General features: G+C 38.7%; 1 protein-coding gene across 3 annotated transcripts; it reads right to left on the reverse strand.

The window, feature by feature from the left end:
- Positions 1 to 8,888: 8,888 nt before the first annotated feature.
- GRIA4 (glutamate ionotropic receptor AMPA type subunit 4) lies at positions 8,889 to 233,997 on the reverse strand (the record flags this gene model as incomplete). 3 transcript variants are annotated; one of them, XM_080339862.1, is made up of 16 exons in its annotated part: positions 233,812 to 233,997; positions 232,480 to 232,638; positions 158,133 to 158,372; positions 103,331 to 103,515; positions 87,612 to 87,665; positions 85,462 to 85,620; positions 83,804 to 83,971; positions 82,096 to 82,200; positions 74,137 to 74,247; positions 65,735 to 65,941; positions 58,066 to 58,436; positions 56,506 to 56,704; positions 52,752 to 52,999; positions 18,036 to 18,150; positions 15,686 to 15,820; positions 8,889 to 9,053 (listed from the first exon to the last, which is right to left on the reverse strand). In XM_080339862.1, exons 1-16 carry the CDS (start codon positions 233,897 to 233,899, stop codon positions 8,889 to 8,891), a joined length of 2,709 nt encoding a protein of 902 aa, XP_080195988.1. In that variant the 5' UTR covers positions 233,900 to 233,997. The 3 variants fall into 3 exon arrangements, with proteins under 3 accessions (XP_080195988.1, XP_080195989.1, XP_080195990.1); XM_080339863.1 differs by lacking the exon at positions 18,036 to 18,150 and adding an exon at positions 25,253 to 25,367; XM_080339864.1 differs by lacking the exons at positions 8,889 to 9,053; positions 15,686 to 15,820; positions 18,036 to 18,150; ... (2 more) ...; positions 58,066 to 58,436; positions 65,735 to 65,941 and adding an exon at positions 72,775 to 72,807.
- Between the last annotated feature and the right edge of the window lie 54,361 nt (positions 233,998 to 288,358).

The raw sequence follows: 288,358 nt of genomic DNA on the forward strand, positions 1-288,358 counted from the left end.
CAGGTTTCAATATAGGACTTCATGATGGGTGTAGTTATGTTGGGAAGAGTCCTGGGGACAACAGAGTAACCAGTCTGGGGGTTAGAAGTTAGTCTGAGGTTACCTGTCATGGGGGACTGGAGGTACTATATTGCCTTGAAAGACTGGGCTGGCTGGTGACAAGATCACAACCTTCATCAAGGATGAATCAAAGCACCTGGGCATAAAGAAGAGCTGCAACAGTGGAAGAAACCCCAGTGGGTGGGAGAAAGCCTTGAAATTTGGTGTAGGTGAGCAAACGTGGAAAAACTCAGAGCAGCGAAGGAAATTCATGACCACGCAGCAACAGTGAACAATCAGTAGAGCAGGTCCACAACCTGGCCATTCAAATTTCCATTTTCATCAGTCCCTTTCCTCTCATTGATGCCTAGTCCAGAATCTCATAGACAGGGAGAAGGGTCAAGGTGGACGAAGAGCGAGAGAGCAGGAGAAGGAATCGGGACAGAAGCAGGAGCCAGAGAAAAACACCTGAGGAAAAGCCTTTCTGCTTCTCTGGTTTGCTGATCCACAAGTGGCCAGATGAACACCACACAAAGTGACGTGTGTGTGGATTGTGACCTTTACTGAGACTCGTAAGAAGATGAGATAATATGACTCTGGTTTTGGTGGCCTTCACTTTCACTATGCTGACGGAAAGTCACAAGCCTCTGTTGCCTTGGGGGAATGTTAAATCTCCAGAGACCTTTTTTCAGGTTGACCACAAGTTGTTCATGCTGTTCTGCCACACAAAGTCCCAAAGAGCTTCAGTGGCCTTCAGAAAATGACCTGGTGATGACAATGCTGAGTGAAAGTATCAGCCTATTTTCTCTTTGGGTAAGGACTCCTATGATTTGTTTGTGGAAGCATTGACACAGAATTTGACAAAAGTAGAAGGAAAAGGTAAATGCTTGTATATTTGTTTTCCTAGCTTAATTTAATGTCACAGTGACTGTTAGTTTTCAGGTCCTAAGAGGGCACGTGATAATCACATAGGTCTGAATAGAGGGGGAAGTAGGTAAGTATGGTGGACCAGATCCTATCAGCTCTGCATGCTAATGTCTCAGATGTCTTACAGCTTTCTTTCAAGCTTTGCATGTCCTCTGTGACCAAATAAAATGGGAGGAGAGGGAAGCAGCAGCATTTCCACATCAGCTCCTGTCTTTTGAGCACTGAGAAACCTGTCTGAAAGCAGTGACCTGAACTGCACCCTCTCTCCTCAGCCTGATTCTCTTTGATGCAGAGTAAGAGGAGACAGGCTAGAAGTTGTGCCCACATGTTTAAGAAAGAAACATTCCCTTCTGCTTAGGAACTCTGCATGAATTTCAGACTCAATTGCATCATGCTTGCCACTTCAAAGCCTTCAGCGACTGATCGTACGCTTAGAAAATATCAAACCTAACTTAATCTGACACGGTTATCAGTGCAACTCAACCTGTCTGACAGCCTCCTTTCTGAGGGCTGCTATAGCTCCCTTGTATTCAGAAATGTCTCTAGAGAAACAGCAGGCATTCCTTCTTAATATTATTCAGAGTGATAAGTGCCTATTTAAAAATGAAGCTTTTTGTACAGTTACTTTGAGAATGATACAATTCAATGTTTCGTACAATGACTTGATTTTGTTGCTTTGCATTATGGTTAGTTTAAAATATTCCCTATATTAAGAAACAAGTGAACTCTTTTACTTAGTCTCCATATAAATGATCTAATTTTCATGTATTTTAAATTTACTTGCTACAGTCTTGGGTCTGATCTGCAGAATAGTTCCAGTGATGAGGACTGAAACTGGCCTGCCCCTGTCTGGGGTTTCTTCTGTAGACATTCCACCTGCTGTGAAGAATTAAGTATGAATAGAGTAACAAGAATGTGAAAAACTTCTGTGTTGCCAATAGTTAGTTAACTCACTTGAGCCCTAGGAGATATGGGTTCAAGTTCCTGCTGTAACAAAAACGTACCTGGTTAAAAGCACAGAGAGAGTTGCCTTGTGCCTTCAGAGGCTCTCAAGGTGGCTGTGCTTACATGCCTTCAGCCCTCTTGATCCAGAGTGTCATGCCTGAGGCATTCTGGAGATACCTTTATCATCGGGTCCCAGAATGGAGATGTGTTCCCACCTCCTCTCACCTCTGCTTTGAAATTCAGATTTTGGGGCATCCAGCTGCTGATGTAACAGGAGTTCCCACCAGCTCACCAATGTCTTATGCTACTTAAAATGTAATTTTAATTAAATGTGTACCAACCAACAAAATCTTTTGGGTTTGAGGGAAAGCAGTCATTTCTAAGGGCTGGTTGTATCTAAACAGTAACTATGAGAACAGTAGAGTCCAAGGTAGCGTGTTTACACACAGAGTGGCAAACAAGCCACCTCCAGACGTGAGACACTGTGAAGCTGAAGGTCATAAACATACACCTCGGAGGTGATGGTAGCAACTCTGTCCTTCTCTCCCTGTCTTATTGATATTGTGATCAGAGCTAGTCTCACTGTATTTCACAATATAAATATCAAGTGTAGGTGTCTGTAGTGTAAATGTCAACATTTGAATTAGTCACTCTTGGTTGTCTTCACCAACAAAACTCAAGAAAAGATTGGTATGGCATGATTATCTCCCCCGCAGTCATTTAAAATCAGTCAGATATACTGCATCTTACAAGTTCTTAGACAGTTACACTGGAGATGTTTAAAGCTAGTGAATGCCACCACAAATATCATCAGATGTTCTCAGAATGTCATTAAATTTTCTATAGGCTTTCCAACAGCCATTTCTTAATCTTTGTGATGGTGCTTTTAACAGATAAATCTTCAAAAGAATATTGATTATGTCCTTTAGCCAAAAAAAGCATTGATTTTTTTCTTATAGTCATTTTAGAATCAATTGTTAGGGAAATTCTAGCAATTGACAATATTGCAGTTAACCAGGTTATAACAGTGTTCCTTTTATAATACTGGCAAAGAATTAATTTTTGCAGTCTTGCAGTCTGCTCAGCAAAGCATGGAAAATCTCTCACATTCATTGACATGGAAAATGGGAAAACACCACGTCTGTTACATTGTTACGGACTTGATGACTACTGTAATGCATAAAAAGGCTCTTTTAATTGAGTTACTGGATTTAAACTGCTACAGTCTTGTGCCTTCCAAATTCTCTGAAACTTCTACACAATTAGACCAAAATAGGTTTAAAAATCTTGTCAGATCAGATCTTCCCATCCGTACTAGTAGTTGCATTTTTACATCAATTTTGCATGGATTTAAACAATTAGTATCAGGTATAAGGCCAGGTAGAATCAGGGCCTTAGTACTGGAATCCTTACAGGAATAACTAAAATATACAATAACTTAAAAAAAAAATAATTTTTTTAAAAAGTCTTAGGAAAATATATCATTAATTTTAAAGCACTTTGAAGTCCACTTCAACCATCTCGCCTTGTTGAAGGTATTTAGACCTATTGGAGATCTATCACACTAAAAAAAACACTCAGGGTATGGCCTTTATAACTTTTTAATGTTTGGTGCTAATGGAAGATGATGGATCAGGGAGCTTGGAGTCTGGATCCTCTTTTTAGCCATAAGGCAAGGCTGACAGCAACGCACACTCCTCTGAAGTGTGATGACAGTGTGCCTTAGTCTCATCTAACAGATCTGTCTGGATTCTGAGCTTGATTACACAAATAATAATACACATTTGCATTTAAGTAAGCAGCTTGGAACATGTGTTGCTACATTTTGAACTCAGGAAAATACTGAGGGTGGTCAGAACTTGAAAGAGGTTGCCCACAGACGTTATGCAATCTCAACATTGGAGATACTAGAATTTCGATAGGACTAACCCTGAGAAGCCTCTTGAACTTTGAAGTTGGATCTAACTTCAAAGCTGAACCTGCCTTAAATGGAGGTTTGAAGCAGATGACCTCCAAATGTTCCTTTCAATCTATGATTCTTGTTTATTAGTTACAGCTTGCCTGACCTTACATTCAATGGAATTATTATGAAATAAACTAGTTATTTGCAATCTGTGACACTCCTTTCACTTAGAAAAGAAAGTGACTCAAAATTTCTATTTATAATTCTATTGGTGACTTCTTACCCTTTAGACATTGCAACTGTAATTCAACCAATTGCACATTTTGTTGTAACAGTGTTAATTAATTGACACCTACAACAAAGGTCTGCAGGTCCTTGCTGGCTGCCCTTCTTTTCTTGCTTTTGGCATTAGTGCAGTAGGTACATTCTGCCAGTTGAAAGCTTTAGGAGCTCCCTTCAGCTGTAATTGTCTAGTCATGGATTAAGGTCTGCTCACACTTTGAGATGGCAGAAAAACACTGGAGTTTCTACACCAAATCAGATAATATTTGCTCTTCATTCTGACAGGACGGAAGCCAGTACAGAGTTACCAAGAAACAGAGGTGAACAGGTACTGCTCTTCTCCATCACCATACACAATGATTACAACCAACTGTATAAAGCTGTACGCCTTTCTCCAGGCTCTGTTCTCAGTTGCACTGGGGCAAATTCAACTCAGAACGTGTACATTCAGCTGCCAGGATAGTGTCTAGGTAAAATTCAGCAACAGCTAGCGGTTGTGTAAGACTAATTTTGTATATGGGGTCCTTAGATAATCCAGTAAATCTGTGCTGATTTTGAATTTAATAAGTGTTTAATACAATACACCACCAGTGTGGAAAGGTTGAATGTGTAGAAGGAAAACCAACTAATATAACAGTGAATGTCAAAGCAGGCTTATCCTTCAGTATGATCCATACCAGCTCAGATGATACTTAGTTTGCAGACAAGTCTAATATTGCTTTAAGTGTTAATTTTTCTAGTTTCACTTGATCACATCAAAACTGAAATTATTTTAGAGGCAGGTAAATACATATAGCATTCAGTTCAATATTAAGATATCTAAATGTAGATATCTATAGGAGAACTATGTGTCTAAGGTCTTTTCATACTCCATGATGATCTAGCCAATGGAGGCTTGAAAACAACTCAGCTGAACAGACTACAGGACAAAATTCAGTTACTCTCCCACAGGTACCTAGTACCATTTAAGATGTCTTAGGTCATCTAAGACATTTGCGTGGGGCTTTTAGATCTGACCCAGCATCTACAGGAGACTTTTTCTGGACTTGCAGTAGGAGGCCAGGTTGAATAGTTAAAGGCATCTCAAGTGACACAAAATGCCTAGGTTTATGCAGCAGAAATTATCAGAATCAATTAATTTCCCTGCATATGGCTGTCCTGCCTTCTGATTATCCATGGTGAGGGAAATATCTTTGGAACTGGCATATAGGACTCAAGGTTGATAGGACATTTTCTGGACCTGTAGCTGGAGGCCAGGCAGCAAGGTCAGGGGCATCCCAAGAGTCATCAGATCCTATGTGAGGGAAAGTGAATCAGGTTCTGTTGCCTATATTTTTTATCTTGTGAGGGAAAAATGTGGATGATATTTCAGTAAATGCCTCAGTACTAATGGTCTTCTTTAATCAGTAGACACCTTTGTTTATTTTTCTTCCTTTGAGCCGGTGGTTGTCATGAAGCTGGCAGGTGGAGGTGGCTGAAGAAAGAAAGGTGGGGGGATGGAGGAGAGCTGAGACTGCTGCGCTAGGAGGGTGGGATGCAGCCCAGCAGCTGCCAGGAGCTGCTCTGCTGCTTCTCAGAGCCTGGAGACCATGGCATTCCTGAACCTGAGCTGAGGAAGGGATTTCCTCCCTTGAATGGGTGACATAAGTGTTGAGCAGACCAATACTCTCAGATTGCTTTCTCAGCCGTCTGAATTCTAGTCAATTCTCTCCGCTGTCACACTTTCCCATCTAGTTTTTTGTTTGGTTTGGTTTTGTTTATCTGTGGTATTTTGTGACAGGCACTGTCAAAGTCATAGTCTCCTCTTCACCTCATCTGACCAAGTTTGGTTTGAGCAAAGCATTCCCTTGCCAAGGACAAGGTTTGGAAGCACTGAGAGGATGCGATAGTTCCCCCCTCCATGGCTGCTGGCCATGTGGCCTTGGTGGGTCATGCTTCTCCATGGCCACGCTGCTGGGTGGCTGCATCATCGCTCATGCTGCTCAAGTGTGAATCCTCTCAGTGGGGATTTTCCATTGTTACTGGCACTGGACAAGACATCTCAAAGGATTTGAGGGTTTCATTGCCAAGTGAAAATCTGACTTAGGCATCTAAGAATGGGCTCCATGGGGTGACGTTCCTAACTGCAGCAATGGGCTTTTTACTGAAGGTGAAAAATAAATGTAATTCATTAGAGAGACAGGGCAGCATGGAAGAGGAGTAGCACTGGAAGACAGTAAAATATCCCAAGACAGCACTGGCACTGCTCACAGTCCTCAACAAGAAAAGGATGAAGATGAACTCCTGGAAAAAGAGGCATACACAGTAGAACAAAACAGACAGCGTCCTTCGCACTCAGTCTCCCAATCTTGTAGCCTCTACTATGTTGCTTTATGAAAAATCAACACATACACACTTTTCTTTTTTTTTTTAAGAAACCAAACCAAACCAAACCACAAACGGTGAAGAAGTTGCTTTTAAAGTTCATCTGTAAAAAGAAGTCTGAGAGGGAACTTTCAGTTTTGCTCAGATGAGAAAAAACAGACAACTCACCACTCCAGCCACAGAAACACAAACAGTTCACAGTAACTCATGAATGAGCTAAACATGCCAGTAAAACAAGGATATAAAATAAGTCTAGTCACAGTGACTCATTGTAGTGTTATGTATCTTTTTCTCTAAGACCCTTGCACACTTGGCAGGCATTGTGCCTTAGGTGTAAGCATCACATTATTTTCACCTTTGCCTGTACTGTCAAATTCTACATAAGAACAGGTCACCTTCAGCCTGGATTATAGGAAAGATATAGGCTCTTGCTGCTGTGATTCAGCAATTTGATGTTTTCATGTCTACTTCAAGATGAAGTCATTGATTCTCATTGGCTATTTCCCTCCAGTAATTATAAAGGATGACTAGAGTATTTGAAGTAAGAGGTTAATATCTATCTATCTCGTTGATACCTCTCCTGAAGCTAACACCTACTTTACGACTTCATAGTCATCTGTATCACATAGCATGAGTTATCACCTTAGTAGTGCTTTCCTTGGGTTGTCCTTTGCTGTAGTTGTTGAGGGTTGGTCATTATTTGGCAGTGTGAGGCTCCACTCTGTGGACACACTCCTGCTCATGAGGTCCTGGAACCCTGGGGGCAGGGTGAAGCACCAGCCATGAAGACTTTGGTGAAATGTGAGCTGTCTCAACATGACCCCTCATGGGCCTGGCAAAACCACAAGGGCATTAGAAGCTATGATTAATCCAAGGTTGGACCGATTTGTGGTCTGGTCGCTAGCATGGAGCTGTTACCTTAGCGGCAATTCTCTGGATTTGGAGACCACTGCAGTGCCTAGTTTGGCCAAGTAGAATGACCATCACAGAAGAGGCTCACTACAGCTTTGCACCTACAGACATGCCTGCTCCTGTTGATATTTGGCTTTTATGCAAATGGTGCCTGCCTGCCTTTCCCTGGCGTGCCACTGACAGGCTGGCTATGAAAACGGAGGTGGCTGGATCTATCACATCAGTCAGAAAGACTGTTATTTGTACTTTCCTTCTCCCTGGTATCTCATCCCTTGATCTACCCAGAGAACAAATCACTAAATGGTTCCCTAACCACTCAGAAAGGGTTTTAGTGACTAGTACTAAAATACCTAGTGAATAATCACAATGATACTTTGACAGCTTCGAGTCCCCCCTCTCTAAGGGCATAAAAGAACTTCACAAATGTGCAGGGACTCAGACTGTCTCGGATAAGGTCCTGCATCCTGTGGTAAGAAATGAACCACCTGATTCTATTTTGCAGGTGACATCCCTAATGATCAGAAAACAACTCAAGCTCTGTCGATATTATAAGAACGTTTGTTGTTTTATTCTTTTTGGTGGGTACAAAAACCACAGTTTCTTACACAGAACAAGATTATAAATAATATCTGTAACATGAGTGACCCGTAGTCTCTTTTGATTCTACACTGCAGACTGATGACGTACTCTAAACATTTTATCATTTTGTTTCTTGTATTAGACAGATGCAAATCTGTGGAACACGGAATGATGGAACAGAATGAAGGTAACAGCAAACAAGAGGATGACCAACAACTTTTATAAAAAAAAAGTCTCTGAATTTTATTACAGTGATGGCATTTTATATCAATTATTGCAATGAGTTGTTCCCTAAGATGGTTAGAAAACAGAATTGTGTTGTCCTCTACCGAATTTACATCAGTTAAAAAGCAAGCATGTTTCAATATTCCTCTTTTTTTTCAAAGAAAATGTAAATAATTTCTTTATTTTTTTCACAGGATTTACATACTTATTATTTTCTTATCACAGTTTAGTGATTCATTTCTACAGCTGGACAGCTGAGTATTCTTCCATTGTATATATTTATGTTCTGGAGACACAGGTTAGCATGTTCATTGACTTCTATAGTTATTTTTCTCTCCTTGTCAAGACAAAGACCAAAATGTGTTGTCCTTTCTGAGCATGTTCTTCACAGTTTAATGCGCTAAATTGGCAAGTCTTATTAGTTTTAAGTCCACTCAAGTGAATTTTGTTGCTGTTAATACACCCTTCCCAGCCCCCTCCCCCCAACAAAACTAAATTATGAATTTTCCTGATATAAAATCTGAGTTTGGGTTTCCGAGCTGAGCTCATGCACACATTGTTGCTGATGATGTCTGGCGCATTTGGACGTACTTCCCTTTCTCAGCCAAATTATTAGTTCATCAATGACACTCCCATGTCGTTACAGTCTGTGCTGTGTTCCCATCAGTCACCAACACAGTTTGATTAAGGCACTCAATTATTTTTTTGGTTTTTATGGTAGGTCCGATGCAATTACAGCCAATCCTGAACTTTGTCTAATTGCAGTTCCAGTATGCATGGCCTTCGGGCAGTCGGGAGTCAATACGCGTCCGTTCTCTCCCACACTCCCTGTGATCGATAATCTGGCTTTGTTTCTTATGGCTTCAGAAAAGGTAAGCTAGGTTTGAAAAAAAAAGGAGAAAAGAGGAAAGTGTTACAATAACTCTGTTCTTCAACATACCAGGACACAGCAAACACCAAAATACTAAATTTTAGACATCTGCATTTTTTCATGTTAACATTAAAATAATAATAGTAATCATCATAAATATAACACATAGCATTTAAGTCTACTAGGGGAAAAAAGACTAGCAATTCTGAGGGTAAATTTCATTACAATAAATCATTGATTTAAATATAAAATCCAAATTTGATCAAGAAATTAACAGAAGAGGCAATACCTTCATCTAAACTGCTTCAAGCTACTTTTATATACAGTGAAATGAGAATCAAGACCTTTTATGAATCTGAAAGCATTAGCATCTGTGAATAAAGTCATGCATAGGTGTTTCTAGGCTTAGACCTTCAACTAGGAATGTCATGATAAAATATAACTACTGAAATTTTTTTATAAATTGCAATAGCTGTATCAGGAATCTTTGTTATAACTCTGTGGATCAAATCTATAGAAATTATTACTTCTTTTCACAATGCACGTACTTCGTAAATCTGAGAACTGTCCTGAATTCTGTTTTCATACATATATTTTCCTACAATTAGCAAAGGTGGGAACTTTCAAAGGAAATGTAGTTGACTGAGAGAAAATACAATTTTCTATAGTTTTCTACATTAGGTCTTAGTTTTCCACAAGAAGGTTTACATTTTTGTTACCTCAAAATTTTATTTTCAGGTAAATCAGAACAAAATATCTCATTTAGGGACTAACTGACTCAAGTAAAAATTTTGGATTTGTTAAAAAATATTGTGGTTATGCCACCTAACTTTAGTCATCCAAAAATCAGTAACCTAATCTAAAAGAGCTCTCTCATGTGATGATAGGAAAAGCCAAGATGACCAGACTAAATGATTTCCAGATGACTAAAATCAGGGGAAATATCTAAGGTCAACCAATGCAGCAAGGACACCGGGAACAACAGGCACCCAAACTACACTATGTTGAAACAGGTTTCAAAGATACCATGTTAAGATATTAATTAGTGGGGAAATCTGATTTCTAGCTATCAGAAACTATAGTCTGTGCAGCTAACTAATGGGATTGGTGTGCAGGGATGCAATCTGAAATACCAATTGGAAAAAGAGAGACAGGAGGGTGTATTCACATAGGAGCAAAGGGATGACAAACATCATAAAATCATTTTATTTGCATTATTACTGATCTCTGCATTTAGAACTTTGTCCCTCTGAGCCCGGTTTCTCTGTCTGAGGTAGCAGTGAAATCCTGAGCTGATATTTGATATGCCGATGTTAATTTTATATATGAGTGTGTGTGTATAGGGTTGAGGGAGATTGCTTAAAACTCCCAAATGTTTCCACTGCTGCTGGGTGCACTTCTATGAAAATGCACCAGTCTAATATTGCATTATCAGTAGGTCCTTCAAAAGAAAGGCCTTGAAAGTACAGCTGCTGTTGTGGCACAGCCACAACTTAGATATAAAAGCAACTTTCCAAATCAATTACCCTAAAAACCTCAACCCTCACAAGCAGACGAATTCAGGAAAAGATCTCAGGTTCCAGAGGTTGTTATGGCATTCCCCTTACACTGAAAAACCTTGGCTTTGATAATCATCAGCTGCAATGTCCAAAGTCACTCACTGAAAAGTTTCCCTGCTGCCACAGTACTCTGTGACACAGACTGTTACCGAATATATCTTGACCTAATTCAACAGCTAGGTATAAAAAGAAAGAGGCAATAAGGGAGTGGGGACCTGGGCCCATAGAGTACCAAAAATCTCAACTATTCCCCAGCAGCAAATAAAAATCCCTGCATTTGCAAAGCACAGACACAACGCAATGTGGTGTATCTCCACATAGTGCATGTCCAGAGTCCCACTGCAAATGGATGTCGAGGACTGGTAACTGCCTGCAGAAACACACAGAACACGTTTTGGTCAATGGCAAGAAAAACCAAAAGTGCTTTAGTTTTGGGGAGAGATGAGAGTCCAAACCAGATCAGAATGCAAACTTGGGTGGAAAAGGGACAGCTCACTCCAGATGTGCTAAATTTCCAAGAAAGTCATCATTATGTGCCAGCATCTCTCTGTCACTTTGATCAGCTATCTGTCCATGGCCAGTCAGGGTTTGCCACTGGTAAATCTGAGAGAGAACTCAGCTTTACATGGGTTATATGAGTTATACATGACTGTGGTTTTGTAGCTCAGTCTATATAGCTTTCTGGCCATTGACAACACATTCAGGACAGAAAGACAGTAAAAAGGGATCCACCAAAAAAAGAAAAAATCAGATGAGAATAACAAACAATTTCTCAGCAGCCTTCCACAGAATAACAGAAAAAGCTGCAATAAAACATCTCTCTCATGGCAGAGATCAACAACAGCTCAGCAACACACCACGGAAAGAACCCAGACACTTAACAGTTAAATCAGGAGGAGCAGGTCAAACTTGTACTCGGGAAGGTGTCATAAAGTCAAGTAACCAGGTAAACTTCTATTCTAAATTTAAAATATGCTATAGGTAAAAAAACAAAACAAAACAAAACAAAACAAAACAGGCTAATACTCTGCTTAACTGTGCTGTCAAAATTTCAGATTTGTGGCTTGGTTGCAGAAACAGTTTCAGGAGAGGCTGGGATGAGAGGGAAAAGTCTTGCATTTGCTGTGAATATTACCCAAATAGTGAAAGTCTCTTTGTGGTAAGCGTATGCAGTTAATGGTGATAACATATTTTCAAATTTGTGATTAGTTTTGACTAAATTAGTTGTGGAATTAATTACATGAAAACACTGACTGCTATATTCTTATTGGGAAATGGGAATTTATGAAACTGGTATCTTCAATCTATATAATACAAATATCCTAGCCTGTGTGGGTTCTTCCATGGTCCAGGCTCCCCCGGTACTGGGTCACATAGAGTTGTCTTTGGCACAAGTATTTAATATGAATTTTTAATGAATCTCTCCATCTTGAATATGAATTTGGAAGTATACAAGTTAAAATAAGTGCATTACACATTTACTGAGCCATCCTGTAGCACTTCAACTTTTTTGGTGAATAATTTAATAATTTTTTCATTGCTTTTTGTAGGCAAATTTCTTAATTACAAAAAGCAGCATGGGATGGGAGAGCAAGAGAAGGCAGCTGAACTGGAAGCTTGTTCATGAGCTTTATGGCCCACTAAGACGGCCATGGAGAGGCGGTGGTGGCAGCTGGCTGGTTATGGGGACAATCTCTTTGAAAGCTTGTGGGTCTGGAGAGGGGAACTCAGCAGGGCTTTTCCCTAGAGCAGCTGGAGAGAAGGCTGTTAGGCTCAGCACTGTTTTCAAGGCATCAGCTCAACTAATGTACTAAAGGCTTACTACTGATACACAGCAATGGAAAACTGCTGCCCAGGGGAAGAGGAAGGGATTGTTCCCTCCTTCAAGCAAACTTCCTTCCCTGCCTTTGGCAGACACTGTCATCCCCGCTGGACATCTTTCATCCCACACATACAGACTAGTCCTGTATCATATAGACTAGTCTGCGCATACAGAACAGTCCTACATTTTAATCTTCTGCCTCATAGGCTGGTGAATGTCCTTGAGACAACTCACTTTTGACTGGATTGAACTAAAAGAAAAAATGAATATTAATTGTCAAGAGCGTTATGTAAGCTATTTTGTATTAGTTCAAAACATATACTATTAAAACTATTTGATGTTAGCTTCAGAAGTCAGTGTGTTGGTTACTCATGCAAGTTAGAACCATCACGCATCTTTCCATATTAGCAAGTTTTAGTCACAATACAATCCGTTTACTCCTTGGATCAATAAACATATCAAAGATTTTGAAATGCATGACAGGCATGTTTCAGTGTTGTGGGCACTGCACCACTGCCAGCTGACATGGGTTTCTAACTGGCAGGTCGATGACCAGATGGCACAGTCACCTTGCACAGAGCATAGCACACGGGCCACCCCTCGCTGCCTGTTTGGTTAGGGTGGCCAGGAGAGGACAACTGGACCTTGGCACTCTTCCACATGTAAGCATAAGTGTTTTTATAAGAATGTCATGTGCTGAAATTTCTGAGGGAAATATTATGGCAAATAAGTAGAATAAGAATTTCAGAACTCTATAAATATTTGCTCAAAATTCTAGTTATTTCTATTTTTTTTTTTTGGTGCGAACTTTTAAATGTCTGCACCCTAAAATGTTTTTAAGAGATTATCAGTTTTGACTGACCCAAACATGAATTTTCAATAAAATAAAAGGCTTAAAATGTGGGCTTTTTTATTTTTTTTTTCCTATAAGAATTCATCTCTGTGTTACAAGAATTCTCACAAAAATCCAGACTTTAGAGAAAGCTACTTAAGATCCTTCCTTAAAAAATAAAACTCAGTTAGCCCTACTTTTTATTTCAAGAAAACAGTGAGGCTAAAATAAATTTTTACAGGATAATCATAGTGTTTGTTGCACTGGAATCACAGAGCTGGGTGGGACTGGAGATTGTCAAATCATGCCACGTTTAGCATGCTAAGCCAGTTTGGGTCAGGTCAGTATTTGAATGAAAGCTTTGGGTTTTTTGTTTTCTTTGTATAAGACTATGTTTTGGATGCATTGCACCCTGTAAACTTGATAAGGAATATGTTTTCTGTGACTCTTACTTTTATACCAGCCTGGGGACACTCTCAGTTACCGGCACAATTTATTGAAGAATTTAAAGGAAAAAGATCTCTTAATGTGCATTTTGCACAATTACTTGCACAGGATTATTGCTTTTTAAGACCCTTATTACTGAAAGTAGACAGTGAACTTGGGAGATTAACATTAGTCCTGATTCCCAGTTCACAGTAATGAACACTAGCCTGTACTCCTGGAGCCTCCCTGACACCTACTATGCCTCACATTTTCACTAGAGAACAAAGTGCACAACTAAGACTTTTTTTTTTAGACTTTTTTTTTCCCCTGGGGAAATTAGGCAGCTCTGTTACAATTAAAATATACCCAGGGTCATGACTCCTTTTACAACAAGGAACAAAAGAAAACTACACAGTGACAGTATGTTTGGGACAGTTTCCCAGCCAGCGTACACCAAGCCCCCGCCCTTGCCCCCCGAGAACCCACCTATTCCTTGCAGCGCTCCAGCTACCATGCTCAAACACCATTCTCTGCTCACTCTGTGTCTGCTCTGTACTGTATGGTTCGGTATTGTACCGGCTGTGCCTTTAGACTGTAAGCTCCTCGGGACAGGGACCTGTTATGCGTTTGGCACACTTCACCTATTGTACAGCGCCGTGTACTCCAGCGCTATATAAATAATAAATAAAAAATGATAATTGTATCTCCAGTTGTTTCTTCTTTAAGTTTTTCTAGGTGGCAACATAAATATTATATTCTTCATCTCCTTTCCCTAAACTTTTGTTTCTCACTTCTACTACAGGGATGGCTCAGTGATTTCAGGAAAATGTAGCTCAAGCTTTTTGTTAACAGAAGAGACATGTGGCTTGCTATTTCCAAGGCAGCACAAAAGGGCAGGGTCCTAGCTGCACCTTCACTTAGGAAGCAGCCAGTATAGCTTGGGAGCTATGTAAAAATTATGTTTAGAAACTTTATTGCTGCTACAAGCCACTTCCAAAGATCAGAGCGCTGATCTGACTGATGATTAGTTGGCAAGATAATCACTGCACGGATGAGAACAAGCACATTAGTAAACCATCCCTGCATGCCTGCTCAGGGAAACTGTGCAGGACGGAGCTTGGTAACATCAGCAGTTCGGTCTCCAAAATCACTGCATGAACATTTAAAATACACTAGTCCTGAGCTAGGTAAGGGAGTACATTACTGAAAGCTGAGGATGATAATCAAGGTCTATTAACCAGTTAGTGACTTTTTGTGGTTATTATAGTGGGCAAAGGTTGACCTGTAGCATGATATTGTGAAAAAAATGCCAGACAATTAGCATAAAACATGTATCAAAGGGAGGGTGAAGGAATAAGGTGGGGAGGAAGGAGAGAAGGTAAAACAACATTTAGACTTCTTGTAACAGTGCCTTGACTTCCGTTAGGTTAACTATGGTTCAGTGATGTTGCCTATCCTATATCTTGATTATAATGAAGCCCCAGTGAGGGCCAAAATCGAATAATAAAGGTTTACAGCAATTTGTCGCTAGTAGAGTTCAAATCTTTAGGAAAATAGATTGGCCAATCAAGTAATTAAACATTGGTCCTCTGACTATATATTTTACAATTCCAAATAGTTGTCATCTCCCAACTGATTTAACAACATTGAGTTGTTAAAAATGTATTTAATGTATTTTTTATGTTAAAAATTCCTTGCAATGCAGATGTCTATTAGCAACATAGAATAGTATATTGTACATCTGCAGCCAAAAAAACTGAACCACTTTGCACTGAAGTTTTCCAAAATATGAAGCTCTGTTCAGAAGCAAGCACCACTAGACAAACGTCACAACATTGCGTTACAAGATGCATCACCCACTCACTGTAGTAGGCCCTAAGTCCTACCCCTAAATTTTAATACTTTCGGTTCCATATACGTTGTAACCTTCTCTATAAGTTGCTAAATTCTGGGTATTCTGCGAGGAAGTTGGGTTAAAAGTCTGTGCACTCTTTGCCACCTTCATTCGTTTCGCCTCTGCCCTGGACTTGTAACAGAACTCTATCAAAGCCACCAGCATTGCCAAGCCCAAGCCTCCAACCAGAATGTAGAAGACTCCAGCAACGTTGCTGAGACTCAAGGCACTCGTCTTGTCCTGGGGAAACAGAAACGACACAGTTAACCCTGGAAAACAGACCCCCAGGAGCACAAGCTACATGTTAAAACATTGGAAATAGAAATAAATAACAAGGTTTGGCTGAAATTATATGACAGTTGCTTACATACTTCTCAAAAAATTTGACCTATCTGGATCTATAAAATATGTTTTGAATGACTATTTTTCCTGATTGGCATTAAAAAATGTAAGTATATTGCCAACATATCAGGATGTCATTGCTTGCTTAGTGCAAAGCATTACTTCCACTAAGTGGAGAATTAAACAATGACATGTCTAGCTCTCTTTAGGGAACATTTTAGCGCTATATGAAACTGCATTTATGTAAAGCTCTTTAAAAGCCTTGGAATCCAGAGATTCATTTACATCAGACAAGACTCTGCTTGATCTTTACAAAAACAGTAATTGTACTTGTGGTAGGCACTGCCGTTAATTTAAAAGATCCATACTGAGTTTCTGATACTTAAATGGCAGGTGAAAATAACATCTGAACAAACACTTCCTTTGAAAGTGCACACTGTACCATACACATCATGATATATTTGCCTCTTACCGATTACTGTATTTTGTTTGTATTTTATAACAGATATAGTTCTGGAACACACCCATGGACTACTAAGGCTCAGTAATAGTATAATTTTAAATAGCAATTTATGAAATCTTACACATTATTCATGATTTAGACAACAGTGAGAATTTCCTTTAGCAAATTATTAAATATATACCATTTTATAAAATATCATGTTCTTGAACATATTGTTGTAAATAACTGTTCTACATTTCTCTATAATTCACTGCTTAGTTAATGAATCATATTTTTTTAAATCTGAAATCCATGTGCATTTTAGCACAGTTCTCAAGGAACTCTCTCAGGATTGACTTCCACATACTACATTGTGCACCTTAAGATACTTAAAAAGCTTTATTCTTATGCAGACTATATAATCTCTACCTAAAGTAAGGAGAGTACTTAACTTCCAGTTGTAATCTCTATGAAATTTTAACTCACAAAGAATGTAAAATATTTGGATGTTTAATTTAAAGAGGCACTATTTAATGTGCCATCAGTAGATTAGCACAGTAACATTTCCCATGGATGTACAGAGGTGTCTAGGGCTTATAGCCGGGCTCTGCTTTGTCTGTCTCTCTTTAGCTGGCTCAGAGGACTCGGAATATCTTGGAGGTGACTCTGTTTCTTTGGTGGCAATTGCTAACATGGTGCTTGCAAACAAGGAGGAGGCAGGACTGAGAAAGACCTGACCTAACGCACGTGGTGAGGCTTCCTCAGCTCTCTCAGGTGCTCTGCCATCCTCTTAACTGGTTTTAACTCTCTTCTCCCAAGCACTTGCCAGAAAAAAACAAAACGTGTTGCAAGTTTGTTTCCCAGGCCAATTTTACCTGCTGTCCATCTGGGTACCTCTCAGGGCTCTCAGGCAGCAAGCGGCTGCGGCCCATCATGCTTTCCTTTAGCTCTGGAGAGCACAGGCTGGCAAGGAGACAGGCACTATGAAGTGACTTCAGACTCCCCAAATACAGGGCTGGCACTGACTGTGATGCTTCCCTGTGGTGCAAATACCTGTGTTTGACCCCAAATAGAGAGAAATACAGAAGGCTCCACTCCCTGGGGCTGTCAGGATTACTGTTTGGGAATGGATTAGGGTAAACACTGGAAGCCCTAGAAAGCTATTAATTATCAAAGCCTTTCACTTCAAAGCTCAAGTTAAGTCTTCCCTGGCTCCTTAAGGAGCAAGGGACCTTCCCAAAGGCAGCGAGCCACAGTCACCCTGGGCAGTGATGAAAGGCAATCCCTCCTGCTGGCATTTCTCCTCTTCAGAAAACTGCTGAGGGAGGCCAGCTCAGAAAGAAGGAGGCATGAAACGATATTTCCTAAATAGTCCACCCCCTCTAGGCAGGAAGGAGACAACTAGCCTAACCTGCCTCCCTCAAACTCAAAAAACTCAAAAAACTGCCTTCATCAGATGTCCTGAATATGTAGGATGATGTCTAGTGATTTGTATCACCGAAGACTTTAAAAATCAATAGTGCTTCTTTAAATTAAAGCATGATCCCCATCAAGATGGGGTGAAACTGATTTGTTCCATGTCTACAGCTACTTATTTCTAAGTCATTTTGTTTATTACTTCCTCTACTGCTTTGTGAACACGATAGTAGGTCCCGAACTGCAGCGACTGACCTTACTTCCAGAGTCCTTGGGTCCACATTCACCTTTATCGTACCACCATTTGTTTTTCAGCTTGTCTAAGACGCCTGCCTCACTGAGTTTCAAAACGGCAAGGTTTACAGGAGTTCTTCACGTGGAAAATAACATAAATAACATTATATATGTTATTTTATGTTATTCAAGTAAAACTACATAGAATCGCATTGCAAAGTGACAGAGCAGAGGCCACAGTGGTTGCTATGTCATGTACTGTTGGCCCAGGTTTAGAGACAGACATATGACCGGGACCTGCTCCATCGCTTTAGGTAACAGGCACATACTGCTGGGGAAGATTTGTAAATAAATAGTATGCAATTACTGTGAACCCAAAACTATTGGCTTAGACATATTAACAACATACCCTTCAGAGACATATATAATACAATTGGATATACGACTTAAGAAACATATTCATTTGTGTTCCTTGCTTTCAATCTATTTTTAGTTTGTATACATACAAACTAATAATATTACTTGGGTATAGCTATTTCATTTACTGCCCTCAAAATTATCCGGGCAAGAGAAAGCTGATGTTTCCTGCAGTTTGCTGCCCACAACCACTCGGCACAGATCTGTAATCAGGAGGAGCTCTGCACACAGAGAACTTATGGGGAGAGCTGCGGTGCCCTTATCCTCAGCTAAGAAAAACATGACAGTCAATGTTTCATTTTCATTTCCTGATTCAATGTTATTTTCAAATTCAAAGTTCCTCCTTAAATCTCTCTTATTCACATAAGTTATTCAAGGGTCCCAGGCTGATGATAAGTTACTACTTGGAATATTTTCTCTTACTAGTGGCATTTGCTGTGTGTGATGTAACAGAGTTTAACGTTGAGATGTAACCTAATCTAATGCCTTAAAATCATGAACCACTATGGGTTTACACTGAAGTTACTTAAACTCAGTGAATAATCTCAGATTATGTTAATGTCTCACTTCATGCAGTTGTATGAGTTTATCTTCTAAAAACCTATGAAATTATTAACAGACTTATTTTATGTACTTTCCATTTTGAATCACCGATTGTCCAATTCTTACTGTGGCAGGCATATGGACATCTATTTATGTGCAGGTGTGTGTGAAAATACAATATATATCAGAGAGGGAGGCAGATAAACAGAAATGGCATGTGATAAATAGCCTTCTGATGATGTTACATGATGTGGGATCTGACCCTCATGTGCCAGCACATGCCTATGTGAAAATTAATCTCTCATAATATGCCATAATCTATTCATTGCTAAAATGTTAATCCATTAATCCAAGGCTTAATAAATAAGTAACCAGTGCAAGCATTAATAAGGATAGTGTAACTGAACCTAGTAAAATAGTTACTAAGAAACAGAAAAGTTTAACTGGTTTAATTGGAAATTCCCAAATGCTTATATATTAATTTGTTTGTGCATGTTTGTACATATATATATTTAATATAAAAATAACTGCTCCTGAACCTCATATGCTGCTTGTAGCTTTAAGGATCCTGTCTGCTCATACATTCTGATTACTCCTTGTATATATACATAAAGAGGTGGGATTCACCTCAGTTTATTCACCCATAAGTTGAGCCCCAAGCATTGGCTGTCTGTCTAGGCCTCCCTGCAGCTAAGGGAAAAAGACAGGTACCTCCAGCAGATGGGCTTAGATACCAGTTTTAACAAAGGATGAAGCATGCTGTTGAGATGCCCATCTCTTCCCATTTACTACTTAGGAAGCTTTGGTGCCTCAGAGAAAAGTCAATTTTTGACAGCGACAGCTGGGTGAGAGGATGCCCAAGTACTCTCAAGTGATCCATTTCAGTAAAGGAAATGCTTCATCCACTTTCCAAATGCCACACATATAATTCATATGGAATATTCTGCTTCTAGAGCAGGAAGTGCCTGCTTCTTGATCTTTTCCAATATTCAAACTTACATTTTGTCTTCAGGCTCCTGGCAGCAGGTTGTGCAGGTTGATAGTGGAATATGAGTGTCTCACAGCTGTGAAATGAGTGGGAAGCAGTTTGGGATGTTGGCAAGTTGCCTGTCAATATGATCCTCTGTTTGCTTCAAGTGCAAAATAATTAATATTATTTGGATAGCTGTCATCTGTAACATGTCATGCATTAGCCCAAAGCCACATTTCTGTGTTCCTAAATCCCAGCAGTGTAACAGGGCTGGTTATGACAAAAAAAAGGGACATGCAAGTACTGTTCTTGCATGGAAAATCAGAAGCCTGTGGAGTTGTTGCAGATTAAACCGATTAAAATGCTAATTAGGACTTGATATGAACTATCAAGACCAGCAACAATCTGGGACAAATCAGAAAACAGATGACTCCCAGGCCTTTGCTTGTTTGCTTTTTTTTTTTCTTTCCCAGCACTAACAGTTTAAGTATATAAAGCCTGATACAGGCAGGGATTTTCTCTTCTTTGCTGCTGTAGTTCCTTTAATGTCAGCCTTTCTGCACTGTCTCTGTGAGGAAGCTCTACAGTTTTCCTTTGGGAAAAGCAACCAATTTCATGCTTAAAATTGCCACACTATTCTCAGTATATAACCAAACACAATGGCAATGGCCAGCAGAGATGAGGCAATTCCCACTTGGCATTGAAATACAGCCACTGATGTGTCTGAGGCCAGGCCTTTGTTTCTGCTCTCCACTATTTTTGCTGAAATACTTCCTGAATCAAGGTGCTGCACAAGCTTGGGGAAACCTGTCCTCTGCTCCTCACCTTGCCTGTTGCAGTGAGGCCACATGAATGAGACATGGCGTGTCCTTCACATCTCTCCTCAGACAGTCCCAGCTGTGGTGATGGAGAAACACTCTGAGCTAAATTTAAACTTAAATTTTAAAATATTTTAAACTTAAATTTAAAAATATTTTAAATTTAAAAATATTTTACACTTTCAGAACTGGATTTTTGTCCCACTTTAAATCAGTCAGCTGCAATGGGAAATGTACATGGTCCAGTAAGAGAAGACTGGATTGAGGGGCTGCAGGGTGGAACAGGAAGATTTTTTGCTTACACTTTCAGAATAGCAACATATATATCAGCTCGCAATCACAGTAAGTGATGCAGGAGTAGTGAATTTTCCTGTATTTTAGGCTTTTTATTTATTTATTTTTGATTTTAGTAGGAGGTTTTTAACAGTTCCCATAGGAGATGAATGTCCAGATCACCTCGGCTTTCAGGGCAAGTTGCTTATCCAGGCATCTTTCCATTCTTTGAAAATATCCTCACTTGGATCACTTTGACCATGTCAGCCACCAACTCAGAGAATACAACTTGTTACTACACTGCTTATGCAATCAGTTGGTGAATAGTCCCATTGCTATTAAAGGGAGCAGAAGCTAAAAATCAGTATGATCTGCAGTATATGAGCAAGAGCTATGTACTTAAGTCATATACAGAGGATAAATCAGGATTTAGAATTAAATTTCCCATCAAGTTCAGTCTTGTATGTATTACGATGGAAAATGACTATAGATTTTTTTTTCCAAGTTGTTCAGTGATTCTTGAATTACTAATTTTGGGCTAAATCTTCAACTAGAATAAGCTGGCAGAGTTTGTGAAAATCAGTGTAGTTTTTCCAATGTATAGCTGCCAAAAATCTCCTTTGTTATACATAAACAAGATCCATTTGCCTTGAATTTATGGAAGGATAATATGTGAGACATAATTACTAAAATTGCCCTTCATATAGGGAGAAGAATTTGTCCCATGTAGCCACACCACAAAACTGTTATGTGACAGCACAGGAGACCATGTTCTTCACCCACGTGCTGAAGTCAGTGGTGGCACAGCCCAACTTTGGTGCAGGGACACTGTTTCTATCTTTTCATCTCGTTCTCAGGCCTTGCACCTCCTTTCTCAGCTTCTTATTCATTTTCTCCTATCCTGTCATCAATCACTTGCTTTTGGAAGGGCTGGTTTTTAAGAGCCTCAGGCTGGATCTTGTGCCAGCAACATCAGTAAAATCACAGCACTTTAAAATGGCATTAATGAAGTTCTGAGTTAGTTGTGTTCACGACAATGAATGGGTATTTATAGCATTTAAATTACAATACTTGGTGATTCTGAAACCCATACAGAATTTTGGTAGACAGAGGTTTTAAAAATGCAATCACGAGTATGCTTTAGTAGCATTTTCATTACCCACTCATGGCTGAGCCATTAATTAAGTGTAAGGTCAGTCTCATCTGCTGAATGAAAAACGAGGGCCAGCATGTTCTCCTGAGGGCTGCCAGCAGAGACTGGAGGAGAGCTCCATCAGCACAGCTTCTTCCACTCGCAATTTTATAGAAACAACAGAGCAGAGTGGCAGAAACTGTGTTTAAATACCTTCCCATTCATCACATGGATGTGATATGGCATACAGTTAAGATCTGAGGTGATAATTTCAAAAGCACTCAAATGGCTTGAGGACCTCAGTTTTACCTTCAAACATGACTTAATTACTGAGGTCACTAAACCACTAGGTTCACACAGGGCAGCTCTCTTAACTGTCCTTTTGAATTTTGGAAGATTGTTCCTTAAAGGGAACAGCAAATGGAGAGATTAGAGATCACCTTCTGAGGGCACAGAATGGAGGTAGGAGAAATCTTGTTTTACAGAGGAACACAAGCCTTTGGAGAATCTGAGCTCTCATTAAACTCCCTGATTCCTATAGTTCTCTGTCTATCATGCAGGGTTATTCTGGGTCTAGACTCTCATATTCTGACTAGAAAATCTCAAATAGTAACAGCACAGCTATCAGTCAAGTCTCAGGTGCTGTATTTCTTTCAGGAGAAGGATATTCTTATTCTCATTCATGACAGTAGGAAGCCCTGTAATTTGGACTGGAGCTGCTAACAAAGCTCAGGGTTTTTTCTTTTTAAATTCATACAATGAAAAGATTATCTAGGGATGCTTAAGAGCTTAGTTCAGGACTTGTTGGTAGCCATCAGGTTTACATCAACAGTGCATGCTGTCCTGGTTATTCCACTAATGATCATTGCTAGCATATAAAAAGAAATTATTTAGAGTTCCATTAATTCAGTAGAAAGGGTCTTATTGGTTTAGGTTGATCAGATCCTACAAGACTGTTCCTGAATAAGGAAATAGATTTTGTAGATGATAAATGGTTAACTGGCACTTTGAGGAGTCAGAGTAGCTGTAGTTTAAACAAGACCAGATGCTGCTGCAGTGCAGGATTTGAGAAGCATGGTAGTGCCTGCTCATCTCTGCTGAACGCGGGCGGTGCAGGCACACGACAGACCTGGCCCTTCCCAGGAGCACCTGTACTGCCTGCTCACTCAGCTGTGCCTGGGAAGAAGTGCGGCAAGAAACAGGCCTGAGACCAGAAGAATGCTCCTAGGGCCACAAGTTGAGCTCCATCATGTTCTCCATCCTTTGCTAACACTGTCTTGCCCACCACATTTTCTATTGCATTCTGAACTGCCTGCATCACCTATTGTTCCTTTTCATTGGCAGTGTGCTCCTTCCTCCCTCCTGCATTCATGTGTCCTCTCTGTTTCTCCATGGACTGCACTTGTGTTTCTTTTCTACTTTTTTCCCCAAATCCTTTTCCTGTCACTTGCCATCATGCCAAACTTGCTCCTTCAGCACTTCCAGACATTTCTCTGGTGAAACCTTGCCCATCCCTCTACCATGAGCTGCTCCCCTTTTTCTGCTTCATGACTCAGTGGCTGGAAATCAGGGAAAATAAGTTAAATGCATCCTTGGTTTGCCACCTAGCTTTTATCTCACCTTTCATCCACAGGAGGTTTGTGAGGAGTGCAACCTAAGAAAATGGAGATATTTTAATGATGTGACTCCCTGCTCATGACATTTAAAAAAACTGAATAAACATCCCTCCACTAGAATGCAAAAGTTCAGGCTTGAATGGAGTGTATAAGAGTAGCAACACTGGACATTTATGGTTCACTTGTCAGCTTTCTTATAAGAAGCTGGTGTCTTGCAGGTCTTGTCTTGTCTTACACTTGCAGGTAAGTGCTATCAGGTCTAATACGCCTAAGCACTTTGAAAGAGAAAATAGAGACCATTTTTGAAACTGTGAAAGCTGGCAAGCACAGTGGTAGGGGAAAACAGGTAGAGCAGCAGGATCAAAGGCAAAGTGAAGGAGACCGGTTCTGGGTGAGTGCAGAGCAGCCCAAGGGATGGTCCCTGAGGCCAGGACACAGCATGAAAGAGCAGGAGGATTAAACGAGGAAAGAAAATAGTAAGAAAAAATATATGTAGGCAACTGTAAAGGAAGCTACACGAGCTGTGTATGACACATCAGTCAAATGTAATCATCTATATCTGACTAGCTCTGTGCCTGCAGTTACCTGTGCAGCATTCTCTTATATATTGTTCACACACAAGCACATAAATAAATATTATTACATGCTGCCTGGCATGGAAGTGTTATTTTTAAGATCTTCATCCTCCCCTACTTCACCGTCTTCTGCTTCCACATCTTCGTTTCTTTTCAGCAAAATGCAGTCTCCCAAAAGGAAGCTGAGAGGAAGCAAGGAAGTATTTGCACTGGCCATATGGAAGACATGGAAATACAGGAAGAATAAAAAGCTCTCATCACAGCATAAAATTCAGCCTAAAATTCCTGTCTGATAAAGTCTGCCTAGGGAACCACCATGGATTTCAGTTTGCTACTAAGATATCAGGAAATGTCAGTGTGAAGTTATTTTAGCTGAAATTTGTCTTCCTGTTTTGGATACTCATGTGAAAATTGTAATTTGTACAAGTATTGTTTGTATGAATAGTGGATCCCTGAGTCTGGACCATGCACTAGATTACTGCTAGGAAGTAGTCACACTGATTTGCACCCTTTTCCTCTACTGTCACTGGAAAATATTTTGGGTAGTACCACATAGTAGAAAAGAAGTCTGTGCTGGTATTTGCTTCTGAAGATTTCAAACTGCTTGTTCACAAGAACAAACTTGGAAAAGGCTCATCACGATTTCAGAAGACGCAGGTGTCTGAAAACTGGTGATAGATCTCATAACAGAGACTGTTTATGAGTTCCCCTTGGGGTGCTTAAACAAATGCAAATATTTTTGCTTTGACAGTAATTGCATACACCTAGATTTCAACTGCAGGTACCAGAAGTGCTGTGCTACTGGTGAAGCTGTTTCATCGCAGGTAAAACCCCAGCAGATGCACCAATTACTTTACATACTGTTTACCCGCTTTTGGTGACATTGAGGCTAACCTTGGAGTCACCTCCCCCGCTGCCACACTCTCCTTTGTCGTACCACCATTTGTTTTTCAATTTGTCCAAGAGGCCTTGTTCATTCAGTTTTAAAACTGCGAGGTTAACAGCATTTCTTGAAACGATAAAACATATTTTGTAAGAAACTGCACAGCTGTTAAGATGTTAGAAGGAATGAGGACTTAAGCTGTTTATAAGCTTGATCCACACACTAAATAAACCTCTCATTTCCATATTTCAAAGCCTTGGCAGCACACATAATTGTAGTTACTTTCAAATGTGAAAAATGTGTTTCCAGTGAAGAAATTATTTTCAGAATGGCTTGGATTTTAACAAGAAAATTCTATCAACCAACCAAAATTATTTTTGCAACTTGATGACAAAACTCTACCAGAATTATAAACAATTTACACAGATTTATTTGAATCTATATTTAGAATATGTTTAGTGTGTACATTTAGAATACATTTAGAATACGTTTAGTGTGGGCCCAGGCTGATATTTCAAGCAGATGGAAAAATGTATTCCTGTATACTAAAGAGCCAAGATCCAGATGCCTATGCTAGATGCTGCTAGCCACTGTGTCACATACAGCTTTGACGCATAGCACTTCAGAGTGGTCCTGCACAAGCTATGGGCTAGAGCTCCAGAAACAGGCAGCGTGAGGCAAAGATGAAGAAGAGCACTGACAGCTTGCACGTTGACTACGATGCTGTCTAGAGTAAATAGAAAACAATGCACAAAGAGGTGCCTGGAGTCCTGCCCGTTTGAAGCTTCATCACCTGCTGAGGGTACATCTGTATATTTGGGATGCAGGTTCTAGACTCCTGTTCCCTTTGCACAGCGGCTGAGCTGAAATCCAAGACCTGGGGTCTAGCTTAGTGCCGTGACTCCAGGGACCAACCTGCTATCCTGGGAGAGTGGCCTGCCTCCCAGCCTGAAGGGTACCTGCGCTGGGGGGATGAAGGTGGCTGCAGAGAGCATCCTCTCTGGGGAAAAACCTGGGGACAGTGCAGCCAAACAGAAGCTCAAGCACTGGGAAGACCCAACCCCGCCCATTCACTGAGTGCTGAGATACAAGCAGGTATTCAAGATGTCCTGAGGACTTTTCCGCAGAGGATTTATACATGCTTGCTAGAAAGATGAATCCTGTATTTCTATCAGCACAGCAGTGTAGGCACAACAGACTGAAAGGGTCTCCATCCCATGTCTCTCATCTCATGTTTAAGTGCTCTTTTTTCAGATGAGGGAAATACCTGAGAGGGACTTTGGATCTGTATAGGTAGAAAGGGGCTGCCAACATGAAGGCTAAAGCATAGAATCACTGCAGCTGTATGAACTCAAGGCTGCTGGGAGTGCACTGAAACTCAGGCAAGAAAGGAACACAGCTGTTCCTAGGACAGGGGTGCTTCTGTGCATGCTCACAGATCATCCTTCGGGTGTCCGGATAGTATTGATTGGATGGCAGAGGGTAGACAGTATAGATTACCATACAAACCCAAATGTAAGGCACTTGGGTTTACGACAAGAACTACAGTCAGTATATGACATTTTAAAATCAGTTGATAACGAATCTGCCAAGGCATTTATGCAGCCTTCATCACTTCCTGTGGAACCTCTGCATTTATTCAAATGTATGACTTCCTATCTTTATTACTAAGATCATCAACAGTAACATATCCTAATGGTACATAACTATAGCAATCCTTACTCATAATTCATAATAATAAACTTTCCTCTTCCTCTTTTCATGTTCAGAGGTCCCTAGGGCATCCATGCCTATCAGATGTGCACTCTTTCTGGTGGGTGTCTGCCCAGACTTGCTTACGGATCTGCAGATGCATGTGGAGGAGTAGCCTCATATCCTTGAAGCATCATTCATGTCCAAAGGAAGAGAAATATCGGTGAGGTGCCAGTAGCTTAACTACTGCTTTTCAGGGACAATATGCAGTTGAGAAAGATGGAGTTTCTCTCTCCATGTAGTGAAGATCTGTCTTAGGGCTGAGTAGAATTTGGCAAGTGCTATGTCTGTCAATGGCATCTTCCCCATCATGAGAGGATGCAACACCTTCAAAGCACTTGAAGAAGGCTTGGGGAAGAGAGATCCTCTGCTGGCAGGGCTCCACCAGATCTTATGGCACTAGAAGCCACTGGGGCTTGTGATTCACCCTCTGTAGAAATGGCTGGTCTCTGGTCCCTGGGGGTCCCCTCTGGTCTTAGAATGGGAATTTTTCTCTCAGTCACTAGGAGAGATGTCTTCTTGGCAGACAGATATAGACAATGTTATTTCACAGCTTATGGAGCATTCCTTACAATATTGGCCCATTTGTGGGACAAATATCAGCTTCAAGACAACTTCACTGTCCTCTGGTAACAGCCTTTCATATAGCCCCTGCTGGAACTGAGACAGGACTTTCCTGGCTGGTCATGGAGTTTGAAAACTGCTTGTGTGTAGATCTGACTTTACCTGGCTTCACTGTAGTTACATTTATATGAGATTTTCAATACAGATAAAGTAATTGCTTGTCTGTCTCTGAAGGTGAAAATGAGAACTGTAGGCTACAGTGGGAGTGATAACAGACTGCTCTTTGTGGATAAAGCTTATAAGGGGAATTTAGCAGCCAGGCTGACAAATGTGATTTTGTATAAGTGCTCTAATTATGGTCCACACTCCGGAGGGAGAGGAGCAATTGCAAAATTGGAATGAAATTGTTCATTTGTCTCTTTTGTTCTTGGAAGCAATTGCTTTTGAACCAGTCATATTTACTACAGATTTTTCCTACTCAGCTTTTAGTTACAAAGCCTATGCTTTTGGCCTGTTTGTTCCATTCAGAAAGGTAACTGTGTGGCCAGCCTTGCCACTTTACAAATTTTGAGCACACTAAATGCAAATTTTACCTCTGTAAGGACATTGGGACTGAGCCACAGGTGAAAGATGATCTGAGAAACACTATTTCTTTGACGTTGAGCAACATTACTTATTCTGAAAAGGGCTTAGATATATAGTTTGAGCCTGCTGTCTATAAAGTCAATGTCAAACTCCCTTCAACAGGAACTAAACCAATTTGATGCTGTGATGTCTAATTGTCACACTGGGTAGTGACAACATAAACAGCTGCTTTGACACTGCTACAGATGCTGGTAGGAGTGATCACTCCACAAAAAATGAAATGTATCTCAAAGAATATCACTAACTCTCAATTCAATGAGCCACTTAAGCACAGTCTTATTTTAAAGCAGATGGGAAGCCCTATGAATCAGTCTATCTGTAAAAGACTCTTCATGCTATTTCGTCTAAGCTGTAGTCTCTCAAGTATGAACAGTAAAGCTCATTGAATTAGACAAAATCCTTATGCTAAAATTCTTAGAAAGGTTTTTTTTGTTTTTTTTTTTCAATCTTTATCTTATCTTGGATGAAGATGCTACCTGGTACCTTACAACTTATTTTTTTCAGGCTTTTCAAGTTAATGTCTAATTAGACCTTTTATCTGGAAATTCTAAGATGAATAATAAACAACCAGGTGATTTTTTTTTGACAACTAATATAAGTTTTCATGTTTAATTTCCATGTTGAAGGGAAAGAGCTTTCTCGCTTACCCAATGTTCAAATTTATCTTTCAAAGAAGTAAAGATTATAAATGAAAATTTTCCCAGTCATGTAGAGAAGCTGCAGCTGGTTGATAGTAATCCTAGAGTAATAAATAAACAAATGAAACCCATTCATGAGAGGGTTATTTAGCTGGGTTATTAGCCATATCCATAGACAGTTTCACAGCACAATAGAGAAATGGAAATAAAAAGGATGAAGAAGTAAATGTGGATTTTAGCTGCAATCATTGCTCTGATATTAAACCGTATTGTTTATAAATGTAACACATTATTGTCCACATCATGTCTAGTAGGCCATGTAAAACCAGGTTAGTTTCACACTGCTTCTTTCTCTGTTGCTTTGTTATCCAGGTCCACCTCAACACGTGGAAACAAATAATTTCCTTCTGGTCAGCAAAACACAGAGAACCTTTGCTCAGCACTGCCGTATTTCCCACAGAAATATAACTGAGATCCTGGTATGTACAATGGTGACTAGATTGAAAATTATACACCTGAGAGCTCAGTGCCAGGCTAGATCACTCCTACTCATCCTAGACAGTGCTTCATTCTGCCACAGAGGAAGGCATTTCAAAGCTTTGGTATCTGTGGCAGAAACTGTTCTTTCACCATTAAAAAGTAGAGTTGTATCCTCAATACCACACTTAGTCAAATTTTCCACTCAAAGACAATGTGTTCCTCAATAAAGGAATTGAAATCTTTGCAAGACTAAGAGTATAATAGTAGAAAGCAGGCAAGTGCTTTAATATTTGACCCTTAATCCTCGCTATCATTACACAATCCTGCCCTTTCCATTACTCAGAAGAAAATGGAGTCCTTGCATGCAATGGTCCAACCACTTCAGCCAAAACTGCAACCCTTGCATTGCACTGATACCTCGCTTCACAGTTACTTGAGTGCATGGACAGTGATTTGAATGTGTGGATCACAGCTCTTCTTAAGCTGCCTATAGAACTACAGTATGAAAAAATTCACAATAATGAAATAATTCTCACTCATTTAAAATAACTTTCCATCTTCCCATGGTAACAAGCAGTTTTAAACTTCAATCAGTCTCACTTCTTTTTTAAAGAGCCCACTTGTGCCAATTGCAGATATGCCTTTTGCAGTTCAGCAAAAGATAGGTCTGCACAGACAGATGACAGCGTAACCACCCAGTCCCTTGCCAGATAACATCTATGACTCCAGACAGCAATAACTCACCTGCTACCCAAAAGAACCGCAATAGGGTGGCTTGCCCAAAGCTCAGGGAAGCAAGTAGAGAGGTCTGCTTTGACTTCCAGTGAGTCTGGGTCACAGCAATGGTCAGCAGATAGACCATCCATTGGACTTCAGTCCGTACAAAGCAGCGAGGCAGGCATTCAACAAATGAACCAAACGCTAAGGCATACAACACTGTGGGATGTAGCAATTACATGCTCAACCACAGCAGCAGCATTTCCAAGGCTGATAGAGATACACAAAGGTCTCTATACCACAAGGAAAAGAGGCCCAGGTTGGAGACCACAGCAGTCAACATCATGAGCACTGCTGGAAATCTGAGAGAGCCATGGGGGAACAACACAGGATGGGGCAGTAAATTTTGCCTAATGCAACACTTTAATCACCAATTTCCGGGCAGCAACTCAGCATCTCTAAGAAACCAGAAACTAAAACATTAAATGCATCCTGCATGGTAAGATCAAGCCTGTGTGAGCAGTATCCTGCGCAGAGCTTGAATACATGCAACAGGCAGAAAAGGCTCTCTCCAGCCTGGCTAGACTTGAATAAGTATTCACAGTTTCAGACACAGCTGCTTTTTGTCTAAATCTTTCAGCTCCCAGAATCTCTGGATGCACAACAGTTCATGGGATGGGTGGGAAGCACCACCCATCAGAACTGCTCAGCACCATCCATGAATGCAGTTCAGAGGAGACAGCCTTGGCCTGAGCACACGTAGCAAAGGAGATCTCCTCCATGAAGTCAGGTCTCAGAATATCTGTTTCTGAATACTTAATGGCAGAAAAGCACCAGCAGGTCCCTAAGTACTCATTACAACAAAGGCAAGATCTCTGCTGGGAGCATTTAATAACAATCTTTTAAGCCACTAGTAGAGTTTTGCCAGGAAAACTTAAATGTCTTAGCTATTTAAACAGCTGTGACATTTTCCTGAATCCCTTTTCTGAACTTAAGTCTTATAAATTCTGTGTAACGGGCACATTAGATAGGAAAATATGTCCCTGAAACCTGGGCAGACTCTTGGTGAAATTCTGCCGTTATCTTTACAGACGGCGGCACTGTTGTTTCACTGCTTAGCATTGGGGATGTTGTTCACTTGAAATAATGAACAAGCAGGATGTGCAAAAATAACATGACTCACTAATGAGACTCTACACACACAGGGACAGCTTTGTTTCAGCTGCAGCCGTATTGCACAGCGTATCATCCTAGAACTGCTGGTGTCACCGCTGCAGTTACTGAGGCCGAACAGAGACCCTGAGACCCTAAAAGGCTTTTCACAAATCCTTTCCACAAGGATCTGAAAGCCTCAGAAATCGCTCAGTCACTTAGAAGTTACACTTGGCAAAGAGATGCCACCTCTGTTTAACCTTAGGTTCTCTGAATGTAAAGCAAACCTCAAAGAGCACCCGAATGTTAAATGATCAATGCCTAGGTGAGCCATACATGATGTATGGACCAACTGGCAAAATATAGGGAATTGTTTTTCACTCCAGTATGATCTATGACTACTTGTCATGTAAGTTTGTTTTATACATATTCCTACATATGCCTGGAAAGAAGTGGGAATCAGCGAACTACTGCACAATGGGAAGTGGAGCCATGGACGTGGTGGTGCACCCGCAGGAGCTCACTGAAGGAACAAGCTTTCCCAAGACCACCATGTCACAGCCACCGACATGTCAGCAATTGATGACCCATCCCAAACAACTCAAAGCTTGTTTTCTTCCTCGCACTTTGGATGTCTCTCCCTGCAGCTACCTGCCAATGCAGCCATCCCCCTGACATGCCCCTCAGCGCTCCTGGCACAGGCTGGAGGGGACCCTCTCTTGGGACAAGGCAGAGAGAGAGACTGGTGAAGCCAAGTTCAGTGACCTTATTTTAGTGATGTGAATCATAGTTATTCTCTCATGATCTAGCCTGTAACCAACCCAGGTGCCTTGGGAAGAGGAGGCCACAGCTGCCCAAGAGCCTCCCCTTCCCATACAGCCTAGTGCTTTGTGGACGCAGCTGAGGATCTGTCTCAGATATACTTAACAAAACACAAGTGGATGCATTTTTACAGCTTGTTCATATCATCTCTTTGTCATTTGTCCGTCTCAACCTCTTCAAATGATTTTGAACAGGAAAAATTAAAACACAGCCATACCAAGCAAAAAATTAAAACCTGCCCATCTTCTGAGCTGATTATTTTAACCATGTTTTGAAAAGTGCTGATGGCAGAATGTAACATGAAACAAATGCAGCGCAGTTTAAGGGTGTTTGACAATTCATCAAGAGAAATTAAGTGTAAAGCTGCATGGCACTGGCTGAATATGTTTAATAAATTAGGAATGAAACAAGCACTTGTTAATGAGGAAGATGTAGCCAAAGCTTACATCATTCTATACTCAGAAGGCTTGAAGGATCAATAATGCAAATATTACAAAACAGAGCTAATGCAAAAGCATTTTTACAAGGAAAACAACTTAAATTTTAATGAAAAAAAAGCCAACTTTGAAATAATGCTTTTTAAAACACATTCAAAAATTCATAGGAATAATTTCTGTACCGGGATTTATAAAGGTTTGCATGCTGTAATGCTATTTGTTTGAAAAAATTGTGTTCAAATACTGAAGCGCAGCACATATCAAGACATTTTCACATGTAGGTGATAGTTCAAACAACACAGAGTCTGTGGCACTTGTTCTGATAGCTTGCACAGCATTTATATTAAATAGAGAACTACTAGTATTCAAGCTGTGAGTCTTCACAACAACACTAGCTCTTCTGCAGTGGGTCTCCTAGGCTTTCCTGCAAAACTCTTCCATTGCTATATGCATGCTTATTGGAGAAAAGATGTGACCAGCTATCTCAGTTGAGTGCCTAGGCCCAGCTGGGGATGCACCAGGACAGTGGGTGCCTCTTGAATTCCATCTTGCAAAATCCATATGCCCCTGAGGAACTGACTGGCCTGTAGAAATCCAAAAGTCTTGCAAAAAAGCTATGAGCAGGTCGTGTGCTGCATTAGAAGATAATACCATTTTCAAAGGTTATTTAAGAATCACCTGCCCAATTGCATTTAAAAATCCTCTTCCAGAAAAATGACTCAAAATATTATACAAACACTAATAACAAAGTATCTTTACAAGAGTGTATATGCATTGTTATTCTTTGTTTAGAGATGAGCAATTTAAAGCAGTGCTTAAATACTTTTCCATTTTGGCTAATTAAAATAACACTCTTCATTTAGCCATCCAAATAAGATGGTTTAATTTCCAGGGGCACTGAGTATTTACAGATGCTATGTATATCCTAAGCATCCAGCTTAGTTACTTGAATTGAGCTTTGTAAACAAATATGAGTCAAACTGACACCTTGAGGATCAGCAGGAGCTCCAATTAATGGGAGACCCACTGCTGCTAAAAATTGCCATAGCTACTTTGAATTCAAAGAAGTTCTGACAATTTGCACCAGCTAGAGGTCTGATTACTGTAGTTTAAAATATTTATATAAATTGAAAGCTGTTTTGCAGCCAGATATTCCAATTACAGTATGCAAACACTTCTTGGCACGAACAATTAAATATGTATTTTGCTTGTGTAAAAACAACAGCAGTTGACCTGGGAAGACAACTAAGCTTGTTTCTCTGCTTTATACAAAGCTCTGCTGTAAACAAAAAACACATAAATTTGTCCCTAGAGTAACTGTTCATAATGTTGCAGTAAATAGTTTTCAGTAGCAGCAGCAATACTCGTTTCTCCCAACTCTGAGCTATTTTAATGTTCGCTAACGACTACATAATCCTGTTCTCATCGAGCAGTACCACTTTTCAAAGCACAATTTTTCTTGCTTGTTGCAGCATAAGGAGGCTTATGTGAATAGGTTGCTGCTGTCCAATACCTGCAACTCAAAATATATTTTTTAAGGGCTTGAGTGGGATTTTTCAAAAGTGTCTGAGCACCAGTGTAACACTGTCTCCACACTGCAGGAATTTCTCTGAGGATAAGCTTAGCGCAGTACCAGCTGCCTTGAAACTCTCACCTCAGAAACATTAGGAATCCTGAGCCCTTTACAGTTTTCATACATTTGATACTGCTGAAAGGACAATAGTATTTTAAATTTTGAAATGTATAAAATGAGCATTTTTAAATGCATGCCCCCCAAATACTTAAAGATTTCAGATGGGGTAACATTCACCTCTGGCATGGCTGGCAGAAAGTCTTTTGCCTTTTTACACCTCATGTGAAGCAGATGTGGACTCATGGTTTTGTCGTAGCAGGGTGTTTGGCTGCTGTTTCACCTGCCTCTCCAGCAACTCCTAAATTCAGGGGACTCCAGCTGAGAGAAAATGGTAGTATTGGCCCAGACAGGTTGGGTTTTTGTGGCAGGGCAGAGGTTCCCTCAGTGCTGGATTACCACTGCTGAGAGACAGGGAGTGACAGCTCGGGTAGGGGCCACAGCAATAAAACTCTGTCACAGCTCATGCTGTCCCTCTCCTACCTACACTGCATTAGTGCAGGTCTCTTCAAACATCATTGTGTCACATTAGCCAGGCACATGTTGTTGACACTCCTTATGTTACTTCATCTGCAAGAAAAAGCCAGATGCTGTAGTTTACTGTCTGCACAAATGATCTATTTGTTTTTCAAATGGATGATTTGATTTTAACAGGGTTGAAAATATTATTAATCTTTACTGATGCTGGCCAGTAGATTTAGATTTTCTTTTACACAATATCTTAGCCATATTTGTAAGGCATTTTAAGTTTGTGCTTTTGAATGCCACAGAATGACTATTTTTACCCAGAATGAGGCTGGGAAAAATGTATCTCTTTTGGATGCAATTCAGTGCTTATTGAATAGCAATAGGGTATAGTTCCTTATCACTTGGAAAGTTGTTCCTTCTTTATATCCATCTCAATCTGTTTGATATGACTGATGGATTACTAGACAGACTATTAAAATCACAGACTCTGGACACCCTACACAAAGGAAGATTTTACTACATCAAAATCTTCCAGTACAAAACAGGTGGCAGCTGTTTCAGCAGCTTCTAATTTTTCACTCCATTCAACATGTCCCAGCAGTGGCAGAAATATTGTATCTTCTACTGAGCATTTCACAGCTTTCATCCACAGAAGAGCCAGCCCCAGAATGATTCAGCTGTCCCCAAAAGAAATGTTACTGTGACCTCCAGAACTAGTCAGGACTTATTGCTGACTTTTGCTACAAATCATGGAAAAGAAAATATCCTGTTTGGCTCACTGCAAAAATTAGCTTTTCTGGTTACTAAGCAGCCCCATATCTCAATGTGTGATATAAATGTATGTTCTGTTTCGTGGGGAGCAAGGCAGCTAATATAATAAACCAAAGATCTTTCTTAATGCGTTATTGAACATATCTGGCATTTTTGAAGACTGGTTCAAATTTGGCAATATTTGAAGAGATTTCACTATCAGACTTCTCCAATTTTTCATTTATACCAAGTTGAATCTCACCATCCATGAACATATAAGATGGGTAAGAGGAACTATATTTAACATGGTCACCTCCTGTTATTGTACCCCTCATGTTGTATTGCTGTATTTTCCTCCTTGCAAGAAGCAAGACCTCCTAACAGAAACTGATGAGTTTAAGATATCGGTTTAAGATTAAGAAAGGGTAAAAAAATTCAGGAGTCACAATGGAGTGACTTCAATAAGTAAAGATGCTCAACTGAGCATCTCTGCACACCTTTTTTCACAGACTACATCACCATCAGCTTAAGATCCTCCATAAAAAGGTCACAGAAGTCCTCTACGTTGGCTAGTATTTCAAAGATATTGTCAGAGAAGAGTCATACAAAAGGAGTTGAATTTAACCCCTCTCAGGGGGACAGAGACATAGGTATCTGAGGCAACGGTCATAGTGAGAGAAAAAAACACCCTTCTGCCATCTTCTCAGCAGCTGCAACTGGAAAAAAATGAACTTACTGCTATTGCTGTTCTATGGAATTCATAAGAGTAGACAGATTCAGTTGAATTCGTAAAAAGAAGTGTAGCCAGCAGGTCAAGGGAGGTGATTCTCACCCTTTACTCCACTCTGGTGAGATCCCACCTGGAGTTCTGCATCCAGCTCTGGAGCCCCCAAAGTAAGAACGATATGAACCTGTTGGAGAGGGTCCAGAGGAGCCCACCAAGAAGATCAGAGGACTGGAGCACCTCTGCTATGAGGGACAATCTGAGAGAGTTGGAGTTTTTCAGCCTGAAGAAGCAAAACTTTGGGGACACCTTATTGTGGGTTTACAGTACTTAAAAGGGGCCTAGAAGAAAGATGGGGACAGACTTTTTAGCAAGGCTTGTTGCAATAAGACAAGGGGCAATGGTTTAAACTAAAAGAGAGGAGATTCAGGCTAGACATGAGAAAGAAAATTTTTACAGTAACGGTGGTGAAACACTGCCACAGGTTGCCCAGAGAGGTGATAAATGCCGCATAGAATCACAGAATGGTTTGGGTTGGAAGGGACCTCTGGAGATCATCTAGTGCAACCCACCTGCTAAAGCAGGTTCACCAGAGCAGATTGAACAGAAATGTGTCCAGGTGGGTTTAAATGTCTCCAGAGAAGGAGACTCCACAACCTCTCTGGGCAGCCTGTTCCAGTGCTCTGGCACCTTCACAGTAAAGAAGTTTTTCCTCATATTCAGATGGAACCTCCTGTGCTTCCGTCTGTGCCCATTGCCCCTCATCCTATCATTGGGCACCACTGAAAGGAGTCTGGTCCCATCCTCTTGACATCCACCCTTGAGATATTTATAAACATTGATGAGGTCCCCTCTCAGCCTTCTCCAGGCTGAACAGACCCAGCTCTCTCAGTCTCTCCTCATACAAAGATGCTCCAGACCCCTAATCATCTTTGTAGCCCGCCACTGTACTCCCTTCAGTAATTCCTTGTCCTTCTTAAACTGGGGAGACCAGAACTGGACACAGTACTCCAGATGCAGCCTCACCAGGGCAGAGTAGAGGGGGAGAAGAACCTCCCTCAACTTGCTGGTCACACTCTTCTTAATGCACCCCCAGGATACCATTGGCCACAAAGGCACACTGCTGGCTCATGGTCAACCTGTTGTCAACCAGAACACCCAGGTCCTTCTCTGCAGTGCTGCTTTCCAGCAGGTCCACCCCTAACCTGTACTTGTGCCTGGGGTTATTCCTTCCCAGGTGCAGGACCCTACACTTGCCCTTGTTGAACTTCATCAGGTTCTTCTCTGCCTGGTCCTCCAGCCTGTCCAGGTACTGGTGAATGTCAGCACAGCCTTCTAGTATGTCAGCCATTCCTCCTAGTTTGGTATCATCAGCAAACGTGCTGAGGGTGCACTCAGTCTCTTCATCCAAGTCATTGATGAATAGGTTGAATGAGACTGGACCTAACACTCACCCCTGGGGCACCCCACTAACTACAGACTTCCAATCAGACCCTGCACCATTGATCACAACCCTCTGAGCTCTGCCATCCAGCCAGTGCATGATCCATCTCACCATGCATTCATCCAGCCTCCACTTTCTGAGTTTGCCTATGAGGATGTTGTGAGAGACAGTGTCAAAAGCCTCGCTGAAGTCAAGGTGGACAACATCTACTGCTCTCCTGAAATCTACCCAGCCATTTATACCATGATAGAAGGGTATCAGATTGGTCAAACATGATCTCCCCTTGGTGAACCCATGCTGACTACTCCCGATAACCTACTTTTCCTTCACATGCTTGGAGACGATGTCAAGAATGAGCTGTTTCATCACCTTTCCAGGGATGGTGGTGAGGATGACTGGCCTGTAGTTTCCTGGGTCATCCTTCTTGCCCTTTTTGAAGACTGGAGTGACGCTGGCTTTCCTCCAGTCCTCAGGCATCTCTCCTGTTCTCCACAACCTTTCAAACATGATGGAGCAATAACATCTCCCAGCTTTTTCAGCACCTGTGGGTGCATCCCATTGGGGCCTATGGATTTCAGGACACTGAGTTTGTTTAAACAATCTCTAACCTGATCCTCCTGAACCAAGAGAAAGTGTTCCTTTTGCGAGACTTTCTCTCCTGTCTCCAGGGTCTGGGATACCTGGGGGCCAGTCTTAGCCATAAAGACAAAAACAATGAAGGCATTCAGCAACTCTGCCTTCTCTGTATCATCTGTCACCAGGGCACCCACCTCATTCAGCAGCAGACCTACATTTTCCCTAACCTTCCTTTTGCTGCTGATATACTTTAAGAAGCCCTTCTTGTTGTCTTTGATATCCCTGGCCAGATTTGCTTCCAAGTGGAGCTTGGCCTTCCTCACCACATCCCTGCATACTCTAACAGCCTCCTTATATTCCTCCCATGTAGTCTGTCCCTTTTTCCACATTACATAAACATCCTTCTTCCACCTGAGTTTTGACAGGAGCTCCTTACTCACCCATGCTGGTCTCCATCTCTGGAGACATTCAAGGCCAGGCTGGATGGAGCTCTGAGAAACCTGATCTAGTTGAAGATATCCCTGCTCATTGCAGGAGCATTGGACTAGATGGCCTTTGAAGGTTCCTTCCAACCCAAACTATTCTATGATTCTGTGATTCTGTGAATGTCTGTATTTTTCTTTTAGAAACAAACTCACTATTTTAGGTGCTGTTTCCAATGAGCACCAATCTTCTGCCTGTCTGGTGTGACCTTTCAGCCACCAAGTCCTTGTCCCACCTTAAAGAGAATGAAGCATGAATTGACTGCAAAGCCAAATACCATCAGCATACAGTACAGTACTGAAAGTGCTGTAATACAAGCACTGTTTTGTCCAATATGTTTTTCCTACTTAGGGAAGCAACCCCACATGGGAAAGCTGTAGGGAAAAACTGCAGTTTGCTTCTGAGGGAATTAATTCGCTGACATCAATGATGTTCACAAAGTTATTAATGTAAAAGGCCATTATCAACAGTGAGGAATCAGGATGGATGCTTCATTTTTACTGTTGCTAGAAACAAAGCACTGATTCACAAGATCTGCACAGCTGACACACTGTTATCAGATCTAAACTCAGACTGAGAAGAGGCATGAGAGGTTTTTGTAACTGTATGTGTTTCTTTGTGACTCCATACTGATGTTTTTCATAAAGATGGATTATAAGGAAGGCAATAAATTGAAAGATTCCTGCTAAAAAATGGTTTCTTAAGCTTTGGTCTATAATGCAAGTACATTGAAGTTAATTGTTTTAATTAAAAGCAGAGACTGAGAGAGAAAAAAAAAATGGGGTCCAATCCCCAGGTGGGAACTTGAGCTGCAGCTGCAATGCTTACAAAAAATAATATTACTTATTTACAATAAATAAAGCAACAATAAATAATACTGCATAACTTGAGCCTTAATGAAATGCTGGCTTGTATTTTGTCTAATGGAAGATCAATACCATACAAACGAAGCAATTACAGTTGTGCCATGTAAAGCCTTATTTGGTCAGCAGCCAAAATGGGGATTAGCTGGAAGAGTTCCTAGGACTTTCTGTCTGAATATTATCACAGAAGTTAATGAGAAAGATCTGATAGGTTGAGATAAACATAAACAGTGCCAGCAACCAGACGAGATGGTCATTCCAATAGCCAGTGTGCTGATAATTAAAATGCCCCAAAGCCAGCTGAACATCAGTCCAAGATCAGGTGAAATGATCACACAAGGGCAATCCAATACCTCTGGCAACCAGCTATATAACATTGCCACCATTGGTACAGCCATGTACACAGCAGCAAACGCAAATACACCAGCACTCATACCAGCCATACCAAGCATGGTCACAACAACAGAGTAATACTTATGCTTGTAATGTTTCAAACACAAGCAGCCAGGCTATAGAGAAAACAAGATTTGGAAATTACTACTACATCTCTGCAGGGGACATGGAGATTCAACTAATGTAATTGCTGATGTCCTGAACACATGCTCACATGCCACTTATAATAAAAAGACTGTAAGGTCCACTGGTGATGGAGATTTCTGCTTTTCATTTCTACAGGGAACACAGAACAACATGTGGTCATAGACCATAGACTATTTAAGAAATCACTAACTGAAGTTTCATTTTCCCTATTGTTTGTTTTGTCTCCCAAACAGTTTATTTGATTAAAGACACTGAAAATCCTACTGTGGGGTTTGTTCTGAGGCACACACCTGCATGGATTTGAATGAATCGTGCAAACATCTGAAGTAGGATTGGAATTTCAATATTCACAGCACAATAAACACTATACCATTAATCTTCACTATTCCTCTCAGGTTGATGGGCAATTTTCATTACCCTCAGTTTGCAAAGGTGAAAATGAACTGAGAAGGTGAACTCACCCCCTCCAAGATGGCCAGAAATTGGGGCAGGATCATAATTAAGGTCATCAGTATGACATGACTTCAGTCAACCGCACTTCATTGTTGCATAGAAATCTTTGGGCCTTTTCAGGCAAGTGCTCATAGATAATTTACCTTTCTGGCCTCACAGCTCAAACTTCTGTGCACATTGCCTCAACTCAGTCTTTAACCATGAGATACTGCTAAGTTTTGTGCATACTCTGCCAAAAGTGACAGAAAACCAGCCTGAGTGGTCTTATTCCTGTAATGAAAATCTCTTCCACCTTTTGACTCCACTCTTAGAGGTTCCACAAAGGTCCATGCTGTCAGTCACTCAGCAGACATGTAAGGTTGCTTAGAAAGTTAAGGGCTCCCTTTGCCCTGGCGTAGCAGACATATGAAGCACTGCCGCTTATTTCACTGAGTTCAGATACTCTCAATCTCTTTTGCTTTTCCAGCATGAGAATGGGATTTAGATGAGAACAATCTGAATGAGTTTTGATTCACAGAAATCATAACTAAATCCTAGTGGTCAGGAGCAGCTTTTGTACAAGTTGTGGAGAAGACCTTCTGCTATGCAGAAAACTTAAATATCCCTCTCTGCAAGCTCCTACAACTTTCCAAATACCTCTGTAGTTCCAGGTGATTTGATATGATGGCTGAAGAAATCCTTTTCATAACCATAATTATCTAAAAGGGATCATAGCATAGTGCAGTCTGGAAGGCATCTCAGGAGGTGGGTGCTCCAAATTCCTGATCACACAGAGCTTTGAGGTCAGACCAAGCTACTCAGGGCTTCATATAGTTATGGCTTGAAAACCTCCACAGATGGAGACTGCACAACCCCTCCAGGCAACCTGTGTCACCGTCAGACTGTCCTCAGGCAGTCAGCGGTAAAAGTTCCTCCTTGCATGCCATCTCAACTTCTCCTGTGTCAGTTTATGCCTGTTGTTTCTGACCTTCCTGCCCTGCACTGCTGTCAAGAGCCTGGCTCTATCACCTTGAAGACCTCCCCATAGGCACTGTGGGCTTCTGTCAGAAGTCATCTCTGCTCCAGGCTGAACAAGTCCAGCTCTCCCTGCATCTCCTCACACAGCACATGCTCCAGATACAGCTTTACTTTGATCATCTTCCACTGAAATTGCTTCAATTTATTGTTGTTTAGTCTGAATTAGGAGGCCAAAAAAGGATGCAGTATTCTACATGTGGTCTGAATGTTTGCAATTATTTTATTTGATGTCACAATATCTTCTCTTGTGGCCTGCAAATTGGACGAACTAAAAGCACTCTAATTGGAAACTGCCTTGGATAATTGCCCACTATGTACAAGAGATGCCAAAAGTAGCAGCCTGCTTATTTAACTGTGATAGGAAAAAATACTAAATCCTCAAGAAACGTGATGACTTTCTGTTCACTTTCAACTGCACTTTCATAGCCTAAGTTTGCATTATTTAAACTCTGCACAACCAGAACTAATTGTCAAGTGTTCATGCACATTTAAAGGAAAAAATATCATCAGCAGGTATAGAATATAATTAAAATACTATCATATGCTGATTAAAATCTGGAGAGATGGATCTTAGAAAGTGCAGATAATCTGAATGTGGGGTAGCCCCACAGCTTTGCACACAGAAGGACGTAATAATTCAAATTAAAACAGATAAAGAAAGAACCATCAGCCTATATTCTGGTTCTTAATGTTTTGTGTTGGAACCAGTGAAAAGCTTTTGTGGAAACTTTCAAATATGGATTTTTTGTTGAAAATGTAAAAATATAAAAAGTTGCCTAGTACTGTTTGCCTTTAGGCACCTGAAGTTTGGTTGATTTGACCTATGTGGAAAAAGTTGAGATATTCTGTAGGAAATAACGGACGTATTTCCAAACAAGTCCAATGAATTTTTGTGTAGACTCAAGAGTTTTCAGATCCAAGATAGATCTGAATGACACAAATGACACAGCATAAAATGCAACAAAAATAATTTCCACACCGCTCCATGTGTAAAATCAGGTGCCTACTTCCATACTGAGGAAGTCAAAGGTCTTATTCTAACTGTAAAAGCCTTTCTTAAGACAGAGTTGCAATTTTTGGCTGCACTAAATGGAACCATCTAAGCAACAGATTGGAAGGAGAATAATGTGTAATTATGTACAGAGAAAGCCTGATCTGGGGGTAACAGATGGGCTGCCAGACGTTGGGGCTGCTCTCACCTGCAGGCCTCATTCATCCCTGCTGCTACTGATGGAAGATGCACGGGATCTGGATCTTCCTGTGCAGAGGTGCTGTTCCCGCCCACATGGGTTGGGGTGTGTGGGGGGAATTTAAGAAATAAAAGAGCTCTATCTTATCTAGGTTCTGGAGGGAGATTGTTCTTTATATGTGTTCTTTTAGAGTAGAAAGAAATAACTAAACTGCAACAATAAAATTGGTTTTTGTATCAGGTCAGGCTTGGACCACTTTCACCCAGTCGACTTTTGGCTTTAAAGAAGTGCAGGGAAAATTGCAGTCACACTTCGACTACAGAAAACTGCCAAAAGCTGTTAAAAGAATCTCATTCAACAACAGAGCACACAGCATTTTTCAGCATCACGTGATTTGCTAAAATGTATGGTTAATAGGAGCTAAATCCTTTCTTATCTTTGATTTAAGCTCTTACTTTGTGACTTAATTGGAATGGGAAGCAGATGAAGGAAGGCAGAAAATGGGAGTAAGGCTTCTAGCTATAAAATATGGAGAGACTTGAGCAAAGAATACCTAGAGACAGTTGAGAAAAAAAGCAGCAGTTTTGGCTCTATTTCCTATCACACACACAGTAGACCAGTTCAGAGAAATAATTACTGATTGACCACAAGTCACTGTTTAATCCTACAATCTTTTAAACTTGTATTGTTCAGTGAGATACACGTATGGCCATTTTTATTTGGAACCTGAGCACCTTGGGAGCATCTTGCTGACACTGGGAAATAGACGCATTTTAGAGATGTTGTGTCAAGATACAGAGTAGCTTAAATTATATACTAAAACTCCTGTATCTTGGCAACAAAGCTGGCAACAGCTTTTCACCTTTTATTTTGGGATGTTCACTCACTCAATAATGCCTACTCCATTGCACAGTGTGCCAGTCTAAGATACCATTCTCAGCTCAAAGAAACCATGAGAAAGAAAACAAACTTTCCCCCCTACTTTTGGTTAGAGATTTCTCAAAAGAGCCAAGGCTGCATAAAGACTTAATGGCTATTTTGTGTCTTTTGGGAGTCCATCTAGCACTTACTGTCAAATGAAAGTGGGCAGTTTTGCAACTATCACACAGGTTAATCACAAACTGTTTTTCAGGTGCTATTTTTTCCCCAAATGTCAGTTCCACAGAGAGGTATAGTTATGAGCTGCTGAGATGCCTTTCAGTGACCTGCTTCCTTGCTTTAGTCTACCTACAATTTACCTGGACAATTATTATCTTAGTGTGATAGTCCTTTTACTTGGCAGAAATTGCACCATTAACTTCAAAGGGTAGTTGGCTTGTGCCCTTAGTGAATACATATTCTGAAGCCTGGTAGTTTCCTGGGAATTGACACCTAAACAGCCAGAGAATTGTAATGAAAAGTAAAGAGAGAAATAATAATGAGCTGCATTGTCAAAATATAATGGGCTGCATCTTGCCCTCTGCTGAGCTGTTTTACGAGGGACTGGGGAAATAGCAGGGTAAAGGGCAGGAGAAATTTATTTCCAAAGTGCCAAGAAACAGAGTTTGTTCCTCAGAGGATCTATAGATTGGAAACAATGATAACCCTTTTGTATCCCACTGGCGCACTACTTTTAGTGCTTATCAAACCATGGCAAACATCCAGAAAGTCACAGCAATGGTATCAGTATTTCTGAGACATTCTGGTCTTCTTTGATAGTTTTAGGGAAGTTCATTGGTTATAATTAAATACACTTAAATACATGTTCTGTTTTACGTTACAGAGGAGTGAACAGCCTGCTGATTTTATTTGGACAGAGTTGATATCATGAAGCTCCTATTCTGTTTGCACTCAAATATTTATGAAACAGACAAACAAAAAAAGAACCGTGATTTTTTTTTTTTTTGATGCCTCAATTTCTTTCTCATTGTAGAATATGAGCCTGTTATGAAACTTGTCCTGATGCTGACTACCACTGACTGGTCCAAGCAATGCTTCTATGTGACAGGACAGGAACTTAACCTTTAGTAATCACTAAATATCAAAAGGACAAAGCTCTTGTATAAATATCTTGTAAAAAAAAAAAAGGGGGAAACAAAACAAAACAAAAGCCTCATTGTGCTGTTAAGCCAATAAGAAAGCGGAAGTGATGGAATGGTCATTTCACCTTTTACACTGATTATACTGCTAATTTAAAAATACCTATTGCCACTGCAATGTTTAGATCAAAACTCACCTTTATAGGCAATAATTTTATCGCTGTTTCCATGCTCTGTCCTTTCACTCCTGCTCAGAAGCACCTCGTTTCTCAACTGTTCTTATTAAAATCCTGGGACCTTGCTTGGAGTAAGGAGCGGGACGATATTAGCAGAAAGGTACCAGAACGTGACTGTGCAACCAAAATGGGAGCTGCACTTCTTGGAAGAGCTTTGCCCTCCATCAGTTGCTTCAAACATCATTTGTTTTTTAGGAAAACAGAAGTGGCAACAAAACAAACACTTGTGACTTCTGGTCTCTGCTCCTGAGCATGGAGAACTTTGTTCAGTTATGAAACCCCCCTGAAGTCTGGAGGTGAAAATGTCTTGCAAGTGGCAATGAAGAAATAGGCTCTGTGGGGCAAGGTAAATCACAGATGCCTCTTTGAAGTACTTGAAAGATATGCTGTGGGTTATTTTATTTTATTTTTTTTTTCCAGGACAGAGAAAACTCAGTGAGTGCAGCATCATGGACACTAACGAGTTGTCTTCTTCTAAAGATATAAACCTCAGAAATTCTCTCAATAACAATGCTCTTCACTGCAATTTGGTGACTTGAATCAGGATTATTACAATTTCCTACCTTTATATGTAAAAATTGCAAGAAAGCAAAAAACTCCTCCAAGTAGAAGATTTTACTTAAATACATTTGCTCATACGTCTTGCAATGGAGCTCATTAGCCATCATCAAATTTTCCTCTTTTTTTTATTGCACTCTTTAAGTATGGGCAAGATCCTTATCTTGATTAAAAATTATAAAATTAAACTAGTAGGCATCACTGGGGAACAGAGCAAGCTGGGATTCTGATATCCATTCCCAAGCCTTTTTTTTTTTTTTTTTTTTCAAACTTCTAAAACAGGTTTTTAGGCAGAAATAATCCAGATAACCCAAACTAAGGCTCCCAGGCTCAGCTGAAAGAACAACGTGCTAACATTCATTGCCAGGCACTCTCTTCACTGATCTTCTTTTGACTCCTGACTTTTACATTTCTTGCTAAGCAGTGGCCCACTCTCTGCCTTTTTACCCAGTAAATGTTACTTTTAGTTGACAGAAAACCCAACAAGCTCTGAAGGATCTGACCTACTTGAGAAATATCCAGGCTATAAGCTCTGACACTGAATGGGTAATGGGGTGGTAATTCAAGCCTTGTTATGCCTACAGTGAAGGGAAGAATATTATGCCAAGTCATACAGTATCATCTACACCATCAGTCAAACAGGATAATGTTTACAATATGCATAAAATGTTATAGATCACATTCTAGTTTCCAAATCATTTTGTATCACAGAAAGAAGTGACCTTGTAAAATCTTGGTAAGTGAAACTGCTGACTAAAATCCTGTTCTTGTAAACCACAACAGACCACTCAATAGCTATGCAGAGATTTTTGTTATCTCCACCAACCCTTACTTTAAAAGAGCAGAGGTCAAACTCATTAATTTAATGTCACTCATTTTTATCCTCAAGCCTCCATTATTCACCAGTTGTCTCTATATCTTTTCTAAATCAAACAAATAGCAACACCTTCTATCATCTCCTCCAGCGATTTGCTGAAATGATTGCCTCTGTGGATAACACACTGATATTGGGCAAGACCAACCATTTTATCAGGAGAAGAGAAACACGTGGAAAAAAAAATGAACCTGCTTTCTCTGCATCTCTCCTCACTGTGAAGGTTGCTTGTCTTCAGAATGATCTGGGGAGGTCTTTGGACAGCAGTATTGCCAGCTGGAGGTCAGCTAGCCAGCAGAGGAAATACCCATTCTTCTGTCTGAATCGCCAGAACAACTCCCCAAAGCATGTGGGACACAGACCTCAACATGGTGACCCAAGTCTACATTTCCTTTGCCTATTTCTGTACTTTTCTAGCAACAGGAACACACCATTGAGTAAGCAATGCAGCCCAGATGCACAGAAATACCACAAGCTAGAATAGCTGTATCAGTTATATTGGTTCAAAAATAAAGAAATCTATGAAGTCCTTTGAAAACTGAACAATATAGGGTACACTAAAGAGCCGTCCAGGGAAATGCCTACTTTATGATACAGAAAAACTTGCACATGGAAGCCTCACTCATGGGAAAAGTCTATTTTTGAGAAGATTCCCGGATTTCCACAGTACAAAACCTCTGAAAAATACTAGTGGAAGAAGTCCTTTGTAGTAAAAAAAAAAAAAAAAACCAACACAAAACTTAGTAAGTAATTTGGGTGGTCAGCTCAAACAGATTTTCCTACTTTTCCTCTTACTCAGAAGGAATCTGTGAATATCATACCCTTTTTTTTTTTTTTTTTTTTGTACACAGAAATCCAATTTCATAGAAATCATAAGAAACCAGAGAATGCAAGAAGTTTTGGTGGAAACATTTTTATCTGTTCTTATAGGTGAACTATGTAATGACTGATTCTTTTCTGATTCTTTTCCCACAGAGCTTGCCATGTATTATCAACTCACTGACCTACAAAACCAGAGTAGAAAGAGAAGTGGGGTATATATCAGAATAATGTATTAAGTTCATGATAAACAGCTTTGCCAGTGAATGATGATCTGGGAATTTCTTCCACAGTAAGCTCCTTATACTCTGGTCTCTGAAAACATCAAGGACAGAACTTGATAAAAAGTTTAATGGTCCCATTGGAGGAAATGATACCATCAGATTTATCCTTGTTTTCCCAAACTCGTTTCAGGCCAATGGAAAGCATGTCCAAAAAAAAGAAAGGGGAATATCCCATCCTATGTAAGGGCTGCCAAAATTTTGTGTGAAAAAAGTGCATTACCATAATGAGTTTTCCTTCAAGGCTACATTTCTAACTAAGGAACCATACTGGATATATCCTTGAAAAACAAAGGTAACACTGTGAGCTGTTGTACCACATTGAAAAGAAGGAATGAAAGAACGGCAATTTTAGAGATTTACCTCAGGAAAATAAGGAGTAGATGAAGTCACTGAGATCAAGATTGGTAGTTTATAAAGCCCATCCACACAAAGACTCCCCTCCTAACAAATGTTTACCTTATTCACATAAACTCACATGTTTTGTCAAGAAAAAGTTCCCTCCACCACAGACCCTTCACTTCTAGTGTAAATCTCTTCGAAGTATTGGACAAGTAGAAAACCAGGAGAATCCACACAATGTTGACAGAGCACTGTTGTGATGCTTTTTGCACCCCAAGCACTCTCCAGGGCACTCCTCCCTTGCAGGGGAAGGAATCCACAGCTTCACTCATGTACTTAGCACTTCACACAAGTTGATCAGAAAATTACATCTGCATCACCCGCTTCACTGATGCACTTCTCACATTTCCCACCTCATATTAATACAAACACAGTAAAGAATGGATAAAGAAGTGGCACCATAGTTGGTTTAAAGAGACAGTTCATGTCACTAGATGTCACACTGCAAAGAATCAGCAGATATCACCTCATGGACCTTTTTTTTCCTTCCTCTCCAGAACACCTTCCTAAAGTCAAACTGGAGTTATTTCTTCACAAGATAAAAATAATAGGGACTTGAATAATGGCATTTAGAGTCCCTGATTCATATTTGTAAACATTAACCATAATTGCAATACTGGGAACTTAATAAAGCTCCGGATTTCATCAAGCTGGTGAACAACCATCACCAATCTCAAAAATACATCAACATACTATTCACAACAGTTTTTTATGATTTGGCTAGATCTCATCCTGCTACTCTAGTCTGGCTGGAGTCACAGTGTCTCACCAGACATGAGCACCTGAGCAGGTTTCACTCATCCCTGCTGCATACTGTCAAGTTGTAGGACAGGACAGCCAAATGTCCTTAGTTAAAACAGTCACAGAAACAACATCGAGAACTCTTCCTATTTTAGTTCAGCCCGTCATTCACCTTTGCATCAAACAGCTTCAAGGTACAAAAAGCAGGAAAAGCTTAGTGTACCTGTGATACAATATTGCCCTTATTTTCTTCTTCATTACCTTTTAAGAGTGGAGAACTCTTTCACATTCATCACTACTCAAACCTGTTTATGATACCTACATATCTAAAACAGAAAAGCAGAGGCATACAAGGCATAGGATTTGTGTAGTATGTGATCTCCAGGGTTTCCCTCTGGAAACACAGATTACTGCAAGTGGCAAGGCACATGAACGAGGGGTGATCCACAATTGCCAGAAGTTCGGCCACGAGCACGTCTTCTAATGACAACACATTAATAAACTGCTAAGTAGAAAAACAGCACTCTCTTAGCCACCTTTGAAAACACCACCTTTGAAGAAAAACACTCATTAATTCACACTGATTACTACACAGTAGTTTTGGAAGGATACCTACCATGGTAGGAGGAGGAAACAGTAAGGACAGCTGGGTATTGCCATGAAAGAAACTCAGTCTTTGTTGTGATGAGAGCCTTTGCCCTCAATCCCACGTTCCTTCTCAAATATGTCCGTCTTTTACAACACTATATAGAAATGAATATCACTGAAAAGGAAGGAAGGAAGGAGACACACATGATGTGTAATGTGGTATTGCCCGGTGGGCATAAAAGAAAAACACATCAGGCATTTCCCATTCTCCTCCATCCAGTGATATGCATGAATCCTAATACTACACCAGCACTGGGAATACATCATTCCAATTAGCCATAGGTACTGGTTGAACACTGCAGGAGTGTAGCATGGAACTCAATTAGGAAGATTTTCAAATTAAAATCCACTACCTTGCTCATGTGTAGGGTCATGAGCAACAGAGAGACCAGTCCCTGGATCACTCTGACAGGTGGATTTCATCTGCATGAGTGAAGTGATGGGTATGTGCTCTGTAATGAACATGAGCCCAGTGATGTGGGGGCATGGAACTATTGATAGTCCTAAGCTACAGGAAGAAGTCTGATTTAAATCAACCCACTTTCTGTTGGTGTTAGATATGAGAAAATATATGGTCAGGTTCTCCATACACTCACATAAATTTTATGCAGCTGTTACCACATTTTCAGTGAAAAAACTCCTGATTTATAATCATTGTAAGTAGGAGGAGGATTAAGACTAAATTATCTCTAGGGAAATAGGTGTTCAAAGAGTTTAGTTAATAATTTGATATGAATAATTCATTTACAAAAACTGATATTTTTCCCTAGTCTGAAAAGCCCAAGAATAGAGTGTGAATGTTCAACATTTATATGCTACTTGCAATTATTTGTGAACTACATCAAGTAATTTGTGGTCTACACATAACTCAAATAGGAAATTATGATTATTAAATAAAACAGAGAATTTACAACTCCCATAGCAAGTTATGTCTTTTGACTAATTTATGTAATGAACTTAGCTAGTTTGCCCTTCATGGATTTCAAACTGCATGTTCAATATTTGCAATCATCTGTGCAGGCAGCAGTTACATAAACCATCTGATCAGTAACACACACACTACCATGCGGGATGCAATCAAAACAGCAAAACCAGCATATTCTAAAATTTCAAACAATTCAGAAAATATTGAAGCATGCAGTTAAAATTTACAGCTGAGTCTTTTCTGTTCAAAAGCACAGGGGTAGAAAACTTTTCCCCTCTTCAATAAGCACTTGTTCTTTTTCTTTTTTCTTGTTTAAGTGTGTTGCTTAATGTTTTCAATAGGTAAGCAGCACTGATGTGTTGCCTGGGGTTTGTTGCTGGGGCTGGAGAGGGAATGGGGTGCAGCAGGAGAACAAGAAGCTTAGCACATGTGAAAGAAAGGCTTGGGAAAGGCATGGACATGGACAGCCAGTCAAGACAGCTTGAAAGCAGATTTGGTCCAATTTTCAGGTTAGGTAGGATTTCCCCTATTCCCTTTTTTGAAGCACATTTGAAGGTAGGATGTAAAAAACTAAATGCTTTCAATCACATCACCCTAATTATAGTTGCTGACCTCCAGTTAGATCAAACTGTGGTTTCAGTAAAACATATGAGAGGTTGGTCTTTAGCTGGGATGGAACCAGGATTTCACACTTGATCCTTACAGTCATGGTTGTGCTTTTCCTCTCTGCTCTTATTAAACTGTCTTACTGGGCCCTTTTCCTTCTAACTGCTTTATGTCTCATCCCTCTTACTCCTAGATATTTTTATCTAGCCAAGTGAACAAACCTGAAATAAGCCCAAATTTGACATAAACCAACCTCCATTGGCTACTAGTGCTCATTATAACAGGCTGTCTCCTGGTGGTGGTGCTGAGTATTCTGTAGACAAATAGTGAGAGGGGCTAAGAAGCACCATAAAGCATGCTTAGAGCAAACATCCCACTGCTAGGATATATATGACAGCAGCTAAAGAGATTCCTAAAAGGTTTGCCCTGGCTTTGGCACAGTAAAGCATGACTGTGTCAGCAATGGGCATTTCCTCACTATGAGAAAGTAGCTCCACTAAACTGCAGCATTGCCTACTGCTGCTGAGTCACTTGGAACACTGAGAAGGAGATACCAATTTATTATAAACAAAAAAATTTAAAAAGTGCTTTGAAAATATACCCAGATAATAGATCCGCCTCTCCTATTATCTACTGTCTTCTACCTTTAGCAGCCTCATGAGTTCTGGACACATTTTTCTTTATAATTAATATTTTTACTGTAATTTTCCCTCTCTCACCTCCTTCTGTTCTCTTACTACTTTATTCAGTACTGATGGCTGCAGTTTTTTTAATCGGAGAGGTACTGAATGTTAAGGACCAAAAATTCATGTTCAGCCACTGAAATAACTGGCCTGCTTTTCCCCCGCACATAGTATCTTCTCCTATGGATGGAAATTACTCTGGTGATACTACTGTCCCCATCTGTGTAATGCAGTTAAGGCTATTGATGTTTGTGATATTATTTGCAGGTTAAACTAGTGAGAGAGAATCTAGCTATCTGCATAATGGTAATGATGTCTCCTCTGTGGTCACGGATGAAGACAGGTGCCTCCTTAATTATTTCCTGCACAGCACTTTGGCTCTGTTTGCACTTGCAACTCCTCCCTTCACCTCACTTTACCTCCTTTGTGAATCTCTTTCATCAGAGCCTATTGTTACCCCCTGCCATGAGCACAAATTTGAGAAGTGGGGTGCTGGTTGCTCCGCGGGTCGCTCCCTCTCCCCCATCCATGTGCACCCTGTCGCTGTAAGACTCCACAGGCCACGCTCCCCCAGTCTCCTCTTTTGCTTTGGAGAAAATTGGCAAATCTACCAGAGGAAAAAGGCAAGTTTTGTTTGCCTTAAACATTAAAGACAACACAATGGTAAATACTGCCAATTTAAACACAGACCTAGTACCTTCACTTCTGTTCCCCTGACAAATTTAAATGAAAAGCAAATGATGTTCCACCTGTGAATCAAAAGCTCTCCTACTTGATTGAACACCATGGTAAATACTGGTGAGTTTGAAGGCAGTACTGAAATGCATAATGCTAGAAACACAAACTTTTTTTCCTAAATAAGAAGATGCTTTAACAAAAAGTACTTTAAAGAAGTTTCTGTAATGAAGGACTAATTGCCTCCAAGGGATGACACTGAAAAAAAGATTTTATAAGCAGCTTCTTATTCAGAAATTAGCAGCCAAGATCAATAAAGAAAACATAAAATGTAGGCATATTATTGATGCAGATACTGATGCAGATAATGTAGGCATAATACTGCTATAAAGGGTTGAATTTGGTGAAAAAAGCTGATGAAATAGAACAGCTGGTGTTAATTCTATTGAGGTTGACTTCAAGTAGCTAGTGTTCAACCAGTTTGGTTTTTATATGGCCTTGAAAGATATGCCAACTATAGCTGCTAAATCCATATTGCAATTAGAAATGTTTACCTTTTTGGTCAAAAAAATATGAAATGGAAGAAAAAAAAAAAACATACCATGTTGACACACAAAACAAAAAGAGCTATATCAGGTACATCAGGGAAGGTGGAATACTATAACAACACATTTTATATTGTTATACTATTCCACCCACCTTAATGGAGAACCCTTCGGTGTGGCTACACCATAGCCTTTGGAATCCAGGTTTCCTCCCACTTTCATGGTGTCACAAGGCTTTCGTTGCTCAATGTATTCATTCATGGTGGACTCCAGCAGGAAGGCAAACTTGCCCTTGGATTTGCGGACACGAGCTACTCCCTCTGCAGTAGTCCTAGTGAACACTGATGGCTCAGCTGACTTCATGTAGGTCCACATCTTTTCATATACTGCTATTTTTGATCTCTGGAGAAAATTAAAAAGAAGTTAGAACAGAAGAATGTTGCAACATTTCAAAATAGCACTTTTCAAAATAAAATCAACCATGCTTGATTTTTCAAACAACTGGGGTTGAGAGAATCATACTTGAATAAGGATTTTCTTTGAATTCCATGCTTATTTTGAAAGAAACAAGAAACAACAACATCAATACTATAAAATCAGATATTATTTTATGGTCCAATTAGCTTCTAGCAGTCACCATAAAATAACTGCAAAGCTAAGACCTGAATTTAATGTTAGACAAAGGCAGTTCACATAGTCAAAGAATTCTAAAATATGTTTTAGGAAATTATATATGAAATAGATATCCACGATAAACCTGTATGAGAAAAACAAACAATAAATTAATCTCCCCATAAATACAGAGCTGAATCTTGAAGATTCCACTTCTTAGAGCATCAAAACCACAATAGTTTAAGTATGATTTCTGTCTTCATAATTCAGAGTCTAGAATTCATTCAATATACATTCAGAAAGGCTGCACAATGTTTTAAGACATGGTTCACAATAGAAGATGGAAGGACCAAATTGGATGAAATATGCTATTAAAGGAAACAAAATGCACTAAGCATTTGCCTTAAAGAAGTATTAGGTGTGTTTTCAGAACCACAGTATCTGTGGATCTACTTTGAAGACTCTGAACCCGCCAGTAGTTAAGAAATATACTTGCTCAAAGAACGTGCAAGAATTTGTGGCTTAGAGTGCATTAGTTGGAAATTCTCTCTGGAAATGCATGGTACAGCCACAAGTAAAGACTTAAGCAAAAAACAACTTAAAAAAATAAACACAAATAAAAATTTTCATTGAAAGGATGAAAGGAAGGAAGTGCTGTCAGGCTGAGAAGCTTTCTATGCCTGTTAGATTCACTCAACAACTCCTCTGCTTCCCCCAGCAACAGGGACACATACAGGCAAACCAGGCATCAGCCAAATGCTGTACAGTGTTTTTATTTAATAACAGCTGGCACTTGTCTTCTCTTATGTGTGCTGCAAGAAGGACTTTTTAATCAAATGCTCAAGTCAGATTTTATTTGAGGCAACAGGAGATTCTAGCTAGGCAAGATTTGTTCTATGAGCCCATTCCTACACTCTGCTGAGCACTTCAGGAAAATATTAATTATTATAAAGTCCCAAAACAAAGGGCCTTAGAATATTAAACAAATATAAAATCCTATGATCTGAGTATTAAATTGACAATGGCTTTAAAAAGCCTGCAACCAAGCCTTTGTATAGGTAAGCCTGATTTCCCTGAAGCACTTCTTTTTACTGTTTACTGAATGACTATATTATTACTTACAAAATAATTTGTTAGGGAGGTAGGTCTAACTTGAAAGTAAGTGGCATTTAACCAGAAACAATCAATAAAAATACCGTATAGCAGAATATCATAAATGTTCCTTGTTTTTTAAACTTGTCCATAGGCATCATTTTATCTTTCCGTCAAATATAATAAAATTTAAATTAATAACATCAGTCTATATCCACAATCACATCCTGCCCTTTTACCCTCTTTTTCCACTGTAGTCACAGCTACTTTTTATTTACATAACAGTGGCTGAAGCAGTGTAAGCTAAGCCACTCATGTATTCTTTTTGTTTTACGCTTAAGTAATTTCATGGACTTAAATTTACAGAAAGAAAAAAATGGAAGAGAGCAGCAATGAATCAGGATAATTTCAAAAATATTTACTTGCCTTTGTCTGCCTTCACTTCCATTCATTTCTTACATCTTAACATGCATTTCTTACATCTTAGCATCCATATAATCAGATTCTTTATAAAGTAAACATGTAATGGGTCCCTTTCCTTCAAAACTAAAACCATGTAACACATATAATAACTATTAGTAAGATGAAACAATTCTTTAAATCAATTGAAAAAGGCTGCGTATAAATCTATTTTTTTAGGATCTAGATTCCTTTGCCTATCAAGAGACAAAAAATAAGGAAAGTCTAACAAGGCTTCTGCTCTGTAAGAATATTTTCTTCTCTCAGACTTTTATTTGTTAATATTCAGTTTCCACATATCAACTTAGAGCTAAAATTGGAGAGCGAATGAACATATATTCCTTATTATCATATGAGGAAACATTGCAGACTTCCCCTGCAGTCAGCCAAGTTAGGATAATTTTCATTTAGGGTTTTTCTTAGTAGGACTGCTAAAACTAAGCTCTTTTCCTCTTGAGCAAGCTGCTCAGAAAGTACAATTCTCACTTTGTCTGAAACAGAAAATAAGAGTAAATAGCTAATAGTATCTAAGTCTTCTTTTTAAGTTGGCTTTAAAATGAGTTTTCCCTTTTCTGTGTTCAATCCAGAATCAAAGCAGACTGAATAGCTGTTGAGAGTTTCTGATATTTTGACCATCTTTTTTACAGCTAATTAAAAATACTTGCAAGTTCTTCTATGGAGATATCTCTCACAACAAAAAAGGTTATTTCTCTACAGACCTTTTTGGGGCTATTCAGCAGCTGCCCCTGAATTGATACTTTCTATAGTTCACAAATCCCATCCATAATTCTGTTAATGATTCAATGAGTTCAGTTTGGCCAAACTGGAAATAGTCAAGGTGCATGGGAGTACCTAACACAGAACAGTCCCCTTTCAACTAGACAATAAGAAGAAATCATCACTCCATCTTCTTTTCTTATAAAAATGCCTTAAACTGCACCTTTCAGATAAATAACACTCCTAAATGGTGTAATTTGCAACACAGCACTACTGGCTCACAGCATTTATTCAGAGCCATGTTCAAACACTAAACTCACACACGGTCAGTCAGCTAGGCTTAACTTTCATCTGCTACAGACATAAAATAAAGCAGGAGAGACTGTTTTTTATGTACTCCTTGTGATGTCCAGGTTCCCTGTTTTCCAGCTGGCAAACGATGAGGATTACAAACCAACCACACTAACACAGGAAAGCAAATGAAAATGAAATAATCAATACAGACAACAGAGACACAGGAATGGCTGTTTAGGCTATTTGCTAATGCTCCAAACACATCCCCCTGAGATATATTTCCTCTTTATTATTAATCTGAAAGTCAGCAAATTAAAAAATGCATTTCCTGCCCACCACCCAAGAGCCTAAAGCAAAATGCACACAGCCAAATTCATAAGCAGAAACAAAATCTGCAGGACTCTATGTTATTATCATAGGCTTTCAATGCTGCACTTCATTTCAGTACTGTAGCTTTGGACGAATCGATACCTCAGTGCCACTTTAATTATTACTGGTTTCAGTATCCCCTGGGGCACCTCTTTTGCCCAACGCAACAGAATCAATAAGCTTTCCACAAATTCAAGTAACTGAAAACTACAACAAATGGTTGTGAGGGTAAAAATGTAGCTAAAGTATCACAGAACTTACAAACTATATTACACCTAATGACAAAGCAACATTATTTCACACTTCTATGCATCTTATAAGAGCAGTTGGTAGGGAGAGCTGCTCTAATGGATATGCCAACTTACTCTGAAGAACTCTTTGGTTGACCCTGAGTCCAGTGTCCCATAAGCAATTTCGGTTTGTTTGGCAAGGTCTTCTGCACTTTCTATGGGTGAGACCATTCGCTCAACAGTCAAGAAAGCAGCGAGGTTAGCGGTGTAGGATGAAATAATGATGAGCGTGAAGAACCACCAGACACCTCCAACAATGCGACCTGAGAGGGATCTAAACATGAATAAGATAATGCACATTTTCCTGTCTCTTAAGCCACAAATTGAGAGAAAGAAAGAAGGCACCATTATTGCTGAAAATGTATCATTAAGTAACAGTCACTGGTAGGCAGATCATTTGCATTTTGAATACCGATGAATGCATTTTCTCTTGAATCTTAATGCCTACATTACAGAGTCAACTGTATTAATACGTGTGATGCACATACAGAAGTGTGAAATCTCTTGAACAGTAATCCTGGTGTTCTTATTATTTCAGGAAATGCCTAACATTGCAAAAATGTTGTCAAAAATACTGGATAGGTAATCTCTTTTTGGAGACAAAAGTAAAGCATGGTAGCTGCAAATCAGTAGTTTTCTCTGTTTCCTCTTTAAAAAAAAAACCCACACACAAAAGGCTTTGCCCATGGATTGTGTTGGCTCTAGGTTTAAAATGTTCCTGTCACCCAAGCTTATCAAACATTCTACAAGCTACTACAATCACTTGTACTTTCACATTTTTCTTATTTAAGAAGCAAGCATTTTGTGGTAACACAGATATTTGTTAAGTAAAAAAATATATTTTCCATTTTAATACCTGAAATTTGATGAGAAGGCTGCTGAGGAGTAATATACATCCAGTCTTAATCAGTATCAGTTTTAATGTTAACTTCAATAATAGCAGAGTTAGGCCAATGCTGAACACTCTCAAAATCTCACTGTAAATGGCTAAAATGAAGCATTCAAGTTTGAAAGATTGGGTCATAATGTTTAATTCAAGAAATTGTAGTTACTGTACACTAAAGTTCCAGAATATCTTAAAAGGGTGAGAAATTCAGGACTGGTGTCATATATTACATGTGAAGCCTTCACTTGGTAAGGCACATCTCAGCAATACAGCGAGGCTTCTCAGAAACAGACAGTCAAATATTCTCTCCCTCTTGGACAGTGACATTCTGGAAGCAGCGCTGTGAAACTTGATAGGGAACAGAAATGGGACATTCATTCATGCAACACAAATATTCAGCACAATAGTGTGCATTTCAGAATTGTAATACAATGGAACTAATTTAGTAACAAAGCAGTTCCTCTGAAGTCAACCCAGTGGAATTTGCTCTGCACGTACCTGCTGTTTCTGAGAGCTGTTTGTGGTTTATGTACATTGACATATGTAAAATAATAGTAATGACTGAAATTCAAAGCAGATTCTCTGTTGCCCTTATCATAGCTATTGAAAAAAAAAAAAAAAAAAGAAAAAAAAAAGAAAAGGCTTCCTAAAGAATGAACTTCAAAACACTGCCAGGAAAACAAATGAAGGAAGATTTTATGCTTCAGTGTTGAAGATAAAATGCAAATGTAAAAAGATTTGACACAAACCTTGGGGAAATATCACATCCTTGTTGCATAAAGGCACCCAGGGAAAACCAGAGGCTGTTGAATATGCCAAACTCATTGGGAGGCTGGTCACTGGGTCCTTCTTTCCCATCCTCTGGTTCTTCTGTGTGCCACTCATATGGGCTAAACCTGCTAACTAGGAACAGGACCACACTGACACCAATGTAGGCAAAGACTATGCACATCCAGATCTCATACGCCAAAGGGTCCAAGAAGGAAAACACTCCTGGTTTAGATTTCTGGGGCTTTTTGATCATAATGGATATCCCCAAACTCATAAAAGGCTTAGAAAAATCAATGACCTCTTCTCGTACCAAAGTGATGGTCAGAGGCGCAACAGCAATCTCTGCTTTCTATAAAAAAAAAAAAAAAAAGAAATATAGATGTATAGATTAATTGGCGTTGGCTTATACACTCAGCTAAGCAGCTAATTCCAAAAACATGTCATTAACGTCAGGACACTGTGGCTTAAATGTTCTTTATAACATCTTTCTGTTTCTTTCTATCACAGTTATATTTACTCAATATGCTTTTAATAAAACATACATATTGCAGGTTTTTATTTTATAGAATTATAGCAATACTTCATTTTCCTGCTAAGCATGAGACTCTTAAATCTTGCAGTTGTAGGTAGCAGTGTGGGTATGTCATTTTAAGTATTAATTTAGATTAAAAGTAGAATTCAAGGAAGAATGAAAAATTATAATGATCCTATTGTGACAGAATGTATAGAGATTATTTTATAAGATCCCAGAAAAAAGTAATTTATTATCATATTTTCATAAGACATAATCATTCTTCAAGGGAAACCAACTCATAGACTAAAGGAAGTTCCAAATAGCATGAAGCAGCAAAGGTGAAGATCTATTGCTGCGATGCCACAAAACTGTACACAGTTGTCTTGGGAGAAAGATAGTTCAACAGAAATAAATCACATTTTAAGCAATGCAAAAAAGCAAGTATACAGAAAATAGCTGTGCAAAATCACACAATAAAAGGATAAAAAGTGTGCTGAGACCGTGCTCTGTGACCAGCAAGGACTTCTGTCCAGCCCACGGGCAAAGGAGGGTAACACAGCATAGTGTGAGAACACTTTCTTTTAGTTGTAAATAAGACAGACTCACAACCTGCCTTCTGCAGTGGCATTACTCTTCTGCAGGCCTCAATGTAAGAGATAATCTGCCTGCATCTACCCCAGCCCAGGCCCAGTCATCTTCACAGGCACAATTAAGAGTTATTCATAAATCTCCATAATAGAACTGTTATCATTTTATTTTCTAAATACTTGGTTGGCTCAAATTCATCTTCTGGGGTAGCATCTTCGGATATAGTACACGTGCCATAGTTAAGCAAAGCATTTAAGCATGTTTGTCTTTTGGGATGCTCTTAAGGACATTCATGGTCAGTAAAATATCCAAGGATATACTTAAATCCCTTCAATTTCAATAACATTAAAACACGTTGAAAATTAAGAATGTGCTTAAATAGTTTAATCCAAGTGTTACAAATATAGCTTGTGTGATAAAGAAAAAAATGAACTGAAATGTAGGCTTTTTTGTCACCTCCCAACTTTGAGACAGATAAATGCATTTAAAATAATATGTTTTTGTTATTTTGTACACCAAGTTATACTGACCTATATATATTTTATGGAATTTAATTTAAAACTGATTTAACGTAGTTAAAATTTAAATCTATTTTGGTAGCTATGTAATTTTGAGTAATCCAAAAGAAATGACTCATTCCAGTGCAATAGCCCAAAAATGCAAATTCGTATTAAAATTGTTATATATTAATAATCAGATTATATCTGTCATTCTGAAACAGTTGTGATGCAAACACTGATCATCATAATTTTATGTAAAGATATTACAGTTTAAGCAACAGAACTAAAATAATATGTTTGCAAGCATATCAGACATTATCTCTGGTGTTAATGTCTTTGGTAAACATTATGATAATGTTGCTAATTCTTTGAATTTTAATGTCAATTTTGTAATACAAGGCATTTTTAAAAATTTGGCTTCTTGAAGTCCTGTGATTACCTAAGTCTGACAGAAATAGATATTGTATAAAGACAGGTATTTTGTCCATAAAAATATTAAGTCTAAAATATATTTATAAATATTGTGTAATTGTAAAGTAAATTGGGTTTCTGTAGTGTAAGGATTGTAGGATGATTTGGGCTATTGGCATTGCTGCGTATTTTTGTTTTATATCTCATTCACATACTCCTTTTTTTCTAGAAGAATGGTTTCCTTCCTCAGAGTCAATATCCTTTGTGTATCCAGATTTCAGCTACTATGAGTGCCCAGTGTGGAGTCCTTGAAATGAACTAACTAAAAGACTCAGGCAAACTGTGGTCTGTTACTGCTAATCTGTATTTGTCACGTAGTGGTATCTTCATTAACACAGAGTAAATGATAGACCTGATCACTGGTCTTCAGAAATGTTGGCTACCACTTCATTTTTTGTGTCTGCGTATTGCTACTGGGATTAAAACAAGGATCCTTGAGGGTTGTTAGTTTTTACCATGTGAGGTGGAAAAGTGACAATACCATTTTAGTGTGAATTGTGGAGATTTTAAAGACGTAATTCGCACACTGGGTAAGATTCATCTTATCAAATTTAAAGGCTCAAAGAGTACATGCACAACTCCAACTACATCAGAACTAGCTGCCTACACTACTTTTAGAAGTTAAAGAGTAGAAATAAGAACTTATCCCATTTCATTACGACAGTAGGTCTAATGTCAGATAATTCATAATGTAGATAAATCCATTTCATGCCAATGAATGCAAAGAGCCAGTACACAGCTAGGTCACAAATAGATTCCAAATAACTGGAAAAAGTGCAGTCTCCCCATTCTGATAATATTATTTTTGTAAGACCACTCTGTGCCACATTAAGGCCTCTGTAAACTCTTTATTGTTGAAAGCTAAATAATGACAATAGCTGTGCAGGATAATCACGAGCATTTGTGCTTTGCCCGATTAACATACACCATATAATTATGGATTTAAATGATTTAACAGTATAACAATGGTGAAAACAATTAATGATTTTGTTGCCAGTGAAATCTGTTTTGACAAAGACTAATGATACTTCACACTTGAATCAGCTGCATCTGTAACAGCATTTCAATCAAGGCTGTACCACTATCAAGTACAGATGGATTCGGGCTAGTTCCAGTATTACACAATGGGACAAGATTAGGTCTGATGGTAAGAGACTTTTACTTTTCCAGAATATATTATCATAACCTGGTGAATAAGATCTATGCTTGGTACAAGTTGTATGAAGGTGGTAAAGTTATCTGAGAATAATAATGCAGGAAGTGATTTCAACTTCAGAAGCTTGTGTCTTCTCAGATTTTAAACAGAAATGAGTTGTGACCTTTTGTGTTAAGCAGTGAAAGAATAGTATTCTGTGTCAGGAGAATGAATATTTAATTGGAGCTGACTGTTAGTGCATTTGGAAACACCTGTTACACTTGCTTAATGGTATTTCATCCTCAGCCAGCATTTCTCCTGTGAGCTAGATATCAAGGCTTATAGAGTCCCACAGGGACTGCTGTAGGCATTTGGATACATCAGGGATAAATGACCAAGATCTCCTGATGTTTTTTAGAAGAGTGCTAAAATCAAAACAGGAAAATAAACAGCATTGCACCACAATCCTCTGTATTGTCACAGCAAAACTGTACAGCACTTGATATACTGTTTCCCCTGGGACATGATGGAAAAATCAGCTACAGATTTTAGGTAATGATCAAACTGCTCTGTGCAGTATCTGAAGTGTCCAGGTATCAGAATGACCAATGGTGCATATGGCCACTCTCAGTATCACAGACAGGGCTGAGTGACATTCATAGAATCAGAATCACAGAATAGCTTGGGTCGGAAGGGACCTTCCCAAGGTCATCTAGTCCAACTCCCCTGCAATGAGCACAGACATCTTCAATTAGATCAGTTAGTGGCACCGAGGCATTGGGGTACAGTACAAAGAGCAGAAGGGGAGCCTTTTGTACAGCTCAGAAAAGGTCCAGTCTCACCGGCCAGCACAAAACTGTTAATCCTTTAATGGGGTTGGGAATTGGAAGCTGTAAATTTTTTCTCAAATAGACCATCTCTTTAACTTGCTAATTCATTTGCAAATTCTATCCCAATACTGGCTGCATATAAAAAGCCTTGCTTGAAGCATAGCCAACTATTCAGAGTACTTGTGTTTATGATTTGGGGATCTATCAGAGAACATGAACATCCTCTTATTGCAGAGCTTCGCACGGAACTCTCTGGCTGTCTGATTTTTCTGCTTTCTCTATGTGGAACAGGCCAGGGACCCTGATGCTTTGTAAATCATCTGGTAAGGACTCAAAGAAGTTGCAGGGAGGATGCTCTTCATGGATTCTCTATGGAAATCTTAAGCAGCAAACTTGTGTAAGTTAAGAGAAAGAAAAATTACCTTTAAAGCTACACATGTAAAAGTAAACATGTTTGGAGTAGCTCTTGGCCTTAAGGCCAGAAGGCACAGGACAGTCTGTGTTGCCACCATGAAAGTCATTTAACCTCTGAACTAGCATGGCTGCATTCAAGTTGCTTATAGGGAATGGTCTGTCCTCGATTCTATTGTCCAGTTGGGCTCAGAAATTGCTTTGGACAGTAATTATGGGCCAAAAATATACCAGGAACTGCTGTTGCAATTTAATGGATTAGTCAGGCAAGTTGCAGTGCCCAGGGACACTCCCTGGGCATCATATATCTAAGGGTGCTGAGGGAGCTGGTGGACAATGATCGCTGAGTCACTTTTCATTACCTATTAGCAATCTTGGCTAATCGGGGAGGTCACAGTTGACTGGAAATTGGCAAACATGATGCCCATCTACAAGAAGGGCCAGAAGGAGCATCCAGGGAACTACAGACCTGTTAGTTTAACCTCGGTGCCAGGGAAGGTCATGGAGCAGATCATTCTGAGTGACATCACATGGCACATACAAGAAAAACAAGTGATCAGGTCCAGTCAACATGGGTTTATGAAAGACTAACCTGTTTGACCAACATGATCTCCTTCTACGACGAGGTGACCATTATAGCAGATGAGGGAAAGGCTGTGGATGCTGTGTACTTATACTTCAGTAAAGCCTTTGACACCGTATCCCACAGCATGCTCCTGGAGAGGCTGGCAGCTCATGGTATGGACAGATGTACTCTTTGATGGATAAAGAACTGGCTGGATGGCTGGGTCCAAAGAGTTGTGGTGAATGGAGCCAAATCCAGTTGGTGGCCAGTCACAAGTGGTGTTCCCCAGGGATCAGTATTGAGGCCAGTTCTGTTTAATCTCTTTATCAAAGATCTGGATGAAAGGATTGAGTACACCCTTGGAATTTGCAGATGACACCAAGTTGGGTGGGAGCGTTGATCTGCTGGAGGGTGGGAAGGCCATACAGAGGGCTCTGGACTGGCTGGATTGTTGGGCTGAGGCCAATTGTATGAGGTTTAACAAGGCCAAGAGCTGGGTCCTACACTTGGGTCACAACAATCTCAGGCAGCGCTACAGGCTCGGGGAAGAGTGGCTGGAAAGCTGCCTGGCAAAGAGAGATCTGAGGATGTTGATTGACAGACGGCTAAATATGGTCTAGCAGTGTGCCCAGGTGGCCAAGAAGACCAACAGCATTCTGGCTTGTATGAGGAATAGTGTGGCCAGCAGGACCAGGACAGTGATCGTCCCCCTGTACTTGGCACTGGTGAAGCCCCACCTTGAATCCTGTGTTCAGTTTTGTGTCCCTCATCATAAGAAAGACATTGAGATGCTGAAGAGAGTTCAGAGAAGGGTAATAAAGCTGGAGAGGGCTCTGGAGCACAAGTCATATGAGAAGCAGCTGAGGGAACTGGGGCTGTTCAGCCTGGAGAAAAGGAGGCTGAGGGGAGACCTTATCACTGTCTACAACTACCTGAAATGAGGCTGTAGTACAGAGGGTGTTGGTCTCTTCTCCCTAGTAGCAAGTGACAGAACAAGAGGAAATGGCCTCAAGTTGTGCCAGGGGAGGTTTAGATTGGATATTAGGAAAAAAAATATCACGGAAAGGGTTGTCAGGCATTGGAACAGGCTGTCCAGGAAAGTGGTGGAGTCACCATCCCTGGAGGTGTTGAAAAGGTGAGAACATGAGGTTCTTAGGGACATGATTTGGTGCTAAAGTTGGGTTATGGTTGGCCTCAATGATCCTCAGAGTCTCTTCCAAGTGAAATGATTCCACAATATGGTGCCACGGATGTACAGGGATAGACACAGCCTCAAGGAGCCCTCAGACAGTAGAGCAAATCTACTGGGTAATCACAGACTTCTGTCAGTTCTTTCAATATAAAAGCAGCTCCGAGCGCTTTGCTGCAGCTGATTCCCAGAATCACCAACTGCAGTCTTCCTAAATAGTGGTGTAGGAGCTTTTAAACTTGGCCATCAAATCTTTAAAGAGACTTCACCTCATTCTTTTCCATTAAAAAAAAATGAAGTATTGACCATGTATTCTGGGATGTCCTCTACATGCAGGTGATTTGCAACAGGTTCTTTATGCCTGTGAGTTTTGTTGCTGTCAGGTATGCTAACAGCCACAGGTCACAGTCTGGTGCTGGCATGAACCTCTGTGTGAGCTTCCAAACAGCACTTTGTATTTCAGTCTAGTATGAGGGCAGTTTGGATTTGATGAGGTAAATTTTGCAAGATAAAGCTGCTAGGAAAGCCACTAGATTTTCACCATGCATGGCACTAAATGTCATTGGAACTGTGAAATCTGAACTGTGGATGGACCAGTAGTGTTTTTATGGGGAGGTTATGAGTTTAGTGGTGGATATGTTCTAACCTGATTAGTTTTAGGATCACTTTTTATTCTGTCACTAAAATAAAGTTTCTCTAAGAATCCTGACCTGTTGTCAGTGCAGATATTAGCAACTGCAGTCATTGGCAAGCACAGTTCTGAGTTTTGCTACTTCTGGTAAGAGCAGATACTGCAAGTATTTCTCTGAGTGTGTCGGAACTATTTTCATTAAATATTACAACTTCACATGTCAACATAATTGTCAACTACTATGCTATTCTGAAGAATCCTTCTTTAGATCATTGTATAACATAATGCTCTTAATTCTTGAACTTACCTGGTTTGCCCTCAAATTTTATCATTGATGTTCATCTTAAAAGTCTGCCTTAATTCTGAATTGCCTAATTGTGTACTTGCCTGTGTTGGTTTGTTGTATTTGTTTGATATATGATGGTGGATTCTCCACTTCTTAAAGTAGACCACGACTCCAGCATTTTTGAAAAGATCTGTCTACCATTCCATGAAAATGAGTGATACTCTTCTCAACTAAGTTTTACAATGGATCAGGAATAGATGGTTTCTAACATTAGTTCTACAATTCGTGAATTTTTAAGGGATGTAAAAACTATGGATGTTCTAATAATACAAGGTACTAGTTGAACAAATAGTAGAATTTCCATGAAACTTTGGTTTTCTCTTGAAAATAAATGAAAGCACAGAGATCTGAAACAGAATTCTGTTTCTCTTCTGTGACCTCGAGGTTAAAGAAAATGCACATATACTTCCTTTCTATAACTAATACTATGATAAATTAAATCCTGCTTCAAAAATTGGTATGCTTACCCCATAAACAAGTTCTCCCACCATCCCATTCCAGATTTTTGTCTCTGGATCCCTTGCTCCATATTTTCCATCAGGAACAATGGCAATTTTGTACTTGATACCAATATGTTTTGCAATTTCTGACGCCAGATCTACACAGTATCCTTCAAACTTGTCATTCCCTTCAAAGGTATCATGGTTTTTCTTGAACATAACATATGGGGCTTCCTATAATGAAAGAAGGAGAACTGTAAAGGAGAAGTATACTGAATATACTCTGAAAAGTAACATATAATCTATTGACTGAACAATACATATTTTATCAAAAGTTCATGGATAGTATTAGCACATCTAAATTAAAATGTATGAACAGAAATCCTTCTGGAAAGGTATACTATTTACACTGTATTTTGGCTTATACATTTCACAAGATTTATCAACCTTAGAAATCATGAACACAAAAACCATCCAAGAATGCATATACATTTAACTTTGTTTTAAATGAAAGACCTTAGTGCAGTATATGCTAAATTTAAAGCGTGAATAGAGGTTGAACCTATGCATGCAAAAGAGTGTGGGATAATGCAAGGTGTAATTTATGCTTTTGACTTCAGTAAGTGAGCGCATCCTCTAACATGGTGTGGTTACTAACTATGTAATTTCAGATGCACAGCCTGAATGATTTGCTTTCTTGGGATTTAGAATTCATAATTACTAAGAGGTTACATACATTTTAGTGAGAACATAGAAATACATTCCCGATGAAACACGTATCTTCCCCTTTGAATAAACAGTGTAGATTCTGCAAGGTCTTTTAGGATGAATCTAAGCAATATACATGGACAAGAATGGTATTAAGATGACACTGCATGAACTGTATGACATGCTGTATGAAAAAGAAATACAAAAATATTTTTGGATGGTGAGTGCCATTGAAAACAAGTAAAACCTGTCTCGAATAGAGGATCTTTCATTCCCTGTATGAACTATACTACCACAATAGTGAAGGTTACATGACTAGGAAATCAAGGTCTTATTGGGAAAACAGGGTTACATTTTTCTTTTTTGTTGTGTGGATTCAGACTTTAGCAATCATTATGTAAAACTATACTTTATGGTCTATTTTAAAATACTTCACATAATTCATATTCATAGCCAGTTCCAGAAAAAATACTTGTCACTAATGTCACCCTTTTTTGAATTTACATCACAAAATAGTGGCTTCAGTTTTCTCTGTGCTGGCCCTGGCAAATGTTGGTTTTCTGACACCAACCTTCCTACATACATAATTAGTAGAAAAACAAAAATAAAGGTAAACATATCACAGAATCACAGAATGTCAGGGATTGGAAGGGACCTCAAAAGATCATCCAGTCTAATACCCCTGCCAGCGCAGGAACACCCAGATGAGGTTACACAGGAATGTGTCCAGGTGGGTTTTGAATGTCTCCAGAGTAGGAGACTCCATGACCCTCCTGGGCAGCCTGTTCCAGTGTTCTGTTACCCTTACTGAGAAGAAGTTTCTTCTCAAATTTAAGTGGAACCTCTTGTGTTCCAGTCTGAAACCACTGTTCCTTGTCCTACCATTGGTTGCCACCGAGAAGAGCCTGGCTCCATCCTCATGACACTCACCCTTTATATATTTGTAAACATTAATAAGGTCACCCCTCAATCTCCTCCAAGCTCAAGAGACCCAGCTCCATCAGACTTTCCTCATAAGGGAGATGCTCCACTCCCTTAATCATCTTTGTTGCCCTGCGCTGGACTCTTCTCCAGCAGTTCCCTGTCCTTCTGGAACTGAGGGACCCAGAACTGGACACAATGTTCCAGGTGTGGTCTCACCAGGGCAGAGCAGAGGGGAAGGAAAACCTCTCTTGACCTACTAACCACCCTCCTTCTAATACACCCAAGGATGCCATTGGCCTTCCTGCCCACAAGGGCACAGTGCTGGCTCATGGTCATGAACCAGGACCCCCAGGACTCCTTTCCCCTATGCTGCTCTCTAATAGGTCATTCCCTAATTTATACTGGAACCTGGGGTTGTTCCTGCCCAGATGCAATACTCTACACTTTCCCTTGTTATATTTAATTAAATTTTTCCCTGCCCAACTCTCCCACCTGTTCAGGTCTTGCTGGATGGCAGCACGGCCTTCTGGTGTGGCAGCCACTCCTCCAGGGAGCAGAGCAGTAGATCTTTGCAGTAGATCTTGATTTTGGGAAGTATTTTGGGCACATGAAGCAAATATTCCTCACTCATGTAGGCTTTTTGTTCCCATGAGAAGAAAAGCCAACATCTGAGTCTTTCTACATATGTTATTGCACAAAAATGGTTAAAAATAAACAGGGGTGAAAAATACTATGTCTCTGGACTGTGATTTAGACAACTGCTAGGTAGTAATACAACCAAGTCTTGTCTCCATATGTGGACTCTCCTTACAAGTTTGAGTTACATTTGCTTTGTGCACCTGAAAAGCAATTTTGTTTTTCAAACACCAGAATTAGTGACTGCTATCTCTTCTGATTCAACCTTTCTTAAAAATCCCAAGCCAAAGGCATACAATAAAGTCACACCAGGAAATAATCATTCTGGAGAGCGACACAAAGCAGACAGGCACAGAGGAGGCCAGGTCAGCCTGCTCATTCTCCCAAACCTCAGACACTGTGCTTCTGCCTGCACCTCATCACTGACAGGGCTGCTAAAAAAAAACTCATTTCAACTATCTCTGTACAGCAAAGTGTCAGATGCCTTATTTTTCCTGTTAAAGATTAACTAAACTTCAGCCCTCCTCCCCATGTGTTCTGCAAGGGAATGCTGAGAAGGGAAACAGTGGGGTCCAATATCATTATTGGTAGGTGCAAGCAGTGGCAATCCCATCCAGTGGAGGCATCACCAAGTAAGACCTCAGAAGACCTGGGTTCTGGCAGGGATCTGTTGGGTGACTTGGAGGAATTGCATTGGATCTCCCCCCATCCACTCCTCTTTCTATGCACTCTGGTCTTACTGATTTAGAGCAAAACATACCCAGGAACACCTCTTATAATGCAATTCTCTTATAGAGTAATGTAGTACCTCTTGCTGTGACTGATTTAAAAGAAGTAGCAATTGAGCGAGATCTGCCAGTGTGAAACAATATAATTACAAATAATGGGAAAGCCTACTACCTTCTGCTTACTATGTTGTCCTTTCCCTCCTATCTATATTACACAGAATAAATAATGGCTTCCTTAATTGTTGTGCCTGCTTTACCTGCTAAATAATGCGAGATGTATTGTCAAGGTAAAATTTGATGAGGGGGATGTGAGTGTGACTGTTTGCAAAAAAAAAAATAAAATCAAATAGTAGCACTAGTTCTAAATTCTATCCATTTCAGACTTTGGGGATGTTTCAAAATAATGAGATACTCAGATACTGTTAGTATGATAACATCAGGGCATGGAAAGGTAAGTTTTACTGGTTTGCTAACAAGCAGCTTACACAGATGAAATTGCAAGGTCACACTGCAAAGTCATGAAATACCTGAATTGATGAATAGCATATATTCAGTTATATCTTGATGCTCTTTTCTATCTATGGCACTGAAAAATACGGTGGGTTTTTTGTTTTGTTTTCTGTACAATCTATTACAATAGTATTTTCTAAATTGTAGTAGTGTAACCATGCTAATCTAAAGATAAAAGAGGTACAAGACATCTGTGGAGATGTAATATCTTCTATTAGATTGGCTGAAATAGCTGACAACAGTAGGCATACTTTTTCACCATTTCTGGTTATAGAATCTTGTCTAATAAAAAGTATTACTTCTCCCCCCCATCTTTGTATTTACTGCATTTTAGAACTATAAACTCTTAACCTACTGATGTAAAATACAGGTTTGACTTGCTATTGAATGAGGTTTAACACCACAACATTTGCAAGATTTCAGCTGCTTAATGTTATTACATGGGGTAGTAAATCAAGGAAATGTCCACATTAAAATGATCAATGACTAGCACGGAACAGATATTTGAAATGGTGCAAGCTTTACTTATATAATTCACAATTTTAAAACAATACTTAACATTTGTAAATACAAGTTGATGTCTGCAACAATTACCTTTATAGATGTAAACAAATCATTCCACCATATTGGCACAAATTCATGTGTACAGTAAAATGCTCACAACTGATGATTCATACTATAAGGGAAGCTGCATAAAGTAACTAATCCAAATACCAAAAAGATCTACGTTTGTCTTTCCTATTCTAAAGTTCATTGCAAAATCTTTAAACATTTTAAAAATAATTTGTAAAAGTGACAAATATCTGTGCAAGGAAATGTCTCATTTTTAGAACAGGAGTGGCACACATTATCACACTTTATTCTGAAAGAAACTTCTCTAGATGTCAATGGAAGGTTTTTTGGTTTTTGGTGTTTTTTCTGAATAAAGTGTCCAGGATTCGGTTTGAAGTCTTTATTATTGTCATGCAACAAACTTCATTTTTTTTTCTTCAGTATACTAAATAATTTAATAGAATTTTTAATGAAAAAATATTTTTCTATTATGAGAAAGAAGGTTATAGTTAGAATTTTTGAGGTAAGACTCCATGAAGAGTATATCGGTCAAAACAATGTGGGTGGTTCTCAGTCACCTAATGAAAGTTATCTGTCATCTGAAATGCCCTAGGGTAACTTGCTTGATCTCTAAGTGCTGTTCTGCAGGTCCTTTGTGCTAACCCTTTACTGAGAGGTCCAATATTCTCAGTGTTAGGCATCCACTTACGGGCCACTGAATCACCTTCTAAATCTTTTTGGATTTTGGTGAAAATTTACATACTTGGGGCACAACTTATCCTGTATGCCTGAAACAACATACACTGACTGAGACATCCAGGTAGTGTAGTCATATATGGTGTGAGACAGGCAAGTGTCACCCTGCCAGTTTAAGAAATAGGGGGTAGGCAGTATATCCTAGAGCATCTTAAATGTCACTGAGTGCTTATAAGTGGGCAACTGAATCAATACTCTTTGTAAAGTCATCTGCATTTAGGTGACTCCATCGTTAACTAGATCCTCCCCTTCAAGCTAAATCTGCCAACACTAAAACTATCTCATTAAAATATTGAGCTGGAAGCTACAATACAGACACAGCTCATGTATGTCGAGCTTTGGTTCCAAAGGATTTTTGTGAATTGTAAATTTTGTAATCTCAGAGTAGGTACAGAGTTGGCTGTACCATGAAATAGATTAGAGAGTTTGGAGTAGTTTTCCCAGCCTACTCCCCTATATTCTACCTCAACAACTTGTCACTGTATTTCTAAACTTGCTAAATTGGAGAGTATCATTCTTCCTATCTGGATAAGTCATTTAATTCTACTTTAGTATTAGAGGAGAGCTGCACATGGCATACATTCTCCAGTCATTCAATGAGGCTACTGTGCACTTGGAGACCCTAAGCCCTCCCTGGAGGGAATCCTTCTGCACACGAGTAGCAGATCTGTCCTTTCCAGAGGGCCAGATGTGCAGGAAGCTGTGCATCACACGAGGTGTGGGACACAGGTCCCTCCCAGGACTATAAAAAGGAGGTCTGCACAGCAGCTGGCAAAGTAAAGCGAATCAGCTGCTCTTGCTGCCACCTTTCCCTGGGCTGCTCCTTCACCACACGACTAACTGGAGACAAGTTGAGAGCCTATGCACTAAAACAAAACTGTAAAATAAATTCTACATGCTCTCACTACGTTACAAATGAACATAACATTTTGCCAAGTAGAAAACACTGTACTAAGTTCTTTGAGTGCAGCACTGATTTGTTACAATGCACTTTCTATGCAATAGCCATACAGCCACATTACAGCAAAGTAAGCGCAGACACATAAAAAGTGAAGAAAGAGCGGGCAAATCAACTTGTGCTACTTGGCTTCAGGCAAAAATTAAAGTAAGCCATGCTGAAAAACATGTGAACTTCTCTTACACTGCCATGACATCTGTCTTTGAAGCCTGACAGCACTGGTTGCAGAAGCTTTTCATTTTAATGTTGAAAAGTATGCATGCAACCAAAATTGTATGTGTCATCTACAATGGTTCAACTTCCTTTCAACGTGAAGAGGGCAAGGAAGAGGTGAAAAAGTCTCTGTATAGCACTTGCAATGACTATAATACAGAGAAAAGCAAAATAAAAGAATTCTGAAAGTTATTCTAGTTAAATGTATCCTTTCTTTGTGTGTGTGATCATATGCTTGTGGATGCTAATACATCGCCCTGGCAGGCCAGTATTAAGAATCATGGTTCTAATCTGCCTTCAGCATCATGTGTGCAGCTCCCAGTGGAGTCAATGGGAGATGGGCATGATAAGGCAGAATTCACCATACATTCTTATTCAAACCAAATTCTGATATATTTCTCTTGCACTATGATTTTCAAACACTGAAAGAGGACACTTTCGGCCAAGAAGCAGTGCTGCTTTCAAATAATTGCTTTTATCCCAAAATGACATGCTGCAAAAAACATAGGGCATGCTTTGGAATATTAATTCAGCTTTTTGGTTTTGAAAATGATCCCACCAGTCCTTTCAATACAGGGACTGGAAAAGTTCTTTTGACAATAACCTTTATTATGCACATCAAAATGCTTCAATGCAAACAGGACAGGCAAGATAACACATTTTAAAAGCTTTCTTGTTTCCCTTTTTTTCCTTTCTAGCAAACATGAACCTTTTATACTACTTTTCATTATTATTTTTTACTTGATTCTCCTAAGCTTGGAGCTATTTATGGAAATTACAGTATTCATGTGCGGTAGCTTCAGTCAAAGATATCAGGATCGGTATGAGAGGGAAATTTCGACTGAAAGCTTGTTATTCACATCATTCTCTTCTCAGCTTGGCAAAGTTGAAGGTTAACATCATCTTTTCTAGACATTTCAGATTAGTCACAGAACTTTTCTTGGAGGTTCAGTGCCTGGTCATCCAGTTAGAGGAACAGTAATCCATATGGAAAAATTAGCTCAATGCTACTAGACTGGTGGTTAATACTTGAGCCTTAGTTAGGAATGTTCGCAGCATCTTGGGACTCTTTTCTTCCTTGATCAATTTCTTAAAATAGGATTCTTCATCAGAGGCTGAAAAGAGGAGGACTGTACTGAAGTATATTTTTTTTTCCATCACCAAGTCTTTTTTTTTTTTTTTTTTTTTTTTTTTTTTAGGAAAAAAGATACAAATATTTTAAATGTCCCATGCAAAAATAAAATAAAATCAAATATAAAGTACACAGTTTGGTTAGGAGTTATATTCTGAATTCCTGTATAGTAGTTTGGTAGGTTTGTATCCTGGAATGATAATTTTCAACAGGAGATTCGTTAAGACATACTCAATGTATAAATGCTGATACACACTGCTGGAAATCTGGTAACTAACTGCATTTTTGAGTAAGAACGTGTCTTGACATTTTCCTTTGGATTATTTTCAATCTTGTATTAAGTTAGAAAAATTATTTTTTAACAACACATACAGAAGATTTCTTCCCATTTGAAACACAGTTTATTCTAAAGGGTTAAAACGTCTTGTCTAAATGAAGCAGGTGAAAAGGGCAGTGAAGTGAGATGTAAAGTCTTAAAAGCGGTCAGGTAAAGGTCACCCTTTGCCAGTTGGCTTTGACAAACATCAGCTTAAAAGGGCATGTCTGACTTTAGAGGGAAAATTGTTAAATATTTTGTTTAAAATACAGTTTTGTAAGAAACAAAGCTTTTGAAAAAATATGTGTTAAAAATGTAAATGAATGAAGCAACTGCATTTTCCTTTGCAACCACTCTTTAAAAACACCAAGAACACTGGAAAATCAAACACTTAATCTATTTAGATTCTATAAAACAAAAATTTTATTGAAATGTTGAACAAACGTATTAAGAAATATGTTCAAATGCATCTATTAAATTCATATTTTCATTCATAGTTAAAAATAGATAACCTAGTCCTGACTGGCTGACTAAACTACACAACTTAGAATTTTAGCTCTTGCTAATGTCATTTTGTAATTTATAATGTATCAACAAAAATGGACACTGGCATTACAGAGATCTCATTTATATCCTTTGTTCAATTCTGTCATTTAGAGGTTTTGGGTTTTTCTTACAGTTTCTTGTGAGTCAACATTTATCTATTGGATGTTGAAAGAATTCACTTACATTTCTGAGACTTACTCTAGTAAAAATTAGAAAAGACTGAAAAAAGGAAAAATATTACTGCAACTCAATTTAAAAAACATGACTACATGTGAATCACTACATTAAATACATGCCAAAAAAACTGTACAGACATGACAGTCAAGATAATTAAGATATATGGCTCTCACCCTCCCACTAACCTAGGAACTGGCAGACTAAATTATACTATAAATAGAAACGAGATTGTGTCACACACCAGTACAAACATTAAAAAAAGAAACACCTTACCAAAATTGTAGTGACAACCACTGTTCTATTCTCAATGGCTGAAGTGTCATTTCCAAGTGTTGGTTCATGCTGAATCAAAACTAATTTATCCATGTCATTCCAATAACCAACCTGCAAAACAAAATGTGTACAATTTGCAGTAGAAAAGTCAACATTCTGTATATTTACAAATATAAATGATTATAAGAACAGAGTGATCTGAAAATAATTTTGTACCAAAGAAAGTGCTGTCATGTTCATAGACAGGTACACAGATGTAGATATCTAACACTTCTTGGGTATAGCATCTTGCACCGTTGCTGCACAGTGTCACACCTGCTTTCGCTGCCTCTCAGCTGTTTCTGAATTACTTCAGCTACTTAATTTGACCAGAGGTACAAGGTAAATCCTATTTTCAACAGTTTGATGTCTTCCTAGGACGTAAGCATGATATAAGAATTTTTTGCTTTCCACAAGTAATTTTTGATTCCCTAATCCTCCAGATCTTCTGGTCTTAGACAGAGAAGTGAAAGACATCTGGATGACAGTTTTGCAATTCAATGGCTAATCTCAATTCCCTGCTTCATCATGGGCCTCCCAGGAGACTCCAACCCAGGCACTTCCACCAGGCTCCTTCCACTTAACTGCTGGCACTGACCTTTAGTACCTACATTAGAAGCCCTGTTATTAATCCAGTCTTTAAACTCACTGGACAGACAGGCACCACCAGGCAGTGACTCAGCTCATGCAGGATAAGCATCCCTCCTATAAAAGTGCTTGCTTTCCCCACTGATTCTAAAGAATGGCAAGAGTGAGTTCACTCTGAAAGTACCTCTGCTGAGTGCCTACAGGGAGGTAGAAGAAATGAGGTTTTCCTTTCCCTGGCTGCATTTAGGCTGCCTCAACCCCTTCCAGAGCAGCCTTAAGGTAAAACAGCTGCTTTGTTCATTGTTAGCAGAACTACTTTAGAGCCAGGTTTGAATTACTTGTTCTTGTATTCCCATGGAGAAAAAGAACATTTAATAGCGATATGCCTGCAGACAGAAGCCTTCCCTACACACAGACATCGCTCTTTGCAGTGCACACGTCTGGCGTTCAGTACAGCCTGCAGCTGTGCCCTGCACCTTGGTGGTGATGCTGCTGGGCACAAGATGGGAGTCAATACCCTTTCCTGTGAGGGCCCAGGGATGCAGTGTGTGCTGTAAGACCAGATGGGATGAGGGCAGCCTGAGAAAAGGAGATTCGCTTTTTAACTTGTACTGATGTTTTTGGGAGCTGCTCAATAACACTTAAAGATCTCCACATAGCCCCCCAAAATCCCCACAGGCTATGTAGTATGCCTTTGGATGGCCAAAGGAAGATAAGAGACCTAAAATACTTCACTGTTTTCGTACATCCTGGCCAGTCAGGATCTTACAGCATACTCATCTCCTCACTCCATGTGGTGACACAGTGTTTAGTAGCTGTATGAGCAAGTGGCATTAATATTTCTGGATTTAGAGCTCTGCCCAATCATTTAATGTTGCCCTGCGAGGGGTTAGGTCTTCCTGAGAGTGCTGTGTGCATGATGTCCACAGCACAAGGTGGACGCTGAAGAAATGGCAAGTACTTCATGACAGTGGTCCCTTGTCTCTTACTTAGAGATGTCTACCTTCCCACCAATCATTTCAGCATGCAGGACCCTTAGCTGAAGCTGCTTTCACATCTAACCTGTGGCTCACTAGCAAACACCTTCCCTGTTCCCCTTCTTGCCATTGTCTTTCTGCAACTAGATCAGGCCTCTGGCAATGTTGCTGGAGAATGGCTCAGTGCATGTTCCTCTGACCCAGCGCTGACAGCACCCAGCTCTGTGTCAAACAGACAACACGCACACAAACATGCCAGCAGAGGAGTGCTCTAATCCCACCTAAAGGGACTCTCCAGGTTGCTGAGAACCTAATCGATTAAGCAACTGATTTTTTTTTTCCCAGAAAAGGTGTGGATGGCAGCAATGACTTTAAAAGGTTCCTATCAAAGAGACACAATTCAAGCTGTCACAGCTCAGTTTTCAGAAGCACCTGGAGACCAGTCAGCAGCAACTGCCCCATTCCTCCTTCCTTGACAAATCAGGAGTGCATGAGGCCAAGAGCTGGGAGAGAGGAACGCCTTGTCCATCTTACCAGAAGAGGAAAGGGAATTTTAGTGTAAAGTGGGCTCCAGAGAGAGCTCCGGTATAACTGTCAGTGCCAAAGGACAGTCTGTGCCTTGGATGGAAAGCCTTCAGTATAATGGGGACTGGCTAAATGATCAGATCAGTTACGCAGCCAATATTAATTTTAACATTAATATAGAACCCAGGTTACAATTCACCATCACAAAAGATTCTGCCTCCATGATGTGGAGAAACATCATATTCAGATCAATGCGGTGATGTGATAGGAGGGTCTAGAACTGCAGCAGAGTGCTTTTGGTTTCTGGTCTCAGATGCATTAAAAATCCTGTATATTCTTAAAACAGCCAAGCTTCCTCTTGATTTTTACATTTACTATTTCATTCATTTCCTTTTTGATAAAAATTTATGGAGAGGCAAGTAATTTTAACAGTACCCAGAGCAGTGTGCAGACACACCACAGAGAATTACAAATACATTAAGTAATTCAATATGAGTGAGTGTGATTGAATATTAATGAATATTTTTTTATATTAGTGAAACAAACAAGCACAAGCTCTTGCCATGCACAACTTCTGCTGTATTTAGTTGAAATGTTCCTTTTCTCTTTGCAATTGTTATTACAGCACAGGAACCTTGGCTGAGGTGTCTGAGGCCAACAGGAAGCTTCAGCATTGCTTATATAGTGGAAAGGGAGGTTTTCTTCCTAGTAGGATGCACTGTTAACAAATATTCTTTTTCATCCAGACAACCACAGAGCCATAGATACAACTGATAACTGAAAATGTCAAGTTCTTGTTACAGGCTGTGACCGGATAAAAGCAGAATATGTACACCAAAACCTGGCAGTTTGGGAAGCTCATTATAATAGTGAATGATTGTTTTTCATTGTGCAGTTCCTCACTGCTGGCAAGTTCGGAAGGAAAGCAGAAAATGAATGATGTACTGTGTTATAGAATTAAGTATCATATGAAAATGCAGACAGAGATAAAGGAGATTTTTGAGGAATGGCAGTTATTTTTTAAAAGAATTTTAGCTTATGTGCACGAGTGTGAGCTTGCACGTGTGCATCTCAAACCAGTGCTGAAGTAACTCCAGAACTGGATTACTGAATAAATATAAGATATATCATGACACTTGTAGAAGTACATAAATTCATAGTCACTGAAAGAGCACTAAATAACAACATGCTTTCCAATAAATACCTCAAATCCACAAGGAAAATAAAAAAACCTCAAAGGATAGGATTGAATATCCAGATACTAAAGCACTTTCAATTCTATTTGGATTGCAACTGGACCTTATAGCAGTTGCATCCACTAATACAGAGGCTGAATTTGTCTTTTAGGAAACAGCATTGTGAAAGTATCTGCCCCAAAATAAATCTGTCACAACAGTTTGGCATCTGAATGTATAATGTCATTTCTGAAGGACTGTGCACCTTGTAGCAACCACTGAAGTGCTCCTGCTGAAGCTCACAAGTCACTAAGGGCAACAGAATACTCAAAAGTTTTGACAATAATTTTCCATGTTAGTTGCCAAGTTGGAATTTAGGGGTCAAATCTTAGACTGTCTTGTGCATGTGAATGTATCTGTATCTGCAGATGTGGATTTTTTGTTTATTTTTTCCCTATTTATTTTAAAATCTTGGTGACATGATGAATAGTGAATGACAGAACCACAGAATGCTTGAGGTGGGAGGGGACCACTGGATGTCATTTGGTCCTATCCCACAGCTCAACCTAGAGTCAGCTTCCCAGGACCATGTCTGAATGGCTTTTGAATATCTCCCAAGGATGATGACTCCCCAACCTTCCTGGCCAACTTGTTCCAGTACTTGGTCACCCACATAGTAAAAATGTGTTCTATGATGTTCAAATGGAACCTCCTGTGTGTCAGTTTGTGCCCATTGCCTCTGGTCCTGTCCCTGGGCACCACTGAAAAGACCCCAGGATCCATCTTCTTTGCATCCTCCCTTCAGGTATTTGTACACGTTGATATGATCCTCACAAGCCTTTGCTTCTCCAGGCTGAACAGTCCCAGCTTTCCCACCCTCTCACACAAGAGATGTTCCAGTCACTTAATTGTATTTTTGGCCCTTTGCTGGACTCCCTCCAGTATGCTCAGGTCTCCCTTGTAATGAGAAGCCCAGAACTGGACATAGTTCTCCAGGTATGGCCTCACCAGTGCTGAATAAATGGGAAGGATTGCCTCCCTTGACTTGCTGCCAACACTTTGTCTAATGCAGGCCAAGATACCATTAGCTGCCTTTGCTGCAAGGGCCCGTTGCTGGCTTATGTTCTACTTGGTGTCCACCAGGACCCCAGTACCTTTTCTTCCAAGCTGCTTTCCAGCTGGGTGGACCCCAGCACATATTGTTTTCTGGGACTGTTACTTCCCAGGTGCAGAATTCCTGCTCTCACTTTTCCTTGTTGAACTTCATGAGGTTCCTGTAAGGTCGTTTCTCCAGCCAGTCGAGGTCTCTCTGCAGGGCAGCATGAACCCCTGACACATCAGCCACTCCCTCCATTTTGGTGTCCTTAGCAAATTTGCTGGTGGTACATTCTGTCCCAGATCAATATAATTAATTAAGATTTTAAATGTGAGGACTGGACCAAATTTTGAACCCTGGGGTACACCACTGGCTACTAACCGCCAGTTAGACTTCAGACCACTGACCACCATCCCCTGGGCCTGGTCCTTCGGCCAGGTTTCAGTCCACCTCATTGCTTATCCAGCCCATACACCAATAGCTTCTCTAGGAGTATTTTACAGGAAACAGTGTCAAAGGTCATAGTGAAGTCTGGGTAGACAGGGTAGACAATATCCACTGCTCTCCCTTCATCAACCAGGCCAGTCACTTCATTGTAGAAGTTCATCAAGTTGGTGAAGTCAGCCATGCTGACTACTCATGATGATTTTCTTGTCCTTAATGTGCCTGGAACTGGTTTCCAAGAATACCTGCTCTATCACCTTCCCAGGGATCGAAGTGTAGTTCCCTGGATTCTCCTTCTTGCCCTTCTTGAAGAGAAGAGTGTCATTTATTTTCTTTCAGTCTTTGAGCACTTCTCCCACTTGCCATGATCAACCAAAGATTACTGAGTGTGTCCTCACAATTACATCGACCAGCTCCCTCAGCACTTGCGGCTGTATCCCACAAGGACCCACAGATTTATGTATGTCCAGTTTGCTTAAGTATTCCCTGACCCGATCCTCTCCCACCAAGGGTACATCTTCCTTACTCCACACTCTCACCCTTGTCTCTGGGACCTGGGATTCCTGAAGGCTGGTGTTAGGTGAGGCAAAAGTGCTAATCACTACCTCAGCCTTTTCCATGTTCTGTGTTGTCTCACCAGCAGATATTGGGGTGGTTAAAGTCCCCCTTGACAACCAAGGCCAGTGAGCGTGAGGCTGTTCCTATCTGTCTGTAGAGGGCCTGATCCACTTGTTTTCCCTGGTCAGGTGGCATAGAGCAGACACCCACTATAATGTCACCTTGACCTGTCCTTTTTTTAATTCTAACCCATAATCTCTCAGCTGGCTCCTCATCCATCCCCAGGCAGAGCTCCATGCACTCCAGCTGCTCTCACCTAAATGGCAACTCCCCCTCTCTCCTGCCTGTCCTTCCTATAGAGACTGTATCCCTCCACTGCAACACTCCAGCCATGGGAGCCATCCCACTACATCTCCACAATCCTTCTCCTCATACCCTTTCCCCTCACTAGCAGGTTTTGTTATCGTTCTGCAGACAAGAACCAAGTAAGAAATGCTGTATAAATGAAAATAATATGAGCATTGTCTACTGTTTCCCATTTTACTAAACTATATGGAAGTCTGCCTCTGACTCGCTGTGCCATTTTGTAATGCTCTGTTTACAACCTTAAAGCCGTGGGCAACAAAATTCTCTTTTCCAAAGATTAGAGAAATGCCTGACTCTGACTAGAAAGGCAAGTCCTGAAAAGATAGCGCTGGGTGACTCATAAGTCATGTTATGCAGGACACAAGAAAAAGACATTGAAAGTGAAGGCCTCTTAGTTCAATTAAGTATAGCCATTTCTCATGTATTATATAGGATTTGTCAGGCTGGAGCACAGAATTAGTCCAATGATCACATATAAAATACTATGTAATACATGAGAAATAAATTCTTGTGAGTAGCCAGATCTGTCTAAGCTGTTACAGCTTGTTATATCAAAGACAGGTAATGGCTTGAGAATTGCAGAGAGACATGCCTGAAAAGGTAAGAAAAGCACTTTGGGACTGTAGCACACCACAGACATAAGCTCCTCTATTTGCAGCCACCCTCCCCTTAAATTCCAGGCAAGAAGAGATGGTGGGGACATCCCTGCAGTGGTACCAGCCAGCTTTCCCAAAAGAAGTGACAAATGTTGGAACAGGAACAACAGGCCACTTCTGACAGTTTGCCACTGAGCAAACTCCCTCATGAGTTACTGAAGTGGTGACCTAATTAACCTCTTCTTTTCCACCCTGTATTCTCTCCTGTATAACTGGAACCAAGGACGGAAAGGTCACATTTCACCACTTGCCTTTGATGCACCTCAGCCCCCCGTGCACCCTCCTGGCTGCTGACAGTGCAGGGTGCAGGAGGGGCAGCACGGTCAGATACATTGCCTGGCCAGGGACACTGCACTTCCCAAGAGAAGAGGAAGACAGACTCACTTTTCCCAATTTATTCTTCAGCCATCTGTCATACTTTCAAGAGGTAACTGCACCAATATGTCTCATACACAGGCACATGCTTTGCTTTGGTCTACAGCTCTATGCTATGATATACTGGAAATCTGTTCATCCCAGTGTGTAATTCTGCTCTGGGTCTGTAGTTTCACACTCTGCCTTCTCATCACTGTGGCATGTAACTGTCTCCAGGGATACACAGTTCACCTGGGGTACTATTTACTGGGCTTGTCACCTCTGGCCTGACAGCACAGCACTATTTAATTCAATTCTGATTGCTTTGGCCCTACTCAAGCAGCCATGATTCTCCTATTCACCATCAGCTTCTCTCTTTTCCTTGTTCTGACGACCTCACAAACAAAACAGGCCACAGGAAATATAATCCTTGAGGCCTGGGTACATTGTCTGCTCTTTATTTTATACTATGGAAAATGGACGAATTTTGACACAGCTGAGAAAGTGTTAACAAAGTACCCAGGCTGACCTTTCCAAAGTGATTAGCCTGAGTGATAAGGTATGTGGATTCAGACATGGAGGATCTGCTTGGGCATAGGTGTTAATGTGCATTTACTTAAGTTGCTTTCAAGCAACCAATCAAGCACACAGGATTAGATACTGCAATTAATTTCAGAAAATATAAGTGTTCAGGGCATTCTCTCTTCCACCTCTCTTCTCTCCTTTTCCCCTTAAAAGCCCTATGTGAGTTATAGCCTATGATTCATGTTTACACAGAACATTCAGATGACCCCACCTAAAAATGCTGGTAATTTGCAAGAGAAAAATTGTTGGAGAAGATACAAGAAATATCTACTATTCAGTGTTCTGACCATTTTCTATCACTCAGCAGCCTAGCAACATGCCATCCAGCTGCTTTTCATTACTGTCCTTGACTGACTGACATCCACCAGTCCAAGACACATGCTTGTTTTTGTGCTCCCTAATTTGTTGCACTGAATAATAGTATCTAGTAGCAAAGTAAGCTTAAACCTGCATTCACCAGAACTACTACACATATATACAATATAGATTATTTTTTTAAAACCTTACAGAATCCAGTTTAATATGTTTGCACAATCATTTAATCATACATAACTCCTCTATAAGATGTCAGGATAGTAAACACTGTCAGCACGTACCTTCCGAGGGCCTGTGTTTTTCAGCTCAAAGACATCCATGGTGTAGTTGACTCTGCGACCATAGTGGTCAAACTGAACATTTCCTGTCAATCCTTGTATTCGAACCTACAAATCGAAGAAAAAGCAGCATGAAGATCCAGCTTTACATACTTTATTCCACATGTCACAAAGCAGTGAAAGTTATCCTGGCTATGTCCTTAAATTACCATAACAACACCACTGTAGAATAGTCAGGTATTATAAAGTAAAAATTTGGTTACTTGGCTCAAAACAGGCTTAGATATACCACTATCTAAGTGCTAACAAAGATACACAATGGACCTTTTATTTTTTCATGCTGTGTGGCCCAACACTTTCCAGCTGCAGATACGTAAGGAAGTACATTTTTTACCATTCTCATCACTCCTGCAGAATATTTAAGATGACATGAAATAAACCCAAAGGATGTTTCGCCTGAGCTCATATATCCTTTTAGTTCACACTCTGGTGGTTTAAATGTACAAATTGAGATTCTACTGCTCATCAAGGTAAACTTGTCAACAGCCTTGGCCCCAGTAAAGCGATTTACTGTCATAGAAGATGGTTGACATGCACAGGGCCTGAAAAGCGTGTTTTCAAGTCTCAGAGTGGAGAAGGACAGATGTAAAGGCATAAAATTTCTTGAGGCAGTTTTCTACCACCTGTGTCTCAGCTGAAATCAGAATTCTGTTTTTTCCTCCAGTGCTTTTCTGCCTCACCAAAGGATACTCAGACTGTGGTCCTCATCCCAAAGAAGCCACAGCCATATTGCTGCTGGCTTTGATTCTATCAGGATCCAGTCCTACAAACCTCTTTGGCTGGATTTGAAGGCTCACGCTGTCCGTCCAAACACAGAAGCCTGACCTCATGCTTCTCTCAATTTTCAGAGATCTGTGCATCTGCTCGGAGTATGTGAAGCACACAAGATGCTTTATTTCTATCCCTAAGAGTCAGGATGTGGATTTAAACCACTTACTCTCTCTCTCTGTCTATTTCTATCTCTGCAGATTTTTCTCCAGGACTAAACCTTGGCTTCTAGGCACAGAGCTGCCAGCTCTGTCAGCAGTCCCTTCTTCTCAGCAGTTTCTTCTCAGTGGAGGCTGCTCATTTGCAATGATTTAAATTCTACTGCAGGATTTTTATTTTCTTACTGTCCCATTCAAAGAAAAGGCTAAATCTTCTTGACAGAGATCTGGAACTTTCTAGGCATCCTCATTCATCAGGAATTCAAAATCCTGACATCAGAGAGCAATAGCTCTGGGTTATTTCTTTTTAAAGAAAAAAATACTACCTATGTGATTTCCCTGGGGGAAATCTACTTTTATTCAGGACGACAGAAACATATTTGAAAGGTTATCTTATCTAGCTATACCTTTTTCTTTAAATTACAGTATCTATACAGCCAGGCATATAATGCAAAAGTAACAGATGAGTTCACCAGTTCAGTGGAGGAAGTCCTAACTATCTTAATAGAATTAATAGTAGTTCAAATAGTAGTAGTTCTCCTCTGCCTTCATTACAAGTTACAAAGCAGAACAAGAAGAACAGCCTCAGCTGTTTCCAAATGGCAAAAGAAAAAGAGATTTCCCTTCTCCCATTAGTAACCTCATATGTAACATTTTCCAAATCATATAATATACAACTAGAATCCAATATTCACAAAGATCACTAGAATAAGGCCCGCCCTTACCTGTTTTAATGTCCGCTCCATATCAATTCCTTGACCCCATGGGGCTGCAGGATTAGCAAGACAATCACCAGCATTTCCTCTCCTTGAAATATCAATTTTCTGTCTTCTAAGATTACGGAAAGTTTCAGCCATCACAAGTACTCCATCGTATGTTAATGCAGATGTATACTAAATAGATGGACAAAAACTCTGCTTTAGAGTTGGTGTGTCTTTACAAAAATCAGCTGTCTCATATTTCTAGTTTGATTCATTATGCAAAAATCAAAATCAAAAGTCATTTTGCCCAAGGAACTAATGCGGGCATGAGGAGAGTACATTTCAGTAGCTCCAACTTTAAAACTGTGTTTCTTAAGGGTGGAGAAATCTGTCTCTGAAGAGCTATTAAAAGAAACAAATTAAATTGGAGATATTGAAGTCTTAACATTTATCCAATTGTCTTGTATGTTAGGGAACAACCCCACCCACTCAACTTACTCAACAAAAAAGCAACAGTAACTCACTGACAAAACATAACTGAAATAATGCACAGCTAATGAGCAGATACATAAATACCAAAATTTAAATTTACTTATTCAAAGTCTGATTTCCGTCCTTTCTTTCGTCTTGCATATTATAAGATCTTTGAGACATGGCTTATCTTTATAATCTCAAATTTTGGTTATCTATAAGTGAATCACACGTGATTCAGATTAATCATGATAACTTCTCAGAAGCAGGCAGCTCAATCCTGCTCACGTGGCAAGGAATCCTATAAGCTAAATTGTTCCTGTCACCAGTACTTCAGGCTTCAAGATGTCTACACTCCATGGACCACAGCATCCTTGGTTGTTTTTTTTTGTTGTGGTTTTTGTTTGTTTGTTTGTTTTTCCCCTCCAGAACACAATTTTCTTGAATATTCACTGAATTATGTATCTATGCTTTGTATTATCCATGCTGATACTTTCTCAAGACTTTGCCAACCTACCAATCTCCCAGCCAAGGGCGGGCTGATTGTTTATCTTTCCACAGTGCCCAGCACAATGGAGCCCAGTTTCAACTAGGTCTGATATGCCTTAGCATGTATAATAACAGAACTATTTTGATGAAGTCACATTTATAGCTATGCTGTGATTTGCCTGCCAAGAAAATTATAGGTAAGAGAAATATTTTGTTACCCACCTGTGAGGGATTACAATAGAGAAACACTGGGATGTAATTTCACTGTAAGATTGTGCCTGAAAGTGATTACTACACCAGGTTTTGAGGTGGATGGAATTTCCAGAGGAAACTCCAAATGAAAATTTAAGGGTGGTAAATTTACAATTGAGGTTGCATCTTATATACAGGAGAATTCAGCTGTCAGAAAAACTCTGCACTCTAAGTGAATCTAGATAATTAGACTAACTAATGTAAAATTGGTTGAAATTAAGTTGTCAGTTAAGTATTTGACCTTTAATTCCTGTCAGTAAAGGGATGAAGCTGGAGAATAGGCGACAAAGGACATTAAAGTATGCCAGTGTTGCAGTTTGTTTCTATCGTACAATCATAAGGACAGGCATAATTAGTTGCCAGCAATAGTAACTGCCTTATTAAGGTCTTCATTTTTGTATTCAATAATGTTAGTCAGAAATCAGAACACTTGAGTGATATCTTTGGCAGTGCTTCAGATCAGTCAGTACCTTCGGCGGAGTCTCAGACCCTGGGTATTCCCTCTGGTCCAGCTTCTTCCAGCGCTGCATCAGCTTAGTTACCATGGGGGTACTGAAATCCACCAGCTGAAACCCAGTCACATTGGCTCCTCCATGCATAAATCTCTCCAGTGAAATATCTTTGAATCCCTAGAAAATCAATTTTAGATTGTTTGTCCTCGTACACCACTGTGGGTCCAATCTGTTCTAGGTCAGCAACACAGCATAAAGAATGTAGAGCAGCAGGTTTCCATTAGAAGCCAAAACTTAAAACCAGAGAATAATGCCAAACCTTGGTTGTTAATTTTAATTTGCGTAATAAAGAATGAAACAAAACCAAGAAATAAATTTCCCACATTATTGCTAGGGTGGTCTTGACAGCTAAGCAACACAGTGCTGGGAATGGCAGACAGTTTTTGAAGAAATGCCTTTGGTGAATCATCTGAAAAGTGCCTGCAGAAATATTAAAGCCTTAATCCAATTTCCATCAAAGTTGGCAGATTTGAGTGAACACTGTATTAGTGCTTTAACCAACATATCCCTGTTTCTTTGCATGCTTCCAAAATGAACAACGCTATTCCGTAAATACATTTATTCCAAAATTCACTGTTTAGACTGAAGGTGTCTGAGATAATGAGATAATGTAATAGACATCAGAAAGCAGAGAGAGCGCATGAGGATCTCACTGTTAGTGCAAGGAAAACTTAACATCAGAATCACAGTTTTGTGAACTAGATGGTGGTACACATGTAGATCTGCTACATATTGAAAGACTAAAGTGAACCCCAACACTGAAAGAAAAAATAAAGTACATATACCTCCTGACTTAGTTTCTCAGGCTAATCTGTTCCACACATATAAAGACAAAATCTTTAGTAAAATTTGCCTTTACAGACATAACTGAACTTCATGAAACTGCACAATGCAAACTGCTAAAGTAAGCTAAGGAGCAAGCATGGATCTTTTTGCTCCTCTCCTAGCTGCTATGTTTAATGCTAGCTTAGAGGTATCTTATTTTTATTTTCTTAAATTCTTCTGATTGGCATCTATCAATACAAACAGAAGTGTATTATCACACTTTGCTAAAAAAAAAAAAAAAAAAAAAAAAAAAAAGTAAAAAAACCCAAAACTTGTGGGGTACTGACCCAATATCCCAGGGAAAAAAACTGTTAAGGGCAGGGATTTGATTCATGTCCTAAAGCATTCCGACAGTAAATATAAAAGGTGATGGATCAGGAAGTCGTATTAGCCACATTATTGAGCAGCCAGTAGATAGCAACATGTGCCCCTGCTGAGTAGATATGCCTTAATATCCCACTAATAGTTCACTGGAACATCAGGTTCCATGTTTACAGCAATTATTTTGCATGGGAAAAGTTACTTGGGGAGCTACAAATTTGTGATGCTCCAGATCTAATTTGTAAGACCTAAGAGCATAGACATGACTCATTTAAAATGCCTGAGGTCTTAAAAATAATCTCAAGTGATCTCAAGTTAAGGTACAAGTACAGCAGAGCACAATGAAATATTTCATGTCAACTAAAATTCCTTGAGGGAGAGTAAAAAGAAAACAATTTAAAGCATACATTAGACTCTGTCCTACATTCACTGTGCTTCACCAAGCAGGTATTTCAGCTTAAAGAATGGCTTATTTTAATAATAAAATACTGCATTTACACTTTCTTTACCCTCTTCTCAACATTATCTGTGTTAATGTGCAGTTTAGATTTAAGAGTGAAAATACGGCACTAGTAATTTGACCTAAAATAGCAGATCTTACAGCAAAAAGAATATTCCCTGGAGAATCTAGAAAATTCACCTCAATAATTGTTACATTACTAATATTAAAAAAGTAGTCAAAAATCATAGTGTAGTTCTGTAAATTCTAATTCACAAAATACACTTAGCAATCCTTTATGCTACATTGACTTTGATAAAATTTAAGAGCATAACATTGTGCCCCTCTTGTCTAGATGGCTGTAACAACAAAACTAAGTTCTTTTACGCACCATAAAGACTGTATTATGTGCAACCACACATTAGTGACAAATGGGAAATGCTGTGTGAAGTGCTACAACTTCAAAGTAAAGCTGAGTGTTTCACTTACCGAGCAGTGATATAATTCTAGAAAAGTATCTTACCAGGTTGGCAACAATATAATGGTATCCTTTAACATGCTTTCCCACGCTTACGATCTGTGGGAGAGAAATAAGAACAACAAAAAAAAGCAAACAATGTCATATTGTTTTCTCTAGACAGGTGTTTTCATAGCCAGATAGATATAAATTCTGAAATGTATAACATCAGTAATGTAATGTTGAGAGTCTTCCTCCAATAAAGTAGCTATAACTTTCCAGGTCCTTAATCATGAGAAAAGGCTAAAATGAAAGCGAGTAAAATACAGGGTGTTTCAAAAAGATGGACCAAACATGTTACAATTACACATGAATTAACAAATGGTTTAATGAGTTACCAAGTTTTAGTAACCTTTTTACAAATGCTCTATGTTCCCTTCACCTGCTGTACGGACTGTAAGAGTTTCAATCATGGGCAGTTCCTGGTTGCAGAGATAAAGTGATCTCAAATCTTTTTGAAACACCTCGTAATGAACTGGTAATCTGAGTGTTTTCCATATGACTGAAAATGTAACTGTAGTATATACTTTTATTAAACAGAGCAATTAGCTATGGGATACAAATTAAGAAAGAGGAGGTCACACATTAGCTAGAAAGCCTACTTGCTGAGACACCTTTTCATTTTCAGTAAGTGTGGAATTTATGAATCAAATTGTGTTTTCATCTCTTGGGATCAAAACTGTTCAAAGCTGTTTGCCCTTGAGGTGGTCAAGTACTGCAAGTGTTATTCAGCTCTTAGTAATTTGCTAAAGACTTTGGGAACAGGTATGAGTAGGGACTTAGCAAGAAAGGGCATCGAGGCTGCCTTGGTGTTTAACCAAAATACATCATCAAGTGATGCAAAGAGGGAACAACCATGACAAGTAGCTGCAACAGTCCCAATATGGCAAGATCAGCAACAGGGTTTAGACTAAAACTATGTCAGCCTTTGCCTTGTATCAATATCATTGCTGTTCCTATGATGGAATGCATCTTATTTTTAATGTGCTGAAAATAAAAAATGAGGAAAGAATATTTTGTCAGTAGAAAACGGTGTTAATAGTTTCATTGCAGATTAAAGCTGTTTTCACTAAAGAAACTAGCATTAATACCTGTGATACGCAGCTTACATTTAATACCAGTAAAGAGTTATTTTGACTCTTACTTTTGATAGTTTACCACTCATTTAGAAAGACTGATTGCAGCACAAATATGGGGTTTTTTTGTCTCTTTGTGTGTGTGTGGTTTGTTTGGTTTTTTTTTTCCCTGCTTCATGTACTCATCTCCACAAAGCATTTTAACTTCCTTCCAAATGAATAAATAAGACACAGCCAGAAGTTTTGCATGCAGTGCAGCTTACTCAGTAAGTAATGGGAAACCTAGATCTGCCTCCTTTCCTGCTTTGAAATCTTAGCCCTAGGTCCTGTCCTGAAGACTTGGCTTTATGGGTCACATCTCATGTCCAAAATACAGAACAAACATTCACTAAGCCTTGCAGCCCCTTTTCCCAGTGCAGTAAAAAATAGCATCACATTTTGGAGATGAGAGACAAGTTGCTGAAGGAATAAATAATTTAGTCAAAGACATGCAAGGATCCAAGATCTAAGTCTGGATTAAGACCTGGAAATCCTTGACTATTGGCTCCATTGTTCCAATAAGTCGATTTGCTTCTACATCAGAGTTGAAGGGAAAATTGATGGGATGTGGCATAAGCATCTTGTCAGAACTGTTTTCATTTCATTATTTGAAAGTAATAAAGTAAATAAACAATTTGTCTATTATCCTTTTGTTCTTCTTGTTTCCCAGCCTCTATTTTGTATTTATAGTCTATAGCTAAAATGTTCATATTTAAAAAGCAAAAGCTAAAAAAAGAAACCGTCCCCCCCCAGCCATGACCAGATTTTCAACCTTCATATAAATAAATTGCTTATTTTGTACTCAGTCAAATTCCCATTAAGATCAGTGCATAAATGCCATTGCTACCATTATACTTGGGGGGCTTGTACATCTGCACTTCTTCAGCAACACAAGGTAATGAAAATATGTTTTCCTCCCCATTACAAGGAAACTGATGCAGGTTAAAAAGCACATTAAAAAGCTCACATTTTTAAGTAACTACAGTATCACCGTTTGAATGTAAGTGGACCGACATTATTTAAGATGTGATGTGGCAACCGTGTACCAGATCCCTAGCTTGGAAAAAGTACTGCAGTTCCATTCAAGCTCTTAGAAGCCAATATGGCTTTGGCAATTAACACCCTTAGTGATCTATTTCCTGGTTTGGTTGTGACAATCATTGCAACATATCAGTCAACCACATGATCAACCTGTAATGGCTGAGGTATGTCAGACACATATCCATAGTTGTCACAGTAAATGCTGCAAGTGATTAACCAGATTTGCTTCTGTGCTTATTTCTAGCAAATTCATGTAGATATCACTGCAGACTTCTTGGATTTGATGTGAACAATACAGAATATTTTTTTAAATTAAAATTTGAATTTTCCAGTGTGTTCTCTCAAAACTTGTCTCTTAGGGTAGTGATAAAGGTACGCATTTATGTATCATGTAGTTGTCTTAACTTCCTTTATAGTCAGTGGAAAGAGCAGGCACTTTGAGGAAATGATTCATCTTATCCTAAAGCACATGTCTAAAATTAATTAGACGGCTTGTGCCCTGAAAGTACATATTTTTCTGCACTGACTAGAAAAAGAGTTGATGATGATTAGCTCTGATGTAGACACCTACATTTTATATCCCTAATGTTAACTGAGACAAATTTCACCCTAAGAATGTTCATCAGACATACAGAGAAATGATGTTATATGGCTTGCATTTCAAACTGAGATTGGATACAGTTCTGACTTTGAATTTGAAATGTTTATAGTTATTGATCACATACAGTTTGCAAACCAGGAATTATTTATGGTTTAGGAAAAAAAGTGCCTGTTTAGTTAAACAGCCTTCCATGACCATCTCATATTTTTGAATATCCAAAACATACATACAGTCACCTTTCTTGAATACTCCATGCAGATCATGATCTATAAAATAGGATTTGAGTTCTTGCTGCCTGAAGAACCACCTTTCTCTATACTATGCTTCCTCACTGAGATAAATGGAAGCAACAAGCAAAGTTTCTGACAGCTACGCAGTCTGCAATGCAAACTTTCACACTTCTTTTCTTCACACACTTTTCTGTTCTTTAACTGGTTAGCAGTGATTAGAGCTGTAACAGAGATGAGACCTCAAACATTCCATACACAGGACAGTTGATATTGCCCTGAACCACAAAGTAAACAGATGAGTGCTGGTGAGTAAGGGATAAATATCTTTCTTCTATGGCAGAGCAGAAGGGGCAGGTAAAATATCCGGCAAATCTATTCCGAAAGGGAAAAGCACTACTGAGATTTTGACAGATGAGAGAGTGTTCTTGCATGACACCATCCAAAAGAAAACCAATTTATGTATTTTGAGTCCATCCTTGCTTGCACAGTAAATAGTCACAATCAGGAGATTACTTCAAAAGAGCACATTCCTGCCACCGAATAAGATGCTCTGTGTGCCTGTGGGTCCCACGCTCTTAGACAGGTCCTGAGCATCCATGGGGCAGGTGGCAGACCCATGTATAGCACAAGGAGGGCAGTGAGAACTGTCTTAATTTCTAAAGCAAGGCCCTGAGGAGAAGGTGATGCTGCCACAGCCACCCATGGTGCCTCTGCTCAGGGAACAGGAGCTCCAGCTTGGCTCTCACCCTGGCCAGTTGCAAAACCTGAGCACAGGGCTAAGCCATAGATGGGCTTTGCTAGTCACATAGGCAGTGATACACCATGAAACTGTTGATATGGTAAGTCAGGGTCCTGGTAGGTCAGGGAAGACCCTCTCCATTTGTCACTGTCCCTTTCATTGCTTTGGGACACCTGAGTGAGTGGGATCAAACCCATTCCTCCCCCTCACATAGTACTTCTTCACTTACATCTTCTAAACATTTATTTTTGCTCTGTAGTCCCACTCTGATTTCTCCTTAAACAACACACACAGATATTGCACCTGGCTTTTGTTGCATGAGAATTTAAGGTGATCTCAGCTTTCCCAGGGAGGTTTTGGGAAGAAGGTGTAGGGAAGGGTGAACTGATTTGTGACTTCTTTGGAGAAGGATGAGGGCAAGGTAAAGCAGGATTCTGCACTAGCTTTTGTATATTGATTTCTATGTTTTAATTTAAGGCATGAGGTGGCTAGCACCTAGAATTGGAGCTCTTTTATACTCTTATTTGTGAAACTGAAGAAATAATTAAATAACACTGTTCTGAGAAAGAATTAATAAGAAAATACAATCTGCTTTCCAAATTACCGTTAACAGGGAAGACAACAAGAGCCATTCCATGTATTATCCAGCAGTCACACTAAGAGTGAATACTTCATTTCAGTAAATGTAACGGTATAGAATCAAAGAAAGTGAAATATTAAGGCCATTACACTATCAAGGTGGTTTCAGAATCTAATGCAACTTTTTTTTTCTTTTTTCCAAATATCATTCTGTATGTGAGTGTCCTCAGAGAGGTGAACTTTGAAGAAAAAGTCAGCCTTAGGCTCTATTCACATTACCAAATGCATTTATGTATAAGAAACTAAAAAGAATAGTACATTGTGAGAATATTTAATTGCTGATCTACTAAACTGCAATTAAGAAAACACCTTATTCTGATTTCAGTTTTTCCTGTGGTAATCAAAAGTAACTAGAATTACAGAATTGACTTTAAAGTGTGATAAAAGCAGGGGCAGTGAGATCTGAATTCAACTTAAGCTTCAGACACAATTCTGAACTTTCTGACTTTAACATACAATCCTGTTTTTTCCATTTAGCTGAACAATAGCCTGGCTCATGAAATTCAGAAACTATTCCACTATTGAAAAGAAGAGCTACTAGTGTCTGCTTTGATTCTTTTTTTTTTTTCTTTTTTCCCCCAGGAGTGGCAAGTTCACTGACTTTGATAAAACCATTTCCAGACTTACATCAGCATCTGAACAGAGAATCAGGCCCCAAGTCATCCTCTGTTCTCTACTACTATGAAACAGATATTGCATATAAGTCATTTTAAAAGAAAGCTTAACTTCTGTAGCAGGAAATGTCCCCAGTTATGATTTCCAGAAGATGGAGGTCAGTACAGCTGGAGTAAAAAGGACTTATTTTCAGTTACATCTCTTCTCTCTACAATCTCTTCAAATAGCTCTGCATTACCAATGGGACTTTAACAAAGGTTTTTCTCTTTGCTATTGTGTCACAATCCACTGCCTTAAGAAAAAGAACACCTGCAATAAAATGAAGTCTGTCTAACACAATATAAAAAGTGTTGAGACTTGTTAAAGATGGCAGATTGAGACTTTGACCTGAAATATTGTGGCAGAAATGGTGATGATATAAACCACAACTGAAATGGGATTTTATACAATATCTGAAGCAAGGATAAATCTTTTACTAAGCCATAAAAAAGCAATTGAGAAACAAGCTTAATTTTAACAGCTATTGCTCGTGAAAGGGCACTGCTGTTGGGGAAAGGGCAGACTGCTAACAGCCTACAGCCACCAGAGAGGATGCTAAAGAAGGCAACAAACGAAGCAGAAGAGGGTCCTTACAAATCGGCATTTCTTTCCCTGTTGTAAAGGCGAGCGCTGAGCTGGCACAGTGATGGGAAGGGGCAGGATCCTTCCCACACAGCCCCTGCCCAGCACAGCCCTGTCTGGCACAAGCAGCTGCCGTGGAAGAAAACCCAGGGAGGTGGCTCAAAGGCCATTACCCGGTGCCCTGAGCACAGCTGGTTACCTTCTGCTGCTGCTGAAGTCTTTTGCATCCGGACCCTACTCCTGCAAAAAGCTCACTCAGAGATACGTGGGATATGCAGATTTGCAGGGAAAGAGGAGATGAGGAAAGAGAGGAATGGTGTAAGAAGAAGGTCACTTTACAAATCCTCCAAACTGTTTGTATTCATCCTTTGTCTTCTACCACCTATTTGTTCTTTTCAGTAACTGAAATAACCTATTTCTCAGGTCCAAACCTCATCAGTTGTGTGGTGCAGTCACAAGATGTGTTTTTATTACTGTGCAGTGTAGGACTTTTATTGTGTGCAAGACAGAAAATGAGCCGATGCAGTGAGTGGTGCGAGGAAGATGCTGGTGGCAGTGCCGGCAGCTGGCTCCCTCAAGGAGAAGTGCTATCAGTTTGCATTGACATTACAGCGTAGCTTAGAAGCAATTCCGCAGGCCTCCAGGGAAAAAAAGCATGGAGAGAAAGGAATGATGAGGAAAAGGCGATTTATGAACCTCTCAAACCCCCTGGGACTCAAGAGATGCACATGGAGCTGCTACTGTGTCCCTGAAGTAGTGTAAGTCCAACAGTGCTGCTACCAGCCCATATCACTGTGTGTTGTGCACATACCAAATCCTTTGACTAATGATCTGCTCCTGTGGCTCTGTGTGAACAGAACTAAACCTGAATTTCGTTCATGCAAATCAAAAAGATACAGAGGGAAATGGGAGGAAGTCCATGCAATTTCTGACTCAAGGGATAAAGAAATCCTCATCACACAACTAAACTACGTGTAAAAGCAATGCATTCTCTTGCAAAATACTTATCTATGTGTTGTGCTAGTAATCCTTTGTGCTAATGCACTGCTGTGTTCATGACAAACAGGAAAGCAGAACAAATTGTGGAAGAATGATTGAGCCATTACTCTATTTAATTCATGTGTCTGGTTAATTTCTGCCTTCCTGTAAGTACTTTGTTGTAATTTATTAATATATTGTGTTATAATTTATTATTATTATTATTTTAAATTAATTATGCTAGTGATCCAAATACCATTTGAAAGAATTCTATTTGCTAGCTTCAGTTAGTACACACACTGGAAATTAAGATGAGAAAAAAAGTTTTTAAAAACAGCTAAATTTACAAATTGATTAATTTAGAGAAACTGAGCAGTCAAACATTATGTTTTCAGATTTAGCACTCCTGTGGCAAAATATCAAAGAGCAGTCCAAGGAGGAGTGCAGTATGTCAGCTTCTGTACTTTTCGCCACTCACACATTTATTTAGTTTCATTTTGATGGTAAGAACAATAATCAATCTTGCTGTGACAGCCTGCTCCATTTTAGCCATCAGTGAGATTTGGTTCTCAGTGCTAACATGTACATGGTACTTTTCAGCTACATACCTCAAGGCTCTTTAAGGCTGGGAAAGCTGAGGATCAGTGATGTCAAGCAACACACCGAAAAAATGAGTTAGTTAGACAACTATGAACAACGTCCAAGACGCTGTGCAGCTACTTCCCTACCATGCTTGTTAATAAGTACTGTTAGCTCTTATTAATTAGAGCTTATCAACTTGTAATTTTTACAAGATTAGATTCATTGTACTAATACTTTGCTATGTGACAACTTTACATCCATGTTTAATTTTTAATATTGCAATGCACATACTTTTTATTATTACGTATCAGTTCAACTGTGTACACTGAAGTATGTGTCAGATGCTGCACAGCAGTTTTCACCTCTGTTTTTAAAGGCAAATACAGACCTAGATGAGCAGCCAGGCTTGATCTTGCTGATACAGAGCACTGACAGAGCTGAGAAAAGCGCTCATCTACTGGAAAACAGCCTGTTAAATTCTTATGTGCAGGGGAGGGCAGGGAGCAAGAAAAAAAGTCTGGAATCGGCCTGTCTGGTAGACCAGGAGCCAGACTGATGATCTCTGACAGTAGAACTGATTCACTATGCAAAATTCAGAAGATGCTGCTGCTCACAGTGGACACCTTGGAAGATGTCTAACACAGAGTGCTAAGGTTTGAACTTTGTCAGATGGAGAAGGGTGGGAGAGGATGGAGCTGTTGCAGATGGAAGAAGAAAAGAAATCCATTGCCATTCTTGAAGAAAGGATAAACGTGTTTTTGCTGAATAGAGTCCTGTACATGTTCATGTGTATATGTTTATGTGCATATTTGTGTGTACAAATATAGAAAAAGCCACTATAAATGTTACTGCATAAGGAGAAGACTCAGAAAACAGAAATTATGATAGGAATAGCAATATATTATTTCAGAAAGAAGTAAACATAAAGGTCCCGGGCAAATGTAATTCCAGTTAGCCTGTGTTTTTCAGTTTGCTTTGCTGAGCTTTGCATTAAGCTCCTTATGGAGACACAGTTAAACTGAATTCCTAGTAAAAATCTGCCCAAGAGGACTATCATAAATTAGGAAGAAGTAGCAGAGTATTCAGTAGCAGAGAACAAGGAGCTAAAATACTGGAGAAGCATGTTGCCTGGCTTAGTGAAGGATTTTTTTTAGATGTGGTCACTTTAAGTAGCACAGAGGTTGAACTGATCACCCTGGTATTCCTTCTAGCTGTTTCTGATGCAAACATATTTTGTGTTTGCAAGATTCAATAGAAGATGATACACAGTTCACCCACTCATATGGTATTTTTATCTCTAGACCGGCCTATAGGTGTGCAAACAGAGTAATAAGAAACGAACTAGCTTATCTGTGTAGATCTGTGAGATCTGTGCCTTGTTTTTTGGCATAACTCTCAGCTTAACTCAACAAACACAGCAGGACAGGCTGGGTGCACACCGAGGGGGAACAGGCTTTGCAGGAAAGGTCCTGGGGGTTCTGGTAGACAAGTTTGCCAGGAATCTGTCATGCATCCTCCTGGTAAAGAAAGACAACAGCCTCATGGGCTGCACTTCCAGTAGGTCAAAGGAAGTGATCCTTCCCCTCTGCTCAGCTCTGGGGAGGCACATCTGGAGTGCTGTGTCCAGTGATGGGCTGTCCAGTACAAGAGACACATGAGCATACTTGAGCAGGTCCAGAGAAGGGTCACAAAGGTGACTGAGGGCTTGAAGCATCTGTCATATGAGGAGAAGCTGAGAGAGCTGGGATCATTCAGCCTGGAGAAGAAAAGGCTCTGGCAGATCTTAATAATATGCATAAATGACCAATGGGATGGTGTAAGGAAAAGGGTATCTGACTCCTCCTGGAGGTGCTCAACAACAGGACAAAAGGTAAAGGACACAGGTTACAACACAAGAAATTTCTGCTAGATATGAGGAACTTGGTTTTTGTTTTTTTTTTTTTGTTTGTTTGTTTTTTTTACCAAGAGGTAGTAAAGTATTGAAACATGGCATAAAGGGGTTGTGGGATTTCAGAATTTGGCTGGATGAGTAACCTGATCTAAGCTTGCTCCCTTGAGCAGCAGGAGTGTTCAGATGACCTTCAGAGACCACTTCCAACCCCAGTTATTCTGTTATTCTGTTTGTAGAATAGAGCTGTTCATGTCAGTGCTTCACAGTCTGAATTTCAAAATTGGGCAAAAATCTGCCTAGAAACAAATCTCAGAGTTCTAAGACTCCAGTCTTCTTTCTGGTATCTTATTTGCACTGCAGTGTTTAATATGTGCTGACAATGAGGATTCTGGCAGAAAAAGAAACGGGGGACCATAACTGTTAACGTCCCACTTCAGCATTTCACACTTTTGAAAGCTTCCTCACATAATTTTAAATGTCCTTTAGATATAGATTAACAGCAAAAAGAAAAAACAGTGAAAGGCCAAACGAAAAGGTCTAAAGTATTTACAGTTAAGCAAACTATCTATCATTATCTAAACGATTCTTATATTACACTTTCCAGCTTAATTGTAAAATCTATTCAGAGCATTGACTTCATTGTATATCTGAACACATTTCTGAGCACTGAACAAACTATAAGTAATAGCTTTGAGACCAGCTATAGCTGAGCAAATAACAGTCTGCTTCTCTAGTAATAAGTGTTATTAGTGTCTGAAGAAGTAAAAAGAACAAATATGATGGCTGAACAAATAACATATGTTTTCATAGAAATCTTCAAAATTATTTTTCAAAATTATTCTGGATTGCTTTGGATTATACTAATTAAGCAACGAATAAATACTAATGAGAATAAAATAATATGACAAAAAAAAATGTTAAACTGGGAAGCCTGACTTCGGGTTTCATAAGTTCAGCTTAAATAGGTATCTGGTATTAACTTTGTTTGGTCTTTCTCAGTAATTAATAAAACCACATTTCTTTCATAGGCATATTTATTTTGAAACATGAATTCTCTATTCCAAATAGAAATTCAGTAAATATATACTAAGATTAAAGTAACTATTTTCTAATTTTGGTAGATACACCCTTTATTTTTAGGCTGACTTGACTTCTAATTTTCAGTGAATAAGCCAGAAGTGCAAATAGATACGCTATTTCTGAATGCAGGAAGAAAAATGAAATTAAAAGGAGGAGTAATAAAAGAAGGAAAACTCCTAGTGAAAAGTGAGAGAAACACATGGGCCTGATTCTTGCTGTGCCATGTGAAGTAAATAACTACTTTGGCCCGGACCATTCAGCTGCTGTACTGCTCACTGCCAGTGTTACAGGATTAGTTTGGTAGAAAATGGAAATCACAACGTTATGTGTTTCAACTATTCATTTCATCTTAAGCAAAAAGTTTTTCATATTATGCAGGGCAGCACTTTAGAAACACAACTTGGAATGATGAGGGACGCACAGAGAATTTTCCATGTCTCTCACTGACTTTCATCCTTTAATTCAAACAGAGTATTTTTGTGCTTTTAAAAGACCACCTGCTGAAAGTGACTTGAAAAAAGGGATGTTGATAAACAGGGACATAACGGTCTTTGACAGAAGAATATGAATCACTAGAAATGCATTCTGCTATATAAGCTCTATCTGTTGTATAAAACAGTGGAGATGTCACTTTATTTTTCTGTTTCTTTGTTTTAGCTCATTTTTTCTACCTTGTCCTGCTAAGCTGGAAAGGTAATGGTAAAAACAATCTCTAATTCCACATGTGTGGGAAAATAGGGCTTTGTCTCTGTTTCTAGTAATTTATGCAATATAAATAAAGGATTATCATAGTTTATGTTTTAAATAAAAAACATGTGGCATACTTTTATTATGGCTGTGTATGAACAGATGAAACAAAAAGCCAAGTAAGCAAACTGGGGAGACACTTAATCAGATGTAGTGAGATTACTTACGAGGTTCTATAAAACACGCTGCTAAGCATAAAGAGCCCTCCATAACTGTAAAGAGTAGATGTGCTTTCTTCAAAATGGAAACACACTTTCTGGAAGTTCTGGGGAAATCTGACATGAAATACATCTTCATGAAATCATAGGATGGTCTGAATCGGAAGGGACTTTAAAGATCACCCAGTTCCAATGCCCCGGCCAAGGGCAGGTACACCTTCCACCTTCATTTTACTGCTTTTGCTGCTCCTGCACAGGACTGAAACACACTGTTTGGGGGTTATTTTTGGGGATGCGCAGCAGCGGTCATGTCAAGCATTCCATCCCCTTGCGTCAAGGACTGTGGAGCTGCCCAAAGCACCGCTGCTGCCAAGGCTGCCCTGAGAGGCCCTGGCGAGGGAACAGTCCCCACCACCCCCAGCCGTACACCAGGTCTACATTGAATTGAAAGGGGACAAGACTTGCTCGCCCTCCCCAAGGGCAAATGGTGTGCCACCACTTGAAATGGGCAAGTAAAGAAAACAATTACAGTGAAAGTCTTTATGTCTTTCAGAGCCTGGGACTGCAGGATGATAAACTCCGCCAGAGGAGTGTAAAGGGGGAGTTTCACTCACAGGTAACAAAAAGGTTTTCCTGGTTATGGCTGTTGTAAGATTTTAAGGATGTAGGGTGTTCTTTCACCATCTTGAGAATAAAGTCTAAAAAAGAGCTAAAATTACCTTGCTATGCTTAAGCTATAGAAGATTTTCAAGAGTAGGTGGAGATCTACTGAGTCAGGCTGAAGATGCTGTTTGTCTCACTGACGAATCGAAGCAACAGCTCTGTGACACTGCAGAAATGGATGTTTTGCTCCAGTGTTGCATTTAAACAGTGCTTTGAGCTGAGCCATGCTGTTTGGTTTCCAATCACCCACAAATTTCTCCATTTTTTACTGGAGACTGTATGGTCTTGTGTGGGTGAGCATGACCAAAGAAGAGAAGCACAGCCTTAGCATAGCTTAGAAAGGTAAGATCTGAGATCTTTTCTGAGGCTAAAACAGAAGGCAGCAATCTGGGGAAACGTGATATAAACATTTGTGTGCAGGTTGAATCCATCTCCTGAAATTAATGCTGGCCCTTCTCCCCCTTTCTAGAACAGAAATCTGAAATTAAATTCCATCTCTCTATACTTCACTGTTAAAAGGAGTACAGGTTTGAGTCTTGCCCAAAACATCAACCTCACCACAGCAACATAGAAACCTGAAAGATTGTATGACACAAAATGCACATCCTGGGTTGCACACAACGGGATCCTGGATTTCAGATATGTCACTGGGTTCCAGGAGATAAATTTTCCCTTAAGACAAGCCTCAGGTACGGAGTGTGGAGGCAACTTCTACACACACAAAGGCACATGGAGAGGAGAAAATAAATGAGAAAAACTAATGAACTAAGAAAAATATAGGAGACAAAAAGAATTAGAAAAAGGTGAGATTAAAATTGTACAAGAAATGAGGAAACAGCAAGGTGCTGAGCGTCTGGGAGAAGACAGCGAGCAGAAGATGCCAGGTCAGATAAGTGGGCACCAGGGGAGCAGCGCATGAGCTCACTTTTTAAACACACCCAGATAAAAAGTCTCCAGTCTTCACTGGTTGAGGTCCACAGCCATGAGAAGTGTGAAAGTCTAAATACATGGGCAGTCACTCAAGAAGAAACCCACAAGCCCATAAGCCAGTTTCTCTCCCTTCATTAGCATAGATTTAAGGGCAAATGCAATTTGAGTTACGGTCTCATTACTGAGATTTAATTACTTTTCCTAAATGTTCTGCAGAACATTTACTTGTACATTGTGAAGTATTACAGCATAGTCACAACTTAGGCTCTCAATTACAGGAGAACTAGGCAGGAAAGTTGAGTTAATTAGAGTCACTGAAGCTTAATCAATTCCTCTGTGTATGCAGAGAAGAGAACGCTGACTTTTAGTCCATTTGTGAAGCCACCTTACCTGTCTGCTACAGGTTATTAAAAACCTTCACGCAAAGGGAAAAAGTCAATGGCTGATATCTTAAAATAGCTGTTATTTTGCATTTTCTACATTGGGCTAGGCTCTTTATGTTTCAGTCTCATTGTTGGCAGTTCAAAAGTTTTTGTGGTCAAGACTGTTTCTGACTGCCCGTCTGTAAGCAGCACTTGATCTCTGAAGGCAAAACGCTTCCATTTTGGAGCCTCAAACCAGCACCCCAAGTCTATTTGCAGGAACCCAGGACCTGCACAATGGAGAGTAAAGCTGCAGCTATTCTGCACTTCTGCATACTTTGTCTAGCCTGGCTATAATGCTATTCCTGTTTCTACAGTGGCCTTCCTTTGGAAGGATGGAGATGATCTGCAGGCATGTTGGTGAAGAAGAGAATTCACATGATCTGGGAAAATTACAGAAATATTCTGAAATATATGAATTCCAATTTAATTAGGCCAAGTGTAATTATATATATACATATATATATACACATATATATTTATATTCATGTATATATGCACAGTCACTACTGAGGAAAAAAAAAACACATGTGCCCAAAAAACAATTTCTCTCACTTCATTAGCACAGATTTAAGGGCAAAGGCTTTACACTTAGGTGTGAATAAATACCCGCACAAGAAGAGCTCATTTCCTGGGTAAAATTAATCCCACCCAAAATTAGACAGTAGCCAGATGAATCACTTCCTAAAAGTGAATGTATGATAGACTAAGATACAGGTATGTTGTAAATCAGGTGTTAACTCCTACTTTTCATTCTCTCTGTGCAGTTAATGGAAACAGGCCTCAATTAGCTTTCGGGCTTGTCCTGTAGAGGTATTAGCCAAATTCACCACATCTGATTCAGTTTGTTGAGGCCAGGCACTTCATTTTTATGATTTACCATGCCTGCATTAAGTACCTATTTTAGACATGCAAAATCCAGACCGGTAGGAAGTCAGAGGAGGTCAAAACCTAATGACATTAACATCAATATCCAATTCAGTTCTGCATGATGTGAACAAAGAGCACCAGTTATGTTCCTAAAAAGGAACTGGCTACGCAGGTGCCAATCTGGAAAGAAAATGAGAAATAGCTCCTGAAAGCAAATAAAATGTACACATGAGAACAGTGAGATCCAAATGTGTACTGGATGACTTCATTTTGCTTTGAAACTGAGTGGATACTTAGTAGATGCACCTACGCAGGATGGTGGGTGTACTTCAACTTATGGTAATATTGCATGCTTTTTCTAAGTCACATTTGCATTCCGTGTAAAAGAAATCAGGTATGTACACATGTGCAAACACACAGAGCTGAGAGAGAAACTATTTTACTGAATATGTTTTAAAAGTGGTGAATATGTTTAAAAGTGATGTCCTGTTTTACAATATAGGCTGAACTTGGGGAGGTTTCCATTATAAGCTATAGAAAGCAGGTGTCAAAGTATACTGCCATTCAGAATTTAAAAACAAATGGCCAAATTAATATTGATAGCAACATGGCATCATCTATTCTTCTCTTGGCAACAGTCATAGAAAAAGCCCTTGTTAAATCAGCCTATTAATTCTCAGTTTCCCTCTTTATTTTCTGCCAGTGAAAGCAAAATTGAAGTATACATTTCTGTGAGTACTATTTTATGCCTTTCTGTATCACAAATGACATTTCACATTTCCGTGACTTCAGCGCCAGATGTATCATGAACGTTTTTGCAATAAGATCTTCAAAATTCTCTAACGCGCTAGGAAAGAGAAGCAGCGTGGCAGCGGAGGATCGACCACCAGCAGATGGCATTCAGTCCCTGCATGTCCTCCAGCAGCAGCAGCAGCAGGTACCAAACGCTGCACTTGCAGCACATCAGCATAATATGTGGGATCATGCGAGAAGCAGATAGTTAACCCTAAGTTATTTTCCCGTCATTTGCCAAAATGTTCCTTTCAGAGCACTATTTTGTTTTTTCTGTCATTTAAGAAAGAGCTCATACATAAGCACTATATAGAGATAGATTTGCCACATCAGAGCAGTAGGATTTTATATTCACTTTATATTCACAACATAGGTACTACCCACTGCAAGCCAGTCTGTCTGGCCTAGTATTTTCTTTATGCAATAGCAGCTTTCCATGAATAAATGGTGGAAGATCCTGACCTTCCTTCCCAGTTCAATAGCATCTTTATTCTACTGCTCTTTATGTTCATAAATACTCTGCTAAGGTAATAAAACTATAAATTTAAATATCTGTAATAATAATTTTAAAGCATTTTATGGCTAGAAATATATATGGTGAATAGAAAGTTAACACTGGATTCAAGTAAGATTTTTTTTCTTCAGACAAAACTGAGCTTTACTGCCACGAAGGTACAGACTGAGGGAATTTTGATAATTAAGCTACACTGTCAGCCCTAAGACTCTGATGCGAGATGTATCAGGCATGGAGGTGCTGGGATGCGGGGCCAGATGTGCAGCTGCCCTGACTGCCGGCATCCTTCAACCGCAGACACGCAGAGCGGGAAAGGGGGGGTCACTGCACTGACCGAGCTGGCAAACAGATGGATAAATATAGGCCCATGAAGAAAAACAAAGAGAAAGAGCAAGCAACCTCATTTCAGTCAAGAAAATAAACAAAATGCAATGCAGAATGGTAGCTCATCTGAGTTTCAGTAATGTGCTTACAGTGACATTAAAAGCAGGTATTACCTGTTCTAAGAGATTCTGAAGCCTCTCTATTTCACAGTCTATTACAAATTTCTTTTCTTGCCTTCGGTCCAGGTCTTCTAAAAGCCGCCTGTAGCTGGCATCATTAAAATTCTCCACGCAGATGGCACTGACTTGCCAGCTATTTTGTCCCGCTTTTTCCATAATAGCTTGAAGTATTGAATAACCTAAAAGAAAAGGATACAATACATTGGTAACACAAGTATTGTATTTTTTGAATAGGAATTGCCCTTAATCAATATTACGTCTCTTAATATTTACTCCTGCAGGGAAGGGAATGAAACTGTATCTCTACCTATGCTGCTAGCCATAATCAGTGCACGGTATGCAATTAACGGAAATTACAATTGCTGTGATCAGAATCCTTGGAATGATTCTCAGCATTATGGATAATCATCATATGATTTATACACAGAAACTCTTAGAGTCAAGTACTCAACTTCTCAGATTGGTTTTGTACAGGTTTCTCTATCCAGGCATTTCATGATACAGTGAAGAGAAAATCTGAGCCTACTTGTTCCCAGAAGTATTTGTACATTACAAAAGTAGTATGTTAGACATTCAAATGCTTTGCATTTTTTTTTGGTTGGACATTTTTTTTTTTGTTGAATTTTTTGGTCAACATTTAATCCAAGCCGCTTTTAATGCTTCTTAATAAGAGTTCATTTTTTCATTTATTTATACATATATATGCCAGTATAGATGTGAGAATAGAAATTATATTGATCTATTTCAGAGATCCTATATAAGCTTTAATCAATGTGTGTAGAGTGCCTAGAGGTCAATGAATGAAGGGCACTATAGCAGCATTAATTATTACCACTGGCAGGATTATTGCTCTTTATCAGTATTTGATGTCCCCTTTGTCATTTTTGAGCCCGTTGACAGAAGTTTCCACCTGGACTCACAGGGCAGGCTCCCTGCCCACAGCCTCAGTGTCCCCTGACCCACCAGCCCTTTGCCTTCTTCCCTCTTCTAATTTTTTCTCACTGAGGATGAGCGGTGCAGAGGCAGCCGAGGAGCTTGTGACATATCTCAGGACAGCTTGCAAGTCTAGCCTTTACTTGCCCAACCAGTTCCTGAAGTAAGAAGCATGTGTAATTACATCTTTTATCTAGAATAAATGGTGAATATGTTCAAAGCAATGAAGTTTGCACACCTCAGATCCAGAGTCAATGTTTAAGAAAGACAAGGAGGACAGATATGTTTGTCAATGACATACTGATACAAATGGTACAATTCAGAGAAGGTCTCCCTATCTAGAATCATAGCACAAAATATCATGGCTTTTTACTCATTATCTAGCTGATTTTTTCCCCCTAGGTTTAAATTAAAGATTTCACCTCTCAAAAACTATCCTTAGTGATGCAGCTACACAGTGGTGGCTCCCTTCTCTCTCTACAAGAGGGTTCCATGCCTGAGTGCAGTGACCCCCAGCTGTGGTTTTAATGCACCTGAAGATGACAGCACATGACAGCTTCCCCATAAAAAGTACTATCAGACATTTCCACAGACTGCAAGAGGAATCTTTCTAAGTCGCATGTCAGAAAGAGGTTTTGGAGTATGCCGTTGCTAACTGATGAATTGTCAGCAGACCTACAAACCCAACAAAACCTAAGTTTGCCTCCAGTAAAATAAATGTAGACAACGGTTTTATCAGAATGTAAAGATTCAGGATGCATGAGACACTAATTCTCTTGCAAATCCAGGAGAAGATCTTTTTCTACTGGCTCCTGTGACATTTGCAGTCCTTGAAATATTAACTTAAAATCTGTATCTTCTTACCATTAGGAAGTAGCACTCTGAAATGAACATTTATTATTATTTTTTTCAATTCAGATGACATATTAAAGATAAAAATACAAACATTTATAATGCATACATAAAATGCATAACATTTTATCATATAAATGAGACATTTATTTTATGAACCAGTATTTTATCTTAGGAAATGAATTAAAATACTTGATGTATTGAGTATTAAACCATTTCTGTATACAGCATATATTTTTAACCCAATCACTGTTATTTTTTTCAAAGAACCATACAGCTTTCCTGTTAATTGCTGCATAATTATTCTGCTTTTCCTGTTGCTATATTCAATCTCTTTTTGCCTGTAATTATCTCTGCAAATCATGATGAGATTCTTTCCCAAACATTGTATTTCTTGCTTCATTTCCTATTCATTTCCAAATATAGCCATACATTAAAACTACTACAGTGTTACAGGGGTTCCTGCTTCAATTACACTGTAACTTTGACTTGATCTTTGCTAAAAAGGCAGTCAACTTTTACTTAATTCAGCTTCCTGACACAAATTAACATTTTCTTTGATTCAGAATGAATGGTGTTTGTAACAGCAATTGACATCCCCTCATTCCGTTCTTATTTTGCTTGGACAACTTTACCAAGATGTGTTTTGATCAAACTGGGAATTCATCCCAGCATAAAGCACCACAAATATCAAACAAACACATAGAAAAGCTTTTCTTCTACCTTGGATCAAGGTTTCACTTGCCACATTTCATTAGCAACTGCCTTCATTTAGGCATTTGAAGCTTCTGTAGCTTCTTGTCAATAGCTGGCATGCAGATGTGAGTTTTTACGGTATCATGTCTTTCATGTAGAGCTAAATGGTAGAAACTGGATATGGTGCAACATCTCCATCAGAAGAGTTCAGAATCCCTGTGCAAGTAATCAGTTGCATAGTTATCTATTCAGGGTGCAGGAACAATTTTTAATAGACTGACAAGGGTGGAGTTTAAATAGAATGAATAAAGGCATTCACAGCCTCAGCTGGCATAAAAACAAGTCATGCTGAGGAGAATGCTTATTTGTCCAAAATAATTGGCTACAGCTAACAGAGAAAAAAAAAATAAATAGGTGTATGAAGAGCTGCAAACTTTTTATAAGACAAAAAACCCTGAAACTGAGCTGGGGTAATTCTCAGACACTGAGCGCAGCATCTCTGTTTAGACAAAATGGTTACATTTCAGAAAGATGTTTGGTCAAGTAAAGACAGTAGACATGTATCTTATAGGTATTTATTTTTTGGTTATCCGCTGCTTATCCTCAGTTATGCTACAGACAGATGAATGATTCATTTTATTGAGTACATCCCATTCTATGTATTGTGGAACACTATTTGTTGCATAAAAGCAAACTAAAAAAAAAACCAAGCTAACTCATATCAGCTGAGCTACACAATCAATGTTTTTTGAAACAACATTATTTAAAAATATGTTTAGGTCTATGTCAATAAATAAAAGTAAGATAAGTTTGGAGGTCTGTATCAAGAAGCTCCTGGTCTTTCCCAGAGGTTGTTTGGACTTTTTTTTTTTGTTTGTGTTCTAATTAGCAAATCTATGAACAACATAGAACACCAATACAACCACCAGGGAACACAGACGAATCCTTACTAAACACGAATACACTATATACAAGAATGGTTTCTTTTGCTCTTTATGGTATCAGGATTTTGAAGAATTTTCCTCAAATAACCTGAGATAATAAGCTTCACAGCTGCTTTTTGTAGGTAATTACTTAAATGTAGATAGTACTGACAACTGCTTAAGGACCAGTAATACCAATTCCACCTCAATACACTGGAACGAAACCAGAGACAGGGAAAGTCTGCAATGACTTCGTTTTCTTAATCGCTTCTCTCCTTGCTTTTCTGTTCTCTAGTCAGGTGGAATTGTGAGAATCTAACATATTGTTATTATTTTTTTTTTTTTCCAAAAAGATACCACATAGTCATGATGTTGGGAAAACAAAGAAACATGAAGATTTACTCTATTCTTTTCCTGTAAAATCAGAGGGAGACACCTACCACAGAAAATCTACATATTGGGATTGATACTACAGCTAAATACCTTACAAACAAAATCTCAGATTTTTTTTTTTAATGCCGCTTCCCTTATTCCACACTCCGTTGGCATTTTTCCATTGCAAAATGCATGAGCCACACAAAACCTATGTCAGATGTGCTTCTGGTCTTATGTCTGTTTTCAGAAAGATTAGTACATCTTCAGAGAGACTTAGATGTCTTCTGGAGGCAAAAGTATGTAAAACCCTTGACCAATTTGGGTATTTAAGAATACATTGTAAGTGCAGGAGTTTGGGAGCCCAGGATTCCTCTTAGTCACTGCAACATTGCTGCAATTGGAGCCTATACACAACCACCCTCCACCCAAGTAGCTGAAGTCACAGGTAATCTTTTTGATTTTAAAAGTTCAGTGGCCTTTCAGGTTTTTGATTTGTCTTCTGCTGTACCAGCTAGGCTTTCCTCTATCCAATTTAATTTCAGCAGTCGATGACTTAATTTCATTTATTTCCATTTAAATGAAAAGTAAAATCTGATATCTAAATCTCTTCAGTGTGTTCAGAATAAACTGAAGAGAGAAGCATTTTCTTGACTTATTTTTCTGCTGGAATGCACATGCTTGGCTTGTTTCCTTTCCATCCCCCCCCCCCCTTCTTTTTTTTCTTTTACTGCTTTCTTGCTTTCACTGGAAATTTTTCAGCAATCAATTACAGTATTATAATTAAATTTCAATAATTTTAATGTTCCAGCAGCCTTTTCATTCTGGGAAACCACTTCCTCTAAGTGCATGCAATCTTTCATGATGGCCTTGCAAAGAGAGAGAAAGCAAAGTGGCTGCTTGCTCCAAACAGTAGCACACCCAGTAATATTTTTTATTTTGGAATTATTGTGCAAGAAATAACTTAATATTGATTTTCTATGATGAAGAGGATGCAATATTTACATATTATTACTGTATTTTACCCTGGCTAGCAGACTGACAATACCAAATGACACAACTTAACAGGTTAATACGCTTGGAAGCAGAATATGCAATCTATTTGTTATGGCCACAGGAACAGAAAACATCTCTGATGAACATGGGTCTTTTCCAAGGATGAGGATCATATACTGCACATTACTGAGATGCAAATTCATTTTCTTCTCTTTCTGGGCCCAATTAACTTTCAAATTGGAATTGATCCTATTCCCAAGATTAGCTATGATCCCAACAGCCACAGACACCGAAATGCTGGAGCTATTTTATGAATGCTACTTCCATCTATTGGAATTCATATTAGGATCAGAAGAAGAAATAAATTTGTTATAAATCCAGCACAGCAGAAGTGAAGAATAAATGATAGTATGGATAAGCCAATATATTTGACATTCAGGATTGGATTCATGTCACTTAGCTCTAGCTGTCTGTAAAGTAGTTGTCTAAGCTAATAATCCAGGCTTTCAAAGGAGAGACATATACCCCATAAAAAAAGCATTTTTTTTTCTTAGATATCTATCTCAGAGGTGCTTTTCTATTTCTCCAATGAATAACTGAAGGAGTCTAGACATGAGGTTTAGTGAAAATAACTACCATTTATCTAGCCAAATCTTGGTGAGATGAACCCAGACACTATAGTGATGAAAACCATACAAGAAATTTACAGTATGACTGATGCATGAATGTACATTCAACAATAGCTACAAACATCAAACTCAATTGTATTCTAGTTTTCCTCAGTATGACCAACCCCTTTTTATTAATATATGGTTTTGTTTTAAATTTTGGTCAGTATACAGCTTTCAGAATTCAAACACAATCACTAAGATTTAGAAAATCTATCATATAACCTTTGACACACAATAACTCATTTGCATGGCTGATTTTCTCTGCATGTAGAGTTGGAGACAGAGCATTCAACAAAAAGTACATACAATCTCATCAATTTAGACAATATTGTAAAAGCTAGAACTACAGGTGTGTTCTGAGTCCTTCTTGGTTCTAATTCACAGAAATGACACGTAGACTGGAAAATAAGACAGGCAGCTCAAGAAATAATCCCATGTATTCCTCTCTCTCCCTCCATCCCCCAAGACAGATAAATTATATTTAAATCATTCTAGACAGGTATCTTTCTTCGGCCTTAAAAATGTCTAAAGAGTCACTTCCTAGCAAATATATTAATTGCATAATTATCCTTATCATCAGGAGATGTTACCTAAAGTCTAACCTAAGTCTCTCTTGGCACAATTTAAAGCCACTCATTCTTGTCCTATCTCTAGTAGGCCTGTAGAGCAGTTTGTTCCCTTCTTCTTTAAAGCAATGGTTTACATAACTGAAGACTGCTATTTCATTTCTGTCTGCACTACTGTTACTGAAACATGATTCTTTCAGGTTTTCTTTGTCAAACATGTTTTAGTCTGGATTCTGACAGTTTTCCTCACTTTCCTCCAGATATGTTGCAATTGATCCAAGTCTTTCCTGAAGTGCACTGGTAAAAATGTGATGTATTTTACAGATGTACTCCAAAGTGCACACAACCCTTTCAACTTTTTATCATCTGCAAGTTTAACAACTGTATTCTGGAATTCTTCATCCAAGTCATAAACAAATATACTGGTAAAACCTGCAACTGGAATGGATCACTACTTAATGCTTCTTTATTTGACAGTGAACCTCATATATTCTTTCTGAGTTCAAGTGTGTGACTGGTGTTCTACAAATTTCATCAAGACAAAATTTGTTTAACTCCTTGTGGTGGGTTGACCCTGGCTGGACACCAGGTTCTCACCAAAGTCACTATATCAGCCACTCCATCACTCCCCTCCTCAGCTGGACAGGGTAGAGGAAATACAACAAAAGGCTCGTGGGTCGAGATAAGGACAGAGAGAGATCACTTAGCAACTACCATCATGGGCAAAACTGACTAAACTCAGAGAAATTAGTTAAATTACCAATCAAGTCAGAGTAAGGTAATGAGAAATAAAACCAAATCTTAAAAACACCTTCCCCTCACCCCTACCTTCTTCCCAGGCTCAACTTCACCCCTCATTTCTCGACCTCCTCCCCCTGAGTGGCACAGGGGGATAGGGAATAGGGGTTGCAGTCAGATCATCAAATGTTTCTGCTGCTCCTTCCTTCTCAGGAGAGGACTCCTCGCACTCTTCTGCTGCTCCAGCATGGGGTCCCTCACATGGGAAACAGTTCTGCATGAACTTCTCCAATGTGGGTTCTTCAGGAACAGACTGCTCCAGCCTAGGTCCCCCAGGAAGTCACAAGCACTTCCAGAAATCCTGCTCCAGAGTGTGCTCCTCTCTCCACAGAGCCACAGGTCCTGTCAGGAATCTGTTCCAGTGTGGGCTTCCCACAGGGTCACAAACTCTTTTGGGCATCCACCCCTCTGGTGTGGGGTCCTCCCTGGGTTGTAGGTGGAGATCTGCTCCACCATGGGACCTTCATGGGCTGCAGGGGGACAGGCAGGCTCACCATGATCTGCACCACAGGCTGCAGGGAAATCTCTGCTTGGAGCACCTCCTGCCCTCCTCCTTCACTGACCTTGGCACCTGCAGGGTTGTTTCTCTCACATACTCTCACTTCTCTCTTCCAGCTGCTGTTGTGCATGTGTTGTTTTTTTTCCCCTTCTTAAATATGTTATCCAAAGGTGCAGCCACCATCACTGATAGGCTTGGCCATGGCCATCGGTGGGTTCATCTCAGAGCCAGCTGGCATTGGCTCTGTTGGGCATAGGGGAAATCTTGCCACACAAACCCAATACAATCATTTAGCAAAATTTCATCCGAAATGTGCAAAAATCATTCTAGAATGAGACATCTGTTTTTTTTCCCAATGTCTACAAAATCTGTTCCTTTGAGATGCAAGGATTTTTTTTTTTTTTATTTCATGTGATTTGTTCTTACAAAAAAAAAAAAAAAAAAAAAAAGTTTGGGTTTAATTAGCTTTCCAAATTCTGTGCATTTTCAAATTTATCTGTTATGATGTCGGTTGTAAATTAAGTCATCTACACTATCAACGGCCAGGATAATTTTATTACAGATGGTTCTGAAACAAAACTGAGGAAATGATGGATCCAGTTTAGCCATCTCCTGGACAGCTGTTTTGCTGTCATACTTCAGAATATTTGATGATAAAGGATCCTTTATAGTCTGCATTTATGTCTATTGCCTCCCTGAGATCCATAACCTTGAATAGCTTCTTGGTGTTGTGAGACACCTCCAAAACAAGCTCTAACAGTAGTTAATGGTCAGACTTTCTGTCCTCCTTTCCCTTAATTCTGTAGAGGCCAGTACCTGTGCAAATTCATCTTCAGTATTTACTAATCCTATTTTCCTGATGAAGACATAAAGTTACAAGAAAATGCTTTCAATATATTGCAAACGTGACCTTTTTTTTTTTTTTTCCTTAAAAAAAACAAAGGAACCTTAAATGTAAGTTACATGCTTTCAGTGAGCATATGGGAGCAGGTTTGGCATCCTCTACAATGGGAATTCATGAACAAAGATTCAGGCTATTTCAGGTCCCATTTATGCTACACCCACTCTGCAGGAAGACTTTTCCCCTTCTTTGCATTTCAGAGTCTGCAACCTTCATATGAAACAGAGTGTAAAGGTATCTCATCAAAACACTAAGTGATAGAGATGAGTGGAAACTGGAGACCCACTGATAGTTTTTCTTGTTCTTTCACAGTTTTCAGATAGCATTACCCTTCCCACCTTACCAAATGCCTTCAAACTAATGTCAAATGCAGCACCCTTTCTTATGACAAGCATACACAGAGATGAATACATACAAGCATACTTATAGATATATGTCAAAAGTACATTTATGTGCTTTGTTAACATTTTATAGTTTCTTTGCTTTTCTTTGCCTATTATTTAGCTGGCTCAGGTGAGAAGTCTTTGGCTTCTCTGAAGTTTACAAGCAGCAACAAAGTCACTTTCCCAGCAAATTTTGTCAAATTCTTACTACAGAACTTTGACTGCTAAATCAGAAACTGTACGTAACTTGAGTGTTATTAGAACCTCACAAACTATTACCATAAAAAACCAACCAAACAAACACACAAAAACCAAAAAAACAACACAATCAAAAACCAGCAGTTAAGCTGGCTAGGCTTACTTTCTGTCAGACCAGCATTTTAAAGTAACTATAGAGGGTATATAGTCTCTCTGAATAACCAGTTATCTCGTATGTCATCTTAGGGTGATCATTAGGGCTGATGTGTCTCAGTATTTTTTTTAAAAAAAGGAGAGAAAACAGGAAGAATTGAACTTATTTTGGAAGTAAATACACTATATTCAAATATTTAACTTATTACATTTTTTCTTTGTTGTTCTTATTACTATTTATTTGACAAATATCCAGGTTAGTTGTAAATGCTCCTTGATTTTATACATTATGGCTTAAGCTTTTCTTCTTTAGAGCAATGTCTTAAAATAAAAATTCTTCATTTCACTAAAACCTATAGCCTGTAATGTTGATACTAATTAATTGTCTTCCTCACATATTATATTCATTGATGCAAAATTATTTTCCAGAAGTTGCTAGCTTCCCAACAACTTACCTCTCTAGTCTCAGTTTAATAGGATTTTATTTGCCCTGTAATGGTATAAAATTGTACATAGACTTTTGTGTAAACAACATCCAAAAGAACCATGTCAAATAATATTAAGACTGCAAGCTAAAGCACTCAAGAGCTGGCATATCTTAAAATTAGCAGTACCCTAATGTATTCTAATTAGTGTATTATGGCACTGTCTTTAATTATATTGTCACGTACTACTTTTCCTCACAAGGCATCTGCCTCAGCCTGCGTGTAAGATTCTTGTGCCCTAGGACAGAACTGACTCTGGGCACTAAATTAGGACCTTGATACCACAACTTCTACCTCCTTTCAATAGGGATGTGTTAGAAAACTAGTATTTTACTACAAAATATCCAACAATCTCTGCCTATCAGCATTCATGGAGTGCTGTTTTTAATACATACATGAGAGGAAAATGTAAGAACAATCTTCGGACTGAAACAATAAGCATTCGCACCAAGAAGCATTCATTTTAAGGGAGTCACAGCCTTAATTCTACCTCTATGCATGTGTGGCCATGTCACTATTTATTGGTGGCTACACAGCATATAATTTATAGTATCTTATTCCTTGTCTAAGTTCTACTTGTAGATCACAGGCACATTATTTCTGATTTTAAATTTCAATTGTGTTAAGATCTTTTTGAAATCTGTACTCTCAAGTAGTTAACTTTTTCAGAAAAATGTAGTATGTCCTCAGAAGAAAGGTTGTAAAATTTGGATGCTCTGACTATAATATGGTTCCCTATTGATTGAAACACATCTGGGATAAGCCTTGCTATGTCTTTTAAACTTACACACAGACAAGAAATTATTAAAAGTTGACACTCTTCACACCCCCCACCGAACAACTAACAGTTTACAGATAAGCCTAAAGATCTGTCATTTTATTCCAGTTCATAAAACTAACTCCTAGTTCTGATATAGACCAGAATTAAGATGCAATTCATTCTTTTTGGACTGCAATAACGATTTGGGAAACATCCAAAGATTTAATAAACTGGCTTTCATTGAAGTGTAATGATATTGAATAATCTTGCACCTCCCAGGCATTTCAGCTGAGGGGCTTGACGCATCGCTCTCAACTAAATCCTGAAAATGGCTTAGAACCTGAATTTCTAGAAAAGAACAAAATCCTACAAGGAAAAAAAAAGACCAAAAAGTGAAAAAACATTTTAATAAATTCTTCTATATTACATATATATGTATATATATAAATACTTAATATGAATCTCTGCAAAACAGCATACAAAGCAGTGACAGAATTTTTAAAGGAGGAAAATTAACAAATACAGTTTGTTTCAGCTTCTTCTACCCTATCCCTCCTCTTCTCATCTCTCCTCTGAAAAGAATGGATGGGGCAAAAGGCACTTTGTAACTTTGCCTCATTTGAGTGTCTTCACAAGCACTATTATCACAGTCATAGATAGGCAGAACCAATCTTTTCCAGTAATGCTATGAGTAAGACAGCTAATGTAATATGTAGGTACTTGAATAGAGAAACAAGGAAGTTGAAGGCTGGAATAATACCATCTTTATACAGGACACTGGACAAGTCCTACATGACTAAAACTCTTCTTAAAAAATTAATGCTAAAATATTTGACAGAGTTCAAAGCAGCAAATCAGAATGATTTGAGGCCAATATATAAAACATGCCTTGGAGTAGGAGACTTACAGGAGAATTTATCTCAATTCAAAGCTTGATGGCTAAGTCTGAGCTACTTACTCCAGCCTCCTTCTGCAGGCACAGAAGGGAAGCAGGCACTCTCTGAGGGCAACTCATAAAACCCCTTATCATCTATCTCATGTATTTTCAGAAATCTCCCCAGGTTTAAAATGAAAAATCCCAATACTATTATTTTTCAGGTTCAATGCCATGAACAGTATTAACATAGTACTGTGCAGGACTAAAAGTAGCCTGCAATATTAGCAAAGCATCTGTTTGCTACTCACATGCCTTTTAATTTAAGTTCTGTTTCGTACCTACTTTTTACATAGAGGGACACAACTTTTCATTTAAGTACAATTAAAAGTTAGGTTACTTTTATGCTTCTCTTGTGCAGGATGGGCAGTTACATGTAGGTTTTCTCTGATTATTCTGGTGAAGGGATTTGCATACAATTACACAGACAATTTCAGTTCCTAGCAGGAACAAACACAGGATGAAGTAAGTACTCACTATATGATTAGACTAATTTATTATGTCCCACTGAGGCAAGCTATATTCCAAGAAGTAATCATAAACTCATGTTCAAAGCTCTGGTAGAATGAATGTATTTAACAATTCAAATTAAATTCCAGCTGCAGGAACTGACATTTAGTGGAAAACATGGAAATGGACGAGGTATAATGAAAAGATAACAGGTAAAAGAATACAGACATTAAAAGCTGTGGTTGGCCTGTCTGAAAACAGGCCAGGATAGAAAATCGTGATAAAATCCTGGCAAGTTTCTTGTATTAAATATATTGTTGATCTGGAATTCAGTTAGTTTTAACTGACCTTGGCATTAATGTCTGAAAATGAACACAGTGACCAGTCAATAACTGCTCCATAAAAGTTAAGTGCCTGTGACGTTTCATTATACAGTGGCACTTGCACTGACCATTTTTGAAAGCATATCGTCTTAAGAACTTTGCTCATTTTAGATCTGAGTATTTTTCCTTCCCTGAACAGCTGTTTATTCACCGAAAAGTGCACTCTGGTGACATCCCAAGCCTTAATGAACATCAGTGAGATTTTTTAAATCGGACTTGCCAGAAGAAAATACGACAAATGTTTCAAAAAAATGGAAATAGCATTTAATAAAAATGGACATTCCTTATATATTTCAATTTAGGATATTTCTATGAATAGAAATAAAAGCTGTAATTTGGTTTTCCCATAACTGTTCCCCAGGAGCTCAATAGTAGCATGATACCCACCCTCCCTGCTGCAAAACATGGGACTCTGCATGTGTCACTGGATGGCCCTGAGGCCATCATGTCATGATCATTAGGACTGAGAGTGTCCTGGGTGGTATAGTCTTCATCGTTCCATCCAGAGTAGCTCCACAGCATAAAAACAATGCTAAAATATCACCAAGGCTGAGAAAGACAGAGAAAATTACTCTGCAGCCTGGTATAAAGAATCAGAGAGGTGGCAAAATTTTATTGCAATATTTGCTTCAGTGGCTATGTAGTTTATAAAAGAATATCCAAAAAAAAAGGTGCACAGAGTGTGGGAAGTGGCTGAAAAAACTTAAGAAGGTGAAAAAAAAAATACAACAGAGGGACTCCGTCTAGCTAAGAGGAATGAGAAGTGAGAACCCAGTAACTGATAAATAGATATAAAATACTTTGTAAGTCCTTTATAAGTCCTAGAATATATGTTTGGCATTTTAGACTGTACCTTAAGTTGAAAATAAAATATTAAATAGGGTCTGATTTCAGTTGTACTAGTTGTAAAACCAGAAAAATCTCACTTTCACCACATTTTTTGAGGTTGCTACTGCTGTACTTGGAAATTAAATCTATTTCTGAAAAAGGAGATGATAACCTAACCCATCTAACTACACAATATTATTTAATTTATCTTGACTTTTCTTATAAATTCCTGCCTGGAACAACTCCATGCTTATTGCTCAAAAACTAACGCGGAAAAAACCTCCTTCCCACTAATGCTTTTTTACATGTTTTGGCTTCTGCTTCCACTGCTCTTTTCAATGTGACTGATGAGATATTATTTCATAACAGAGCATCTTAAATAGCATAAATTACCGCAACTGTCTTATTTTCCTCAAGAGATACAATGCAGATTTAAATTTTCCAGTCTGCTTCATGCAGCAATGTCCAGCCTTTGCAACCTAAGGACTGAAATGCTATTCCAAAAAGGTCAGTGGGCCACAATTAATACTTGAGGGCATTTTCTCTGGAAGCAAAGTGGAAGGGAGCAGATAGCACACCCAGCTCCTTCGCTGGGAATCCTTAAGTGCTTCCCAGGTACCTGGCTACAGCTGTAAAATTGCATATAATTCTTTAAGCACACCATGTTTTGCTTGTATTACTGAAGTTGTGCCTCCCGGCAGCCTGCAGGAAGGCTCAGACGGCACTTCGGGCTGTGACTCCAGGCTGAGATGTACATGGTACCATCTCCCCAAGTACAAGAGACAGGGTGACCTCGTTCCTCTTGCCAAAGTTACCAGCTAAATCTGGTTCTAAGTCATTGAGCCAGATTTCAGGCTAATTAATTATAAATAAACAAACATCACCATTACAGAAACTGGACATTTGCCTATGCCTCTTATGAGATGGTTTTATGAGAGACAATTTGCACAGACATAAGCAGCAGCAGGAGTTTCCCTGCTGAGCTGTTAACATTGGAGATGATAGGAGGACAACAATCTCAATATTTACACACTGGAGGATGTTTCTATCGAAAAACCTTGTGAGAAGTTGTGTGCAGGCCCTGCTGCAGTTGGAAGGAGGGTGTGAATTTGCAAAGGGCTCATGTGTGGGGTTCTCCCCCCGAGAGACCTCTGTCTCAGGGCCTGGCGGCCTCCATGGACTGGAGCTTCCCTGAAGCACCATGTTTCAAATGTCTCCCAAGGTTGCTCAAGACAGACACGAAGAAGAAACATAAAACGTCTGTTCATGGAAAAACATGGTACAAGATACCAGTTTTACTTACATTTAGCATTCTATTGATGATGGCATGTTGACTTGTGTATCACTGAACAAACACTTTAAAAGCCTTAGTGGCTTCATTTAGGGACATATTTGTGCAACAGAAACAGTTGTAGTTATTTCACAGGTATTTCTTTAGGGTTTTTATCTCTGTCTGAAAATGTTAATATTTCCTATTTATTGGTAGTTTAAATGAAGAAATCCTTTTCCAACAAGAGTCTGATGAGAATTCATTTTCATGATTAAAATGGTTATTCTGATTCTAAGAAAACTAACATGAAATACAACATAGGCCCTCTACAATACTCCCTGTGACAGAGAATGTGAATAAAATTTTAGGTACCCTGCTGGGAATAATTCTTTGTATTTACATAAATTATGTTGTGCTCAAAGGCCTCGGTGCCATACAATGTATGCAGAAAAGTCTCAAAAAAGACAACTTCGGAAACCCATCAGACTTGAAGGTAGGGCAAGTTCTTTATTTCCACTTTTTTTTTAATTAGGTCGACATTTCAAAAGCAGTTTTCACACTTAGTCTGAAAATAAAACAGCTTGCTTTCACATGGATATTCAGTAATTAATTTAAAAATATGATGATCAAAATATAAAATACAATACAAATTAGACATATTTGAATATGTATATGTCTTTATTTTTATTAATATTATTTTGTTTTAAAATATGCTTAGGAATAAATGATTTAGCTAATCTATTTGGCATTTTTATTTCTGTCATCCTTTTGCAACATTACAGATGAGTCACCACACAGCCCATATTCTAAGTTGAATTTTCACAGAATGAGAACCAGAGAAATACTATAAATACTGCCTTTTTTTTAGGATTGCTTACAAAAGATAGGACAAATCCTGTTGCGTAACTCATAAAATATTCGTATTGACTTTAGTTGGAACTACTCATGGAAGAAGAAATCAGTCCAATATTCGAAATCTGATGTAATTAAAATTGAGAGCCTTTAATTCCAAAAGGCGTTGAATACATTAACTGGAATTTAAGTGTACAACTAATTCTGTGCCAGGTGAAAAAGTAACTGACAAAGAAGAAGTTAAAGTGACAGCTAGCAAAGAACCAGATAGGAAAATAAGACCCTAGTCTTCACAGCTGGCAGGCAGGTTGGGAACCCTTCTTCAGAGGAATGGTACTGTACACTCAAACTGCAGTCCTGTCACAAAGCATATTAATGTTATAGGTGAATATGGCTAATGAACATCACAAATTACAGTCTGGACTGGAACTTATGTTTTGTCACTATGTTATATCTTGTCTCGCTATACTTTTTTTCCAGAAATAGTTGTTTTAACTTTTTAGACTGAATGTTGACCTCTTCTGTGCAACTTTCTCTTCTATATCTTTCATACACACTCAGTTTCACAGCTTCAGGATGGTCACAACATGTGTGGCACAGTTTTGGCATACAAAAAGTATAGTTTAAAAAGCTGCTGTATATATTTTATAATAATTTCCAAAAGAGAGGAAGGGACAGATTTTGATTTTTAAATGACATGCCTTATTTGCAAACTGAACATTTCAAACATGACCAGACATGTCTACCATAGATAAAGCATAGGTTTTTCTCCCAAGTATTCACGACATTTATGACAGTTCATTGTCAGCATGTCAGTATGTCAATATTAGTTATTTCCTGGCAGAGGAGAGCTACACAGGTGAAGTGTATGGCATATTCAGTAGACTGCAATAGCAAAAGCCCTTTTCCACCCTGGAATGATCTCAGTCACTTAATATCCAAGATAGTAAATATCTAGGTAGGAAAGAAACTTAAAAAAAACCCTAGCACACAGACAAACACTACAAAATGTTTACCAGGGAGATGTTAGAATTTATTAAGGATAACTTGCAGCAAAATGACATTTCAACATTCAGTGAAATAGCAACTTTCTTTCTTGGTACAGTATCTTGCTCCAGGCACCAGACTTGCATGTCTACTGAAACCCACAAGGAATTGAACTTGTGGTCTCACACCACTCAAAACTGGTACCAGAAAAGGTCTTTACGCTGCAAGACAGCAATACTCAAACCTGAAAGCTACACCGTTTTTAAATAACTCTTGATATCTTATTGCACATTCTTACCTACAAGCCATGCTTCTCCATTACACTGTGTCTTTGGTTTTCTGTCCTGGAGATTTATTTCAATTAAAGTTTTACAAAGTCAGCTACAGATATCCTGCCCTGATGCATTTAAGATGTGTAATTAAAATGTGGTAAAATACCTATCATTTCTGTGTAAAGAAGGCCTGTGCCCATGCCTGCATCATTCTTGGGAACTTCTACCTACATCCTGGAAAGGCTCCTGGGAATCTCCTTTTGTACAGTAACCATGATAATAGCAGACATGTCCAAATGCTGGTTCCCCTGAATGTCACAGGTGAAATTCCACAACAATATAACTTGTACTAAAAGCTGCATGTACAGGACAAACTTAGAAAGTATGACTTACAAAGAATGAACTTACAAGGTACCATCAGTCACTTGAGATACCCAAATACTAGTGTAAAATTACTTTTTACTAGATTGGCACTCTGTGGTTTTGCACAATGTCTGGATTTGTCAACAAAGTGGAAAAGAAAATTTACCAGGAAATAAAGCATTGGAAAGAGCAGGCAATAAAGTGGGCACATCCTATAAATAAACGTCATGGAATCTTTTCCTGATGTCGCTCCTTTTGAATTTTCAGTATTTGCAAGCTATCTTCATGTTGGACTCTCCCTCAAGGGTCAGGCGACTCATTTTCAGAAACTTACTTTTCCTTGACAAGTGCATAAAATCTTGATAGTTCTTGGTTTTTATCTTCTTAGCAGCCTGATCTTTCTTTTACCTTAGTGGTCTTTCTAGACAGACAACATTACTGACCCTCCATTTACAAAATTAAATCCTAGATGTTCATGGAGAATTTGAACAGGATCACTTTGTATTTATCTTGGACTCTTCTTAGACTATTCAGATAATGTTGATTTTTCCTCAATGACATTGACATTTGCAAAACTAATAAAATACACAGCCTTGGACCAGGGAAAAAAGTTTGGTAATTGTAAACCAGCAGAAGTTCTTATTTTGTATTATCAGTACTACGCAGTTTATTGACTGGTTATTGATGATTACTGATTTATACTCTATAGTCTTTACAAAGCATTCTATAGTATTTATCATTACAACAGGTTTGAAGCTAAAAAGTGGGTTTGATCACCCCAAAATTACCATTATTAATTTACAAATTACCAAAAATCTCTGTCCCCTATCTATATAATACTGGATATTATATCTTCCCTAAGAGGGTATATATGCCTTTTTAATAAGTTGATACAGAAACACTATACTAGGAAGCACACTATATTAGAACAATACATATTTCCTGTTTCAAACACTAAAAGTAAAATTCATTCCCTGACAAAACACCTGTACAAAATCTAAGAATCATCAATTTCCCTTTTAAAAGTACTTCACAGTCTTTTCTCCATAAAGCTCACTTGGTGGCTTTCCACAACCTTCTTCCCCTTTTGGTTAATAATCTTCTGATTTCCAACATAAATTCACTAGTTTATTTTTTGCCATTTCTATGCTGCTTCACATTTGAATCAACACTGTCCTTTAGCTTAAAAAGTTCCACTTCCTCTATTACTTTTATTCTCTCAATGTATCACTTTTTATTTACAGAAGGGCCTTTTTACTCTCCTCTCATGACACAGGCTGTGCATAGTGATGATCATCCTAGTAAGCCTTCTCAGAAGCCCTTTCCTGAAGACAAGTCACAAGAATTGCCATGGTTAGAAGTCTTGGGCACCCTTATATAGCTTGAAGTTTTTCATATAACCCATGCTCCAAATTTAAAAAGTGCTTAATTTATCATGATTAGCATTATTTACATGAACACCAACGATCTTTTTAAAGTACAAACTATTTTTTTGTTGTAAGTTTAGGAAGAAATGCAAAACCATTAAAGTATTAGGAAATGCATAAGCTATTTAATATAACTGAGCATGAAATCTCATGAGATAATCATATTCTACAGCACGGTGAATCAAGGGTTGTAGCCAAGTAAATTCATTTCTCCAGAGGTATGACTACCTCATGAGGACTACATTCCCCTGAGACTTCTCTCACTGCTGTTTGAAATATCTATAACATGTAAAAAAACCTCTGATATGTAGGAAGAAGAAAGATGAAATAGTGAGCTCAGAAAGCAGAACAACAGTTTCCAATGAATCAATGAATGTCATAAGTTACACACAGTAATCTGTCACTCTTTAAAGTGTTTAGTAAGGAAGACAAATGGATTAAAAAAATCCATTTAGACAGTATGTTTCGTGGTGGTAGGGAAAGGCGTGACTCATGCATAAGAAACACTTCCACATGCCTTTTAGGTCTTCAATACTACTTTTGAAGAATTCGTTATAATGCCTACAGTAAACACTAAAGATGAGGAAATCGCATTTTTCCTTCTCTTATTAATGTATACAGACTTGAGTACTTCTACCCCTTGTCTACACCACAAAACTCCATCTTATTTAGGGACTGAAATTGGTAAGATTTCATATAGGCTCAATCTAAACTTACTATTGCCAAACAGTTTACTTCTCTGTTCATGTTTTTGAGACAAAACAACAAAAGCCAGCGAAAGGAGATCAAAACATAAAACCAGCTATTTAAAAGAGAATTAAAAAGGAAAATGTGCACATTTGTAAATTAAGAGGTTAATTAAAACACAAGAAAATATTTTAATGGCCTTAATACAAACTACCCAGTGTTTCTAATAGTTTTCTGGGGAAGAAGAGAAATGAAAACAGTATCCTTTATAATGCACAATCTCATTACCAGTACTTAATGTGTCCCTTTCTCTGTCTCCCAAATTCTGAATGTTCCAAAGCATACAAATTACATGAACTTCTGCAATGCCTTTGATACAGTCTCACACAACATTCTTATCTCTAAACTGGAGAGATATGGATTTGATGGAGGAACTGTTAGATGGATAATTGGCTGAATGGCTGTATTCAAAAATTTAGTCAATGGCTCAATGTCTAAATGGAAACTAGTAATGAGTGGTGTCCCTCAAGGGTCATACTAGGACCAACATCATTTAATACCTTCGTTAAGGACACAGACAGTGTGACTGAGCGCATTCCCACCAAGCTTGCAGATGACATCAAGCTGAGTAGTGCAGTTGATGCGCCAGAGGGATGGGATGCCAGAGGGACCTTGATAGGTTCGAGAAATTAACCCAATTAAACCTCACAAAGTTCTGCAAGGCCAAGTGCAAGGTCCTGCACCTGGGTCAGGGCAACCCCCGGTATCAATACAGGCTGGAGGATGAAGGGATTGAGAGCAGCCCTGCAGAGAAGGACTTGGGGGTTCTGGTGGATGAAAAGTTGGACATGAGGTGTCAATGCATGTTTGCAGCCCAGAAAGCCAACTGTATACTGGGGTGCATTAAAAGGAGTGTGACCAGAAGGTCGAGGGAGGTGATTCTGCCCCTCTGTACCGCTCTGGTGAGACCTCACCTGGAGTCCTGCATCCAGCTCTGGAGTTTCTGGTACAACAAAGACATGGGCCTGTTGGAGTGTGTCCAGAGGAGGGCCAGGAAAATGGTAAGAGGCATAGAATAGTGTCAGAGGCTGAGAGAGTTGGGGCTGGAGAAGACTCTGGGAAGACTATTGCAGCTTTTCAACATATGTAATGGGGGCATATTAGAAAGGAAGAGACTTTTCACCAGAGACTGTAGTGACAGGATGAAGGGCAACAGTTTAAAACTGAAAAAGAGTACATTTAGATTGGATATGAGGAAAATGATTTACGATGAGGGTGGTGAGACACTGGAACAGGTTTCCCTAGTGAAGTCGTGGATGCCTCATCACTGGAAGTGTTCAAAATCAGGTTGGATGGGGTTTTGAGCAAGCAGGTCTAGTGAAAAATGTCCCTGCCCATGGCAAGGAGGTTGGACTAGATGATCTTTAAAGGTCCCTTTCAACCTAAACCATTCTATGATTCTATTAAAATGTAAGTGTTTAAATTACAGGAAAGGAGACCCCTAGGAAATAAATAGTATTTATTTCTCAAAAGGACCTCCAAGAATGTTAAGACCAGAATCACAAGTTATCAGAAAATCCTATGAAAAAGAATGGGAATTATGTGTTTAAGTGCTTTTGCAGACTTGGTCTTTCATGCTGACCAAAATCGGCCATACATTTTTTCCTCATGGGAAAGCTGGTTTTGTGGAAAGACCCTTTGGGTGAATTACATAGAAAATGATTTCCACCTAGACCATCCCAGATCCTTGGCTGTATGCTCCATGCCTCCACTCAGCAATATTCAGAAGTACTGACAAAATTAAAACTAGATATTTGCTTATGAATAGAGTTCACAGGAGACCTTGGCGTTTAGCTCATCACTGGTACTGTTATGAAGAATTTTGTGCATATTTGTTGTTGTCACAGTCACAGAATCATGGAATAATTATGGCTGAAAGGAACCTCTGGAGGACATCTTATTGCATTTCCTGCTCAAAGCAGGGTCAATCACAGTATGTTACTCAAGGTATGTCCATTTGAGCTCTGAATACCTGAATTTAGATGGATAGTGTAGAAACATTCCAGGCAACCTATTTTAGTGCTTCATCACTTCCATCATGAAGTTTTCCTAATAGTGAACCATAAGCTCCATCACTGCAGCTTTTGAACACCGCCTCCTCTCGTTTTGCTGAGCACCACAAGGAAGAGTGTGGCTCCTTCTACATCCTCCCACCAGGCAGTTGAAGACTGTCATAAGATTGCCCTGGAGCCTTCTCTTCTTAAGGCTGAACAAACACAGTGCACTGCTGACTCTTGTTCAACACATCTGGACCTCAGCTCCCTTTCTGAAAAGCTTTTTTTATCCCATCAGCTGGCAGGGCTTACTGTTGAGGTTTTTCTGTTGCAGGTGCAATGCCCACATTTGTGTTGAATTTCCTCTAGTTTGGAGGGCCTAAATTGAGTCATAGAATCATTTTGGTTGGAAAAGACTTTGAAGATCATCGACTCCAACAATTAACCTAGCACTATCAACTCCACCTCTACACCATGTGCCTAAGAACCTCTATCATCAACCACTTGAAGAACTTTGAAGAATCTTTTCCTAATATCCAATCTAAATCTCCCCTGGGGTAACTTGAAGTCACTTCCTCTCATCGCACCACTTGCTACTTGGAAGAAGAGACCAACACCCTCCATGCTACAACCTCCTTTCAGGCAGTTGTAGACAGCAATAAGGTCTCCCCTGAGCCCCCTTTTTGCCAGGCTGAACAGCCCCAGTTCCCTCAGCTGTTTCCTGTAAGACTTGTGCTCCAGACCCCTCACCATTTTCGCTGCCCTGCTCTGAACTCAATGTCTTTCCTGCGCTGAGGGGCCCAAAACTGAACACAAGATTTGAGGTGCAGCCTCACCAGTGCTGAGTACAGGGGGATGATCACTGCCCTGGTCCTGCTGGCCACACTATTCCTGATACAAGCCAGGATGCTGTTGGCCTTTTTGGCCACCTGGGCACACTGTTGGACCATATTTAGCCATCTGTCAATCAACATCCCCAGATCCCTCTCTGTCAGGCAGCTTTCCAGCCACTCTTCTCCGAGCCTGTAGTGCTGGCTGGGGTTGTGACCCAAGTGCAGGACCCAGCACTTGGCATTGTTGAACCTCATACCCTCATACAATTGGCCTCAGCTCATTGATCCAGCTGGTCCAGATGCCTCTGTGGAACCTTCCTACTCTCCAGAAGATCAACACTCCCACCCAACCTGGTGTCATCTGCACACTTACTGAGGAAGTACTCATTCAGATAATTAATAAGTGCAACAATTTAGACTATAAATCAAATTAGGTTTTATGTTATTTGAACACAAATGTTCCTGCATCCTATTATCTTTATCCCCCCTTCCTTGACCTCAAATGAGCTGAGATAGATGATTTAGGTCACATTTTAGAAGTCAATTCTTAGACTAAAGCAAGGTCTCATAAGCAAATTTTAGACTTATAATAAATGTATCAGGAAAGAAATGCTTACAACATTTTAACTGTTGTAGTATAAACAACAAATAATAATGGTATCATGAAGCATCATAGCTAGGGAAAGCATCCCTGTATTAGTGCCCATTCATTGTTTGCTTTAGATCCTTATCAAACATACATTATTTTGCAACACTTTGAGTATCCTCTATAATCCCTGTCTATAGGATAGAGCAGAAAATCTGAATACTTGTCTGTTTTGATTGGATTTTTTTTCCCATATAAAAAGACTAATAATAGGATAAGATTCAAAATGTCAAAAAATACATTATTTATATTCCATTTTCTCTCTTTATTTCCCCATTAATTTCTCTCTTTTCATTTCCAGGCATTAGAAGTGGTATAAAATGATCAGCAGTCAGTGCAGTATGTCTGTAGTCTTACATTAGCTCACATAGTGGGCCGGATAAATTGGGTAAGATTTCAGGACTTTATATAGCTCTCATTATCTCTTTGTGCAACAAAGGAGGTTTAGAAAAGAAAAATCCATCCTCTTGCATATTATATTTTAAATGTAATATAAACCAGTTATATTAGCACTCACCTATATAATTAGTGGAACAAAGCCCCTAATAGAACAATTTAATACAGACCCTTCATAAATTAAGTCAGTGTTATGGCCTTTTCCCTCTCAAAGAATTGCTAAACTGTAAAAACAACCCACATACTTCCTATAAAAAGAAAGCAGCAATGAGGCTACAGTTAAAAACAAACCAAAAAAAAAACCCAGCCAACAAACTACTAGTATTTCCCTTTGGGCTATAGCCTTTATTTTCTAAGCTTATAAATATGCATATACGGGCATATAGTCTAACACACACATTAGTTATCATCCTTTCTTCCCTATCAGTGCTTGAATTTATATCAATGCTAGTTCCATTTGCCTCCAAGCTCTCTGAATTCATTGCTTATAAACCCTTGAAGCACATTTCTCTGCTAGGTCCCTCTCAGACCTTGTCTGCTTTCCCACTTACCTGTCTGTATCAGCTAAAGTTTCTACCCAAACCTTTAAAACTGTATTCTGTCTCTGTTATCCTAGATATTTTGCCACTTTTATCGATACATATAATGAAGACATTTGCTATTCCAGCTTGTCTCTTTGACAGACTGAAACTTGTCCTCTGCCTTTCTACTGTTTCCTCATGAGCTCAGGATCAACATGAATAATTTTCCTTCTTGAACTGCCTATTTGCTTTCTTAAATGATCTAATAACATAAACTCCACATCTTATTTATAAGGCAGGCTCTTAACCTACACATCAGAACTCTCTAATAAGTTAGCACATTAAACAAGCTAACGTACAAACTTATCTTTGCAGTTTAAATTCCTTAATATTTAATGAATTGTATCTATCTGACAGTGTAAACTCACCATAGCTTACATCCTTTTTCTCAGCTATTTCAACATTATTTAACAGATGTAATTTTTCCTCACTCATATCCATCCATAATGTTACTCAATGAATTTCAGCCCACTGTTCTGGCAATTACATCCCTTTCTTTGTATTCCTTTACCCTGCTCTTCTTTCCTCATTGCATCAAATTTAAATATTTCTACTCACTTTCAAGGCCCTTCCTGACCTACCTCTATAGAATTATGATTTATTTTAGAGATACTGACGATCAATGATGCTAACCTCATGCCTACTTACTAGATTTTCCAGAATTCAACTCTGCTTTCTTCTTTGTTGTTCTGCAAGCTGAGGAGAGGTTCCTGTGAGCATGTGTTTAGTCTCCTCATTATATTCCATCATATACTGCTTTTCCATAACAACTGCAAGAAGGCTTTACAATGATCAGACCACCATGACATTAAGAATACTCTTAATGTCTCCCCATATGACTGAATTCTCAGATCTTTTGCTTTCTTTTTGCTCTCTTGCTTAATATGTAGATGCAATCGCTTTAGGTAATGATGGTTTCCTCCTTTTGTACTTCTATGTGTAAATAATTTTCTCTTACTACAGTTCTCAGGTGCTACAATGATACCAACAAATAATACTCAAACACACCATTCTGGTGGCAGAGTTTACCCTTGGGCAGTTCAGCTATTAATTCTGTTCTAAAACTGTCATGCTATTAAGCCACTGAAGTTGTTGAAGAACAGCCATTTTTTGCAATGTTTCTTGAGCAGTCAGGAAACCCACATGCATTATGCCAAAAATGGTCATTTGGTCATAGAAGCAGCAGTTCAAAAAGGTTCCCAATCAAAGCATAACATGAAGTGTAGGCACAGCCCAAATTGTCTTGACTCATTTTAGCTATGTTTAATGAATCACTTTTCAGCTAGCTATGCGAACCACAAATTCTATAACTGAGAAGTTGGAAGATTAAGGCTAAAGGTTTTGGATAATACTAGTTGAAATGATCACTTGGATATTTTGTTAGTAGCTCTTCCATCCTACTGGAGGCAAAAAATAGTCATGACTATGTCACACTTCTGTATGAATTCCTTTCAGCAATTCTGCCATTTGTAAGTGAATTCCACTTTGACGACTGAATATTTCTCTACAGAGTAGAAAAGTTAGAGCACTGTGCAATGGTCCTCAATCACTTTGTATCTGTGCCTTGTTGTTGCCAACTTTTCAAATTTTCCCAGGACTCCCTTGGACATCTCCACAGTCATAGGAAGCTAAAAGAGAATAAGCTCTATGCTAAAGTCAAGGAAGGAACAGAAGGAAAGTCTGGAAAAAGAGAGGAAATGAGAAATACATCCATTGCTGATAATTTGCTAACACACAGCAACTGTTTACCACATAACAGTGACTTTTAGTTTTATCAGTAGTTGTGCTTTTCGTAAGTGCAAGAGAAGTCAGAAAACCAAACACTGACTGCAATGAAAACCAAAGTAGGATGCCCCTCTATTCTCCTTTATATTTGCATGTCATTTATGAAATATATTTCCAAAGAGGAGGCAAAGGGTTATTGAGCAAGTTGCCTTTTCCATGCATGCTTTGGAAAATTACACTTGACAGATACTGAAGTGGAATCATCAGCAGTTGGTGCTTTCAATCTTTTACGTGTTACTGCTCTCACTATATTAACTGTAGATTTTTAAAATAAAAATGTGAATTTTTCAAAAAGCAAAAAAGAGGTGTCAGTTTATAAGACAAACTGGCTGCTGCCTGTTCCACAAATGCAGTGACATACTGGTTTTATTCTCTCCATAAACAAAATAAGTTTGTGGTCATGTAATTTGAAAAATCACAAAATAAAAGAGGAAATGAGAAAAAAAATATATTAATTATAATATATTTTACAACATTCAGATTCCTTAGCATTCAAGTAGCTTCTAGTATCATGGTATGTCAGCATCTCAAAAATGTACTTTATTGTTTTTGTTTTTGCGACAGACACCAGATATTATCCCCATTTTACAAAAGAAGAACTTGGCCAGTCCTTATTCACTTCATGTAATATAAACCTTCTCAATATGCAGCTAGATGCCAAGGCCTGGTTCTTGATAAGCACCTAGACATGATGTATGTTTCAGTTATCAAAGGATAGGTAGAACATAACATCGTTCTGCTTCTCAAAACAGTAGAAAATCACGGAATGATAAAATGTCCTGACTTGGAAGAGACCCACAAGGATCATCAAGTCCAGCTCCTGTCCCTGCATAGGACAACACCATGCATCTCAGGACGTTGTCTAACTCCTTCTTGAACACCTCCAGGCTTCAGGCTGTGACTGCCTCCTTGGGGAGCCTGTTCCAGTGCTTCACCACCCTCTGGGTGAAGAACCTTTTCCTAATGTTCAACCTAAACCTTCCCTGGCACATCTTCCTGCCATTCCCTTGGGTTCTGTCATTGGTCTCCAGAGAGAAGAGATCAGCACCTGTCCCTCCTCCTCCCCTTGTGAGGAAGCTGTAGCCATGATGAGGTCTCCTCTCAGTGTCCTCCTCTCCAGGCTGAACAAACCAAGTGACTTTAGCCACTCCTCATACGGCTTCCCCTCCAAACCCTTCACCAACGTTGTAGCCTGGGCACTCTCCAGTACCTTTATATCCTTTTTATCCTATGTCACCCAGCACTGCACACATTGCTCCAGGTGAGGCCACACCAGTGCAGAGCAGAGCGGGACAATAATGAGTAGAACAAACTCTGCTGTGTCATTATTGAGCACTGCTGGACAGATTATGTAATTTTGATTCTGTGAAGACTATGATGGCTTCCAATGACTGTTCACAAATATATCCCTCTCTACAGGATAGTGATAATTTGACCACTGCTAAAAAATACTGAACCAAAGTTCCGTATAAGCCACATTAATAAAATAATTATTTTTTATGTTCATGTATTGCTGTTTCTTTTTTTCCAAAACCATGCGAAACTTCTTGTTATTTGATATTTTCTCATTTTCTTCATTAAGACCTTCATAATTTTCTGTTATTTTGAATATTTTAATAATGTTTATCCCATTCTGATTCTGCAGCACTGTTGTTTGCATTTTCATAGTAACTGGGAGTCACTGTGACAGAGCAGACTGACATACGTCAGTACTCACCTCAGTTACTCTATTTCTAAAAAGGAGTCAGGATGGTACTATTACTTCTCAGTCTCCCTCACTTTCAGCTTTTAACTTCACCCTGGCAGAGTGACTCGAAATCAGATCTAGAATAAATATATCCATTCTAAAATTGTAGCCTGGCTGTTGTTGACAATGTATTATTGAATAAATGTAGCTGTTTTTCCTTTCCCTCTCATGTTTTCACCTTGAGTTCACAGAACCGTCAGTCTCTACATGCAACAGCTGCACACAAGCAGTGGTAGGGAGAGACTTTAGTGGCTACAAGTGCTTCTGCTTCTCATTATACTACCTCATCATAATGTGCATTTTTGCAAAGTCACAATACAAATACATCCAAATCAGATGTAGACTCAGTTACAGTACGAGACATGAAAAAAAACATCAGTTCAGGGATAGATTTCTGACACAACTACAGAGCATTTTTCAGGAATGTACAGTCTCACATATCTAGTTATCATCCCTCCTTTCTTTACTTTGGTCTGATTCTCCCTTCCTCCCCAAATAAGGATCCACAATACCTTTCCATATACAACACACTGGAAGAATTTACAGTGTAAACATATAAAATGCAGAAAATCTGAATTAACAACTCTTGCAGTAATCATAAATCACGCATAAGGTGGCTATGAAATAAAAATTAAGTACAGTAAAGCATTACTGAGAAATAATAAGTACCACATATAGCTTGAAAAAAGAAATTACAATCTGTGTGGGAACAATAACCTCAAATTTTTCTCACATCTGTAAATTTATAATTGTCCAATGTTGGATATTTTGCATTAATATATTTCTGGTTGAGAGAAACTACACTAAGATCAAAAATATTCATCCTGCATAATAATTCTGCCAGTAACAAAGACAATAAGAGATATTTCTGCTGGAGTTTATAAAAACATTAACTTCAGTTATAAAGCCTTATGCTGTATAAGAGATGTTCAACTTTTCAAAGAAAAGAAACAAAGAGCTGTCTCTGTCGGAGGAAAGATAAAAAGATACAAGCAACCTGTCAGGAACAATTATGCTGATTCTAGTTGTAAACACCATTACAATGTAAGCCCACCAGAAAATGTAGAAGTAAGACATTTAATGCATCAAATTAAGCTTTGTCATTGCTTTATGTACGGGGCAGAGAGTTTTGCACACATCTCCCAGGAGAGAGTAATATTCCCTTAAAACTGTTTCAAAAATACCCCGGATTTATAACTAGAAAACCAATTTCCAGTTGATGGAAGTATTATTTCAGAATTTTCCTTTTGCCATTCCACTAGACCCTGTATACACAGAGACAGGGTGCACTGCAGTTGTATAAAACCAGCTATTGTGTCACCTTATCTAATCACAGCTACATGAACAGAAGCTTTGATATTTATTTAGATCACATAGTCAGCACGAGCCCTGAACAAGGAAAATGTGTAATTGCATAGCTCACGGGCAAATTCGAGTGTGCACCGTGACCCGGAAAGTCACATTTCAGTCCCTTGCTTCCTCCTTGCAGTGGGAGCAGCCGGAGCCCAGCAGGCACCAGCTGCACCAAGGTGCCCTCCTGACAGCCCCGCTGCTGCGAGGAGAGGCCTGGGGGACAGAGCCACAGTGGCCTCTTATTCCTGCCTCCTGTAGACTTCCTCCATTTGCTCATACAGGAACAGCAGACTGGGCAAACAGTGCCCGAAAGGTGGCTGCTCCTTTCCTCCCGTGGCTAGCAGACCAGTAGCACAAGCAACCTTACGTGGTGCCCCCCTCTTCAAAGGCACTGAAGCAAAAAAATTCAGCCCTTGGCATTGTGTGTTTGCATATCTAAGAAGAAGGGGGATATTTCCATGCAATTAGATTATCCCTACTCCTTGTGTGACTAGCTCCTCATGTGTTACCCACCGAAGTCAGGAATAATTTCAGTCCTGACACTCACTGGTTTTCAAGAACTGTTTCTGCATCGAGTGTTCAAGAAAAGGATGGGCTGAGGTGGAAAGGAGATGATAATCTACAGAATGCATAATAGAGAATGTCACAGCTTGTTTTTGCCCCTGCTAAGAGGGCATATAACCTACAATGCACATTTGCTGTCTCTGCAGTTAAGTTTTACCTTAAGGCAGAAGAAAGAAATCTTATTATAATATTATACTACAGACACCATAACTAAGATTGAAAAAGGCTATTACTGGCATAAATGACTCCAAATAAGGTTCTTTACTCTTTTCAAATTGCTATTCAAAATCCAGTACTAGAAGGATATTAACTCCGAGGAATAATTGCTTCGCCTACCTGAGGCTAAATATGTAGGGCCAAAGCCCTTCCTGGTTCACAAAGTTCAATTTAAAGTGAGAGAACTACATCCTTCACAACCGCCACACAAGAGAGAATTCAGGAAGAGAAGTGACAGCTAAGGGGAATCTATTGCTCTCTTCAACTAGGTAATGGGAGGGTATGAAGGAGATGGGGCCAGACTCTCCTGGTGGTGCACAGTAAGAGAGGCCCAACAGATGCAAGTTCCAAACCCAGAATTTCCAGTTCTCAAATTAAGTGGTCAAAATATGAGATTTCCCAGAGAAGATCTGCCATCTCCATCCTTCAAGACACTAAAAATCATGTTAGACAAGGGTTTGAACAACCTTCTCTAAGGCTGAAGTTGGCCCATATATTTGGGTGGAGGTTTGGTGAGATGACATCCAGAGGTCCCTTCCAACAAAGAATTATTTTGTCATTCTATCATTTTAGCAGGGCTATTGGTCTGGTTTGCTATTTGCTCAGATATGAGTTTCAGCCTTGCACTGTCCTTGCTAGAAACCTGTTCGCCCGCCTTACGCCTCAGATCACACCAGCTAAGCTTCTGTGACTCCAGACTGCAACCCCTCAATGGGGTTTGGGTAAACTACCTTCACAAAAGCAATGTAAGCATGGGCAGATGATATCCTATATATACAGACTAAAATCCAGCTTTAGGGAAAGTTTTTTACCAAACAGAAATCTGCTGGAGAAAATTTCTGCTGCACTTATTTCTTTGATATATATTTGTGTTCTGAGTCTGGTAAACCATGCATTTGTTCAGTATGCAAGACAAGTGATGTCTAACTAGAAGTACTTGGTTACAAGTAAAAATTAGAACAATTGCACCCTCTGAATGGCAGAATGCCCAGGTAGATGAACACAGCCTGGCCTTAGAACCGCTCAGTTTCCATTGAGTCAGACTGACAGGAATGCTAAGAGGTGCTGCATTTCTTTACCATTTATATCCTGTCAGTCAGAAACATGATTCTTTACAATGCTAATTCCAAGAAAAGGGGAGAGGGAACTAGAGAGAGAAAGAATGTAATGTCAGACATTCTGTCTATGTCTAATAACACAGTCTCTCCCTCTCTTTTAATCTGTGGACCTGTTTTTAAAACTATATCAACTCTGACAAAGTAAAGGACCTCACATAAATAAAAACAGAATACATAAATGTAATCCAAAATGAACAAACAATCCAAGACTCAGCAGGGGTGTTGATCAAAACTGCACGGGCTATGGTATGTTCTCCGTGAAGAAGACAGAGGACTGTTGGGGTCTGGCTTTTTTTTTTTGGGTGGGGGGGTGGGGGGGTAGGGGGGATTGTTTTGGGTTTTGGGGGTTTGCTTGTTTGTTTTGTGTGTTTTTTGTGGTGTTGTGTTGTTTGTTGTTGTTGTTGTTTTGCAGACAGATTAATCCTTTAAAGGGGATATCATACTTTCTCATCTTAAAACTACAACTTAGGCAGATCCCTCTCAAGAATCAGACGAAAGGAGAATTATACTACCTTTAACTTAGATACAGATTCTTGAAACAGGTGCCCATACCCAAGAGTAGATATTACTAACTTGATGTATTGATGTATGCAATTTATACGCTAGTAAACATTAATTTGCCATTCCTAGGAAAAGACAAAAGATCTTTAGTAATCAAAAGGAAAAACTTAGATGACTAATTCCAAAGAGAAACTTGTGAACTTTGAACAGATGCCTCCCTACAAGCTAATTATGTCAAGTTAAGTATTCAGGGGGTGCAAAATATTGTTCCCATTTGTATTTCCTAGAATCTGGCTTTGATGATTCCTGTCTCAAAATTCCTGCTCATGAGAATCCCCTATTCCAACACATACCTGTCATGTAGTTACCTGAGGCTGGGGCATGGACATGCTCTGGTGCAATGCCAGATCTCTTTGTGAAATAAAGCCACAGAATCACAGAATGGTTTATGTTGGAAGGGACCTTAAAGATCACGTAGTTCCAAACCCCTGCCATGGCCAGGGACACTTTCTACTAGACAAGGTTTTCAAAGCCCTGTCAAGCCCAGCCTTGAACACTTCCAGGGATGGGGCTTCCACAGCTTCTCTGAGCAACCTGTTCCACCAGTGCCTCACCATCCTCATGGGGAATAATTTCTTCCTTATATCTAATCTAAATCTGCTCTCTTTCAATTTAAAGCCATTACCTGCCATCCCATCACCATGTGACCTTGTAAAAAGTCCCTCCCCAGCTTTCTTGTAGGTCTCCTTTAGGTACTGGATGGTTGATATAAGGTCTCCCTGGAGTCTTCTCCAAGCTGAACAACGCCAGCCCTCTCAGCCTGTCTTGATACACAGCACACACTTCCCTGTCCTTTATTGGAGAGGGTCATATTAGAAATGCTTCTTGAGTTTGAAATTGGAACAAAGCAATATCGTACAGACATCCTAACAAAGATGGTATTAAAATCTCAGAATAAGTAAGATCAGTATCTCAAGATAAAAAGGAGGGAAAAGAAACCTTTTAATTTTCATATTAAATATTACTTATAAAGTATATAATCTGTGCTTGAATATACTGAGAGTATTAGAACTCCAAGACTGCTGCATAAGTAATTTTGCTTTGCAAAGTTAACAGCGCTCATGACAAATTTGGAAGCTTTGCATGCTGGTCACATTAAATGAAATCAAGAATGTAGACATGGAACTTGGTTAAATTTGCTAATAATTTGAGGTTTAAGCACATCAAACACCTCTGGTAGATCATATTTTGCCTTTTTTATTCATTCTAGTTTACTAAGGCCTCCACTGAAGTCCAAAATCTATATTTCCAATCTCATACCTGGGCCTGAACTCTTAAATGTTTCTGCCAATCAGGATTACTGAATTTAAATGGGTAGTTAATGATATGCTATATTATTAGACTTCAAAAAATATTTATTAAGTGAATAAATTAATGGATCACCACTAGGCAAAGAAATGCAGGCTCTGAGCTTGCAGCCTGTGTTAGATGACTTAATCAACTTTTCCTCAGGTAGTTACCGTGGAACACTGAGTCTGCTATAAATCCACATACTAGATCATCCTGCAGGAATTTATTTCTCTAGCCAAATCTGTAGGAAACATTTTGTTTTCTGAAGTTGTCATTTCTTTCTGATAAACAAGTTTTTTTGTTCACTTGCTATGATGTCTTTATTGTTTACACCATTATTCCTAAAACTATCAGCAACTTACTATTACTGTGAATAACCTACTGTTAATAGACAAGTCAGATTTATTTTATTTTTTCCAGGGGAACTCCTTTTTACTTGCCCAATTGTCATAAAATATTTTGTAAACAATCAATATACTTAGAACACTACAGATTTTATAGCTTATGTTATTAAAAAAAATCAGAACATGCTTAGATTGTCTAAATATTGCAAAGCATAACCTGGTTTTCAATGCCCAGTCTGAAACACATGACTGAGTTCTTCTTTGCGTAAAGGCTACATTAAGCCCTACATAAATTAAGGTCCCTAGGTAACAAACGTGTAGTCAAATTTGTATTAAAAATGAAAGGGTACCAAAACACAAGTACATTTTAAAAACTGCGGCTCATAACTTTACATTCCACCAGATGTGCACTGGGAATAGGTGTGAACACAGTAGATAAAGGGATAATACGTATTTTGAAGACTTCTGAACTGAAAATTATTTACTTTTCGTTTTAGTAGAAGACGAGGAAATGTCCAGTTTACCATGTAGAAATATAGCACATGGCAGCAGTTCTGGAACTGCTTAAAAACTTTTTATTCAAATATCGTTAAGTAAGTGTCTTCCAAATGAGACAATCTGTCTCAAAGAAGTTTGGTAATTAGCTGATTACAGGTTTATAAAAAATATTAGTATTTTAAATAAGTGCTAAGAATACAGCACAAATACTCTTTGCTAAGCAATGCAGATGTGTAAGACCTGATAAAGACATCAGAGAACTGTGAAAAATCTTGTTTTAAAATGTCACTGAAAGTGATTTTAGATTTTTAGGCTTATTTCCCTCTTTACATATATCTATGTCTTGTTACACTTGAAGTAGGGCATTGTTGAGCCACCAGAAAGCAGAGGAATTTCTACACCTGTTTTGTTTTTTCATTAGACACTTCAACTATTTGCTACAGTATTCACAGAGCTTTTATTGCTGTAGCTCAGCAAATAAGATCCTATTTCTTTGTGGGTTTTGTAGGTGGCAGTCATCCTAAGACTGATCATGGAAGAGATCTCAACAATGTTTTCTACTATACGAGTACTATTTTTTTTTTTACTACATATTTGAATAAGGTTTTCAGTCTATGGTGAAAGAGTTTTCTGTAACTTAAGACTGTCACAGCACCAGATAGGCAAGTCTCTTTTACCTTTACTGCTTAGGCCACATAGTAACAAAAGATACAGAAATGCCCATATCTTTCTTTCTATCATTCCATCATTTATGTTTATCATTTTATTGCTCCCAAACCCAACAATTTTAGCAGCTCAAAAAGTAGCATAATATTTAGCTTGAAGCATTGGCATTTTCCAATTTTCGACGTAAGCATCAGCCATCTGTACCAGCTCAGTGGCATCACCTGAAGGTGAATTTCACAAGCTAACAGCAGGAAACACAGGATCTGCTCCCTGCAAGGAAACTTCATGTGAATCAACTTGAGAATCAGAATGAAATGTTGCTTTCAAAAACTAGATTTTCACTCTATGTTGTCATTAATTTAAAAAAAAAATAAATTACCTTTATGGTAAACTGATTACTTGTCAGTGTTTGTTCTGCTGAAATCTCTTCTTTCTAATAGCTTATCTTAAAGCTCTAAGACCTACTGTCACCTGGAATAAATTACCACAGTCCTACCACATTGAATACAATCGGACAAATTATTCAAGAGAAATTTTGGCCAGAGAGTTCTGAGAGAGAGGATTTGCATAATTTTATTTGAGAGTCATTTCTATTATTTTTACTTTACAGCATATAATTTTTGACGCTGAACAAAACAAAGTCCAATCCATCCACTATCCTACCTCTTACCACACGCAACACCAACTGCTTCACAAAAAGGCCAAAAAGCAGTTGGTACATATTATACTCCATCAGTTTTATTATATTCACTACTGTTCACATTCTGCCTTAAAACCTGACGTGAGCTTTTGTCTTCCTTGTAACAGTTCTTCTTTGGCTTTACTAGTATAACTCAAAATACTGTTACTCATAGCAATCTCAAATTAGTAATTAAAGTATGATGTATTTTTGCCTTCAGCAATATCCTGTGTCATTTTCATGGTGCAATTTCAAAACTATAGACAAAATTCTTTGTGAGTTTTGAAATGGCCACCTTTTCATGCCCATTTCAATCTCTTATGTCTGTAGATCTACAGATCCACTATATCTTTGTTCATATGCACTCCCATGGAGAAAGAGTACACCTGGCCTCTGGTAAAAACAGCTTTATTTATTTTCTTAGACAGCTTCTGTATGCCCTCCGAATAATTTCAAAGGCATTGAATAAAATCTAAAGCCGTCTCTGGAAATTCCCTTGGTAGCTTCCTTTCCCTCCAGTGAAACCTCAGTAGTCTCATAGTTATGTCTTACATTTCCCAATGTCCGGATTCATCCCACTAGGTGTTGTCTGAGCCTAGGACTCTTCTCTTTGAAAATTTTCTTTGGATACTTTAAAATAGTGTTCTAAGTTATTTTCTTTAAGAGTTTTTGATTCTTAAATTCCCCATCTTGCTAGTAACTCTCTTAAAATCTTCTTACAAAAGAAAAAGTAACAGTCCAACATCCTTTTACTTTCACTACATTTACTGGAGTGATGTTGGCTATTAAAATTCTGCCCTTTAGTGAAACTTCTGCTCTCTGTATTTTAAGCAGTTAGAACTAAGTGTCCATTTGTACTCTGTAGTATCCTTTAGAAGATAAATATAGTGTCATTTTTTTGCTAAGGATCAAAACCAAGTGTTAGATAACTTGCAGAGGACAAGGAACAGCATGGAAAAGATAAATTAAATGGATTATTAAATGTTGCTAGCACCAGATAGTAAATTGCAATGTTCACTATGAATCAAATATAACCTTTGTACTAACCTGTATGAATGTAAAGCTGAAATGAATTAACAGCAGTTTGAAAGAAACATCAGAAATTAAATTCTAGATTGATCTGTTTAATCCAAGGTCATTCATCATTTATTAACTAAAAAATGAAATATGTTACTAGTCATTGAAAGCTGCAATAGTTCAAACTGACATACAATAAAATATCTTACTCTGAGTGAGTCTGAATTTATTCAAAGATTACTAGTTGAAAACAAAGAATATTTCAGGAAGTCTCTGGCATACACTTCTCCAATTTGTTTTCTATCAGGCAGACTCTGTCAGCAGTTTCAGAGACATATACTTTCATTTATAAAAAGGCAAACTACTGTGTTCTAATCATTAAACTGAAAATATCTTTGCAAAAAATCTTCACATCCAGAACAAATTCTTTCTACTTTTCCAGTTGTTTCTCTGCATAAGAGCAGTGGCAAACAATGGCTCTACTTGCATTCAGCAAAGGAAAAAAAATCAATTGCTTATAGGGCACTACTATTTTTTCTTCGTTCAAGCTGTGTCATAGTCCATAAAGAAATAATCCATCACTGCTATACGTTCGCTCCACAGCTGTGACAATAAATTCCTCATTTTGTTCCCATCTTACCCCAGGTAAGACTCCACTGACTTCGCTAGAGTTAGTCCTGATTTTCATCACTGTCAGTGAAAGCAGAATCAGGCTGAAGGAACTGCCACTGCCGTGTGCACTCTATGAAGTATATCTACGAATCACAAAGTGTTTTAAAAGCTCTGCTCCCCTTATTTGATTAATTGAAAAACAATTCAGCTAGGATTTAATTTTCATCCCCAAATGGTCCTTTCAATTCAGAAGGACAAGACATGCACATGCATTAGTCATGCATTAAAAAACTTCCATGTTTTTAGTGCAGATATTAACTCACTGCATACTGTATTTTACGTTGATTGATATGAGCTGCTCTAAATTTCCTGTCACATAAACCAGAGGCAGACCAAGCCTAATTCTGTGACACAAAGATTATGCTATATAAAATATAAACAGGGATAAGAAAATTCACCATAAATATTTATGTGCTTGTACTTGCAGTTTTCTATTTTTATAAATCCATTAGGTCTCACCAGAGATCTTTAATACATTCTATTCATTTCAAATACTCTATTTGAAAATTCAAGTATATGTATGATTCAAAGTAAAGCCAAGATAAATTAATATATTGACATTTATAATACAGTAATCCATGTGGAAAAAGGAGAGGCAATATGAAGATGTTTAGATGTGTTTAGTGTTTTAAGGGATAACATTGACCAACAGCACATGAAGGTCAATATCCACTTGCCAAATGTACTGTAAACCTCAATGGGCTGAAGAATGAGGAATCATTATATAAGGCCTTGTATTTCCATTATCATTTATGACAACTAAATGGAAAATTGGTGTAAAGTCTTTTGATTTAGACCAATAAGATTTCACCTTCTGTTTGCACCCATCTTCGTAGATCTAATTACTGTTCAAGTCTAGGAGACTAAAAGATACAAAGTATCATATGGAAAAGAAGTGTGCTCTCCACTTGAGTTAGCCAAGGCAAAGGAAGCTGAGGTGAAATTTTAAGGAGTATTTCTGTTTCCAGATACAGGGCAAAATAAAGCCTAAATCACACACACGCATGCACACACACAGGTCTGCATGAACCTACTCATGCACACACATGTACACACACAATTTTTTTAATGATAAGTGAAAGAGTCTCTGGGCTGGACCCTAAGTCTGTGAAACCAGCCTTCCCTCAGTGGGGATTCCCTAGCTCAAGGCTAGCAAAAGCTGCAAGCTCATGGCACAGGAGTCATGTCAGAAGGGAGCCTTGGGAACAAGCCTTCAGAGGATAAATGCATAAATGCCGCTTTTGTTGCTTTTAATGACAGCTGGGAATATAGTCCTCTTATAGAGTTATTCACAACCATTCTAAAAGCTAAAGGATGGAGAAAGTTTATTGCTATGGCCAGTACATATTTACTATTATAGATTTTTAAAAAATATATACATATTTCTCTGTCAAAGAGTCTCCATAAGCTCTCATATAAAGAACACAGGAAATGACAATGCTGAATTGAAATCCTTACTTTATTACCTAGAAAGTAAGCTATTCTGCTTTGCAATACACACTGTACCAGGATTGCTCATAACCAGTAAGAGCTCAATGTCCCCAATATAGTTATGTCCTCTCCCTGTGCTTGAAGGATGCTGGAGAAAAAGGTGTTTGGTCATGGCCCAGAAATACCATCCCAGACAATTTGTGGAGAAAACATCTTGCCAAGTTTTGCCAAGAGTGACTCCGAGTACCTGTTGCTGGGAATGCAATAAACAAATCCACTAGTTATGCCAGACTGGCATGGGCATTTGCTTCTTCTGCCCAGGTTATGGAAACTGTGACAGCTATGCAAAGGAGATACCAGAATTTTGGCAAACACATCTCCCCTTTACAGGAACATTATTATCTAAAATATAAAAAGTCAAATAGAACAAGGAAGCAGGGGATGATCCTATATGAATCAAACTATTAGAAACTGTGGATTTCATAGGATCTTGTGCAGGGTTTTGGTTTTTGGGGTTGGTTTGTTTGTTTGGGTTTTTTTGTAGGACCTTGTTAACCAAAGCTTGGCTTTCAAACATGCTTTCAAAATCATTGCTTGAAACTAAAAAAAAATAAATTACAAGACTAATACACAAAGAAGGATTTATGGGTTACAATATATCCTGGGAATTTTGTTTTGTCCCCTGCTTCCTGAGCCACTGCAGTGTTTGGGGTCACAAACTCTTTTCTACAACTAAGGGAGAAGGAAATTTCCTTTTTTTGGTTTTCATTCTGGACAGAAAGGAGTGCTGAGAGCTTCACAAAAACACCTGACTCTTCAAGCAAGAAGCTCAAGAAAAAAAAAAACCAACACTCAATACTGTCAGTTTTGCAATGAAGTCACGTGGCCTTGCAGCATGGGGTGAGATGGAGCAGTATGAAGTCAAGAAAAAATGGTTTTGACTACAGCAAGCTAAAATGAGAACAGACTATTTCAGAGCTCAGAATAGCCCCTGAGGAGGCCCATCTTGCCATGCCATGTAACTAGTTGTGGAAAAAAAGTAAAATAATAATTTCTTGCTTACATTAATGCTGTTTATCAAATTACAATGAATTATAACAGCTTTAGTGGTTGGGCATGATGATATTCCAAACTGTAAGTTCTATATGGATCAGACTATGTTTTTGTTTTTAGTACCAGACTCTGAAAGAAGCAAGGAAAATTAGCCTGGAAAAAAAATACCTGAGAGCATTAAACAGCTTTAAGGCTTCAGGTCCCATTAAAATGCTTCAGGTCCTATTCTTCATATTGGACAGTCTGATCTCAGGAAGCCATGTGTAAATCCATCTAATAGGATTTTTTCTTAAGTAGGTCAAATTTTATAACTCCAGTCTCTGCCAGAGATTGGATTTTTCTTTACAAGCCAGATAACTTTTAGGCCTTCAGAAACTGCCTCTTTACTACAAACAGAGCACAGAACCAAAATGAATTTAATAGCTTGTACCAGGTAGCTTTTTCAGACATATTAATTTGTTACATTAAGGCATTAACAGTGAAACAGATGGAAAACGATTCTGGAAAAAAAACAAAAAGAAAATTATTTCGATGGGTGTATTAAGCCAGGTGACCCTATTTGGCCAGGACAAAGAAGGCACGTGGTACTTCATCTAAAAAGATTTTTTCTTTCTCTCACACCTCTCATCAGAGCTTTACTTGAGGTCAGTTCATTAGCACCAATCACTCTGTTATCATAACAGCCATTGTGGAATAACTCCTTATTAATAAAAGCAGTGCGTATATGATGTGGTAAAAAGGAATATGATGACATGATGTGGTGTATACATATATATATGTATTTAAATATATACAGCTTGCAGGGTTAGGGCAGGACAAGGCCAAGGCATGGTGAATGAGAGGTGGATGGCAAAGTATTTGAGCATGTTTACACTTCTATAAACGTTTGCCTTTTACCATGCCAACAGTACAAGCTGTCTCAGAATCTCCACACTGGTATTTAGGGATGCTCTTGCAGGCAGTTAGTGCTGTCATCCTTTGCAAACAGTAGATAGAAGATGCAGGCTGCAGAATTAGAAACAACGAGCTGCAGAACTGCTGCCTCAAAGGCTTCACGCGCAGGGGAAAACCAAATACACCACAGAGGGTTGGAGAAGATCAAGGATGCCATCTGAATATGAAACAAAGTTTATGATTGACATGTGTGGTAGAAGAGAGACAGAAAAGAAGGGAGAGGAGATGCTCAGAGTGTACCAGGTTACACTTGTGGCTGTGCAGATGTTCCCCAGAGTGCTGAGGAAGAAAAGTGTGAGACCCAGCCAATGCAAGCCACCAGTAGCTGCAACAGGCATCACAGAATCATAGAATACCAGGTTGGAAGGGACCATAAGAACTCATCTAGTCCAACGTATCTTGGCAAAAGGTAAATGAAAGGTGCTAAGAGCAGAAATGGGCACCACAGCTGACTGGAGCAAGATCCCCTCCTTTGCCTCTGTTCTGCACACTATCATGAAGCTTGCAGAGGTCTCAGGAGACTGAAGAACAGGTTTCTATTGAAATGAAAGTTACTTTTTTTTTTAACTGAACAGAATGCCTGGCAGGACTTCTTGAAGGTATGGTACTAACTGAGCATGGCCATCCCAAAACATCTTCCACTTTTGGCAGTTCATCCTTATTGTTTAAGATCTTCGACTATGCTTGCAAATGGAGCAAAAAGGATGAAATAAAATGAAATAAAATCAAATAAGTTAATCCCATGTCACAGTAGGAAGCTGCTGCTGAAGTGAGAGTAGGCATGTATACTGTAGACATTATCAGCTATGATTCAGGTCTAGTAGTTTCTCCCTATTGGTTTAACCTCCACTCAAACCCTTCAATTGCTTGAACTCTTCTGCTTTGTAGTCTAAAAATAAAAAGCTTCACAACAGCTATACCCACAGGTGGCAATCAGCACAGGCAGACACGGGGCTCAGCCCTATCAGGGCTCCCTTCTGAGGGTGATGGGGCCCGGCTGCCCGGCAGGTGACTCCGCAGAGGGGACACCAGGACGTGGACGACGCTGCCCTTTCCCAGCTGCCTTCACGGGCAGGAGGGGAAGGCTGTGGCCACTCGCCAGCTTTGGCTGGAGTCCATCCACTTTGCACCAGCTGAGCAGCACGACATGGACTGTAAAATCTGGCCTAAAGGTTTTTAAATGTTTAGAGCCACAAAGGCAAAAGGGTAGCCGGAATAAATGGCGTAGCCTGCCCTGACACACTTCTTAGCTGGGGGGGTATAAGAGATCCTCTTTATTATCCTGGACAGGAGCTGAAAAATGACATAATACTGGAGGAAAAGGACACAGGGGCACTGGGGTTACTTTAGAGATGATTCAGATCTTGTTATTAATTCTCTCTGCTTGGTAGAATGTTTAAAAACTGGCAAGGGAGCACTAGCATTGCTGGCAGAACACTGCTACAGCTGCATAGGTGGAAAGAACTCAGCAAGTAGCTTCTTCCAGCCTGGTGAGGAGGGATAAGGAGCAGGAGAGAGCACCGGCCCCACATCCCACTGATAAAACCACATAACGGGACTCAAAAGCAGATAGATTAAAAACAAACAAGTGTTCTGTCCTAGCAGGTTGGCACAAGGTAACTGAAGCATGTCATGTGTTGATATTTCGCCTCTCTACATAGCAGATGTCTTTTTCATAGGTCACAGAGAGAGTGTGAACAGTTGATTCAATGGCTAGAAAAATGCTGAGAGAAAGAGAAAAAACTGGAGATGGTCCAATGCGTAGTACGTATTTCATAAGTGTATGTGTAAGAAAGAGAGATAATCCTCTCCACAGTTCTTTTAGCAGGTGTTTATCCTTTTTCGCATTGACAGCAATATTTTGTAGCTACACAGCAGACATGCAGAATAAAATTCCTTTCCACACTTGCAAAAAATAATTACCCCTTATGTGACTTACAGCTGCTCCAGTCATTCATCAATGCTGTTGTCCTCTTTCTCCAAACCAACAATATGAAAGTATTGCTTCTTCTGGAATTTACTGAGAAAACTGCATAATCTCCAAATTGATTCTTTAAGAGAGTGACCAGGGTGCTACCTTGGTGTTCTTTAAAAGCACTCATTGCTAAGGAAGATGTTTCCCTATGAACACAAACAGAAAAGCCTCAGAGAAAATACTATGTGATGTTTTTATGCAGAGGTGATAGGCACCATTTCAAAAGCCTGCAAAAGAAAAGAATCAGTGAGCAAGTAAAGTTAAAACACTTCACTACCCAACGAAATTTACTCCTGCAAAAGAAGATTTTGTTTCCCTTCTGGTGTGCAGAGAGAAGCACAAGGACATCTGCAAGGACAAAGTCACAGCCACCGTAAGCCAATGTTTCCTCACTGTAGCTGAGGTGAACCTCTCCCTGAAATAGCTCAGGTAACTCAGTACCCACCTTTCAGCTAAGCACTTCCCCGTGCAATAGCTTGAATGTAGCTCTACAAAATTACCAACCACTGAAAAAAAGGGTAAGTATCTGAGCAATTACTCTGGATAAAGCTGAAACTAGACCTGCCTCTGCTATAAGACTTCTTGCAAGGACATGTGGATTCATAAATCCTGAATGAGGACAGAGTGCAGGATCTGTCCTGCAGATCAGAAAAGCTATACAATGTTAGACGTTTAAACACAGTGGCCTGTTTCCCTGGCAGTGCGGGATACAGTCAGTAGGTTACGCTGAGCTGCTCTGAGGATCTGAGCCCACGTTTCCTTGTACACAAAAATGTTCCTCACTCCTCTGCTGAATCCAGTTCTGTTAACTGTACTTTCTATCATCCTGTTTTTCAGATTTACTAGAATTATTTTATCTTCAAAAGAAATTAAAATATTAAAATATTGTACCTTTTTTTAGCCAGTTTGGATTTGATGCAACTGTGGATTTAATAACACTACATCACTTCATGCTACAATAAATAACAAAATTGTAGAGATTGTGAATATGATACATTGTATTTCACATAATTTGTGTAGATTTGGACCATAATCTAGAAAGTGAAATGGCCACTTCTTACCAACAATATTTTCCAGTGATCTCTAACCTCATTAGGCATTCTCAGTACATCCAGAAGAGTAGCGTAAATAAAATACACTGTTTTCTGATGAGCTTTGATGAGCAGATGTTCAAGGTTTTTGTTGATTCATGTCTGGGATGTTTTTAAAACTTTTCTGCTTGTGTTCCATTTCCTGTTGAGGGAATTCAGCACGACCCAGATGAACAGGGACAATTGTGACTGTGTCTGCCTGGATGCCGCCCAGGTCGGCAGCTGTGCGGTGGCCACCGCGACGCGCCTGACTTGCCGGAGGAGAAATTATGTAATTTGGCGTTGAGGCTACTTGTGAATTCAGCTCTTGGTGCAGACAAAATACTGCACCTCTATGTGTTTCCTATTATCACTCTTGTCTGGTAGCCTGGAAGTGCATCTGAGGATACAAGATCCTCTCTTTTTGCTGTTTGTTAATACATGCACGTGAAGCCCATACACATTTTTAGCAGCAATAAAGTAAGTAAATCAAAACTGGAATTCTTTCCCTTTCTAACCTAATTTAGAATTAAAGTCAATAATTTTTTTCTTTTTTTTTTAATGTCTTTAATTTCATTCAAACTGGAGTTTTGATGCATTAAAATATATTGATAGTAATTTGTTAACTCTGGAAAAAACCCTGCACTTTTTTCTTTACGGCAGCCACAAACATAGACTAATTGTCCTCATTTTGACTAAGTCATATTACATGTTTTTGAATTTTTTCAAGCTAAAAATCTTAATCAGTGACAATTGTGAATGGCAGAGCTAAAACCAGAAGGTAATGGGATGCTCCCAGGTTCTCAAATAATGCACATGGGCTGAAAATGAATCAGGCTTACTGGTATGTACTGATAGAACAGGAAACCATGGGAAAAGAAGAAGGTGTAGAACAGAAGCCAATGCTAAGGGATCAAAGAGGAAAAGAAATGCAGAATCAAGCAAATAAATCTGGGCAAATATATGAAAGCAGGAATGCAGAAATAGATCCTGAGGTGCTTCATGAGATAAAGCAGTTGAAGACAATCAAACCTCCCTGCATAAGTAAAAATGTGAAGAACAAAACAGATAAGCTGAGTTTTGGAAGGCCCTACCAGAATTCCTGAAGTGACAGAGGATACAGTTGCTGCAGTTCTATACACAGCCCATGTTGCAGACATGCATGAGGAACCCATAACTGGATTTAACTGGAGAAAGGAAGCTCCTCTTCTCACAAGGGGAAAATAGCAGTTTTAAAATGAGAAGGATGCACTAAGTGAGGCTGTTTTGAGGTTATTTCACAGAATAGAAGTCCTGTGCAGAAGGGCACATTGGGAACATCACCCTTGGCTTCCAACAGAATCCAGACAGGGATTTTTATTCTGCCTTCAAGACCAAGAGCATGTACTTGTATTAGGTAATACCTGGCAGAATGCTTTGCTTATTTAAGAAGAAATTTGATGTGAAATCAATATAACACAAGGCACAACTTAAAAGACATATACGATGACAAACTGATCTTTTAAAACTTTTTTTAAAGAAACACTTCAGAGGAAGGATATTATTTTATCAGTAAAACAATTATTTGATAGAATTAGCTGGGATTTTTTTTTTCCCCAGGCTCTATTTTCTTGAAAACTAAACATTGAAATACTTTTCATGAGAAGAGGCTAGTTCAGATGAATTTTCTGTTTTGAATAGTTTTGAAACAAAATATTGAAGAATTTGAGACACACTAGCTGAACATTGTAAAACAAGTTTGGTTTTAAAATAATGCTTGATGAGAATGAAAATGCAAATTAAACAGACATAAGAAAAGAAAATAAGATCTAAAATCACTGATAGAAGATTTTCAAGTGGTATAGTCTGAACTTCTAAGACAATAAGAGTTTTGATATTGAAATGATTTCAACTGTTCTATGTCTAGACAAAGCTAGGAGATATAATAATTATTAGGCATATATATACACAAATATACATATATAAAATTATAAAAAGCCATCCACACCACCAACACAAACAAAAGAAGATCCCACCCAAAAATAATTGATAGGCTTGTGCTTGAGATGGTCCCTTGTGTTTAAGGGCGAGGTTCATGACCTGCTTTGTACTACTAAACATAAACTCTGTTGATAACCTAAATATGGCAAAGCAGCCCTAATTCACTACCATTCGCAAAAGTTGCTTAAGAGCATTTTGAATAATTTAGACCTATTTGAAACTACCCTTATACCATTAAAGACAGTGGTTTGTTTTTTTACAGGAAGGATATATTTGAATACAGAGGTATCTTAATGCCTTTTTTTTTGGCAAGTTTACTAACAAAGTAGGCTGCTTCCATTCCACTTGATTTCATTCATGCAAACCAAACCATGTCATAAAAAGCACCTGCATATTTCTCTGTTATGAGGAAATTATTTGAATAGCTCACTCAAAAATATTACTTGTTATCTTTATGTGTCCAAGACTTAGTTACTATTGCTCACTTTTTGTAATGTGTACCTACACTTGCCATTTGTTATTTAGTTTTCTTACTCTGAACTCTCTACAAAGGAGAATTAGCTCCAACAGATTTTACAAAATAAAAGTGTTTATACAGGACCTTCCAGAGTAACCACTGTCCCATGATGACTGAGCTCTCCATTAGGAGAGTGAACATCTAAGATACAAGTCCTTACTCCCAGGATAGTTTCTTTTTTTTCAGTGATGGGTTAACACAAAGTGCATATTTGTTGCAGGGATCTAGACTAGCAACCAGAGTTTTGCATTCACAACTCCTCTCTTTGTGCACACTTTTGTCACTTATTATGCGCAGATCTTCAAAACTGTATTAAATGTCCTGTTTGTCATTCACAGCCCAAATCAAACTGGAACAAACTGGATGTCCTCTGCCCACAGGAAAACTTCCTGCAGCATCCAGGTGTGCATTAATATTAAAACCCATCAAGGTAGGAGTACAAAAGAGGGATTTTGAGTCCTTAGGACTGAAGGACCCTTTGGTAACTCTCTTCCCAACTGCAAAATGTTAAATACCTCAAATATTCACTGCAGTTTTGGTAACACAAGCAGCTGTTGATGCTATTATCTGTAAATACTAGTGCAGGAAATTCCCTGTGCAGAGGCAGAAATAGCATCTGTAGTACTGTGATAAGTAGTCAATCATTTTATAAGGTTCTCTATACTTCCACCTCTCCTTTTGGAATTGACTAAAGACAAATTATTCATATAAATATCTATGCAAATAGGATTCAGCTGTAATTAATGATGGAAATGCCAAAAATATACTACATTTACAGGCAAAGTGCATCTCTAAATAGTGAAAATCTGAATACATTGGAATACGATTCTTCGCAGAAGCGGAAAATGTAGTCCTAAAATTATAGATTGCATAGCTGATACAATGACAGTTCAATCAGCTGAATTAAGAATGTGCAACTCCAGCAATGTCCTTGAATACACAGATTTACTTCACAATGTACTCTAATGCTGAATTACCTTTACTTCCTGGTGCAATTCCAGGGAAGTAATTTGTACTGCGTAAGGGATAAATCTGTCTCTCAAAATATGCCAAAGAGTGATCACAAAGAATTACATTAGTCTAATACAGTTTGATTATTTTTTAAACAGTAAGAGCATAAACAATAGAATCCTAGGTTTTGATATTTGTAAGTCTGTATTTTGTTTATTTATTTCAAATTTTAAAAAGCTTGCTTTATACTGTATTAGAACTTGGAATATTCATCCACACATAGATAATTCTCTCAAAAGACAAGCTAATTTTTCTAACTAAAAATGCATTTAGAAAAAAAAATTGGCACGAGTATTTGTTTTACATTCAGTATTAAATTGGCATGATGTCTGGTCTCTGGCAGCATCGACTATACTCCCCTTTGTTTGCTACCACTCCGTGCTCCAGCACTGAAGCCAACACCTGTGGCCATATAAAAGGCTACATACAGCAGCTGCGGGACTCAGATGTCCACACTGAAATAAATTTCTAAAGCATAAGCATTTGGATGTGTGGCTGGCTTCCTCGTTTGAGTCTTTTCAAGGCCGCCTTTGGAGGTCCATGCTGCTGGATGTTGCATCAATCAACTGTCTGCAGTATTATCACTGACCAGTGTGTAGTGGTAACACAGGACAGGCACATCCTTAGGAAAGATGCTCTTGGTTATGCTGATGTAAGGCTGCCACAGTCCCTTCACTGAAAATGTTTTTTTGCAGGTTTTGTCAGTTGTGATACCACTGGCATAGATACATCTAAGGAAGGGCAGAGTCTATCCTAAAGATTAATGTGAAAGCTAAATGCTAGTAAACCACAACACCAACTTCTGCTTAAAACTTTGTTCTCTGGAAGTAATTTATTTAATCCATGGAAAAGTTGAATATAAGTCCCATTAGTAAGTATGTAAATCACCTGCTCTTATTTGGGATCAAATAATCATAAAATCAATTTTTACAGCACACGGTTCATAATACACAGTATGCAGACCTTTTATTATGGCTTATCTGTATGGGTCAAGTGACTAAAATTGCTACTCAGAGCAATATGTACTCACATACTCAGGTACAGGATGTGCTCAGAAATGTGCTCAGAGTTGCTACCCGTAACCCATAAGAGCAGCTGAACTTAACTTTGCTAAGCAATCTTGAGTAAAAATGCCAATACAGGAGGTTTTTTTTCAGAAAAATGGCTGTACTATAAAGTCATTTTCTTTCTTAACTGCAGTATAACTTGTGTGGAAAAGCTCTTAAACAAATGAAAATAGTTATTCAGAATTACAGACCACACTGTCCTGCTCTCAAGTAAACACAGAATGAGTGTAAAAAACAGCTAAAAATGTCATACTTCCATTTAAAGGAATGTGTTACATATGCAGGTAACAACAAATTCACTCTTTCTGACAGGTTCTGTAAAGGCAATTGCTCTGGTATTTTTAGAACAAGCTGTTGGAAGTAGCAATGTTATTTACATTAGGATGCTGGAATATGAAAGCATATAGAAGATACAGGCATATTCTGGAGATCCAAATGTGCAAACCTGAGATAAATGCTACTGAGAAAATAACTTAGCTCTAAGGATTCTGCAACACTGTCACACACAAATCATTAAAAAGGAGAAAGCTGATTCACTGGCATGGTAACTTGAAAAGCAACATTTAAAATTATCATGAGTGTCTTGTCTTCTCCATGGGATCCACTAACCCAGAATAAAGAAAAGCAAATTCTTCATATCAGAAACATAATAAGTAGCAGTTTATTTAATGTTTTCTAGTTTATATACTTATATGTCATTTATATGTTAGGCTGTGCTGCATATTATGCGTTTTTAGCTAGATGACCAAAACACCTATAAAAATTCTGATGCAGCTTACTTTTATCCACATCTTACACAGAATAGCAAAGTAAAGGGACTCATCTGTACACTTGATGATCAGCTTTTGATTTCCATACCTGTATTTTCTGTTAATTTCAGCCTCGATCTAATGTTGAATCATTTCAGGCAACAACAGGAGTACTTGTATTTAACGAAGCAGTCTGAAAGCTCTTGGAAAATTTTCATAGTGAATTCTGAGCTTATTACATGATGACCATGCTGGTTTACTTTTATTGCTCCTCTTTGGTAGAAAGACAAGGGAAAAGTAGAAAGTCACAGTACCATTACAGATGCTGATGTTAGGATCCAGTTGCATCTTAGTTTCACTTGTGCATTTACCACCTATACTTTAACACTGTTGTTACCTGCTGAGAAAACAACGACAAGCCGACATGTTGCTGGTACAATTATTAATGAGCTAACACTTGTAAAACTTTGCTGCAAACTAATTATCAACAGATAAAGCACATTGATCTATTCCATTAAAAGCATGGAATTTAATGAGTAGCAGCAGACCATATAAAGGAGACTGACAAACTTACTATAGTTTCTACGCTCACTGATATTTGATAAAAGTTCTGTTTCTCTTTTATTCTCGGACATTTTGGCACAGGTCAGTAGGGTGAAACATGCTTATTGCAGGAATCCTTCCAAACCCTTGCTGGTGATCATAACGAACAAAGGGCCCAAGACAAAGTGGATCACTGCAACTGAACAAAGTCAGATTCCCAACATAATCTTCTCTATGATCCAGCACATAAATTTTGTTTCTCAGGATTACTTGAAACATCCTGTGACATTCTATCGGTTTAAGGTATGAGCAATGTAGGCCTGGCCTTAACAGTGTTACACAGAAAATAACGAATAACTAAATGGCACTTGGTGGCAAAACCTTTTTTCTTTTGGCAATACCATGCTATAAGTTCATCTTTAATCTGCTGTTTATTAGCAACACTTGGTCCTTTTCAACTTATTTCACAAATAAGAGCCTTGACTCAGCATTTTTATTCAGATAAGCCTGTAGGCTATATTTCTATATTACTATTGGCTTTAGTATGTCTAGCCCTTTCAATTGAGTTAACTATTGAGTTAACTTCTCAATTTGCTATTATATTATTACTCTTTTCATTAAGACATTGACAAATTTTTTCAGAAGTGCAGTAAAATTATCAAGTAAAGCTTGATGTAGGGCCAATTCTTGCAGTTCCTAAATGTCCAGATAACAATAACTCAACTTATTGAGTACCATATTATAGTTATAGTCCTTCAACCTGATTATACAGTGTTTTTATCTATGTCACTTAGAACATGTTTGATCTGATTTTTGAATAATAGAACATACTAAATGTTTTACAAAGGCTATATATATAATTGAATAGCAATAATATATTATTGAAAGTTGCTCCATAGTTGAAAATTATCTTTTCAGTGTCCCAAGTACTGTGAAGAAGCCATTCTCAGTTTCCTAGAGAAATGATGAAAATTACATAAATTCTGAGAGGACATAAGAGATCATCTGAGGTGGGATGTAGCAAAGCAGATCACCACTGCAGATGTTTTCTAACCTCTTTTTTAAAACCTCTACTGGTAAGAATTCCCACAATCTCCTCAGCTTAGCCTAACCTTATTGAAACATTTTTTCTAGTAACACCCTCAATCTGCCTTCCTGCAAAATAATTCTAATTCTTGCCTTGATCTGAGTGGGTACAAATAATTGCTCTTTGCTCCTTAACAGATCTAGAATGAAAAAAATCTCAGTTCCTGAAGCTTTTTATCATAGGTCATGTTTGTTTTTTTTTTTTTTTTAACATTCTTCCTCTCCTCTGCACCCTTAAAACTGTGATATCTATATATGGTTGTCAATGACCACTGTGCCATTCCAGCAACAGATGCCTGTTCCTTGTGCCAAGCTCATACCGGAGACCCTTAACGTAGCTGTGAACAGTACCCAGTGCTTTCAAAGGGCAACGAGAAACTGGTGGGACACAGTGTTGTCACCATCGTGTCCTCTATGTTCCTCATCTCATTTCTTTTCCTCACTTAACCAGAAAGTTTTGATCTTTTTTGTTGCAGTGCAAATCTCAACATGTGACACAACAGCATAGGCAGCTGGGAGAGAGAAATATTTAGCTTTCATTTCTCACAGGCAACATTCTTTTTCCTAAATTTGAAAATAAAATTTACTTGATTGGAAACAATATGTCTTTCTGGACTTGTATTATTCTTATGGTTTGCCACAACTCCCGAAACATTTCCCATGATACTAGTGCTGAATCAGCCACTCTGCACTTCGTGTTTGTACCTTTGAGTCTTCCTTACTAAGGTTACCCTTTGTACCACCTTTATCATATTTCTATTTCTTGATTGATCTACAGTTGAATCTCTATTTTCTATTCTTTCTGGGAGAAGATCAGGCATGAAGCAATATCACTGGAGTTATTAAGCATGGACACACCAAACCTACTGCTTACGGCTGGGCCAGCTACTCTGCCAAAGGAGAAAATTACATTAGCCTGATAAACTGATTGTAAATAACCAACTCCATCATCTCCCTCAAAACAAGAGGGAGAGCTATAAATTTCCTGTAGCTTTTTTTGCCTTCTGCAGACGTTTGGGACTCACCTATCCTCCAGAAGTCCCCAAACGCAAAAGCTTGGAGATTGCTAGTTTGTGTACTGTACGATCAATTCAAACAGACCATCGGCACTAGTGTAATCCTTCTGCCAGGTTTAGATTGTCATAAAATAGAATGGTTTCAACTTTAAAGGGGTTGCTATAAAAACACCATCCAGAAATGTGGGAAAATTAAAATTATCTTATGCACAGCAAGCTGATTTTCCTCACCTGCAACCATAACTGAACTGATTTAATGAACAATAGGTAATTAAAATGAGCAAAGGAAAAAAAAAAATCAACAAGGTACATAAACAGGCTCACACACAATGTGTAATTTCTAGAGAACTATAACTATTTTACAGTCCTTGCCTCTGGTGAGCCAACTGCCAGGCCAGCTGGTAGCTCTACCCCTCCTGCCGCCGCTCTTTAGTCACAGTCAGGAACTGAAAACTCTTGCTGGGAAACATGGTTGAATTCAAATAGATGCTGAACTTCTGTGAAAGGAGTTTCCTGCTTGCTGGCTGTCACCCTCCCTGGTGTCCCATGCTGCTCCACAGCCCTCCACCCCTTACTTCTGTGTTTTACCAGCAACTTCAGCCATTCCAGCTCTCAGTAAGGCTAAACACAATGTGGAAAACTAACACCGACCTCTGGTATGCTCAATTTTTGCTGCTCTTGATTCTATATTATATATCAGGAAAAATTTCTCCACCAAAAAGGTTGTCAGGTATTGGAACAAGCTGCCCAGGGCAGTGGTTGAGTCACCACTCCTGGAGGTGTTTAAAATACATGTAGATGTGTTACTTAGGAACGTGGTTTAGTGGTGGACTTGGCAGTGTTAGGTTTATGGTTAGACTTGATGATCTTAGGGGTCTTTTCCAACCTAAATGACTTTACAATTCTACTCTTAAACAGCTTCTCACACCTCACAAACTTCTCCAGCCTTCGGTGGTTTCAGGGTCCAACTTCTGCTTTCTGGTGCTAGAAAATATTGTAGTTACCCAGCAAGATCATACTACAGATCTGCCTACGCTAGACCAAAAATCCCATGGATTTGCAGATACACAGCTCCACTTGATTGTATGCCTCTTTTTAAAAGAAATATCTCTCAGTCACAATAAAAGAACATATATAAGCTAAATGTTCTTCTGGTCTACTCATTTGATTCTTTTGTTTAAGTCCCTTTAGAGGTGACATCAAATATTAACTAAGCACTTCACCCCAGCTGGACTTCCCTTTCCTCTCAATATCTCACAGAGGCATGGTTTTCATTTCACGCCTTTTCCACTATGCTTTGCATGACTTAGATAAGTGTTCTTCAGCCTTTTTTTCCATGTCCTGTCTCTGTTCCTGGCATTTCATTGTTAATATTAATTGTATTAAGCACTGGGTCATAATTAAGCCTTTTTATGGAAGGAAGGTAAGAGAAAGAAGAATGTATTGAAACAAAAGGACCCTTGAGGCTTTAGCCTTCTGTGTCACTCTTTACTGGCTCACTTTTCCTGTTAAATAACGAGCTGAACTTTCCTTCATCTTTCTCTTAGGTTTAATGTCTCTTGCAAAACCTGTTCTCCTTTCCTGTAATGTCCCCCGCTAGATCCAATTCATTTTGTATCTTTGCCATTCTTCCTATTATCTTCATGCTGTCACAGGCCAGTGATTTTCCAGACTGTGAGTTTGGCAGAACATCAGAAGTGGAGATTTAACATAATAGCTGAAGCCACTACCTCATCAGAATTTGTGAGATCCAAGACTACTCCATGGTATAAACCCAAGTGCAGTATGTGGGAATGACTTGGAGAGATGAGACGAGTGCATTCCTGACTTGAACTTAAATGCTAACATAGATGGCCCCAGTAGCACAGAGACTGGTCTTCTGCAGGGAACTAATAAGCTGTCAAAGCAATGAATGGAGTGATACGACAGAGAAATCTACCTTAATAATAGGATTTAATTGTTCATCCCCTAAGAGTAAGCGGTAACTGAGCTGCATGTAACAGAACCAAGAAGTAAGCAGGATGGGAAGGCTGGGAAAGCAGGTCTGAAAACATGCATTTGCCCACCAGAGCATGTCACCACTGGTCCTGCAGGTTTGCGTAAGTTTATTCTGTCATATGGTCTTCTGCCAAGATCTTCTGCCTTTTACAATGCCGACAGCTGTTCAATGCTGCCTTCTTCATAGGCAGCTACTGTGTCTGGCTGGAATTTACGCTCATGGTTTACCTTCCCCTGTAGGAGTTCACTTATCGCTTCCTGGTTAAGAAGCAAAGATCAACTCGGATGTTCAGTATCAAAACCAGAAGGCCCAGGCAGTTCCTTCAGTTTGGCTGGATGGGGCTGCTCAGAGACAGGGAAACATCTGACATGTAAAGCAAGGATCTTTGGCAAAAATCTGGACAATGTTAGGTTTTGGTCTCCCTGACAGAGACCCCACGACTCAACATCAATGATTGTTTCTTTTTCCAGTTACACTGATAGGAAGAGATGATGCTTTTTTCTTATCATATCTCAGCTTCATATTAAAAATTTCTATTGTGGAATAGTGGTGAAAATTATTCAGCAATGATGTATCTTTACAGTCATCTTAATACCTAAAGATACCTTGAATCCTGTTTTCTCCTGCATTAAACCGAGTCACAAGACCTATTCAGAATTTGAGAGACTATCCAATGTAGCACCTCTGCATCAAAGCCAGCAAATGCCATCTTTTTATCAAAGACACGCTGATGAGTTCAGAGTTGCTGAGTTCAGTGCCATAAGAAACATTTATTAACCACAGTGTTATAGATGATGACTGCCCTTGGTGTGATATTGCATGCTTAAAAATGATGTCTCAGTCTAATTAAGCATGTGAATTTAGATGAGAAAGGTGACTGCAGGTTGTGTACTTCTCTTAACAATTTGTTGAACAAGTAGGATCACATCTCTAATCATGTGCTTGCTTTCTTGTTACCCATAACTATGTCTTGAGTAGGAACACTTTTAAATTTGCTAATTTTTTCTCTTTCCAGTTATCTAATACATTCTATGATGTTTCTCAGAACTTCCTTTGTAGGTTCACCAAACGTTAAAAAAATGTTTATTTAAAAAAACATGCAAACAAACAAACAACACCACAACACAATTATGGAACAATACAACCCCTTTCATTCCATTCCATTCCACATTTTGATTTAAATTCAGGTATTTAGGCAGTGTATCAAGCTAAAAGCTCACTAAAATTTATTGAGAAATATGAGAAAATTGACTTCTATAGTCATAATCAAATAATTAAACAGATTTAGTTAGGTCAGTATAATTCCCTATTTCTACTGCAGAGTAATTATACTGGAATAAAGCCACTTTAATTCCAGAATAGACTGTCCACATGGGGTGCTGTATTGAAACAGCTGTAGTAAAATAATTATTTTGACTACAGCTATGTCGCTCGCTTCCCCCTTGAAAGCAAGCCATCAACATAAAAATCTTGCCTCTCTCTCAGAGGCTCAGCCATGTTGGCTAAGTCCTGTTCCATAAACAAAGGCAAAGAGCTGTGCCAGCAGAATGAATGCACGATGTGAAGAACAAGAGATTTTACTTCTCAATTTGGCACTGAGGCTCAGTGATGCACTTGAAGTTTTTTACCACTTAAAAGTTCTGACATTCTCTGGAACGTGGAATGGAGAATGTGGATAGAAATTGTAGGCTTTTGTGTAACGTGCTGTCTAATTTATAAAAGCAGAGTCCATCACAGAGAGGACACCAGATGAAAGGAGCAGAAGATGGGCTACTGCAGCACTCCCTCTGTTTGCTTCCCATGGATACCTCTCATCTGGCAGATATTGCCTCTCACCTTCACTTCTCTGCTACAGCCTAAGGGCTCATGCTGAGTCCGAGTGAGCCTCTCACTGCCTTGACCTCCAAGCCATGGAAGCACCAAGGGGTTTGCTTGTATCTCAGCTTACACCAGTGCAGGTGCAGAGAAGAGTCTGGTCCTCTCTACTTCTTTGTACTGCTGTCACTTATGAATTGAGTTGAATCATAGGATTATAGAATAATTTGCATTGGAAGGGACCTTCAAAGCTCATTTAGTCCAACTTCCCTGCAATAAGCAGGGACATCTTCAACTAGATCAGGTTGCTCAGAGCCCTGTTCAGCCTGGCCTGGAATGTCTCCAGGGATGGGGCATCTACGACCTCTCTGGACAACCTGGGCCAGTGTTTCACCACCCTCATTGTGAAAAATTTCTTCTTCATGTCCAGCCTGAATCTCCTCTCCTTTAGTTTAAAACCATTACCCCCGTCCTACTGCAACAGGCCCTCCTAAAAAGTCTGTCCCCATCTCTCTTACAGTACATTTAAGTACTGTACTTTCAAGTACTTTTAACTACTGAAGAGTGAACAGAGCTGTAAAATTCTGCTTATTGAACTGTCTCTGTTTCACCAAGATTAGTTAAAATGTTTTAGTATTCTAGACTTAACGAACAGGCTTCAGCTGGTCGATTACACACTATGTGCATCCAACAGCAAATATTTACAGACGAAGGAATTCTTCCTTCAGCCACACAGCTACTCAGTCAGAGGTATTTCACCTCAAAGGCCCTTAAAATTTGACTCCCCAAGCTCTCAATACAGTATAAAAATGCACAGTTCTTGCAAAAGCCATTTGAACTAAAGAGATAAGAAAGCTGGGTCACAACTCACCTCGATCTGTGTCGTACAGGAAGACAAAGCGGTTCCATTCATAGTGATCCAGCAAGCTCAAGAGGGCTCCCCGCAGCGACGGCCGCAGCTGCAGCACAAACTGACTCTCACCCTCCGTGGGGAAACTTGGCGTGATAAGGGAGATGTGCAAGGCGCTGCAGAATGAGGTCAAGGTATGCACTGATCTCTTATCATATAGTCCAAAAATGGCAAAAACTCCTCTCGAATACTGGGAGCAAACTGGAAGAGAAGAAAAATAATGAGAGTTCAGCTAGTGACAAAATCTGTAAGTGCTTACTTACACATTTCAACATCCTCAGATTTTTGATTTGAAGATTTCCATTTCTGTCTGTATAGTTAACTTACATTTTCACATGTGTTTCATTCTGGAAGCCAATAAATAAATAGCTAAATAATATTCTGATATTTTTTGATCCTATTCAGAAAACTCTACAATATTCATAGTGTTTTTGCTTCAAAATAAAATATGAAATCAATAGCATGTATTTTTGCACACCAGTGAAAAGTCAACCATAGCTCTGCATATTATCAGGTGCTGATCATTTCTATTACCTTAGACAGGAGAGTGTTCACATTTTAAAACATGAAAATTATCAGAAAAACGTTAAGTGAAATCTAGACAATTTGAATTGCAACAATACAGAACCTTCTCTCACTTTTACACAGGGAGTCCTTGTGCTACATTAAAACTCTACTGCAGACACTGAGTAAAAGCCTACTTCATGAACAATCTGCTTGGCTTTTAGAAAGCAGTTGAAGGAGAGTGTACTAAGACAATGTGACCAGACTTTTGTCCCAAACCTTTTATTTCTGCTCTGTGTCAACCTCAAAACCAGAAAACAAGTGACCTGAACATACAGTCTTTAGTTTTGATTTGCTCTTGGACTCATGTAAGACATAGAGAAAGACTTTTATTGATTTCAGCAGACTGGATAAAGGCTTTACTGATCTATGCACATAAAAGCAGGCATACCGGTGCTTTCTTGAGAAAAAAAACTGCCTTTCTAGCAACTCATAAAGAGCTAAATGAAAAACATGCCACTTTTTTTGAAGTACAAACCAACTTATTAGAAACTGTGATCATTAATAGTGTTACCTAGCCCAGAAACACAAAAAATTGAGAAAGCAAGAGTCAGAGGATCATTGTACCCATTTTCTCCTAAGTTTGTGTTGTCTATGTTCTCCTGATCCACACCCTCCCTCCTCACAATCCATTCTTACCTGCAGCCTAAACATGGGAAAAATATGTCAGACCTTTCCAAAAAGATGATGTCCTCCTCTTTCCTATCCTGGAGGTCACAGTCATCCAGTGACAGCAGCACAGTCAGGGTACAGAGTACATACTTAACAAATGGGGTGACTGAAACCATTTCAGCTTTAATTCTTTCCTATTACAGTCACTACATAAAGAGTCAAAACCACAAATTGTGCATTTCTCTCCCTAGAGTTGGGTGATTTATCCAGAAATTGATAGAGTGATGATGCTAGAACTGGAAAAGTGGCTTGAGGACAATTCTGTGATTTTATGTGCTGCCCCACTTTCACAGCCCCCAACCTAAGATAGCCAGATTATGCATTAAAGAAAGCTTTTTAAAAAGCTTTCTCCTTTCCCCTAAGTTCACCTTCACTATGTTGATATACAGCTCTTACAAACCCTCTTAATATTTTCTTTGCTGGACTACATAACATACATTCTCCAAGACCCATCAAATGACTGGCTTGCCACTCCATCAATCATGTAAAAGCGTTATTCTGTGCTTTTGCAGTTTGAGCTCATCTTCCTCGAACACATATGACCCACAGATTTAGAAGTCAAGCTGGAGGCCTTCTGCTTCTTCTTACATTATTTCCTCATCTCTACTGCAAAATACTTCTGCTGACATACCCTAAATTACATTGCGTTCTTCTAAATCTGCATCTCAGTGATGTCAAAATTCTGCTCCTTCTTCCTTCTGGGCCATTTCCAAATGATGAGCTTCTGTTTATAGTAGAATATTTTTCTTAGTTACTATTATCAGTTTTCCATTTTGTGCAGGGAAAAATTTATTGAAATGTAACAACAGAAAGTGTAGAGTATTGCATCTAGGTAGGAACAACCCCAGGTTCCAGTATGAATTGGGGAATGACCTATTAGAGAGCAGCATAGGGGAAAGGGACCTGGGGGTCCTGCTGGACAGCAGGATGACCATGAGCCAGCACTGTGCCCCTTGTGGCCAGGAAGGCCAATGGCATCCTGGGGTGTACTAGAAGCAGGGTGGTTAGTAGGTGGAGAGAGGTTTTCCTTCCCCTCTACTCTGCCCTGGTGAGACCACATCTGGAATATTGTGTCCAGTTCTGGGCCCCTCAGTTCCAGAAGGACAGGGAACTGCTGGAGAAGAGTCCAGTGCAGGGCAACAAAGATGATTAAGGGAGTGGAGCATCTCCCTTATGAGGAAAGGCTGATGGAGCTGGGTCTCTTGAGCTTGGAGGAGACTGAGGGGTGACCTTATTAATGTTTACAAATATATAAAGGGTGAGTGTCATGAGGATGGAGCCAGGCTCTTCTCGGTGACAACCAACGGTAGGACAAGGGGTAATGGGTTCAAACTGGAACACAAGACGTTCCACTTAAATTTGAGAAGAAACTTCTTCTCAATGAGGGTAACAGAACACTGGAACAGGCTGCCCAGGGGGGTCATAGAGTCTCCTACTCTGGAGACATTCAAAACCCGCCTGGACACATTCCTGTGTAGCCTCATCTAAGTGCTCCTGCTCTGGCAGGAGGATTGGACTAGATGATCTTTGGAGGTCCCTTCCAATCCCTAACATTCTGTGATTCTGTGATTCATGGCTATTACTGTACCCCTCAAAATTGCTTACTTCCACAGTTATATTCCTAGCCAGCTCTGAACTTCTACTGATGTCTGTGTTTGCCTCACCAGCAAATTACATCAAGGTATACTGACTTTTTATCCCTGCGGCCACTGTAAAATCAGTCTCTTAGTATCTTCCTCCTGCAGCCATAGTTCTCCAGCCTGGTACCTCCTCTCCTAGCAGCATCTGCTGCCATGCTTCCCTTAGTTTCATGCCTACCTTTTAATTTGCCTGTTTGTCTTTATTTTCATAAATCTCTTTTCTTAGGACCGTGTCTATTTTACTTCAATTTTTTGGCAACTGGAAGATATGCATTGATCCCATACTTTCTACCTTAATAACTTCTGGTTGCATTTTATCCCATTTTCTGGCTATAGCCATATTTTAAAGCTTTCTTCCCATCAAAATCTGTTATATAACTTTACAGTCTACTGATGTTAATCTGCTAGGTCCATGGTTGCCAGATTTTATGTCTCCCGTTAAAAATAGGTCTTATGGTTCCTATTCACTGATCACACATATCACAACTCATTTAAGAGCTCTACTAAGAAGCACTTGTTATTGCATCTGCCCTTCAATAAAGCAAGTCTTTAAGAACCACAGAAGAAAGCCATCATGCCTCTTTTAAGGTCAACATCCTCCTTGAGTTATAATCAACAGGAAGTATCTATTAGTTTTATGTCTCTAACTAGTTTTTCCTGTTTTTCTGTCTGTGCCGGTTTTGTTAAAAACAAGTTTTTCTTTTAGTGAATTTGCCTGTCAGCTAAAGCCTTCATATTAGCTGCATTTTCCTGGAAAACCAGATACGTTTTGGTAAACATAGCAATGGAATGCGAAGTTATTGATAAGCATGAATGTTCGTCTCGTGAGAGGGGCAACGAGAAACAGGTGACCAAGAAACTGACCAAGGGAGTGTAACATCCCATTCACGTGAATACCTCATATAAAAGTGGGAGATCACGAGGATCTCGACCCCTTTTCCTCATGGCGGACATTAGGAGAGGACCTTGCTAGTCGTCCCTGCGAACTGAGGTCTAGTGACAGATTGAATCCAGCTCCGGTTGACTGCAGAGTCCAGTCCAGGACTCCGGGTGCCGGCTCTGCAGTTGCTGGGACTTTCAAGATTGGTTTTGTATATTTTATACTATTTTCTCTATTCTTATTAGTAGCATTAGTAAAACATTTTTAATTTTTCCAACTCTCTTCTCTCTGTCCTTCTTTTCCTCCTGATCACCTGTCCTGAGTGGGAAGGGGGGAGAGGGAGGGGCTGAAGGGGGAAGTGGGAGGAGAGAGGGTTAACAATACATCTGCCACAGTTTTATTGTCACCCCAGAATCAAAACCTCAACACTGTCCCATCATCAATATATAACAGCTTCAATTATTCTCCTGTTTCCTGTCATTGGATTTAAATACGTAAATGACCCTCTATTGTTGTTTTAATGTCATTTCCAAGTTTCAGTTTTCACTGGCAGCCCCAACTTAGGCTTTCTTTTTTGCAACAAATCTCTTCTACACCTCTTAATTTCTTCAACATGATCTTTCCTACTAATAACCCTTTTTAAACTCTTCTTTCTTGTAACTTCTTGTATTATCATTCATTCAGTTCTGGAGAAACATCCTGTATGTTGCTTTCCCCTGAAGAGGGATTTCTCAATGTTTTACAAGTGTTTCTGTGAGGAACTGGCAGGCCTCCTCTATTTTCAACCACAGTCCAGTCAACTTTGCCAACTGCAATAGCTGAATGTAAACCTTGTGTACATAAGTGGTAGTTACTTATTGTGTTTCCTGTTTGGAGAAAAACTTCATTAAGGCCCTGTATCGCTTTATTTCTTGGCAGTTTTATATGGGCAAAGGGTACTTTTCATAACACGTGGTCCATACAGTAGGATTTTACATGATGAAAAATTCAAGAAATCAATGTCAAGCTGTGAAATTGCACACTTAGTGGAGTTAAAGCTCAAATTCATTCTTGGGATAGAGAAAAAAAAAAAAGAGAGGGACAAAAGTCAAACTTCAAATTTCATAGAATTACATTATATGACCCTAAACTGCTTTTAACTAAAAATAATAAAATAACAATTCTTCACATTTTCAAAGCAAACTATCTTTGCCACAGCCTAGATCCAAATGCAATAAAACATTATCTGGCTATCATTAAGCCTTGAAATAACCAATCCAAGAAAACTTGTGCTACTATACTTGAGATGAAGACTGGGAAGTTACTGAATAGTGTCTTTCTTTGCTCTTTGCTAAGATGAAGGTTATGAGATTTTTTTCTTACTCAGTATAGTACCCACAGAGAGGAAAAATGCCTGTGACACTATGGAGGTTAGGCTTAACTATATGCAGATATGCTGCAATGCTACTGAATCAATGTTACAGTAATCAGGAGCAACCACAAAAATCAGCAAAGCCATGAGGATTTGCATTCTGACTCACTGCTTTTCTCAGAAAATGCCTCCAGGCAAACATGACTACCTGGATTTTCCAATTCTTTATCTATTTCTCTCACACTTCTAAAGACATTTTATTTATTATAAATGGACCAAATTATGCTTGGTAAAACACATTCTCATATTAGCACTCTAAGAAAATTCTGTTCAAGATTTTTTCCCAATAAACATAAAGTAGTAACAAACACACCTTCATGAGCATACTTTGAAATATATTGAATAATTTGTCTTTAAACCAGACATCTCTTCATAGCTGACAATTTAATTCCAGTATTACACATACGATTTTCTCCTGCAAATTTTGCAATGCCATTGGTCTCACCAAAGATAAGATAAATGTGGAGGTCAGACTCCAGAGAAGATGTTGCAATGCACCTTAAATGGCCAAGATAATGTTATTGCAGTAGCTGTAATATGAATTAGGTATGTTCTATTCTAGCGAATTGAACTATGTAATAGTACTATCACTGTAAAAGAATAGGTGACTCACAGGACCCTCAGTTAAAAAAAAAAATCATAACACCAAAATGGCAAAAATTGTACACTGCAGGGTTTGCTAAGACACAGTCAAGCCACATGTGGTCTTCTTTCCCTGAGAGACTTTCCAAAGTCCCTATTACTGTTCTAAAGACAAGCCTCACAATTTAAACACAAATTTTCTCTTGAAAAATGAAAATAAGAGAATCCCAGCTTCTTCTTACTTGCTGATTTCCAGAAGTTAAACCCATATAGCTTAAATCCTCTAAACGGACACGGGAAGTTAAGAGTCTAAATAAAACTCTCACCATAACCAGGAAAATGACACAGAAGGTGGCAAGTGAAGGTTTGTAAGAAATGTGTATGCATAAATATGCGTACATACCTGCAGACATATTTACATTATATTGGTCTTGTTTTACTATTTGGTTTTAGAATTTCTTCAAGAAAAACATAAAACACTACCCTAACCATATATTTACAAAACTAAGTCTGATAAGCAGAGCACAGCTGGTCTGCCAACATAATTATTTTTCCTTGGCAGCTTATTTCAGGGGTGTCAAACTCATTTTCACGGCGGGGGGGGGGGGGCACATCAGCCTTGTGGTTGCCTTCAAAGGGCCAAATGTAATTTTAGGACTGACTGTATGTATGAGTAGGAGTAGTTACAAAATGTAGGAGTAGTTACATTTACCAGTCCCGTGAAAATGAGTTTGACACCCCTGGCCTACATGGTACCTATACCATATAGATAGCAATCTGGAAGACACACAGTCTAACACAGAGCAGTATGGTAAATCTTCTTTCAGACCCATGAGTCCCAGACCCTGGGTCTTCAAGGGCACAGGCTCTGGAATGAGATTTTTTAAATGCTGTTCACAATGTTCTAGGCTCCTCCGTGGGAAGCCCTGGCACAGCTGGCACAGCTGGCTGTTACAGATATATTGACAGGCCCACTGGTCTGTCATAAACTCACGAACTGTGGAAGCACCAAAATGGAAAGAGCAGTTTGCTTTACAGAAGGTTTCCAGATATGAGGACAGTCTTACATTATTGTCTCTTCACTTCCACCTATGCTTTGGAGATCCAAATGAGAAGCAGTGATAGTGATCAGTCCATAACAACTTGGTTCTGCCAGTCCTCCATCCTCATGCTGTTCCCCTAATCCTGTGTGGGGTCCCCCCATGGGATACAATCCTTCACAAACTGCTCCATCATGGCTTCTTCCCCTGGGCTGCAGTTCTGCATGAACTGCTGCACTGTAGGTACTTTAAATGGGGTACAGTCCTTCAGGAACACACTGCTCCAGTGTGGGTCTCCATGGGCCACAGCTCCTGACAGGAGCTGGTCTGGTGTGGGCTCTTCACAGGCTGCAGCTTCCTTAAGGGCACATCTACCTGCTGCAGTAGGGGTCCTCCATGGGCTGCAGGGTGGATCTCTGCTCCACATGGTCCTCGATGGGCTGCAGGTGACAGCCTGTGTCACCATGATCTTTCTCCATGAGCTGCAGAGCAATCTCTGCCCCACCACCTGCAGCATCTCCTCCCCCTCCTTCTTCACTGACCTTGGTGTCTGCAGGGTTTTTCTCTCACATTTTCTCACTCCTGTCTCTCACTGCTCCTATGCAGTGTTTTTTACCTTTTCTTAAAGATGTTATAACAGGGGCATCACAGCAACGCTGGTGGTCTGTTTTGGAATGGCTGAAAACTGGCTCTGTCGGCCACGGGGGTAGCTGCTGTGTCTTCTCACAGAGGTCACCCCTGCAGCCCTCCCCCAACAAAAACTGTCCACAGAAAGGCAGGACACCTGGTAAACTGTGGATGGCAATAAATTTCAAAAATATTTAAAAGTAATTATACTTCCTTGCCACCACAATAGTGCAAGAAGGCTTTCATCTGAGGTGTGCCTGCAATGCTATGAGTGATGCATGTTGTCACAGATCACACCCATATACTCTCTATTTTATTTAGCTGTGGTGTGCCTGCATTTGCCAGGATGTAAAAGTACTGGGCTAATTTTCTCAGCCTACAGAACTCCTTCCAAGAGGAACAGCCTCGCCATATGGAGATGCAAGCTCCACAAGTGAGATTAAGCACAAAAGGCAAAATCATTTAATCTAAATAAGGACCTGCCTCTCAAGGTCAAATGATTTATCAGCTTACATGTGTGAAAGCTCCAACACTTGAATGAGATTAAGTAATACTTCTAAACTAGCTTTGAGATTAGAGTTTCCTGTTCAAATGTCAAAACATTTCTGTTCATTTTGCACAGAACATCCCAACACTCACTCTGTTCTCTGTGCTCCCTGATCCACCTCCTCCTGATCACTGCACTGACCTCCACCTCCTGGAAGAGGACACAAGGCCAGTCAGGGGTCTAGTATTACAAGACAAGTGATCTGAATTCATCCCTATGTAGTTTTCAGCTATTAGCATAAGAGGTTAATGTTTGTGATTTTTTTTTTAACTGGAAAGCTCTTAATTTAGTCTCTTTTTGTTCACTTCCATTATGAATACTGTATTAAAATGTAGAGCAATAAACTGATTTTAAAGTAATGATGTGATATTATTTCCAGTTATTATGCTGTAGGCATGATGCTGCCCAAAGTGTGATGCATGCATTCCAAATGCAGGGGAAGGTAATCCTTTTGCTTAAACACGTTTGTGACCAAAAGGCAAAGGTAGATGAGGATTTAGAGGGTGCAGCGTCTAGAAATAGAAAATTATTAGGGTTGTGATTGGTGCTTTTTTCAGTAGACACAAAAATCTAACCATATAATTTTTAAGAAACTACATGTTTCCATTTTCCCTTTTTTTGGACGGCAGTATTTAGAAATATCCTTTTCTATTCAAGACAAGTCTTAAGATAGTAATAAACTGGTCCTAATACACCTATAATGTTTTTCATCTACCCACTTTATGTAACATTGTTCTCTTTAATAAATCTATCTATCATGTTATATCAGTGATAAAATTCATGAAGGTACCTCATTAAGTTGGTCTCAATGCTGGGTATTTTTCTTACTGCAATAGCATAATTTAGTATAAAATCAACAGTCTCCAACACAACCCAGAGGAAGAGCATATTCAAATCAAATTTGTACTGGATTTAGGTGCAAGATACAATGAATATTTATTCCTCTCAAACGTTTATCTTCCTGTGACATAACAGGATAATGAGAAGTCTGGTATATTGGGCAGTGAACCTCAAACTAAATTCATACTCTGGAGCAAATCACTTCACATCCTCACGGTTCGGTTCTCAACATTTCAACTGCCTGGTCTATTTTGGACATAAGCACTTGACAGGAAGACTAGTCTCCTATTACACGACTGTAAAAATGTTTAGCACAATGGTCCAAGTGTCTCAGCTGTGGTTTCTAGAATGCTAACCCAATGTGTATAAATGTTGCTCCTAATGGACCTTTATCTGGCCATTCTATAGTAAATTCTGGAACCCTAAAAACAGGTAAGCACTTGTCCTAAAGGTCAGTGTGTTTAGGTGCATGCATAAAATTAAGCATGTACTAAAGAGTGTGCAGGAATATTTATTTGGTGATCAACACATGGATCCATCAAACTTGAGGCACAGAAAATTTACAAGTGTCTTCTCCATTTAACCCACAGGACTGGGTTACTTCTAGTACTCTGTAAGTGACTTGCCAGCTCATTTAAACATACTTTCCTAGGAACAAAGAAAACCTTGGTTTAATATGCTAGATGCAATGGCAATTTGGCAAATCCAGTATTGTTTCTGCAACTGCAGATGTGAGAACATATTGCAAAACAAGATAACTTGTTACATTTTTTAATTAATAATTAAGTTTCTAGAAACAATTTTTGTAAATTGTCTCTAAAAGACTATTTCTGCTTAAAGTCAATTCCTGAAACAATAGCTGAAAGTGATAGTACATTTCTTGCCAATTCGCTTAATTAACATGCACAGTATTTTCTTATTTTAAAATGAATTTGAACATTGTAATACAGTATTTTGTGTGCAATGTCATACTAGATCACTAAGTTGCAGAACATTAACTTTAGAAGATTACCCAGGGAGATACCCAAAAGAACAAAAAAAGAGAGGGTAATAGAGACCAGAGAAGATGGATTTGTAGATACAACTACTGAACTCTTCGTGCTTCATATGGGGCAGGCTTTATTCTTCACAAATTAATACATTGATTAAAGTTTCCTACAAGCCAATTCCAAAAGAATCTGTGAAAGCAGCATGATTTTGTATGTATATGTGCATGTAGGGAGAGTAGAGTGGACTGTCTCACCTGATTCTCAGCACCTAAAAGTTAGTTTTTACTTTTTTATTTTTCTGTCTCTAGACCAGGAAAAGGTGTATTCACAAGACATATTTAGAAGACAGATCATCCCAGCTTAAGATGGACGATAAACTAGTGTACTGATTTATACCTACCTCTTTTGGCTGTAAAAGGAGACTACAAAGATATGAAAGACTTGGCACCTACATGTCAATATATATACATTTAAAAAATTGTTTACAAGTCTCATTTTAGGAAATGCACCTCTGTGTTATTCTCCCCTCTCCATCTCTAGATTCAATGCAATTTGGAGCTGCTCTTCTCTGAGGCCCTTCTCACACAACGGGCAGATTCCTCCCAGCTGCGGGTTGTAGGCATTTTTCAGATACACACTATGTATCTCTATTTTCCTGAAAAGTGCTGACAACTCTCATTTTTTGATGGAGAACACAAAGTAGCTTGGCCTTTCATAAATTTCTATGAGGAAAACTGCTTTAATATTTAAGTACTTTCCATCTGAAAACTTTTGTACCACTAAACTATTTTACTTTCATTAATATATAATTCCAAATAATTTAAATCCAGTGGAACGCTTTTACACAACAAGAAAACATTTTTCACTGAGTTTATTTATAAAATTTCTCTTGCCGCTGTGCATTGGTTAATCTTTTTGATAGAACTCCCCTCATGAATTTCACATTTGCTGAATGCTAACAAATCTTTTCTCATTTTTAAAAGTACTTTACAGCTTTCTCTGCAATAAATTATCCAGTCTTTGTGCCTTTGTCCTCCAGTCCTGTGCACTCTCTGGATCTGGTATTTATAGCTGTCTGGCAACGCACATACACGTGCACTTCCCTCACTCTGCCAAAACTTTCTCTTTGAACATTCTCCCACAGAGAATGCACAAGGAGCATTCACCTTTCATCGTCATATGAATGAGAATCCACATTGGTACAGAATTTCTTTTTTGGATGTTCAAAAAAACCCGATAGAAATATCAGCACCATGTGAGATTGCCAGGCTTTTCAAAACCATAGAAGTTTTTAAAAAGTTAAACATGAAGGTTTGAATTTTCAGTACAAAGTCCCTATGAAGTTGGCAGGTTTTCTCAAGGATAAAATGCCTACCATTATCTTTTTCTTTTTCTTTTTTTTTTTTTTTTTCTTTTCCTGTAGGATAGAACCTTAGAGAGGAATGGATTGCATGGAAACTAGACTGGATTACAGTAAAAAAAATGGTTTATGAAATCTCCCAGTTGCTTAATTGAGGTTAACATTTCAACTCAGATACTCATGTGGTGGTTAGAGATATTCTTGCAAAATTATATCACCTCTTCAGTTTGCTAGCTGAAGGAATGTTCATCCTCATTTGATGAATATCTAGAGAAATAATGTTTTATAACTTATCGAGATTGCCTGTGTGATTAATGTTTTTTTGCTTCTGTCATTAAACAGTTGTGCTGTTCGTGAATTGATTCATTTCCTTCTGAGACATTATTCCTTTCAGTGCAAATCTGAACTTCATCCAGATATTCCTTTGTAGAGAAAACACATTTCTTTGCAGCTTGTTTTTCTCCCTAAAAGTACAATTTTATAAAACCTGACACCAGGTCTGAATTTTGTTTTAAGAAGTAATCCTTTGATGGCCCAATTCTCTACATTAGCTTTCTTTTTTTCTTTTTATCTTGAAAGGGGAGAAAATAGGCACATTTAAGCAGACTTTATTTTTTTATTTTCATAAGAAAAAGAACAGAAAAATAAATCAATACAATTTTAAATGGGAGGGTATCTTATAAAATGTGCAGTTGACTACACAAAAATAGCTTTTTATACATAGCTACATAATCACGGATTTTTCTCACACAATAGAAGAACTATTTGTAGGTTTTGGAAAAAAAAGAGTAACGATAATTTTTTCTTCATTTTGGAGAAATACATGTTAATTTTGCAGTACTACTGCCAGCAAAACTGTCATTGTCAGGAATTAACTAAATTTCATAGGAAACGTGAGAGGTGGAGCCACACAGTTTGGTCTCTAACCTAAATTGTTTAGATAGATGCAGATAGATTCATACTTCACACTTCGAAACAAAGGTGCTTCTTTATGTCAAACTTTGTGCTCTAATTTAACTGAACTGAAACAAAACATGAACTTTGCTGTAATTTGACAAAGATCAAGTAAAGCATTTTTTAAAGCATCAGAGAAGTTTGGTACTAAACTTCAACATGAGTTTAACAGGGGAATAATCATGTAACTGCTCCCTCTGACTTCGAAAATGTCTCCTCAGATCTCTGAAACGTCTGGGAAAAAGCAGGAAAGGAAGGTAAGAAATCATGAAAGATGTGACTAACTTGGTCTTGCATGAAGATGATGGTCCTTTGGTGGTTAGCATTCAAACCTGAACAGAGATGGGGTTTTTTGTCTGGTTTGTAGTTTTTGTTTTAGAATTAAAGCCCGTTCTGAGGGGAGTGCCATTTGATCCACTGTTTGAACTCTATTTTTCTTTCATTGGTGAGTCTGTCTCCCACTTTCTTATTGTTTTATCTTAATATTCCAGCCAAAGCGGGTTGTCCAACAAAGTACAATGCTCTCTGTCCAGTTCCGGCTTTTGAATGTTGGCAAGGCTGGAATTTTTGCTGCTTTCTCCCCTCAGTGACAGATTTTGTACCATCAAGAGTCTCCTCATCAGCAACTTAAATCACTGCTTGCTTTGACTCATGCTATTGCACAAGGACATAATCTTAAATAATTCTTCCTACTTTGCCGTTAACCATTTAGAATCAATGAAGCCATGGATTCCTTTTGTCGTCAGTACGATCAACAGACATTCACCACATAATGTTAATTAAATAGCATCAAATACAACATTGCTTGCTTGGTCACTCTTAGATCTAAGTATCTTTTAAACAGACAGGTCTAAAACCAAAATTCTGCTGCTGCTTTCTGCAGTCTGTGACTGTGTATTGACAGAACAGTTGCTGACAAAGTGCACAAGGCTCTACTGAAGCTATTTCCCAATCAGGGGGTATCTTCTGAGCTATCATTTCAGGAATCAAGACATATGAATTTCCAATTTTCTATTATTCTTCTCACAGTTGATGACCTTGGTTTTATTTACAGAGTAGAGATTTCTATGCTTCCATTATTTTTCTTCTCTGTTAATGTAAGTATGTTCTGATTAGTAAATAACACCATAACATGAAATTTACTTTGTCGTGTACATCCAAAATTTACTTTGTGTTTGTTTGGGTTGTTTCTTCTTACATATCACCATTGCTAATGATGGTTTTCCCAGAACAATGAAGTGCTTCTGACAGTCTAGAATTACCCCATAAATTGTGTGATCTTATTGCTTTTACTGTCTTTTCTAGACTTGATCTAATGAACTGGCAAATAGTACCTGGAGAGATAGACACAGTCTAACTGAAAGGCAAGGAGTTTGTCAATTTTCACTCTAACTCCCATTTTACTTTCCACTAGCTGCAGATATGTCACTTAGCTTTTCTGACTTTTCCAATTTGGAAACCAAAGATTCTAACACTTAAGTTCTTCATGTAGTTGGAATAGTGAATAAAATATTTTCAAAAAGTCACTAGGATGAATGTAGACACCCTTATTATCCAACACTGGCCAGTTCACCAAGAGTTCTCTGAGATTTCTTTTACCATTCTGTACCTCACCCTTCAGCCCTCCCTCAAACATCCTACACATTATTACTCTTAACTTGACATGAAACCATATCAAGAGATTTTCTCTCCTGCTCTTCCCAGAAATATGGGTCTTAGCCTGTTTGGGTGGCTACATATATCTAGGAATTATGGTTACTTAAGACATCTATGCCAACATCTCAAACAGATTGTGTTTTCATTACTTGTACTTGTTCCTTTATGTTGCCGTGTTGTTTTGATCATCTCAATGCACTGAAGTTTTTTCAGCATCTTGTAAGCCTGCCTGTTTTCCCCAGATAATGCAGTGATCATAGCTAAGGGATTTTTCACATGTAGATTCTACTGACTATGGACATGTCATGTCAAAATGACAGGGAGTTATGGTCTGTGGAGGGCCAAAAGTCCGAAGCTTAAGAAACCCTGAGCTTTCTCTTTTCTTCCCCCCACCCCATTTTTTCCCCTGTGTGCCTTGCAGTTTCCTATTCATTTTAGGAGAGAGCTGCTTCTTAACTTCCCACAATCATGCCAGTGGGAGTCAATCACAATACAGTTGGTTGGTTTTAAAATCAAATGCTTAGCATGGATTACTGGAACTGCATCTTCAACCATCTCCCCTTTTTTATCACCAAGCTGTTTCTTCTTTCTCTGAAAAAAATAATCTTTCAAGTTCTTGTGTATAAAAGGTATTTCTAAATAGCTGTAGGCCTCACATAATAACTAAAATAATAAAAAAAAAGAATTACCTTTCAAAAAATAAAACATAAACAAACCATTTGATCATGGTTATTGAAAGTAAAAGCCATTCAGCTTCTAAATAGAAGACCAGCCTCATCAGATCTGAGTTAAAGATGGATTCTGGCAATGCCCCTGTGCTTAATGACTTCAAGCTCTAATTACTTGATGTGAAAGGCAGATTTCAGTGTCAAATGCCATGAATGGAGTATGCTTTTTAAATAATTATTTTCAGTTAAAGCAAGACCTAATAAAAGAGGTTTAATACATGCATAAATACACCTGTGTATACATCATAAGAATACGTCTGCATGTTTTCTATTTCTGTGGATCACAAATTATTTTATTCTGATACAAACTATATAGCTTTTTATTTTAAATACATGTAAATCTCTACTATAAAATGGGATAGATGTTGGCTTAGACGTCTTTAAAAGAAATAGGCAGATAAACCAAATAAAAGTACATAACTTTGTAAATGTGGCTCATATATTTGTCTTATTTATATATTTCTCTGTGCTTGGTTTAACAAGGAGAGTTCATTTCCTTTCAGTTCTGGGGCAGGAGAAATGAATGTGCGATTGTCTGAGAACATTCATATTGTCTCACTGTGGCAATTGCACACACCCCTGAGATTTGGAGCCTTCAATGGGGCAGCTGATGGTTCTTTAGCACCTTTTGTGCCCCACTGTGCCTGTCCCCATTACATACCCAGGGTGGTACCAAAGTGCTGACAGTCTCATCCTCCCCTGCCCCAGGGCAGGGTGACTTCACCTCCACCCTGGCTGGTGGGGCAGGAGGGATGGGACCCTCAGTCAATTGACAGGGTTCTCAACAAAGTAGGTGCCCAGAGAAGCTGAGAAGCTTCTGGACTATGTTGTCATGACCACGGCCAGATCTGACCAGGCTATAAAATGGAGTTCCTGCTGAAGATCCCCTTGGAGTGGTCTCCTTGGAGCAGTGGGACTGTGAACTGGAGCCCTTCCCTTCGACTGGGACACTGTCTAAGGAGACTTCCTGTTTCGAGTCGGTTTATTTGCTACACTTTTCCAGCTAGAATAAAGTCTGTTTTGGAACTTGTTGTCCACCTAAAATTGACTTTAGGGTGCCTCTGTAACACTCATAAAGCATAGTTACCACCCACAAAACATTGCTTCACATGACATAATGACATTGTAAGTTCTGTTATGAATGAACATCTCTTTTGTAACTCTGTGTTTATAAGACATCTAACAAAACAGCGTCTTTTAACCAAAACTGGAGCTCCTAATGGCTACCAGACTAAAAGGAGCCTGTAGAATGTAGGAAAAGGTTTCGAATGTCGGCATGACCTTTGTCCCCTGGACTCAAGTAGCTGTTCTGAAACTCAACACAGCTTTTCAATAGGCAGAAATTGCTTAGCATATCTCATATTCTCCTCTAAGAGCAAAATTGCTAAGTTACATTAAAATCAACTGATGTCACTAAATTGAGTTATTACGTCATTGACTGCAATAATGCCAGAATCTTTCTTGCAATCACAGTTCTCTTTCATGGTATTTCCCAATACACAAAAAGATGGGTGTACAAACTACTGGCTTCAAATCATAAACCCAAAGAAATCAAACTGCATCCCCCAAACTATCTGCCCATTGTTCTCCCTAGGCACACTCTGATGCAGATATTTGGGTTCCTATCCTGGTCTTGGCACAAGCATCAAAAAGGTTGTTTCCATCTCTCCTCTTTTGACATTGTCAGATTGTGAGCTTATAAATGAGAACATTAACCTGTAAAGCATAATAAAAAGATGGCAAAAATGTAGTCAGAACCACTTAAGTCAGTGGGCATTGCTAGTCAAAGCCTAAAACCTGTTAATATTAAGTTTTGTGCACTGCCTCACACCTCTCTACATGCAAAGAATTTTCTTCATTTCTTAAAAAAATTACCTTCTGAAGGCAGAGATCACGACTTCTGTACTTAGAAACTGTCTAACAAAAAGTAAGCAGTAACAGAAATATGTTTTTTACTCATTTTTGTTTCTTCCTGAGTTTTCAGCTAATCCTATTTTCTCTATGCTGGGTTTTTAGGCACCATGTTAAGTATTTCCACACGTTCACTAATCTGAAACAGAAGCACAGGCCCTCTCCATTTGTTCTCTCCTATCTTTGGCAGGAATGGGGCTTCATCCTCAAAGCATTTTGAAATGGACTATCTATACCTGGGATTTCTACAGAGCTGGGAAATGTGCTGGTGACTGTTTTAGAAAAGAAGGCAGATAAGAAGGGAGCTGAGACCCGTTGCCTGGCACCTTTTTATCTCTGTGAAGGAACCAAAGGCAGGTGTACTGTGGGACCTGGGGGAAAAGAAGGCAAATTGTCAAACAGAATTTGCCATTACAAAATATTTTTCTTTATCATGGTTATCACAGGACATTTAAAATAGCTGTCACCTCATGCAAACTTCTTTTGCAGTTCAAATAGTAGCCTTCTCAAATGAAACCCTCATTTTTCATTTTATTTTTGGACTTCAGGGCTGATGAAAGCAAAGTCCTTCACTTCACTGAACTCTTTGATTAACAAAGTGAGCAATATACTCCATCTTATTTATACATCAATCTTAGTCTGCAAAACAGACCACTGAAAATTAATAAATCATTTAACAGCTTAATATAAAAAATGCAAGAAAATGTTCATGTACTTAAATTAATTTGCTGTAAAGATTGCTTTACAAATGACAAAACAGTGTATACATCACTCCAGACATTATGTAAGGCTAGTAGCTTCTATGCTGGCAATTGCAGCAATAAGCAAATTTAGTTCAGCAGAGTTCACAGCTGTGATCACTGGAGTAAAGCTCAGGGTCTAGGGGCCACTAGCTCTGATACTGTACTAAAAAGGCAGCTGTACTTTACTGGTCCACTGGGCCTGATGCTAATAATTTTTAAATGGCCTGTTAGTTACAGCAGTGGCCTCAAGCTACCTCTTATTTCAAATCCTATTAACATTTGTGTATCTTTAAACTACTTTATTGTCTTAATTAGCATATATTCATTCATAATTCCCAGATATTCTGTTGCTATATACAAAAAAGAAAAACAAGAAAAAAAGAAAAAAAAAATGCTTAACACTGGCTGAAGAGTTGGTGGATGAAATGTGACTGTGGTAACGTGCACCCAAATCAAATCAATCACATAGAACACTGAAGCATAGAAATGCTTCTGTATGTGCTGCTTTTCACTGTAGTGCTCTGCAGGATCAAACAGTCTTTGGATAATGTATTGCTAGTGCTTATTGGCATATTGAAGAAAGGCAGACCACTGTAGGTAGAGTTCTTAAGAAAACTATGCTCAGTCTTTTATTTTTAGTTATAAAATTAGATTAAAAAATTAGAAATGGTTTTCCACATTTTTAATGATTCCAGCAAGAGCTACTCAAAATAGTTGTTATAAAGCAAGTTTTTCCTTTTTTCTCTGAGACTATCTTGTTTACCCTATGTTCTGTTTCAGGAAAAGTTTCATTAACACAAATGGAAATTTTTCCTGAATAAGGACTGCAATACATTTTTTTTAATGCATATATACTAGCATATTTATTAAAAGTACCTGTGCCATTAAAACTATTAATTCCTGGTAGCCTAAAGCTACCACAACATGTATTTTAAGAAATCACATTATATTTGTCTTGAAAATGTTTTATGATATTTTCATTTGTAACATACAAGAAAGCTCATTAGTAATCAGGTACCACCATGATTTTATTATACAAATATGCAATTACTGGCTAAAATCAACTTCCGTAAATAATCATTCAGCTTTAGAAAACACTGATCATGCTGTGTAAAGGCCTTTGCAGCCAACCAAAGGTTTCAATGAAATGTTGACATCATATACCTAAACTCAGTCAGGAACAACATACAATGTACAGAATCTTTCTCTCCCACACAGCTATGCAGAACCAAACTGACTGCCCTTAGCCTGATGAATCTGTCTTGTTTATGAGTACACAAAGGAACATAGGATGCTACTAAAGCTAGAGAACCAAATATTTTTCACAGCTTGATTTGAAGTGAAAGAGTTGCTATGAAAAAGAAATAATACATAGAAGTACAGAAAACTTTTCTTTTTTTAAAATCTGATTTTAGCTATAGTATCTTTCTTAGCCTATTTTGTGTCATTTCTGCAATAGGTATGCTCCTATACCTACACAGCTCAGAAAAGAAAGAGATGCACCAGCTACTCCTTTACCAGTGATGAAATATAGTCTAAGTAGGGCCATTTTACTTCCTTCCAGGTTTTACTAGGTTTAATGTGTGTCTCACTGGAATGACACTGAGTAGCTACAAAAAATCCAGTCCTATTTATGTGCTTCTTGTATTGTCTTGATTTTCCCTGTTCAGATCATGCACTACACATCCATGCTTTCCTGAATAATTTTTCATCTATGTACAAGTACAATAGTATTGAGGGATTATTTAACCAAACTAGCTGCTTAATTTGCTTGTCTCCTTTCCTCTAGACTGAAGAAAGAGGGATGACCTGCCAGCTGGTGGCCTGTGAGGATAGGGAGGTCTTCATTGGAGGCTTAAAGGAATCTCCTCCAGCATCACATTCCTTGTCATTATGCTCTGATCTCGGTGCTGACATGCTCAGAACAACTCCACTGGATTTCCTTACCATGCTGCTTTTTATCCCGGAGATGACATCAAAATTCATAAAAAGCAAACAGACATGTCAAGTGACCTGGCTGGAGGATAGGAACGGGGTCACAGGACAATTCAGGCTAGGCTGGGAGAGACCTCAAGGGTCTTTGGTCCAACCTCCTGCTCACAGTTGGGTCAGCTCTGAGGCCAGACCAGGCTGCTCATGGCTTCACCTGGTCAAGGCTGAAAAAACCTCCAAGGACAGAGACTACACAACATATCTGGGCATCTTGTGCCACTGCCTGACTGTCATCACGAGGGGAATTTTTTTTTCATATCCAGTCTGAACCTCTCTTGTTTCAGTTTATTTTCATTGTATTTCATCTTCCCATCCTGCCCCACTTCAGTGAACCCAGTTCCATCTCCTAGATGATCTGTCTACAGGCACTGGGGGCTGCTGTTAGGTCCCACTGAAGCTGTCTGCTCCAGGCTGAAAAAACCCAGGTTCCACAGCTTCTCCTGATAGTGTCAGTGCTCAAGGTGGGTAAAAACTTCCCACAATCTACTGGCTCTGGTCCTGTTCATACAGTTCAGGTTACTGTTAAAAATAATCAAATTTTGGTTAATAAACCCTCCTCTAGACATTACCTGCAAGATGTCACAATTTTCATTGCCCAGTGCAAGCAAGTAATTAACCACTAATGAACAAAGTCAGAATAGCTACTAGTAAAAAAACCAAAACAAAACAAAAACACGCCTTAAAAAAACTAGTCTATCTATGGTAATGTCAATGACACAAATGTACATATACTTCTGAAAATACTGGCTTAAAAGTACATTATATTTGCACATGATAATCTTATTCTTCTGTATCATGTCAAATTTGGACTAGAAGTGAGGCAGCTGTAGAAACAAAAAGAAAGTCACACCTGCTTATGCATGGATGAGCCTATGACATAATGTTATTAACATGATGAACATGTTTTATTCCCAATCACTAACTAAAACCAGAAACCCTGACTAATCATTTATTATTGATTGGGTGCCCTATGAGGTGTCACAAAAACACAACTCCAATTGATTAAATAATTGCATTGCCAGAAAGGCTGAGGGACAATATCGCACTCCTGCATGGAGTCACCTTGCTTCAAAGTCACTGGGAATTGCTTGTGCACACACAAGGCCAACATCTAGCCTGAAGTCATCCCTCAGCATCGGAAAATAAAACAACATAGACCAATGAGTATTTTAAACAACACAATTTGATTATTTGACACTCTACACATTCTAAGACACAAGTCTAGACATGTCAGAATAGGGCTAAAGGCTTGTTCTAGAGGCTATATTTCATTTTGTCATACTACTGTCTATTTACTGTCACACCTTTATATTACCTCAAGAAAGTAAATGGTGAAACATAGCTGGAACAGAACTCTTGTGGAAATCCCTTCCTGCACAGGCATAGAAGACCTTTCATTAACAACATTAGGAAGCTATGTAAACAGAGGGATTACTATAGTAAGCAATCTATGCACTGAAATTAATGGGAAGATTGTGAAAAAATAGATGCAGGTCTTTGAAATATAGTTCAATTTACTTCATTTAAGTAATATCACACAGATGTATGTCAGATTAAGAGAAGTTTAGATCTTCCAACAGAAGAAATGGAGTGCTGATTTTTTTTTTAAACTGTGAAATTAATATAGAATCATAGAATTGTTTAGGTTGGAAACGACCTTTAATATCATCAAGTCCAACCACAAACCTAACACTGCCAAGTCCACCACTAAACCATGTCCATAAGCATCACATCTACAAGTCCTTTAAACACCTCCAGGGATGGTGACTTAATCACTTCCCTGGGCAGCCTGTTCCAATGCTTGATAAGCTTTCCCATGAAGAATTTTTTCCTTCTATCCAATCTAAACCTTCCCTATCTTAACTTGAGGCCATTTCCTCTCGTCCTGTCACTTGTTACTTGGGAGAAGAGTCCAACACCCTCCATGCTACAACCTCCTTTCAGGTAGCTGTAGAGAGCGATAAGGTCTCAGCCTCCTTTTCTCCAGGTTAAACAGTCCCAGTTCCTTTAGCCTCTACTCATCAGACTTGTGTTCCAGGCCACTCATCAGCTTCATTGCCCTTCTCTGAACTCGCTCCAGCACCTCAATGTCTTTCTTGTAGTGAGGGGCCCAAAACTGAACAAAGGTATTAAACAGAATTGGCCCCAATACTGATCCCTGGGGAACACCGCTCATGACTTGCCACCAACTGGATTTGTCTCCATTCACCACAACTCTTTGGGCCCAGCCATCCAGCTGGTTCTTTACCCAGGGAAGAGTACATCCATCCAAGCCACGAGCAGCCAGTTTCTCCAGGAGAATGCTGTGGGAAACAGTGTCAAAAGCTTTACTGATGTCTAGGTAAACAACACTCATGGCTTTTCCCTCATCTACTAGGTGGGTCACCTCGTCATAAAAGAAGATCAGGTTAGTCAAGCATGATCTGCCTTTCATAAACCTGTGCTGACTGGGTCTGATCATATGGTTGCCCTGTACATGCTGCATAATGGCACTCAAGACGATCCTGCTCCATAACCTCAGACTAACAGGCCTGTAGCTTCCTGGATCCTCCTTCTGGCCTTGCTCCTGTGTCTTTAAGATTTCTTTCTTGAAGAATGCACAGCATTCCTGGACTCCTTTTCCCTTCAGGACTGACAACCAAGGGACTCTGACAACCAGCCTCCTAAACAGGTCCAAGTCTGCCCCCTGGAAGTCCAAGGTAGTAGTTCTGCCCCTCCTGACTTCTACAAGAGTCGAAAACTATCATTTCATGATCACTATGCCCAAGACAGTCTCTAACCATCGTACCACCCACAACTCCTTCTCTCTTCACAAGCAACAAGTCCAGTGGGGTGCCTTCCCCAAGTGACTCACTGACCAGCTGTGTCAGGGACTTGTCGTGCATACAGTCCGAGAGTCTCCTAGACTGATTCTTGTCTACTGTGTTCTTTTTCCAGCAGAGATCTGGTAAGTTGAAGTCCTCCATGAGAACAAGGTCTAGCAATCATGAGACTTCTCCAAGCTGCTTACAGAGTATTTCATCTGCTTCTCCATTCTGTTCGGGTGGTCTGTAAAACACTTCTACCACAATATGTGCCTTGTTGGCCTTCCCTCTGATTCATAGCAATAAACACTCAACCCTATCATCACCATCATCCAGCTCTAGACAGTCAAACCACTCCCTAACATAGAGGGCTACCCCCCCTTGCTTATCCTTTCTGAAGACCTTACAGACATCCATTGCACCACTCCAGTTGTGTCAGTCATCTCACCATGTTTCCATGACAGCAACTATATCATAGTTTTTCTACTGCACAATGGCTTCCAGCTCCTCCTGTTTGCTGCCCATGTTGTGAGCATTGGTGTAGATGCACTTCAGTTGGGCTACTGATCCCACCACCCTTTTGTGGGCAGAAGCCCTAATTCCCATGTGACCATTTTCAGGCATTCCCATAGTTTCGAATACATAAATAACCCTTGTGTCTTTGCTGCCACATGGATCTCCATCCCCGATCTCCAGTGAGACAGCAGACCAAAGGACCTCACTAACGTATCAGCCCTCAAACACTGGTGTGCCACCCCTAGGCTTATCTCTGGAAAGCCTAATTTTATTCCTCTCCCCCTTCAAATCTAGTTTAAAGCTCTTTCAATGAGTCCTGCTAGCTCCTGTGCAAAGATCCTTTTTCTCCTGTGAGACAAGTGTACCCTGTCTGTTTGCCAGCAAGCCTGGTGTTGTGTAAACCAACTCATGATAAAAAACCCAAAATTTTGCCAATTGCACCAGGCTCAGAGCCAGGTATTGATCTGTTGATTCTTCCTGTATCTTCCTCATCGTACCCTGCAACTGGAGGGACAGAGGAGAACACTGTGTTGCTTTTGATCCCTTAACCAGTTGTCCCAAGGCCCTGAAGTCCCTCTTGATTGCCTTTGGACTTCTTGTTGCAACTTGATTGCTGCCTACCTGAAAAATCAACAATGGGTAATAATTTGAGGGCCATACCAGGTTAGGGAGCTTTCTCTTCATACCTTCAACCCCAGGGAGGCAGCAGACTTCCCTATGAAGTGGGTCTGGTCTGCATATTGAGCCTTCTGTTCTCTTCAGAAGGGAGTCTCCTATGAGAACAACCTGTCTTTTTTCTTTATGGAAGCAGTTTTGACACAGGACGTATGCTCACTTAACTTCAGTGACAACTCCAGGCTAGATGAAATATCATCCTCATTATTGTTTGGTTCTGCTTGCGGAGCCTCAGACCTATAAACAAGTGCACCTGGGAAGGGTGGGGTAGTCAGAAAGGAGATGTGCTTGCTGCGCCGGGCAGGAACTTGTCACCATTGCCCTCTATCCCTTAAGTCACCACATTCAGCCAGGTAGAGAGAGGATGGGGAATCCTCCATACCATGCGTCTTGTCTGCGTGTTGGGCCTGTCTCAGGGAAGGCACGGTGTGATTCCAGCAGTCTATCTCTCACACTCCCTGATACACCTCATCGTATCAGCTGCTGTGATGCGAGCTTGCTGGCTTCTGGCTGGTCTCTTGCCCTCTCATGAGGCTCCTCCAGTTTGGGAACACCCCTGTGCACCACGCTGGAGCACTCTACTGCAGATCCTGCTGGCACCGGACCTGCTTGCCTTGGTAACTCAGGTATTTCTGTGAAGGATAAGACTCCACCAGCACAGAGCACTCCACCATGAGGTGTGTGATGAGTAGGAATGTGTTTCCTTAGAAATAAAGAAAGGAATTAACTGTTACTGAAGAAAACACCAGTACTTTAGACTCCTCCCAAAGCTTAAGTTTTGTCTGACACTGGGCGTTTTGCTCTGAGCACAGTGTTTTGATTTACACTTGCCTGGCTGGGTGAAGCAAGGTTATCACTGCTTTTGATTATAAAAGCTCCTCTGCGAAAAAATAGAAAAGTGCAAGTTGTTTTCTGCAATAGCCCTGCAGCAAAGAAATAGTGAATAATTTGTACAAAGCACGTAAGTTTGCTTTTAGTGTAATTCCAATCTTCTGCAAAATGCTGAGCAATCAGGAAATCAAGCAGCTAGTGAGATGTGCCTTAAGCAATCTGATATGGAGGGCCCTCTCTTACCCAGAATGTTGCCAGTTTTTCTCCTTATGCTATTCTATGTGCTGCATCACATAGACAATAATATCAGATCTTCTCTTTTTTTCTGAGACTACCATCTTTAAATTGTGTTTGCTACCTTATGTACATTTTTTAGACATCCTTATGTACATTTTTTAGACATATAAGGACAAAACATAAAATGATACAGCACACAAATAGCAAGGTTAAAAGGTATTTACATGTGTATATAGATACACAGTCTAAGTATGGTCTGCTATAGTTATTTTTCTTCTGTTTAATATGAGAAATAAGTTATTAGAAATCATGACATTTGTCTGAGCTCGATTTTGTAAACACTATGGAGTTCTTTTGATTGCACAGATGGTTACTTACTGACCTTATTTTCTGTAATTTTTATCTGTTCATCTCATGAGTTTTCACATGTCAAAAAACAAGGACTACTAAATAATGTCAAAACAATAAAAGTATCTAATGAGAACTAATGGTTCTTATTTCAATAAAAGAGGCACAAAGGTAATGTCACAGTGTACAGTGTGATCAAAAAAGCTGTCTCTTTTTCTGACAACCCCTAAATAGGAAAACTATCAAGAAAACAAGAATTCTATAAAATTAGAAGTATATGCCAATGGCTTCAACTACCAGTAAACCATCTTTTCATCAGTAGAATCAAACCAATTTTTTACATTTAAAATCAAATCAAATTATTTTATTTTTTAAACTGACTCAGAAAATTTTGTTTCAGTACTGTCCACCCACAGTCATTTTCTTCTTTGTTCAATTTGTCATTCTCACAAAGGCACAAAGCTCTCTGGACAGACTACATTTCCCATGATGGAACACAATGATTCCCCTGGGTTCTTGACCAGGGTCATTACAAGAGCTGCATCCAGGGTAGAGGAGAGGAGGAACAATGGAATCAATCTTTTTCATTTTCCAGCTCAAGTTATTCATTAGAGATTTAAGCATATGCCATCTAAAACAACTATTTGATCTTCATAATACCTACAATGTTTAATGTATTCACAGAATGCGGCATAGGTATAAAAAAAATCTCTATGAACAAAGCAGAAACAGGATTTTTGAACACATGGTTTGGTCATAGCTCACACTAGTGTTACTCAAAAAAACTGACATGAATTGAGCAGTCTATCTTTGAGAGCTATGCAACTGAACATATAGCAGATATTCGGCAAGCATAATACATATACTTTTATCATCATTAAGAGTTTAAATAAGCACATCAAAATAGACAGTAGTTTTAAAAGGATGACAATATGAATTCATAATTTTTTAAGACAGGAACATTTGTCTTGGATTTCACAAGATACCAGTTGTTCTGCAATTAAGCTTCAGTGATTCAGGTTTTGAAAAACGTGTTAAATAGAGCCCTGAAGTGATCATCATATTTTTAGACTCTGGAAGATAATACTTCATTAAGCTGAAACCAGGTATTCACAGCTCAGTGTTCAGCTCACAAGCTTGTCCAGAGTCAGACTTGACAAAAATACAGTAGCATCATTTCTATTGTTAAGCTTTCCTCAGATTAAGAAAGTCTAATTAGCTCCTCCCCGCAATTCAGCTTCAGAGTCTAAATATTCCCATTTTTAATCTCAGTGACCATTTTCAGGCATTTCCATAGTTTTGAATACATAAATAACCCTTGTGTCTTTGCTGCCACATGGATCTCCATCCCCGATCTCCAGTGAGACAGCAGACCAAAGGACCTCACTAACGTATCGGCCCTCAAACACCGGTGTGCCGCCCCCAGGCTTATCTCTGGAAAGCCTAATTTTATTCCTCTCCCCCTTCAAATCTAGTTTAAAGCTCTTTCAATGAGTCCTGCTAGCTCCTGTGCAAAGATCCTTTTTCTCCTGTGAGACAGGTGTACCCTGTCTGTTGCCAGCAAGCCTGGTGTTGTGTAAACCAACTCATGATAAAAAAACCCAAATTTTGCCAATTGCACCAGGCTCAGAGCCAGGTATTGATCTGTTGATTCTTCCTGTATCTTCCTCATCGTACCCTGCAGCTGGAGGGACAGAGGAGAACACTTATCCAGAGTCAGACTTGACAAAAATACAGTAGCATAATTTCTATTGTTAAGCTTTCCTCAGATTAGGAAAGTCTAATTAGCTCTCCCCCCACCCCCTATTCAGCTTCAGAGTCTAAATATTCCCATTTTTAATTTCAGTTGTTCTACTGACAGAAGACTCCAATAACTAAATGATCTATAGCTGTGAAAGAGGAAAACGTTGAAATCATCAGAATACAGGATAACTCATGTAGTAAGGAAAAACATTTATAACGTTCAATCAAGAGCACAGTGCCAGAGTCTAAGAAAGACATTTTATGCTGTTTAACCATTTATAATGCTGGTTAAAAGAGAGGAAATCTTAATATATACTGTATTGTAATATACAAAGTATAATATGGAAATGTTATACGCAAAAACTGTAGGATATAAATATTCCTAGTTTCCTAGATGTTCCGATCTCAGTTAAAACCACGGCACAAAACAGAACTTTGAGTTCATCTGCCCTACAGCTGTTTTGTTTTGTTTGTTTGTTTTATTCTTACAGGCAAAATCTTATCATAAACAATAACAAAACTCATCTGTAGTAGAGGACTTCAATTCTTTTTTCTTATTTTATTTTGTCACCAGTTCTGCATAGGCACAGATACTTTTTGCATTGATTTATTTAAAATCTATTGGGTATCACTACAAGGCTGGTTCAATAAGGCATCAGAAAACCACATTCTACTCACTGCAGTAAATCCTCTGATTAACCTGGCTTCATTCCTTGCCAGACTGAAGCAATGCTTCCATGAGTAGTTCCTGCAGGCTGGTTATTGAAAGGTGCCTAGCACTTTGCATGTGTAGCCCTTTATAAATAATATATAAAAGTCAAATAAATTATTTATTGGGTATCTCTGTCCATTTTGCATACGCCACCCTGTTTCAGTACTGAAGGTCTGATTTTCTGCTGTTGCAAATTCAAACCAATTCACATATGTTAATTTACCATCAGCTGAGAAACTGGAAAACAGCAAGAATGGTTGTTCTGCTTTGTTGACCCAATCAAATGCAGTTTTCTACCTATATTCACTGACTTCTTCCCTTCCGAAACACCCAAGCCTTGCATGATTATTTCTAAACCTCCTTCTCTTGAAGCTGTCTTTTTTCTGTTTTGTTTTGCAACTTTGCTTGTTCCCTTGTATAGGTGACTTAAAACAAAGCTGCTTCTTCCATGATGTCCTCTCTCCATTTGTTCAATTCCAGAAATCAATCTAACTCATAACTTCACAATATCTGTTCAAACTTACCATGGCAAAACAGAGCTCTTCTGTTTCCTGCAGGATCACTTATGCTTCTCTATGCAGTTCTGACACAGCCCAACATAATTTAGACCCCTTCCTTTTCCTCATCTACCTCACCCAAACAAGTCATGTCTGATACTTATTACTTTTTCTCTCATATTGCATGTAAGATGTTTTCTTTTCTTTGTTCTACTATTGTGACTTCACCAACTTGAATTACAGAGATGCCTGCACACTGCCCTGACAGAAATCACACTCATTCCTCTCTGGTCCATATAGGAGTCATCCATGACAGGGTGCCCCTTGCTTCTCATCACAGCCTCACCACTGAGCTCGCACCAGCCTTACTCCTGAGATCTCCAGCTGCAGCAAATTGAAAGCAAATAGTCACGAAGGCAATATTCATGCCTCATTTGTTATAGTTCTCACAGATACACCCTCACTTTCCTCCATGATTTTCACTCCAATGGAGTCTCTCCTGGAGACACTCCTCTTCCCTACGGCAGCTCTCAGATATGTATGGTAGGGGACACAGGTCCGAAGCCCACATTCATCTACCCAGAACTGTTGGAGGAAAAAGACCAGAAGCAGCTCAACATCTGACGCTACATGCAAGGTATCTAGAGCTTCACGGGGGTCAAAGCAGAAGACAGTACATCCCTGCGTGGGGCCAGGAGCCAGTGGAGCCGGGAAGCAAGTGCAAAGCTCTCAAGCAGTTCATACCCAAAGGACGACATCCTTGTGGGTCCTTTCCAACTCAGGACATTCTGTGATTCTATGACACGGGAGCATCTCCCACCCCAGACCAGCCACGGCTGGGTGTGAGCATGGCCCTGGGTGCCCGCTGGCCTCGGCAGCATCCCCTCTCTCCTACAGGTCTGTGGTTTATTTATCCAGTGGTGCCTGCACACAGCCTGGCAGGGGGCTGGCACAGGCTACTACTGAGCCACAGGTTGGTCACTCCTGACTTAGATGGACTAGTGCTCACGGAAACAGCTTAAATACCACAAATGTGTTAAATTTAGACTCAGACAGGAGCAAACCTGTAAATAATGAGACATTTGCCTAGCATCAGTCTGTCTCTGTGCATATTACATCTATTCACACTGCTTTATGCATTTTTTAAGATGCAGGCTGTGCTGTCCTCTGCATTTCTAAAGGGCTCTGTAAATTTTGGATAATACTGGAATACTAATAGTAACAATAATTATTGCCCTACTCTTATCTAAAATACTTTATGCATTAATAATTTTCCACAGTATCAACTTTCTGAAATAATGAAATTAATAATTTTTGTATAAATAATTAGCAATTAAAATTTATTTGTACACTATAATTTGAAAACCTGAGAAATAACACAGTACTAATTAGTGTATGCAGAACCTCTGAATTATGAGTAAAGGATATTCATTTGTCTTTTCTTAATAAAGCCATATTTCTCCAGAACCATACAAAGAGTCCAATAAGAAATTAAATTCTATAGAAACAGTAATCTTCAGCACTATCATTTTTTTCCTACAGTGCACCCGAACTTGAAAAGCAAGACATTATCCTGTCTTATGAATACTAAACCAGAATTCTGCATCTAAAGGTTAGACCAGAAAAACAAATCTGTGTATTTTTCTGAGACTTGCAGAATATTTTATGTGTATGCTTCTTTCTAAGTGTAGCCCACATCTGTACTGCATGTGAGCAAACTTTAATTTAGCATATTGTTTTTCCATAAAAAACACAACATTATAAATAACCTTCAAAACGACTGCATTTTTTCAAAGTCAAAAATATCTCTCTCCTACTATATCTCACTCAGGAAACCCACAAATGCATTACATGTTTTCAAAGAGACTGCCTATACATAAACATTTCGGGAGTCTTAGATGTTTTTAAAAGAGCCTTTTTCACAAAAGTGATAGCAGCCATAAAGTCTGAATATGGTCATTGAGTTTAATTTACTCTGATTGAGGTTCAAATGCTACATATAGACAATTAAGCTGAAATAGATTTCCTAACTGAAGTCCACAACACCTAAAATAGGGAAGGACAAAGCCTGTCTTGAGTACAATGTAGCACAGCTCTGAGCTGGAGTACCAGCTCTGATTTCATGGCAAATATATTTTAGGATTTCAATCAAAAGCAGTACCAGTGTGAACATACTCACACCAGGCCTTTCCTGTCATACACCTGAGTCTCAGAGCTGTACATAGGAAGGTTTCCCAGGTCTTTTACTCAATATGGGCAAACCACTCTAAGCCAGCTCAGCGCTCCTGCTTTCAAATACAACCAGCCTTCACGACCAACATGGTAAACTAGCTTGGTGACAGATATTAGCACATTACCAAATCTCTTGATAAAAATATGTGTCTGGGGAGAGGGCGATGACAGAGTTTTGACACCACATGCAATAAGAGGAAACATCACACTTTCTATAATGTGCTCCAAGCACAAATCACCCAGCAGTAAGAAATGATGCATCGCCAGCCATTGCACACTGCAGTACTTCTTCTAGTACTACAGCGCTGGCTGTAGAACTAGGGGGATGTGGTATGATCATACCAAACTTTTCTAAAGCAAAGAAAGATGTGAATACATGGAAGTCACATGCCTAGAACCAGCCTTGGAGAATGCACATGAAGAAAGCAAGCCAAAAATATTTTTTCATTTACTGGGGGTAAACTAAAAATTCTGAGTGATAATAAATTCATTGATTCATGAGAATTAAGTTCTCTGGAGAGCATCACTAGTCCAGACTGACTTTCCAGGCATGCTGAATTTTATATCTGGATCTCTACACTATAAAAAAATTAGAGAGAAAAAAAACACAGCAAAAGTACAAGTGATCAGGTCTCTTTGTGGCAGAGTATATTGAAGGTTCAACACCATACTTATTCCAGTAAATAAAATGTATTCAAATGTTAGCTATACAATAATATATATGTATAGCACCAGGCCAAAAGTCGGAAATCCTGCAGACTGCCTCTGCTTCCTGCCATTATCTCATTCTAAATAAAATATATCTTTCCAACCTAACACATTTCAGGAGACAGGAGGAGAGCAGAAACAGAGGCTGCTATTAGTATCTCCCATGCAGAGTTTATTCCAAATCTGTTGCTATGCCTCTGCAGATCTCAGATCAGAATCAAGCCTTTAGGCATTAACCAAAATAAACAAAGTATTATATGTCAAATCTAATTATGTTATAAATATCCAAAAAAAGATCTAGATCTCTAAGGTAATTCTTAAAAGCCTAAGTGACAGAGACGCACAGATGATTAGGTTAAACTGCAAACAACTCATGAAATATGGGAAATAGCATTGCATGTGAAAATATCTGTAGGGAAATGTTTTCCTTTAACTAATAAGGTAGGAAATTTTGTGACATAATAAATAATTTTTCCAGTATCTTAAGGCATATTGAAGAAAAAGGAAGAGATGGTAAATAAACTACTATACATTCCTGTTTCAAAGACATCATCAATAATTTGTTTTATAGTTACCAAGTTACAAAAAATAGTGGAAAGCAAAGCAGTTACAACAAACAGTGGAAAACAAACTTCTTATATGTTTCCATCAGTTATATTTATGAAACAAGCAATTAACTTGGTTAATACTTCAATTTTATCTGAGACAATTAGAAATGTGGCTTCCCCCTGTCCCTTTACAATTTTCATATTGGGGGAAAGCAAGAATAAAATGGAAGCAGATTATTAAAATGCAATCCTTTGTCCAGGAAGGCTCTGCAGAAATAAATAAAAAATAATAATAATAATAAACAAAATATATATATAGTTGTTGTTGTTGTTGTTGTTGTTGAATGTCAGACTTCTGCCGTCCCATTCATTACCCATAGAGGCACTGATGTATGGTGAAGTGAACTTAGCTACAACTTTATTTTAAGACCAGACTGGAACTGAACTTGCAAATGCATACTAAACAACTGTCTGACTCTGCCCTCTAGTCCTCCTGTGAGTTCAAGACATAGAACTCCACAGATGTTGTTATGTCTTTCTCAATCAAATGAGAGAAATTACAAAAGTCTGCTTAGTGCTATTTTGAGGTATACTTCTAGACACGTGTAAGGCACCCAGAGCTATATGTCTTTATTAAATCTATTTCCCTTTGCATTATTCTAAACCAATTCCATTAAGTTTTTAGCTCTTTGAGCTATGTATACCAACACTGGCTCACAGGATATCTGGCCAGCTCCACATTCACATGGACTACATGAAACCTTTCAGGAGAACCTCAGGAACACCACTGCCATGAAATCCCACAGATTGTACTCATCAAACCTCCATCTTCCCCATGCAAACACTATGCATGCTGAGGGCTTCCGTCTTACATCCAGATCCAATGGTAGCGCCTATATTGTACCCTCCCATATAATTTTTTTTCATTGATTTAAGTTGGGTCAGTTCATACACTGAATGATAGAATATCAGATCACTTACATAGATGCATGAGTATAGCTAAAGCCTACTTAATCTTGACAGTACACCAAGTTCAGTACATAACTCTTCTACTCAGTGATCACTAACTGGAACTTGTTTCAGCTTTGCTGGCTGTGTGAGCATTATAGATACGAACCACACCTTGCCATGCAGGCCAAGCCTTGGATACAGCTTGTTCAAGGTGAAAAGACCAGTCCAGAATTGCCCTAAGCTTTCAGGTCCAAGGTACAAAACTGTCGTCACAGACTCATACAACTCTAAGACTTAGCTTCCACATTTGGAGATGTAAATAGAGAAATGTAGAGAGAAATGAAACACAGCTTTGACAGACAGAGATTTAACTGCCGGAATAGTTCTGCAGCAACCAGCCTGCTGGATTCCCACAAATCTGAATTGAGGCCAGTAACAGATACATTTTCAGGTCTTCTTCCAGTGCTGAAGGAATATATTTCATACTTTAAGAAGAGTGAAGTCATGTAAGAAGGGCTAGATAAAGACAGAAACATCACCTGAAGGAAATACTATTCTGAGCTGCAAGAGGAGGCTTTTCCGAGCTGCAGAGAGATAAGGCAGTGCAACGTACAGTACCCGATGTGACCCAGATCCCAATGGACATTGGCACAAGCCATCTTGTTGGCTGTGCCCATTCTCAGGTCATTTCACATGCCTAAGTAGCAACGTAAGCGGACACAAAAGAAATCTGGGGCCTGGTGGAAGAGTCCCCTATTATCTTGGTACCGAAGTACCAACAGAACATTCTTCATAAAGCCTTTGTGCATGGCTCTCAAATAGATCTTGGGAAATGATCCAATTTCTTCACAGTCCTTCAAGGAGTTGCATAAGAAACTGGAGGTCTTGGACATACTATGGGATTCATTTCTCCTTCACAGTTTCCTGACATAGCACCTAAGAAAATGCAAAGACTGAAAAAGCCCTCCAGACCCTCCAGCAATGCAATTTTTTCTCCCAATTACATTTACCTTGTAAACAGACGGCCTCACAAAACCTTCTTGGACAAAAAAAGCCTGATAAGTTATGATTTAGGTCAATAAAATGACATTTTTAAATAGCATCACAGATGTCAACAGACAGAGAAATGACAGGCCTGATCTGAAGACTTAATCTAAATTAGACCCATTGAATAGTGAAACATTATATTTGCAGGAATAGGTCCTGAACAGAGTGATAGGAGGCTAATTGTGTAGATTTATTTTTCAAGGACAGTTTTATGGAGGAAACACTTATGTTTACAAGACTGTCTCTACTGCTGGACCTGGAAGGATTACAAGATCTTAAGAGTCTTCCTGGTGAAAGCTAAGAACTGAGATATACATTCTCAAAGCATAAACATGCAGTTACATTCCACACTATTAGCTACACTGGAATTAAAATAAGATCCTATAGACTTAAATAAATATACATTTCAAAGGGTTCATTTTTAAAATTGACATTTATTTTAGGGACTGAAATTTACCACTTATTAAAAAACTACATCCAAGAATCTAAGGTCACAGGCATGTGTTTACTTTTCAGGCAGCTGGAAGAGCTGCAAATGTTATTACCTCAGGCCATTTTTTACCACCTCCATGTTGGAGATCACCATGACAACAGCAAAGCAAACTGAATGGAACACATGAGCATTTCCATGCTAAAGATGCAAGATCTTCTTTTTTTATCTTAAATCAACAGTGAAGGCATTTCAATCTAACATGGTTGACTCCACAATCAAACAAGGAAAGGGTCAGGAGAATGGGAAAGGCAGCAGTCACCCATGCACTGAGTTGTGCAAGAGCAGTCTTGGGCTGTAATGTGGAGTTGGGTCACCAGCACTGAAAACATTGTCAGTTGGCTCCAGAAAGGGACAGTTGCCATTGTGGGGGAATTTATTTAACACCAGCCTGAGGCCAAAACTACCCCATGCTACACATGAGCAATGTTCTAGTGAAGCCTCCTGATCCATGTCAGGAACTGCTTTAAAATTTCAAGTCCTTGAAGGACATCAACTGTAAGTTAAGACACAAAAAGTTTACAGACAATTCTTTGAGAAAAGAGAATAAACTATCATATTTTTCTACTGTTTCATTCACTTCTAATTATGTTCATGTATGCAAATTACAATGAATAGCAGCTGATTTAACGTTCAGCTTTTGTTTCACTTCTGAGATGAAATACAGATCTCTAGACTTTGAAATCATGAACATAAACTTCAGATTTACATTTCTTCATTTTGTGTAATACCATGTTCTTTGTAATTTAACTGCAGATATCATGAGTTCTTACAAATGCGTTTTTTCTCTATAAGAGAGTAGTCAAAACATGTCCAAGGTTCATAAAGAATTTTGAAGACTTTTTTTCCCGTTGTTATCTGGATTTATGCATGTACTTAATTGCTGTGATATTTTGTCTCGTGCTACCAGCTTTCAGAACAAACCCATAAAGCTTGTTGTTGTAAAAACTGTTATTCAGATCATGGATATGTTAAACTTCAGGAAGTTGAAAAAATTGAGTGTGATTTCTTTCATCAGAAATACCAGGTGCATCTTGCTTCATTTCCATATTGTGAATGAAAAGATGTAATTAAAGATCCAGGAATTTTCTCCATAAATATCTGCAAGCAGAGAGTTTTTTCTTTGCATTTTTGTCACTACATTTGCGATTTCAAAATGCCTCCATATCTACAACTACAGATAATATTTACTTTATGGAATTCTGTTCGTAGTACTTGTTTCTTGCATTCTACATGGTGAAGCAGGCATTTAGTAGGTAGCTGTAAATTTTATTCAAAAGCTATGTGTAATCAGGTTTGAGAATAAAACCCAGAAATACTGGAATTTCTGTATCCTTAAAATATAACATTCAGTGTTATTTATTATTCTAAAACTAAGAAATTGGCTGCAATATGGTAATATAAAATTGAATCTATCTAGTTTTTTCCAAGCAGCAATACTTGTGAATAGTACCTGAAAAAACCCTTGCCTGACAAATAAGAATAAGCTCCTGGTTCTTAAAGCACCCTGAGTTATATCTAAAACCCAGAATGGATTTAGACAACTAGAAAGAAAAAAATATTAAGTGACACAATTATAAGGCTATTATTTTCTATAAATAATTAGCACCAGATATTAGAAATTAATTGATAGCAGAATATCAGAACTCCTCATTGAACACTTTCAGCTTTTCAAGACACAATTGCTCTTTTTTATTAACTGTACGAAATGTTGCTTATTTTCCATATATCAGCCTTCTTACTCCCCTGTATTTTTTCCCGTTACTCATCATATCACCAGTACCTAAGGAAATAAACATACCTGTTTGAAAGTATGCCGATTTATATTATAGCAGGAACATCATCTCCCACTTTGTTGTTTATTCCTAAGCTGTATGTTAGGATCTATTTTTCAACATAATTACAAACATTAATAAGACATTTGAGGCATTTAGATGATTGGAAGGGTAAGATAATTATTTGTGGGCTGAAGTGATCTTTCATTTAGTTAAGGTTGGCCCTGAAATGGGGATTCAAAATGTGCTCATCTCACTACCATACAGCAAACTTGCATTTCTATTATCTATCATCTGACAATAGCGTATTGCATAAACCTGACATTACACAATGGCACTGTTATTCAGCATGTATTGGCAGTAAGCTGCTTGAATAGCTGTTATTCAAACTAGGATGACTATCGAACCTTACTTGTCTCCAGTAATCAAAATATAGAAGTGATCAAGTGCAGATGCTCCTACCACATTTTGACAGCAAAGGAAATCTAGCTGAACTGTCTCCATGTTAGTGAGCTCTACTGAATTTACTCACACAGTTTTGTTAGCTTTCAGATGCAAAGTAAACCTTAATATTTTGAGTTTCTCCCTGTTGGCTGTGGGAGGATACCCTGAGGAGCTACCCTTTAAAAGGTCTCCAAACACTAGTGATCTCCTGCTATTTAGACACCCATGTCTCAAATTCTTTACATTACACCAGCCTCTGAGAATCACCAGGAAAAGGGTAATATTTTCAATCAGCTGACAAATGAGGAGTGACTAGCACAGCTGAATTTTCAGTTTTACTCCCAAGCCTTTATCTAGGCTGAGTCAGCAGTTGCTTTATTTTAAATTCTCTTTATTCACCTGCACTGCTCCAAATTGATAAGACCTATAAATTCCAGTTACCTCATAGAGGGCTGCTTTAGAGATTAAAAGTATATACTTACTTTGATACCACAGTGTAGCTCCCGAAAGGATTAGCAGGAGTTAAGTGTGTGTATGCTAAGCAGGAGATACTCTACACCTCCCTCCTTACAGAAGGCAGGAGAGGACATGGTCCCTGTGCCTCCATCAGGGAAATGTGAAGGTCAGGCAGGGGAACTGCTGGCCAGACCAGCCTTCGCTCCCTCAAGTACGGAGCACACCTACTCTTTTGTTCAGGTTAGCAGTCCAAATAACAAGAAGAAATCATACCATTAATTAGACACTAAAATCCTCTTGTGAAAAAGGGCTTCACTGCACATTTACTTCAAACTGGTAATACAATTTCAGGCTTCCTGGTGCACACAAAAATGACATTTTTCTCTTTTACACTGTACTTGCTTCTGATTTCAATGCCGATTTACATGTGTTCATAAATCAGCACAGAGTATTGAACCATTCTGCTATTAGTGCTATTTGCTTCACACTGGATAATAAAGTAAAAATAAGACGGTGACTTTTGCTATATAAATGTGGTGACCAATCTGGTGACAAATGGGAGAAAAAGTAACATCAGATCAGTCCATATGCTCACTAATGCCACACAGGATATAATGCAACTCATAGTATTTCTGTCTGTTGCAGAGCTATTCCTCCCTGATTCTGTATCATGTGCAGCTTCTGAGTGCAGGATGTAATTTTTTCTTTTAGATTGCACACACATTACAGTAAAAATAACAAAGAAAAAGGCGCTGTCTACAAGAGAAAATACCTTCATGGAAGGCTATGGAGTTGAGATCATGAACTGGGATGCATATTCAGGATTCAGAGTTTATAATTAATATAGTCCAAACTGGAGACTGGATTTTTTTTTCAGCGTCCTAACGATAGCTGTTACTAGCTCTCTTCTATGTCAGAAACTTGTGTAGGCAGGATTATGACAAAGCTTTTGCTTTAGCAGCTGCACAAAGAATAAGTAATGAAAAAATGAACAAACATTTTTAGTAACATGTATATATGACAGAAGGGATACTGTAACTGTTCAAGCAAATACTATGCACTTATGCTTCAAATGAGCATAGGTTTCATGGCAAGCATCTTCTAAATTAACAATGGATAAAACAGTAAGAATGTCACAACAAATGTAAACAGTAGATTCTCTAAGGGCACTTTCCTAAATAAGTTGTGAACAATCTGAGTTTGGGGCACACTCTTGCAGTTGCTTTTATAGAAATCTCTTCTCCAGACATTCAAGTTGACAGGATGCCAAACCTGTAAGGCTGAGGATTTGCCAGAATGTGTTTATGCCACAAGTGCTGTATAAGGCTACTTAGGAAGGTGAAGATGTAGTGATCCAGGTGAAGAGGACAGCAGAGCTCAGAGGAGGACAAGCAGACAGTGGAGATATAAAATGAAGGACCTGGGCAAACAACTCCACATTTTCAAGCTGCCAAGAAAGAGAATACAGAAGGAAGGATTGTCCTGTGAGGAGACCGACCCAAAGGAAGCACATAATTCAGACAACAAGGCCAGTAAGTGAGAAGACTTTAGGGCACTGGCATGGGAAAAAGTATGATGTACAAAAGGCACTCTGGAAGAGCATCGATTCCTTTCTCTGCTGAATTACAATTCTTCAATGTCTTGTTCTATTGAGCTATGAACTAGCTGATTTACCTTGCAATATGCTGTTGTTAACAAAGACTTTCTAAGGAATATGCAAAATTCTCACCACATTTACACCATTCATTATCTCACTATCTAGAGTGAGTTTTATCTGTCTATCTGCCTTGTACCCTATCTGCAATTATGGTTAGAAATTCAGGAACACAAAAGTAAGGATAGAGCTCCTTTGTAAATGAGGTGTTTCTAGCTGTTTTTCAGCAAGTTCCAGTGAAGACGACTTGCCAAAACCTTCTTTTCAGGAGGCTGATCACAAAAACTAAGGTAAAACAACTACTGTGAATTTAAACCCTCTGCCACCTTTTGTCTTTCAGAAATTGAGCATGGGCATGAAGCACCCTTCTGAATCCTTGCAGGCACACAAGAGGTGCATAACATGTCTAGATTATATCTGCAAAGATATACTTGACCTTGAAACATTATTTATAGAAATTTATTCTATTTGTACCTATCATTCAATCACTGAGATATTTCACACGCTCCAAAGGTGACTTGACTTACCCAAGTAAGAAGGCAGAAAGAACAAGGGCTTACATTTTGCTATAACTCTATGGCTACATTATCACATTTGTGCAAAAACGTCAGTTTTCTACAGGTTTTATGACTATGAGACAAATTCAGTACAGACTTATTGTGCTGGGTGGACCCTGGCTGGACACCAAGTGTCCACCAAGCCACTCCATCACTCCCCTCTTCAGTTGGACATGGGAGAGAAAATACAACAAAGGATCGCGGGTCAAGATAAGGACAGGGAGAGATCACTCACCAATTACCATCACAGTCAAAACAAACTCAACTTGGAGAAAAATTGGTTTAATTTATTACCAATGAAATTAGAGTAGGGTAATGAGACATAAAAACTAAATCTTAAAACATCTTCCCCCCACCCCTCCCTTCTTCCCGAGCTCAACTTCACTCCCAATTTCTCTACCTCCTCCCAAGGCAGAGAAATCCCTCCCAGTGACACAGGGGGATGGAGAATGGGGTTTGTGGTCAGTTCATCATGCGATGCCTGTGCCACTCCTTCATCCTCAGGGGGAGGACTCCTCACACTCTTCCCTCCCATGGGAGACAGTCCTACACAAACTTCTCCAACGTGGGTTCTTCCCACAGGCTGCAGTTCTTCATGAACTGCTCCAGCATGGGTCCCTTCCACAGGGTGCAGTCCTTCAGGAACAGACTGCTCCAGCCTGGGTCCCCCATGAGGTCACAAGTCCTGCCAGGAGCCTGCTCCAGCATGGGGTTCCCACAGGGCCACAGCCTCCTTTGGGAATCTACCTGCTGTGGCATGCAGTCCTCCCTGAGCTGCAGATGGAGATCTGCTCCACCGCAGAGCTCCATGGGCTGTAGGGGACAGGGGACATGGTCTGCACCACGGGCTGCAGAAGAATCTCTGCTCTGGTGCCTGGAGCATCTCCTGCCCTCCTTCTTCACTGACCTGGTGTCTGCACAGCTGTTTCTCTCACATATTCTCACTTCTCTCTCCTGCTGCTGTTGTGTAGGGCTTTTTCCTCCCTTCTGAAAATGTTATCCTAGAGGCGCTATCACCACCACTGATGAGCTCAGCCTTGGCCAGTGGTGGGACTGTCTTGGGGTCAGCTGGCATTGGCTCTGTTGGATATGAGGGAAGCTTCCAGCAGCTTCTCACAGAAGCCACCCCTGTAGCTCCCCTGCTTCCAAAACCTTGGCATGCAAACCCAATAGACTTATATGGCAGAAGTGAATAACTACATCTGTCCTAGTGTTCTAATGTATTTCCTTACTGATTTTGCAAAGCTCAAAGCATAAAATCACAGGAATGTTTCCTGTAATTTAATAGAGTACATTACCATCTAATTAATATTTAATAAATGCATGAAAGAAGGATGTGTCAATAGGCACAAAAGGACACAGAGAAAATGAGAAGAAGAGTGTAGCTTTGCTAACAGTATTGAAAGCCATTTATATCCAAGAATACTCATGTCTATCTTGATTTTCCTTCTCCACAGGTGTTAAAGGGCAATTCCGAGTACATCCTTCAGAAGAACGAACAGCCTCCAAGTTTTCATTCTTTTAAGCATCAAGTCCTGAATCTCCTACTACATCAGAAATACCAGAAAGCTGCTCTTGAGTTCAGTTCCTAGAAGCCAGGGTTTTGCACTTAAATAGGAAAAGAATCACAGAGTATGTTGCTGATCTTTGTGTAGGGTTTACATATTCATCATGCTTCTGGGAAAACTGAGCTGTTTCACTTCTATTTGTGGATATATACAGATCTCTCCTCCTCAGACCCATTCATTCTGCACTGCCTTCCTACTATACTCTTAGAAACATGAGAAATTGCTAGAATTATCATTACGTAGTAAAGAAATGACTTTACTAGAAATTCATGTATGTGAACTACCAAGAAACACAGTTACATATGAGGAGGATAGAAATGGTAATACCTCCAAATGTAAATTCATAAAGTCAGGCCTGATTGTGAGACCTGCCCTCAGGCCTCTACACCAGTTCATTTCAGTGGGAATGGTTAAGACATTCTCACATCTCCCGAGCTATTAATTTAAATACTTTATATTAGACACCTAAAGTGGAAAAACCTGGCTAAAATATCTATTTTTTTTCCCTTTCTTGTATCGGTGTGCCTATTGCATGCATAAATATTGTACAGTTTGGTACCACGAGTGCCTTACCCCTGCTGATTTATTCTTTCTTTTTTGGACTGCTAATCTCTCCATCAATCATGTCACGTTTTAGATTACAACTCTCCTTGGGCAGGGACTGACTTAAGCTTATGCTGCTGTAGCACATAGCATAGTGAGTCTTAGATGTTACCACTTTCAAATTATAAACACAAACAATAATAATATACAGCACACATGGTGACCACGACCTGTGACTTGTTGAAATGAAATGCTTCCATCAGACTGACTTTTTGGTACTGAACAACTGAACTAGAAAATCAGAGTGTGACACATTCATGATACGACACCTCACAGTCTAAATCTTCCTTGATGACTCACATAAGCATCTCTCAGCTATCAACTTTTCTGTGTACTTCATAATCTAAATTCAAGACTTTATATACTCAATGTTCAATTTTTTTTTACTAAATCGTCACTTAATATTAACATTACACTACTGTTTGACTGAAAAGTTGCATGCATGATAAATGTTATACTTCCAAAACAGAATTCATGCATGAATAACATCCAGGGATTTATACACTGACTCAGATATAAAAACTATCTACCAAACCCACTTAAAACAGAGGGTAAATGGACACATAAAAAAAGTTGTTGAGCCATAAATCCATGCAATGGTTTCAGTACCTTAGGGTCCAAAGAGAAAAATACACAAGGTAGTCAGATTATGCAGAAGTAAAACCTCCTTACATACATTACGCTTTTTTAGGATAATGACTTGCATAAGTGTATCCATGCTACAAAACCTCTAAAGCACATCCAACCCAAGAGCTACCACACGGAGTCTGAGCCACACTCACGAACATGGTATAAATAAAACAGAAATCCAGTACAAAAGGGATAGTCCTTCTATGTCAGTACCACACAGGTTTGATTTCTAAAGATTAACCCTTTAGCTCCCAAGAATCTATTGGGATCTAGCAAAAAAAAAATCAAAGCATCAGTTCCCTTACCCTCCCAAAATTGCCACAATACAATCTTGCCTGCTGTACGCAATGCAAGCATTGATGGCATGTAGTTACTATTGCAATAAAGATAACTAATCATCCTAGAAATCACCTAACAATTCGAACCACATGAGCTCACTCATGTAAGCACCAGCTCAAACCTCACCTGTTCAAACAGTAACAACCTGAGCTCCTATTATGTGGTCTCCAACCCAGAAAGTCAAGATAATGCTCCCCTACCTTGCACTTGTTACAGGCACTCACATTTAGCCAAAAAAAACCCCAACGCCCCATCCCAAAAAAATCAATATTAGAAAGAGTTGCATATCACTGCTGTGGGTCTGACAGTGCTTTACACCCACCTTGCACAAAGCAGTGCAGAAGCTTGTCCTTCATGTCTGTGTATGGCAAAGAGAAGCAGTACAGCCTGATGAAGATCTGACGTGACACACCAAGACGGCACATCAGGATATTTTGGGACTTCAGCCGGGAAAGTCCATTTCTGGCTTGCACCGCAGCCAGACATCCCACCCCGGCAGGGCTCGGGGCTGGCGCCTGCAACCACATTGTCCGTGGCTCCTGCCAGGAGACCAGGGAGCACATTAGGGATCTAAAAGATTTCATAAAGCTCCTAGCTGCCAAGTCAGCCATTGCTGACAAAGAACTGTGAAGCCAAAATATTGAGTTCTTGCTCATCTGCATTTCATTAGAGACCATTTCATCTGGCTTTTAATTAGATTAAATCAAGAGTGGACACAAAGGTCATTTGGTTTGTATCATTCCTCCAAAACCACAGCCTAGTGTTACTTTTGTAATATATTCTACAGAGGAGATAATATCCCATTTTTAATATTAGCATTCAGGTTTCTGTAACTAAATAATGATGGTTTCATAACACCAAATAATACAACATCGCATCTATTCAAAATACAGAGGAAAACAAAAGAAACTGAAAAGCCAAAGCATATCGTTGAATTGTGTGCCCAGGAATGTGAGACTGTCTCTCAACAGAGCATACGTAACAGAAATTTCAAAAGGCAAAGTAACTTTAACAGTATCTTGGTTTTACCCAACTCACAAAGGCATTTTCTCTGATAATGCATTTGTTTCTCCAGACTGAACATGGATTTTTTTTTTTTAATTACAAATATGATTACCTTCCCTTGCCACAAGAAAATATTAATCCTTATGAGACTGATACTGAGAAAGTCTAGCTGTGCTATCTTAATGTGCTTCTCATATTAGGAAAAAATACACCATAAAGCAGGTTAGAAATGGCAGGTATTTTTGCAAAAATTTTTGGAACAATGTTTTGGTTTGTTCAGTGGAGAAACATCCATTTCCTTTCCCTTCTTTTTATAAAATGGTATTTTAAAACAGATTACAGTACAAATTTCAGTTTTCCAGCTCCAAAGGATGAAAAAAAACAAATATAAAAATTTCTTGATCCAAAGAAAAAATCACCAATTTTGGTCGAAGATTTTAATTGTGTTAAATTTTTAAAACTATCAACAGAAATCCTTTGAAAAGAAGACACATTTTGTTCCAAAAGTCTCTTGTCAAAAATAAAGTATGCCCCTTTTCTAGAAACTCCTAGCACAAAAAATCCCTACTATGATTGGCACATATGAAGTACGTATGTATTATGCTACTTTAAAAACTCTATCTCAAAGTTAATTCTATAAAATGTAAATTTGTTCATTTTGAAGGACACACACATTCCTTACTCCAATTCAGCAGCAACTCTAGAACCCTCACTAAACCCTAAATTCACATTCTGACTTCCATCTAGTTAATACAATACCTCTATTAATTGAAATAATCTTCAAGTAAGGCAGAGCACGTATTTCTTCATTCAGTAATATACAATGCATGTTAAATGTAAGTACTGAAAATTAAGCTCTCTCCTACATGTGTAGAAAAAAAGTTGGAAACCTCAACGTTGTTAAGAGTTTATTCTAGCTTCAAAAAGAAGTCACCTCCAGCTAAGGTAAATGCTAGGATATTTGAAATCAAAAAACATTTTATATTAATTATAATATACCTTTTAATGAATCTGTCTGTTAATTACTTTGAACATTGCCTGAATAAAAATATGACTGGCATTTCAGCTTTATTATTTGGCTATAACAATATTTTATGAGTCTGAATCTGGCAGTGCAACCTTAAGTACAGAGTTATCACTCCAATACTACAATGACTTTTAGTTTAGATTATGATTTATTTGGATTATCCTTTGTCAAGTCCACCATGTGTTTTACTGAACTGAGGAAACAAGCTGTCAAGCAGTCCTGCCTTGGAACTGAATAAAAAACTTTTGTTATACTTTACAATTGTGAGATTTTGTCCCTGTTCCAGTATATTGATCAGAACAAGTGTTTTGGGGACTTTTTTTGTGTGTTTTGTTTTGTTTTGTTGTTGTTGCTGTTTTCTCCTTAGATACTGTCACTTAAGTTATTACTTTATTGACTCCAGCTATTTTTATGCTTTTAAATGCATCAGCAATTTTGAGGTACAACTTTCTTCAACAATGAATTCCTGGTGTTATTTGGTGGCAATACCACTCTGACTAGCACCTATATAGGTTAGCATTGCTATAAACAGTCTTCACCTCATATTGAAAATGTAACCCAGCACCTTGAAGTAACAGATTCATTTCAGAAGTCCCCAAGGTCTGAGCCTCTGCAATTACGTCACCATATGCAAGAAACACTTGCATGCATATTCAGCTCTTTATTCTTAAATATTACACTGACCTCCCTAGGCTTGACTGCCTCCAACAGGGTCCTTCATCTGCATTTAATACTATGAAAAGCAAGACGCTTCCACCTCAGGTAGCAGTACTGAGACAACCCATAACCTGAATTTCTATATCCAGCATCCCATCCCAAGCTGCTTTCACTATTCCTGGTACTAGAGAGCTATTGTAAGTCACGGTCCTCTTGTAAAACTGACACGATCAGACAGTCTGAATTATTGCCCAGAGCTACTTCTGCTGCCCTCATTTAAGAACTGTATGTAAGCTTTTTTAATTTCTATGGCAAGCACAAGTACTAATATCATTTGGCAGTATATTTATTTGATAGCAGTTTGCAGTTACAGTAGTCATCACTGTAGAGAAATGACATGTACCACGGATGTGTATGTGACTTGTTAAAAAAAGACGGTGTATTTATAGTGCGGTAAATATTGACTTGCTATTAATGATCACTTTACATAAATGGCATTTTCTGGCTGTAAGCTTCCTTACTGATTGTTCTACCTCTTCATTAATTTCTGGGACAAAGAAGACTGAATAATGTTGAATTACCACATGAATTCCAGGGAAATCTGGTGGAGCCCCACTGTCATTTTTTATTTAAATACATATTATCTTGTCAGTCAACCTGACATACCATGAGCTTGTTAATGTTATAGTCTGCAGATACTGTGATGTATATTTTAAAGGCTGAAATTACAATTTTTAGTCAATACAGCACAAAGAGATGCAATCTTTGATAGTGTATGACAACCATTTCCTAGAAAAGCCCCATATCAGTTACAAAATAATTCTCCCAATTTCTAGCAGTGCTCAGCGCTGACTCCAGGGCTGTGTTCGGAGCCCAGGGCAGCCAGGGTCCCTGCACCAGGAGCTGGGACACTGGCAGACTCGCAGCTCCACCGCAGCCCCGTCCTCTGCCCCCTACGCCAGCACAGGGCCCGGTCACTGGCACAGGCATTTACCATGTACCACGTATCCCCTTCAGTGCTGCCCTTCTTCGGTTTGTTTTTGTGTTTGTTTGTTTTTTTCTGTAAGTTTTACTCAACTTGGATTTCTTCCTCTGCATCTCTAACCACACTGATCCAATTAATGATTAAGTGTGCCCCTCATGGTTTAATTTGGAGTGTACTGGTGGGCACTGATCCCAGTACATGAGAACCTATTATTTGATTTGTCAGGCATGACAAATCCTCAGTGCATAACCACTGTGACTCTAACATGTTAAACATGAGGTAAAGCTTCAATGCCCATTCTACAAAAATCATGATGCATAATGGCAAATTACATAAAACTCAGCATGTGGGATAACAGAGAACTCTGATGGTTGAAACTGCTTGTGGACAGTCAGCAAACACAAACATCAGTTCATAATGGTCTAAAAAACATTCTTGATATTTATCAGTCACTAAAATGAAACTATATGGCAGTCTTAATTAATATTTGACATGTTCTTTTAAAGCAATGCTTACTAATTATAGATATCATTTGTTCAGATTACTGTCAAAATATTTACATAGTTAAACCACATATCACAATTACTCAAAAAGAACTATACAAATTGCCTGTTTTGCTAGAAGACAAGTAATTGTTTAGAAAACAAAATATATTTGCATTATTTTTGTACTGTGAAAATATAGGTTTCACATATATATTTCCTGACCCTGAATTACTTTAAGCTGATGAACAGTTCAATTAAAGACAACAGGACTGCCAGCTCACACAGCTGCTACAGGAGGCAATGGGTACTTGGGCAAGGTCGCAGTGACAGGTTCGCTACATTTCCCACCAGGAAAGCCTTAAGATTATCCCGTCAATTTTCCTTGGTTCAAAGCTGACTTTTCCAGAGAGAGAAACTTCCCATACTCTTAGGAGCTATGCTATGTGGTCCACGCAGAGGCTATCCAGAAGCCAGGAGCTTTCAAAGCAGCAGAAAACATGTGTGTCCCAGGGACATGTCCTCGAGTATGTCAGATGTATGCATGTTTAACGCAATGAATCAAAAGTAAGGAAAAGTACGTATGTATGAAACAGGTGATGGGACGGCCCTACTCTGGCCCCATTTTGTTCTGAGAGGGACATTTCTTGAATGACACTCAGGATTAAAGGTCCAGAAAGTACTGGGGCAGTGTGGCATCATCAAGTGATGCCACAGGCAGATGCTAAGTTTTGCACATATCAAAGCCAGTCCAGGAGTGTCAGTCATCAGTAATAACCTGATCCTTCCTGGCACAAAAATTTCTTATCCCCGCTACAAGATTGGGAAAGTGGGAATAACCCTTCAACCTCCACCCAAACATCTGGTGTGAAGAATACCTTCATGTGGGGTAAGGTTGTGTATCTGAAAGGGAAACACCATCCAGACCAAATGAGCTACTTCTTTTTTCCTTCTATTCTACCTTTGCCGTCTCAATCAGACTGCAGATTATTTCCTCCAGTGCTCAAAACTGGTGAGGGCAAAAGGACTGACAGTCCCACAGTTCTCTGTGCCAGTCCTGGCACATCTACGTGGCAGCCAGTAAATAGTTAAGGCCAGAGAAAATTCGTGCCTGGCTAGTCCTGGTCTGTGTAAGTGTTCGCATAAACATGTTGATTTTTGTAAGCATAAACAAAAGGGGCACACCTTGCATACAGCCCTTATTAACCCTGAGTCCTTGTTTTCCCAAAATATTTACAGTGACTTCACTAGAAGCACAAAACTTGCATAAGAACTGAGAACTAGGGAACTTTAGAGTAACATGCATGCCTGCATCGGTACACATAAATATGTATATGCACATGTTGCTATAATGTATAAGGAAATTTCTAGAGGAACCTACATAATAGATAAACAAAGGACTCATATTCTAAAATATCTAGTGTAAAAAGAGAAAAAAAAAAAAAGAAAGAAAAAAAAGTCTCTTGCATTTCCTCGGTCTAAAATTTACATGTTCACCTCGCAAAAATCCTGCAACACAGAAGTACTTAAATGACGTTAGTTCCACAAATAAAGGTGCACCACTCAGGGCACTAATTCAGCTCCAACATAAGGAGAAGGACGTTACCCAGCAGAGTCATTGCCAAACTGGTGAAAAAAAGGTATCCAGTTCATCTGGGATAAATGGCTTTTCCATACATTGTCCATTATCTTCACCACAGTGGTTTAAATCATAAATTCCTCTAAAAATTTGAGGAAAACGCAGAAATATCTGGAAGCTACCTCTTGAACCATCAAATCTAACCCCATATAAATACAGCCAACCACATCTGATAAGCCCCTCCATAAACTGGAAGAGATCTTAACACATTAAGAATTTATCCCTTGCTTAGTACTAGTCTCACTGGAATGTAATAGCAAATGCTCAAGAAAAATCTCATTGAAACCAAACTAAGCGAATTGAACAGAATAGCTGCAAAAAGAATGACTTACCTCTGCTACTATTTCCACAACTTTACAGGATTCAGAATATAGATTAGGGGCTAATTTTATTCTTAACAAAAGCAATGACATTTTGATAGACTATTTTTGAAGGGAGGATTAGAACTACATATGCTGCGCTTCCAAGTATGAGTAAGCCCTGAGCTTCCTCACATACTTGTGTAACCTGAACATAACCACTTGTGAGGCAACCTAGTAGACTGAGCTGCCACCATTTGCAGTGGAACAAAACAAATCACTTTGGACTGTATCGGACTTGGAAGACTGCTTTTTCACCAAGCACTTTTTATTGGCTTCCTCCATCATCTGAGGCATATGCAGACCACAGACCAGATGCATCCTTGAATTAGCTGGTCAACTGAAACTGATTGATGATTTCACGCTCTGGTAATAATTAGGTGTTCCTTATCCTAAACACATATTATTAATTAACAATGGAAAAGCATTTCATTTTATGAAGTAATTTTTAATATTATTTTTCTGAAGACACTTAATGAAACATTGTAACTTATGTGGAAAATGATAAAACTCTAAACCAATAAAACAGTAACACAGAAAGTCTTATGTTGGTGATTAAATGAATCACGGAGCCAGCATTTACAGAAAGCAATTTGTGTTTGGTCTTAGACAGAATCTTTGGGAAGTGAAACAACAAATATTGGGAATTAATGCCAGAAAGATTTACAGAACTGCCTCAAAGAGTCCAGTTGTTCTGGGGCAAAGAAACGTTTAGAATAAAGACGACAACTCAAAAGAATGCTAAGTACCATCCTTTAAACTACCATTCTCATCTATTTTTAATTTAAAAGTTGAGAAGGAGAAACTTTTATCCACAGTAGCATGGCTTATGAAACATTTTGCAATCTCTTTAGATGTCTTTGGAGGTCTATCTTTGAACATCTTTGCTCCAATGCCAAGGATTTCTTGAGTGAACACAGCAGCCGCTATTCCCCCTGCCACACACCACTTCCAACAAGTGGCTAATCACACCTTTCTCAAGTATTCTCTTGGTTACCATCTAGTGTGCATCCACAGCTGGAAGTCTGCAGGAGCATAAAGTCACCTCACCAGCAACAGGACGAGAGGAGATGGTCTCAAGTTACACCAGGAGAGATTTAGATTGGATAGCAGGAAAAATTTCTTCAACAAAAGGGCTGTCAGGCATTGGAACAGGCTGCCCAGGGAAGTGGTTGAGTCATCATCCCTGGAGGTGTTTAAAAGATGTGTAGATGTGGTGCTGAGGGACATGGTTTAGAGGTGAACTTGGCAGTGTTAGGTTAATGGCTAAACTCGATGATCTTAAATGTCTTTTCCAATCAAAAGGATTCTGTGATTCTATACCACAGGAAGATTGTGTCTGCACTGAGTGGTGAGTATCTGCCTTTGCACCGGGACATGGCTGTGTTGTGGGCGTTAGCAATGCAGACCTAAAGGTCCATGTCAGTACTGCCAAAGCAGATCAATTTGCCATTATGATCTCAATCCATTGACCTGTGACAGCTTCCCACGACCATCACCTTACTGGAATGACCAACCACGAATTGCAGTGTTTCTGAGCTGATGTTTATTCCATAATACCTTCTTTTTCTCTCTTGCTATGGAACTGATTGCAATTTCAAAACACAAAAAGGGTTAATTCAGAGTCTAAAGCATGCAAAAATGGATTTAATCATATAAGCATTGTTGCCTATTATCACCAAATTACAAAAAAGGAAGTAAAATATAAGGTCTGTTAGCATATGTTAGAGAAGACAGAAAAATTTGTTTGGCTATTAATTCTGAGGTAGCAGTGGATGACAAAACCTAAAACAAAAATGTATTTGCATTTCTAGATAAAATGTTCATTACCTTTAACTGAACATGCCTGTTCACTTTTTAAGCATTTATCTGTTCATCCACACTGTAATTAAAATGGAAATAATTTTGCAGGCCATATAGTCTGCTTTTTTGACTGTAAAGCTACGAACAATAATTACTTGACGCTTTTTATATTTTTTTTGAAAAGGTATTAATTTCTCAAAAAATAAGGAAAACAGCTGCTACACAGGTTCAGCACAGAAGCCTGATTTCTTTACTGATCCCTAAAGAAAAGTACCTAGAAAGTTATATATGTAAGTAGCACCTTACATTGCATTTCTTTGTTCTAATTCTGGTATGTACTATCAACTAATAATGCACATCCCTGCTCATTAGCACTCTGCAGTAGGGTCACATTGGAAAGACCTCTTCATTACTCATGCACTGCTTGTCAGCACACAGGCTGGAGCAAGATCACTAATACATCTGTCTAATTTTACTGAGACTATTGATGTAAAATCAGTCTCATCCACTGTCTGCACAACCAGAAGACTGTCCAATTGGGAAAAAAAAAATCCTGTTTTTCTTTTGAAATATCCTAGGTGGTAATAAGGAAAGGATGCAAGTGGTCTGTTGTGCTGTATTTGAAGCCTGCAATAGTTATTCAATACCTTTGTTCCACAGATTACCGCACGTAATTCTGAAAACTAAAATTCCACTAAGGGACATGTGCTAGCTTTACAGAGGAAAAAGGAAGAATAAAAAGGAATAGTAACCACACGTCCTAGTAGGTTTTCTTATACAACTTACATCACTTTAAAAAGTTACGACAGAACCGTGGCTTTGTACCAATTTCCATTTGTAGGAGTTCTCTCCCCATCTTATTAAGATTTTTTTTTAAATGGCGTTTACAAGATAAATTACTGGTAAACATTAATTAGGTTGATATTTAGCATTCAATATGAACATTTGTAGTCATTCTAGTTGTTTTCTGCTGCTTCAAATAAACTAACAAAAGGTCTCCAATATCCAGCCAATCTTCTCGCCTATCATGGGTATCTTCCTAACTAGGTGATAAAATACAGACTGGAATAAAACACAGGGAAAATAAAATCTAAATGATCTAATTAAACTATCTGTCTTCAAGATTATTTCTTGTTCTCTATTAAGTGGTTACAAAGTTGAGATTAAAGCAAACAAAGACATTTCTACTCTTTCTCAATGCAAGTGGAGTCCTAGTAACCCTGGTACAGAATAGCTACCTGTAACATCACAGGGTTAGACTCCTACATCTCAGAGCTGTCCCTGTTCACTCTGCTGTCTTGCTTCACTGACAGGATGCAAAATACTGTGCTCACTTATTAAATGATTTGCATTTTTTGATCATTCATACTGACATTGTAACATCCTTTCAAATTGTTCTGGGGTTATTTATCATAGAAGTACAGTTTCCAAAAGGAAGTCTTCAAACACTTCCTGTGTTTTGAAATTTTGGAGCAGTGGTTTCAGAAAGTCACAGATATTACAGACAATTTCGCTCTGTTATTTTGATCTTCTTTTTACTCAAATCTCACCTCTTCAAAGGGCTCTGACAAATGCAGGGTGTCTTCAACAGCTCATTGTTCATTTGAGTTTGGATTTTGATTGATTGAGCAGTCAAAAAAATTGTACGGAGACAGAACGTACTGTAACAGCTTCATAGCTGAGTAAAGAGTGTAATTTTTAACAGTTAACTGTGTGGTTTTGTAATTTAGTATGACCCCTCTTGTAGGGCTACTGTTTCGATTATTCCTCAAGTTGCGCCAGAGAACGTTCAGATTGGATATTAGGAAAAAAATCTTCACAGAAAGGGTTGTCAGGCGTTGGAACAGGCTGCCCAGGGAAGTGGTGGAGTCATCATCCCTGAAGGTGTTTAAAAGGTGTTTAGGCGAGGTTCTTAGGAACATGGTTTAGTGCTAAAGTTAGGTTGTGGTTGGACTCGATGATCTTAAGGGTCTCTTCCAGCCAAAATGATCCTATGTATCAATGACATACATATTTTGATTATTTGCAAGACCGGAGTACCACAATAGAAATGTTGTCATCTGCAACTTCTGAAATAAAATTAAACTTTATGTGACTCTTCTGAAGATGCAGGAGGAAAACTGTCTGAATAACTTATCAGTTTGCTTGCAATTCTGAAAATAAAAGCAACATCTGCTGCGGATGGAGATGGAACATTTTTTGTTGTTGTTGCTGACAATGAAACAGAAACATATCTGAAGGTAAAAAATCTCCCCCTGGGTTTGTGTCATTTTGGAATTTCAGAATTTTACACTGAATTTAAAGTACATTATAAAACAAAAAAATCAAATACTGAAACAGGAAATTGGTATTTAATGATATCTAAGTTGAATATAACGATTCCTAAGGAGAAGGGGAAAGAGAGACAGGGAGAGAGGAAGTTGCCAAACATGCTCACAAAATCTAGAAGGATTAATGACATGTCTCAGTATCAACAGATTTGTATGTTTAGCTAAATGATATTTTGGAGGAAACACGCTGTCTGGTTTAAACAGAAAGCTTGATACAGCTTTCTACAGAAAATCTGGAAAAGCAACTGTCAGTAGCTAAAGATTTCTCTCCTTCCCATTCATTTCATAACTCAAAGAAGGAAAGACACTACGGGTCATGAATATAATGTCCCTTTGCCCCCTTACCACCGCAGAATGCTGCGGATTTCAGGAGGATACACAAATTCAGAAAGAGATTAGGCAAAGTAACAAAGGACAGATAAACTGATGGAATAAGTTGCCATGGCCTGGATTTGCATATTGGCTCCAGAAATCTCTACACTCTGCCAGAAATTGCACAGGTCACAGAGCAATGATCACCCCGTACGGGCCTTTTTTTCTATAAATATTCTCCAGTAGCAATTGTTAAAGGCAAGAGGCGCTTAGATGGAGTTTGGGCCAGGTTGCACAACTATTCTCATGTTTCAGTGCTCTGGAATTGCTTTTCTTACTTTCCTATTTGACTCATGGCAGTAAATCCTTTCCATCTGCTTTTTGCTCTCTTTTGTTATCTTGATTGAAAGAGACTACATTAACAACAGGTTTTTCACCATCTCCTGCACCTGCTGGCCCTTTTCATTTAATCATTTTTCATCTTTAATTTTGCTTGTCTCTCCTCAAAATAAATTAACTTTTTGTTTGTTTGTTTGTTTTAACCATAGCAAAGCAAATGGCTTCCTGACTGAAAAGCCTGTTTTGACATATTTTTCTCTAAATGAAACTAAAATTTTACTTGATTCTAAGTCCTGCTTCACACATCTCCAACTTTGGGTGTGGAGAATACTTTTCAAAATTAAAAACTACTGAAAATGAAAACTTACTAAGAGAAAAGATATAGGAGCCAATGTAAATTCAGATGAATGCCAACAAAATCAGTCCAATTATATCTGTGTAAAACCACTTGCATTTAAGAAAGATATTAGTCTAAGAAAGAGAAGTCTAACATCAAAGGCTAGAAGTGTTGTGTCTTGCTTTACTGGTTGCTACTGCCTCCACCCTGCAATGCAGGCAGAATTTTAATGTTCCACGACTGTGATTGCATTTCCGGTGGTAAATAATGTGAATTATGTTTCAGGGGTTGCAAGGCACCAGACACTCCCAAGAATTTTGTGGTACTGAAAACTAATAAAATAGAGAGGAAATTGGGCTGACACAATTCCGGAACTACAGAAATGCAGATTCTTTCAATAACGGCAGCTGACAGACCTACACGCTTATCGGTTTTTGACAGGTGCATTTAGGTTTACTTGGGTTGTTGCTCTCAGACCTATTAACCTCTGCTGAGCCCAGATTTTGCCTCTTACAGTCAAGCTCACCTAGGGATGCTTGGGGCAAGTAAATAAATAGAAACCTCCAGAAAGTATCTGATGCCTCTAATCTTCCCATCACCCCAAAAATCTCCTCACAGAATAAAATAAAAATTTTGTGTTATATCTTAAACATATGGAAGCAGACCATGCATGCCAGGATGGCAACAGAACTGTAGTATAATGTATTTCCACTATTAATTGCTTCTTTTCGGGGCTCCCAGACAATCGTTGCAGGTGACTGCAGACCTGGAACTATCTGCATCAAGGGCAATTTTACTGCAAAAAGTGACAACAGATAGCATCATGGGTTTTGTTATTTTTTGACCTCCTATCTTCCTGACCTCAGAAAGTGCAGTTTTCAGCTGCCAGCTGTTCACTATTTTCTAATATATTTTCCTGAATCATCACTACTATCAAAAAGCTCAGAAGATGAAAAATAACTCGTCATATTTATGCACCATTGGACTTGGGATGATATTCTTGAGCATTGCCCATTGACTTCAAAGGGACCATTGGAGTAACATATGGGAAAGTGGAAAAGAACTGCACAGATTCTGCACTAACATGCAGAAATAACATGTCAAAGCTTTTTCTCTCCAAAGTTTGGAATATATAGGATGGTAGGATTTTGGCCAAGATACAAAGCACAAAAGTTTGTAAAATAGTTGAAAAGAACTTCTGGTATGCAGCCAAAGTCTCCAATTACTACTAGTTTTTAGGCTGGCTTCTTCATTTTAATGTTTAATGCACATTTTTCATTTCTTGCATGGCACCCTAGGGTACAATGCGGTTGCTTTGGCCTCTAGGGAGTAAAGTACCTTGCTCAAAAGAAACTGAGGAAAACTATATGCAGGCAATTATCTCATTGCCACTTTGAGAGGGTCACAGTGCATGTCTCAGAGTGCCAGTTCTTTTCACTAGTTCATTGAAGAGAGGGAATATTGTCACTGCACCATCCTGCCACGTAGTATTCTCACATCAGTCCACCAGTGTTAACAGACAACACAAAACCACGGTCTCGTTTCACAAGAGCAATCTGCGTATTATCAGCCGAAACTGACAATGAAAACAAGACCTCAGAATACAGCAAAACTAGAACTGTAGAGTGGACTTAGTGGAGTACCCTTTCCTACCCCGCTTGCTATAGTGTCTTGCATATGTACTTTATTACCTGTTGAGGCTAATGTTAGCTATTTATTACCTATAGAGGCTGAGCTAAGTAGAACAGTGCTATTAATGGGCTCTGTTACAATATAATGCTTTGTTAACAGAGCTCTCAAAGAAATCAACAACTTCAAAACTCCCATAATCTATCCAATTTAATCTGATATATGCTCTGTCAAATTGCATTTCAAAAGGCTTTTATAATACCAAAATTCAGTTATCTAGTAACAGCATTAGCAATGTTAATTTTCTAATCAGAATGTAAAATCATTAATTATCCATGCCTTCTTTAAGTAAAAGAAGCTGCAGTTCCTAATCAGGAACCCTACAAATCCTTTGATGTTTATAAGTAGAAAGGGTACATTCTCCTCTGGAAATACCTGTGAGGCTTGGTGCTAGTGTGTGCATTGAACACATAATTGCCTCACTAGGTCTGAGCCTCTCCTGTCTTTGCATCTCGTGCCACCACCCAGCCCGGGACCAGGCTGATGCTCATCGGTGTGACCAGCTCTTGCTGGTGGTCCCCGCTCCCAGGAAACCACAGTCTCGTCACTCCAAAGATGTTGGTTTGCCACGATGTGTAGCCTGTTCTTATGTCAGCACAGTATCACAAAAAGAGTCTATAATTGTAATGGGATTGGAAATATGTCCCAAAATAAAAATGTTAATTCAGCCTCAGGCAAAGGGCCCACCTATCTCCAGCAGTGGCCAGAAGTATTTCCCCTCAGTATTCTTCCAGCACTCAACTATTTACAGCTCCTGGGTGTTTCCAAGTGGTTTGGCCTCATGGATCTTTTCCCCCAGTGCATATCTAATCTGTGCTTGAATCCATGTAAACTTTTTGCATCCTGTTTTCTTCAGAAAAGAGTCCCATAGGTCTACTACTTGTCATGCCAAAAACATACTTGTTCATTTGTTTTGAATAATCTACATGCAAACATTATTGGGGAAATGCAGTAAAAATACATGAAATAAATTAATTTATATCACTATTTCTAAAACTCTGAAAGTTTATCCCACTCTCTGGAAACTATTGTTTCCACAGTTCAATTGTTATTAAAAAGCCAGCATGTATATAAATTTTCCTTAAGCAACAGCCCAACAACAAACAGAAGAATTATTTTCAGAATTTTTTTTCAGGCAAAGATTACTGTGTGAGAAGATTACACTACATACTTAATAAATTATTAAAACAAAAATTAGAAACAGAATAGTAAAACAATAGCTCAGCAACTGGTCTTGCCCTTTACAGTCAGGGAATTAATTTTGCTGGAAAAAATTTACTCCATAATCCAGGAGTATACTGTCTTAAACTTGATGATAAACCAACAAGCAATTGTACAACACACACTAAAATTAAATGACAGCTTTAATGGTACTAGGGAGAATGAAACATATTGCTAAGGCTATAATATTTTTCATGACAACACTAGAAGACAAAAACAAGTGAATATGCATAAATTTCTATTTATTTTTATACTCGTAATGTCACGTAATAGTTTATCTGCTCTTTAAAAAAGCTGTTACTTTTCAGACAGAGCATTTCCAGCAAGTAAAGACCACCATAAAACACAACTATCATGAACTTTCTTACACCTATATCTAAACATGTAAATGGCTCTCAAATTGTGTTCCCACTGTCAAGAAGCTAGTAAGGGAATTTAGTTCCTTCCAGTCCTGCTGGTAACTACGTCTTTGGTCTCAAGCACATATTCCACTTTTCTTTCCCCATTTGTAAAATATTGTGCTTTGTCCTAAGAACACTGAAATGCTTTGAATGTCTTGTTCAGCTAAGCACTTAGAAGTATGCTTAACTTTATGCATGAACATAATTGTGATGATTTTGTCTTAAAAAGGTTTTTGTGAAAAAGCATGCACATTGGACGGATGGTATAGCGATGAATACTTTCACTTGCAGCTTGGCTGTCTAGTACATTACTTTTCATTGATGGGGAAAAATTTATTTCTGAAGCACAGAGTACCCCCTTAAACTATCATTAATGGTTAATAGAAACATGGCCTGAAATAATTTTTGGCACTGAATAGTTTATACCATTGTTTTCACTTTCTTCAACTTTTTGTGTATTTTCAGTTTTTAAAATAACAGATTGTTGCTGATGAGAACATCTAGATACAATTAAATTTCCGTCTAGGACATACAGATGATCCAACTGTCAAAACCTGGACCTATAGTCATTTTGTCACGCCTATGTACTTAGGATATGGTGTTGCACATGCAGCATATATATCTGGGCATTGAATCTTGCTGAAACTTCTAGCTGTCCTAAAAATGATAAAAGAAGGTGGGGGTTGGTTGATTCTATTCATTTTACAAACTACTATTGAAACAGTAGTTGATGCTTAAAGTCGCTTCATATAATTACACTTCATGTAATTGGGCAAACCCACATTTATGCTCCAGAAGAAAACCTTTTGACTTTTCCAGACAAAATGAACATACAGTGACTCAAATGGGAAAAAAAAGTCAAGCACTGTTTTTTACAGAAGTGAACAACAGCATCTCCCATGAGCTGCCCGGCTGCTGGAGCAGCAGGTGTTCTCAGCACAGCGCTGCTGGAAATCAGGCCCCAAATGCCTGATCAGTAGAAAATAGCCCAGATCACTTCTGTTCTCTGCAGCAGCAGCGATGGGAAGGTCTCCTCATGGCCACCAGCTGCTGAACTTTGCCTGGTGTTAATAATGAGAGATGTTCCCTTTCCCCCTGCCTGCACGGACAGCCTGTGATGGGACACACCAGCCTTGCTCCACATCTCTGCTCTGCTCAGCTCTCCCGACCTGCTACAGCACACAAAAACCAAATGCATCTGAGCAGCAATGGAAATAATATTTTCCTATTCCATATAAATTGTGAAACATTCAGAAGCTTAGTTAATGGATAATACAAACACCTCTGACATCCCCATGTGAAAGACACTGAGGAAGCCAAAAGCACTTTTTTTAATTTTTCAATTGGTTGAAAATATCCACTGTGAAGAAAAGACTACGGAACGCTTCTAAACATTTTATAAGCAGATGTATTCACAGTAAGTAACAAGGTGTCTGGCTTCCACTGGAAACCAAGTATCTCACACGCTTGACTTTTCTGGACTATTTAAAATGACAAGAACCTTTTTCAGTCAAAAATGCTCCCTTTCCACCCATGAACACAGTGCATGACACAGAGTGAGTAAACTAAGTCAGTGGGCCTGGGAGCTCTCTAAGATCCCCCACAGAGGTTCACATTTCCTCAGGCCTCCCCAGTGCCCAGGCGCAGAGGCTGGTGGGGGCCAAGGAGCCTCCTGGCTGAGCCCTGGTCCAGACAGTCCAAAAACCACAACATTTAGGAGCACCATAACATGTATCCACTGCTAAGCCCACACACAAGTAGTACATTGCCATTTACGTATTTACATTTGCCACAGTACAAATGCCATTTTCATCTTAAGTGTCTGAAGATAGCTCCACCAGAAAAAAAGGATGTTATCAACAAACTGAGAATTTCCATTTTCTATCTTGCATTACATCTTTCATTTAAACTGATAATTCAAACCATGGACATGTTTATTGCACAGGTGCCATTTATTCACCTTTAAGTTAGAAGCATTCCCAGTTATAATAATTATCTCTAATGATACAAAATTAGGTTCTCATCATTTTCTTACAGCTGATTACTCCTCTAAAGCCAGCCTGATGGTTAGGCAATAGCGTACTCTGCTATCTAGATGCAAGTTACAGCTGAGTATGTGATTTACTGCATATACATTTCATTTCTCACATACTACTTTTAAGTCAGCCTGAAAAAGAATTGTCGAAGTAGATGATTATATGTTTACAGGAGAAAGACTGTGAAAAGTTCATTACCTAAACATGGTTTTATGTCATCAAATCAATGACATATCATCTGTTATACCACACAAACTGATAAGCAGTTCCTGAAATATTTACCATGAAGTCAATTAAACTTATATATTCAAGAACAACTAGAAGGGACATGGTTAACAAATATTTTATTCAATATATCTAAAGTTTAAATGGGTGCTGTTAAATAACTAGAGAAATGTTTGCCACAGAACATAGCAAAATGTTATGGCTGCTACCCTAGGTTTTGTGTTCAGCAGTTCACGTTGTACTTAAAGCTCAGCTTCAGAGTTCTGAACATTTGTGATGGATGTACATTTGTCCTATTTCCAGCCCCTGTTCCTAGATCAACTTTGAAAGTTCAAGCAAAATAGCTGCAGCAAGACAAAATGGAGGAAAGAAAAATTTCACACATTCTACTCCCGCATGTACCTATGCATCATCTTCCATTTATCTTTCTTGCACTGCAAAGCCAGCCCGGTCTATTTGTCTACCTCCTGTTAATGAATTATAAATATACTTGATAATTAAAATTTGGTATTTACAATGCTGGCTATGCAGTGGCACGATGTGCAATGCAAAGCTGTCGCTCTGTGTTAAAAGTAAGGTACACAGCTCTCCAGGTCTTCTGGCAGCATTTCAAGAAGTCTTGCTAGAAACACTTAGCAGACATGCTCTTATAACATGACCGCAGAGTATTAACCCTAAAGTGCAAATAAAAAAAAAAAAAAGACACATAATTTCAAGGCATACAAACAAGCACTAGCTATTTTGCTTATTAAAAGGTCTGAAAGTTTCCCTCTGAAATCATCTGTTTTTATAGTCACTTATATTCACCTTGGTGGTTGCAATTGAGCTTTTAATGACAGTACTCTCTACAATAAGCTTGAGGCTGATGACCAGAGTTGATAGGCTCCCACTCCTATGGAAGAACAGGTGATGTCCTCTGCAGCCCCACTGCCCAGAGCCCTCCCCTGCCAGGACATGGGCAGGCAGTCACCAGGAGCTCCTTGCCCGGATTCCAGCCCCTGCAGCCACCCAGGCGGTGGGCATTCCTCTGCACAGGCAGCAAACGGCTTAATGCAGGTTTTCTACAATATTCTCCAGTAGCTGCAGCTCCCTGTGGCTTTAGTACAATCCTACCAGTTTAACCCTGTCCCCAGGGATGTGTGGGAGCGCTGCCATGTCTTGGGGTGGTGGGGAAGCAGCAGCAGCTCCTCCACAGGTCATTAATGGCCTGTAAAACAGCATTATTCCAACACAACACCCACCCTGGTGTTCCTTGCTGAAATGGAAAGTACCAGCTTTGCTCATGTCCACCCACTTCGGAGTTGGGGTTTTTTTTAAGATTTTCACAGGAGATTCTTGGGTTTTGGTTTGGAACCTGAGATAAAACAACATAAAATAAACAAAAAAAATCCCAACAACAAAGCAAAGCTATCATCTCAAGCATTTATAAAAGCCATTCATCTTGCTCACACCTGATCGCACCACTAAACTCTTCTTACAAAGACATGAATGCTAGAAGGACACTAATTTAAAGGCATTTTCTGTCCCCACCACAGAAGGGCTTTCCTTTAGGTCACAGTTTGTCTATTTGACTAAAGATTGCCTTAGTCACAAATTAAAACAAAAGCCATTGACTACAGCAGCCTTTCCCCTCACAAGAAAGCTCTTTGGTGTCACAGGTTCACACCAAAGCTAGTTTCCTAGTTCTTAAGATAAAAATACTTAACTTTCACATTGTTTCAGTGAAAACATGACCTCAGCCTGAGGAACTGCTCTCCCAAAGAACAAGTGCAGAAGAAACTTAGTTTTCATTTCCCACCCCTTGCCAGGAAATACTGTATCATCTCCTTGCCCACTTGTGCTCCACCTCCCTCTCCCCATTGCCAGGTACTGGAAGACATCACATTTCCAACAGATATTCATAGGAACATAGTAAACACAGATAGCAGGTATGACCAAAAAAATACATATGTAAAAATCATCCCTGCTATCAATTCTGACTAAACAGTGCTGTTGGCAGGTTCCCTTCATACAGCTTGGTGTATGTGATAGCCCAAGAGGGAAGAGAGAAGGCAGGGCAACACCAGACTGGGTGGTTTACTAAGACTTGACTCCACTCGTTCCCATTCCCATTTTTGCAGGATGCCCTCATTACTGCTGAGACTCAAGAGATCTGCTGTAACCTCTTGAGATGAAGAGCACGCTCTGGGCAATACTGAGGACAATGACAGAGCAGTGACGGGGCGGGACAAACTGCTGAAGATCACCGACATCCTGTGAGGATATGGAGTGGCACAGAGAAGATGCTAGACACCTCTACAGTGAATGTGCACATCCCCAAATAGCAGAAAACAATAATTACATGTAAAGATATAATTGGAGCACCTCGAATATAGTTAAATACACTCATTGCTGCTCTGGGCCCAATTTCACTTTGGTTTTAAATCTCTGCAAATTTTGAAAAACGTGTAAAGTCTCTGAAACATCTCTGGCTTCCACACCCTATGAGGAACAGCAAAGCACTGAGTCAAAGTTCTGCCCCAGGAATTTCCAGCTGCTCGTTTATTTTTTGTTCTCACACTCAGTGCTCTCAATAAGCAACAGGACAAATATTATTACAGAGTTATTATTTCTGTCATAAATTTTAAAAACTACCTAAATGAATAACTTGAAGTCAAAGTCCTTCAGGGACTGTCATAAATCCAAAAGCTGTCTGAGTGTTAGATTTAGTATTTCAATCATTGAATTAGCTGAAAGAAGTATAAAAATCCGTATACAGAAGAACAGCTCTCTCTTAGCTACACACATTTACATGGACTACTGGGAAACAGTTTCAATCAGAAATGAACAACTTGGTCCAAGTAAATTAACTCCCATACATGCTTCCAGTGGAGTACAGAGATCTGCCCTGTCACGATGTGTGATGATGCATCAGTCTCCTAACACCTTTTCCTGGAAAGCATCTCCTAAATGTTTACAGTTGTCAACACAAAACAAAAATAGAGAGTTTTAAAGGTACTTAAGTGTTTTGTAAAGCTTTCTCTACACACACATGGAAGAAACCAAATAAGATGATTTTGCATGTGTCTGCCTCTACAGCTCAACCTAAGATACCATCCCAAAAGCCTCAGTGACCTGTCCCTATGATCCCTCATGTCCTTTCTTGGTGACAAACACTGTCAACCGAAGGGCATAATCCAGGCTGCCCTCCATAGAGATCTACTCTGGGTTACAACTGGCTGTACAGGGAGACAGAATTGTGGCAAACCTTGGATTTTAGAAAGTCTGAGCCATTATTTGCCCTCTTGAAGTCATGCGTCAGGATAGACAATTGAGGTGACAAGCACAGCTTTTTCAGGCACCCATGCCATAGATGCAGGGAGATAGTCTGCTATGTTCCTGTGTCCTGACAGGTTTTGGATGCTTCCATCTCTGTTTGGACCTACTGAGAGAGGTGAGAAAAAGGGGTAGGCTACCACTAAAAGCTGGAGTTGTTCTGTATTCTTAAAGTGGAATGTTACAGGGTGCACTACAAAAAAAAAAAAAAAAAAAAAAAAAAAAAAAATTAGGATTTTAAAGCACTTTGCTATTTTTGTCTCTGTGAAAAAACTGTGGCACTAGCTTATTATGGTAACACATCCTTAAGGAACTTATCATCATCACAGCACTAACAATAGGTACGACATTTTGAAAGATTGATGCTGAACTTCATAATTTTAATTAAGTGTGGAATGCTTTTTTGGGCCAGGAAAAGGCCCCAATGGATTTTATTTCAGGAGATAGAAACTGCTAACTTACTGTACCAATAATCCAACAGTTTGCAAACAACACTTTCACAGGCAGGACCAGATAGGAAGGTGGTGTGTTATCTTAATGCACATCTTAAGAAACCAACAGGCTTAAAGCTACACCCATGTGTTTCATTTTTGGTTGCACACATTTAATTCTCATTAATGCTCCTAGGATGCTCCTACATGATGTACAGTCAAGAAAGGAAAATGCCTCCTGTAAGCATGCTTCTTGTGAATTGCAGAGACTTTACCCTTTAATGCTCTCCTGTCCCTTTTAGCCACAAACAGAAAAAAAAAAAAAACAAACCTGCTTCATGGTGCTGATTCCCCTCATTCACGTTCTATTTCATGACTTTATTTGTGCAGTCAATTGCTCACAGATGTGAATAGGAAGGTAGCAGTACAGCCCTGCTTGACCATACCAAAGATAAGGGAGCACGAAGCTGAGGCCATGGAGAGCAGTTTATGGAGGTGATGCTGCTGGCAAGGGATATCCATACCTTTTCAAAGGGGTAATGTTATGCTGGATCTCATTTTAATCTCACAGATACTATGTAAGTGCAAGGAACTGCAATAATTATTATTATCCTATTATTGTAATTGCTCAAAGGATTTTCTGCTACTCTCCCATTTAGCATGGTATGTGAAAGGCTGACAATGAAAATGTGATAAAGGTATGAAGCTCTGGTGCGTGTCAGTTGTACTGAAGTGCAAAAGATTCCCATCATAAATAGCAACTGAAAGAATGATGGGCTTTCTGGGGCTTTCATCTGGAAATAAAAATACAGGAGTCCTTCAACATCTGTCAGAGAACCAGAGAAGAATGGAGGAAAGCAATCCGATTCATCGGTATCAACTGTCTTTTGTACTACAATACCACCACTCCCTCCTTCCTTTCACTCCCATAAATATTAAAGTATTGACCACAATGGAGTTTAAGGCAGGTTGGGGGGAGTAAGACAGATACAAAAACAGGCACAGTTTATCTAAGGTTGTATAAGGAGGTAATCTCTTTTCTGTTCGTAACCAAGAAACAAATGTTCTATGCTCTGTCCCTTCCCTTCCTTTCCCTGCAGTGGTTAAGCTGATGGTTATTTGTAATCAATACATAACAGAGCTAAGACCATGTGTCAAACCCAGAAGCCACAGTAGCCTGTCCCCAGGAGTGGGGCAGGAGGGGGACAAGTGACTCAGCCCCTGGAACACTGGCTGCTGCCTCCAGCACAGCTGCACTTCTCCAGAGGTGCGGAGCTCAGGAAGCACAATGCCCACTGGTGGTGCTTCTGGTAGACTGTTCCCATTTCACTGCGAAAACCCCAGGCACTTCACAGTAAACAGCAGGGAGGGAGAGCAGGATGGCAGACTGAAGAGAACAGAATTTTCTCTCTGTCTCTTTGAGCAGTATTTCTTAGTCTTATGCTCTTCCATGTCGATTAACTCCTACTGTACTCCACCGGATGCATGGGCCAGTCATTACTTCCCCATCTGTACTAAGTTTTCAGCTTAGCACAACCACACGTCCACCTTAAAGTTTTTCGGAGTCAAGTCAGGTCACCCAGCTAGAATGTGGTATTCACAAGCACCAGCCACACCTCCCTGCTCTATCTTCAGAAGGAGAGAATTCCCCATGCAGTGAGCAGTGCTGCCAGTCAGTCCCTCCTTCCCCATCAGAAACCTCCTTCCCCAACACTGAACAATGCTGTTTCATAAATACACAGCTCCTGCTGTATCTTGAACTCCTTCTCCCACCCAGCTGAGGCTGAATGGAGGGCAAACAGCAGCTTCAGGTGCAAAATCTTGAACTCGTTCAACTCCTTACACCAGGCAACCTGTCACTTCTGAGTCTCCAAATGTCCACAAAAAAGCAGGGGAACCCACCACCTGCCTGGGCTCCAAATCATCACACACAACACCTGGCCAAACCTTGACAGTTACACACTGCACACACGCATCTGTATTACCTGTGCCTGTTATTTTTCTGAGTTAGTTATCTGAAAGTACCTTGCCATTTTCCAGCTGATTTTAATAACTGTATAATAAATCATTTAAGCAAACCATTTAATGGATGGCATGGTAGTAAACAGGATGCTGCAAGTACAGCTATTAGTATGCCATAATTAATTGCTGTGGTCTCATGTTACTATTTCCCCCTGTTTTAATGATCTATGGTACAGGGACATAAAAGGTTTGTCCCTTTTTTCCTCTTTCCTAATACATTTGCTATTCAGAGTAGCACAACAGATCATCAAAGACAGCTATGGGAGCAGTTCTTGTATTCCTTTATTCAGGCTTTTGCTTTCTGCAAATATTCTTGTGCATTAAATCTCATTCATCATCATGTTTGTGTTCGGGCTGCCATCTCCTCAGACACGCAAAGCAGATGAAACCAGGGACTTCCAAAGCTATATTCATAACTCTTGGTATCTTAAGCTAACAGCCCAAACCCCCCAGGTGAAAGTGGTAATAGATTCACATCCTCTGTGGCTCACAGAAAGTGACATATGTGTAACATACATGATCACTAAGTTTTATTTGTAGGTAAACAAGTCTGTGAATACAAATAACAGGGATTAGTACACATTTGGTAGCAAAAACATACTCAGTGGTCTTTGAACATATTTCCCAAGCTTACATTACTATTGCTTTGAGCCATACTCCCTGCTGTGGGGTTAGGAGATGTTTTTTCATAGGAGAGAGAAAAAAACCCACCATTTGTGTCCAGTGGAAGTATGTCTTGAAATGAACCTGAAAAAGGCCCCAGCAAGTCCTCACATGTCTTGCCATGACATAAGCCTTGCTACCAAGGGTGTCCCACACTGTCCCTCTGCACAGGCAAAACACAGTGACAACCAGCCAGAACAAACCTCAGGGGGCTCTGGGAGCTGCACAACTGTGCCCACTGGATGCAAATCATGCTGATTATGGTATCTCTCTAAATTAAAGACCAACAACAAACCCCGCAGGCAATTTCGTTTCTGCTTGCCTGCTCTGTATGAATCCTGCATTCAACACAGATAGAGATGGTGAACGGATTGTCCAAATGATGTGCTGATGACATGACAACTTACCTGTGATTCTTTCAGTCTTTAATTCAACACTGGACTTATATGGAAAAAGTAGGTACCCAACCAGAAAAGAATTATGGGTTTGGTAAAGAAATCAATTGAGGCTGGCTGACTAGCATCTTGTTGGTCAGACTGGGTGATCAAAATAGCCCCATTTAGCCTTAAAACACAATAATGTGTGAACACCATTACACGCTATCCACTCTCCCATTTATTTTTGTGACCTTCTTCGCTTTTTATTCTTCGAAGCACTGATGCTTGTAGCTATCAGACAATATTTCATCCCCCCGACTACTTTCACATCTTTTCTGCATCATCTGTAAGGACTTGTAACTTGGATCACTTCCATATGGCACTACTCCTGACCTGCCAGCCGCATACTTTTATGGCACATATGTGATCCTGCAACAGATGCAGATGTATGTCCTCCCAGTATGTCCTTAGACAGTTGCTTATGCCTCCAGACAGCAGCTCCAATTCTTATCTATATAGTAATGTATCACTTAAAGTATTACCCCACTGCTTTTACCACTCAAGAGAAGCACTGAAAAAGGATGACAATTTAAAAAAAAGGATCCAGGAAAGAAAACCCCCTGACCAGCTCTCAGCTAGAAGTCATGCAAACAGCTAGATAGAAAGTGCTAGCAGGGTGTGCAAACAGCCCTGAGGGCCAGCTTCTTACCTGGCTTGTGCTTTCTACTTGCAATAGAAGCGAGAAGAACTCCTGAGTTAGTCAAGAGCATGTGACTATTGATTTTCAAAGGAAATTACCCTCCCAGCTGCAGTGGTTTTGAAAAGTCTTTTCTTAAATGCTGTTGTCAGTTTAAACAGATGGAAATGATCAAGGCTGGATGCCTTTATGAGCAAGCATCTCCAGGACAGATCCACACAGAAAACCTGGAGAAAACCATTGAGGTCCTACATGACTCTGTGGAGACTGAGAGTCTGTAAAGTCTCGTTACTTTTTGCCCCATCAACTTAGAAGAGGAAACAAAGGGCTAAGTGTATTGATGTGTGTGTGCTTTTCAAAAAATATTATTTCATTTTACCCTGGAATTTTATATGAACATATCTGTGCTTGAGAAAGTGCTTTTCACTCACACACAATAATGTGTTCCAGACCTGAACACAACACCATCCAGACCCATACCTCACATTAACTGGTAGCGTGAAATACTGCTACTGGATATCAGGAATATTAAAGCAGAATGGGAAGCTTTTACACACAAGTAAGATGCTACATTTTGAGCTCTCTTTGCTCTACAAGAATTTCCTCTTTTTCCCCTGCCTCTGCCTGGAATATGTATTACATTAATCATTTTACCCACTGAGGATACAGATCTGACCCAGACAATGAAAAAAAAAAAAAGACACATGGTATCAGTGAAATCTTTAAAAAAAGGAAACTGAGCATAACACATGACCACGAAAGAAATTAACAAAACAAGAAGATTTTGTACAGTAATTCCTAATTGTTTTCTATACTAATTTCTAAAACCAACATATGCATCACCTTTTGCACCACAATGGGAAAATGTAAATTCCATATCCATTTAGAAATGGGTTTGAAAACTGAGGCAAAGCAAGCATAAAAGTCCCAATCTTTTCAGCAATTAACTCTCACTACCTGTGAACTTTCCTAAAGCACCGATTTGACTGATATTCATTAGGCATACCTTGATAGTATGAAATGGTGATGCATAAATAAAAATGAAGTTCAAATTTTAGGAGTTTTAGAGAATACTACGCAAATACACCATAAAAGCAACTGGAAGAGCGTTCATGCAGAAATGGCACAGCATCCACCCTACAGAGGGTCTGCAAATGAGAAATAGAGGAATAGTTATGAATAGTCAAAAGCTGATATAATTTATTATCAGTCCGCAAAATGTTTTTAAAGCCTTTCTCTGCAAAGAACCTAATAAGTGAGCTGGTGAAAAGTCTAAGTGCTTATTATTTTTCTTGTGCTCTATTGGTATTTACAGAAAAAAAATCTGCAATCTCACTCATGTTGTCCACGACTTCAGAATATAGAAAGGTACTGCACAAGACTGCATTTTTCAGGAGCAATGGTTGTCTATAAACACAACATCAAAATAGCCTGTGGAACAAGAAAGCAGTAGCCCAAATGATATTGTTTTAAAACAGGTAATTATGTACCAGAGATCCAATTTCTAATAATATATTTAAAAAAAAATAATAATTTAATACTTTTCAAAAACCAAGCTATGAGATGAAAGAATGAAAATCTGTTCATCTTGCAAAAAAAGCTGATTCCTACTATTCCTTCATTACAATGGGTTCCAGTCTGCAATTCCTGCTCAGGTAGAGCCCCTATTTAAGTCACAGACAACTCTGTCTGGGGAAAGAACTGCAGGAAAAGGGTCAATATTTGAACTGAAATTTGTTAATGTTAGCATAGCTGCCCAAAACCCAGCAAGAACTGTAGCTTGTTAATAAGTGTCCGGGTATTCCCTCTTGAGTCCAACCTAAGGCTCATCTATAATCAGCTTCTGAGGAACCTGGTGAAGAACCAGGATGGGCTGGGTCCTTACAGCACATTGTCAAGACTAAGGTGATGGGCATGTGACACTCTGGTTCCATCTTCTTACCACAAGGAACCAGAAACCCAACAAACAGATGAAACTATATGAGCAAGTCAGGCAGACACTTCATCAGTATCAAGGGAAAAAGAACAGGGAAGAAAGAGAGTCCTCGCAAGGAAGTAACACTACTGAGCAAAACAGTCAGCCCACATGTTACCAAGTAGATAAGGAGAAATTTTCCGAACTGCTCAGTAGTAGGCAGTTCCCACTGGGAAGGCAGGTGCTGCTGAGTACTCTAGAAAACACTAGAACATACCTGAGTGCCAAAATGTAAGACAGCCTCTCTGTCTGAACTTGGATGCCTGAAAACAGACATTGCTCATACAGGATTTTTAACAGTACTCAACCCATAACTGCATTGACAAACAACTGAATCCACACCAGCATTGCTAAGAGCCAAATATTTTTAAATTTAAAAAAAAAAAATCAACACACACACACACACACACACACACACATATATATATATATATATATATATATATATCTGTAAGAACCCAAACCAGATGGAGGAAGATAACAAAACTTCTGAGAAAACAATTAAAAGTAAAGCAATACCGAATTTCCAAACAAGATGATGTGATCAGGTACTCTCGAGTAACTTTATTTTCCCAGATTTAGAAGAGCAATTCTTCATTTTCACATGAATAAATAGCTTAGTTTGACTTTGTGTTCCAACACATACCTTCAGTATAGGTACGCCTACCTAAGTTGCAGGAGCAGACTTTGTGTTGTACTAGGCCAAAATCGTTGCCTCAAGCAAACTACCCAGAGGAATGGAAAGCCAAAGAGGAAGTCAATTTTTCTTTTTAATTACATTGGAGCAATCATATAGAGTTCCTCACTTTTGCACTAGCACAAATTCCATCCCCTTTTAATCAGTCATATATTAAGGAATAAGAACTATGAGAAAAGATCATTTATTCCAACACATTTAAATCCAAAGAACTTCACCTTCTCACAATCTGCATTTACAAAATTCATAGCAGGATCTAAAATGGTTAAGAAATCAAAGCAGACGGCTTCCTCTCTCATGAACAAGCAAGTCTCAAAACAATCAAGATCTAAAAATGAAATGCATGAGCTATTTTGACTAGCATACAAACTTAGATTAAAATGATAAAGCTGAATTTAATCAATTTAATTTACTTGTTAAAGTGCTGTGTCCTACACAAGAAGTACTGTACTGCATTGGCTTCTGCAGGAGGAATGAAGGAACACAATCTTTGTTATTAATCCTCTGAAATTAGGATGAAATTATTTCTGTAGCCTATAATAAACCTTTTGAGTTTACAGTTTCAGACAGTCCAGTAACATGCTAGGACAAAAGTCTTATTTCATGCCAGGGAAATGCATGTTCTGAATTTTCACTGAAGAAATCTGCCTATATGTCAGTAAAGGCTCATCGTTTATTTTCCCAACAATAACCTTGAAAATTAAATCCAGACTCTGATGGATTGGAGCTATTGATGGTTGATTTTCTCTCTGCTGTACAGCTATTTGAGAAGGATCACATTCAGAGCTGTGTAACTCTGAATATAGACCTTCTTATATCTTAAAAATACACAGAATCCTTCTTATGGCAAATGACCCCAAGTACCCGTATATTCTTTGATTCCATCAGCAAGTGCTAAGAGTAGAAATTTTAAGAAAAATTGTTTTCAACAATTGAAGTCTAGCTTCGGATAAACTCCATGTATTAAAGCAAAACACTCACCTAAAATGGGTTTTTGTAATCGATCCTATTTTAGAAGGGTGCAATTACATCCAGTTCCATTTTTCTAGCCAACTGGCACACTATTTGCTTTTGCAGTTCAAACCTGACTGTATGGTACACCTTTACGGTAACTCTCAATATACTCCAAACTGCATCCTTGGGAATACTGTACCGCTCTTAATAGCAAAACACTATTCAGCACTATGAAACCTCACTTTCTAAATAAAGAACACTATGGTTTTAAATGACACTGATTATTAAACTAAGGTTACACTCCTATTGCTAAATTGAGTTGTAATTATGAAGAAGAATAATAACTAAATTTAATGAAAATCCCATTATGATGCAGCTTAGCAAATCAAAGCTGAAACTGCCGTTAAGTAAAATGACACACAGACACAATATAAAGGCAATACTACATTCGAGTCTATTTCCTCAGCTTTTGGGATGTCTCGGCAGAAAATTTAACTCCAAAATGACACTGCCTCCCCCCCTCAATAGCAAGCACAAGCCAGAGACAGATCCACCAAGAGGGCAGGGTGATGGGGGAGGTTGTCCCCAGTTCTCAGGGACTGCCTCCAACCCCAAGGGATCTCACTCAGAAACTGCATTCACACTGGCGAGGCAGAACCAAGCTCTCCAGCTTCAGGTCATCAACCCCATGTTAGTCCAGAGGGCATGAAAGTCAAAGAGACTAACTCTTGGAAAAAGGGGAAAGTTCTCTTAACATCCAAAATTTTTAATCCAGTGGGCTTTTCTTCTTACGTGGCACATAACAATCAAAGTTTTATCTTTGGGTTTTTGTATCTACTGCGATTAAAAATTGGTAAGAACTGAATTGTGCACAAGATTAAACAAGAGGAGTGCCTGATATACCCCAAATTGCACTTATTAGAAATATATTCATCTCATAATAAACACAAAGTCAACTAGACTCAAAGGAAACAGCTTTACTTCTAGTATGAAACACAGATGAAAGACTTGAATCGATCTCTTTTCTTCCCAATTTAGCCTAATCCTGTACAAGAACTGTAAGACTGGTTGTACATTAAGGATTTTTAAAACTTCAACAGAAAAATTCTCAACCGCAAGACAAGTGCTGGAAGGCAAATAGTTCTTTGTAAAATTATAGAGCTATGTCTCAGAAGTATGCAACCAGGTTTAATGTTGACTGCATTGCTGAGATATAGTAATGTCAAATAGATGGTGCATGGAATGGAGAAAAGTATTTACCATTCAGCTAAAGACAGAATATATACAATCCTTTCCAAAAATCAATGCATTCCTTCAACTTCTGAAACCAAGCCGAAGGTAGATTTCCAATCATTAGCAAAATTTCATGCTTATAATGTGCAAACCAATTTATGCCAATAGTCAAATGTTTCAGCTCTGGTGTATTGTGTTCTGATGAGTAAGAATCTTGTACTATTCATGTTTTGCAATAATTTCAGCTCTCTCTGTCAGTAAGAGAGATTCTCTGAATAATGTATGTAATGCAAAAGAAATGAACAGAGTTTAAATAAAACACACAAGTGGGAAGGGATAGACATAGAACTACTTCCAAACTGATACAGATCAGAACAATTTTGCAAACTTACAACAGAATATATCTGCTTAAGCAATCTGCTTCATATGCATTTGTGATTTAGAACAAAATACTAATGTTCTGAGCCTATTTAAAGAAAGCAAAAATGTGTGAGATAACCACTAGAAGATAGATATTAAAGCGAATATATAAAATTATTCCCCTTCCAAAAGGACTCCTGGGTTAACATTTGGCTGTAAGTTTTTTATCTAATTAAAAGAAAAAAAATATTGAAATTTTTCCAATGTTGCATTGAGTTACCTGTTAATATGCCACCCACAATCCTTTGAAAAAATCTGTTTACTGTACCTAACACATGCAAGGGGCCAGGCCCTGAATCTTCACAAGTAACCTCTGCAGCAAATGGAAACAGAAATAGAGGTAACTGGTCATGTCTCAGAGCTTTACGCTTGAACTCACATGAATATTCATTTCAGTCCGGCAGCTCTAAGGCTTTTGTACTGTACGTTTGGGGACGTGTGCACTGAGTAATTTCTACACAAATAGCTAGATCCAAAGCCACTGTTTTATAGCCGTTGAGCAAAGAGTTATCATTTCATATTGCCATGAAATCACTTAATTCAGAGCTGATGGTGGGGGTTCTTTAATTAGGTTAGAAAATCTCACACATCTGCGCTTTAGATGCCTCTGTCAAGCCAGCAAATTCAATCACATGGAAGCCAGTGTCCTCCAGCTATCAGACAATTGATTTTTGCAGGATTCTGCTCATATTTAGCTTAAGGGACATGTGATATGTTAATTCAGTTGTCAGTTAGTTTGCCTGCATTTCATTAGGAGAAGATCTGTTGTTTAAAAATATTATTCAGTACTAAAATGTTTTAAAATAGAAGAAGCAGTTGGATTATTGTCACGAGACTGCAAAATGTGAAATACATACAAACTTGGACTAACTCAAAAATGCATGTTGGTTTAAGTGGGAAATACAGACCTGAATAAGGCTACAGGATTGCACCTATTTAATACAGACAGGTACAGAATTATATGAGCACACATGCACATGAACATACACATTTACTTGGCCCCTCTTTCTCTGCCTCCCCTCATACTGTAAAGATTCATCATCTCTGAGTCATTAAACTCTTTGGAACTGAAATGGGGTTCAGTTAAAAAAATAAAAGGACCAGGTTATGAATCACTATTTCTATAAATGACAGTAAATATAAGGGAACAGGTTTTCCTCAGTTCAAACAACGCAAGGTAAACATAACCTAAGGTGGTTGGAATCAGAGACAAGAATCTGCTGCAAATAGCCTAAGTGAAGAAAGTTTTGGGCAAACCCTTTTTGAATCTATGGTGTTAGTTTTACACAGAGAAGTGGTTCAATTTTAGGCAATTTTAAATTTATGCAAATCAGAATTAATTAACTAACGTTTGAATGGAAATACTATGCAATGACCCTTAATCCAAAAATGTAACAATAGCCTTGGAAATTATTTGGTAGAACTGGATGCATAGGCAGAATCTAAAGTAATTGACTTCACCCAAAATCAGTTATTTCAATGTACAAAAATTTTAGTTCCCTCTTTCACTAAAATAAAAGTTTGAAAAAGCTACTGTGTCATTTGTCTTCATGGAATATATAATCAGTGCCTGCAAAAGTTAATATGCATTCTAATATTTTCTCAATGAACTACACCTGCACAGACCTGATTCCTTCCAGTTTCCAAGCACCATTTGAAATGTTTACTCCTTATGGAATTTGATATTGATTTTCACGCTAAACACAGCTAATAGATTGCCTAATATAGAATTCACACCTAATGGGACATCAATCTTTCCCGCATAAAATGAATGGAGCCGTTTTGGCAGCTCAGTAGCTTCTCCTGTTAAATAAGGTAGCAAGGTCATCTGAAATCTGGAGTACCAAAGAATTGTATTAATAAATATAGCAATCATTCAATAAATTATATAGGAGAACTGCACAGTGCTTTGTATGTTTACATATTAAGAAGTGCCACAGAGATGGCTGTGAGAAAGTGGAGAGAAACATAGTACTTATTTTAAAGGCAGGATGAACAGTAAGACCTTCTCCAGTATGTTTCTATTTTAAACTCACTCAGCAATGTTGCTTAGGGCATCTACTTCCAGAGGCAATTCACTCTTGAATGAAGAGGAGGGATTTGAAAACTTAAAGGCCACAAAGGAAAACCTACAGAATCCTGAAACACTGACATCAAAGTAGTAATGCTACTACAGTCTTGAGCTTTGCCAAACTATATCCCACTGTCTTACATAATAACATGAATCCCTTCTTATAAGCCAGACATACATAAAGAATAGAAATAACGCTTTGCCACTTTCAGAGATTAAGCAGTATCCAGCATATTTTAACCAAGGCTAAAGACCCTGAGGTGATTTAAATGTGGGAAGTTTAGCTAATTATACTCTGCCTTAAAAAAAGAAAAAAAAAAAAAAGTAACTATTACCTCATTCCTCATTTGGTAAGGACACTTCTTTTTCTGTTTTCCTCTCATGGTGTATGTGCATCTGTGTGTGCGCGCGCGCGTGTGTGTGTGTATAAAATATATAGTAGGAAGAGAATATTTGTTCCAGTTGAGGTGGTCTGTGAAATCAAGTAGATCAGATACTAACTTGATCTGGCACCAATGTATGGATGCATAGAGACATATCCACAGGATGTATGCATTGCGAGATGATAAGAGACATTTACAACCTAGAATATAAGAGCAGGACTGCCTCAAGTGACATCACCAGATCAACTGCAGCATCAACCAACTCAGATATATTATCCTGCACACCACTGCTTCCCTATCTCCTTTCCAGCCATTAGAAAAGTATTTGTAAGCACAAACATTATCATATATTTTCAAATACACACAAGGCACACCATGCACAAAGGTGAACAAGAGTAACTGTGGGGTTTACAGACTGATTGAGATATTCATAATTTTTCTTTACAACAAAATTCATTTCAGTAGAAACTGGGAAGCAAGAAACTACAGTAATAACACTAAAGTAAATGTCACATCAGGTTAGTCAGCAGAAGGCAGGAGAGGAGATTTTGCTCCAGTTAGAAACCAACAGGGATTACTGCCCCTTTTGCTCTTCTGCAAAGGGTATCTATACTGAAGACAGACTTACTGATGTATTTCCAATGCAAGACAATGATGTGGCTTCCTGTTATTTCCACTGCAATTTACTCGTAAGGTGGTCAGATCAATGCATGTTTACTTACAGGCATTTGTTACAGCGAAGCTGTTAGCTGTTTCAATGTTGTCTACATGAGGAACCAAATTAAAAGGTGCTTCAGATGCATTGGGGCTGGTGTTATGAAGAAAAATTGCTAATCGAAAAGCAGTATATTCCTGATCTGTGTTCCTGATGAAGAGACCACCTACAAAAAAAAAAAAACAGAAAAAAAAAAAAAAAGGCAAAAAGCAAAGGAATCAGGGTGAATTATTTGCAAGCTACTTACTATCTTGTAACATCAAGCGACTCTCTGCCAAAGCTACACAGTAAGGCAAGTCCTACGACTTTAATGGATAAGGAACTAATCATATTCGTAATCAGAACCGCTGCCTTTAAATTGCTGTCCTCAATCGATTTTAACCTCCCTGATGCATTCATGCTTCTTTTCTGACTTCTGAGTTTCCAGCCTTTCATACATAAATACCCAGATTTGTCATTATTACAGTGACCTTTGGAAGTGTTTAGCCTCCATCTCCCTGATACCGAACACACTGGTAAATTAGCTACTCAACAGCCTCTTAGATTAAGTGGCGGGCTGATTAAGGAGAACGATGCTTTCTGGATTAAAAAAACCAAAAAAAACCCAAAAAACAAAAAAACAAAAACAAAAAACCCCCACCCAACTCTTTGTAGGATAATCTGCACTGAACAGGAATATAATGAACTTTTCTCCTCTGCAGCCATGTGCAGGTAGGGAGCAGTTCAGCCTTATTAGCAACATCTTTACAAGTCCACGAGAAATGATGCAGTGATGGAGCTGAGCTGGAAAGAATTCAGATAGCTGTGTCCCATCCGAAACACGTCCAAAAGGAGGGAAGCAGGAAGCGACGGGAAAGGGTGAGGAAGGGGCACAGGAATACACGGAGAGACCTACAAAATCCTAAACTTTCCAACTATAAGAAGGGAAAGAAGGGCAGCGTTGTCTTCTACCCCCACCCCTGCCGGCTACCGCATCCTCCAGTGCACAGAGCTCGCCATCCCTCCGGGAGTCAGGCAAAGCGGGGGTACCAGAGGGGACTGAAGCAGCCAAGGGGCATCAGCCCCGAGCCCCTTCCTCCCCTACCGATCCTACACACCCCGGAGCTGGAACGAGTTTTTCTGAAGGCAAGCATCCTCCCTACCGCATGCGAACACACACACAGATATAGATGTATACACATACACGGAGGGATACATGCACAAACACACGCGGATTTTTCGTGAAGGCAGGGAAATGGGATGAGCGGTGGAGGAGAAATCTGCAAACTGCCTTCAGAGCCTCCTTTCCAACTCACTTTGGAAAGGATTGAACACGCACGCAGCCCAATGCAGCGCTTACCTATTTGCACGCTGCTAGGAAAAGCTCCCATTGCTAGTCCCCAAAAGCCAGAAAACAACAAGACAAGCTGTCTGCAAATTATCCTCATCTTCTCTTTTGCCTCTCTGTCTTGCCTTCTCCCGCTCGCTCGCTAGATGCTGCTCAGAGAGGCATTGAGGACGATGTGGCTACAAATAAAATCAAGAATTAAAAAAAAAAAAAAAATAGGGAAAGGGGAGAAAAAGAGGGGCTCCCTCTTTTCTTTTTCTCTTTTCTTTTTTTTTTTTTTTTAATTTTTGTTTTAGTATTCGTTTGCTCTTCCCTGCCGCTCGCACTCTGCCTCTCTCCCGCTTGCCGCTGCCGTTTCAGCAAGCCATCCCGCCGCGCCGGATTTTTCCCGCAGTCTCCATCGCCGGGGAGCGGTTTCTGTCCGGCTGCAAATGTTGCACATGCAGAAGATGGTGGTGAGTTTGGCGGCGGGGGGGAACGTCTAGTGGCTGCGCGGCGCGGGCGGACATGCGCCGTGCGCCCCCCCCGCTGCTGCCGCCGCCGCCGCCCGCACCGCCGCGGGCGTGGAGGGGCCGCGCGTGTTCCGTTCCGCGCCGCGCCGCGCCCTCCCGCGGAGGCGCCCGCGGCTTGGGGCGCGCACTGCAGGGCTGGCGGTCGCAGCCACCGCGAAAGCGACAGTGGGGTTTTTTGTTTGTTTGGCGTTTTGTTTTGGTTTTGTGTGGGGTTTTTTTTTTTTTCCTTTTCTGTTGCTGGCACAGCCGCGGGCGCGCAGTGGCGCGGAACTTTGTGCCACGGGCGTAAGGCGAGAAGGCCAGGCAAGGTCACTGCCCCCGGGGCTTTGCGCGGAGCGGCGGATGCACGGCCGATGCAGCCCACCGTTGCACGGCCGGGGCTGCTGTTATTAAGTATCAATTATTATTAATGAAGGTGACAGGGCGTAGCTGCGTGTGCTGAGCAGCTGCGGAGCCGGGGGACGCGGCTGGGGAGGCCCGCCCGGCCCCCCGGGGGTGCTGGGGCTGACGGGCGGGGCGGGGGCTACGCGCCCCTGCGCGCTGCGCTCCTCGCGGGAGCAGCGGGACCCTCCTCGCTGTCGGGGTCTGCGGCAGAGGCTGGAGCCGGGAAGCGCTCGGCGCTTGTGGGCACTCATGCCAAAAGGAGGGAAAGCAAATGAAAGAAAAAACTTCGTTGATCCTATGCTGCCCCCCCCCCTTTTTTTTTTTTTTTTAGGTGGTAAAAATAATGGAAGTGTGGGGTCTTTTTGTGTCTAGACTCTTCCTTTTAGTGCCTTTGGATTTTTCTTTCCAAGCCTTGGAAGTACCCCAGAGCAGCTGCCAGCAGTCTGGGAATATTGCAGTTAATAATTAAAAGATATATATAATAAATGATAGGTAATGAAATCATCCAACAATAGCTGTGTATCAGAGAAGGGAGCTTCTAGCTTTACGTGTGGCTTTGCAGAGAGATTTCTGTCAGTCACAGGTAATGATTGGAGCTCCAATAAATTAATTTTAAAATGTTAATCGGTAATATGAAAGAATATTGATTTTTACGGTGAACATTCTGGCTCTGTGTTCAAACACATACATTTGCTCCAAAACCTGAGTTTTGGCTGTTTTCACTCAGATTTTCTTTCTTAGTTTATTACTATAGACCATGTCCCCAGGCTCTTCTGTCTTGTGGTAAAAGACACCTCCTTTAATTGCTGCAGAGGGTGACAGTGATTTCTGAAGCATGATTGTGAGACACTTACTGTCAACCACATACCCCAAAGACTAAGTAAAGAACATGGAAAACAGATATATCTATAAAAACTTATCTGCATGGGCATATGCAGCTGTGAGTGAGTCTGTGCGTGTGTGTGTTACGGACAGTGTGGAGTTCCTGTAAATAAATTGCTCTTTCAGAGATTTTTTTGCAGATCAATGGCAAACAGGCTTAACTTGCATTTGAGAACATTCATTCCTTTATTTTTCAGTAAATCTTCTGCTTCCCTTTACTTTCCCTCCATGTATCCTTCCTTCAAATCTGCAGGCTTGTGCTTCACATTGTTCACCCATGAGTTTTTGTGACCTCTGCCTTTGCTCTTGTTTGTCTGTCTTTTCTTCTTACTTGCCTTGCCTACTTTGTCACCCTAAATTCTCCCCCAAAAAATTGGTTCCTCCTTTCTTTCATCCTTTGGGATTTAACTTTTTGATTTTGTAAATCCAAGTAAAAAGTTATTAAATTGGAATAATACTATCTCTATTCCTTAATGGCTTGATGGCTTCTTACCACTAGGAACACATGAACTTGAAAACAGGTAAAATACTTAGTTACTTTGGTGACCCATACTTACATGCATTCATGCCAAATATGTGTAAAAGATTAGGATTTAAGACACATGTCCATGTGCCATGCTGCCATGGCCAGTTACTGCCTACCAGCTGAGCTAAGGAATATCCTTTGGTCCTTTTCAGATATATGGTAGCATGTTAACTTTGAGAGTCCACAAGGAACTATTTTATACAATGGTCTAATCTGACCAAGAGCCTCATCCAGCAGTTCCTACGTCAAGTCTGTAATTTCTGTTGGAGTTGGAACATATATTTTAGTGAAACATCCAATCTTGATTTAAAGACTTCAAGAGACAGGAAATCCATCACTTCCCTGGGTAAGTTGTTCTGGTTGTTACCTACACTCATTTGTTAAAACATGCATTTGTCTAGCTTTGGTTTCTAATGTTGACTATCAGAGATCAACCTAGCATTCTTGTAATAGTGTCACTTGGTGTTGTTCCTGGAAATAATCCCATCCTCTCCTTGATGTTCCCCTGCTTAGACATCTCAGGATCATTTTTTCAGCTATGGAAAGCAGAGGAAAAGGGAAGAAGCCACAATAGCAATTTTGTATAAAAGACACGAGGGGAAAAAAAAATAGAGTTGCAGTGTCAAAGGGGAAAAATCCCATTTGAGTAAATTTTTAGAAGTGAATGGCAGATGATAAAGTAATTGATCACAAGGTTTATCTTACAGAAAAACTGGAACAGGAAAGGTAACAGGGATGTAATCAAGATTAAGGCCTGAAGACTGTTATAGAAAGACAAGATAAGTTTTTAGACTGACTGCTGCTCTGGTGGGTTAACTTGACTGACTGCCGAGCGCCCACCAAGATTCTCTCTACACTCCCAACAGGACAGGGGAAGAAAATAAGATTAAAAAGCTCATGGGTCATTATAAAGATAGGGAGATCACTCACCAATTGCTATTACAGGCAAAACAGACTCAACTTGGAGGAAAATGTTTTAATTCATTGTCAGTTAAGAACAGAGTATGATACTGAGAGACAAAGACAAAACTGTAAAATGTTCTTCCCCACACCTCTTACTGGGCTCAACTTCACTCCTTTTTTGATGACTCTTCTCCCTCCCCTCCCTGAGCAGCGCAGTGGGATGAGGAATGAGGGTTCTGTTCGGTCCATAACACTTAATCTCTGCTGCTCCTTCCTCCTCATGCTTTTCTCCTACTCCAGTGTGGGTCCTTCCCATGGGATACTGTCCTTCAGGAACACACTGCTCCAGCATGGGCTCTCCACAGGCTGCTGTTCCTGACACAAAACCTGCTCCTGCATAGGATCCTGCCAGGAGCCTGCTCCTGCATGGGCTCTTGAGGGGCTGCAGGCTCCTTCAGGCATCTCCACCTGCTGCAGCGTGGGTCATCCACAGCCTGCAGTGTTGATACCTGCTCCGCCATTTCTTCTCCATGAGCTGCAGGGGAATCTGTGCTCCAGCTCCTGGAGTACCTCATCCCCCTCCTTCCTCACTGGCCTTGTCATTTGCAGGGCTGTTTCTTTCCCATTTTTCTTACACCTCTCCCTTGCAGCTGGTGTGCTGTGTTTTTTTACCCTTTCTTAAACATGTTATCTCAGAGGTGCCACCAACATCATTGATGGGCTCATTTTTGGGAGTGGTGGGTGGGTCTCTGTTGCAGCTGGATGAAACTGGCTCTGTCCAGCATGGTGGCAGCTCCTGGTGTCTCCTCACAGAGGCCATCCCTGCAGCCCTCTTCCCAACAAACAGCCTTGCCACATAAACCCTATAGAGCTGTACACTGCCAAGCAAGAGGAGACCAGAAAGAAGTGCTCTTGTATTTTCCTATTGGCTACTTGAGAGGTGCTACATGAAGACACTTCTGGACTGGGGTCCCTGCCTCTCCCTAGTTCCCCTCAGGCAGACTGTGAAGGTTGTGGTAGTTGATGAAGGGAAGGATTTTGCCACAAAAAAATATCAGAGAAATTAAGAAATTATTTAAATGTTTCATTGCATGTATAAAGAGTATGAAGGTGATGGACTAATGGGGTTCTGGAGGGGGACTGCAGGTTGTTGGTGATGAATGCTTGCTCTTCCTTAAGGCACATAGCAACTTGTGTTTGCCATGTCTGGGGTCCCACTAGAGAAGACTCACTCTTTAGAGCATCATCTGAGAGGTGACTGCTGCAGCACCGGAATGAATCCTGCTGCAGAAGATACATGAATATGATGGTTTTGCCCTCTGACAAGGACTGCAAACCTTTGGCTATTTTCTTGATCAGATAGTCTCGTGCTTGGACTAAATACATTTATGAAAAGACCCTGCTGGAACAGAAAGAATATGGGAAGATCTGTGCTAGAGAAGAAATGAAGGCTGTATGTTAGCCAGGAAGAATAAAACTGAAGAGAAGAATCCAGAAGCATTCACCTTATGGGAATCCCAGAGAAAAAGCAGGATATGAGAAGACAGACACACGTTGCAGAATAGGCAGACTTTGTGATGCATTTGTACTGATAAACACCCACATGCTGAAGTAGCAACTTTGATTCATGTTTATATGTTCTTGCATCCAAAATGCAAATCTCAGCTACACAATCTGTGAAAAAGACGTGTCATTACATGTCTGGACACATCTGACTTTGTAAGGGAGAAGAGAGCTTGGCTGAGAAAGGGGAAAAGTAAAGCTACACTCATTATCAAGGATAAGCTGAGACAGGAGTACAGAGAGAAGGAAAAGAGAAGGGTGATTCACTAGTGAGACAGAAATAAAGATCCACCACCACCCCTCACCACCATGTTCGAGGTGTACCAAAGTAGTGACAGCATGGGAGCAGACAATACCCTGCCCCTGGCCCATGTGCCAGCACTGCTAAATGAGCTCCTTCAGAGCAAGGCTCTCCATGACACAACCATCTGGGCACAGACTTCTATCCCAAAACTATATTCAGTCATTTAGGTTAGTCTTGCTTCAAATGCAGTTCTCATTGCAGCTTTCACTATGTGGTCACTGGAAATGCTTCAGCAAGAAATGAATGGTGGAGAAAACAATTGGCTCAACATGCTGTCCTTTCTTAATCCTTTCTTGCCGTATAAAATGTTGTAGCTCACATATCTGTCAAATAGGTCCATTAGACTGTAAACTCTGGGACAAACTTTTGTGCAGTGCTTAGCATTTCTGAGCAATGAAAAGTTAATAAAATACAAATCATCTATGTAGAATGTTTTACACTCCACTCTTTGGCATGGTCTCACACCACCTTTTGAAGGGCTACCAGCAGTACTGAATAGATTAGTGTAGTACCAGAACTAGACACAGATTCCTTGCGATAGCAGAACTCATTTTCAGGAAATTGCTTTACATGTTTTCTCACATTTTTGTTCCCATTGGCTTACTCTTCATTCATCTAAATTCTAGAGTGGACTGAATAGGTAATTATTTTTAATAATGTTTCCCATTAAGAGTGTTATATTGATACTGATACACGTGTAGCACAATGCGTTTGGCTTTAAATAAGTTCATCCACTGGTCTCACTCCTTTCTACCACACTGTATGCTTATATCAATCTTCACAAATTTATCAGCCTTCAGAAATTAAAGTGATATGGTAAGAGACCTTGACTATGAAAGGAAAGGTCGTTGTGGTCATCTGCAGAAAATGAAAAATCCTGATGAAACCATACTCATATCAGTCAGGATCATTTCAGTTTGAGAAAAATGTGGTAACACTGATACAATTAAGAACTGCCGTATTAAGTTAGGCTTAACGTCCATTTAGAACAGCATCCTATGTTTAACATTAACTGATGATGGTTTATTAGGAAGAGTATGAGAAGCTGAGCAGTCCTTCATTTAAACTTGACTTTGGAGATGTTCTTCTTTGTTGAGTGCTCTCACGTCCTGACAGACAGGGCTTTAAGGGTTCTAAACTGAAGATTTCATAGAGATCCTTGTGTTGAAGAGTTGCCTACATGTTTTATTTCCATGTATTTACTTCCAGTGTTTACAGCATCCTATGCAAATGAGCTCTGTAATCCCATTCTAAGAAAGTAGTATATTTAGTTTATTTAAAACTTTATAGTATATTGACCATTCTCTGGCACTTCTCTAAGAAAAAAAGAGGTAAAAATAATTTACCATGCCATATCACCCACAGTTTTTTATACCTTTGTAGTATCACCCCTTCAGTCACCTATTCAGATGTGAAGAATCCTACTCCATCTATTCTGTCCTACTATATCCTATAGTCTATATCAGTCCCCCTTGCCACTGTTCTTTCTGCTTCTTATGGCTTTCTGAAAAACTGGACAACAGAGTAGGACACTTTTTAATTTTTTTTTATTTTTTATTTTTTTTTTTTTAGGTATAAAGCTGGTTTCTGCTTGAACTCATTTGCTTTCCTGATCATGCCTAAAATGTCATTTCCTTCTTAGCATCCAGACAATGTTTTCAGAAAACTATCCACAAAGACTTCAAGATCTCTTTCCTGAGTGATAATAGCTAATTTAGACCCTATCATTGTGTATGTATAGTTAAGGTTATTTCCCCCATGTGCACTACTTTGCATTTTTTATACGAAATTTCATCTGCCATTTTATTGCTCAATCAATTAGTATTGTGAGATTCTTCTGCACTACTTCCCAGACAGCTTAAGTCCCTGAGAATTTGATAGAAGAGCAAAACTGGAATCTATGCCCTTTAAATTTGATCTCATCTTTGATAGATTTTTAATGGTGTAATAGGTTTCCTCTGGCCCAGATGTATAACCTGAGCTGCATCATGGGATATACCTGAGAAAGTATGAAAGTTTGAAGCAATGTTTCTTTCCTAAGTACAGCTTATTGCAGTAGTAAATGCCAGGAAGTTCTGAAGGATGGCACAATTTCCTCATCAATTAGAGGTGTTCGTGTGGGGAAAATACACCAACTTAAATGCATTCCACCTGAGCCCATCTGGGCTTGTTTATATAGTGAAAAAAAATCAAATTTGCTAATGCTGGTTTCTGCCCATCACTTATAATTCCTGAATTCAAAATGACTTATTGATAGTCTTCTAGGCACTGTATAAGTAAGACCAATTGTCAGTAAGTTTACATGAAATAACATTTAAAATAAGTGTATTTAATTCCCATTTTTGTACTTACTCATTTGAGTACTTTTCTAAAGCAGCAAAGAAAGGGTTCCTCTGAGTGTATTTGAGGTGTCTGCACTTCTCCCTGCACTTCAAGTCTGACCAACCTGCCCATCCCCTAAGAGGGAAGGTGCAGGTTAAGAAAGGCTGTTCTCCCTCTACTACGGACTGGAGGCATGCATATGGCCCTCCTGAGTCATACAGCACTTAAAAATTGCCTTCTTTAACTAGAAGTAGGATATTGATTCTACAACTTCTATGCAAACAACAGCCACAGTAACAGGGAACCCCTCCACACAGTTGGAAACTTTGCAGTGAAACTGCATTCGGTGTGGAATAAAATGGGAAGAAACGAGAAGAAAATAATCAGGAGACAAGAACTTGCATTAGATAATTACAGATATTTGGAATGTGAATTATTATGAATAAAAAGTGTTTCTCCCGAAATGAAAAAAAAAAAAAAGTTCCTTTACATTCTATTGAGGGGAGAAAAAATATCCGAACATCACAGTATTTCCATGAAAAAAGTAAGGTTTCCCCTGAAACCTTTTTTTTTTTCCTTCCTTTTTTTTTTTTTTTTGCCAACAGTTCATGGAAAATATTTTTCTTTTTCTTACCAGCTCTCATTAAAATGTTTTGCCATAACCCCTGTGACAGAATCTAAGCAGTAGAGTGAGAAAGATGTCAGAATAGTAAAAAGAATGGCATCTATTCACTACACAAAGTATCTTGCTGTGTTGGCCTAATTGTCATTTCCTGTAAAAAGAAAAAAAAGTTCCACTTTGTTTGGCAGTGGCGGTTTTTTAGCTCATTTCTCTTGTTCACCTCCCTACTGCTGCCACTCACGTAGAAGGGCGAGCTGGTTTCTCTTTGTCTTGCCTGCACCACTCTCACAGAGTCACCACATCAGCTTCAGCTGCAGAAGCGTCAGTATCAGTGATACTGGATGAGCAAAAAGGATAAATATGAATTCCAGATCCAGGGGGAGAAAGGAGATGGTGAAATTGTTGAGAATAGCCTCTTTTTAACTCATGAAGTGAAGCAAACTTGATAAAAAATCTTCCAAGCATAATAACCAGGAAACCACCTATGCCGTTTCTACAAAATCATGTTTATAGAATATAAGTGCAGTTTGATACACTAAATTGCTTGTAAAAATTAGTTTTAGTGAGGTGTATTGCCAATAACAATGATAGTTTCACCTATATCCTGTGATGTAGTCTTACCTTTCCTGGTTCCTAACAGACCCATACCTGCATGTTTGAGAAATGAATATGCTGCCTTCATACGATCTATACTTTTATACCAGTTACATGAAACTATTCCTCAGCTCCAGGAAAAAAAAAAAAAAATAAAAAAAATTAATGCTTACTTTTCAGTTTAATTAGGGGTCGTACAACATTGCATGTATTAGAAGATGCATTTTCAGACCAGAGTTTTGGCCTTTCTGTATTCAAACTTGCATTATTCTCTCTACGGTGGGGTTAAAGTTTATCTCAAATAAATCTGTCTGTTTGCCTCAGCTCTAGCCGGCTTCCAGCACTCGCCCTCCACACTGCAAAAGCCGCAGATTGGGTAATTGCTGCCATTCAGCTATAACCATGTGCTGTGTGTTTGTAGAACTAGAATCTGTTTTGTTAGAAAAAAAGTCAGAACAGTCTTTGATGCCTTAAGTGCTGCAAGCATACCTGGCATTTATTGAAAAGTGTATGTTCCTACAAGTATTCTGGTAGACAAGACAAGTCTGGTTTTATCCAGTTATTTCTTCTTTAAATAATGTATAATGAAGATGAGTTATCCTAGCCAACATGAAGGTGGTTATGTCTGTTACATTACTAGGTGAAGTTATATGAAGCAAACCGGTGCTGTAATGATCTCATCTAGCACTGAAATCCCTTAAAAGCAAATAATTTTAAAGCTGTTGATTTATTTGATATTTGATACATAGTGATACATACTCTGTGAAGCTAGGGATTATTCATAGAAAGTTTATCTGCGGAGCATCTTTTAAAACAGGTCAGATTTTGTCCTAATCATTCATGCAGACACACTTATAAAAATTATCCAAAATACATTTTATGGCAACTTCCTCTGTCTTTGGCTGTGCTGAATAGCACTGTGATCTGTAAGTAAGCACAAGGGAAGCAGCGGTGCCTTTTTGGGAAGAAAATGTTACTCTGCAAAAGGGTGAAATTATCTAACCTTATGTCACTGAGAGTACTCTCTTAAAAAATCCATAAATGGTCCTTGCTAAAGCACATCATGTGGTCATCAAATTAGAAATGCAGGGATGGAATAGATTTCCAAAGGTTACATAGTCCAGTGTCCTGGCACTGGGGAAGGATCAAATACACTAGAGCTTCCCACAGAGGTTTTTGTCTGGTACTTTTTTTTAGAATTTCTACTAAAAGACTTTCTGAGGGTGTCCTGTTCAGGCTTTTTTTCCTCTCTTTTTTTTTTTTCCCTTAATATATGACCTATATAGTCTTTACTGCAAGTTAAACTGGGTCCTTTTTGTCTTTCTTTCTCATGAACAATTGGTAACAATCGATCATTGTCTTTCCTATTAACAATCTTCCATATCCTGGAAGATTTACCAAGTCTTTACCTGCCTAGACTATTAGAAACCCTTTTTCTGCAGTCTTCCCTCATAGATAATGTGTTCTGAGCCCTCTTCTCTTTTGTACTGTTTTCTGCTGTATTCTTTCCAGTGACTACATGGGGTTTGGAGGATGGAACCGAAGACTGCTCGCACTGCTTCAGCTGCATTCTACCTGGAAACAAGTAGAATAAAATGATCCTCACCCATATCTTACCTGCAAAATTCTTGACAACACAAGATATTCCCTTTCCACCCTTTGCAGTAATACTGCACTGTTGATGCACAGGTCATTTTTCATACATTTAAACTTGCTGATCCTTTTTGTCATTTGAGGTGTTCATTTTGCCTTACTAGTTATTGTGCCCTGAACTTTTTTTCTTTCTTTTTTTTTTTTTTTTTAAATCCTGGATTATGTCTTTATTTTGACAGCGTTGAATTCTGAAGTTGTTCTCCAGACATCCTGGTTTCATCTTCAAATTTTATCCATTTACTTTGTAATGCATATTCTAAATGAGAACAGAGTTGGGCCTGGAATCTCTGAGGGAACCAGCTTGAAAGAAAATCCCCATTTGGTGCTGATAACTGTTCTTTGGGAAGAGCTTTTCAAGCAGTCACACACTGTCCTTTTTTTTTTTTCTAGATGACATTTCCCTCATTTTTCCTGTGAGAATTCATTATAGAAAAATATTAAAAGTCTTACTGTACTCAAGATACAGCATATTTATTTTCCTTTTTAGCCAGTATTCCAGTTATCCTGTCCAAGAAGGAGATTAGTTTGGCTTGACATAGTTTGTTCTTGAAAAATCCATATTGGTTTTTAAATTATTCGTCAGGTGCTTGTCACCATTTACATATTATTCAACACAAAGTAACACAAAGTGGTCTGTTTTCTTTGTATTCTCCATTATCTGCTTTTAAAAGTTACATGGTTACTTGTTTTCTGAGACTATCCTCATCTAATAAGACTCCTTACATGTAGTCACTAATGCTTCAAATACAGTGTTATTTATTTCTTTATGCATTTGGAGGTAAATTAAATCAATTCATGGACATTTTAATAAAACTCATTTAGAAATATTAGATACTGTGTCTTAACTACTAAAATTCAGAGGTCTGTCAAATAATTTAGAAGGTTTAAAAGCAGCTTGAAGGAATCATCATTATAAAACTATGCTTCAAACTATGCTAGTGGTGTTTGAAATAACAAAATCCTGTTTTGCACAGGTAGGTCAGACATTTTTAGAGCTAGTTAATTGCAGTTCTTTGGAAGTATTTAACTTTTTGTTCCTTGAAATGTTTTCTTGTTGCATTATCTTGTGAGCTAAGGAGCAATAGTTCAATAATGCAGTATTTCAGAAAGAATCTGAGTAGTGAGAAGAAGACAGTGTAATGCCCCAGGTGAACAGATTATTTCTTTAAACATGTTTCAAACATATTCATGTTGTACATGCACCTGATGCACCCAGCATGTGTAAACTTTGCTGAGAGTTTTTACATTCAGATCAGGTAAACCTCCAGCCAAATACACTCATGAATACAAAAGTAATTACTGAGCTCTAAGGACACATTGCAATGACATTATCATTTGTCAGCAGGATACCAGTGACTGCTGTCATGGAAAATTTACATTAGCATCATTGTTAAATAGTCTGTTTACTAGTTTCTTAATGACCTGCAGCAAACAATGATTTGAATTACTTTATGAAGTTCAGCGTGGCAGGCTGCGTTTATGTTGAATGTATTTTCATAGGTTAATGATATTAAGATAGAATCAACAGCAGCTGTCATGTCATATGCAACCAAATTGTCCATGAGTAGGTCTGGGTGGCAGTTATTTTTGTGACACTGATGTTCATTAAAGATACCTAGTTAGTTTTAAAATACAATGCAAGTAGCCTGATAGCTGTGCCAGCATGAAGCACAGGGAGAGTTCTGAAAATCCATCTCACGGGTTATGAAAAGCAGGACTTACTAAGTCAGAGCTGCCAAGAGATTTTCACTGCAGCATCCAGCCCAGATCAGAAGTTTCTGGGATAGCAGTGTAGACAAATTGAGACATATGTGGTTTTCTTTGTAATTATGTCTTAAGAGAGACTCAAGAAACACTGAGAAATGCCAAGAAATTATTTCCTTAGATTTCACTGGCAGATTTCATCTGCTACTTGACAGTTGAGAATTTGGAACTTTCATTTTAACTTTCACAAATTATGATCTGATCTGTAATCAGATGTTTCTGTAGATTAATTAAAACTTATCAACTGAAAAAATATACATGCCTTCTGATAATACATGACAAATATTACATGTATTAAATATTTGAGAGAATTCTTTATCTGAGATTTCTAACAAGTTTTGTAGAGGAAAAAATAGATTTGAGACTGTAATTTGGTACATGTGATAAAAAGGAAATATTCTTGGAGACATCAGTGTGAAGTATCTTAATGTATTTTTCTTTATCAAAGATAGTAAAAAATAATGATCTAGTTAACTTGAGAGTAACCAAAATTCATAAAGAGATACTTCTTAAAATGTTACTTTTGTAGAATGATGGGAGTTGTGGTCAGTCCGTAACACCTCCTCCCTGCTGCAGCATGGGCCTCCATGGCAGCAGGTTTCTTCAGAAGATGTCCACCTGCTGTGGCCTGAGGTCCTCCATGGCTGTGGTGTGGGTGTCTTCTCCACCACAGTCTCTTCCACAGGCTGAAGTGGAATCTGCTCTGGCACCTGGAGCACCTGCTTCCCTCCTTCCTCACCAACCTTGATATCTACAGGGCTGTTTCTCCCACTTCCTTTGTTCACCCCTCACACCACCATGAGGCATTTTGCTCGTTCTTAAATATGCTTTCCCAGAAGCACCACCATCTTGGCTGCTGGTCTCAGCTGTGCTCTGTGGTGGGGCCACTGAAGGTGCCTGGAACCATCTGGAACCATCTGGAACGATCCTCTCCTCCCAGCTGGTCAGTGACAGCCGCCACAGTGCCTGCTGTCACCTCAGAAATGGGCATCAGTAATTTCTGCCTCCATGCACCTGTGTGTGCTGGTGTGTTTTCTGACAGCTCACTAGTTTTCAGGTAATCACTTAATGATATGCAGAGAGTATTGAAGAGGAAACCCGTCAGAAAACTTGTGAAGCGATGTGCGCTTTTGCACCAGTCTGAATATTAACAGGAACACATGTAATAGCTTTATGAAACAATATAGGCATCATATTAATGTAAGAATCTCTTGTTTTATGTTACTTACTAGAAAGGAGTTTGGGGGAATTTTGCTAACCATGCTTCACTCTTTTCATTTTTAAGTTAAGGGCTTGTGTGTGTACGTAGATTGTACTTACTCTCCTACCAGTAAAATGTCTGAATTTCTTTTCATATCTTCATCATCACATTCAGTAAGCTTTCTAGCTTTTTTTAATTCTTTGGTAGATTTTTTTAGATTTTACAGAACAAATTGTTTTTGAAGGAAACTGATCCTAAAGGAAAATGCCTTTGCATTTATTATGAACAATTACCACTATTCCGTGTACACAAGATGAAATGTCTCCTTCATTTCCATCCATTACAGACTGCCCTGCAGCACTGAGGGCTTCCATAGGCACTGAGTGTTGTGGGTGTCCATCTTCAACAGTTTTTGACATTTTCTGAAATTAGGCTACAGTATAGTCCCAGAAGGAGAAACAGCAGCCTTAGAGTAAGGATGCTTGATTGGTCATATAACTACATAGAAATATATATTCAAGGGCACTTCACGTGGAAGAATATTTAAAATTCAATGTTTCAAAATGTTATTTGTCAGTGCATCACTGTAGTATATTCCTCAGATTTCTCAATTTCCAGAAAGGTTCTTGTAGGAAAAGATGGTTTCAAGTTTGCTACTAAATATTTACTCACTTGAGTAATTACTACACTCTGGATCAGAATTACATGGAAAATGTTAAAAATAAGTGTTTAAGAACAGTTTATGATAAATAATGTATGTCTAAAAAGGAACTAATTTAGAACAACAAATGCAGTTCTGATTCCTTGATTTTCATACTTCTAAGTGCTTGATTTTACTATTTTAACTGCATATATCTTAGGGCTTTTAATCTCCTGCAGCATTACACTTAGAAGGAAGTAAAAAAGCTGCTCCAACAGTGTAACTACTGACTTTCAAACTGAGAAAAGACTTTTTTCAAGCCTCATTAGTTCTTACTTCAAAATTATATTAGAAACTGTACTTGTCTTTTCTTAATTTTTTCTCATAATAGTCAGAGCCTTTAAACACATTTATATCCACCTATATGGAAGGACCTTTTACTGTTATCCAAAACCAGTAATATGATTGCATTTAGTCCAACCTGCCCTGCTCTTTGAAAAGGGTTGGACTAGATGACCTTTAAAGGTCCCTTCCAACCCAAAATATTCTATGATTCTAGGTTCTTACACAAAAAATTTTAGAAGCTTCTCACTGAAGATGAAATTTACTCTGCTAACAGAAACTTATACAAAGGCTCAGAAACCCCATTTTTATAGGACAGGTTGAGTCCTGGCTAAACTAAAGAATGAGCTTTTTCTGGATGAAGACTGTATACAGAAACAGTGTCACTTACTGGAAGAAATGAAGGGATTTGCTATAGAGTAGAGGAGCGAATAATCAGAACGCTTGAAAATTTATAATATCCTGTTAGTTTATCCAGATAAAAAAAAAATATATATATATATATATTTCAACTAAGTACAGTATATTTTTATAAGGAAAACTTAATTAAGTATAGTTAAGATTTAGGAAATAGTGAAACATTAGGTATATTGACCTTTTTTTTTTCTTGTAAGATATTTGTTATCTGTAATTCAAGACTGGTCATTGGCACTAGCTGAAGATTTCATTGACATTGGAGTTGAGAGCTTGGGATTTTGACCTAAGGGAAAAAATATGTCCTTAGTTTTAAAGAGCTCAAAAGAAGATCAGGTTGAGCACTAGATACTGTATTAAAAGGGACAATTAATTTTAGCAGGCAGACTGATGCATTATTTTAATCCTTTCTCTTCCTAATATTTTATTTAATCCGTATTGTCTGTTCTACCATTGTGAGGCAGTAATTCTAATTATGGGATCGTATTTCAAGTTTTGGTTCTTAATATGACTTGTCACCCCATATCTGGATACCTGCATAGCTGACTTGAGTGTCCTGTTTAGAATGTGTGATTTCAAAATTGAAGAGAATCCAGTTCTTCCAGAAATGCTGCATCAAGCAACTTTCTCCCTAATTATTCCCCCTTAGTGGATGACCAACCTTTGGAAAGTTGACTTGATGACTTAATTGATAAAAGTGTCATAAATTTGAAAAAAAAAAATATCAAAAGTTTACAAAATAAAAACAACATAGCATATTTTTTCTGCTGAGGTAAACCAACATGGAAATACCTGTGGATTAACTTCTTTCTAATAGTTGTCTGGAAATAGCAGACTGTTGTGATGGTTTACACATCTGGATGTGCATACCTGCCATTGGTCTGGCTTTGCCAGCTTGCTTCTGCTTGGAAATCAGCAAAACCCAGTGTTAATTAGAAAATCCTAGGTTTGTTGCATCCCAAATGGAGAAAAATAACAGAATGAATGCTGGTTTTGGTGTTTTCCGTGGCCTTGGTACATCTTGCTTTGGAAGAATCACAGAATCACAGAATCACAGAATGTTAGGGATTGGAAGGGACCTCGGAAGATCATCTAGTCCAATCCCCCTGCCAGAGCAGGAACACCCAGATGAGGTTACACAGGAAGGTGTCCAGGCAGGTCTTGAATGCCTCCAGAGTAGGAGACTACACAACCTCCCTGGGCAGCCTGTTCCAGTGTTCTGTTACCCTCACTGAGAAGAAGTTTCTTCTCAAATTTAAGTGGAACCTTTTGTTTTCCAGTTTGTACCCTTTACCCCTTGTCCTATCATTGGTTGTCACCGAGAAGAGCGTGGCTTCATCCTCGTGACACTCACCCTTTATATATCTGTAAACATTAATGAGGTCACCCCTCAGTCTCCTCCAAGGTAAAGAGCCCCAGCTCCCTCAGCCTTTCCTCATAAGGGAGATACTCCACTCCCTTAATCATCTTTGTTGCCCTGCGCTGGACTCTCTCCAGCAGTTCCCTGTCCTTGAACTGAGGGGCCTAGAACTAGACAGAATATTCCAGATGTGGTCTCACCAGGGCAGAGTAGAGGGGAAGGAGATCAAAGTCATGTCAGGAAAGCTAACCTCACAGTTTCGCTGCACTTGATCCATGCAAATGAAAATAGTGACATATATTGTGGCTACAATGAGAGAACAAATATATTGACCTAATTATGAACCTAAAGACACAGTTAAATTGCAAAATAAAAAGTCTTGCAGTGTGCCAAACTTACCAGAATAAGAGACAGTGCCCTGAAAGGGCATAAATTTCGATCTTTAGCTGTTAGGTGTGAAACTGAAATGTCTGTATTTCTCCATTGGTAGTTCTAGAAATGTACGGTAATGACAGAAAGGGAGGAAACGTTAATGTATAGCCATCTTCATATATGCAAAACTACTGAAAACTGTAGCAAATTGAAACACAGACTACTATTTGGATAAAATTTCAAGGAAATTGGTTGTGGCTTTTTCTCTTGAACAGTGTCAGTTTTCGTAGTTATTCTTTGTCCTTTACACTTATACAGAGTTGGTTGAACTTTTTAGCAAAAGATGTTTCTCAAGAGTTTAGACCTATTTCCTCAGGCAGAGGAAAGAAAGAAATCTTGTAGAAATTCAGTGGTCTGAATTCCAAGATATTTGAAGTTGTTCTTATTACTAATGTTAAAGAGTTCTGAGATTCCTTCAGGTACTGTACACATGAAAGACACAAAGTTTACTGTTTGGATGGTCCACTGAAAAAGTTTATAATAGGAGAGAAACCCCAGCCAAACAGAGAAGTGGGAACTGGCTGAGAAGGATGACAGGTAATAGTAAAACCAGTGATAGCTGAGATAGATTTAGACATGCTTGAATGCTTTCCAAATGGTCAAGGTTTACTGCAGTTGCTTTAGGATTTCCTTCTTGACACAAGATGATTCCCAAAGTGTCAGCACATCAAAGCAACCTATCAATTAGTGTTAATAGGACTTTAAGAGATGATACTACATGAATTTGAGAAGTTTGACTATTTGTGCATTATGTTCTAAAATGTAGGACAAAGTTCAACAATATAATTTAAATATACCTTATAGAGTACATGTCCCAAATACTTACACATTAAGGTCTTGACCCTGTAAAATTATTCACATATATAACTTCACATACAAATATTTCTACTGTCTCCAAATAACCACTCAAAGTTAATATAATGAAGAATGGTTCATCATGTTTCAAGAATTAGATACTAAAATGACATATGACATACAAAGCTGAAGTATGGGGAAGAATTATTGTGATGGTCCATAACTTAAAGCAGCAAACAGTTCAAATTCTACATCTGCACATCCAAAGAACAACCTGTGAAAATCAGTGCAAACAGTTGCTTGACTGATTGACTGATTGGTATTATATACTTTGACCTTTACTCTAAGTCTCAGTGAACATTTACACACATTCATCGTGTGGTTAATGCTTTTTGAACACAGCTGTGGAATTAGGCTTTAAAAGAGGACTACATTTTTATTTATTGTCTATTATCTAAAGGCCTCTATTCATGGAGCCCAGCAACGTCTCGTATCTCTAACCTCTGCCTTGTGGACTGGGCTCTCATCTTGGTTTAGGATTGTAACTTACAGTTGTAGCAATGGAATATCAGCTACCTCCTCAAAAGCTGTTGTTTTCAGGAAGTATATGAATTTGAAATGGAAATAAATTCTCTACTGAACATTTGCTGCCATGTCATCAGTTTTTCAGAAGCTTCAGCATTCAGACTCTTTGACAGTAGGAAGGATCCTCAAAAAGTGAATAGGCTTTTTAAGAAAGACACACATTTATAAAATCACTGTGTTTTTCTTCTTGTACTGCTATATAAAATATAGAATCTGAGGTGTTTCAAATGTTTTACCTATAAAAGTCTTGTTAAAATTACTATTAAGTGTATCAGATGTATAGACAAAAGGTATGATACAGAGGAGATATAGATACAAAATATAACATTCAGGTTTATGATTTATATGCAGATATTCCCAGGAGACTATGGATATGTTACAATAATTTGTAAACGTAGGCTTGTCACATGTGGTAGATTTAGTGTTGATGGTATAGTTCTTCTGAAATGGTGTTACGCTTGATATCACAACCAAATTGAAAATGGAGCAGAAGCAGACTAATACTTGAGTCTTCAACAGAAACTAAAGTGTCATGTGATCTGGCATGTCCTTTTCATTACTCTTTTCTTTTTTTGTCCTGTGTTACTGATCTTTTCTTCTAGTTGAAGACCAAACTAATCTACTCATATAAAAAGGATTTTAGACAGCAACCATGATACTTAGTAGAGTTACTAACATTTCAGAAAGGTTGTCAGTTAGGGATTTTTTTTTAATTATTAACACCTATTTTGTAGTTGGGTCAGAAGAAGACTGTGAGGCACAGAGCTATTGTTATTTGGAAAATCTCTAAGGAAATGAAGTGTGTGAAATTAAATAACGAGAAGTCACCTTTACCATGAGACAAAAAGATAAGCTGTTTTCTAGAGTGGTACTGGAAAATGACTGCTGAATGGTGCTTCTTAAAAGTAAATTGTTGCCCATATGTGAGTATCATGGTTTAACCCAAGCTAGCAACACAACCAAGATAGCCACTCACTCCCTCTCCCCCCTCCCTCCCCACCCAAATAGGGGAGAGAATCAAAAGAGAAGGGAGAAACTTGGATTGAGACAAACACAGTTTAATAAAATAACAAAATACTAATACACTACAAGTAAATATATATATAAAATAGAAATAAAAGATACTCAAGGCAATTCCAAATGAACTCCGTCCACAACTGAGCAGCCAGTCCCAGGAAGACACACCTGGTCCTAAAGCTGATCCCAGAGAGAGAGGAAAAAAAAAAAGGTGGAAAGGCTCAGAGGCCTTTGCAAAATGGCAAAGGGCCAAACTGAACATCCCGATTAAAACTTCCCTGGTTACAACAAAAAAGAGCAGAAAAAAACCCAACACCCACGTGCAAGAGAAAACATCTGAGACCCAGAGCAAGGGCAAGAATACCAGAGAGATAGAGAGAGAGAGCATGACTGTAATGGGATGAATACTCTTATGGATCAGTCTGGATGTGAGTGAAGCTCTGTCCCATCCATGCCCCCCATCCTTGCTGCCTCACACCTGTGGGCAGAGCACTCAGAATGTCCTTGGCTCTCAAACCAGAACAATTAAAAACATGAGCTCTGTGCTGGGGTGTTATCTCTTGTTCTCAAACTAAGTCCAAATAATGACTGTGCTAGCTATAAAAAAGAAAGGTTTCTAACTGCATGAAGAAAATGAACCTATTTTCAGTCAAACCAGCACAGTGAGTCTGAAAATAATGCCATCTGATTGTTTAACTGTGATAAGACTTAGAGATGTCATTGATTCAACAACATAGTGAAGACAAGCCATAATTCTAGGTAGAAGTTTAGGTTTGTAGAATTTTTTTAAACAACATATATCTATTATAGAAGTTTTTTTGTATACTTCCTGTTGTCCTAACACTGTAGAAGCTTTTTTTTCCTCTCGTGTGAACACTGCCCAGGAATGATAAAGCAACTATGTGAAATGAATGTCAAATGCTGCTATAAATTTGCTGCTAGGATACCAAGTTAGTGTATTGATTTTTTCAATCTAGTACATATTCTTTTTATAAACAAACTTGATCATGTGCCTATTGATATATTGCAGATGTAAATTTTATTAGAAAATATAGGAAGAAAGTAATAAAAGCAATGAACAGCAATGACTATCAGCAAATTCCATTAGTAAAGAGAGAAAATTTCAAGCAAGCTTATTGTTTTTTAAAGAGGTTTTGATTATTCCAGGAGGCCAGAATTGACTGATATAAGATGGTTCCAAATAATTTGAAAAAAGAAATACCTTTTCACCAACTGGAAGAGAAAGGGAAGTTTTCCATACATTTTGATTGTATATGTATCCTGATTCACAAGTAAAACAACTAGCACAAGAAATGATACACTAAAAGTAATCCAGACAGATGTTGGTGGCAAGTGTCAGTCTTCTCCTGGACCTGGATCATGCATTCACTCTCAACAACACTTTTAAAATGTCACATTGTGATAATGCCTTCAAATGCTACTAGAATGCCAGGACTTCTCAGTCTTTTTTAGGAAAATGAATTTATTGAGTAGTATGTAGGAAAATGAGATAACTGGGTCATGAAAGCGGACAAAACCAGTGAGACAAGCGGGAAAGGAGGTGAATGCTGATGCAAGTTCCCAGTACAGACTGGGTGAGTGAGAATTATAAATCAGAGACAGTGTCACTGTCTCACCTGTCCTACCACTGCAGCTAGTGGTAGTTAATGAGCTCATTTCATGTATTCTGGAAATGCTAAACAGGATAAAAGCATTATTGTTGAATTTTCCTTAAGGCTCAGACACCTGCTCCTGCTCTATGTTTCCTGCACAATGCTACCAACAGTTCACATTATAGAAGCACCATTGTTTTGATGAATCGTTTATTGTCCTAATAAGGGTGCATACAACCTTCGTTTTGTGAGAGTACTAAAAAATGAGCAGTTTTTTAAATCCAACACATTTCTATTTTAAAAGCTTTTGTAAATCAATTTAGCTATGTCACAGAGTTTCATTGGGAAATGTGAAAACAACTCTTTTACAGCGAGCTAAGCTTGCAAAGGGCAACACACTATTATTTTACAGCTCAGTACTTTCAATTTTTCATTTCTGAGATTTGCACTTTGGTTTGAATGACAAATATTTTTGCATATGATGGTTAGATGCAGAAGAGTTCACTTTACATACAGATGTAGGGGTCCTGAGGGCACAAATAATCCTTGATATCCCTGAGCAGCCTTGCCCGGGACCTGCCTACACCTCCTGACTGAGGGCTCCATTTAAGCCCAGTCCTGGGCTACCAGTCCCTGTCTGAGCCTTGTTGTAGGGGTATATGTCTCTACTCTTGTTCCTGGATTATTGCTTGAATTTCCTGGCTGGACGGTGCTGCATTGCCATTGCCAGATGGTCACTGGGTTGTTGAGAGGACCCTGTGCTGTCCCTGCCCTACTTTCCAGCAGGGACTGTGGCCCTTGGCTCATCTCCCCCAGGGCATACTCCTGCTCCTGCTGCACCCTCACAACAAGCTGTCTTCACACCATCCCGTTAAATACATGTATGGGGTTGCCAGAGCACCACCGAATTGTAGCTTTTGGAGCAGCTCTGTTTCTGTACTGAAACACTATGCAGACATTTCTGGTGACTGGATGTAGCTCCAGTTTGCCTGCTTCAAATAGACATTGCTACTGCTCAACCACTTTCCTCTAGGCATCAGCAGAGTGTGGCTTATGACAAGCAGCCCAGAAGCTCTCACTCTGTGCAATATTTTGAAAACCTGTCTGAGGGAACTTCTTCCATAAGATTCTGTGCAAGCACATGGATTTTGCATGTTTTCAAATCCTACTGCTTCCAGTAGCACAGAAAATGCATTGCTAGCTAGGCATTTATTGTTACCCTAGCCTGCCTTTAATGGACACCTGGTAATATGCAGTAAACATGTTGCTAAATCAGAGAGAGATTATGGGGCAGAGGAAAGGACCTGAGGCCTCAGAGGCATTATTGAACTCACTAAATAGAGAGAAAAAAGATCAGACTAGCTGAGATGCTTAAAGTCTTTGTTGATGATTACAAAATCCTGCCCCTTCCTGCACAGTGTGGGCAATGGACAGGACTCCCTTCTGCAAGCTGATGGGCTTTGCTTCTGTATTTGTCACAACATAGAATGCCCTAATACATGCTGCATATTTTGGTGGGGGAGACTCTGCTGTCTCCTGATGGCAGTTGTCCATTGTATAAATAATTGATTACTTAGCAGGTCAAAGACAGAAATCCAGTTGAGTTATTTCCTAGTATGACAATTCAAAAAAATAATCCAGAAGAGGGAATAATGCTAATCAAGAGCTGTTTGGGGCCTGTTAGCAAAAAAAACCAACAACCCAGAAGTAACTACACAAGAACACTGTCTTTTGTGTTCCACTCTTCCATTCTGTTTTCCATTCACCTTATGTTTATCTGCAAAAGAGAGGACCTAAGGGAGAAGGGGAACTTGCTAGGTAATTTTCATTTTCATGTGGTGAAGAATTATCCCTTGTTACTTTCTGTAGTTCCCATGGAAGGCCAGCTACACTCCAGCATATTCCCTATACAATGCATGTTTTATTACTTAGAGTGGTGGTATCAAGCAGACTGTTAGTTTATCTCTTGTACTGCAGAGTGTTCTCCCGTTTCAGAGCAGCCTGGGATTGCACTGTGCATTTTGCCTGTTTTTATTCTATTTTGAGTTCTAAATCTCATTTCTTGTTCTCTAAATTCAGCAATATTTTCCTTCTTTCTATGTCAGTCAATGACAATTCATGTTATGGCTTTCCTGACATCTTAACTAACATTTTCACCAATTTTACTCTCATTTTATTTTCCTTCCATGCTTCTGCTTATGTTTGTGTTAGTGTTTAGGAACTTGCGGGTGTTGTCAGAATCATCACAGCACTGAGTGGCCAAGGTTGGAAGGAACCTGTGGAGTTCATCTTGTCCAACCACCTTGCCCAGGACAGGACTATGTCTAGATGGCTTCTGAATATGTCCAAGGATGGTGAATCCACAAACTATCTGATCAGCCTGTTCCAGTTTGATGTTCTTGCCCAGTTTAGAGACAAATTAAAACTGCACAAACATCCATGGTTCTTCCTGTACAACAATAGTGAAAATAAGACACGGCCAGGTACCAATTCTCTACATGGCTCAGATTTGCCTTGTTGTTCCTTGTGAAATAACCTTCCAGTCCATTTTCAGGCTCTGTCAGGCTGCTCTGACCTCAGCACATGTACATTAAACTATCATTGCAGGTACTCTAAGACGAAGAATTGTAATTGTTACTGGTGCCCAAATATATTTCATATTCAGGCAGTGCTGCATAAATGGACAGGTTACTGCTACATTTGTTTTTATACTTTCTCTTTACTACGTATACACTTCTAACAAATATATTTTTGTTGGGTTCTTTTTACATATTATACCTAAACAAATTCATTTTTCTTCTAGATTGGACAAGTTGCTGGAGCAGCACCCTGAGGAATAGTAAACATGCATTTTTCTTTCAAGCTACTGTTTTCTTTCAAGTACTGTTACAAACACTTTCTTTTGAAAACTTTTGCCTTTGTCAACTAGCGAGTCTTATTGTTATATCTGCAATAGATAAGGTTACTGCTGATTGTACAATATTTCCTAATTTCCAAGCTTTTTAAAGAGGACTGGGTTGTTGCTGCATTGATATATGTATCTGTCAAAATTTCTCTGACATCCTTCTCATTTCTCTTTGCATAATTAATCAAATACCCAGAAAAGTTCTAATATCTCTGGAATTCTTAAGTTGAAATGCAGGATACTAACAATTCTGAGTTAAAAAGACAGTTGAAATCATTAAGAAAACCCTGCTTTGGAAGTACAATAGTGGCCCAATTTTTTTTTTGTGTTTTGTTTGTTTGGTTTGGTTTGGTTTTGTTTTGTTTATTTGTTTTATTTGTTTTTGTTTAACTTCCTGTTGTGGTAGAAGCTACTGTGGAATTCTAAGTTATTTGTCAGAGTTTTTTGAAGTCTGAAGTTACTACTGGCCTCAGGATTAAATTCTGTTCTTAGGAATGTTATTGACTTTTCTGTTTCCTGAGTAGGCTGTAAGAGCAGGAGAATTCCCTTCATCTGGGGACAAGCAACTAATCAATCTGATGACCTAGAATAACTGTGCCACAATTTATACTATAAAGTTTAGCTGAAGACATGCACTAAAAATTGTTTTGCAAAATACCCATTCAAGAGAAAACCAAAACATAACAGTATTGTTTCTCATGTTAGTGGGCATAAGATTACATCATGAAGATAATAACATTTAAAACAACCCATTCTGCTGACTCCCTTTCAGCCTCAGCCATTTTGTGATTCTGTGAATAAATACTTTCTAATTTTAAGCTATCAGTCTTATTTTTTTAAAGAAAATAGAGTGTTCGAAAAAGTCTTTTTCTCTCCCACAGCTATGTATCCTCCAGCAGAAGCAAAAGACTGACATATTTGTGTCAAGTTATGTTTATATAGTTACAGAGATGCATATGTTTTGGTCAGTGTACCATAATGTCTCAAATTACATTCAATGGGTATATCCTATGTATATATTTCCGATATGTTAGAAGGCACACAGGGAGTATCACTGTGGTGAACACTCAAAATGTCTCACAAAGCAGTATCAAGAAGATGGAGAAATTGTGCTGGGAGAAGGGAAGAGTCAGTCAACCCAGTGACAGACTTGCTGTTGGTGTAACGAATATAATCACATCTGAAGGTGTTTTCTGTACGTTCAGGGCATTACAGTTAGAACTGTGCATTTGAAATTAACCTCCCTTTTGGCCTTTTTTTCCACAAGGGTGCATTATTGGCTCATGGTCAACTTGGTACCCACCAGGAACCCCAGGTCCTTTTCTGTAAAGCTACTTTCCAGGCAGTTGGCTTCCAGCACGTCCTGGTGGCTGGGGTTATTCCTTCCCAGGTGCAGGACTTTGCACTTCTCCTTGTTGAACTTCATGAGGTTCCTGTCAGCCCATTTCTCCAGCCTGTTGTATCAGCCGCTCCTGGTTGGATGTCATCAGCAAACCTGCTGAGGGTACACTCTGCCTCGCTGTCCAGGTTATTAATGAAGATGTTAAGCAGGATCAGGCCCAGTATTGACCCCTGGGGTACATTGCTAGTTACTGGCCTCCAACTACACTTTGTACCACTGATCACATTCAGTCAGTATCTGCTCACCCAGCCCATGCCTCTCTGCCTCTCTTTTTTTTTTTTTTTTTTTTGGGGGGGTGTTGGTTGGTTGTTTGGTTTGGGTTTTTTTGGGGGTTTTGGTTGTTTTTGGTTGTTTGTTTTGGGTTCTTGGTTGGTTGCTTGGTTGGGGGGTTGTTTGTTTATCTGTTTGTTTTTGTGAGGAACTTATGGGAGACAGTGTCAAAAGCCCTACTGAAGTCAAGGTAGACAACATCCACAGCTCTCTCCTCACTTAACAAGTTTAAATCAATCCTAGAAGGCTACTCTTATCAACTAGAGGCTAGCCATTACTCTTACAGTTCACTGAGTTGGGGTAAAAGATTAGGATTGCAAGACCACGTGGTTCATGCTGATTAAATGCATGTCTGTCTGCTGGAAGGACCGCTGAAAAAGTTTTGTACTGCATAAGGTTTCTGACTTACTCTGACAACCAGCCATATGTAGTACCTAGCAACAGAAATACATGCCGTGAGTAGGTCTAACCTATCTGGAGACCTCTCTGTATTTTAAGCTTTCATGGCATCCTGCAGTCATGAATTACACAGTTGCATTTAATTTTATTTCATTTCAGTTTTATCTCGTGTTTGATCTATACTTACTGCTTGATCATTTCCTAGTATGTTCTCTAGTTATCTTATTATGACATATAAAGATAATCTTTCTCTTTCTTTCTTATGTCAATAGTGATTTTACAGACCTTTTTAATGTAAAAAAATTCTATTCATTTTTCCTGCTGAAGACTATGTAGTTTCCTGTTATTTAAAATATTCTATAGTTCTGTTCATCTTTATAAAATATTTCAATATGGAAACTGTGAGGGTTCAAAAGGAGACATAATGGTATCTTGTAGGTTGTTCTCAGTTATTTCTGTAATGATCCTAAACATCCAGTTACTACCTGAAAGGCTGTTTCAGTATTTTCTTGAATTTTTCAGAGCACTATCCACAGTAGTTCTTATAGTTTTTTCTTAGTGATAATGACTGACTTAGAGTACTCAGCATCCATCAATATTTTTTTTTTTCCTGCTTACATTACTTCTCACTTTGCTATTGAGTTTCAACTGCTATTTTATCACTTGGTCACTGGGTTCTGCTAAACAGAAGATAGCAATAACAACAAAAATATTCATTGTAGCTGGGAAAAAATAGCTGACAAATTATGACTTTTCAAACGATTCCTACCTTGCTGTGACACTTTTGTGCTTAAGCCATTGTCAGTACCTGTCACTAGGTCAGTAGCTGTCACAGGACAGATGAAGTTTGGAAAATAAGTGTTTTGTGGTGTCTTTTTCAGGAATAATTGCAATGGCACAAAAATATCCACAGACCTCCACAAGATCCCTGACTTGGAAAAGAAGAGAGTAAGAGTTTTTCACAGCAGTTTTCACAGGCAGATGCTTAAATTCCCATGTAATTTTGTCTCTTCGTGCAAGTCTATGGGCCCTGACTTATCAGTGCTGTAAGGGGCCATTACAAAACCTGATTGTTTGCTTTAAATAGCAAGAGAATGGGGCTTATATCTGAACCTGACCGCTGCATTTGTCTACAGACAGATTAACTAACTGAAACAATGGGGAAGGAATAAAGAGAAGGTTTAATTCATGCTCTTGTTATGTCAGATTTTCCTAGCTTCATTAGTAACACCCCACTCAAAAAAAAAAAAAAAAAAAACAAACCACAACCTGTAAAAATGTTTTAACAAATAAATAACCTTGATAGAATTACATTCTGTACTGAAAGCTGTTTCTGTTTAAATATTTTGGGCCATTTTAAGCATTCAGGATGAGGTGCAATTGAATGAGCTTCCCAGTTTTAAAAAGTAGGTCTGTAGCAAGAGGTCACAAATAGTTGACATTTTCAGAATTTCTAGTGAGATAGTAAAATATATAAATTACTTGTTTAAAAATTAAAAAAAAAATAAAGTAGACACATTTTTTGGATAATAGTCACATTAGGCAGGACAATAATGTATTTTCTGTTTTGCCCGATAACTTAATGGCTAGAAGATACTCCTAAGAAGCCTAGAAAAGTGGACTTTGGAGATAGAAAATAGTATTAAATGAAATAATTGGTGCTTTTCTTGGAGATCTCTCTGGCTCTGTGTACTGGTTTTGGCTGGGACACAGTTTTCTTCATCGTATCTTGTATGAGGCTATGTTTTGGATTTGTGATGAAAAGAGTGTTGATAACAGAGGGATGTTTTAGTTATTGCTGAGCAGTTCTTGCACAACATCAAGACCTTTTCTGCTTTTCACATCATGCTGCCAGTGAGTGAGCTGGGGGTGCACAAGGAGTTGGGAGGGAACACAGCTGGAACAGCTGACCCCAGCTTTTGCTTTACCTATTAAACTGCCTTTTCTCGACCCACAAGTTTTCTCACTTTTACTCTTCTCAGTATCTCCCCCTTCCCAGTGTGGGTGAATGAGTGAGTGGCAGTGTGGGGCTTAGCTGCCTACCAGGGTTAAACCATGACAGACCCTTTCTCTAGGTGAGTCAGAAACCGAGGATATTTGTTTTATCTTATCAGGGTGTACCTCCAGTTGTTTTAAAGACAATTTCTCCTATTTGCCCAGTACTCCGTCTCTTCTGTGAATGCAAATAGTTGAATTTGAAGCTTTTCTGTTCCTCAAGGGAAAATACAAGGTTAATTTTACCGACATTACTGACATTAATTTTCTGACGTATCTGTAAGCATCCCATTACACTAATTCCTTTTCTCTAAACACATTGATTATGTGTAACAGTGAAGTGCTCAAGCAGAATTTTTCAAAAGATTTTTTTGTTCTTACCGCAAAGATCTTTTTTCACTTTCAATTTGTAAATTTTCTTTTGTAATCATTTTATTCTTTTAAAATTTGTATAACTCTTTGTCAGCCATCAGTGCAGCAGTCATCTTCCCAATGTTTTTTATAATATCCAGAACTCCCTAACTTCTATAATCTTAGGTTGCTGTTACTTCAGGAGTGGAAGAGGGAAACTTGGTGCGTGAGTAAAACAGGTAATAGTTAACAATTTTTCCAGTTTTAGCAAGCACATTGGGCCAGATTTTTCAACTCCTATGCAAACCATACAGTAGTCTCTGGATTACACTATAGAAGAAAAAAGTATGCCTTGTAGACAAAACTCACTTTCACAAAAAATATGAACGGGATTCAGCCATAGTCTAAGTGTGGAATAAAGTACCACTGTGCTGGATCAAGAATGGAAGAAAGTGATCTAAGAATGTGGCTTACACTTTTGTAGAAGCATCATTTTGTGTGAAATTGAGGATTTTATAACACTTCTGTAGTTGACCTTTCAATAAAAAACTTGTTGGTTTAGACCAGACATTTACTGAAACAAAGACTTGCATGAATAGCTCTGTTTGCAGCAGAGATGCTAATTAATTCCTTTCCTTGGGAAACGTGTAAAAAATAATTAAGAGACTGGCAGGTTTTTATTCTGATTTTTTTTTATTCTGACCTAAACTTATGGAGATTTCTTAGAAACTTCCAGGAAATTAACACTTGGCCTATGTCTTGTAAAGAAATTTTGTCTTACCTTGGAAAGTCTATATGTGTGAGTAATATGATATCACCTTTTGAGGGGTCATGGTATAGATTTCAGATTATTTCTGCCTATTTCTCACTGTCTGCAAAACCTTGGCATCATCAAGACCTCCCAGGGAAGGAAATAAATCATTTCACAAGATCGCCAGTTTTCTCTTAGCACGGCAGGCAGTGCCTGCGCAGGTGATTGCTGGTGCCTGGTCTCACCTCCAGTCACATTGCTCCTGTGTTGCTTGATGTCTGCTCATGTCTGCAGTGCCATTAGATGTTGCAGCACTCAAGGAGAGGTTGCACCATACATATTGCTGTTGTGCAGTGCAAGTCTCTCCCTATGAGTAGATCTATACAAATAGCTCTCAAATCTACTATATGTGCTGCTTTAGCTTTTCCCCAGTTTATTCTGAGTCATCCTACAGCTGTTAACAGACCAAAATTGAGATTATGGCCTTTTCTTAAAGATTAAGGAGCACAACTAACATGTTTAGCATAGTCAATGAGATTATTTTCTTCAGCTCAGATTTATCTTCTACAGTTTTTGCTTTATATCAGTAACAGTTCTTGACCTTAGACTCTTTTTCATTCAAGCATAAGGAGAATTAAAAAGCAAGTGGAAGTTGCTGACTGTATATTCTTCTGAGCTTGTATTTAACATTTTGGTAAATTGGAATATACAGTTGAGGGTCTTGTTTGGCTCAATTCTTTTAATTTCAGCAACAGAGAGAGTGTGGAAGTTTTGTGTCAATTAAATGTTACCAACTATAGTATTGCAATATCATTTTTTTTTTCCTAGCTGAGAATTTGTGTAACCACTGTTACACAGGAAAAATAAGCATTAAAATATTGACACTTTTCTGGATATCCATAATAAGAGTGTTGAAGTGTCCCAATAGAAGAAGTGTTGGGATATCATGGTAATTGTCTCTATAAAAACCTATACCCTGTCAAATTTCAGAGATTAGGAGCAAAAACACTCTCCAATATATTTTATGAAAATCAATTAGTAGAAAAGAAAGACTCCAGCCCATGAATACTGTGATTTTCTTCATGCGTCTGAACTCACTCTGCCATTTCAGCAGTTTTGAACGTCACTGGAATTTGAATGTAGAGATGAAGAGCTGCACAGAAACTCCAACAAGCCTATACTAATTTCTGAAAGATTTATAGTGTAGTGCCTGGGATTAAGGACAATTTTTTTCCATTTGTCTGATCTGTCCTTTCATCAGAATTCAACGCTGTGAAACTCAAGGTTAACTCCTTGAGCCAATATGAAGGGTGACAGCTGCAAGAAAGCCCTGGGGTTTAACTCAGGCTCCCCGCTATTAGGTTGCCATCCTGATTAGGGCCATCTGAAAATTAGATATGGGCTGCTTTGTCTTCACCACGCCAGCAAGACCCTTGTTCCAGAACCTCACTACTCTCATACCAATATCCTTCCTCTCATTTTCAACCTGAATTCATTTCTGTCCAGTTTATACCCTTTTTTTTTTTCTCTTGTGTTTGTCTGCCTTGCAGTTTATATAGTTCTTGTACCTCCCTGCTGATTTTCTTTTCTTCTGGCACCATCCTACATCATCTTCCTACACCATCCCTTTGTTATGTAAAAAAATCAGCCACAATTCCTCTCCATGTCTCAACCTTCATTTTGGTAAAGTGAACAAGTCATGCTTTTTCAGCACTGTCTATAAAGTCAAGTCATTCCCCTATTCATGCTCTGAAATTTTCTCTTCTGCTTTTGCAATTTTAACTCCTCTTTCTTTTGAGTGAGGATAGCTAGAACTGTATGGAGCTTCCAGATGAAATCTCATAAGTACATTATACAATGGCATTACTATTTCCTGAGCCTCTGCAAATACTTTTTTCTGATACAGTCTACTGCTGTACAATTTTTGAAAATTTTATGTTATATGTTTATGTTATACATGTTATATGAGAGAGATCGTAACATGTCTTTTACCTCCATTTGTGTTATGTCCAGTTCAGTAGGTCCTAGGAACTTAGGCCCTATTGTAAATTTTAATAATACATTTTATTAGCAGTATTGATGCAATCTCACATTATTTGAAGATGTTTTATTAATCCTTGGCTACCTTATTTCTCCCTGTATTTTCAGTTCATTTGCTTCTCATTCATACTGAGTTTGCGTGTGTTTATTTTAGCAGTTATATGCTGTGGCTACTCTTTATGAAATGCAAAATGGTTTCCAAATCTTACTGTTGCATGTTCAGATCTTGGTTCAATATAATTGTAAGGTACAGTCTGCACATAATAAAGTGTACAGATTTTTTACTGGAACTAAATAAACAGCAGTCAGCATTACAGTAAATTCTAAATATTAAAAGGAATGTTTATAATGAACTCTAATGAAGCTGCATTTTAGATGACAACATATTTATTAGACCCAATGTAATTTCGTTTACTCAGTGACTCAAAATGAAAAATGTGTGTATATTTATATGGTTACAGACTATATAGACTGCGGCATTATGCAAAGAGGAAAAGAGCAAAAGAAAGGGAGGCAGGTTAAAATCTAACTAGACTTTCTGATACTATGAAATATATTTTTACTGGATATAAAATGTGGTCTTAGGATTCAAGATGTAAGACTGAGACATATAATTACAGACATTTTATACAGCCATAGCATTATCATTTAATGTTTATAGGATGCATGCTGTATTTCTTAGTTTATTTGTGTTATGTACAAAAATCACATTTACCTAACTTGAAAATAAATAAGTCTGAAAATCTAACACGAACTTTAATATTTGAATCAACATCATTTCTACAGCCCTGTACTACCTTAACCCTAGCAGACCAGGGACTTCATTTAAGGGAACTGGGTGTGAGAAAGATCAAGACTGGATGGTCCATTCCATATTACTGCTGTACTTGTCATGGCAAGGCTGCAGAACTGAGCATAGCAGGCTGCACTCAAGATCACTGCACCTGCTTTTTTGATGCCTTCTGTTGATGAAGCCCTTATGCAGTAACCCTGAACTCTGGAGGACGTAATTTAAAATTATAAACTTTTTAAAAAAATGGCTAGTGAGTCTTTCAGGTGCTCCAGCACAAATATTGATCAGTTACATTTTCCACGTATAAGTTTCTTCTCAAAAAAATGTGACTCTGTTTATTGTCATTGTTAAAACACTTAAGAATGAAAAAAAAAGAAATCTTATGACCGCTGATAAATGATTACTATAGTAGCAATTTTGAATGAAACTGCTGATTCACTTATTATTCCTGTGTTGCTTTTTCATCTTAGAAGCAGAGTAAAAGCAGTCTCATGGGAGATACGTTTTTCTTTGGTTTTATACAATGCATAGCACAGAAGAGTCTCTAAAGAGTGACATAAATGGCCCAGATTGTTGCCTGGACTAGGAATACATTGGCAGAAAAGAATTTTTTCTGTTCATCTTTTGCCCTTTGTCAACCAGCATAGTGTTGTCTTTGAAAACATATATTGTGGGGAATATGTTTTATGTCTTTAAATAATGGTTTGAGGAGAAAGAGGAAGAAAAATTAACAATTTAATTACTGAGTAACTAAAACTGAAGATACACATTCAACACAGAGACATATAAACCACTACCCTGGCATGAATGTGACAGAGGCATTCATTGCTGCAATGATCTTGGGTCATAATTCTGATTTCTTATTTAGTTGTCCACCTATGAAATTTAGAGCTGTAATTAAATAACATTCCACCGCATGTCAGTTTGACCTTGAAAGATAAATGTACACTAATAAATTCTGCCACATATTAGCTGAACAACAACTATCAAAGCACAAACCAAATCAAAATCATATTCTGGAATATGCCGCTTGAATGCATCCTGTTGTTTAGAGAAATGGTAGCCTTGGCTGCCATATATCCAGACTTGTCTGCTTCCAGACTACTGGAAAAAATCTGGAAGCATATCTAGTCAGATTTTTTTTTTTGAGTTGTCAGAATGTAAAGAGATTTCTCCTATTCAGGAGAATTCTGCTTGAGTCTGCCTGGGTCCATGCCAGGCTCCGCTGCACTGTGTGTTGACTCTGAACTTGATAGCAGAACCCACCTCAGGGTAAGGGAACACTGGAGACACACCGCTCTGGATCTGTAGTATCATTGAGTCTCATTTAGCACAGGTATTCTTGAATTTGTACCTAGCAAGAGCAAAATCAAGATGAAAAACATCTCAGTAAGCACAGAAGTGGAATTCTTTCCCTGTTCTGATCATTGCGAGTTCTCTGGTAAAACAATGTGTATTCACATAGGGAAAGTGAAGGCAAAATTCACCAGCACTCTGAAAGAGATGTAAATTGAGTTAGCTGCAAGGTCAATTGGATTTGCGAAGAAATAAGAATGTGATCAACCCATCATATTTGAAGGAAGCTCCAATTTCTTCTCAAACACAGTACCATCAGGACACATATGGCCTTGCATGAGATCGGGGGCTTTTTCCAGGTCAAACAATGATATTGCATATATAGTTAGGTGTTAAATATGCATTAAATTTTGATATGCCCTGTTAGAAGAGGAACAAAAGGTTTCTGTGGCAGGAGATACAATTCAATTTTCTTGCACTACAGCAGGTTTCTCTACAAGCATTTTCACCATTATGCTTCAGTTCATTTACAGAAAATGGGGGTAACATTTCCCATGTTGCTAAATTACTCTGATAATTCTGTGATTTATGATGATAGCAAATTCAGAAGCATTTCAATGCACTGTTTTACAAGAAAAATATTTTTAAAACTTCTGAATGCTAGTAGATATTCTGCATATAATTTTAGCATGTAAAGCATCTCAGGTGACTTCAAAAGCCAATCACCTTTATATGCATTCCTAAAGTCAGTTACAGAATTCTGGTATCTCTGAATATGCATTACATCAGGCAACAATTCAGAGAATGATAATTATATGACCTGCTGCCAAGAAAGCCTCAAACATATGTGCTGATAGACACAACTAACTGATGTAATATTTTGTAATAAGGATTTTGACTGAAAGTAATAAAAATAGGGAAAATATTTCTGAAGGAAGAGAAATATTTATCTTTTCAAGTCAAGTGAATGATATATGCAAAACTATTGGTAATAGCAGAAGAGAACCTTTTTTTTCACAGTGCACGTTAACTGAAACTAACAGAATTCAGCTCACCCACTGAAAAAAAAAAACCCCAAAACAACAAACAATTCACAGAAACAGAGGCTAGATAACATAGCTGGGCAAATTGTTTGGATGTAGCAAACACAAGCCTTTGTACAAGGCAGGCTTTGTAAAAAGCACTGTACAGTATGAACATACTAGAAAGATGAAAAGCAGTGAACAAGTAAGTTGAATGTTTGATTGCTATAAATACAGTTTTCAAAACTCTGAAGATTCTAAAAGGGATGAGTAGTACACTTTGGTAATGCAATTCATGCAGCGTTTTAAGGGAAAATTTAACTAGCAAAGAAGTTTAAAACTGGTTGATAACATTTTCATTGTATTTGGGAACTTCTGTATGTAAGAATTAATGGCCAGAGAGATATTAAACTCTGTAGCCAGAGGTATAGTAGTGAAAACACAACTGTATTAGGTTCTTCATTACAATGACACTGGAACTTTGGTGCTATTGAAATGACAGAAAATTATCTGGCTGAAAAAAAACATGAGAATTTTTCTGTCAACAGTTTATTCTAAATGATTAAATATATTTATTATATTACAATCTGACCTTGATACAGCTTGCATATATGTAAAGCTTCACCCAAGCAAACAGTATGTAAAGGACTGCTTTTATTTTCAATGTGATGTTATGTGCCTTTTTGAATTAAAAAATGAATGGAAGGAATAACCATTTAATGGTTATATCACCAAAGAATAAAAGAAATGTTAAAAAACTAGGACTTGAAGTAATAATGTACAGTAGCTGGTAAACTCTGAGCAGTCAGCTCTGGAAATAATCACAGGACAGGTTGACTGTCACTGAAAGGACCAGTTACTGACTGCTTCCTTCAGTGGGATTAATACAGAGCCAAATGGAGGTTATCAGTCACCATAAAATATGTGATTCAGAAGATTTCCAAATGGACAGCAATGAGATGAAAGTATAACACTTTAAACAACTAAGTTATAAACTAAAATTATTTAATATATTAAAGATAATGTTAAGGATATAATGTTAAAATCAAGGATCAGTGTTTCTTAACAGTGATCAGTTCTCTTAGTTTCATTTCATGACCACTTTAATATCAGACAGGAATTCTCCACAAAGCATCTCAGTCTTTGCCATATGACAGACTAGGATAATGAAACCGAAGGAAGAAAGAGCCTGTAAAAAAAGGCGGTGGGTTAACACACAGCAATAACTGAAAAGGAATGGAGAGAAAAAAATCTACTCTTCTGCTGAAAAATGTAAGTACATTACAGTAAAAACCATCATCACTGTCTGTAATTAGACATATTTAGCTAGGTTACCAGACACTTCCCATTATCTTTTGTCATGTGTGTTGAAACTTTAATCATTTGGGCTGGAATTTTCTACATCACGACAGTAGCTTTATGCCATATAGATTTGCTTCTTCTTTAAATCTCCGATAACACCACTGGGTAGTTTATTTAAATAAAAAAGTAGGACTTTTTTTTTACTATTTTTAAGAATTGCTGGGGGTTTGGAGCTAAGACTTCAAATCTGTTACATTACACGGGGCTTTATTTGGTTTATGGCTATTCCTGGTAGTTTACCAGCATAAGAAATATTTGAGCCTAAAAAAAGCTGAAGTTCTCTTAAAAGTTCCTTTGGAGATGGATGGGAACAGCGGTTTCTCTAAATATTGCAAGAGCTCCCTAAACACTAGTTTATGCTCAATGAGAATTTCTTCCTTCTACCGTGAACTGCACACCTGCAGGGATTTCTGCACAAGTGAAAAACCCTTGGAGCCATGGAGAGTGAAGCATGAAAGAGAACATGACCCTGTTTCATATGGCATTCACAACTATGCCACAAAATGTAAAGCAAAACATATCAAATGTCTTAGTTCTTTGATGAAGCTGTTTTATCATTAAGGGGGAAAAGAAATTCCGTGTTTCAGGATTTTCCTAGGCGATTGCAGTCTGGGGAACACCAGACTCTCAGACAAACTCCAGAGTTTAACAGATCAGCTAGAACAAGGTGACCACTTATGGGATTATTAAGTTGTTCTTGGAGGTGCTTCTCTCATCCTGCTGACTGCCTAGAAATGGAGATGCTCTGCTCAGTATTCTCAGTCCAGCTCAAGGGAGGAAGGAAATCACTCAGTTTTCTAAATGAGTGTTCACAGTGAGCAAGCACTTGGAAATTTTAGCCTAAATCTTTCTGGAGCTTTACTCTCCAGTTGTCAATTGAAGTTAAACCTGCAGTCTAAGCACCCAGGTATGAAGTCTGTGAATCTGACCTTGTGTAACCACAGCTCCTTTCTTATTTAGTGTGTCCAAATATAGGTGTCTGAAGAAGTGAGGGGAAGGGACCAGAGAGGAGGAAGTCTTCAGAGTCTTGTCTGGATAAAGTTTAATTTCTATATCTGAACCTGTTTTTGATAAGAAACAGAGGATATATTGGAGGATATATGAGCTGATGTGGAAGTCCTTTCCTGTACATTTTGTGATGTACGGCACCTTAAAAGATTTTCAGATTGTGTATTGATCATAACAATGAAGAGGAAACTGAAACCAAAATAGCAATATTTCTTTTCTGAAGAGGGACAGTAGGTGAAACTTGGAAAAGATTCTGAATAGCAGAGATATCAGTCTCACAGAAAAGTCATCCAAGTTGCCTTTACATTGAATTAAAGGAGGAGCTCCATCTATACATGGGTTGGGAGAAAGCAGAATAAATTAAGAATTTCAGCACTGATTCCAGCACAGCACTGATTCCAGTACAGTCCAAGGTGAGGATGCCATGTGATCAGAAGCTTTCTGGTTGAACAGTACCCCAATAAGTATATTTTGTGTAAGATGTCTTTGAATATATTGAAATTACATGTTTCAGTCTTACTTGTAACCTCTTTATTTCCAAAACTCATAATCATTCCTGACCAAATCTTTGTCTAAAGCCTTCACAAATAAACCAGGACTTTTTTTTGTGCTGAATACCCTGGTACCATAGGACAAGACTGATGAAGATGAAATCAGAGAAGTGAAGATGAAGTGTTGCAAAGAAACAGCAGATGAATATGTAGAAATAAATACAGGGACAGTAGATGTTGACTGAAATATACTGAGCCATAGTCTGCAGAGCTGAGTTTGGAGGCTTGTGTCACTAGCAGATGGAGTTCAGGACAGAAAAGACTACACATTGTGTGATCTCTTTTGAAGCTGCTTGGAGACATCTTGGTCTGAATTCCATGGGTGCTGTATAATTTTCTTCTATTAAACTAAATGAATTGGTCAAGTAGCTGAAAAAGAGGATCCCTGAGATCTGCTTTCAAAAGCAAAGCATTCATAATGTGTGAAAACACAACCAATTTATCATAGGCTTTCAACAGTTGTGTTCTCCAGCTATAGAATGAAGTTGACCCTTCAAACCAGGCTCACAGGTATTCTGTGAAGCTGAATTCGTTATGCCTTTGAAATACTTACACGGTGAAAGGAACAGGAAGAAAATAATTGTTTCTAATACAAATTCTGAAAAGTACTTGCTTAAACAGGCATATGGATACATATTGGATTGGACGATCAAAGCAGCTATTGAGAAGATATTAATGAAGACGGAAACTGTGAGAAAAACAAATGAAAAAAACAGTGTAGCAAAAGCAAAAACAAGGAGTTGAATTAAGACTATATATCTTATATGTAATTATAGTTACATTCTCCATTCTGTGGAATATAAAGTACACATAAATACACACATACCTTTTTTTAGAAAGTATGAATTGTGAAATCAAATGCTTATGTGGTGGCAAATGCCAGAACTGCAGATATTAATGAAAACTGAATGACAATCTGCTCCCCAAAATACAGTGAGAAAAACCAGAAAATATTTAAATTTAGCCTGAGTATAACTCATATACATACATTTCCTGTAAGATTTCTCATATTAGGCAACAGATGTTGAGAGAAACACTTCCTTATTGATATGCTGGCAATGGCTGCAGCCTAAAAGCTGGAAGTTGGATGGTGCTCCAGGGCATTCCTGTACCCTCCTTACCAGCTGAAGATGATTTTGCAAGCCTATCCAATCTAACAGTTAAGGGGCGCTGCCCAGTCTGGCAGTTAAGGGACTCTAGCCCCTTCAGTACAGAGTTAGCTGCACTGATTGAATATGCTTCTAATCCTTCTTATTTCTCCTGTTACCATCTGCGGGGTTTTGTTGTTGTTGTTGGTTTTATCATGTGGATGTTGTCTATTTGTCCTTATTTTAGTCCTGCATCTGTTTAACAAAAAGAGGAAGAAAACAAACAAATTGACGACATGAACTTAAGAAAAGGAGGGCTGGCTCAAAAAACCTTATGAACTTCTTGTCCTAAGTAACAATAAAACATGACAAGAATCAGGGAAGCCATATAATCTCTGTGGACATCAAGAAGTCCTTTCATATTGTGGTGTGTGAAAGGATCATATACGGGGTTACTAAATACATTACCAATAGTGAAATTTTTCATAAATGTTTAACTCAGTTACCAAGGTTATAGCAGTAAGTAAATACAGATTGAAAAGGAGGAGAGGTGGATTGTACAGTTATGAGGGACAATGCTTTATTAATTGTAAAGTGTTTTGTTTGTTTGTTTGTTTGTTTGTGTTTTTTTCTTGAGTTTTCAGTCACTCATTATTTGCCACAGTCCTTTGTTATTTGGCAGGAGAACCCCCCTTGGATTTCAGAAGCAGATTTGATTTGTCTTATTACTTTCTGTTCTTATTTAGATGATGAAATTCTAGTAGTCTAAATTAATGGAGACTGTGAGCAAAGAATTGCTAACGTGGAAGACGACAGGATATAGGGAGTGTGAGCTTTCCCCAAGAGCACAAGGATTGACAAAATGATGCATTTATCTCTCCTCCAGAAGGGGTTCACAAAATCCTGCCTAGGAAAGGTAGATCCAGAAGGTACATTGCTTCTTTGCTGTAATTTCCCCAGGCTCAAAACTTTACACAAACAGCTAACAACCTCTCTGAAAGTAAACACAGAAATTGAGGTTGGATAGAAAGAGCTATAGCGGAAAACAGGACTTACCAGTCTTTCAACAGGTAGCATTACATCTTTGGGTCATATGCCTGGTATTTCCTCATTTGCTGGTGTTGTCTAAGCTCACAACTTAATGCTCCTTTAATGAAAGCCATGTGAACGTTTTGAGCGTTTGTGATATATATAAGCATTTGTGATATATATGAGCATGTTTCAAAATAAAAGAAGAGAAACAATGTCATACACACTGCTGGTCACCAGGAAATAATGAAGAATCAGAAGTGTCACAGAAGACATCAGGTAGAATAATAAAGAATTTATGAGATATACTGCTATGATAAGATATTAAAACCTGGTATTTGAAACGCAGTAATTAAGAAAGGATATATTGTAACATATGTAATTCTAAGAAGATTTGAGGAAGTAGATAGCAAAAGTGCTTTGAAAGGCGAAAACTTTGGGAAGAAGAAAGCATGAATTCTGGTAAAAGTGGACCAGATATATCATTATGGGTAATTATTATGTAAAACAGGTAAAAACTGAGTCCATTTCAGTTGTTCTGGATATACAATACTTCAAGTAAAAATCTGGATCCAGCTCAGAGAAATATATTGGGTTTGCCTCGGAAGTTTTTGGTGATGGAGGGCTGCAGAGGTAGTCTCTGTGAGAAGACACAAGGAGCTTTCCCCATGCCAGACATAGACAGTTCCAAGTCCAAGACAGTTCCAAAATGGACCTGCTGCTGGCCAAAGCTGAACCCATCAGCAACACAGGTGGTGCCTCTGTGATAACATAGATAAGAAAGGTCAAAAATGTTGTGCAGCAGCTGCATGAGAGAGGAATTAGAAAAATGGGAAAGAAACAGCCATGCACATGTGAAGGTCAGTGAAGAAGGAGGGGGAGGAGATCCTCCAGGTGCCAAATCAGAGATTCCCCTGCAGCCAATGGAGAAGGTCATGGTGAAACAGATTGTCCCCCTGCAGCCCATTGAGTACCATGCTAGAGCAGATCTCAACACCACAGCCCATGGAGGATCCCACACAGATGCCTGAAGGAACCTGCAGCCTGTGGAGAGCTCATGCTGGAGCAGTCTGTTGCTGAAGGACTGTACCCTGTGTGAAGGACCCATGCTGGAGCAGTTAATGACTGTATCCCATGCGAGGGACAGGTTGCTGGATCAGAGGAACAGCAAATGAGGAAGGAGCAGCAGAGATGAAGTGTTATGAGCTGACCACGTTCCGCATCCCCTTGCACTGCTGGTGTGGGGAGGAGGTAGAAGTGTCAGAAATGAAGGAGTGAAGCTGAACTTGGGAAGCAGGGGGTGGGGAGAAGAGAAGGAGGAATATACTTTAGATTTTGGGTTTCTTTTTTTTTTTTTTTTGTTCCTCACTATCATACTCTATTTTTAATTGGCAATAAATTGAATCAATCTTCCTCAAGTTGAGTCTGTTTTGCCTGTGATGGTAATTGTGAGTGATCTCTCTGTCCTTATCTCAGTACACAAGCTTTTTTCATCTTCTCTTTGTGATCTGTTAAGGAGAGAGAGCAAGAGAGTGGCGTGGTGGGCATCTAGCAGGCAGCCAAGGTTCACCTACCACAAGAGCTTTGAGCCTTTCCTCTGAAAGAAGGGGATGATTTTGCCTAATACAACTTCAGAGGAATATGGTATGCATTACAGAAATGAAGTATTTTCACTATAAATGTCAAAAATGCTGAAACATCTGCTGCATATTTATATCAATTACATTTAGATCAGAAATGTGTGTCTATAGTGGACATGGAAAACTTTAGAAACTTTAGAAATGTATACAGATATTCTGTCTCTTGAAAGCAGGCAAGTTCCGAACAAATGCACATAGTTCTATTAAGTAACTGATTGAAAATATCCATGGCTTAAGGATGAGGCATGTTAGGATGAAGACATATTACATTTCCACACTATTCCACAACATCTGGTATTTATTTTTCTGTGGTTTGCCAGAGAACATTGATTAACTCTGCCCATTTGCCTGAGAATGAAAAATCCTTCACAAAAATTTAGAACCAAGTGTGAGAAATGTTTGTAATAAATGGAATAACTTGGCTGTCACATTTACGAAAGTATACAAGGATTTGGCTGCTTTTTCACAAAGACTACTTAAGTGTTTTATTCAGACATACTGTATTTTCAAAGTTCGCAGAAACAGGAATAGAGTGAATCACTGTCAAAAGTTTCCTCTAACCTCTAGAGGGCTGGACAGGTGTTATTAGAATATTAGAGAAAACATCTCTGAATCAAGAAGTAGTCTCTCTGCTATTGTGGATGAAATGTTACAAAGTAAGGCTGAAAGAAGATCTCTAAGATGACCGCCACCAATAACAATACACTGTTAGTAAGAAGGAGGAAAGAGAGAGTTTTTAAAGGTGAACACATTCATGCTTCTTTTCTGATAGAAGCTTTTATATGGAACACTTTATAGCCTTCTGATCAAGAGAACAGTACTTACAGGTGTACAGGTGCACACCCGGTCTGTGTTTGCTAAAATGCAGACACAATGTTAAAAATCACCCCAAGAGGGAGAGAAATGTACTTCGGTACATTGTGAGAGATACATTTAGTCCTAAAATTTGATAGAAATTTACCAGTTTTTGAGTGTTGATCATAGAAAATGACATTTGAGAGTGCAGAGAAGTCAGTCAGTCAGGAATAAAGATCAGAGATGTCTGAGGGGAAAAATTCTCCATTGATGTCAAATTCTGTCACTGCTAGCTCTCTCACTTCCTCTAAATACTCTCTGCAGGAGGAAAAAGCTAGTCTTTGAAAGTATTATTTCCTACTATGCTTTGCATTTAAGTCCTCTGAGTGAGGTTAGTGAAGTTTACCATAAAAAAGCAGGATATGATTCTATCCCAGGGTTTCTTGTTTTTTTCTTTTCACTTAAAGGATATGGAAAGCCTGCAGAAAAGTACTAATGGATGTTGAAATATGCATTTCCTTTTACAGGTGCGAGGGACAAGAAAATATGTCTATCCTGTCTTCTGAGCCGTATATTACAAGAAGTATCTGTTTCTATATATTAATATAATACTATTCTTTGCTTAACTTAACAAATGGTTGAATATGTTCTCATAAAACTATAGGTTCCATTTTGGTTTGCAAGCAACATTTTTCTTGCTAGGTTATCTTCAGCCTTTTCAATTTCCTTTTGCCTCCAGCTTGGACAGAAAAGTGCTGACAAAGACTGAAGACTCCATTGGCAGAAACAGGCTCAGGCCTGGAGTGTCTTCTGCTCAATATATAGATTGGACAAGTGAGTTTGCAGATGTACATTCAATTTGAGCAACTCAATGTGAAAGGAATGAGAAAGGAAACAATGACTTTACACAGAGAGGCTTTTCCACTACCCTTTCTAAAGCTGAGAAGGTGGAGGAAGTAACACACAGTAGAATGAGGATGACAAAAGGTGTTTTTTTTTTTCCTGCAAGTAGTATTTTTTAGAGAGATTTGTATTTATCTTCTGTCTTCCCTTTGCAATGTGTTTACTTTTGTGATAGAATAAGTGATAAATTTGAAGCTTTTAGATTTTTATGGCATAGGAAGTAACAATTTTCAAGGAGAGCTGGGAAAGCTAGCAATTATTTTAGGTTCCAGAAAACTTTATTGTGGCATCCCCTAGATGGAGGAAGCATTAGCCACAGAGTATAAACCTGGAAGTTTTCATGGATGTCCAGAGTGAATGACACCGCATAGTTGTGTTAGTCCCAGTGAGCAAAAGATTGTACATCTGCAAACTGGGGTTTGTTTTTGCAGAGTGGTGAATGCCTCTCAGATGTGAGTGAATCCACTGTGCAGTACCAGTAGTGTAAAAACACATGAGAGACATGGAAAGATGAAGATAAATGTATATGTCCAGCTGTTTACCTCCCTAAAAGCATTAATAATTTATTATTCCATGTCAGCAAATAGGTTGGAAATTTGTACCATTTGGTGATGAAACTGAGACATCACTAAATTTTGAATAACTTTCTCATGTCCAAACTAGCGTGCCCACATTTATATATATATTGAATGTACAAAATAAAATAGAAGGACAAACAAATCAAGGGATTGAGAAGCAGAATTTGGCAGAAAATATGTGTCAAAGAAACATAAATCTTATGCACAATATAAAAATTTGAGATTCAGGGATTTTTTCAGTACTGTGACTTTGACAGGATAGTAAATATTCTTGCAAGACAAAAATATTCTGCATCAAATTTTTAAAGACATCTCTCTTATGACCGTAAAATTTCCTGCTTATTTGGGGCTTTCTATTGTTGCTAGGAAGGGGTTTTAGATCCAGTACATTAAGCAGATACATTTTTGCTTTCTTTTGATACAGAGAACAGATGCAAAATTTCCTGTTATGAGGTGTGTTACTATTATGCTGAGCTATCAATGAAGTTTTTGTATCTTGATCGACCTTGACAGTCCTCTGTGAACTTAAGTCTCCATAAAAGTTTTTAAATTACTGTATTTCTATACTGATATATGTATACTTATATACTACTATATTACTATATTTCTAATTAAATTACTATATTTCTGTTTGTTTCTTTTTTTCTTTGTTTTGTTTGTGTGTCTGTGTGTGTGTGTGTGTTGGTTTTGTTTGTTTGGTTGGTTTTTTTGTTCAGTTCATTGTTTTTTTGTTTTTGTTTTTGTTTGCTTATTTGTTTGGGTTTTTGTGTTTGTTTGTTTTATTTTTTAAAAATTATTTAGGAATGTGAGTCAGTAAGATAAAAACTCTAGATACTATGAAAATGCAGTGAAAGTTTAGCATATAATTTTAAAACTCTTGCTGTCCTAAGAAGTCCATACTACTTGCCAGGCAAGCAGTAATATTGGAGTATTTTACTTTTAAAGCCCTACACTTTTAAAGTAACAATTTCTGGGTATTTTTTGTTGCTGTTGTTTTTTTTTTTTGTTTTTGTTTTTTCCCTCAAGTACTTGGCTCCACAAATTACAGCTGACTTTTGGAGTGCTGAACTCCGGCAGCGAAACCTGCAGCCAGACCAGCCTGGTGCTGGCCGTGGTGCTGAAATCTTCATGAGTTCAAATATCCAGCACATTTTGTGGTTTAAAATATGTATTGCTATAGCAGACAAGATTTGGGGAGTATTTGGGGAGCTTTGCATTATAATTAATTAACTTCCTCATTCATTCAAACAGTTCATTGTCTTCTCCGCTAAAACATTTTGAGGTGAAAGGAAGACGCTGTGAATATTCACTCTGAATTGTGAAGATCCAAAATACATTTTCTGGTAATAGAAGTAGTGATACACTGAAACTACTACTTTGTGCTCTGCTAAAAGGTTTTTGCTTGCTCCCATCTAACTTTTCCTGTTACTTTCACTTATATCCTTGATTTCCTGTTACTTTCATTTATATCCTTGTAATAATCATAAAAGACTCTTAGATTTTGACAGTGGAGTATTCCCAGGAAGGCTTACTTTTCAAGCTGTTTACCCAACACTTCGTTGCAGAAATCTGTAAAGGCAGTATGTCCTGCACTTAGTGATGGAAATAAATTTTAAGTGTAATGGTTGGGTCATATTCTTTTTTGTTTGTTTGTTTTTGGTTTTGTACTTTCTCTGATAGTGCTATGATTACTTTAAGGTAACTTCTGTGCATACAGAATAGGCATGACTGTAACTAACTACATGAAAAAAGTATAGTTTTGGTTGTTTTGTTTGTTTGTTTTAAGACTGGGAGTATAAGAAATTTCTGGCTAGTGGAGCATGCTAGCCATTAAAGAAAAGTTTATGTAATCAGAAAAAGGACTCAAAAGGCTGTTCCTCAGGGAGCTGTCCATGTATTTAGTCCAGATAGTGGTAGCTGCCATATTTTAGACTACTCAATGTGAAAGGTCAAAGAGAAAATATCTCTTTCATAACCAAACAATTTTTGTTTATTAACTATATGTGCCTCAGGCATTAATACCTAAAGGTATTAAAGAACACTACTTTTTTTCATGCAGCTAACTTTCACACGAAAAATTACTGTTTTGCACCAGTTAGTGCTGGTTCATCTGGATCCTAATAAGAAAGATGGGCAACTGTTTACTAAAAGCCTAGAAAAGGTGACAGCAGGTTATAAAATCTCACATTGCTTTTTGATGCTGGGAACTCTGAAATGATACATCATTGGATGAACCCCTTCTCAGGGCACAACATGCTTTGCAGATCCCATCTATGGTGAAGTTCACCATAGTCTTGGTCACAATACAGCTTCATCCATCACTGGGAGCAATCAAACCTGGAGTGGTGATTTAGCTTTAGAGAGTCCCTTGAACAGTATGGTGTAATATTCATGTCTCGTTAATGAAGCCACATTTCCTGAAGAGGTGCATCTAATATTTCAAGTGGGCAAGACAATAATATATGCATACTTTTGATTAAGCACACATTGACTACGTGTTTGCATGGAATGTGTATTCAATGATTAATTATACCTTAATTAGCTGTTCCTTGATTAAGTAACCATCATGTAGTATCTATGATGACATACAGACTGGATTAGTCATCATGTGGATCACTAACTCCTCATACTGCAGTCTTCCAGGCTAATTACTGCCATGTTGAATTTCATATGCAGTCACATGCAGAAATTGCAGTGCTCAAATCTTAAGGGTAAGCCAAGACCAGCCAAATGAAACCTCATTGTACTGACACACTGTATTTTATAATAGAAAGGTCATTGAAAGGTATATGCTTCTTCTCAGACTCCAGATTAAATATCATGTTATAATATCATGTTGCTAAACTTCTTTCTAGAAGGAATTGTCAAATAAGATCAGTAATGGAAACCTTTAGCTCACAGAAACTAAGCAACTAAAAAGTGATCAAAGCAGTACTAGGCAAATCCTGCAGATGTCTTCCCAACAATTTCTTGTTTACTTAGTTCATCACACAAGTAGTTGCCTGACCTGTGCAAGATTGCATCGGTGAAGGTACTGATCTTGGTTCTCCAGGCTAAATAAACAGAAGCATAGAACAGAATGTCACCAGCAGAAGAGATAGAAATCAGCTCTCTTTCAACATGGAATCAAGTCTCAGGAGACTGCAAATGAAGGAATAATTGAAAAATAGTAAGGACATATTCTGCAGCAGAATTAACAGCAAATACTTTTCCTCTATAAGAAAACAAACAAACAAATAAAAGCCCCCACAAACAAACAAAACAAAGCAACAAATCAAACAAAACCCCAAACTAAAACCAACAGAAACAAGCATCCTGGAAGGATTAATTTCATTTTCGATAGGAGCCACTGTGGATATACGTAAGGACTTTCCCCAGAAAAGTGAAGTGATTGTAACCATTATTAATGCCAGTTTCATACTTCGGGAAAATAGGTGCTATGGCATTTGATAGAGGACACATCAGAGAAATTTTCAGTAACACTTGTTCTATAAAGATAACAGCAGCACAACACTTTCTTAGTCTAATTATATTTATGATATATGTAAACCCAGCATGTATTTATAGATCTTACACAATGGTATTCCACCCTCCCTCATGGTGTTTTATCTTTAGCCAATGCAGTCTTCTTTGCAGCAAAATTTCCCAGAAAAAGAAAAAATATTCTAGGTTTTCAGTTATGAACTAAATAAAGGATATCAACTTCCCCACCTGCTGTGGCTGGCTGAATACAGAGAGAAAAGCAGTGTTAATACAAAATGAAGTCACTCAGTGAGGATCCATTCCCAGCTATTCTCCTGTTCTTCTTGCTTTGTATAATACAGCAAAAACGTTTGTCTGAAGCAACCTTGCTTTCCAAGGGGTACCTTTGTAAGCACTTTTTTATTGGGAATACATCTGTCACTCAATGAACAAATATGCACTCTGATCTCCCATGGATCTTAGCTTCTATTGTGGCTGCCAAAATATGTGGAGTGTATGTCAACTCTGCATATTAGTAAATCATCACAAGTGCATGTCAGATGTACTAATTAATCCTTTTAAAATGCCAAAAGTCTCTGCTTACTAACATGAAACTAAGACTATCCCATATAAAGAGGCTGTTTTTCCACAATTTCTTATCTGTTACCAAATAACTGCATTACATCACATTTCCATCTGAGGCAAGAACTCACAGATGCTGATTTATGAACACTGTGACATTCGGAATGAAAAATAAGAATACTGCTGCTGACCCAGATGACAATATTTTTGATTTCTGTGAGGCCCAGGGCAATTATTTTCAGGATCAACGGGCCCATTAGCACTAGAGAGAAAGTGCAACTGGGCATTATGATTGTTTTTAACTTTCTGTTTTATCCATAATAAGTGTGACAAAGCATGAGATATCTTTGACCTTTCACATGATCCTCTGAAGCATACTTCATGTTTCTTAGAAGTGAAATATTTCTGACTAATACTTGAAATAGATAACTTTATTGTACATATATCTTTCAATTGTCAGCTTTGACCTTGAAAGTACAGAATTATGGAAATGTGTGTCTTCATGGAAATAATGCATACTAACATCATAATTTCATCCCAGAAGGTTTTGTTCCTGCTTTTTTAAAATAATGACTAAAGCTTTGCTTGTTGTCTGTAAAGATGAGATTTCACCTGTGTTCAAGTTATAATCAATGACAACAAAAGTTTCTCTAAAATTTTTCAGAATTATCTTTTTTGTGAAATGTCCAGATGTATAAATCCTTTTCCCACACCTTCCAGGAAGAACAGTTGAGGATAGACTGCCATTAACTCGAGCTATAGCTTAATGTTCTTTCTGAATGTGGACAGAGCCCCATTTTCATGTGAAATTCTACTGATACACTTAAAAAATTTCCTTTTTAGCATTTTAACTGATAAATGAATTTTTCTAGTGTCATATCTTAAGATCCTTCATATGTAAATATCCTAGTAGTACACAAACACCTCAGATCTTCAAAGAGAACATATTAGTTTTACAATGCTACAATGCTACAGTGATAAGCTGAAGAATTGTACTCATTTTGGCAGAAAGAGGAATAAGACATACAAAATCTAAGTAAGTTGCCCAAGATAATATCAAAAAAACCTATCACCGAACAAGAACAAAGGGGTAAAGGTTATATTGGAACATGGAAAAGTGTTGCCCCATGCCAGAAGGAGATAAGGGGAACTGTGAAATGTTAGACAGAAATAAATAATTTTTAGCTAGGAGCAAGTCATTCTTCTTTCATAGAGAAACGGCTATTATTAATTTTCTGCTGCTTACATTTCCCTCTCTGAAGAGTATTTATCTCTCCACTTACTGTTGTATAATAATAAATTCGTAAGGTTTGCTTTTCTATTAGGTCATGCAGTGCCAGATAGCTTTATGGCATGTCTGAACAATTCAACATCTCAACATAAAAAAAAAAGTTTGTAGCAGCTATTTATATATGTGGCCCTCAAGGCCAACATAGGAAAACTTGAGCCTTTATTATTTTTTTCATTCATTTCTAAAGTGTGGGTTTTCTGAGGTGTGAATGGTGGAAGGTGTAAATTTTTTAACAGTGGCCGTCTCAGCAGTTATACAGACTACTGTAAATGCAGCTTGTGTCAGAGGACTGCAATATTTAAACAGTATTCTCCATTTGAACAATACAAGAGACTTTTCTATTTTGTTGTGCTCAGGTGTGTTCAGGACATATTCACACCTTCCATAAGAAACCAAGAAGCAAGCCTAGCATCAGCCATCTCTCACACTGTGGGTGATCCCTGGATAATGAGTTTCCTCTGAAATGAAAAAATCATATCTAGGCAGTGCATCTCTCAGGCTTCTCCTCCCCACTCCCTTCTGCCCCAGGTCTATGAACGAGAAGAAAGAGGTAAGAAGTATAAAAAGCTGAGCAAGACCGAGTGAATTGAAATCAACTATCTGTATATTATTAGAGGATGGAAACAAACAAATATTTTTAGTACTCCAGTGCTTCAGGGATTCACAGTCCTGCTGAATGCATTCCTGAGCTGATCCTCCTGCTACTTTAAATAGGGAGTAGGGCACAACCTGGTCTGAACAACTCATATGTGAAAATCATCTTGAAACCACTGTGTGGGCTACGCTTTTCAGTGAGAACAGAAGTGTATGATACTAGCATTCTTCACATCTTAGAGAGGGCATGAGTTTAATTTATAGGCAATACGGCCGATGTAAACTCTGAATGCTCAATTTATCCCTGGCACTCTGAGTCAGCAGTAAGGAGTGGAAATTTCATGTAGATAGACAAGTTTCTATTGACTGCAAATCTAAGAAAGCCTTGTTTTTTCCAGCATGTGCTGTTGTAGTTGTACCTCATCTTTTTATAGTAGAATATACATGCTAAAAGCTATAACAATGTTGTGCAGAACTAAAAAAATAACAGGGAGGAAAAGAATGAAGGTAGAATAGGGCTGTTATGTGATAAAGACAGCACAGTGATACAGTAAATCTAATAATTCTCAATATTATGTGAATGGCTAGTTGAAATTTTTAATTCCAATAGTGATGCTGCCTACCCGTTGTGGGAAATGAGGTAAGGCAGTAGAAATGGAAATCTTTGTTAATTCTGGTTGTCACGGAATTCAACAAGATAAATAAAATTGTCTTGGGCATGGATAATTTTGAAAAAAAATGACACTTTTAGTCATGGACCTGATCGTAAGGATTTGGGAGATCAGTACAACTAGAAAGATAAAGGTAGAGGTAGAGTAGGAAGGAGCAGGAGAAAAATATTGTACTGGCAGTCAGTAAATATCTGTTAGGATTGTGAAATAAGTGACTTGGACTGATTTGGATGACTGGAAGCTTTGAAGAAAAAATAAGAAAAACATTAAATGGAATAATAAGGAACAGGTTTACAAAAAGTAGATTAACCTAGGCTGAAATGACATATTTCTTTTGCAGTTGCCATGCGAGAGATGGACACACCAATATGATGCTAACAGAACTCGCTTTATTGTGTGACCAGGCTATTTTTATACCACAAGCTGTTTTGTCCACATGCCACACAGTAATATGATTGGCTAAAATGTGTGCCATACAGCAATATGATTGGTTCCATGCGCTGTCCATGAGCTCTGCATGCGCGTGTTGGCAATTGCTCATTGGCTAATACTTTCTTGTAGGTTTCTTCTTGTCCCCGGTTACACACCCTTGTCGGGCTGGCAACAATTCCACCTCACAATATCGAAACCTGTCACAATGGCAACAATAGGAAGGAACCTTGCCCTGCTGCTGTGGCCTACACACCTAACATCACATAGCCCACTACATTCTTTCATAAGATAATTGGATTTTGGAACAGAGATCTCAAAAGAGATCTAATCAATCTGGATCATTACATAACTCACCTTCTAATAAAGCACACAATAATTCCTCATGGAGATTTGCTAGAAAAATATGAGATATATATAAAAAGTTTAAAGTGAGTACAGCTAACAGGAATAAAGGATATGGATATGCTGAACAGAGAAGGCTTAAGCTAAGTGTTTTGGAGTGAAAGCATTAAAGAGTCATTGTCAAGGTGCAGGTCATTTAATGTTGTGATTAATAAACTTCACTCAAAAGTTAGAAATGTTCTAATGAAATGTGTAGATTATTTGAAAATGGCAAGTACTGTTACTGTGGAGTAGTAAAAGGATGGTACTCAGAGTTAGTTGGCATTAGGATTAATATAATGTAAACAGAATAGCATATAAATTAATACAGTACAAAGGACTTTCAGTTATTAGTTACAAATAAATGAAACGAAACAAGACCCTTGTAATAAACTTAGAACTTATCAGTGGGGTGCCAATGGGAAGGAAGTGTATCTGAATGCATTCATCAATCACAGGATAATTTGTGTGCTACCATTGTAATGTGACAGTGAAAAAAAGCGAGTGAAAGACGGGGATGTGTCAGGGGAGACATTTCCAGTGGAGAGAGGGAGAATGTTAATGCCACTGCAGCAGGCTTGGATGAGACCTCATTTGGAATATAGTTTCAATTCCTCATTCATAGGAGAGATGAATTTGAAAAAGTGCAAGAGACTGGGTCTTATGATTCTCAGGGGAAGGGAGAGTCTATTTCATGAAAGGGCGCTGAAAGAGCTTAGAATTTTAGCAGAACAAAAGCAGAGAAGGGATAAGATTGGTGTCTTTAAATACATCAGGATGGTAAAGCCAGAGACAGGAAGGAACTGTATAAGCTAAAGAATGGTGTTGGCTCAGGAACAAGTGGGAACAAACTGCCCAGGAATAAATTTAGGCTGGAAAGGAAATGAGAATAAAATACTCTGGGTTTAAGGAAAACGATTTTAGGAAATTGATTATATTATGTTATCTTATAGCATGATGTGGTTGCTTACTATAAGGATGTCATAGAATTCTGTTCCAGTTCTCTGTTCATCTGTTATTTTCTGTGAATACGTAAATGTCTGCATATATAAATATTTAATTTGCAGTAAAACTGTAACTCACTTGGGATTATTTAAACACAGATGCAAAAGGCAGGCTAACTCTATGTATTTATACAATATAGTCCAGGATTTTGATGAGTAAATATACCCACCTCACTGAAATGTGCTAAATTGTGTTTTAGGAAAAATACATCTATGCATCATACTTAAAATATTTAGATAAAGTGGTGGGTGGAGCTGTTCACATTCTGTTCCCATGCTCAAACCAATTTTGTTCGCTTAGCCAAAGCACATAAAAAGAGATTACAACTGACAAAAAGTGAGGCTAGAAATACACCCCTGTAGTTTCATAATTTGTTTTTTGTTCTATGAAGGAAAGAAAAAAACCTCTCTGTCTCTGACTTGGTTTTGTTTTTTTGTTTGTTTGGTTTTTACTCTCTTCTTCATAGGAGAAATTTTTTGTAAGAAAATGGATTTGAGTGGGAAGATGGTAGAGTCTGTTATTCCAGTCTAGAAATGATACAACCTACACAGAGGATAATGTGGGAGAGCACATGGTCAGTTTTGGGGAGAAATAGGTGAAATAATTGTGTGAAGGTTTTGAGCACTCTCAAAAGAATATCCTGATTATGACATTGAAATAGGAAGAGTGTGTGTTATAGGGACCTTAGTGACAAAGGGGAAAGCTTAGTAGATAGAGCAGAAAACTAACTGATGGAGGAAAATCATAGTGCAGAGCCTTCAGAGCTCAGAAGTTCATCTTGTCTATGCTGTTTGGAAAGGACTGAAGTGGGGCAAGTGCTGACAGAAGTTTTCATGTTTCTAGTGATAAAACAGTGAGGTTCACAGGAATACGTGTTCAGAGATGGATCAGTACTTGGTGTTCTGCTACACTGCAGGTGTTGGATTTTTGAGAAAATATTCCATAAAGGTTGGCTGAGTTTGTAGTTCCCTTTAAGATAAAAATTATAGCTGGTGCTGAAGCTACTTATACAATGTAATGTTCCTTGGACATGTGTGTTACATAGAAAGAGCATCCTCAGGAGGGTTCAGCATCAAACAGTTGCACAGTCTACCACCTGGTGAGCTGACCTGCTTTTTTGGAGTGCTGTTGCTCTGAGACACAGCAGAAATGCAGATCAGTGTTTGTGTTCTTCCTCTGCCCTTGAATTACCTTCCAGTTTCCTGTTGTTTATCCATGTCTTCTTTCCTAACTGTTTTACTACAGTCAAACATTATATTAATTTGTCCTTTCAAAATGATCATACCTCATTTTACAATACATTTTTAAGAACAGCTTAATTTGCCACTAGTTTTCAGTATCATTATCTTTTACTACTTTGAGTATAATCCTTCAGTCCCTTGATTTTTTTTTTCTTGTAAAATGCAGCTGAAATTTACCATTTTTTGAGATAATGGCATTTTTCTGGGTGTTTTGTTACAGCATTGTTTATGATTACTCTCAGGCTGCCAGAATTACTATCAGTAATGGATGGAAAAGCTACAATTATGGTTCTTAGGAACAAAGTTTTAAGACAGACCGTGGTGTTTTATTATTTCCAGGTGAAATTTAGGCCTGTTCACCATTTGCTGAAACACTTCTTGCATGGATATGAATAGAGACACTTCCTATATAAATTTTTGACAACCAGATGTGAACATCTCATAAAGTTCCCCAATCAAGCCTTAGTTTTACCTCTTCTGTTCATTGGATTTGAAAATGGATGGCAGTGAGACGAAGGGATGGGAAGTGGCTGGCCCCTTCAGTACGATTCACCCAGGATTTTGACTACATTCCAGCCTGGTCGTGGTTCATGTTATCATCATTGTTTTGTCCCAGTGATTACATTGAGGGCCCCAAATGGAAATCTATCAGTATGACCCAAGTCTTACTTTGCAAGCTTAATTAAGAATTACATGCTAAAAAAAAAATTTGGGGTTTAGCTATATGGTTTTGTTTGCTTGCTTTTAACATGTCTAGCAAGGTGTGGGTTCAACACCACTGGTTTTGTATTCCTTTCTTCCTAAGAAAACTCATGAGTTTAAAATTAAAATACGTCTCCAATTATAACTTGAACTTGAACCAATGCTTTCTTATACAAGTCTGCCAACAGCTTATATTAGCAGCAAGAAAGCTGTGACCTTCAACAAGATGACAATTGGCAAGTTTCTAAGTAGCGCCCTTCCAGTACTCAATTGACTAAATATTTCACTGCTGCTGAGCAACAAATCTGATCTGCTCTTATGGCCCAGAGTAGTAGGTACCACTTGTCAAATGATTTTGAAACTGAAATAAGGTGGTTTATTTTTGGAATTGCAAGTCTCTCTCTGCTTTCTTTACCTCTTGAACAAAGAAATATTTCAGGTCTAGGTGGCAGAGAGATAGATCATGATTGTTCTCTGACATAGGTTTAATTTGAATCTCTGAACAGAGAGGTAATGACCTGTGTTATATGGGAAATCTGTCTAGTTGATCTACTTGTCTCTGTGGCAACTAATGTGCATGGAGGTGAGAAACTCTCCCCATCTCTCCTGGCCCCCTCAGATTCCTCAGAGCAAGATGCCAAATTATTTCTGATCCAGTAGTCTCTTATCCAAGTTTTTTCTTATCATTATTTTGATTTCAAATACAAAGATGTGAGCAAAGTAGGGGAAATTGTCATGGCAGTAGCCGAATGCAACACGAAAATAACTCAAGAGATTTTACTGAAGCAATGTATTTATAGAGCAGATATTTGTCCCTTTTCATAAAAGCTTTTCTTTATTCTCTGCAATATCCTAACTATTAAAATACAGTAATTTTGAATCTGGCTAAGTTCTTAACTAATTTAATCATAGATATTCTCCTTGATTTTCTATTCTTAATTAATTCTTACAAAGAGTAGCTAATATGCATTTGTACAATACGTTAGGGGCCCATTACCTTGACAAAATTCATCAGTTTTAAATTAACCTGAATGTAGAATTCCACATGGGAAAATTAATATACTGTTAATGTATCTGAAAGTTGTAAAGTACTTGCCCCACCACCCCCCCCCAAAAAAAAAAAAAACCAAAAACCAAACCACACATGAAACAACATGTTGGTTCAAAAGGTTTTATTTTCCCTTCTGGTTTATGAGCCACAGCTCCTGCTGAGGTATTTGTTTTAAGACCTGTTCCTCGGTTTTGTCACAAAGCTGCCCAAAGAAGTTATGGGACAATACTTGCTGAAAGACTTTTTGGTACTGATTTATTAGAACATCTGCTTTGTGTAGAGATAGGGGAAGCTGTATTCTCCTTTGTACAGCAAACCTAGCTATTTCTTTGGTTCGGTGACTGGAGGAAACCAAAAGAACTTACACATGTTCAATTTTTACCACAGTACTTTCATCAAACTCTCTACTGCCCAAGGTGGGATTCATTTCAGCTAATTCTAGATTCCTATATGTTAGAATGCATGTTTGGAATGCATCTAAAATAGGCAAACTTTGCTCCCTTGTAATACTGGAGAGAAACAGCCACATAAAGGACTGTTC

The sequence above is a fragment of the Nesoenas mayeri genome, assembly GCF_963082525.1.
Source record: "Nesoenas mayeri genome assembly, chromosome: 1".
Taxonomy (NCBI): Eukaryota; Metazoa; Chordata; class Aves; order Columbiformes; family Columbidae; genus Nesoenas; species Nesoenas mayeri.